Below are 203,114 nucleotides of genomic sequence, written 5' to 3'. Positions count from 1 at the left end.
TTGGAAAATCAACTCCCAGACAACCCTGCTGATGGCAGCTTTGGTTTCGTTGAACCCCAAGAAAAGCAGAGCTGGAAAGAAAAAAACAAAACCTTGCAAGAACAGAACCTGCTGCAATTTTCTTGAAAGCGACACCGATTTGACGATTCCAGCTAATTTGTGTCTTTCGTAGAACGGGTTTCTTTCTATTCTTTTTTTTAAAAGAAGAAGCGGGGCAGATTATATATATAAAATGAAAAAATCAAAGCGAAAAGCACATTGCATTGGAATGGACCTAGACCAAACTTGTAGCCGTGCCTTGGCATGTGGGTGGCCAAAAGTCTTCAAGCAAGAGGTTGCATCTCTGCGGGGGTGTAATAGCGAACTGTAAGTGGTTGGTTCCTGGGAGCCTTTTCCTTCGCTCCCCCCCACCCTCTCCCTCCCTCCCTGTTTATATTTGAATGAATAACAGGGTAAGGAGATGGTGCCTGGTTGTGGAGGGGGAAGGTAGGTGTGTTCTGGAAAAAGGGCTGCAGCGGGCAGACAGAAGGATCTGCAAGCTTTTGGTTGGCCTTCGCTGGCAGAGGGGTGGGGATCTTGATCTGTTAAAGTAGTGGTTTTCAACCAGTGTCTTGTGGCACCCTGGGGTGCATTGAATGATGGTCAGGGGTCCCGCAGGTAGCCCTGGCCTCCATCCCCCTTTCCTTCCTGGTGGGACAGTGTTCTCGAAGCTACCAGTCCCATGGACTGCATGAAGATCAAACCTCTCCATTCTGAAGGAAATCAGCCCTGAATTCTCACTGGAAGGACAGATCGTGAAGCTGAGGCTCCAAGACTTTGGCCACCTCATGAGAAGAGAAGACTCCCTGGAAAAGACCTTGATGTTGGGAGAGATGGAGGGCACAAGGAGAAGGAGACGACAGAGGACGAGATGGTGGGACAGTGTTCTCGAAGCAACCAGCATGAGTTTGACCAAACTGCGGGAGGCAGTGGAAGACAGGAGGGCCTGGCATGCTCTGGTCCAGGGGGTCATGAAGAGTCGGACGCGACCAAACGACAAATCCCATGGAAGATGGAGCAAGCTTGTTTTCTCCTGGAGGGTTGGACTCGAACCCATGAGAGGAGATTGTTGAACTTTTTGGAGTGGAGATTCTGTCCCCAAAAGGCAGAGGATACTCAAAGCTATAGCTTCTTTAGCTTATACATGAATCTGACACTGGCCGTGGCAGAGCTCTTTGGGTGCCCTCTGGATCCTAACCCGCCCCCTGTACCCTTCGCACGAGGTGGGAGGCGGAGACTCCCCCCCCTTCTCCCAGCCACACTGTGTTATTTTCCTGCCCGTTGTAATTGCAGATAACTACACGGACCCTTCAATCTTCAGCCAACCTGGCAACAATTGTCCCGGGTGTTCAGAGACGCCTTGGGAAATCTGGAGTAGAAGAAGCACATCCGCACCTCTTTCAAGGCGGGGGGTGGGTGGGTGGGGGTGGGAGAACGTTGTCTTCCTCCTCTTCTTCTTCCTCCTCCTCTTCTTCTTCTTCCCCTTCTTCCTCTTCTTCTTCCTCCTCTTCTTCTTCTTCCCCTTCTTCCTCCTCCTCTTCTTCTTCTTCCCCTTCTTCCTCCTCCTCTTCTTCTTCCCCTTCTTCCTCCTCTTCTTCTTCTTCCCCTTCTTCCCCTTCCTCTTCTTCCTCTTCTTCCTCTTCTTCTTCCCCTTCTTTCTCCTCTTCTTCTTCCCCCCCTCCTCCTCCTCTTCCTCTTCCTCTTCCTCCTCCCTCTTCCTCCTCCTCCTCCTCTTTCTTCTTCTTCTTCTTCTTCTTCTTCTTCTTCTTCTTCTTCGGCGATCCCTTGTAGCTGAGTAAGATTGTCTTCCATAAACACGGTTTTAAAAGTGAGTCCATAAGTGACTGTGGAGGCCAATTCTGGATCCCCACGTCCTTCCACAGTGGGGACATAAGTTTCTAGGCAGGAGTAGATCCCGGTGAGGGTTTGCCAAGCGTTCCTTCCTCTTAGAGCGTTTCTCCCTTTTGTCCTGAGTTTGAGTGTCTCCAAAGCCCACGACACCTTTGTTCAAGGCTGTTCTCCAACTGGAGCGCTCACAGGCCAGTGTTTCCCAGTCGCCAGTGTTTATACTGCATTTTTTTAGATTTGCCTTGAGAGAGTCTTCAAACCTCTTTTGTTGACCACCAGCATTACGCTTTCCATTTTTAAGTTCGGAATAGAGGAGTTGCCTTGGAAGACGATCATTAGGCATCATTAGGCAGAAGACCATTGTAACTTAGAGGACTTAGATCAGGGTCAGCAAACTTTTTCAGCAGGGGGCTGGTCCACTGTCCCTCAGACCTTGTGGGGGCCAGGCTATATTTCAGAAGGAGGGGGGGAATGAACGAATTCCTATGCCCCACAAATAACCCAGAGATGCATTTGAAATAAAAGCACACATTCTACTCACATAAAAACAGGCTGATTCTTGAAGCATCCGCGGGCCGGACTGAGAAGGCGATTGGGCCGGATCCGGTCCCCAGGCCTTCGTTTCCCTACCCATGACATATCTCTTTCCCTTTACATCCCCGGTTTAAAGTTTGCAGATTTATGCTGGCATAACTTGTTTCCCACACACCTGTGTCAGGAGTTTCCTGTGTTCTAAGTGCTGATTGGCTAGTGGGGAGAATGCCCAGGTGCAGTGAATTGGGTTGGAGACTCTCAGCTGCTCCGCATTCCTGTTGGGTCACACCTGGTGTCCTGGGCTGATAATGAGTGATGCCTGCTAATCAGGTGCAGTCTATCAAGTCAATCAAAGTTGGCTATAAAAGCTGTAGGTTGAAGGGGCTCAAAGAGGATCCGTCCTTCCAGTGAGCACTCAGGGCTGATTTCCTTCCGAATGGAGAGGTTTGATCTTCTTGCAGTCCATGGGACTCTCAAGAGTCTCCTCCAGCACCAGAATTCAAAAGCATCAATTCTTCGGCGATCAGCCTTCTTGATGGTCCAGCTCTCACTTCCATACATCACTACTGGGAAAACCAGAGCTTTAACTATACAGACCTTTGTTGGCAAGGTGACGTCTCTGCTTTTTACTTCCATGGGATAGCCCTTAAGATATTGGAAGACGGCTCTCCTATCTCCTCTGTCATTTTTCCAGCCTAAACATACCCAGTTCCTTCAACTGTTCCTCATCAGGCTTGGCTTCCAGGCCCTTGATCATTGCCTAATATGAGTTTGACCAAACTGCGGGAGGCAGTGGAAGACAGGAGTGCCTGGCGTACTTTGGTCTATAGGGTCACGAAGAGTCGGACATGACTAAATGGCATTCTGCATGGACTGGTTGCATGGCCACATGTGCAGATGGCTTGAGATACCTATGAGGTCCATCAATTACCATATAGTATATATTCAACACAAAAAACAGCAACAATTTGTTGTTGACAAAGGACAGCTGGACATATAAAGGGCCCCCATTACCTTCAGGAGCTTAGGGCCTCATCAAGTCAATCAAAGCTGGCTATAAACGCTGTAGGTTGAAGGGGCTCAGAGAGCTTATTCACAGGTTGAGGTACCAGTTGCTGTGAGACTGTTGGCTGGGGTCTCTCACTGCTCTACCTAGAGCTCCAGACAGCTGAAGGGGAGGTTGTGTGTGACTTCTGTCTGGTATGCTATAATTTGTGCTTTGTATGCCTGCTGCTATCTGTTAACCTTACGCGAGAAGCCAGGTTACAGGGAAGCATGCAGAGGGCCTTCTTGGTGGTGGCACCCGCCCTGTGGAACGCCCTCCCACCAGATGTCAAAGAGAACAGCTACTACCAGACTTTTAGAAGACATCTGAAGGCAGCCCTGTTTAGCGAAGCTTTTAATGTTTGATGCATTACTGTATTTCGATATTTTGTTGGAAGCCGCCCAGAGTGGCTGGGGAAGCCCGGCCAGATGGGCGGGGTATAAATAATGAATTATTATTATTATTTGTCCACTGGTGTTCATAATGTCTCCAGATCTGGAAAGAAGAAGAAGAAGAAGAAGAGGAGTAGTTTGGATTTGATATCCCGCCTTTCACTCCCTTTAAGGAGTCTCAAAGCGGCTCACATTCTCCTTTCCCTTCCTCCCCCACAACAAACACTCTGGGAGGTGAGTGGGGCTGAGAGACTTCAGAGAAGTGTGACTGGCCCAAGGTCACCCAGCAGCTGCATGTGGAGGAGCGGGGACGCAAACCCGGTTCACCAGATTACGAGTCCACCGCTCTTAACCACTACACCACACTGGCTCTCCAACAGTTCCAAGGGCAGCCCCACGTAGAGCGAGTTACAATAATCAAGCCTGGAGGTCACCGCCGCATGGACCACAGTACCAAGATCAGGACAAGAGAGGTAAGGGACCAGCTGCTAAGCATAGCGGAGAAAGTCAGATAATTTATTTCCTTGACATCTGATGGGAGGGCGTTTCACAGGGCAGGCGCCACCACCGAGAAGGCCCTCTGCCTGGTTCCCCATAACCTCACTTCTCGCAGGGAGGGAACCGCCAGAAGGCCCTCGGAGCTGGACTTCGGTGTCCGGGCTGGATGATGGGGGTGGAGATGCTCCTTCAGGTATACTGGGCCATTTAGGGCTTTAAAGGTCAGCACCAACACTTTGAATTGTGCTTGGAAATTGTGTATGCCTTTACTACCCTGCCATAGGTCGAAGAGAGTTTTTGATACCCGTAACCCAGCCTGCTGAGATGGTTGGATTCTGGGCAGGGGAGGGAGGTGGGTAACTTGAGGGCATGTGAGCTGATGCAAGTCCCCCAAATTAGGGTCACAGGGTGGTAAACAGGTAAAAGGTAAACAGGTAAAAGGACCTCTGGACTGTTAAGTCCAGCCAAAGGCGACTATGGGGTTGCGGTGCTCATCTCGCTTTCGGGCCGAGGGAGCCGGCGTTTGTCCACAGACAGCTTCCCGGGTCATGTGGCCAGCAGGACTGAACTGCTTCTGGCGCACGATGGAAACCAGAGTGCATGGAAACACCATTTACCTTCCTGCTGCAGTGGTACCTATTTATCTACTTGCGCTGGTGTGCTTTCAAACTGCTAGGTTCAAAACCACCAGGTTTCCCCATATCTCTTGTCCAGGATAAGAGGGTGCTGGAGCTCATCTGGTTAGAGCACCGATAACGCCAAGGTTGTAGGTCTGAGCATTGCAAGAAGTTGCACCAGATGAACCTTCAGACTCTGATTCTATGGCCAGATGGGTCTTTGGTTCCTGAAAGCCCTTTGTCCTTTCAGGACAAGAATCAGAAACCGGTTTCACTCATCTTCCCTTTGGGACACCTGCTTGACCGCTGTAGCGGGCGAAAGTGGGTCTCCTTCGGCCTCGCCCAAACACAAGGCTTCCTCCTTACGTAACTGAGTGACAAAATTTCAAAAGCGTGTGGAGATCTGCCTGGTTAACGTAGAGGCATTTCAGCAGCATAACTGCGGCCTCTTATAACGGGTGCCTTTAAGATGTGAAATCTCAGCCCAGATCAGGTGGTCCTTTATAAATCCGCCTCCTTTCTTTTTTTTGGTCTTCCTCTCTCTCTCCCCCCCCCCCTCTTTCGCTCTTTCATCACCCTGACGTCAGGAGCTGTCCAAAGGCCTTGGTGCTGAAATAAAATGGCTGGCTGCTAGAGGAACCCAAGGAACGTGGAACAATTCCAGAAGTATGCAATTTCCCAGAAGGCGACGACAACGCGCAGCCTCTCCCAACCCAGGTCCGAGCTGAGAGCCAAATCTGAAAAGCCAGCCTCGCCGAAGGGAAGGGATAAAAAAATTTTCGAGAGAGAGAAATTAAGAAAGGACCATGTCTTTGCTTTGTGTTGGAGGTAAGGTGTATTTAAAAGAAAACCCCAAATCGAGAGTCTATTCCCATTTTATCTCTCCAAATAATTATTTCATATATGGGTTTCAATGTCGGTGTGATCCGGATTAGAAATTACGATTCTCGTGCCTCTGCGAAAACGAAGGCGGGGGGTTTTTTTGGGTGGGGGGGGAAGATGTATTTTTCTGGTGTGGTGCGGTGCGTATTCTGCTATTCTGCTGTTGTATCCAGGGATATTTCTCTTGTGTGGAGGGATATATAGCGAAGCGTTTTGCGGTTACGGACGCTCCTCGGTGTGTCGGTGGAAGAGGGGAACCTCGTCTCTGGGGCATATTTAAAAGGCAGGCATTTTTCATGAATGGGAGGTGTGTGGCGGAGCCGAGGGTGTGGTACATTTCTCTGTGTGTGGCTGAGAGATGCGCTCCTCCGACTCGGACAATCTCCTCGCTTCGGTTTTACGAGAAAAGCTTAGCTGAAGAAGAATCAGGGCAAATTATCTCATTTTCCTTCCATTTCATCCCTCCAGATGGTTCCCCCCCGCCCTCTGATAATTGAGGCGCCGAATTAATCCTCCCCCTGCTGGCGTGGGGAAAGGTGTGAATTTCGCACCTATCCCACACGTTCCCGTTATTACCATTTAAATGGAAATATCGGAGATCCGGGGTCGGTCGCTTGCACCCCATCGCTAATTTTCAACGTTTTCCCTTTTCTCCCTTGCGCGCGTAAAAGGCAGTGCGGTTAAAAATGATTTTAAAAACTACCGTATTATATCTGTGCATGCCTACACCTAGCAAGGTTTTTAAAATATATTTCTGTACAGCCAAAGGGGCTGCGTCCGATCCTGGCTGTTGTGGATCAGATCCACTGGGGAGCTCCTAACTAGCTTGTGTTCAGAGTAGGCCCGCTGAAATGGATAGGAGTAAGGAAGACCCATACGTATGAATGGGTCTACTCTGAAACTGGCTGGCGTTGGCGGGTCTTCGCTGAGTCGGAAAGGCTGTGGATCTGCCGCCAGTCAGTGCTAGTGAGCTGCTGGGAGTCAGTGTTGGAAATACGGAGCTAGATGGACACAGCAAGCGTCCTGCGATCCTGTATCTATATTGAGAAGTTCTTGTTCTTAATCTGGTTTTTGGGTTTGTTTTTTTTTAAAGTTCTGTGAAACACGGATGGGGAACATCTGCCACCCCCTCCCCAGTGGTTGTTAAACTATATCTCCCAGCAACGGAGCAGCTCTGTTGGTTAGAGCGTGGTGCTGATAAAAGCCAAAGTTGCAGGTTCGATTCCCTGAACGAGACAGCTGCATATTCCTGCATTGCAGAGAATTGGAATAGATGACCCTTAGGGGTGTGTGTGGAGGTCTCCCCCGACCCCTTTCCATTCTCCCATTGGTTCCCACATTAATAATAATAATAATAATAATAATAATAATAATAATAATAATAATAAAAATATATTATTTATACACCCCCCCCGCCTTTCTGGCTGGGTTTCCCCAGCCACTCTGGGCGGCTCCCAACAGAATATTAAAAGCACAATAAAACATCAAACATTAAAAACTTCCCTTAATAATAATAATAATAATAATTTATTATTTATACCCCGCCCATCTGGCTGAGTTTCCCCAGCCACTCTGGGCGGCTCCCAATAGAATATTAAAAGCACAATAAAACATCAAACATTAAAAACTTCCCTTAATAATAATAATTTATTATTTATACCCCGCCCATCTGGCTGAGTTTCCCCAGCCACTCTGGGTGGCTTCCAATCAAGTGTTAAAAATAATAAATATTAAAAACTTCCCCAAACAGGGCTGCCTTCAGATGTTTTCTAAAAGTCAGGTAGATGTTTATTTCCTTGACATCTGATGGGAGGGCGTTGCACAGGGCGGGCGCCACCACCAAGAAGGCCCTCTGCTTGGTTCCCTGTAACCTCGCTTCTCACATTATTATTCTATTCCACAATAATTTTACTATTTACACCCCCAATTCATCTGCCTGGGTCGTCCCAGCCCCTCCAATAGATTCATATATGTAATAACAAAACATTAGACGACATCTGAAGGCAACCCTGTTTAGGGAAGCTTTTAATGTTTGATGCATTACTGTATTTTAATTTGTTGAAAGCCACCCAGAGTGGCTGGGGAAGCCCAGCCAGATGGGCAGGGTATAAAAAAATTATTATTAATATTAAACATTTTAAAAGTTGCCTATACAGGGCTGTCTTCGGACGGCTCTGGGGGGCGGGGTTGGATAACTCCATACCCTCCAACATTTCCCTAATGAAAATAGGGACGTCCTTAAGGAAAAGAGGGTTCAAATCAGGAACCGGGACGGTTTCTGTAAAATCCTGGGAAACGGGGGCACTTGGAGGGCCTGCAAAGCTTTGTAGCTGAAAGCTTTGTAGCTCTATAGGAAATACTATCATAGGATGTGGTGTGTGAGTGTATTTTAAGTTGCAGCTCATTTAAAAGAAGGAAGAATTCTAGAAGAGTAATGAAATTCCCTCTATACAAGATTGGATTCAAAAGCTGATGGAATATGCAGAATTAGATGGTTTATCAGGAAAAAATAAAGGGGGGAAAATCAAAAACAGCGATTTGTTTCAAAATCGGAGGTTTTCAAAGAATATTTAGAATATAAATATAGTAGTTTAAACTCGGTTGCAGCATTCGGGGAACTTCAGTAATAGTTGCAAGGCAGATATAAGAAGATATATTAAGAAAAAGTTTAATTATGATAAGTGTGTTATATGAAATCGAAAAATGGAATAGACATGAGGTTGGGTCTTTAGTGTTATGACCAATTTATGTCTTATTAAGAAAATTTTGTGCCTATTGTTACTCCTGTGTGTAACTTGGTATTTGTGTTTTCTTTTTTCTTTTCTTACTGTATCAATTAAAAAATAAAAAGAATTCCCCGCTCGTCTGTTGATATGCTATTAGATCACCCGGGCCCTGTAAAAGGCTCTCTTGCCCTGCCCAAAGTGCTTGGCTACAATGCCTTCATTCACAAAAAACGCAACGGGCCTCTTTTTGGGGTTTGGCTGCCGAAACCACGAGCGCAGCTACCAGTGCCAGTCTGCTTGGGGAAACTGGCAAGGAGAGGAACCAGTAGGGGGCAGAGACGTCCGATTGGGTTGCAGGCTGCAAACTGGGGTGTGGGAAGGAGGGGGGTGCAGTCAGCCCCAGGTGTCATCCCTGAGGGGGTCAGCACTTATCACTTACGGGGTCCTCGCCATGGGATCACATTCACCCGGTGCTATACCAGCTTTAAAAAGCATCTTAAAAAGCAGAGACATCTCCTTGCCAACAAAGGTCCGTATAGTTCAAGCTCTGGTTTTCCCAGTAGTGATGTATGGAAGTGAGAGCTGGACCATCAAGAAGGCTGATCGCCGAAGAATGGATGCTTTTGAATTCTGGTGCTGGAGGAGACTCTTGAGAGTCCCATGGACTGCAAGAAGATCCAACCTCTCCATTCTGAAGGAAATCAGCCCTGAGTGCTCCCTGGAAGGACAGATCCTGAAGCTGAGGCTCCAGTACTTTGGCCACCTCAGGAGAAGAGAAGACTCCCTGGAAAAGACCCTGATGTTGGGAAAGATGGAGGGCACAAGGAGAAGGGGACGACGGAGGACGAGATGGTGGGACAGTGTTCTCGAAGCTACCAGCATGAGTTTGACCAAACTGCGGGAGGCAGTGGAAGACAGGAGGGCCTGGCATGCTCTGGTTCATGTGGTCACGAAGAGGAGGACACGACTAAACGACAACAAATACCAGCTGCACTAGCTCCCGATGGGGTACGGGATCAGGTTTAAGATGCTGGTTTAAACCTTTAAAGCCCGATGCGGCCTAGGACCCTCGTACCTACGGGACTGCCTCTCCTGGTACGTCTCACGGGCCACAGGGAGGTTAGGCTGGCCTTAACCAGAGCCAGGGCCTTTTCAGCTGTGGCCCCAATCTGGTGGAACGCTCTGTCCCAAGAGACCAGGGCCCTGCAGGACTTGACATCTTTCCGCAGGGCCTGCAAGTCAGAGCTGTTCCACCAGGCCTTTGGCCAAGGCACAGTCTGACCCCCCTCATTCTCTAATCCTCATAGAACTCTAGCCCAATGGTTGCCATTAATTTGATTTTAAATTGATTTTAGAATGAATTGATTTTAGAATGCTGTGTTACTTTTATTGTTAGCCGCTCTGAGCCCGGCTTTGCATGGATAGGGTGGGGTTTAAATAATTTTTAATTATTATTATTATCATGGGGCCTGGCCTGCAGCACACCTAAGCTACATGCCTCTCCTGGGAGTGATGCGGTGGTTCAAGGCCCTGCGAACCCCAAAATAGCAGCGGAGGGCTTGTGCCCGCCAGGCAAACTGTGGCCAGCTCGCCGCACCACCTCCCTAGGCGGATTGCCGTGGCGGCCCCTTGCAGCGCCCCGTGCGCACATCACCCCGCTCTCCGCTTGCCGGAACAGCTAGTTATGCCCCTGGCTGCAAAGTGCCTTCTGGAGTGGGAGAACAGAGGCTTCAGCCCCTCTCCCCACAACATAGCAGTCCTAGTAAGGTAAAGGTAAAGGGACCCCTGACGATTGGGTCCAGTCGTGGCCGACTCTGGGGTTGCGGCACTCATCTCGCTTTACTGGCCGAAGGAGCCGGCGTCCAGCTTCCGGGTCATGTGGCCAGCAGGACTAAGCCGCTTCTGGCGAACCAGAGCAGCGCACGGAAACGCCGTTTGCCTTCCCGCCGGAGTGGTACCTATTTATCTACTTGCACTTTGACGTGCTTTCAAACCGCTAGGTTGGCAGGAGCAGGGACCGAGCAACGGGAGCTCACCCCATCACGGGGATTCGAACCGCTGACCAGTCCTAGGCAGCTCCTTTAAACCATGTCAGACCACTAGGCCATCCAGCCATGTCAACATGCTTGGGTTTCAGGCCGGAGCTTGTCAGCAGAGCCCTAAACAGGAGACGGATCAGGGACCTGGGGCAAGCAGGTACTCTGCTGCTCAGCTGCTGTTCTCCTTCCAAAAGGTAGATCAGGATTCTAGCCCTCATGGATTGGCTTAATAAAGGGGTGTTCTGGTGGGGAGAGATGTTATTTGACCTGTCCCCTTCTGCGGTTTCAAGCAGTTGGCATTCCGGGTTAAACGAATACGGGGCAGGGTGTGTGTGTGTGTGTGTGTGTGTGTGTGTGTGTGTGTGGTTTGGTGGAAAGGTAAACCGTGGGAATTTGATGCTTTTACTACTTACAGAGACTGCATCCTAATGTTTTAATGTTGGATTTTAATCTTTTTAAATTGTATTTTAATCAACTTGTTTCTATTATTGGTTGTTAGCCGCCCTGAGCCCGGTCTTGGCTGGGGAGGGCGGGGTATAAATAAAAAATTATTGCTATTATTATTATTTCGTCAGATTTGTACACGGCTTGGGTGTAAAGAAAATCCTCAGCACTGTTCTATGGAAAGGATGAATCGATAAGATTATGGGGAAAGGAACAGCAATCCTTTAAAAGGTTCAAACAAAAACAAAATCGGCTTAAAAGCAGGTCGTCTAAACACCCAGGCAGGATTCCTAAGGGGACGTCCTCCCAGAAATCTCATTGCTTGAGGGTTTGTAGAAGCTGGTGAGGACTGAGTCTGCAAAAAAAGAAAGGGAAAAAAAGGTTAATGATAGTCATTGGCACAAATCTATAAATCAGAGGTGTCCGATGGAGCCAGGCTTGTCAGCCATTCTGGAGACATGTGCTTTCTGGGAACTGTTTATGAATGAATGTCCTTACGGAAGGCTCCTTCTAGAGATTTGGCAGCGGTGGTGATGTAGTCAGTTGCGGCTGTTTCAACAGTCCCCAATTGGTGGAGAAGCAGAAAACAATCTTCCTCCATCTTCCATGAGACGGCCATTCAGATGTTGGAGAATGACCATCGCGTCTCCGCTTTTGCAGGCTAAGCACACCCAGTTCCCTCAAAATATCTGAGTTGTTTCCAATAGAACCAGGAACTGTGTGTTTGAGTATCCCTCTTTGCCTTTTTGGGACAGAATCCCCACTCCAAAAATCTCAACAATCTGCTCTCATGGGTTCGAGTCCTACCCTCCAGGAGAAAACAAGCTTGCTCCATCTTCCATAGGATTCGTTGTTTAGTTGTGTCCAACCCTTTGTGACCCCATAGACCAGAGCACGCCAGGAACTCCTGTCTTCCACTGCCTCCCACAGTTTGGTCAAACTCATGCTGGTAGCTTCGAGAACACTGTCCCACCATCTCGCCCTCTGTTGTCCCCTTCTTGTGCCCTCCATCTTTCCCAACATCAGGGTCTTCTCTTGGGAGTCTTCTCTTCTCATGAGGTGGCCAAAGTCTTGGAGCCTCAGCTTCAGGATCTGTCCTTCCAGTGAGCACTCAGGGCTGGTTTCCTTCAGAATGGAGAGGTTGGATCTTCTTGCAGTCCATGGGACTCTCAAGAGTCTCCTCCAGCACCAGAATTCAAAAGCATCCATTCTTCGCCGATCAGCCTTCTTGATGGTCCAGCTCTCACTTCCATACATCACTACTGGGAAAACCATAGCTTTGACTATACAGACCTTTGTTGGCAAGGTGATGTCTCTGCTTTTTACTTCCATGCGATAGCTCTTAAGATATTGGAAGATGGCTCTCCTATCTCCTCTCAGTCGTTTTTCCAGCCTAAACATACCCAGCTCCTTCAAGCGTTCCTCATCAGGCTTGGCTGCCAGGCCCTTGATCATCGCCTAATATGAATTTGACCAAACTGCGGGAGGCAGTGGAAGACAGGAGTGCCTGGCGTGCTCTGGTCTATGGGGTCACCAAGAGTCAGACACGACTAAACAACTTAACATTCTGCATGGACTGGTTGCATGGCAATGTGTGCAAATGGCTTGAGATACCTATGAGGTCCATCAATTACCATATAGCATATATTCAGCACAAAAAAACCAGTGACGATTTGTTGTTGACAAAGGACAGCTGGACATAGAAGGGCCTCATTACCTTCAGTATCCGAGGGCCTCATCAAACCTAAATCCAGCCCTGTTCATGTGTGTTTGAACCTTGTTGCAACAACAAAGGTCTACTGACCTCTGATTTGCTTCTTCACTTGGCTGGAGATTCCTTCTTTTGCTGGTCAGGAGAGTGGCAAACCCGACGAGCTGGACAGTGGAGTAAACCCATGCCCAGAATTTTCCCGTAACATCTGGATTATCAGTGCCCGTACGCTGGGTGTCGGTCTCCCAAGAGGAGGGTGTTGGATTGGGGTGTAAGCTCTCTTCCTTCCCCTGCCTCCGAAACAAATCTGCTATTTCTGGCACCGAGCCTAAAACTGACACCGCTTAGAAATCAGACGTTGTCGAGAGCTGTTAATTGTAAGGCCCGGCTGACGGTGCACAAGCTTGCAAGGATTTGTGATGCGTGGTGAAAGTGGGGGGGAAATAAATAGAACTCTCCTTTGCAGCTGCCTCCTGCATTTTTTAAAATTAGGGCATCGCCCCCACTCCTCAGGATGCAGAGGAATGCAGCTGAAATCCAGCATCTCAGCATTGTCTCCCACCTCAAACGACACAAATGGAAAAGGTGTGGTTCGTTTTTGGGGAAAGAAAAGGTCTGAGGGAGGAGCGAAAGCAGCTCCAGCCTCTAGAATTGGCAGGGGAAGAAGCCGTAGATTCATCGAACCCCCGAAGGGATCCATGAGGGTCATCTAGTCCAACCCCCCCTTTGCAAGGCAGGAATCGCAGCTGGGGAATCTCTGACAGATGGCCACCAAATCTCTGCTTCAAAACCACCAAGGACGGAAAGCCAGCCGTCTCCCAAACAAGTCTGTTTCACTGTTGAACGTTGGCAAGCTTGAAGGTTGGTCCAGAAGGGTGACCAAGATGGTCAAGGGCAGGATTCAGCAAACTTTTTCAGCAGGGAGCCGGTCCACTGTCCCCCGACCTTGTGGGGGGCCGGACTATATTTTGAAAATAAATGAACAAATTCCTATGCCCCACAAATAACCCAGAGATGCATTTTAAATAAAAGCACGCATTCTACTTATGTAAAAAACACGCTGGTTCCCAGACCGTCCGCGGGGCAGATTGAGAAGGCGATTGGGCCAGATCCGGCCCCCAGGCCTTAGTTTGCCTATCCATGGTCAAGGGTCTAGAAACCAAGCCTGATGAGGAACGGTTGAAGGATCTGTGTATGTTTAGCCTGGAAAAGAGGAGAAAGGAGAGGCATTTTCAAATATCACATTGAAGAGGGAGCAAGTTTGTTTTCTCCTGCTCCGAAGGGTAGGACTTGAACCCATGGCTTCAAGTTGCAACAAAATATTAAAAATACATTAAAACATCAAACATTTAAAAACTTCCCTAAACAGGGTTGCCTTCAGATGTCTTCTAAAAGTCAGTTGTTTATTTCCTTGACATCTGACGGGAGGGCGTTCCACAGGGAGGGCGCCACCACCGAGAAGGCCCTCTGCCTGGTTCCCTGTAACCTCACTTCTCGCAGGGAGAGAACTGCCAGAAGGCCCTCGGAACTCGTCCATTTTGTTCAGTGTTGCCTATTGCCAGTGTTCTCAGAGCAAAGCATTTCCTAGCCTTATCCGGGGGTGCCAAGACTTGAACCCAGGGCATTCTGTGTGCAAAGGCGGACACTCCAACACAGCCTTTTGCTGGATTAAATGTACCCCTGATGTACAATTTTAGAAATCTTTCAAATGAAACGACGGAGACTTATTCCCCATGCGTCGTTCCCTCTGGCAGCGGGCAAGAGTTCAGAATTAGGGGGGAGAAACTGGGGTGCCCATTGATCCCTGAAGGCACCGCTCCCTGTCAGATATATTGGTGCCGCAACCATTAAGCTTAGATCAGAAACACCAAGCTGGCCCATTCCTTCTGTTCCTCGTTTCAATAGGTGGATGTTTCACATGACAATTTGTTCCGAGCTTAAAATGGATCTAACGTTTCCCTGCCAGGTGATTTTGGCTTTGAAATGTACCCAGCCATTGTTAAGCAGAGTGGGCGAGTTGCTGAAAATAATAGCTGGCCTGGCATGAAAAGACCAGGAAAGGTTTCGGGGGGTTAAACACATACAGCCTGTTCAAGCTTTAAATTATTTTATATTCTATTGGGAACCGCCAGAAGGCCCTCAGTTCTGGACATCAGTGTGCGGGCTGAATGATGGGGGTGGAGGCGCTCCTTCAGCTATACTGGGCCATTTAGGGCTTTCAAGGTCAGCACCAACACTTTGAATTGTGCTCGGAAACGTGCTGGGAGCCAATGTAGGTCTTTCAGGACCGGTGTTATGTGGTCTTGGCGGCCACTCCCAGTCCCCAGTCTAGCTGCCGCATTCTGGATTAGTTGTAGTTTCTGGGTCACCTTCAAAGGCAGCCCCACAGAGAGCGCATGGCAGTAGTCCAAGAGGGGGATAACCAGAGCATGCACCACTCTGGCCAGACAGTCTGCGGGTAGGGAGGGTCTCATCCTGCATACCAGATGGAGCTGGGAGACAGCCGCCCTGGACACAGAATTGACCTGCGCCTCCATGGACAGCTGTGAGTCCAAAATGACTCCTAGGCTGTGCAACCTCTGCCTGGCTCCCTGCACAACCTCTCTTCTCGCAGGGAGTGGATTGCCCGAAGGCCCTCAGAGCTGGACCCCTGTGCCCGGGCTGAACAATGGGGTTGGAGAAGCTCCTTCACTTATACTGGGCTGAGGCCATTTAGGGCTTTCAAGATCAGCACCAACACTTTGAATTGTGCTCGGAAACGTCCTGGGAGCCAATGTAGGTCTTTCAGGACCAGTGTTATGTGGTCTCAGCGGCCGCTCCCAGTCCCCAGTCTGGCTGCCGCATTCTGGATTAGTTGCGGTTTCCGGGTCACCTTCAAAGGTAGCCCCATGGAGAACGCATTGCGGTAGTCCAAGCGGGAGATAACCAGAGCATGCACCACTCTGGCCAGACAGTCCGCTTAGCATCATAGAGTTGAAAGGGACAGCGAGGGTCCTCTAGTCCAACCCTCTACAACGCAAGAATTTGCAGTCGTCCCATACAGGGGACCGAACCTGCAACCTTGGCGTTATCAGTACCACGCTCTAACCAACTGAGCTATCCAGATTTGCCAGCTCAGGTTGGTGGAATGGTCCTTTAACTGGCCTGAATGGACCAGCCTCTGTTGACGGCTGGGCTTCTCCAGTCGACTGTTTTTGGGAAACAGAAGGATCTTGAGACCCAGGTATGGCAGATTTTTTGCAATCTGAGCTTCCAGAGAGAGAGATGCCAACCACATTTTTGTGGGGCTTCGTGAAATTACTTCTAAGTACAAAGAGAAAGTGTGTGTGTGTGTGTGTGTGTGTGTGTGTGTGTGTGTGGGCATGTCGGCAGCCACATGCCATCTGGAAGTGAAAACGAGGAGATTAAAAATAGTTCCGTTAAATGTGAAGGCTTTAAGAGGCAGAATCTAGCAGAAGGGAATAAAGGAGCTTTCACAGTAACAGCAAGAGAGGAATAAGAACATTTTGGTAGGGGTTTTTTATTTTAAAACATTTCTATCCCAATGTTCTGCCAAGCAATGGTGCAGTGAGCAGACCTCTTCGAAATGGAATTAAACCCATTTTCTGTGGCGTCCTGGGGTGCCTTGAAGGATGCTCAGTTGAAAAGTGTCAGTGGATTCATTGGAAAAAAATCTGGTAACCTCACCCCAAATTCCATCTCTTCCGGTAGATCCTGCTAGATTTCTGGAAGGGCTTCTTGCATTGTGTGAAAGGCAGAGAAAGTCGGGGAAATGGAATAAACGGTTGTGTAGATGATCTAACCTAATTTGCACCTATCTCAACCAATCCCTGCTCCTGCCAACCTAGCAGTTCAAAAGCATGTCAGAGTGCAAGTAGATAAATAGGTACCACTCCGGCGGGAACTTAAACGGCGTTTCCGTGCGCTGCTCTGGTTCGCCAGAAGCGGCTTAGTCCTGCTGGCCACATGACCCGGAAGCTGTACGCCTGCTCCCTTGGCCAATAAAGCGAGATGAACACCGCAACCCCAGAGTCGGTCACGACTGGACCTAATCTTTGCATCGAACTTGATCTCTCTGAACCTACCTAAATTCACCCATATCTATCTAATCTGATCTGCCTCCACCTAATCAAATCTGCCTACCTGTATTTAATCAGATCTAGCATATCTCTACAGGACGCGGGTGGCGCTGTGGGCTAAACCACAGAGCCTAGGGCTTGCTGATCAGAAGGCCGGTGGTTCGAATCCCCGCAATGACGGGGTGAGATCCCGTTGCTCGGTCCCTGCTCCTGTCAACCTAGCAGTTCGAAAGCACGACAAAGTGCAAGTAGATAAATAGGTACTACTGCGGTGGGAAGGGACGCGGGTGGTGCTGTGGGTAAAACCTCAGCGCCTAGGACTTGCCGATCGTATGGTCGGTGGTTCAAATCCCCGCGGCGGGGTGAGCTCCCATCGTTCAGTCCCAGCTCCTGCCCACCTAGCAGTTCGAAAGCACTCTTAAGTGCAAGTAGATAAATAGGTACCGCTTTATAGTGGGAAGGTAAATGGCGTTTCCATGTGCTGCGCTGATGCTGGCTCGCCAACTACAGCTTTGTCACGCTGGCTACGTGACCCGGAAGTGTCTTCGGACGGCGACGGCTCACGGCCTCTAGAGCAAGATGAGCGCGCAACCCTAGAGTCGGACACGACTGGCCCATACGGGCAGGGGTACCTTTACCTTTACTGCAGTGGGAAGGTAAATGGCATTTCCGTGCGCTGCTCTGGTTTCCCAGAAGCAGCTTAGTCCTGCTGGCTACATGACCCGGAAGCTGTACACCGGCTCCCTCGGCCAGTAAAGCGAGATGAGCACCGCAACCCCAGAGTCGGACATGACAGGACCTAACGGTCAGGGGTCCCTTTACCCTTTACCTTATAGCATATCTCTCTGCACCTGTTTTTTTTTGTTTTGTTTTTTTTTTGCAAATCCCTCTCCCTCTCCTGTCTCCAAGAAAAACCACACACCTATATCACACCCACTCTCCTCCCGCAATTGTTTGACTCTCTCCTTCACGCAACCCACATTACACGACCTGTAGGAATGACCAGTTCCGCCCGTTCCATCTCTTTACCATTCCAGAGTTGGACTCTGTGCCAGATTCTGTTCCTCCCAAATTCTGGTGAGCTCAGAGAATTCCCAAAGCAATTCTCTTCCCCCCCCCCACCTGGCCCCAAATAAACCCATTTGAATTTTTAATTTAATATATATCATTATCTAAATTTTATATATATCATTATCATCCCAGTCGTGATGTATGGAAGTGAGAGCTGGACCATAAAGAAGGCTGATCGCCGAAGAATGGATGCTTTTGAATTCTGGTGCTGGAGGAGACTCTGGAGAGTCCCATGGACTGCAAGAAGATCCAACCTCTCCATTCTGAAGGAAATCAGCCCTGAGTGCTCACTGGAAGGACAGATCCTGAAGCTGAGGCTCCAGTACCTTGGCCACCTCAGGAGAAGAGAAGACTCCCTGGAAAAGACCCTGATGCTGGGAAAGATGGAGGGCACAAGGAGAAGGGGATGACGGAGGACGAGATGGTGGGACAGTGTTCTCGAAGCTACCAGCATGAGTTTGACCAAACTGCAGGAGGCAGTGGAAGACAGGAGGGCCTGGCGTGCTCTGGTCCAGGGGGGTCACGAAAAGGCGGACACGACTAAACGACTAAACAACAACAACATCTAAAAGGGAGTGTGCGTGCTGTAAGACCATTAAGTTCAGACGTGGAAAAGGACCTTGCGACACCCCTATGGGGCAAACATTGGCACCCTCCCTTAAATCGCAGTGGTTGGGAGCTGTGCCAGGAGTTAGTGATATTTCTTGATGCGGGCAGAATGATATCTCGTCGAGTCAACAGAGACGGCGGCAGAGACAGGACACCTGTTCTGTGGGTGGCTCCATATTTCATTCAGCACCCGGTGTCTTGTTTTTTTGTTTTTTGTTTTTTTGCTGCAGCCTCCTTCCTCTTCTTTGGAAGGAGACGAGCCTGGAAAAGCAACAAGAATGTTTTCTGGCCTTCTGAAATCAAAACTATTCTGTACGTACCAGCGTCCTAGTCCAATCTGGAGGCTCATAGAGGAAGGCAGGTTGAGGCGAATCAGCACCACGGAGAGCTCCAGCTGAGCCACTTGCACAAAGGCACCAAGGCAAGGTCCATTTTAGTGGTCCCTGCTATCATACTGGGTGCATCGTGGCAGCGGTGTAACACACCCAAGACCTCTTGGGGGCCTCCTGTTTCTATCTCGGGGGTGCTGTCCTACACCTGCCCATCATCACAGTTGTGTCAGCTCAAGGCCGATGGAGTCTTAAGGCTGGGAGTGGGAAGCTTTGCAAACTGGTCTGTTCGGGTGGCTAAGGAGCTGCCCCACTAAGCTCAGTCTGCCTACAGCCAGCCCCCCACCTGTAGTAGTCTCATTGCTGAGCCACAAGCGCAGAGCTCAGAGGCAGGAGTCCCTGTGCTGGTCCTGTGGGATAACCGTGAGGTGAGGTCCAAGTCCAGTCCGAGATTGAGGGTGCGGTATGGAGGCTGTCCGTCAAAGCTGTAGCTGGGTCCAAGGCAGGGAGTTGGGCAAGGTCAGGAGATCCGGCAGAACAGGGTGCAGGCAGGAACTGGCTACCAACAACGTTGCTCCCGCAACTTGGGACTGGGGCTGGCCGGCTTTTATCTGCCCCGAGGCATAGGGCGGCCCTGGTCCATAGGTGACTCGCCTCTCCTGGCCTGGAGGCGAGCCCTCCTCCTGTGGGAACTTCGTTCCCTCCACCTCTCTGCCCTGAGCCTCTGCAGCTCAGGAGAGGCTGGAGGGTTCCCGGACCCAGAGGCAACCTCAGTGTGCTGGTACCGGGGGGAGGTTACCGTGGGGCGAGGTCCAGGACCTGAGTCGAGGGTCGGCAGACAGTCCTCCACGGGCGAAATGGGGTCCAAAGCGAGGAGCTGGACAAGGACAGGAACTCTGGAGGAACAGGACTGGGTGCTGGCCGAAACAGCTCTTCAACGACGTTACTCCTGCAACCTGGGACTGGGCTGACTGGCCTTTATTTTCTCTGAGGCCAGGGGCGGTCCTGGCCCCCAGGAGACCCGCCTCTCCTGGCCTGGAACTTAGTTCCTCCTGCGGGAACTTAGTTCCCTCCGCCTCTCTGCCCTGAGCCTCTGCAGCTCAGGAGAGGCTGGAGGGTTACCCAGAGGCAACCTCAGCTTCCTCTGATGGGGCTGAGAGTGGAGCACCTGCAGGCAATGGGTCCTCCATCAGCTCCGGAGCCAGAGCAGACTCAGCTGATGCCTGCACCTGAGGACCCAGGACAGGTGAGGACCCTTCAGGCTCAAGCCCCAGCCCTGGCTCAGCTGGTTCTGGAGGTGGGGACTCCTGTGCAGGCTGGGATTCCTAAGGTTCAGCCTCCGAGTCCGAATCCCAAGCCATCACAGTCCCTCTTGCAGGGAGGGAACTGCCAGAAGGCCCTTGGAGCTGGACCTCAGGCTGAACGATGGGGGTGGAGATGCTCCTTCAGGGATACCGGGCTGAGGCTGTTTAGGGCTTTCAAGGTCAGCACCAACCCTTTGAATTGTGCTTGGAAACATACTGGGAGCCAATGTAGGACCGGTGTTATATGGTCTTGGTGGCCACTCCCAATCACCAGTCTAGCTTCCGCATTCTGGATAAATTGCGTAGGCACCAGTGAAAGGCACCTATGAGGCTGCTGGCCGTGGTTCCATGGACCTTGGTACTGTGGGCTCTAGTTTATTCATTCATTCATGATTCCAATATTTCACCCTTCCTCCCATCCGGAGCTCAGAGTGGCTAATGGCTGCCAGGTTGAACAATCATACGCAACAGCACATCGTTGAAACCACAAGCTCCTAACAGGAACAATTCGGCAGTGAATAATGTCAGGAAAACCACAGCTAATAATAGTCCCCCCCCCTTTATACAAATGCCTGGCTAGTAAAAATAAATAAATTAAAACCTCTGGCTGCTGAGTGAGTCGCTTGGTCTAAGGTAGCACAATGGACAGCTCCCAAGGCAGCAAAGCGTTTCAGAACCATGGAGAGCTCTGAATGAGACACTTGTCTCTATCAAAACAACAACACCCAGCTGGAATTTGAACCCTGGTCTTCCACTCTACAAGTGCCTCATTACATTAGCTGGGTTGCAAAAAATAATAATTCTTACTTCAGTGTAAAGATCACCACCAGCTGCTGCTGCTTCTTCTTTTTTAAAAAAGGGAGTCTTTTTATATATGTGTCCAAAAAAAATCAACTAGTTGCATCATATTGTGCGTTTTATTTCGTCGGTCCAAGACTGTAGTGGTTAATTCATTCAAAAGCGAGACAGAGTTGACAGCATTCCAGAAGATGCGAGAGGAAAGAAGCTGGTTCAAACCAGTTCTGAGCCATTCAGGAGCAGAGGAGTTCAAGTGCGAGAGAGAATCCATCTTCCTACATGTTCCCCTCATTGCCCAGAGGCTCCGTGGCAATGCAAAATGCAATGTCACTCTGACAGCTCAGAAGTAGGTCACCAGATTTCTGGGAGCGAGGGAAATGGATTTAACCCAGTCCCTTAGCCAGCCGAGAATTAGGGCAAATAAACAGAGGAAGGAAGATCTGCCGGGTTCCTTTAAGACAGCGATGGGAAGAGTGCTGGGCCAATCAATTGTTCCACTTTCTTCTTCTTTTAATCTTCAATGAATGGGAGAAGGTTTCGCCTTCAAAACACATCAGAGAAAATGTTAGTGAAATTCCCAGGGATGGGACACAGAGAGGTTTCAGCTTGTGCTGGGTGCTGCGAGTGCCCTTGCTTATACAGTCATACCTCAGAAGTCGAACGGAATCCATTCCAGAAGTCTGTTCGACTTCCAAAACGTTTGGAAACCAAAGCGCTTGGTCTAAGGTAGCACAATGGACAGCTCCCAAGGTAGCAAGGCAGGAGGAGCGTTTCAGCACCATGGAGAGCTCTGGGTGAGACACTTCTCTCTATCAAAAAAAAAAAAGATTCTACCTTAGAATGTGCTACCTTAGACCAAAGCTCCTTCAGCCAATCAGAAGAGTCCGACGTTCGGCTTCCAAAAATCGTTCAAAAACCAGAACACTCACTTCTGGGTTTTCGGCGTTTGGGAAGCAAGGCGCTTGAGAACCAAGGTCCTACTGTATACTGAATATGCTTTGTGTATGGTTCTGTTTACACGGTCATGTGATAGTTTGTACATATCTTTATGATAAATCAATTTTAAAATCAAGTGAAAGAAAAAGAGAGCACATATTGAATGGTACAACTAAACCTTCTGCTTTCTCCTTTTCCCTTCCAGTCAAGAAAGCCAAATTTGACGGCCCCCAAGGTGAGTCCTTCCTCTTCTCCTTGTTGTACGCGGGGAGTCATGCGACTGTTGAGAATGACTAACCATTGCCCGCAGGGACGCGGGTGGCGCTGTGGTCTAAACCACTGAGCCTAGGACTTGCCGATCAGAAGGTTGGCGGTTTAAATCCCTGTGACGGGGTGAGCTCCCGTTGCTCGGTCCCTGCTCCTGCCAACCTAGCAGTTTGAAAGCACGTCAAAGTGCAAGTAGATCAATAGGTACCGCTCCGGCGGGAAGGTAAACGGCGTTTCCGTGCGCTGCTCTGGTTTGGCAGAAGCGGCTTAGTCCTGCTGGCCACATGACCTGGAAGCTGTACGCCGGCTCCCTCGGCCAGTAGAGCGAGATGAGCGCCACAACCCCAGAGTCGGCCAAGACTGGACCTAATGGTTAGGGGTCTCTTTACCTTTAACCATTGCCCCACGTTGAGAGCCTTGTTGCTGCGGCTTAGCAGCAACCAACCATTGGCTCGTCCAAGCAAAGACACAATATCAGAGGGGATTTCTGTCTTCCCATGTGCTTTCTTTGAGCAATAAGCTCTACCTTGTCAGATCAGGGCCAGATCAGGGCCATCTTAAGCATATCCGGCGCTGTGATCCCTCAGGCCCTCCCCACTTTCCCACTGTTGGGGCTGTTTTTCATTCAGACAAAGGGCTTTTCTCTGACAGACACCGCTTCTCTTCTCTCTATCCAACTATCCTATTCTATGCCCCCACCCCACCCCCGTACAGAAAAATTCAACACGTACGTGACCCTCAAAGTCCAGAATGTGAAGAGCACGACGATAGCAGTGCGAGGAAACCTTCCATGCTGGGAGCAAGACTTCATGTTGTAAGTGGAGCTGCTCTCTAGCGCTCATTCGGAACAAACAGCAATCTGGGTTTCTGGCTGTTTCTTGCTGTTGGTTCTGGTGTGGAGCTCAATAGTGTGTCTCCTTGAGAAAGGAGAAGGGGAAACGTGGACAAGGAGCCCTCAGTCTGCCTATTGATTTTGCTTGGATAAATACAATATTTGGAATGGGTTTATACAAAATGCCATAGGCTAATCATATTTACATATGTATTAGGATAGTAATATCAATGCTATGGGTTAAGGTGTTTTTTGTATGTGTGTGTATATGTTTCTCTACACATTTTAGTACCTTTTTATTTGCATCACTTTATTTCTTTAATTGAAAGGAAAAGGTAAAGGGAAGGGATGCGAGTGGCGCTGTGGGTTAAACCACAGAGCCTAGGACTTGCCGATCGGAAGGTCGGCGGTTCGAATCCCTGCAGTGACGGGGTGAGCCCCCATTGTTGCTCGGTCCCTGCTCCTGCCAACCTAGCAGTGCGAAAGCACGTCAAAGTGCAAGCAGATAAATAGGTACCGCTCCAGCGGGAAGGTAAACAGCGTTTCCGTGCGCTGCTCTGGTTTGCCAGAAGCGGCTTAGTCCTGCTGGCCACATGACCCGGAAGCTGTACGCCGGCTCCCTCGGCCAATAAAGCGAGATGAGCGCCACAACCCCAGAGTCAGTCACGACTGGACCTAATGCTCTTAGGTTCAGTTGTGACCGACTCTGGTAATTGAAAACTTTCCCATAAAATATGACTTTTAGAAGACATCTGAAGGTAGGTCTGTTTAGGGAAGTTTTTAATTGATGTTTTATTGTGATTTTAATATTCTGTTGTGAACCCTTTAGAGGTTTTTCAACAAATTTGGTGAACTTTGCTAAAACTGTACCAGTTCATTTCAAGCACTCAGAAGAGAGCAGCAGTGCCGATTTTATGTATAAGCTAAACAAGCTATAGCTTAGGGCCCCACTCTCTTGGGGCCCCCAAAAAAATTTAAAGGGGAAAAAACCCTGGATGTACATTTCCAAAATATAAGATAAAAAAACAAATGAAATAAAACCTACATCCAGCAACTGTGTTTTGTGTGGTGTAGGCTCCTAGGATATAAGTCATGCCCCCTGCCTGCTCCCTAAAATATCCCTGGTTTGCTCCTTTCTTTATATAGGGTGCCTACATTCTGCATGGACTGGTTGCAGGGCCACACGGGCAAATGGCTTGAGATACCTATTAGGTCCATCAATTACCATATAGCATTCAACACAAAAAACCAGCGGCAATTTGTTCTTGACAAAGGACAGCTGGACATAGAAAGGGCCCCATTACCTTCAGGAGCTGAGGGCCTCACCAAACCTAAATCCGGGCCTGGAGAGGAGGTTGGGAAACCAGGGGCTTCTCCACATATTCTTAAGGCATTGTCCGTTCCTGAGAACGGGCGCCGTGCGATTAAAACTACGTTTCTCTTGCAGCGAAATCAATCGCCTTGACCTCGGGCTGACAGTGGAAGTGTGGAACAAGGGTCTAATCTGGGACACGATGGTGGGGACTGTGTGGATTCCGCTAAGCACGATCCGGCAATCCAACGAGGTGCGTGGAAAGTGTGGGAATGTCCAGGGAGTCAGGAGAGGATATACTGTTTATTAATATCCTTCCTAGCTTGCGCTAGCAAGTTCCTTTACTTAGCAAAGTTTACATTCCCCTTTTAAACACACAGCGGATAACTGGTTGCAGGCTCGTGTGAGCCTCTCGCTATTAGGTTCCTGGTAAGTTCCCTTATGGGACGTGGGTGGCGCTGTGGGTTAAACCACTGAGCCCAGGACTTGCCGATCAGAAGGTCGGCGGTTCAAATCCCCGCAATGATGGGGTGAGCTCCTGTTGCTCGATCCCTGCTCCTGCCAACCTAGCAGTTTGAAAGCACGTCAAAGTGCAAGTAGATAAATAGGTACTGCTCGGGCGGGAAGGTAAACGGCGTTTCCGTGCGCTGCTCTGGTTCGCCAGAAGTGGCTTAGTCCTGCTGGCCACATGACCCGGAAGCTGTACGCCTGCTCCCTCGGCCAATAAAGCGAGATGAGCGCCGCAACCCCAGAGTTGTCCGTGACTGGACCTAATGGTCAGGGGTCCCTTTACCCTTTACCTTTAAGTTCCCTTATATCCCTCTTAAAAGAATAAACACGCCACAATCTTGTGTAAAGTATTATAAAAGAAGTTTACTCACATCATCAGTTCACAGTTGGATCCCTGAAGGCAGAATTGGTTACAAAGTATATACATGTGGATCTATCCAGTGTCCTCTGTTAGCTAAAAGCCAAAAGCAGAGCAATTCTAGCTAAAAAGCTGCTCCAACGACAGAGGAAGTCAAAGAGAGAGGGAGGTGTGCTGTGTGACTTGTCCTTTTGTTACCTGGACAGGTAAGGCCATGCCCACCTCTAGTCCCATGCAAAGGAAGGATGTCCCAGCCAGGAGGAAACAGGAAGTTTTTGACTGGCTGGACCAAACATTCCCCAGCATGGCCACTCTAGGAAAACAAGGAATGTTGTACTTGACTGCTACTTATGGATCACATCCCACATTTTGCAATGGCTGGGCTAAATCCAAACCTCTTTCTTCCATCCCAGGAGGGTCCGGGGGAATGGCTGACTCTCGACTCCCATGTCATCATGACGGACAATGAGATCTCTGGGACCAAGGACCCAACTTTCCACCGCATCCTTTTGGACACTCGCTTTGAACTCCCACTCGGTAGGGAAGGAGGGATGGATTGGGTTGTAAAGTGGTGTGTGTGTGTGTGTGTGTGTGTGTGTGTGTGTGTGTGTACCCCAATTACAGTGGTACCTTGGTTCTCAAACTTAGTCCGTTCCAAAACCAAAGCGTTCCAAAACCGAGGCACGCTTTCCCATAGAAAGTCATGCAAAACGGATTAATCCATTCCAGACTTTTAAAAACAAACCTTAGAACAGCAATTTAACATGGATTTTACTATCTAGCGAGACCATTGATCCCTAAAACGAAAGCAATAAACAGTGTACTGCAGTCACATAATCAATCAGTAGCTGAACTTAGTTCCACACAGTCAAAAAAACAAAACAAAAAGAGCCACAAAAGCAAAAATGCAAAATAAATAGCAAAAACAGACAGACTTTGGTGTAATACTTAAAACGGAAGCGTAACACTCAAAACGGAGCATGTTTGGCTTCTGAAAAAAGTTCGCAAACCGGAACACTTACTTCCGGGTTTGTAGTGTTTGGGTTCCAAGTTGTTTGAGTACCAAGGTGTTTGAGAACCAAGGGACCACTGTATTAGGGGTTTGCACGGCCTAGAGGTCGTGCAAGGTTTGGGTTGGCCACTGTGGGATAGCTCAGTCGGTTGAGCATGCGGATCTAAACCTCAAGGTAGCGAGTTCAAGTCCCACCTTGGGCAAAAGTTTCCTGCAATAGCAGTGGGTTGGGCTGGATGAACCTAATGGTCCCATTCAACTCTAATTCTAAGAGGATACTAGGATCGATGGGGCTGTTTGCCTGATCCAGCACCCCTCTTCTTATGTTCTATATATGGTCCTGTAGCACCCTGCTTGTGGTTAACGCTTAGCTGGAATGAAATATTCAACCAAGCAATAGAGAAATTAAAATAATAATTTATTTGTCAGACAAATAAATGATAGGCACAGTGGTATATGGTTACCAAAGCTCTGCCCCCTCCAGCCCTGATGGCCAGCACTTATATTTCCTCAGCCCAGCCCCCTTGCTCCTCCTTTGGCTGCCTCTGTCCAATCAGCCTGGTTGAAATTCCTATTGGCTGTTTGCTAGAACCAATCATAAAAGATACACCCATTTCCTATTACCTTTTATGGGAGACAAAGAGCCATATATCTTACATTTGCCTCGACAAGGCACCTTAATTACCAGATCACCTTTTGCCCCTGTTGCCCCTGCATTCCAAAACAAATGGCTAAAACAAATGGCTCGTGGTATTAAATTCTATCTAAACAGAGATCTTGGGTTCACATTCTCACACACCATCAGTGAAACAAGAATCTAACATAAGAATCTAACATTTCTTACTTTCTAAATCCTTTGCCTAATTACATTAAGCCAACAAATCTCATACATAACATAGATAGCTTTTTAGAAGAAAAGGCCTTTGCAAAGTAAAAAGGAACTCAGTAAAAAACAGCTTCAAAAGAAACCTCTTCAGTTTACACCCCCCCTTTCCCAGCCAGCTGCTTATCCCATTAGCTCTTCCCAAAATTTATTGCCCTTTAACTCTCTCAGTATACCTTAAACCTTAGGAAAATATGGCTAGAGTCTGATGGGAGGCACATGGTATTATTTTCTGTTAAACAATAAATCTTACTATTTACCAACTCTTAATTAGTGTTTTTGCAGCTTGATTGTGAATATGTAGGGTCAGTGTAACACTTGCTCCCAGCCTGTAATTCCCTTTTACAACTTTGAGAAACTTGTCTCCTGCTACTGCTATAAATCGGGGGGGGGGGGGGGGGGCTTGTTCAGGAGAGCAAGAAGATAAACAACTGCCAAAGTACTTAGCCAGCTGGTTTCTGCCTGGCATGAAATATACACACATTTGCAAATATATCTTTAAGCTCATTTTAAAATACAGGCCTTGATCAGATGCCTCAGTCCAGTTCAGAAAAGGCTTGTACCAATTGCGTGGTTTTTTTCTTCTTCTTTTTAATTCCGTCAACTGAACCGCCTCCCATTCCACCCCTCTTTCCTCTGCAGATATACCTGAGGAGGAAGCACGCTACTGGGTCAAAGAACTTGAGAGGCTCAATGCGATGCGAGATCAGGATGATGTAAGTTTCTAATAGGGCGTGTGTGTGTGTGTGTGTAACCTTGGTGCTGACCTTTAAAGCCCTAAACGGCCTCGGTCCTGTATACCTGAAGGAGCATCTCCACCCCCATCATTCTACCTGGACACTGAGGTCCAGCACCGAGGGCCTTCTGGCAGTTCCCTCACTGCGAGAAGCAAAGCTACAGGGAACCAGGCAGAGGGCCTTCTCGGTGGTGGCACCCGCCCTGTGGAACACCATCCCACCAGATGTCAAAGAGAAAAACAACTACCTGACTTTTAGAAGACATCTGAAGGCAGCCCTGTTTAGGGAAGCCTTTAATGTTTGATCTATTACAGTATTTTAATATTTTTTTTGGAAGAAGCCCAGAGAGGCTGGGGAAGCTTCTTACCAGCATGGTTGTTTGTGTGTGTGTGTGTGTGTGTGTTTTTCCCTACGCAGACTAGACCTATTGAAATTAAGAGATCTTAAGTTAGCCATATGGGACACAGGTGGCGCTGTAGGTTAAACCACAGAGCCTAGGACTTGCCGACCAGAAGGTCGGCGGTTCGAAACACCGCAATGACGGGGTGAGCTCCTGTTGCTCGGTCCCTGCTCCTGCCAACCTAGCAGTTTGAAAGCACGTCAAAGTGCAAGCAGATAAATAGGTACAGCTGTGGTGGGAAGGTAAATGGCGTTTCCGTGCACTGCTCTGGTTCGCCAGAAGCGGCTTAGTCCTGCTGGCCACATGACCCGGAAGCTGTACGCCGGCTCCCTCGGCCAATAAAGCAAAATGAGCGCTGCAACCCCAGAGTCGGCCACGACTGGACCTAATGGTCAGGGGTCCCTTTACCTTTAAGTTAGCCATGCCCATTGGTTTTAATGGGCACACCTTGTTAGCCTGAATAGGGGTAACGTTGGAGCCAACCAATAGATTCAGAGGGTTAGTCTCCAACTATTTCCTGCTCAGACTAGACCGAGGCTAGATCTAGTAAAGGTAAAGGGATCCCTAACCATTAGGTCCAGTCGCAGACGACTCTGGGGTTGCGGCGCTCATCTCGCTTTACTGGCCGAGGGAGCTGGCGTCCAGCTCCTGGGTCATGTGTCCAGCACAACTAAGCCGCTTCTGGAGAACCAGAGCAGTGCACGGAAACGCTGTTTACCTTCCTGCCGGAGTGGTGCCTATTTATCTACTTGCACTTTGACGTTGTTTTGAACTGCTAGGTTGGCAGGAGCAGGGACTGAGCAACGGGAGCTCACCCCGTCATTGCGGGGATTTGAACCGCCGACCTTCTGATCGGCAAGTCCTAGGCTCTGTGGTTTAACCCACAGCACCACCCGCATCCCTAATGTAGTTGAGTCCCCAGTTAATATTAAGAGACACAAAAACCTGGATTTCTAATGCAGGCTGATTGGAAATCTAAATATGAGCAACTGCATGAACTTTTGTTGCATTTTAATGACATATTGCTGTTATTTTTATTAGATGTTTTGTGATCGTGGTTTTTTTAATACAGTGGTACCTTGGTTCTCAAACTTAATCCGTTCCGGAAATCCGTTCCAAAACCAAAGCATTCCAAAACCAAGGCACGCTTTGCCATAGAAAGGAATGCAAAATGGATTAATCCTTTCCAGACTTTCAAAAACAACCCCTAAAACAGCAATTCAACATGAATTTTACTATCTAACAAGACCATTGATCCATAAAACGAAAGCAATAGACAATGTACTGCAGTCGCGCAATCGATCCATCAGTAGCTGGACTGGGTTCCACACCATCACAAAAACAAAAGCCAAAAGGCCGCAAAAATGAAAGCGCAAAATAAATAGCAAAAACAGACAGACCTCAGCGCAACGCTAAAATGGAAGTGTGGCACTCAGGACGGAAGCGTAAGGCTCAAAACGGAGCACGTTTGGCTTCCGAAAAAAAGTTTGCAAACCGGAACAGTTCCTTCCGGGTTTGCACCGTTTGGGTTCCAAGTTGTCTGAGGACCAAGGCGTTTGAGAACCAAGGTACCAATCTAACTGTAAAGTATTTTTTAAAAGGTATTTTAAGTTGTTCTCAGATAGACACTGACTCGTCCCCCTCCCTCTTTTCTCGGTCTGCTCCCCCCTCTCTAAATTTTGGGGTTCCCATTCTCGTTCTCGGGGGACACAGGAGAAGCCGCTGCCTGTACCTGGATCTCAGTGCTGTAAGTGTTTGCCTCGCTTGTGAATCTTAGGGAATTCGATCTCGCTTCCCCCATGCCCTAACCAGCTCCTGTCCCTCTGTGACCTGCTGGACTCCAGGTCCCAGCATCCTCGCTGGTGGCTCCAATGGCTTCTGGGAGTTGGAGTCCAGCAAGACACGTTCTGTACCCCCTGACTCAGGCTATATCTATGAAGGTCTCTCCATCACCTTCCATCTCTGGTTTGGAAGGTACCTTGGAGGGCTTGGCCACTGAAAAGGGGGTCACCTGACTGGCAGAAGTCCCCCCCTTGCTTCTCGACCCTCCCCTCTGTGTCTCCCTTATCCCCATTTGTCCCCCCTCCCTGCTTTGTCTCTCTCCCACCCCACTTTTAAGTCTCAGGATAGTCTCGAGTTTGGGAGTAAAGCACCGTATTTTTCGCTCTATAGGACGCACTTTTTCCCCTCCAAAAATGAAGGGGAAATGTGTGTGCGTCCTATGGAGCAAATGCAGGCTCCTTGGCTTAGCGATAGCAACGCGAAGCCTCCGAAGCGCAGAAGGAGAGCTCCCCCTGCGCTCCGGAGGCTTTGCATTGCTTTCGCTGAAGCCGCCTGAAGCCCCCGGAGCGCAAGGAACTCCCGCTGCGCACTGGGGGTTTCAGGCAGCTATCAGCAAGCCTTCGGAGCACAGCAAGAGCTTGCGGATAGCCGCCTGAAGCCTGGAGAGTGAGAGGGGTCGGTGCCCACCGATCCCTCTTGCTCTCCAGGCTTCGCTTCGCGGAAGAGGCGCTGCACAGTTTTCCCTCTCTGCGCAGCGCCCCTTCAGTGAAGCGGGAGGAGAAATGGGAGGGGCTCCGTTTCTCCTCCCGCTTTGCTGAAGGGGCGCTGAGCAGAGAGGGAGAGAATTCCCCCCCCCCATTCTCCCCCTCCTATGGTCCGGTGCATCCTATAGAGCGAAAAATACGGTGCCTGGGTTAGGAACTGCTGTTCGGAGATCTGTTCTAGGAAAATCCTTGGGCTCGCTTGTGTTACGGAAAAATCTAGGTGCGAGGCTGCTCAGTCACCCAGCTGGTCGGGCAGCGCCCTGAGGAATAAAGGAAGGAGTCCAGCCACCAACTGGGGCAAATAGCTGTAGACCAGAGTTTATTGCACAACAGGTTCAAAGAGGAATTTTGAACCCCGAGGATGAGGTGACGAGGACTTTTAAAAGTTTCCCACCATATCCCAGAATATGGTTCATACAGCATCACTGCTACATCACTGACATGTCACAAAAGGGGAGGGGTAGACATGGGATGCGGATGGCACTGTGGGTTAAACCACAGAGCCTAGGACTTGCCGATCGGAAGGTCGGCGGTTCGAATCCCCACAATGACAGGGTGAGCTCCCGTTGCTCGGTCCCTGCTCCTGCCCACCTAGCAGTTCGAAAGCACGTCAAAGTGCAAGTAGATAAATAGGTACCACTCCGGCAGGAAGGTAAACGACGTTTCCGTGCGCTGCTCTGGTTCGCCAGAAGCGGCTTAGTCCTGCTGGCCACATGACCCGGAAGCTGTATGCCGGCTCCCTTGGCCAATAAAGCGAGATGAGCGCCGCAACCCCAGAGTCGGCCATGACTGGACCTAATGGTCAGGGGTCCCTTTACCTTTACCTTTAGACAGGGGTTACACTAGTTTAACCTTGGCAAACATGTCCAGACAAGTCCTTGGTCCCTGTTCAGGGAAGTTTTTAATGTATGACATATTAGTGTATTTTTGGTCTTTGTGGAAGCCGCCCAGAGTGGCTGGGGAAACCCAGCCAGATGGGCGGGGTACAAATAATAAATTATTATTATTAAGATTAGCATAAGCAGACATGTCAGGGCAAGACCCAGGTATAAGATTAGCCTAGAAACACCTCTGAAGTCCCACCACCCAAAGTACAATAGAACTTCCATTGCATGTCTGGACCCCTTGGCAAGTCTGGTGATGGGATTAGGGTTTCCTTGGCCAAGAATCAGCTCAGCAATTGTCACCTCTGGCAACTTCCTGGAGTCCTTTTTCAAGGGGAAAATAGCTTTGGAATGGAGGAAACTGGCAAAGGAGTTGATTTTGTATTATTTTTTAAAGATAGGTAACTTCCCTGAGCTGTGAAGTTGAAAGGATACATTCAGGCATAATATTTGTAATTTCCGTAACACTTGGATTACCAAACAAAGACACCAGTCAGGAATAGAGGAGCAAAACAGCAGCCACCAGGCCTGGTCTTTATTTTTAAGACTGTTGCAGCAGGACTTCCACCTGTGGGAATGTCCAGGGATGCAGGAGAGGATATATTGTCTGATTATATCCTTATCCAACTTGTGTTAACAAGTTCTCCAATTTCAGCAGAGTAAAACATTCCCCTTTATTTTTTTGCAAGGGCAGCGTTTGCTCAGGCTCGCTTAAGCCTCTATAATAACTATTCTGGTAATTTCCCCTTATTCCCTCTTAAAATACAAGACACGACACAGTCTTTTACAAAAGTATAAAAAGAGTTTACTCACATTCTGTTCACAATCAGATCCCAGAAGGCAGACTTAAGCTTAATGAAGTAAAGTACATTTGGAATCTATCTTATAAGAAGACAGTCCCTTTGTCCTCTCTGGGCTGGGAGCCAAGAGGGCATCTTTCGCTCAGTAGATGTTGCTTGGAAGAAGATGAAGAGGAGGAAGAGAGAGATGGCTGCCCTGCCCTGTGCTTTTGTCATTACCTGCACAGGTGAGGCCACACCCACCTCTGGTCACATGTAGAGGAAGTCTGTCCCAGCCTAAAAGGAAACAGGAAGTTTACCTGCTGGCTGGACAAACATCCCTCCCCATTTCAAAACATGTTCACTCTAGGAATGTTGTACTTGAGCCAACAGTGTGACGCGGCAGCTAAAAAAGCCAATGCAATTCTGGGCTGCATCAATAGGAGTATAGCATCTAGATCAAGGGAAGTAATAGTGCCACTGTATTCTGCTCTGGTCAGACCTCACCTGGAGTACTGTGTCCAGTTCTGGGCACCACAGTTCAAGAAGGACACTGACAAACTGGAACGTGTCCAGAGGAGGGCAACCAAAATGGTCAAAGGCCTGGAAATGATGCCTTATGAGGAACGGCTAAGGGAGCTGGGCATGTTTAGCCTGGAGAAGAGGAGGTTAAGGGCTGATATGATAGCCATGTTCAAATCTATAAAAGGATGTCACATAGAGGAGGGAGAAAGGTTGTTTTCTGCTGCTCCAGAGAAGCGGACACGGAGCAATGGATCCAAACTACAAGAAAGAAGATTCCACCTAAACATTAGGAAGAACTTCCTGACAGTAAGAGCTGTTTGACAGTGGAATTTGCTGCCCAGGAGTGTGGTGGAGTCTCCTTCTTTGGAGGTCTTTAAGCAGAGGCTTGACCACCATATGTCAGGAGTGCTCTGATGGTGTTTCCTGCTTGGCAGGGGGTTGGACTCGATGGCCCTTGTGGTCTCTTCCAACTCTAGGATTCTATGATTCTATGAATCTATGAATCTATGAATCTATGATTCTATGACTGCTCTTGTGTTTCACATCCCACACCACCCACCACATGGAAGCAGCAGGAAGCAGCCCAGAACAAAAGATGGCTCCCAATTTTTATCAGTTTTACAGAGATACCTGTGATAATAATTTTAAGGTATTTAGATATATAATAAATGTTCATAAATGTACCAACCAAGCACGTACATAGATCAACACAGGAAGACCGACCTGACACCATTTTGACTCCCAAACTGACCAAATGTTTTCTCTGCGAGGAGGGAGGGAGGTGAGGGAACCGTCCCATTGTCTCAGGAATTGGGTAATCACCATCTCAAAGGAATGGGCAGACTACCAGGAAAGGCAATCAGATAAGGCATTATCAGATAACCTGCCAGACAGGAGATAAACAACGCACTCAGATTTCTGTTGTAGACCGCCTTTCTGTTTCCTAGATATGTTGCTTGTATAATGCCCTCAAGGAAGGATTTAAATTCTTCTGGAATGGTCCAGTTACCTCTTCCTTTTGGGGCTGAAAAGTTACTGGCTTTATTTAGACTTGGCCTGTCTCTTAAAGGGACACGTCTTCTTGGTCTTCTTTTTTTTTTTCATAGGCAACTGGAATTATTTTGGCTGGGGAGATCAACAAAGTAAGTATATGAACACTTCTAGACCTCTGTACCCCCAATTTCTACCCATTTCGCTATGCAGGCCTCTTCAAACACAGCCACTCCGGGCGGCTCCCAACAGAATATTCAAAACATCAAACATCAAAACTTCCCTAAACAGGGCGGCCTTCAGATGTCTTCTAAAAGTCAGATAGTTGATTATTTCCTTCATTGGCTCCCAGGACGTTTCCGAGCACAATTCAAAGGGTTGGTGCTGACCTTGAAAGCCCTAAATGGCTCAGTAGACCTGAAGGAGCGTCTCCACCCCGAACACCGGGGTCCACCTCCCGAGGGCCTTCTGGGGGTTCCCTCCCTGCGAGAACTGAGGCTACAGAGAACCAGGCAGAGGGCCTTCTCGGTGGTGGCGCCCACCCTGTGGAACGCCCTCCCATCAGATGTCAAGGAAACAAACAACTATCTGACTTTTAGAAGACGTCTGAAGGCAGCCCTGTTTAGGGAAGTTTTTAATGTTTGATGTTTTTAATATTCTGTGGGGAGCCACCCAGAGTGGCTGGGGAAACCCGGCCAGATGGGCAGGGTATAAATATTATATTATTATTATTATTATTATTATTATTATTATTATTATTAAGCAGATTGCAGATCGAGTTTTACCTCCCCAGAGCAGTGTGGGTTTCATCTTCCCCCATAATCAGGAAACTCCAGTTCCTTCTCATGTCTTATCTCCCTGTGACCCATCTTCCTCTCACTTCTCCATCCTCCTGGTAGCTAAAACGCAGGGTGCTCATCCCCTGGCATGGGTGGCGCAAACAAATTTGCGGACCAGCATTGCAGGGGGGTTGGAATAGATGCCCTTTGGGTCCCCTCCAACTTTTGCTTTTGGGGAAAAGGCCTCCAGTTCTTTGGGTTTTCGCATCACTCCGTCCACCTCTCTCAGTGTCCTCCCTCGTTCTCTTCTGCCATCGACCAGTACCGTTGTTCTCCCCAAATCCCATCCCGCCCCCCAGTCGAGACGTTTCCCCCCCTTCCTGAATCCTGACCTCCCTTCTCTAATGTCCCCAAGAAAACAAACAAACAAGGAAACACAAATATGACAAGGTGTGCGTTTGCACGCACCTTAGATGTCCAGGCCTGAACACAAAGATGGCCACCCCTTGTTATGAGAACGGGCCTTTTCTTAACTTGCGAAATTGGGTGGTCCTCCTCCTTTCCAGAGGGACGCAGGTAGTGCTGAGGGTTAAACCACGGAGCCTAGGACTTGCCGATCAGAAGGTCGGCGGTTCGAATCCCCACGACGGGGTGAGCTCCCGTTGCTCGGTCCCTGCTCCTGCCAACCTAGCAGTTCGAAAGCACATCAAAGTGCAAGTAGATAAATAGGTACCACTCCGGCAGGAAGGTAAACGGCTTCTGGTTCACCAGAAGCGGCTTAGTCCTGCTGGCCACATGACCCAGAAGCTGTACGCCGGCTCCCTCGGCCAGTAAAGCGAGATGAGCGCCGCAACCCCAGAATCGGTCACGACTGGACCTAATGGTCAGGGGTCCCTTTACCTTTACCTTCTTCTCCAGATGATGACCCAGACAGCACCATGGATGACCGCGACAGCGACTACCGCAGCGAGACCAGCAACAGCATTCCGCCTCCTTTTTACACCACCTCCCAGCCCAACGCTTCGGTCCACCAATACCCCATGAGGCACCAGCAGAGAGCAGCCCGGGACTCTTACGCGGATTCCATGCAGAGCTACGACATGGACTACTCTGACCATCGGCCCATGAGGTAGACTGGACAGAAGCTGGGGGCCTTGCTGGGGAAAGGTGTGAGAAGCCTCCATGGGGCAGTGGTGGGGTGGGGTGGGCCTGATCCCAGCTGGGGAGCTTTGGCCAGAAGTGGGCACCAGTTTGTTGGAAGGGAAAGGTTGGACTAGATCGGACCAAAGGTTGATCAAGCCCAGGGCTCTGTTTTATGATGCAGGTAGATGGGCCCCGCCACCAGAACGGAACCAAGCCTACGAAGAATGCTGCTATTTCTTCTTCTATGGCGATCCTTCTTCTTCCTCTTCCTCTTTTTCCTCCTCCTCCTCCTCCTCCTCCTCTTCTTCTTCCTCTTCCTCCTCCCTCTTCCTCCTCCTCCTCCTCCTCCTCCTCCTCCTCCTCCTCCTCCTTCTTCTTCTTCTTCTTCTTCTTCTTCTTCTTCTTCTTCTTCTTCTTCTTCTTCTTCCCCCTCCTCCTCCTCCTCTTCTTCTTCTTCCTCCTCCTCCTCCTCTTTCTTCTTCTTCTTCTTCTTCTTCTTCTTCTTCTTCTTCTTCTTCGGCGATCCCTCGTAGCTGAGTAAGATTGACTTCCATAAACAAGGTTTTCACAGTGAGTCCGTAAGTGACTGTGGAGGCCAATTCTGGATCCCCACGTCCTTCCACAGTGGGGACATTGGTTTCCAGGCGGGAGTAGATCCCGGTGAGGGTTTGCCAAGTGTGCCTTGCTCTTAGCACGTTTCTCCCTTGAGTCCCTAGTTCGAGTGTCTTCAAAGCCTACTGGAAGGATTTTATTTTATTTTGTTTCGACTACGGCAGACCAGCACAGCTACCTACCTGTAACTTCAAAGCCCATGACACCTTAAAAATGTAAAGAGACCCCTGACCATTAGGTCCAGTCGTGACCAACTCTGGGGTTGTGGTGCTCATCTCGCTTTACTGGCCGAGGGATCCAGCATACAGCTTCTGGGTCATGTGACCAGCACAACTAAGCCGCTTCTGGCGAACCAGAGCAGCGCACGGAAGCACCGTTTGCCTTCCCGCCGGAGTGGTACCTATTTATCTACTTGCACTTTGACGTGCTTTCGAACTGCTAGGTTGGCAGGAGCAGGGACCGAGCAACGGGAGCTCACCCCGTCGTGGGGATTCGAACCGCCGACCTTCTGATCGGCAAGCCTTAGGCTCTGTGGTTTAACCGCACAGCGCCACCCACGTCCCTCCCATGACGCCTTAAGCTCATAATAAAAAGGTAAAGGTACCCCCAGAGCGTCAGGAGAGATTCAGGAGGGACAAAAGGAAATCCTTCTCTACGCAGAAGAGAGTTCACCTGCGGAACTTACCGCCACACGAAAAGGCCATCGTTGGCTTTTTGCCACGGTGCTGATCCCTCCGCTGTTGGAAGGGAGTAAATGCCCCCTAATATCGCAAGTGGGGGTGGTGGGCTGTCGCTCTCAGGTCCTGCTTGTGGCCCCTGGTTTGGCACCGTGAGACCAGATGGGCCTTTGCAGGTTCTTTTCTGAGGTTCTTATAAGGCTACTAGTTCTGATGGCTGTGCAGGGTTCCCAGTAGTCAACCCACGGATACAAGTTTCTGGGAACCACAAGCAGAAAAGTTTGGATCAGATCCTACAGGTTCAAAATCCCATTGGCCACCAGAACCCTGGGCCGGATAAATCTTTGGTCCAATCGCAGCGGGGGCTCTTCCAACAGACAGATTTTGTCATGATTGTGTGGGGGGGTTAGATCTGAAGATCCTTTGGGTCGCTTCCTACGACGCTAAGACTATTGGGGGTGTGTGGGGTTTTTTTTGGGGGGGGAAGACTGTGGTTCAGGTGTAAGCTCAGCGCCCTTCATCCCTCAAAACGTCACTGAACCGACCTCACAAGCGCGCTACTGCCAGCTCTACCGTTCTGCGATTCTATTGGCCGCCCGAGATGCCTGCCGTGTGGCGGGTTGGACTAGAATTCAGTGTTTCCCAACCTTTGGTCTCCAGCTGTTTTTGGACTACGAATTGTAGTCCAAAAACAGCTGGAGACCAAAGGTTGGGAAACACTGGACTAATTGACCCCAGGGTCCCTCTCCAAGTCTATGGATGTGTGTGCCTTTCCCTTTGCCTCTTCCCTCTCCCCCCACCCCCCCGGAAGCAGAAATGGTCTTTGAACGTGACGGGGAAGCTGGTCTTATCTCTCTCTGACTTGTCGAAATTTTGACCCTCTTCCTCTCCCCCTTCCCCAATCCTCCGGCAGACGCTACGGTAGCGTAGACTCTGCCGCAAACGGACACAGCGACGCTGAGTCTGCTTCCGGCTCGAGCAGACCCACGAGTCGCCAGCCCTCGCTCGAGAGCAGGCGCACCCTAGACCTATCGGATAGGTGGGTCTCTCTCTCTCTCTCTGTCTCTCTCTCTCTATCTCCGTGTCTCTCGAAGTGTGCCTTTATCATTATTATTATTTTCGCAGAGTAACATGGTTCTTTGGCGTTCTGCACCCTGGGTTAGGCTGGTAGCATCCTTCCAGCTGTGGCTGACTCGACCCACCTCTGGGGAAGGGAGTTGTGAGTTGGGTGGTTGGGTGGGGATGGTCAAAAGTGCCTGATGAGGAACAGTTGAAGGAGCTCGGGGTGTTTAGCTTGGGAAAGAGGAGACAGGAGAGAGCCATCTTCAAAATTCTCTGCCCCATGAAAGACGGAGCAAGCTGGTTTCCTCCTGCTCCGGGACGGTAGGACTCGAACCCGTGGCTTCGAGTGACGAGGAAGGAGATCTGGATGAAAACATCAGGAGGAACTTTGCAACAGCAAGAGACATACGGCAGTGAGATGGAAGGGGAATCTCCTTCCTTGGAGTTTTTTAAAACAGAGGGTGGATGGTCAGGGATGATTTAGCTGAAATTCCTGCATTTTGAGGGGGTTGTAGGAGATGAGTTTTTTCCTGTGCTACGAAGCCTAGGGACTTGTTTCCGCTTTGGAAACAGAACATAGCTGTCAACTTTTCCCTTTTTAAATGGGAAATTGCCTTATTCCGAATAGGATTCCTCTCAAGACGTAGTTGACAGCTATGGCTGTCCGGAACTCCAAAACCCCGGGGAGAAATTGGGCCGGAGAGAATTTCAACATCTTCCCCAACTTTTTCTCTCTGCCTCGTCGTCCTCAAGGGAGCTTGTCCGTTTCCAAAAACCCCAAAGTCCCTGGAGGTATCTGTGGGGTGGGCACCCTAAGCCCCCATCCATGCCAGAGCTGGAGGCCTGGTTTCAGTCTAATCCAGGAGTGTCCCCCACCGTATCCTGTCTGCATGTGCTTTCCCGTAGAACTCTGCGCTTGCTCAGAGATGTTCTGGTGGTGACTGGTAGCTGTCGTGGGGGTTGCCGAAGGCCTTTCGTCTTCCACCCACCATGAATCGTTGTGGCCCCCTCTTCCCTCCGCCTTCTGTGTGCTTCCCAGCCCTGGTCTCTATGTTTCTTCTGCAATAAGATGTGTCCAGAAGCGATTTCAAAGCGGTTTCGAAAAGGGATTTGTGAATCAGAAATGAAATACCATATTTTTCGCTCTATAAGACGCACCAGACCACAAGACTCACCTAGTTTTTGGAGGAGGAAAACAAGAAAAAAGAATATTCTGAATCTCAGAAGCCAGAACAGCAAGAGGGATCGCTGCACAGCGAAAGCAGCAATCCCTCTTGCTGTTCTGGCTTCTGGGATAGCTGCGCAGCCTGCATTCGCTCCATAAGACGCACACACATTTCCCCTTACTTTTTAGGAGGGGAAAAGTGAGTCTTATAGAGCAAAAAATACGGTAGTTCGGCTCAGTCCCTCCCGCTATGTCCTGAGGCGGTCGGATGAATTACGCCACTTCAGAACAGGCATAGGAACCAACTCCTAGGGCCTGAGGGGTCTTCACCCCCCCCAAATTAAATATTTGAGGGGGCAGGCCCCTCCTAAAGTTGATGGGCATTGCCATTTGAATGGTGTCATATGATCGATTACGCGGAGCAGCACTTACTTGCCCCCCCAATATTTTTATTCAAGTTGGCCCCCCTGAGAACGAGGGTGCATGTTAAAAATGGAGCGAGCCCCTTTTTTCCTTGACAGGCTAGCTTTCCATGTGCAGGGAGTAGTCCTTTTGTATATGATCATAGCTGTCAACGTTTCCCATTTTTTAAAGGGAAATCCCCTTATTCCGAATAGGATTCCTCGCGAGAAAAGGAGAAAGTTGACAGCTATGAAATAATAATAATAGGACAGGGCGGTGTTTGTGGTCCCGTGGCTCTGTGTTCCCTGGCTGCTGTCTCTTAATGTGTGTGTGTGTGTGTGTGTGTGTGTGTTTGTGTGATTCATCGCTGCTAATGGCTTGGGTGGGGGGGAAATCTGTGGGGCCAGCAGGGATTGAAGGTGGTGGGTACAGGGAACGGGGTTTGGGGCAATAGGGAGAGGTGGGCAGCACGTCTGGCCATTCGAGGCGACCTCTCCTAGCTCGTGCCTTGTCCAACGGCAGCAAAACAGCCCAGGGAGGGCATTCCACAGGGCGGGAGCCACCACCGAGAAGGCCCTCTGCCTGGTTCCCTGTAACCTCACTTCTCGGAGGGAGGGAACCGCCAGAAAGCCCTCGGAGCTGGACCTCACATGACGAAAATCTGGCAGCTCCATCCCCACATCCTGACCTTAAGATGGGGTGCTCCCCTCTTATAACAGCTGACCCATTCCTCACAGACGCTCACAAGCGCGTTAACTGGGCCTCTGAAATCTCCACAGACACCCAAATTTGTTCTGGGAGCATGTGTTGATTTTTATAACCCTGGTCGTTTGGGGTAGCCTTGTTTAGACAAGAGGCTTAGAAACCTGAGGCAATTTTAATCTGTGTTAGTATTTTAACTTCCGTGTGTTTTAAAGCACAGTGGTACCTTGGTTCTCAAATGCCTTTGGTATGCAAACAACTTGGAACCCAAACACTGAAAACTCGGAAGTTAAGTGTTCCAGTTTGCGAACTCTTCTCGGAAGCCGAACGTGTTCCGTTTTGAGTGTCACGCTTCCGATTTGAGTGTTACGTCTGTTTTTGCTCTTTATTTTGCGTTTTTGTGGCTTTTTTGGTTTTTGTGACTGTGTGGAACCCAGTTCAGCTACTGATGGATTGATGGGTTGTGTGACTGCAGTAAATTGTTTATTGCTTTCATTTCATGGATCGATGGCTAAAATGACCGGAAAAGTCAGAAATCAGGAAGACCAAAATTTTAACAAGGAATGGGGGGAAATTATAACTTAAAGACCTATGTAAACAGTTAAAATTGTTAGTAGGATTGGAATATCACTTGCAGTTTAAGGCTGATTCTGGACATAATGGAAGAAGTAATAGGTTTATTATTAAACAATTATTATTAAACGATAAGATTATTAAACGGTTATTATTAAATGATAGCATTATCGTAAAAGATGTGGGAGGAAAGGATTAATAATAGGACCCACATAGTGGAGGATGCAAGTCCAGAAGATTCCTTTGAATCTTGTTTTTACCATTTATGTCTGATATACAGCCGTACTTAGATCCCAAACGCCTTGCAAGTCGAACGTTTTGGCTCCCGAACGCTGCAAACCCAGAAGTGATTGTTCTGGTTTGTGAATTTGCTTTGGAACCCGAACGTCGTCCGCGGCTTCCGATTGGCTGCGGGAGCTTCCTGCAGCCAATCGGAAGCCGCCCTTTGGTTTAAAACATTTTGGAAGTCGGACGGACTTCCGGAACGGTTCCTGTTCGACTTCCGAGGTTCCCGCTGTATCTCTGTCAAATTTTAAGTTGAACAATCAAACACCGGTAAATTTGAAAATAAAATAACCCTAATGTCCATATGCCCCTCCGGAACATAGGAGGCTGCCCTAGAGCAAATCAGACAGCTGGGTCCGTCTAGCTAATGCTGCCTGCACTGATTGGCAGCATCTCTCTCTCTCCCAATGCTATCCGGGGAGGGAAGGGGTCTGAATGTGGGGTTTTCTGCTTGCGAGGTCGTTCCCTTGCTAAGCCTCTCTGTCTGTCTATCCCCGCTTGCTTTCTCTAACCCCGACGCACCATTGCAGCCCCACGGGGAGCAGTCGCTACGCCTCATCGGCGGAGCTGAGCCAGGGCAGTTCTCAGCTGAGCGACGACTTCGACCCCGACGACATCAGCCTGGACGAGCGGGACGGGGACTCGTACCACTCCTGCCACAGCTCGGTCAGCTACCACAAGGACTCGCCACGCTGGGACGAGGACGAAGACGACCTCTACTTAGACGAGGACGAGTTCAACGAGGAATACAGCGACAATGAGGAGTACTACCCTGAGGACAAGGTGGGGGAACTTGAACCCGAGACCTACCCCGGGGAGGCCTACCCGCAGCAAGAGCAGCAGCAGCAGAAGGGCCAGCCACCGCTGCAGCAGCCGTCGCAAGGCGTGCCATCCCAGCAGAAGCCACTACAGGCACAACAGCAGCAGCAACAGCCACTACAAGCACAGCAGCAGCAGCAACAGAAGCCACTACAGGCGCAGCAGCAGCAACAACAACAGAAGCCACTACAGGCGCAGCAGCAACAGCAGAAGCCACTACAGGTGCAGCAACAGCAACAGCAACAGAAGCCACTACAGGCGCAGCAGCAACAGCAGAAGCCACTACAGGCGCAGCAGCAGCAACAGCAGAAGCCACTACAGGCACAGCAGCAGCAACAGCAGAAGCCACTACAGGCACAGCAGCAGCAACAGCAGCAGAAGCCACTACAGGCACAGCAGCAGCAACAGCAGCAGAAGCCACTACAGGCACAGCAGCAGCAACAGCAGCAGAAGCCACAACAAGCACAGCAGCAGCAAAAAACAGAGCAGCAGCTGTTGGCGCAATCGGTGCAGCCGCCACAGCCGCCGCCACAGCAGCGGAAGGCGCCGGAAGAGATGGCGGAAGAGCTTCTGGCAGGCCAGCAGAAGGAGGCGCCGGCGGAAGAGGCCCCCGCCCCGGAGGAAGCCCCCCAGGAGGAAGAACCCCCCAAGGAAGAGGAGAGGTAAGAGACGCGGGTGGAAAAGGGCGGGGAGGTTTGCGGAAATGGCTCGCTAGAGCATGGGTAGGCAAACTGAGGCCCGGGGGCCAGATACGGCCCAATCTGGGGTCCGGATCAGAAGGTCGGAGGTTCAAATCCCCACGACAGGGTGAGCTCCTGTTCTTTAGTCCTAGCTCCTGCCAACCTAGCAGTTCGAAAGCACGTCAAAGTGCAAGTAGATAAATAGGGAAGGGGTCCCTTTACCTTTTACCTGGGAGAGTCCAAATGGCTACCGGATTGCTCCCCTGTACTATTTCAGACACGTGGTTTATATAGTTACATATGTGTTTGCCTCGTACATTTAGGAACATCAAAATTTATATTTGAGACCTTAGAATTCTTATAACACGGACATTACAGTGGTACCTCGCAAGATGAATGCCTCGTAAGACAAAAAACTCGCAAGACGAAAGAGTTTTTTGTCTTTTGAGTTGCTTCGCAAGACGGATTTCCCTATGGGCTTGCTTCGCAAGACGAAAACGTCTTGCAAGTTTGTTTCCTTTTTCTTAAAGCCGTTAATACCCAGGGAATCCGTGCTTCGCAAGACGAAAAATTCGCAAGACGAAAAAACTCGCAGAACGAATTAATTTCGTCTTGCGAGGCACCACTGTACTGGGATTTAATAGCTGGAATTGATGTCCGGCGGAGAATTTCCACTTTGTCCTGGATCTTAGACAAGTCAGTGGAAAAATCTTGGGGTATTTTGCTGCTCAACAACTTTGGGGTTTGCCGTAAGAAAGCCCGACAACTTTCAGGGTGTCCTGGTTTTTACTTTTTGAAATATGGCAACCTTATCCCTACTGGTTAATACCGATACCTGCAAATAAAATCAAATGCGTGGAACTCATAAACTGCACATTAGGGGAAAGGAGATCAGGGGCCACATTAACTTCTGGGGAACTTTCAGGGGGGGCCCCCACATGCGAGTGGTGGGCGGGGCCAGAAGCAAAAGTGGGTGGGGCTTGGTTTCGACACGGTTATATATCATTCAGCGAGTTGCCTCTGTTCGTTTTGGATGCAGGGAGAAGGTCGAGGCAGAACCAGTGGACCCGAAAGCCCGAGCGAAGGCGAATTGGCTGAGGGCCTTCAACAAAGTATGCATGCAGCTTCAAGAGGTAAGGTCGTCCGGTCACTTTCCCTCGTCTCCCGTATTCAAATGCAGTCGATTTAGGCTCCTCCCCCTGGCCGCAAAGCCCCGCCTCCTTTCTCAGCTGCACCGAACTCCCTCCCACCACAGGCGCTTCCGAAATTCTCTGCAGATCTGAGAGTTCATTTTTAAAAAAGAGTTATTCGTTTGTTTTCTTCGGATTGCAATTTTACAGTCGTATATCGAACGTGGGACATAAAAACGCGAATCCAAGGAATCCCTTTGGCTTTCTTCCTCCTATATTATTATAGGAATATTATTATTTATAATTATTTATTATTTATTATTATAATTATTATTATTCCTATAATAATAATTAATAATATTATTATTATTCCTATTATTCCTCCTATTTCTTTCTTCTTCCTCCTATTATTCACCATTTCCTCCTGACGATCCAAATCTTTTACACCTCCAGATTTGAGAGTTCCTACTTGAGCTGTTTTCGCTTACAGAAATGGGAGGCGTGGTGCATTGGGAATTTAATTTTGTGATATTCTGCAAATTTGCATACGCCTGCTTAATTTTCTGAATTAAATAAATTAAATCCTGAGAACAGGATACTGGCCATTGGTCTCATCCGGCAGGCTCTTACGATGTTCTTAGTCATGCGTGCGGCGCAGTCCGGGACAGCTTTAGATTCCTTTCATTCACCCTGAGGTTGCCTTCTGGGTGACCTTCCGAGGCAGGGAGGTCAACAGTAGCGGGTGCCATAGCCAACAGCCAACCACCCACCCTCACCTTCCTCCCTGTTGGGTTCTGGAAAGGCAACGATGAGACTAAGGAAGAGAAGGAAACTCCTAGAGCCAGGCTCGCCCTCTGTGCTTGCCCGTAAGTAAGGAGGCAAGCAGGTTGTGGAGCAAACCATTTTGTCCGCAACGAAAGCATTGCGTTGACTGGGCTTGACCCATCTGACATGATTCCTCATAGCAATCCCACCTGATCACCACAGTGGGAACGTTCAGGGTGGCAGGAGAGGATATATTGTTTATTCATATCCTTTCTAACTTGCGCTATCAAGTTCCTTTACTTAGCAGAGTTACAGAGAGCTGGTCGCAGGCTCGTGTGAGCCTCTCACTATTATACAATTCAGTCAGAAGTTTACTCACACGTTCAGTTCATAGATGGATCCCTGAAGGCAGACTTAGTTACAAAGTATTTACATGTGGATCTACCCCATATGGGGGGATACATTCCCCTTTTACATGCACAGCAGATGGCTGGTCGCAAGCTCGTGTGAGCCTCTCACTATTGTACAATTCAGTCTGTCTCAGATTGAATTGTACGTTCCTAGTAAGTTCCCTTGAATCTCTCTTAAAAGTATAAAGACGCCACAATCTTCAAAGTCAATAGAAGAACTTTACTCACATCAGTTCACAGTTGGATTCCCGAAGGCAGACCTAGTTACAAATATTTACATGTGGATCTACTCCATATGGGGGAATAATCCCAGTGCTTCTGCTAACTGAGAGCTAGCAGAGCAGTCCTAGCTGAAAGCTGGTCAAACGAAGAAGGAAGTCAAAAAGAGAGAGGTGTGCTGCGTGACTCGTCCTTTTGTTACCTGGACAGGTGAGGCCACGCCCACCTTCTGTCACATGCAAAAGGAAGGATGCTCCAACCAGGAGGAACAGGAAGTTTCGACTGGCTGGACCAGACATTCCCTCGCATGTCTTCTCTAGCATTACAAGGAATGTTGTACTCGACTGCTCCCAGTGGATTACATCCCACACAGGTGGGGGCTGGCGGAGGGCAGACTGAGGTTGGGCAGTTAAAGGTAAAGGTACCCCTGACAGTTAGGTCCAGTCGTGGCCGACTCTGGGGTTGAGGTGCTCTTCTCACTTTACTGGCCGAGGAAGCTGGCGTACAGCTCATGTGGCCAGCATTCTAAGCCACTTCTGGAAAACCAAAGCAACGCACGGAAACGCCGTTTGCCTTCCCGCCGGAGTGGTACCTATTTATCTACTTGCACTTTGACGTGCTTTCAAACTGCTAGGTTGGCAGGAGCAGGGACCGAGCAACGGGAGCTCACCCTGTAGCAGAGATTCGAACCACCGACCTTCTGATCGGCAAGCCCTAGGCTCTGTGGTATAACCCACAGTGCCACCCACGTCCCTGGCGAGGTTGGGGGTGTGTGCCCCCAATTTATCCTAATGGACCACCCTGCGCTGCACTCACATCTCCATTCCATGTCTCACCAGAGTGTCCATATTTAAGTTTGTACCTTCCTCCCATCCCTCTTTGGTCCTCTTCCCCATTTGTTGAGTTTTGACCGTACCTATAATTTTTGTTTTGTTTTGTTTTGCTTGTAGACTCCACCCGCCATCTTTTTCTTCTTCATTTTCTTTTGGCCCCAAAGCTGCCCCCACTTGGGGGCACCCTCACTTTTCAGTTTGCTCAGAGCCACCGCCATCTTTGTGTCTCCGTCGCTCTCTGTCTCCCTCTGGGATTGCAGGTAAGTGTTTCCTCAAGCGCCGCCAGAGGTCCTCTGAATATCTCCCCAAAACAGCTTCCTACATGTATCCAGCGCCATGAGGACTAGAAACCTAGGTTGCGTTGTTGTAAATAAAAAAACTGCCCTTTTCGCTTATGGGATATCCAAGAGCCCATATAGAGTCCTTACATAGGTTCCCTATTGGTAGGAGAAGATAACAGAGGCCAACCAGAGAATATTGAGAAGCAAAGCAGCTAGTAAGCTTGATCTTTATTGATCTGTTGCAACAGGGTGCTCCCCTCACACGCAGGAAAGGAGGAGGGACCCAGAAAAATGGTGTGCAAGGCCTTATAAAGACTTTTGAAATTGCCACCCTGTAGATCAAGACCACCCCCAGAAACATCATACATACATCACAGAAGGGGTGTAACCTAAGACCACCCCTCAGATACATCACACCTACATCACAGAAAAGGCAGTCTAAGACAGAAAAATTGAATGTTGTTTTTCTCCTGTCATTGTTTATCTCCTGTCTGGCTGGTTACTTGATTGGATTTCCTGGGTAGCCTGGCCAGTCTTTTGTAGTGATAAATACTTAGTTCCTGGGCCAGGTCACAGGCTCACCCTATTCAAACACAGACATACCCTTAAGACAGGATTTGTGAAGGAAAAGACAATGGGGAGGCTTTTCCACTTTGACCTTGCAGAGAAAAGATTTGGTCAGTTTAGGAATCAAAATGGTCTTCCTGTGCTGATCTATGTACGTGCGGTTAGGAATATTACCATATATCTAAGACCTCAAAGTTCCTATCATAGCGTGTAGGGTAGAGGCCATCACTCCTTGTTAGAGCATCTTTTCCCAGTGTGCCAAGTCCCATGTTCGGCCTCTGACACCTTTGAAATGCTCCAGAATCAAGCCCTTGAGAACTTCTGCCCATCTGTGTGGACAAAACCAAGCTAGATGTTCTTCATGAATGGAGCCAGTGTTGTAAGCCAGGGGTGGGGAAGTAGCGACCCTCTAGATCGGAGGTTCCCAAACTTATTTGACCAGAGGGGTGCATGCTCTGGTTATCTCCCGCTTGGACTATGGCCATGCACTCTACGTGGGGCTACCTTTGAAGGAGACCCAGAAACTGCAACTAATCCAGAATGCGGCAGCCAGACTGGTGGCTGGGAGCAGCCGCTGAGACCATATAGTCCTGAAAGACCTACATTGGCTCCCAGGACTCTTCCAAACACAATTCAGAGTGTTGGTGCTGACCTTGAAAGCCCTAAATGGCCCAGTAGACCTGAAGGAGCATCTCCACCCCCATCGTTCAGCCTGGACACTGAGGTCCAGCTCCGAGGGTCTTCTGGCGGTTCCCTCCCTGTGAGAAGCGAGGTTACAGGGAACCAGGCAGAGGGTCTTTCGGTGGTGGCGCCCGCCCTGTGGAACACCCTCCCTTCAGATGTCAAGGAAATAAACAACTATCTAACTTTTAGAAGACATCTGAAGGCAGCCCTGTTTAGGAATGAACTCTGGTGGGGGGAGCGTGCGTGGAGAAATGTCTCCTAGGATCAAGACCCTACCAGAGAGAATAACTGATCCTTTCTATTTCACAGGCTCGGGGCGAAGGATCCGGAGAATCGAAATCCCTGTGGTTTAAAGGCGGGTGAGTTGCTGTCTCTGAATGCCCAAATTCAAAATGCCTTTCTATGGGTCTCAGGTGGCTGTGATTGATTGATTGATTGATTGATTGATTGATTGATTGATTGATCCCGAATTCTCTTATCTCCATCTCTGACCCCATATTCCCTTCCTTTCTTAACCCTTAAATTGGCCCACCTTCTTAATTGGGTGGCTGGTGTCCGCTACCTTAATTTCCCATAACCACCTCCAAATGCATGTAAAGATTTGCAAATCTGTTTGTTGTTGCTGCTGTTGTTTAAAAATCTGATTTTAATATTGCATTTTAATGCTTTTGGAATCTGCCCTTCCCGGAAAAGGGCAGGCAAGAGAAAAACGATGAATGATGGTTGCAATGGATGGTTATAACAAATAAAGGTAATAATTGTTAATGGTTTGATATATAATTAAGATGCTTAATCATGATCAATGCTGATAACTCTTGATATTTGTTAATGAGCAAAGTTAGTATATGGACATTTGATGTGAATTGGTGTTCTGAGTCCGTTAAGCACGCAGCAATTCTCCCCTTCCCCTCCCCTCCCCTCCCCTCCCCTCCTCCTCCCCTCCCCTTTCCTCCTCCACTCTTCCCCTCCCCTTTCCTCCCCTCCTCTCCCCTTTCCCCTTCCCCTCTCCTCTCCTCTCCTCTCCCCTTCCCCCCCTCCCCTCTCCCCCTCTCCCCTCCCCTTCCCCTCCCCCTTCCTCCCCTTCCTCCCCCTCTCCCCTCCCCTCTCTTCTCCTCCCCCTTCCTCCCCTCCCTCCCCCTCTCCTCTCCTCTCCCCTCCCCTCCTCTCCCTTCCTCCCCTCCCTCCCTCCCCCTCTCCTCTCCTCTCCCCTCTCTTCTCCTCCCCCTCCCTCCCTCCCCCTCTCCTCTCCTCTCCCCTCCCCTCCTCTCCTCCCCCTTCCTTCCCTCCCTCCCCCTCTCCCCCCTCCCTCCCCCTCTCCCCTCCCCTCCTCTCCTCCCCTTTCCTCCTCCCCTCCGCTCTCCCCTTCCCCTCTCCTCTCCCCTCCCCTCTCTTCTCTTCTCCTCCCCCTTCCTCCTCTCCCCTCCCCCTCCCCCTTCTCTCCTCTCCCCTCTCCTCTCCCCTCTCCTCTTCTCCTCTTCTCCTCCTCTCCCCTCCCCTCCCCTTTCCTCTCCTCTCCCCACTTCTCTCTCCTTTCCTCACTATCCTCTCTTCCTCTCTCTCCCCATCCCAATAGTCCCTTTCTCCTCTCGCCCTGTGCTGACTGTTTCTGTCTTTTTTCCAGACCGGGCGGCGGGCTCATCATAATTGATAGCATGCCTGATATTCGCAAAAGGAAACCCATCCCCCTAGTTAGCGATTTGGTGAGGTTTCTCTTAACTTTTTCCCTCCCATTTCCATTTCTCTCTCTCTTTCTCTCTCTCTCTGGCAGCTGCTAGCTTCACCTTCTCTGGAAATGCCGCTGGAGTTCTGCCGTGTCCCCCTCTGGAGCCGGGATAAAGGAGTGGCAAAGCTATACCTTGCAGACAGTTCTTTTAACTGAGCCGCATTCCAGGCCAGAATCAACAACTCTCTTCTGAACCAGGGTTAACACTGGGAGTGTGCTGGCCTTTCTGTAGCCCGAGACCTGGACTAACCTAGTGGCCAGGAAACGCCTGGGTTCAAATCTTCTCTCAACCACAGACTTGGCAAACAGTTGACCAAGAGGCTCCAACTCAGGAGGTTTGGAGAAGTCCAGAAACGATTGTGTCGTCCCCCCCTCAAAACAAAAGCCATCTCCACCATTATATTAACATCAAGTTATCAGATTAGGAGTTGATCTGCCCTTCAGTTGTATCTAGCAGCATACTAAGAAAGTCTCAGCAGTAAATCACTAATTTTCTGATTAAATCCAAAATAGATCCCCTCACAGATAAGTGTTTATTCATTTCCCTTCTTCCTCTTCTTCTTCTTCTTCTTCCTCTTCTTCTTCTTCTTCCTCTTCCTCCTCTTCCCCTTCTTCCCTTTCTTCCTCTACTACTTCTTCTTCCTCCTCCTCCTCCTCCTCCTCTTCTTCCGCTTCTTCTTCTTCCTCCTCCTCCTCCTCCTCCTCCTCCTCCTCTTCTTCTTCTTCCTCTTCCTCTTCTTCCCCTTCTTCCCTTTCTTCCTCTACTACTTCTTCCTCCTCCTCCTCCTCTTCTTCCTCTTCTTTTTCTTCCTCTTCTTCTTCCTTTTCTTCCTCCTCCTCCTTCTTCTTTTTCTTCTTCTGTGATCCCTTGTAGCTGAGTAAAATTGTCTTCCATAAACACGGTTTTCACAGTGAGTCCGTAAGTGACTGTGGAGGCCAATTCTGGATCCCCACGTCCTTCCACAGTGGGGACATTGGTTTCCAGGCGGGAGTAGATCCCGGTGAGGGTTTGCCAAGCGTGCCTCCCTCTTAGCACGTTTCTCCCTTGCGTCCTGAGTTTGAGTGTCTTCAAAGCCCACGACACCTTTGGTCAAGGCTGTTCTCCAACTGGAGCACTCACAGGCCAGTGTTTCCCAGTTGTCAGTGTTTATAGTACATTTTTTTAGATTTGCCTTGTGAGAGTCTTTGAACCTCTTTTGTTGACCACCAGCATTACGCTTTCCATTTTTAAGTTCCAAATAGAGCAGTTGTTTTGGAAGGCGATAATCAGGCACCCGCACAACATGACCAGTCCAATGAAGTTGATGTTGGAGAATCATTAGTATTATTATTATTCCCCCAATAATAGCTGTTATGTAATGCAAGGTCTACGGCGGTGGCTGATTGCAAATATAGTAACTTCCACAGGCAAACGATTTGCAGGGTTTCCTTGCCCCTCCGCCGCTGCTAAACTACCCCCTCACCACAACAAAAAGAAGAAGAAGGCATATACCTCCACATGTGGTGGGAGTGCCCCAAAATCCAACCATTCTGGACAACAACCGTACGAGAAATAAGTAAAATAACCAAGCAAGTATTAGAAATCACCCCAGAATTGGCCTTACTAAACATCTTCCAAGACAATAATGCCCACTTACACCACAAAGAACTCATAACCCACCTACTTTCAGCAGCCAGAAACACCATAACCAGACACTGGAGAGACCTGTCAGGAGTAAGCATGGACCAATGGTACCAAATAGTATGGGAAACAGCCCTACTAGAAAAATTAACCAATACAGTGGTGCCACGCAAGACAAAAAGAATCCGTTCCGCGAGTCTCTTCGTCTAGCGGTTTTTTCGTCTTGCAAAGCACGGCCATTAGCGGCTTAGTGGCTTTTAGCGGCTTAGCGGCTTAGAAAAAGGGGGGGAAGGGGGGGAAGTCGGAAAAACTCGCGAGACATTTTCGTCTTGCGAAGCAAGCCCATAGGGAAATTCATCTTGCGAAGCACCTCCAAAACGGAAAACCCTTTCGTCTAGCGGGTTTTCCGTCTTGCGAGGCGTTCGTCTTGCGGGGCACCACTGTAAACTGAAACTGACACAGGGACAAATAGAAGATGACGCCTTCACCCCGGTATGGCTCCCCTTTATCACATACACAGCCCAACAAGACAACGACAAAAATCCAACAACAGCATACGAATCAATCTGGCTAACCTGATCCGAAACACCCACCTACCCCACTCACACATGAAAACAAAGAGCACCACAGCCAACCACAAATGAATGACCGCACCCTAGGCCAACCCCAACCCCTCTTATCACCAAAGGGAACACAAGTGAACAGCAAAGAACCTGCACAAGCAACGCTGACACCAAACCCTACATATACAGTGGTGCCTCGCAAGACGAAAAGAATCCGTTCCGCGAGTCTCTTCGTCTAGCAGTTTTTTCGTCTTGCGAAGCATGCCCATTGACGGCTTAGCGCTATTAGCGGTTTAGCGGCTTTTAGCGGCTTATCGGCTAAGCGGCTTAGCGGCTTAGAAAAAGGGGGGGAGGGAAAAAAACCTGCAGGAACTCACAAGACATTTTCGTCTTGCGAAGCAAGCCCATAGGAAATTTGTTTTGCGAAGCACCTCCAAAACGGAAAACCCTTTCGTCTAGCGAGTTTTCCGTCTTGCGAGGCGTTCGTCTTGCGGGGCACCACTGTAATAAGTGAAATAGAAACATCACCACCCGACCCCACTCTCCCCCGTCTCCCCCCCTAAACCTCTTTCCCCCTTTTCTTCCTAATGCCTCAACAAATGAAAATGATTTGTAAAAAGGTTACATGGGGGGGGGACACACACAAGAGAGAGACATTGCACACTTTTGTAAATCAACAAAATCTTTAATAAAAACAACAACAAGAAGAAGAAAATGGAACTGTCTGACAGGGTTGAAGGCCTTGCCCTCCATTATCTCGACTCTTCTGCGGCACACACCTTGCTGAGTTCGCCTTCGCTTCGCTTCGCTAATACAGCTCATTCTTGTTTCTGTTTCCACCCCCTCTCTCCCCCCTTTCTTCTCTGGGACCTTTTTTGGGCTGCTTCCGTCCCCCAGGGGAGCGGCGGTCAAGTTTCTGCGCTGCATAGACAGCATGCCTGACATTAGGCCTGGATGCAAATCACTCCCACTAGTCATCAGCGACCTGGTGAGGAACGAGGTGGTTAAAGCGAGAGCATCGTATGGGTCCCCCATCACCCGCATCTGGCAAGCTCACTTGGAAGCGCCACCAATTTGGCGCAAGCCTGGTCTGGGGAGATTTGGGGTTCCCGTGTTGGCTGGGGACACACATGCCTGTTTGTGCATGTGTGTACACACATGTGCACACCGAGAGAAGCATAAAGAGAAGTGTTACGTAGGGGAGATTGCTTGCAAAATGCGTATACGTTGGCAAATTTGGTCATGGAATCCTACTCAGTATTGATCCAGAGTAATGTGCCTTGGTTCTCGAACTTAAGTCCGTTCGGCTCCCGAAACCGTTCGAAAACGAAGCGCGGCTTCCGATTGGCTGTGGGAGCTTCCTGCGCTCATTCGGAAGCCGACGTTTGGCTTCCGAAAAAACGTTCACAAACCGGAACACACACTTCCGGGTTTGCAGCGTTCGGGAGCCGATTTGTTCAACAACTAAGCCGTTTGAGAATCAAGGTTCCACTGTATCATTAAGCAGAGTAAAAACTTAAACACATTGCAGGATTTCTTCCAGAGTAGACCATGTGCAATTGTATTTCATCCAGCAGTGCTTTACCGCTACTGAAAGCAAATGAGCATAATGGTCACAAATCCAATAATTTCAGGGTTGGTGCTGTCCATAAGAAATCCAGTTGCAGCAGACTTTAACTTAAAATAACTTGTACTAAGTCTAAACATTAACACTAAGCATTTGTGGGAATGTTCAGGGTGGCAGGAGAGGATATATTGTTTATTCATATCCTTCCTAACTTGCGCTAGCAAGTTCCTTTACTTAGCAGAGTTTACATTCCCCTTTTACACGCATAGCAGATGGCTGGTTGCAGGCTCGTGTGAGCCTCTCACTATTATACAATTCAGTCTGTCTCGGATTGCATTGTACGTTCCTGGCAAGTACCCTTGGATGCCTCTTAAAAGAATAAAGACACCACAATCTTATTCAAGGTCAGTAGAAGAACTTTACTCACATCAGTTCACAGTTGGATTCCCGAAGGCAGACCTAGTTACAAATATATACATGGGAGTCTACCCCATATGGGGGAATAGTCCCAGTGCCTCTGCTAACTGAGAGCTAGCAGAGCAGTCCTAGCTGAAAGTTGGTCAAATGAAGAAGGAAGTAAAAAAGAGAGAGGTGTGCTGCGTGACCCGTCCTTTTGTTACCTGCACAGGTGAGGTCACGCCCACCTTCTGTCACATGCAAAAGGAAGGATGCTCCAACCAGGAGGAACAGGAAGTTTCAACCGGCTGGACCAAACATCCCCTTGCATGTCCACTCTAGGAAAACAAGGAATGTTGTAGTTGACTGCTCCCAGTGGATTACATCCCACACAGCATTGACCACACCTAACGGACAGCCTGGGGGCAGGGGAACAGAGACTCTGGAGATCTCCCCTCCAAGTTGCCAGGCTTGCCGAAACAGTGAGCTTACAAGAGGTTTCGGGATCGGTTGTCTTGTATTTTCATACGGCGCCGTCGCTTTAACAGAAGCCGCACGGAACCCTTGTCCAATGAGGAACATCAGCCTGTCTTCCTGCGTCTGAATTTCCTCCTTTTTCTTCCCTTCCAACACATGCCCTGGCTCACCCAACCCATCTCTCCCTCCCGAGGGATAGCCCTCCGTCGTTGTGTAAATAAAGGCGCCCCCTTTCCAATGCTGCGCTTGGCATTGTCTACCTCAAACCTTACCTGTGCATGCTTGCCTTTGTTGACAACTCCATGTGGGCTCCCAGGAGCCAAAGCTCAGTGGGCAGAGCACCGGTTTTCTGCATGTCAAGGTCCCATGTTCAATGCCCGGCTTCTTCCGTTAAAGACCTGGCGGCAGTCCGCATGGACCGGAGGTGGCCAAAATCATGTCCTCCATGTGTTTCTGGACTCCCAACTCCCATGGTGGGAGCTGACAGCCCAACAACATCTCTGTGCTGCATTCCAAAGGCTGTGGAGAGGGTTCCAGCCATCAGGAGACCACCTCCTTTCATTAGCTTCTCGTCAATTCCAGCTGTAGCCCAACAACATATTGAGGGAACAAGTTTGGGAAGGGCTGTGTTAAGCTATGAGATGTGTGGCTAGGCATGATTTTTTCATGGCAAAAGTTCACTCTTCTACAGTGGTACCTTGGTTCTCGAACTTAATCCATTCCGGAAGTCCGTTCCCAAACCAAAGTGTTCCAAAACCAAGGCGCGCTTTCCCATAGAAAGGAGTGCAAAATGGATTAATCCGTTCCAGACTTTTAAAAACAACCCCTAAAACAGCAATTTAGGGACGCAGGTGGCGCTGTGGATTAAACAACGGAGCCTAGGACTTGCCGATCAGAAGGTCGGCAGTTCAAATCCCCACAAAGGGGTGAGCTCCCGTTGCTCAGTCCCTGCTCCTGCCCACCTAGCAGTTCGAAAGCATGTCAAAGTGCAAGTAGATAAATAGGTACCGCTCCAGCGGGAAGGTAAACGACGTTTCCGTGTGCTGCTCTGGTTCGCCAGAAGCGGCTTAGTCCTGCTGGCCACATGACCAAAGTCCTGCTGGCCAAATAAAGCAAGATGAGCGCCGCAACCCCAGAGTCGACCACGACTGGACCTAATGGTCAGGGGTCCCTTTACCTTTACCTTTAAAACAGCAATTTAACATGAATTTTACTATCTAACTAGACCACTGATCCATAAAAGAAAAGCGATAAACAATGTGATGCAGTCACACAATCAATCAGTCAGTAGCTGAACTGGGTTCTACACTGTGACAACAAGAAAATGAAAAAGACCGGCAAAAAGGAAAAGGCAAAATAAATAGCAAAAACAGACAGACCTCAGCATAACAATCAAATCGGAAGTGTGGCACTCAAAACAGAGCGCGTTCGGCTTCTGAAAAGAATTCGCAAACTGGAACACTTACTTCCGGGTTTGCAGAGTTTGGGTTCCAAGTTGTTTGAGGACCAAAGGCATTTGAGAACCAAGGTACCACTGTATACAGTTGCTGAACGTAGAAGGGTCTTTCCCACCTCTTATACTCCTTTGCAGCCAGGGAAACTTTGGAACTGTGTCTGCGTTGACCTCTCAGTGTTAGACAGCGATCAACAGACCTCCAATGAACCGCAGTTCCCACGGTTCCTTAACTGAAAGCTCTGAGCAGCGTTAACAAACTACAGTCAAGCAGTGTTCCCCAACCTTGGGTCTCCAGCAGTTTTTGGACTACAACTCCTCTGAAGAAAATTTATTGCTCAGATAAGCCTTGGTGTCCAGCCCACTTCAGCTGTGCAGCTACCAAGCCGCGACGTTCAAAAGCGACGTTCCAAAGGCTCTGAGCAACAGCAGAGTTCAGCAGCGGCAAGAGAAGCTGTAAAAACTTCTTCAGTGCTTTCTTCAGTGTGCCCAAACAAAGTCCACTCAGGATCTCAGCAGCTAAAAACAGTTTTATTTAAAGCAGAGTATCCATTATCTATCACAGCGAACAGCATCGTGAAGAACACGTCCTCTCTCTTCAAATGTGAAAGTAGAGAAAAAGAACAAAGGCTGGAGACTCTTGGAAATGACGCAAAATCTCCCCCCTCCCAAATAGTAGGCAGGGCGTACACTCTGAGCTGTTTAATCCTGTAAGCTCAGGTTCTCTTCACAACTCCCATCATCCCTTGCTAACAAGACCAGTGGTCAGGGATGATGGGAATTGCAGTCCAAAAACAGCTGGAGACCCAAGGTTGGGGAACACTGCTCAAGGAACCCTGGGAAACTATAATCTCCTGACCACCGCTCCTTCATTGGTGTTGAATCGAGGGAATGTAGGAACTGTAGTTTTGCCCCAGTAATATGAACTCTGCATTAGAGAGGCCTGGAACTACAGTTCCCAAGACTACTGCATCGGAAGCTATGCTCAGCTTAGCCAAGAAACCTTGAGGAATTGTAGCATTTTGTGAGTACCAAAATTTGGAGAGATTACTCAACCTTTCAGGGAGCCACAGTTTCCATGGCCACTTGGCTATGACTTAAGGTGACCAAATAAGAGGGCAAGAGGAACATTTCCCGCTTGGACTACGGCCATGTGCTCTCCGTGAGGCTACCTTTGAAGGTGACCCGGAAACTGCAACTAATCCAGAATGCGGCAGCCAGACTGGGGACTGGGAGTGGAGACCACATAACACCGGTCTTGAAAGACCTACATTGGCTCCCAGGACGTTTCCGAGCACAATTCAGTGTGTTGGTGCTGACCTTTAAAGCCCTAAACAGCCTCGGTCCAGTATATCTGAAGGAGCATCTCCACTCCCATTGTTCTACCCGGACACTGAGGTCCAGCACCAAAGGCCTTCTGGCGGTTCCCTCATTGCGAGAAGCCAAGTTACAGGGAACCAGGCAGAGGGCCTTCTCGGTGGTGGCGCCTGCCCTGTGGAACGCCCTCCCACCAGATGTCAAAGAGAACAACAACTATCAGACTTTTAGAAGACATCTGAAGGCAGCCCTCTTTAGGGAAGCTTTTAGTGTTTGATGCATTGCAGTATTTTAATATTTTTTTGGAAGCCGCCCAGAGTGGCTGGGGAAGCCCAGCCAGATGGGCGGGGTATAAATAATAAATTATTATTAATTATTATTATTATATCTTGGTGCCTTCATTCATTTTATTTTAAATAAAGCGCAATCCCCCTGGTGGGCATCGCAAAATGAATCCTTGTTGGGTACAGCTTTGCCATGGCCAAAAATTCCAACATTTCGTGCTCTCTTGCCCAGCTCCTGTCCTTCACCTCTCTTTGCTTTCTTGCTCCCTTCTCGCAACGTCTAGCTTTGACTATCCTCCGTATCTCTGTCTGCCTTTCCCCACTGTTTATTTTGTGTCTTTCCTCCTGTGTAAACCCCGACTGCTGAAGTTGGGAAAGCTGATGCCTCTGTCTTACCTGTGAGGGGGGTTTATCGAGGTGGGTAGGGGCTGGGGTTCATGCCCGTTTCCCCAAACCATCGCCTGAAAAATCTGGTACGTGTGAAGATGAGTCCGAATCCCAGGCCATCACAGTGGGTGACAGGGAATTCTGCTGCTTATGAATGCAGAATGAAATTGTCACGGGGACAAGCTTGGTCTTTTATGTATAAATATATATATATATACCTGGTTGTCTGAGTCCTCCTAACAACAACTCATTTCTTCCTTTGTTGCTCAACCGTTGACCAACACGCCTTTGCAGGCTATGGTGAGTGTTTGTCTCCTTATCTATTTCTCTTTCTTGCTCAGGGCTCGCAAATCTGTCTCCCAAATAAGAACAGTGATGGCCAAACTCCCCAGCACCACTTGATTATAAATAGTTTTGATGTTGATGAGTTTATGAATCACTTCTGGAGACAGGGGGGAACTCCAATAGTTCCTTCCCAGCTTGTTACATTGGTGCCAGCAGACATGATTTCACGGCCACGTGGGGAATGTGGTTTCAGCCATGCTGGAGGGCCACACACGCATCCTAATCGCCCCCCCCCCCATCCCATGCCTAGGTGAAGACCCCTTGAATGCAGGAAACCGTCTACCTTAACTTCTGTTGTTGTTTTTCCGCACGGCATTCTTGACATGCTTCTCCTTTTATGCTTCCTTCCAACAGTCCTTGGTCCAGTCCAGGAAAGCTGGTATCACATCAGCACTCGCATCAAGCACTTTAAACAACGAAGAGCTAGTAAGTGTCCCAGTTCCTCCTTTTTTATATACATATATGCTCTTGGGTGGTTCTTTTGTGTTAGGAGAACTTGTCCTGGTGAAGGAATGGGTTTCTGTGCAGTCAGTCTGAAACGGGACCCCAAATCCACATTTTTCCTTCTCCAAGGGAGCATTTCTAAAATGCATTAACTTGAGCTCTTGAGTCAATGTATAAACAGAAAGACGGCTGTATAAACAAGTGCTCAAAGCCCTCTCCTTTATCAGTCCGTGACGGCAATGGATGACCTTGGCTGTTCCAGTGAAGCAGGGATGGCACGTCTGGGTCTTATCTTACATCCTGACCACAAAGACGCACAGACCTTGTCAGGTCTGACAAGAGACCCGGGAACGGCGCCAGGAGTGCTCTTAGAGTTGGTGACCTCCTGCCCCAAGATAAGAGTATAGGAACAGGAACAACCCGTTATGGTCAAGAGTACCAGAACAGGAATATCTGTTTATGGTCATGGATGTCAACTTACGTGCATAAGCTGACGTGGCTGGATTCCTGGGGAAGGGGGGAGAGGGTGCCTGGAGGATATATATACTGCATGAAATTTCTCATTTCTTTGGACTTGCTGGGAACTGATCATGCAAGTCCCTTCTGCTATTCGGAGAGTAGAATAAACTCTTTCTCTGAATCAACCTCAGTGTCATTTGACTTCCTTTCTCCCTCTCAGGAGCAACACAGACCCCACCAATCAGTATAGTCTAATAAAGCTACACTGGGACCCCACAGGGGATGTGGAAGCAATAAGCAGTGCGTCTTCCAGTCCGAGCAAGGCATGAAAGTTCAGGACCATGGACAGCTCCATATCCCTAGTGCTGGGAGTTATAAGGGAGATGTTGCTTCAGCAGTGAAACAGTTCAGACAGGGAGCTTGTATGGGAGAAGGAGACTCTGGCGGACAGCGTCTTGCAGTAAACGAAGAAAGACCATGCAGAGTCAGAAGTTCCAAAATGATATTATTATTTTTTACTAAAAAGCAAAGGCTTGTTACAAAAACTTCAGACGCACAAGGTACAAACAAAAGTGAGAGAGAGAGAGAGAGAGAGAGAGAGCGCAGCTTGCTGAGCACAGGGATTTCTCTCTCCTGTTTCAGCGTGACCTTGAGATAGCCAAAACAATATTTACAGCCAAAGTGAACCTTCTAGAATCTTCCAGCACTTTCCAGTTTCTACCCTCAAAGACTTTAGTCATGTCAGGCTCTACCCCTTTCCTGGCTGTCCTGATGTGGTCAAATATGCTTCCTGTGTGTAGCCTCATTCATTGCTAGCCAGACGCTACAGCATCGGCCCTGAAGGTCTTTCCTGTTGCACCATCAGCTCTGATCTCAGTAGGGAAAGGGGTGTCTGAGAGCCAGCTGGGATCTCAGGTGGCCAACGCAGAGACCTCCAGCCCTGGAGCAGAGATGCCCAGATCCAACAGCTCTTCAGGGTCACCGGCAGTTTGGAGATCTGCTTTCTCCCCCTCTGGGGGGACCTTGATCTCCTCAGTTTGCTTAGGACTGAACTCTAACAGGACACTGCTGGCTGATCTGTTTAGCAGTCTCCTGAAGGCTTGGCAAGCCAAGTCAGCACTCTGGACAGCTCCCAGTGAATTTTGCTGGCTGAGCTACAACAGATGTTGTCTAAGCAAAGGACTTGAGTCCCCTGAAGGCTTAAAAGGGGCTAGCAAAGATTTCTCTAGCATTGCCTCCGTCATACCTTGCCTGATCAGGTAACTTGTGATGGGGTACACTATATATATATATATATATATATATATATATATATATATATATATATATTTGCTTTCGTAGATTTTCACGGGTACAGGAATGCAGGTTTTGGTGTCCTCGGGTGTCTTCCCGTGTAAAAGTTGGGGTGTCTAGGCGACGTTTCGACGAGGTCTCACTCGTCATCTTCAGGCTGGTGCTTTCGGCTTCTTGTTACTGGAACAGAGCAGGATCTCAGTGTTTGAGTTCCTATAAATACTGTAGAGGGGGTGTGGTGTATAGCCTCCAATGTTCTGGGCAGAGAGGAAGTTCCCAGGCTAGTGTGCCTTTTCTTCTTTTGTTCCTTAATTACTTGAGAGATATCTTGAGTGATTTCTTGAGTGATATCCTGAGTACCACTTAGGTGGGTCATTAGGTGTGGATTAGTTGTTAAAGTCTTTGTGTCTTGACCTCTTGAACTTTGTGAAGAGTTTTCCTGAGAAGATGGCTGTACTGTACTTAGTTGTGCTCTGGCTTGGCTTCGTGTATAGGGGCGAGCTGCGAAGCCAAGCCAGAGCACAACTAAGTACAGTACAGCCATCTTCTCAGGAAAACTCTTCACAAAGTTCAAGAGGTCAAGACACAAAGACTTTAACAACTAATCCACACCTAATGACCCACCTAAGTGGTACTCAGGATATCACTCAAGAAATCACTCAAGATATCTCTCAAGTAATTAAGGAACAAAAGAAGAAAAGGCACACTAGCCTGGGAACTTCCTCTCTGCCCAGAACATTGGAGGCTATACACCACACCCCCTCTACAGTATTTATAGGAACTCAAACACTGAGATCCTGCTCTGTTCCAGTAACAAGAAGCCGAAAGCACCAGCCTGAAGATGACGAGTGAGACCTCGTCGAAACGTCGCCTAGACACCCCAACTTTTACACGGGAAGACACCCGAGGACACCAAAACCTGCATATATATATATATATATAATATTTATTGAACATTTTCAAATATAACAGAAAAAAGAAAAGAAATAAAACATCCATTTTAACCTTATTTTCATTAGCATCTTGCCAGGACTTCCCCACCCCACCCCCTCTTGTATTCCAATTCCTTCAAATAGATTCAGCAAGTTCTTACCCCAAATTTTAAACTTATTATAGTTAACCCAATGTTAAGAATGTTTTTCCATCCCCTAAAATCGACCCCGCTCCCTTCCACGAGTTCCCCTCTTTAATATGCAGAACAGATTAAAATAAAAGAAAATAGAACAAAGAATAAAGTATAATTTAACACCCTTTGGATTCCAAATTTCCCTCCCCCCTTTCCCGGTTGCGTTCCCCAATGTCCATCAATGCCTGTTGTCATCCTGGAGATCCCACATCTAGGCCGAAATCCTTCACCAGTCCACTTTGCCGTCTTTTTAATAGTCTTTGCCGTCTTTTTGATCATCTTTAGTTTCAAGCGTCCAATCTTGGAAAAGCTCTATCTCAAAAAGGTCCATTTTTCCCATCCAGATCTCTGTATTTAAGAGTAAAAACTCCAATTTTGTTTCTTTAGACCTTTCAAATCTGGATGTCCCAAATGTTCCCACTTCCAGCTTTGTCCAATTCTTGTTGTTCATGTTGTTCTTATTATTCTCTCTCCTCACTTTCCTCTAGTTTCTTTTCCTGCTCTCCTGCAAAAATGTTCCAATTCCAAAAGCTTCTAAATCCCCTACAGAGGCTTTGTTATTCAGGAACAAAACTTTACGTCAAGTCCCTTCCATTCTTCAATAGATAAATCTATTGTCTCCTTTAGTGTAGAGACCTCTGTAGACAAAATAGTGTTCCATTTCTGCAGTTTCCCAGGAGATAAAAAGTCCAATTCAAATTCCATGCCAGCAATACTTGTAGTGTCCCACAGCCCCTCTAGAGGGATTATAGTAACTCAGTTTCCTTCCAGATCGCACCCAACAGTCAAAGTAACTTGTTATTCCTTGTTTTAAACAATTTATATCTAATTTGTAACAAATGTAACCGGCAAAGTCCTCATAACAAAGTTCTCTTTTTATTCTTCAGCTTTGACAGCTCCTTTGACAGCTGTCAAAGCCTCTGTTTCTCCTCTCCCAGCGCTCTCGCGGATCGCTCCCGGTTCCCGGGGGGGGGGGGTTGCATTTTAGCTCACGTTCTACTTTTCTCCTCCAGCCCAGTCTTATAATCTTCCATCGTGAAATTAGTGACTTTATCAAAATAAGGTAGCACTCGATCTTAGTTGTTAAATCCTTTGCTTTAGATCCTCTACGACAGGGGGGAGGCGGACTTCCTTTTTGCACCTCCCCCGCTCGCTCGGAATTTAATTTTTTTTTTCCTTTTTAAGTCCAGTTTCCAATTACTCACGGGTTATTCTTTTTAATCCGAATTTTCAATGGAAGAAGTCAGCGCTCTCCGCCAAATGGCATGCGGCTTTGCTCGGCAGGGGAAGCGGAGGACTCATAGCACCACACACCCCCCGGCACCCGCTCCGTAGCCTTTAAAAAGGCTCCTTCGCGGGTCGGGGGGGCGCAAATGGTGCCCGCCGAGTCACCATGCCCATGGGTTTCAGCGCCCATGGTTTTTGAGGGTCCCCGCGACGCCGACGCGGTAGAACCCAGCCCCGGCTGAGCAGGCTCCCTCCGGAGCTCGGAGGGAGTCCGCCATTCGGCGATGGCGCCAACCCGGAAGTCCTCTATCTATCTATCTATCTATCTATCTATCTATCTATCTATCTATATTATAGAGAGAGAGAGAGAGAGATTTTCAGGTTTATACATTTCAATAATTTTACAGTCATTTTAACATTCCGAAACTTGACTTCCTTCCCCCTCTTTCTGCAGTTCCTTAGATTTATTTTCAATATTTTCTGCATATTCCAAACTAACTTAATTTATTCATTTATTCGTCTGCTTTAAATGTATACTCTTATGAAACTGAAGGTTATTACAACGAACCTGCCGATGTTCTTATCTGTTTACAGTTTGTTTGTAAATACAGTTGTACCTTGGTTCTCAAACAGAATGCGTTCCTGGAGTCCGTTCAACTCCCGGAACAGTTTGAAAACCAAGGCGCGGCTTCCAATTGGCTGCAGGAGCAGCCAATTGGAAGCTACGCCAGACGTTTGGCTTCCAAAAATCATTCAAAAACTGGAACACTCATTTCCGAGTTTCAATCGTCCGGGATCCAATTTGTTCGGGAGCCAAGGAGTTTGAGATCCGAGGTATGACTGTATTCACTAAACCATTTCCGTTGTTTTATAAAGAGTCGAGAGAGTGTCATAGAGCCAGATCCCGATCGTGTGTTTTTCGTTGTCTCCCTCCAGAAAAACCATGTTTACAAGAAGACCCTCCAAGCCTTAATCTACCCCATCTCTTGCACAACCCCCCACAACTTCGAGGTGTGGACCGCCACAACACCCACCTACTGTTACGAGTGCGAGGGTCTGCTCTGGGGCATTGCGCGCCAAGGCATGCGGTGTACAGAATGCGGAGTCAAGTGCCACGAGAAGTGTCAAGACCTGCTCAACGCCGACTGCTTGCAAAGTGAGGAGGGGGTGCCTTGTTCGCTTGGGTTTGTCTTGGGGTCGGAGGCTGTAGATTTCTATCTGAACTGAGAGCAACAAAATACACAACCTGCGTTTCCAAAATCTGCAGCTTCTCACCACAGTTAGCAAAGGCAATCTGCCAATAAAAATAATACAATGTCTTGTTTTTTTATTACCATCATTGTATTATTATTATTATTATTATTATTATTATTATTATTATTATTATTAAAAGATCATAACAACAGTCTCCTAGATCAGTGTTTCCCAACCTTGGGTCTCCAGCTGTTTTGGGACTACAACTCCCATCATTCCTAGCTAGCAAGACTAGTGGTCAGGGATGATGGGAACTGTAGTCTGAAAACAGCTGGAGACCCAAGGTTGGGAAACGCTGTCCTAGATTAGGCCAATGGTGTATCTAGATGGGTGTCGATCAGAAGGTCGGCGGTTCAAATCCTCGCGACGGGGTGAGCTCCCGTTGCTCAGTCCCAGCTCCTGCCAACCAAGCAGTTCGAAAGCACGCCGGCACAAGTAGATAAATAAAGGTAAAGGGACCCCTGACCATTAGGTCCAGTCGTGACCGACTCTGGGGTTGCGGCGCTCATCTCGCTTTACTGGCGGAGGGAGCCGGCGTACAGCTTCCGGGTCATGTGGCCAGCAGGACTAAGCCGCTTCTGGTGAACCAGAGCAGCTCACAGAAACGCCGTTTACCTTCCCGCTGGAGTGGTGCCTATTTATCTACTTGCACTTTGACGTGCTTTTGAACTGCTAGGTTGGCAGGAGCAGGGACCGAGCAACGGGAGCTCACCCCATCATTGCGGGGTTTTGAACCACTGAACTTCTGAACGGCAAGCCCTAGACTCTGTGGTTTAACCTGCTTCTACGAAATGTAGAACAGGTTCCCTAATGCGTGGAATAATCAGAATGCATTGCAGTGACGGCGGTGGTAACCCACCCACGGCAAATCTCTCTCTCTCTGTCCAGGGGCGGCTGAGAAAAGTTCCAAGCATGGGGCTGAGGATCGCACGCAGAATATTATCATGGTGCTGAAAGATCGTATGAAGATCCGGGAGCGCAATAAGCCCGAGATCTTTGAGCTGATCCAGGAGATCTTTGCCGTCTCCAAGACCACTCACACCCAGCAGATGAAAGCTGTGAAGCAGAGCGTTCTGGATGGGACCTCAAAGTGGTCAGCCAAGATTAGCATCACAGGTACGTCAAGCCAGTGGCCGTTTATACAGACAGGCATGTAGATATGCGCAAACACAGAGAGCCAGATGAGCATAGAGACATCTTCTTCTTTGGTGATCCCTTGTAGCCCAGTAATATAATAATAATAATAAATTTTTAATTATACTCCGCCCTTCCTGGTGCAAAAACCGGGCTCAGGGCAGCTAACAACAAATTTTAAACACTTCAAAACACTTACCGTATTTTTCGCTCCATAAGATGCACCAGACCACAAGACGCACCTAGTTTTTGGAGGAGGAAAACAAGAAAAAAAATATTCTGAATCTCAGAAGCCAGAACACCAAGAGGGATCGCTGCGCAGTGAAAGCAGCAATCCCTCTTGCTGTTCGGGCTTCTGGGATAGCTGCGCAGCCTGCATTCGCTCCATAAGACGCACACACATTCCCCCTTACTTTTTAGGAGGGGAAAAGTGAGTCTTATAGAGCAAAAAATACGGTAATTATAAAAGCAGCATAAAATACAGTATGAAAACATAAATAACAATAAAATTCAAAAACCAATTAGATAATCCCCAGGGCTAGCTGGCTGAATTGGTCCTACTTGGGCCAGCGAGGAGGCCAGGGGAGAATTAGCTGTGGGGTCTCAGAGCAGGTGATCTTCATAAAAGTGGAGGGAAGAGAAGGGGAATAAAAGATCAGGCTGAATTCAAATTAAAGGCCAGGCGGAATAGCTCTGTCTTACAGGCCCTGCGGAAGGAGGTTAAATCCTGCAGGGCCCTGGTCTCATGGGGCAGAGCATTCCACCAGATCGGAGCCATCACTGAGAAGGCCCTGGCCCTGGTGGAGGATAGTCTGACTTCCTTAGGACCCAGGACCTCTAAACTATGGGTTATTCATGGACCTTAAGGTCCTTTGCAGGACAGACCAGGACAGGCGGTTCTGTAGATACAAGTAAGATTGTCTTCCATGAACATGGTCTTAACAGTGAGTCCGTAAGCGATTGTGGAGGCCAATTCTGGATCCACACGTCCTTCCGCAGTGGGGACAAGAAAGTGGGGCCCTAAGCTATAGCTTGTTTAGCTTATACGTAAATCCAGCAATGTCCTTCCCAGTCTCATCACCTACAAATAGGGATGCAAGCTGTGGGCAGACTCTTTTTGTCTCTGCCCTCTAACTGAGGTCCTTGGCCTGCCCCTCACTAGCTGCGCAGCCTGGGATTCATTTTGGACTCACAGCTGTCCATGGAGGCGCAGGTTAATTCTTTGTCCAGGGCAGCTCCATCTGGTACGCAGGATGAGACCCTCCCTGCCCATGGACTGTCTGGCCAGAGTGGTGCATGCTCTGGTTATCTCCCGCTTGGACTACTGCCATGCGCTCTACGTGGGGCTACCTCAGAAGGTGACCCGGAAACTACAACTAATCCAGAACGCGGCAGCCAGACTGGTGACTCGGAGTGGAGACCACATAACACTGGTCCTGAGAGATCTGCATTGGCTCCCAGTACATTTCCGAGCACAATTCAAAGTGTTCACCCTAAACGGCTTCGGTCCTGTATACCTGAAGGAGCGTCTCCACCTCCATCGTCCAGCCTGGACACTGAGGTCCAGTGCCGAGGGCCTTCTGGAGGTTCCCTCATTGCGAGAAGTGAGGGTACAGGGAACCAGGCAGAGGGCCTTCTCGGTCGTGGCACCCACCCTGTGGAACACCCTCCCTTCAGATGTGAAGGAAATAAGCAGCTATCCTATCTTTAAAAGACATCTGAAGGCAGCCCTGTTCAGGGATGTTTTTAATATTTAATGCTGTACTGTTTTTAGCACTTGATTGCGAGCCGCCCAGAGTGGCTGCGGAAACTCAGCCAGATGGGTGGGGTATAAATAATAAATTATTATTCTTATTTCCACCCTCATTTTTCTCTCTTTGTGTTTTGTGGCTGTTTTTTGGGGGGTCGCCCCCGGCCGTGGGTGCGCATGAAACCCATCGAAACGGTACTCGGCTGTGCATGGGATCGCTCGACCAGTGGTTTGCGCGCAAGGGCTTCAGGCGAAGGACAAGACCGGGTCCAGCGACCCGTATGTCACCGTCCAAGTCGGGAAGACGAAAAAGAGGACCAAAACCATCTACGGCAACCTGAACCCGATCTGGGAGGAGAACTTCCACTTGTGAGTTGATATCTCGGGGTCTTCGTCTCTAGCATGTATCAAATCTGGGGTTCCCAAACTGTGGTCCGTAGACTGCCGGCGGGTCCATGGGCTTCATTCAAGGAGCCCAAGCTTACAATTTAAATTGGTTGGGCTTCTATGGCATGCAAGATGTAATGCAATATAAGAAATAAAAGAAGCAACAGAAAATTCAGTGAAGATCCGGACAACATCTAGGTGGTCCACTGAGACTGTCAGCAATTTTCAAGAGCTCTAGCGGTCAGGGGAAGTTTGAGGACCGCTCAGTTAGATGCAGCAAGAGATGAACCTGTCACCCGGTGTGGCAAAGTGGTTAGAGTATCAGCCTAGGACCTGGAGACCAGGGTTCAAATCTTCACTTGGCCACAAAGCTCACTGGGCAGTCTTGGGGCAGGCACTGTCCTTTAGCCTGACCTACCTCACAGGGTTAGGGATGCGGGTGGTGCTGTGGGTTAAACCACAGAGACTAGGACTTGTCGATCAGAAGGTCGGCGGTTCGAATCCCCGCGACGGGGTGAGCTTCCGTTGCTCAGACCCTGCCCCTGCCAACCTAGCCGTTCGAAAGCACGTCAAAGTGCAAGTAGATCAATAGGTACCGCTCTGGCGGGAAGGTAAACGGCGTTTCTGTGCGCTGCTCTGGTTTGCCAGAAGTGGCTTAGTCCTGCTGGCCACATGACCCGGAAGCTGGACGCCGGCTCCCTCACCCAGTAAAGCGAGATGAGCGCCGCAACCCCAGAGTCGGCCATGACTGGACCTAATGGTCAGGGGTCCCTTTACCTTTACCTCACAGGGTTCTTGTGGGGGGTAAAGCCATGGAGGTGTGGGGAAGAACCACACACCCCGTCATGATCTCCTCAGAGAATAGGTTTTGCGGGGGGAACTCTGGGAACTGTAGCCCTGCGAGCTGAGGATCTCGAACAGCTCTCATTTGTGACATTGCTTTCTTCTCCCGCAACAACAGTGAATGCCATAACTCCTCCGATCGAATCAAGGTGCGTGTCTGGGACGAAGATGACGACATCAAGTCTAGGGTGAAGCAGCGCTTTAAGAGGGAATCCGACGACTTTCTGGGCCAGACCATCATCGAGGTGCGGACGTTGAGTGGGGAGATGGACGTCTGGTACAATTTGGGTAAGCGACTGTGAAGGCGGCAGGGGCAGTCCTCTGAACTGTTGAGTCCCAACACCCTGGGGGTTGTCCAACCATCTGAGTGGGCCTGAGGCAGTTGCAGAGTCCAAGCTGGGCACAAGTTAAGCTCTAGAGCAGCGATGGGAAAACCTGTGGTCCTGCAGAGGTTGTTGAAATATCTTCCTCTTCCTCTCCCTCTCCCTCTCCCTCTCCCTCTCCCTCTCCCTCTCCCTCTCCCTCTCCCTCTCCCTCTTCTTCCTCTTCTTCCTCTTCTTCCTCTTCTTCCACTTCTTCTTCCTCCTCCTCTTTTTCTTCTTCTTCTTCTTCTTCCTCCTCTTCCTCTTCTTCTCCTTCTTCTTCCTCTTCCTCTTCTTCTTCTTCCTCTTCGTCTTTTTCTTCTCCTTCTTCCTCTTCTCCTTCTTCCTCTTCATCTTCTTCCTTCTTTCTTTTCTTTCTTCTTTCTTCTTTGGCGATCACTCATACCCGAGTAAGATTGTCTTCCATAAACACGGTTTTAACAATGAGTCTGTAATCCAGGTAATAACCCAGGTAATACAGTTGGGGGGGAGACAGACCAATAGAGGTGGCTTTTTAAGCCATGGTTTTCTGCCATTTGCTGACAAATTCCTCATTGGTCAGGCGTTGGTACAAACCCTGGCCTAGATCAAACACCGAAATCCTGAGCCAATGTTTTAGGGCAGCCCACCATGCTTTAGTTGAAATAGGGCATTCACCAGCTTCTAACAGAAGTATGGGGTTGGGGACACAGTTGAGTACCTGCAGCAGAGATCGTAGAAATTTTGCCTGAAAGCCATCATTATCAGGCAACTTGTTCTCTGCACACCTGCGCAATATAACTGACCTTTCTCCAAACACGATGCCTGCTACCAAATTCTCCCCTGGACTGTTTCAGATAAGCGGACGGACAAATCGGCCGTCTCTGGGGCTATCCGCCTGCACATCAGCGTGGAGATCAAAGGCGAGGAGAAAGTGGCGCCGTATCATGTGCAATACACCTGCCTACATGAGGTAAGTATGATGCCCTTGCTGTTCTGGAATCCCAAAAACATCAGCCAGCCTTGCATTTGCCATTTCTGCTGCGTTTAATCAAGCTGCGTCACTGCTGCTTCAAACCTCATTCCAAAAGCACTTTTAAAGGTACTTTCGGTTTTCAAGCCTCCCAAGCCTGTGAGCTTGTGCCTTTGAGCCTTTGCGCCGCGTGTGAGCCTTTGCCGCAGCAAATGGCTTTAAAAGTTCAAAGTCCAGCCATAAAGCCATTAACTAGAAGCTGGCAGGCTGCCCGGAGCATGAGCACATACCTCTCATCAATCAACTTGACGCGCAGAACAGATAACACTGATCCGTTTCTCTGTTCCTCTGCCGGCACTCCGACTCGACTTCTGGAGTCCATCCTTCAGTTTGATTGCGTTTTTCTGGGCCCTGAACCAAAAATGTTATATTTGCAGGCTCCTCTACACAGCGGAAGGATGAGCAGTACGTGCCACATACTTTACTTTACTTTATTTACACTTCAGTGCTGAGAGAATACAAACATGCATCTTGCCTCTGCGAGAGCAGAGAAGCAACTCCCCTCTCGGAAACAAAGAACACCGAGAGAACAGTGAAAAACAGGAAACCAGTGTACGTCACATCCAGTCTCCCATTCCCGTGGGAAACCCAACAGTACTCTGACTGTGGAATGCAAAACATTGTCCCGTGACAAGCACTTCGCTGCACAGTGAAGGAAGCAGAAACCAACAAGTTCCACACCCATGCTGCTAGGAACCAGGGCTTTGCACAGTCCCTCTCTGATCTGCCGGGGGGGGGGGTGTTGTCCTTCCCTGGGCCCAAAGAGCAGAAAAACCTCCCCCTCCCTGCAAGTGGGTCCTGAATTAGTTCAGAAGAAAGGGCTGGTGTTTCTCTTTGGCCGTTGGAAACAGTGTCCAGCCGGAAAATCGCTGAAACGTCTGGGAAAATCTGGACGTATGACAACCCATTAAACTGGGTAATATTGCAAGCTTCAGCTGCCATCGCTATACAGTGGTACCTTGGCTTACATACGCTTCAGGTTACAGACGCTTCAGGTTACAGACTCCGCTAACCCAGAAATAGTACCTCGGGTTAAGAACTTTGCTTCAGGATGAGAACAGAAATCGTGCTCCGGTGGTGTGGCAGCAGCGGGAGACCCCATTAGCTAAAGTGGTGCTTCAGGTTAAGAACAGACCTCCGGAACGAATTAAGTACTTAACCCGAGGTACCACTGTATACTGTTTCTGGTCGTCGTCTTCTTTGGCGATCCCTCATAGCCGAGTAAGATTGTCTTCCATAAACATGGTTTTAGCAGTGAGTCCGTAAGTGACTGTGGAGGCCACTTCTGGACCCACACGTCCTTCCACAGTGGGGACATAGGTTTCCACGCAGGAGTTGATCCCGGCGAGGGTTTGCCAAGCCTGCCTTCCTCTTGGCACGTTTCTCCCTTGCGTCCTGAGTTCGAGTGTCTTCAAAGCCCACGACACCTTTGGCAAAGGCTGTTCTCCAACTGGAGCGCACACAGGCCAGTGTTTCCCAGTTGTCGGTGTTTATACTACATTTTTAAAGATTTGCCTTGAGACAGTCTTTGAACCTCTTTTGTTGACCACCAGCTTTCCATTTTTAAGTTCGGAATAGAGGAGTTGCTTTGGAAGACGATCATCAGGCATCCGCACAACATGACCAGTCCAACAAAGTTGATGTTGCTTCGACACTGGTGATCTTTGCTTCTTCCAGTACACTGGCATTAGTTCGCCTGTCTTCCCAAGTGATGTGTACAAATTTCCAGAGGCACCGTTGATGGAATTTTCTGAGGAGTTGGAGGTGGCGTTTATAAGTGGGACTGTTTGTAGTATAGCCTCCGCCATAGGTACATGGCTTTTCTGTTTTAATTTTAACACCCTCTACACACACACACGCCTCTCTCAATGTCTCGTTAGAACCTCTTCCATTTCGTGACGGACATCCAAAACAATGGCGTGGTGAAGATACCCGAGGCGAAGGGTGACGACGCGTGGAAAGTGTACTTCGACGAAACTGCCCAGGAGATTGTGGACGAGTTTGCTATGAGATATGGAGTGGAGTCCATCTATCAGGCCATGACGTGAGTCTCTGTGGGAATAATAATAATAATAATAATAATAATAATAATAATAATAATAATAATAATTTATTTATTAATACCCCACCCATCTGGCTGGGTTGCCCCAGCCACTCGGGGTGGTTCCCAACAGAGTAGTAAAAATATGATAAAACACCAAACATTAAAAACTTCCCTAAACAGGGCTGCCTTCAGATGTCTTCTAAAAGTCATTAAGTTGTTTATCTCCCTGACATCTGATGGGAGGGCGTTCCACAGGGCGGGCGCCACCACCGAGAAGGCCCTCTGCCTGATTCCCGGGCAGAACAATGGGGGTGAAGACGCTCCTTCAGGGATACCTATGTAAGTCTTCTAGGTCTCTGAGGGCCTTCTGGTGGTTCCTTCCCTGCAAGAAGTGAGATTACAGGGAACCAGGCAGAGGGCCTTCTCGGTGGTGGTGCCCTCCCTGTGGAACGCCCTCCCATCTGGCTGGGTCTCCCCAGCCACCCTGGGCAGCTTCCAACAAAGTATTAAAATACAGTGGTCTGTTAAACATTAAAAACTTCCCCTTAACAGGGCTGCCTTCAGATGTCTTCTAAAAGTCAGGTAGTTGTTTATCTCCTTGACATCTGGTGGGAGGGCGTTCCACAGGGAGGGTGCCACCACCGAGAAGGCCCTCTGCCTGGTTCCCTGCAACCTCACTTCTTGCAGGGAGGGAACTGCCAAAAGCCCCTCGGGAGATGGACCCCGGTGTCCGGGCAGAACGATGAGGGTGGAGACGCTCCTTCTATAATAATAATAGTCCCTGATGAAATCTCAGGCTATGTCCCATTTTCTCTGTCGCAGCTGTCTTTCAATGGTGCCAAGCGCAAGGTTTCAGGCTGCTTTCCTAAATCCCGAGTTGCGTTGACTGTGGTTTCCCCCTCCTCCTTTCCTTGTTTTCTTTTCCTTCCAGGCATTTTGCCTGCCTGTCTTCAAAATATATGTGCCCTGGGGTGCCAGCAGTCATGAGCACTCTGTTGGCCAACATCAACGCTTATTACGCTCATACAACTGCCTCTACCAACGTCTCTGCCTCTGACCGTTTTGCCGCGTCCAATTTCGGGGTAAGTCCGATGGTGCGTAGAACACTCATTTCTTACTTTTACTCTCTCCTTTTTCCCCCGGGGGGAGGGGGGTGCATGGCGGTAGAGAGGACCCTACCAAAAAAAACCATCGCCACAGAGTCCGAAATTCGGCAAAAGAAGAAGCACCGGCTGTTCCTCTTCCCCATGAAACGCCGCAACAGTTTTTGCAGAGCAGGAATCAGGGGCAGCGTTTTAGCACAGGCTTTGCGACCTTATACCGTATTTTTTGCTCTATAAGACGCACCAGACCACAAGACACACCTAGTTTTTGGAGGAGGAAAACAAAAAAAAAAAAATAGATTCTGAATCTCAGAAGCCAGAACAGCAAGAAGGATCGCTGCGCAGCGAAAGCAGCAATCCCTCTTGCTGTTCTGGCTTCTGGGATAGCTGCGCAGCCTGCATTCGCTCCGTAAGACGCACACACATTTCCCCTTACTTTTTAGGAGGGAAAAAGTGAGTCTTATAGAGCAAAAAATACGGTAATCACAGGGTTTCTCCAGCAGTCGCTGTCGGACTACAACTCCCATCATCCCTAGCTAGCGGGACCAGTGGTCAGGGATGATGGGGACTGTAGTCCAGAAGTGGCCAGAAACCCAATGGAGAAGAACTGGAAAGGGCACACAAAGTGAGGTGCTACCAAAACCATGACGCAGTGCGACTGGGAGCCGGCCAGTATGATTGGGAAACATGGTCTAATTTCAACTCTGCTAAAATAATATAATTTAATAAGAGGCAAATTGTGGGGAATGCGACCTGGCCTGTTCTGTGGTGACTTTTTTTGTTGGAGTCCTCTGTAGAAATGGTCACAGCCTGCAACCGGACTGAGGCCTCCTGGCTTAGTCGACCTAAGGCGCTTGAGTTATTAGGAGTGCCGTTCATATCTAAATATATCACCATGCCTTCCTCGAAGGACCTCAGGATTGTGTACATGTTTCTTCTCCCCTCGTGAACTGCGCGATTAACCCAACGAGGTAGCCTCAACCGAGAGATTGAAGGAATGGGTTCCCCAAACCCAAAATTGACTGTGCAGACAGTTTGAAACAGGCACCAAAATCCCTATTTTTCCTTAGCTAAAATCCATTAACTTGAGCTCTGAGTCAATGTATAAACAAAAACCCGGCCATGCTCAGAGCCCTCTCCTTTATCAGTTCATGACGGCAAGGATGGCCTTGACTGTTCCAGTAGAACAGGGATGACACGTCTAGGTCTTCTCTTACGTCCTGGACACACTCTGACGCACAGACCTAGTCTGGGAACAGCGCCAGAGTGTGTTCTTGGAGATGATGACCACTTGCTCCAAGATAAGAGTAGGGATAGGAATACCCTTTTATGGTCAGAAGTACAGGAAGGAAAACCCTTTTATGGTTAAGAGTGCTACAGCAGGAACATCTGTGATGTCAACCTGCGTGTACAAGCTGACGTGGCTGGATTCCTGGGGAAGGGGGGAGAGGGTGCCTGGAGGATATATATACTGCGTGAAACTTGTCATTTCTTTGGACTTGCTGTGGACTTGATCACGCAAGTGCCTTCTGCTATCCGGAGAGCAGAATAAACTCTTTCTTTGAATCAACCTTGGTGTCATTTGACTTCCTTCCTCCCGTCCGGGAGCAACGCAGAGCCCACCAATCGGTAAAGTCTAATAAGGCTACAAGATGACACCGTTCAGAGGCCGCACACCAATGGTGGGCATGGACAAAGGTGGAGGTGGCCACAATCTAGGGTTGCCATATGTCCTCCTTTTCCAGGACATGCCCTCTTCAGGTATGGCTGACATATGTGGCCTAGGACCCACGTACCTACGAGACCGCCTCTCCTGGTATGCCCTGCGGAGGACCTTAAGCTCCACAAGTGACAATCAAACTGCCAACCTTCCGATCAGCAAGCCCGAGAGGCTCAGTGGTTTAGACCATATAGTCATGTGGCCAGCAGGACTAAGCTGCTTCTGGCAAACCAGAGCAGCGCACGGAAACGCCCTTTACCTTCCCGCCAGAGCGGTACCTATTTATCTACTTGCGCTGGTGTGCTTTCGAACTGCTAGGTTGGCAGGAGCAGGGACCGAGCAACGGGAGCTCACCCCGTCATTGCGGGGATTCAAACCGCTGACCTTCCGATCGGCAAGTCCTAGGCTCTGTGGTTTAATCCACAGCTCCCCTCGCATCCCCTGACATGTAGGAGGGGTATTTAAAAGGAGAGTTGTCACAACAGCGATCCGTAGCTTAAAGTAGAAGTCGGAAAATGTCCCCTCTTTTTCACTCTTTAAAACATGGCAACCCTACCATAACCCCACGAACACAAGCCACAGGACACATGAGAGACCCCAGATGAGAGATTGAGGACTTAATGTACACCGTCTTGCGTTCCACGATGGAAGAAAGCTCATAAGACAAATGTGAAATAATAATTTCCACTGATGAAGGAGCAATGTCTGAAATAGCTCCTTGCTTCCTTCCGGGAGAATTCCTGGCTTTTGTTATGAGCGAGGAAGTTCATCCCCTGGCCTCAATATGTTGATATATAGACGACTAAGTCAGGAATGCTTCAGGACGGCGATGGTTTGTGCGGGAAAGGCGTGGCAAAGTCTGGAAAGGTGCCGATCTGGAGATCATTTTCCCCAGTGCAACTACTGTCGCCTGCAAAGACTGAGAAGGGATACTTAGTGAAGGGAGACATTTTGAGCCTTATTTTGGAAAGCATGATGGAGAAATTGAGCTTTCCCACCAGATGCCGTATTTTTCGCTCTATAGGACGCACCCGACCATAGGACGCACCTTGTTTTAGAGGGGGAGAACAAGAAAAAAAATCTCTCCCCCTCTCTGCTCAGCGCCCCTTCAGTGAAGCAGCAGGAGAAACAGAGCCCCTTCCATTTCTCCTCCCGCTTGGCTGAAGGGGCACTGCACAGCTCTCCCTCTCTGCTGAAGCCAGGAGAGTCTTGCTCTCCCGGCTTCAGCAAAAGGAACCCGAAGCCTTTGGAGCGCAGTGCAAGTTCCCGCTGCGCTCCAAAGGCTTCAGGCTGCTATCCCTGAAGCCTGGAGAGCGAGAGGGGTCGGTGCGCTGACCCCTCTTGCTCTCCAGGCTTCAGAGAAAGCAACGCGTAGCCTCCGGAGTGCGGAGGGAGCGCTCCCTCTGCGCTTCGGAGGCTTCGCGTTGCTATCGCTGAAGCCAAGGAGCCTGCATTCGCTCCATAGGACGCACACACATTTCCCCTTAATTTTTGGAGGGGGAAAAGTGCGTCCTATAGAGCAAGAAATACGGTAGGTGGGGAGCTGTCCAGCAGTCAGAAGGAAATCCTGTCTGGGGGTCAGGTTGGCAAACCACGTTCTGGGTTGCAACTGGTTTGGGAGCAGGGGAGGGCAGAAAGTTGAAGTCGAATGGGAGGGGGAATCTACTGGAAAGTTGCGACGAGCTCGGTGGCTCAGTTACCACTCACGCTGACGCGCCCACTCTCACTTAAATATATTTCCCACCCCCCTCACTGAACAACCTTTTGCTAGCGTACACGTTAGTCAACCAACACAAACGTGCAAGTAATTTTCCCTAGCCTAGTGCATATTTGTACACCATTTCCGAGCACAATTCAGAGTGTTGGGGCTGACCTTGAAAGCCCTAAACGGCCTCAGTCCAGTATATCTGAAGGAGCTTCTCCACCCCCATCGTTCTGCCCAGACACTGAGGTCCAGCGCCGAGGGCCTTCTGGCGGTTCCCTCCCTGCGAGAAGCCAAGTTACAGGGAACCAGGCAGAGGGCCTTCTCGGTGGTGGCCCCCGCCCTGTGGAACACCCTCCCACCAGATGTCAGAGAGAGCAACAACTACTAGACTTTTAGAAGACATCTGAAGGCAGCCCTGTTTAGGGAAGCTTTTAATGTTTGATGTATTACAGTATTTTAATATTATTTTGGAAGCCGCCCAGAGTGGCTGGGGAAGCCCAGCCAGATGGGCGGGGTATAAATAAATAAATAAATAAATTAAATTATTATTATTATTATTATTATTATTATTATTATTATTATTATTTAATTTATTTATTTAGGCACACTTCTCCACTCAATAAATGCATTTTGGTAAACACCATTTATTTGGAGAACTGTATTGGAAAATTCAGATGAATGTGAATTTTTTGAAGGATGACTATGCCTCAGTTCTGTTGTTTCACAGGCAGAGGAAGTTTGCCCCAGCCCAGGAGGAAACAGGAAGTTCTGACAGGCTGGAGCAAACATCCCCTTTCATGTCCACTCTAGGAATGTTGTACTTGGCTGCTATTTATGTATCCCATACACAGGAGGCTGTGATGCCCTCTATTCTTAAGGTAAAGGTAAAGGGACCCCTGACCATTAGGTCCAGTCACGGACGACTCTGGGGTTGTGGCGCTCATCTCGCTTTATTGTCTGAGGGAGCCGGCGTACAGCTTCCGGGTCATAGTGGCCAGCAGGACTAAGCCGCTTCTGGCCAACCAGAGCAGCGCACGGAAACATGTTTACCTTCCCGCCGGAGCGGTACCTACTTATCTACTTGCACTTTGATGCACTTTCGAACTGCGAGGTTGGCAGGAGCAGGGACCGAGCAACGGGAGCTCACCCTGTCGCAGGATTCGAACTGCCGACCTTCTGAGGCAAGTCGTAGGCTCTGTGGTTTAACCCACAGTGCCACCTGCTCTTTAAAAGAGGATTGGCCAAATTCGTGGAGGAGAGGGCTATCAATGGCGGCTAGCCATGATCATAGCTCTGCCTCAACAGTTGGGGTGCTTCTGAAAACCAGCATCTGGAAATCACAGGAGGGGAGAGTTGGTCTTGGGTTCAAATCCTGGTTTCTGGTTTCCAGTGGGTATCTAGTTGGTCACTGTGAGACTAGGCGGGCCCCAGGCTCTTCTGATATTCTTACATTCTTAGAACACAAAGAAGCAGGCAGCCAAGTGGATTGAATTGCAGATATGAGGCAGGTTGGTGACCACTTTTCTCGCACTCTCACTGCATGCGGTCTTTGTAGTCTTTGCCCAGCATGCGCTGGTGCAGCTGGAAGACTACAAAACCCCATGGTGCAGTTTCAGAGGCAGGGAAGCCTACATCATAGCTGTCAACTTTTCTTGCGAGGAATCCTATTCGGAATAAGGGAATTTCCCTTTAAAAAAGGGAAAAGGTGACAGCTATGGCCCACATGGCAACAGGGACACATAGACCAGCGGCAACGTGGATTTCAGTTCTGATGCGCAGGGAGTGTGTGGGAATCTTAGCGAGGTGCATATCAGTTGCGCTGAGGGAAGTGACCTTGTACATTGAGCCCCTTTCCCCATGACTCTGCTACACCGTTTTAACTTAACAGGAGTTTTTGAAAACAGGTTTTTTCTCTTCTCTGTGCATTTTCCAAAAGTCGACGGCCGGAGGCTTGTTCACGCCGCAAAATTGGGGGTCTGTGGTTGAGGCCATGTGGCCTCAACACATTAAAAGAGATCAGGGCTGTGGAGAAGAGGGAGGTTTGCACCCCCCAAAAAAATTTTCTGAAGGCCAAGAACAACAGCCCTGCCTAGTTTGTCAAAGGCGACCGATTGCAAAAACGAAACTGCAAAACATTGCAAAAATACTGGAGAAATTTATGTCTGGGGAATGTCTGATTTACCGACTACTACCACAAAGTGTGTGTGTTAACAAGCCTTCGGCTCTGCTTCTGTATAAAACCAATTCTGTTTTGCGGTTAGGGATGTGTTTAGCCCTCGACAGGACTGTCTTTGTTTTCTTGGTCTCTCATTTTCTCTCCATCACGGCTTCGAAAAGAAAAGAAAAAAAAAAAGATCATTTTGATAGAAATCAAATGTTAGGCTTTGTACAAACCGTGTTTCTTTCTTTCTTCTTTTTCCCTCTCAGAGAGAGCCTAAAATTTGGGCGTTTTCCCTCTCCCCCCAAAAAACCAGACTGTGTCGCTTTAACCCTCTGTGTGCCGGTGCTAAGGGGTGCTACGGAGGCTGTGTTGTGGCGGATGCGCAACCGTGTTCTTTTTGTTGCAAGGATTGCTTTTTTGTTGTCTCTCGCAACCTTAGTGGTCAAGGGAGATGTAGGAACTGGGGGGTGGGGTGGGGTGGGGTAGGGTGTGGGTGGGTCGAGGGAAAAGGAGGGCTCAGCTAGAGATGGAGGGGGGGAAGCAGAGACAGTGGGTACCGGAGGGGTGTTTGTTGGTCTGTGTTTGGGGGTGGACGGCAGATCTTGGAGGCCAGCCAAAGACATTTTGCTAACTGGGGCGATAGGCAAGGTTAGTGTGTTGCTTCCCTTCTTACACATACGCAACTGGGTGTCCTTTTAGCCCTGGGGAGATGCACGGTGCACAGGCTGAACTTTGCTTCAGCACCGGCCGATCGGACAGCGCACAATACCAACATGGCAGGCAATTGCTTCTCACTTCAGCACCAGAGGACTGGACAGCTCCTTCCACATCATCCAAGGAAGGCGTGGCCTTGTTGACCATGTGTGTCCGTCCCTCTCAGACATAATCAAAAAACAATGTGCTATGAGATTAACCCCACTCAGTGGACCAGAATGTGGTCTAAAGGTAAAGGGACCCCTGACCGTTTGGTCCAGTCATGGCCGACTCTGGGGTTGCAGCGTTCATCTTGCTTTACTGGCCGAGGGAGCCGGCGTACAGCTTCCGGGTCATGTGGCCAGCAGGACTAAGCCGCTTCTGGCGAACCAGAGCAGCGCACGGAAACGCCGTTTACCTTCCCGCTGGAGTGGTACCTATTTATCTACTTGCACTTTGACGTGCTTTCGAACTGCTAGGTTGGCAGGAGCAGGGACAGAGCAACGGGAGCTCACCCCGTTGCAGGGATTCGAACTGCCGACCTTTTGATCAGCAAGTCCTAGGCTCTGTGGTTTAGACCACAGTGCCACCCACGTCCCATTATTATTATTAAAAAAAGCAATGTCCAAGATCAAAGAAGGTCCCCAGCACTAGCACTCCCTCCCAACTGATTTGGCTGTTCTTCATGCTGTCAAAGAATTTAACAAGAGACACGAAGGGCAACTCTGTCAGATCACCAACTCCCCAAAATACCATTTATATTGCCCATACACTTGTAGGCACCTAATACACATTCCCTGCCACAGTGCACAACTGCTTGTCGTGACGACAGGCCTGACATCCATTTCTTAATATCGCCGTGCAGCGTTTGGGGGGGGGGGGTTGGAAGAGATGCCCTCTCCACTGGGCCCCACAACGCTTCCTTTTTCGCCTGTGGTGCCCCTGCCTTTTGCGCTGCGCATAAGAGCACATGCACAGCGTTATTAAGAAACAGGGAAGCAACCGAGTGGGGAGTCATAGATCTGGGGTTGGGGGCAGCATGGAGAGCAGGTGTCAGGCAGATAGTGGGGTACGGGGACTTAGCTTGATTGGGTAGGGGGAGATTTGGGGGAGGTCGCTCGGTGGGGGTGGGGGAGGGCGACCTCCTCCTAAAGGACTGTTCTCGCTGTCTGCATGCCATGTCGCAAAAACGCTGAGTCCTTCGTCCCCTCCCGCTTTGCTCAAGAGTCTTTGGTGGTGGGGAGGGGGGGGATATCTTGGTGGAAATGTCATGGGCACGTAGCTCAGGTCAATCTCTGTTTCCTGCGTGGGTCAAAAACATGGGCTCCCCCAACCCCCCAAAAAATAGCTTCTTCTGGAGTAAAGGTGATGACACGAAGTGGCCCTAGAGCCCTGTCACGATTGCATCTCTGGGACCAGATAAGTCAGCGGTTCTCAGCCTGTGGGTCCCCAGATGTTGTTGGACTACAACTCCCATCACCCCTGAGCTCTGGCCTTGCTAGCTAGGGGTGATGGGCGTTGTAGTTCAACAACATCTGGGGACCCGCAGGTTGAGAAAGGCTGCCTTAAGCTCAGCTTACACCAGGCTCCCTCAACCAGATGTTGTTGGATTACAACTCCCATGATCCCTTGCTAGCAGGACCAGTGGTCAGGGATGATGGGAACTGTAGTCTCGAAACATCTGGAGGGCTGAGGTTGAGGAAGCCTGGCTTATGCAGACTCTATGGAAGAGCTTCCCCTCTATCCTTTTAGCTCGGTGGTTCTCCACCTGGGGGTCCCCAGATGTTGTTGGACTACAACTCCCATCATCCCTGAGCTCTGGCCTTGCTAGCTAGGGGTGATGGAAGTTGTAGTTCAACATCTGGGGACCAACAGGTTGAGGAAAGGCTGAGATAAGTGGGAAGGTATGGCCCACTCTCGCTCGCACGCATGAAAGCAAAGCAAGCAGGGTTTGGGTTTCCCTGGGTGAAGGAATGGCAGTTTCTCCAAATCAGGCACTTGCCCCGAAGGTGTTAAGCCCAGGAGTTCAACAACTGCTAGCTCCAAGCATGAACTCTCAGCAGGGGGAGAAAAAGACCCCCCTATTGCAGCTGCTTCAAAGGGGACCCCTTTGAAAACAGAAGAAGAGGGCTGGGGGTGCTGTTTTCATGGACAGAATTTCTGAAAGCTCTTCCTCAGCCACGAGAGTTATCTCCCCCCCCCCCCAACCAGGTCTAGGGTACCGCCTGCCCCCCTTTGAGGAAAGCAAGCAAACAGAGGTGATGTCTAGGGAGAAATAGATCAGGAGGGGGTTTAAACCATTTGCAGACTGGCGCCCAGGGGAGAATCAATGGGTGCTCTGAATTCTACCCTCCAGGGAGCAAGGTTTTGGCTCAGCATAGATTGCTCCAATAAGGAAGGTGCTTAGCTCTCCATCCCAGTGAAAGGTCCCTGCCCCGAGGCACTTGCATATTTTTTTTCTCTCTCTCTCCAAAAAAATAAGTAATAAAAGCCAGGATTTCCCTAATGGAGAGGGTTGGGGGTGGTTGGGTAGGGAGGAGGGGTTGAAACAAGTACGAAAGGATAGGGTGGGAGGTTTATTTTTGTGGGGCCAGGGGGGTGGTAGCGCTGCCCCTTCTGTGACTTCATTTACCTGCTTTTGGGGCCTGTCTCTTTTTGCAGAAAGAACGGTTTGTCAAACTTTTGGATCAGCTGCACAACTCCCTACGGATCGATCTCTCTATGTACCGGGTACGTCTGCGGGTGTGAACTGCTTGCGGCTGAGAAAGGTGTCGTGGAATTCTGCTCGGTGTTGATCCGGAGCAGAACTCCGACAGAGTAAAAACTTAAAACACTTCTTTCTTTTTTTAAAATAATATTTATTAACAGTTGAAAGACTATAAAAGAAAGAAAAAGAATTCAACAAAACAATACAATACAAAAATAGAAACACTACATTACACTAACACTAAAACATTGAATTAACAACACAAAACAAACACAATTTAAAACACATCCAATAATTTCAGTATCTTATCTTTCATTCACTTGTTTCCACCTCCTCCTCACACCTCCCTTTTTGTATTCCACTTCAATTAACTGTTTCAGAAAAACTTAAAACACTTCTTTACGGGGTACCCAAGAGCCTGTCTAGAGTCCTTAAGTGGGTTCCCTATCGGTAGGAGAAAATAACAGAGGCCAAGCAGACGACACAAAAGGAAAGAGGAATGAGGAGGGAAGAGGAAACCGAGCGAGCTCAGGCTCCCAAACTCTTTCGCTTGTAGTTTCTGCAATCTCCAGATGTAATATCTGGTTATGCAATGTGAGAAACGTGAGGCTGGACCAGGCAGATCTTTCCTACGAGTTATTTAGGAAATAGAGGACACCAGAAGGAAGAGAGATCGAAAGAGAACGTGAAACCTCACTAGCAAGGTTATCTGAAGATTTGTAAGATGAAATTGCTACCTATTCAGGTTGAGTAATTTAATATTTTAGGAAAGGGATAGGATAGGAAAGGAAAGGAAATGTAATGATGAAAAGTTTAATTTTGTAAACCATTAGACAGGAAGGAGAGAAGTCGTTAGGCTTAGTTGAGCCAAAGAGATAAAAGAAAAGGATGTGAGGTTACCTAATGTGATTATATGTAAAACCAATAAAAAATATTTATATATATATATAAAAATAAGTCTAAACTTTAACGCTAAGCATACAATGAACAGAACACCGCAACAAAAGGAAAAGAGATTGATAGAGAAAATGAAACCCAGGCTCCTTCTGGCGCTACAGTCACACCTCGGTTGTCGAATGTAATCCATTCTGGAAGCGTGTTCGGCTTCCGAAAGACGTTCGAAAACCGGAGCATTTTCTTCTGGGTTTTCGACGTTCGGGAGCCGAAACGTTCCAAAACAGAGGCGTTCGGAATCCGAGGTTTGACTTTATTTTTTATAGCCAGCGTGACCTTGACATAAAGAGATACCGGGACCAGTTCAAATACTCAGCTTCTCGGAAGGAATAACCCAAACACCACGAACCTTCTGCTTGTTTCACGCAGAGAAGCTTGCAGAATCCTCTTGAATTGAGTAGAATAGGAGAGATCTCTCCACGTCAGAGCAATACTTTCTGAACTAAGAAATGCAAGCTGGCAAAAGGGGCTCCGGGTGGGGGGTTGCTCACTTATGTTTAGAAGTGCAAAAAGGGGGGGAATGACCTATGCCCTCTTTCTCCTTTCCTCCCCGGCAGAATAACTTCCCTGCCAGCAGCCCAGAGCGGCTGCAGGACCTCAAATCGACGGTGGATCTCCTGACCAGCATCACTTTTTTCCGGATGAAGGTAATGATCGCAAGGAGCTGAGCGCTTGTCTGCGGTTCCCAGCGCCGCTGCTGAGTTCGGACGGAAGAGCTGTGCGGCTCAATGGCATGGCAGCGGGTTGGGCTAGATGAATGTTGGGGTCCCTTCGGACTCTACAATCCCGTGGTCTGCCTCGGATGCAGGAGGACCCAGTTCCGGTCCCCAACGGCATTTCCAAGAACAGTCATACCTCGGGTTACAGACGCTATAGGTTGTGTTTTTTCGGGTTATGGGCCCGCCAAAACCCAGAAGTACTGGAACGGGTTACTTCCGGGGTCGTGCATGCACAGAAGAGCTAAATTGCACTTTGCACATGTGCAGAAGCGCCGAATCGCAACCTACGCGTGCGCAGATGCGCCGCTGCGGGTTGTGAATGTGCATCCCGCTCGGATCACGTTCGCAACCCTGAAGGAATGGGTTTCCCAAACCCAAAACTGACTGTGCAGGCAGTTTGAAACTGCACCAAAATCCCTATTTTCCCTTAGCTAAAATCCATTAACTTGAGCTCTGAGACAATGTATAAACAAAAACCCGGCTGTGCTCAGAGCCCTCTCCTTTATCAGTTTGTGACCGCAGGGATGACCCTGACTGCACCAGCAGAACAGAGAAGACAACGTCCGTGCCTTATCTTATGTGCTGACCACAAAAGACGCACAGACCTAAGTCCGGAACAACGCCAGAAGCGTGTTCTCGGAGATGACGGCCTCTTCCCCCAAGATAAGAGTAGGAAGAGGAAGATCCTTTTATGGTCAGAAGTACAGGAAGGAATACCCTTTTATGGTTAAGAATACCAGAGCAAGAACATATTGTGATGTCAACCTGCGTACATAGGCTGACGTGGTTGGATTCCTGGGGAAGGAGGGGAAGAGGGTGCCTGGAGGATATATATACTGCATGAAATTTCTCATTTCTTTGGACTTGCTGTGGACTTGATCACGCAAGTGCCTTCTGCTATCCGGAGAGCAGAATAAACTCTTTCTTGGAATCAACCTCGGTGTCATTTGACTTCCTTCCTCCTGTCCCGGAGCAACGCAGACCCAATAAGGCTACAACCTGAGCGTCCACTGTAATAGGGCAGGGGAAGAGGCCTGAGCTATGCCCAGAGACCTGAGCTTCCCCTGTTTTGGGTTTTTGCGACCGCCACGGGGCAGGGGTAACGGGTGCGAGTCTCGTGCAGGTCCAGGAGCTCCAGAGTCCCCCGCGAGCCAGCCAGGTGGTGAAAGACTGTGTGAAGGCCTGCCTCAACTCCACGTACGAGTACATCTTCAACAACTGCCACGAGCTCTACAGTCGGGAGTACCAGACCGATCCGGTGAGCTTTGGGGGGGTTTCTATTATGCAGGGCACGGAGAGATGGGGTGGGGGTATCTGAGCTGGGGGTGAAGGAATGGGTTTCTGTGCAGTCAGTCTGAAACGGGACCCCAAATCCTCATTTTCCCTTCTCCAAGGGAGCATTTTTAAAATGCATTAACTTGAGCACTTGAGTCAGAAACCCAGCTGTATAAACAAGTGCTCAAAGCCCTCTCCTTTATCAGTCTGTGATGGCAATGGATGGCCTTGCCAGTTCCGAGTGGAGCAGGGATGGCACATCTGGGTCTTATCTTACACACTGAAGCACAGACCTTGTCAGGTCTGACAAGAGACCCGGGAACGGCGGCAGGAGTGCTCTTAGAGTTGGTGACCTCCTGCCCCAAGATAAGAGTATAGGAACAGGAACAACCTGTTATGGTCAAGAGTACCAGAACAGGAATATCTGTTTATGGTCATGGATGTCAACTTACGTGCATAAGCTGACGTGGCTGGATTCCTGGGGAAGGGGGGAGAGGGTGCCTGGAGGATATATATACTGCATGAAATTTCTCATTTCTTTGGACTTGCTGGGAACTGATCATGCAAGTCCCTTCTGCTATTCGGAGAGTAGAATAAACTCTTTCTCTGAATCAACCTCGGTGTCATTTGACTGCCTTCCTCCCGTCCGGGAGCAACGCAGACCCCACCAGTCGGTAAAGTCTAATAAGGCTACAGGGGGACACGGCCCCGGCTGCCGCAGCTCGGAATTTCCTAGGCTTTGTCTGTCCCAAGACAGAGCTGCTGGCATTTTGACCCTGGACTCAGCTACATTAGTCAAGAAACAGCGTTTTGAATGCATTATAAACACGCAACAGCAGATGGCGACAGAGAGCAAAAAAATATTCTAAGCTGTTTTCTATAGCAGTTTCCCCCCCTCTTTTGTTATAACGATTTAATTTCTGACTTATTTATAGTGGGGTTTCCCCCCACTGCTTACTGCACTACTACCCCATCCTAGCAGAAAGGCAGTTTGTCAAGTGATACCAAGCAGTTGATGGGATTTCCCTTTGTCTCCAAAAGCTGGATCTGCTCTCCAGACTTGAGCCATATATTTATTGCATTTCTGTAAATTTATGGGACGCGGGTGGCGCTGTGGGTTAAACCATAGAGCCTAGGACTTGCCGATCAGAAGGTCGGTGGTTCGAATCCCCACGATGGGGTGAGCTCCCATTGCTCAGTCCCTGCTCCTGCCAACCTAGCAGTTCAAAAGCACGTCAAAGTGCAAGTAGATAAATAGGTACCGCTCCGGCGGGAAGGTAAACGGCGTTTCCGTGCGTTGCTCTGGTTCGCCATTAGCGGCTTAGTCATGCTGGCCACATGACCCAGAAGCTGTACGCCGGCTCTGTTGGCCAATAAAGCGAGATGAGCGCCGCAACCCCAGAGTCGGCCACGACTGGACCTAATGGTCAGGGGTCCCTTTACCTTCATGTAAATTTATATTTATTATATATTATAGCCTTGGTCTTAGGAGTAGCATTTTCTTACCACATGCAAGACATGAGAGAGTACCTCTATATCGAAGAGGCATTCTCTCCTGAGAGAGGAAGAATGCCGCCTCTTAGATATAGATCAGGAAAACCTGTGCGTCTGCAAATGTTGTAGGATCCCAATTATCAGCCAAATATTCAGGGAAGGTGGGGAGTTGAAACCTAATAACCTCCTTGAGCTTATCTTTGGTCCCCCAATAGGATTCCAGCTGCATTTCCAGTTCCTCTTGTGTCCCCCCCCCCCAAAAAAAATAAGAAAATAACTTCTGGGGGGTGGGCCTTGAAAATGGAAATTGTGATGATTTGTTGTTGTTGTTTAGTCATTTAGTCATGTCCGACTCTTTGTTATCCCCTGGACCAGAGCACGCCAGGCACTCCTGTCTTCCACTGCTTCCCGCAGTTTGGTCAGACTCATGCTGGTCTCTTCGAGAACACTGTCCCACCATCTCATCCTCCGTCGTCCCCTTCTCCTTGTGCCCTCCATCTTTCCCAGCATCAGGGTCTTTTCCAGGGAGTCTTCTCTTCTCCTGAGGTGGCCAAAGTTTTGGAGCCTCAGCTTCAGGATCTGTCCTTCCAGTGAGCACTCAGGGCTGGTTTCCTTCAGAATGGAGAGGTTGGATCTTCTTGCAGTCCATGGGACTCTCAAGAGTCTCCTCTTGATTGAGGAAAGGAGCTATTGTGATGATAGCTTTGCTTAATCTGATACGTCTTTTGTTTCGGGTCCTTCCAGTCTAAGAAAGGAGAACTCCCACCGGAAGAACAAGGCCCCAGCATCAAGAACCTGGATTTTTGGTCCAAGCTCATCACCTTGATTGTCTCCATCATCGAGGAAGATAAGAACTCATACACACCCTGCCTCAACCAGTAAGACCTTAAGATCCTTTGCGGTGCAGTTCCCGCCTGCCGCACATTAAAAATAACGTTCTATAGCAGGGAAAAGGTGCAGGGTGGAAAACGGCCATAATTCCCTTATGATGAATGTTTACAATGTTGGGGGGAACAGATAAAAGAAATGCTTGCGGGGGGACAAGTCCATCTACAGCTACTAGTCTTAATGGCTGCGGACCCCAGCTGGAAATTGGAACCCAATTTCTCAGGGTCTTAAGAGCACTGTCAGGCACACTTCCTGCTTGTGGACATCTTCTGGACAAGGTGGACCTTTAGTCTGGTCCAGCAAGGCTCACCCCCTTAAGCCAGGTACACAAATGTCTGGTCCAGACTAGTCTCAGAGGATTCGGCCACCCCCGCTGATGTCTGCGGCAGGTTTATCCCAAGGAAGTCTCATCCCATGTTCCTCTGACCCCCTCGCCAGGTTCCCCCAAGAGCTGAACGTCGGGAAGATCAGCGCCGAAGTGATGTGGAACCTTTTTGCTCAGGATATGAAATATGCAATGGAAGGTGAGTCAGTGTGGTGTAGTGGTTAAGAGCGGTGGACTCGTAATCTGGGGAACCGGGTTCGCTTCCCCGCTCCTCCATATGCAACTGCTGGGTGACCTTGGGCCAGTCACACTTCTCTGAAGTCTCTCAGCCCCACTCACCTCACAGAGTGTTTGTTGTGGGGGAGGAAGGGAAAGGAGATTGTTAGCCGCCTTGAGACTCCTTAGTCTCAAGATAAAGCAGGATATCAAATCCAAACTCCTCTTCTTCTTTCTTTGAGAGTTAGGGAGGGGGTGGGCTGTTTTCCTTTTGGAGATCCTTCGCTCAGTGAAGGATCCCTTCTCCATCCACCTGTCAGGGGCTGGACTAAGGAGGAATGGTGGGAGCTGTCCTCTCCTGAAGCTTCCTAAGGGAAGGAGGACAGTATTGATTTAGAACAGCGGTTTGTGGAGGGGCATAGTCCAGAGGGGGAAAGCTGGGAGACATTGGGTGAGGAACAGCTAGGAAACACCAGGAGAGAGAGACCGCTGGCAGATTCAGTGTCTTGGGACACTATTCCTTACCCCCACTTCACCTAAGACTAGACAGGTTTAGAGAGCTATAGACAGAGAGCGCAGCAGCGACAAGCTCAGACTACCTGACGTAGGAGTGATATAATTATTATTATTATTATTATTATTATTATTATTATTATTATTATTATTTATACCCCACCCTCCCTGGCCAGAGCTGGGCTCAGGGCGGCTAACACCAATAAAATTACAGTTGTTGTTGTTTGGTCATTTAGTCATGTCCGCCTCTTCGTGACCCCATGGACCAGAGCACGCCAGGCCCTCCTGTCTTCCATTGCCTTCCACAGTTTGGTCAAACTCATATTAGTGGCTTTGAGAACACGCCAGTACAAGTAGATAAATAGGTACCACTCCGGCGGGAAGGTAAACAGCGTTTCCGTGCTCTGCTCTGGTTTCACCAGAAGCAGCTTAGTCCTGCTGGCCACATGACCCAGAAAAACTGTCTGCAGACAAACACCGGCTCCCTCGGCCAGTAAAGCGAGATGAGCGCCTCAACCCCAGAGTCGTCCGTGACTGGACTTAACTGTCAGGGGTCCCTTTACCTTTAAGAGAAGCAGGGAAGCTGCTTCGAGGTGTATACATACTCCTCTCTCCCTTTCTCCTCCTCTGCAGAGCATGACAAGCACCGGTTGTGCAAAAGTGCCGATTACATGAACCTGCACTTTAAGGTGAAATGGCTCTACAACGAATACGTCACAGACCTCCCTTCTTTCAAGAGTCGCGTTCCAGAGTATCCGGCGTAAGGCCCCATTTCTCTCTTTTTTCTCTTCCCCAAACTGAGATTATTTTCTTACCTACCTCTCTCTCTCTCCTATTTTCTAGGTGGTTTGAACCTTTTGTCATCCAGTGGCTGGACGAGAACGAGGAAGTCTCGCGAGATTTCCTGCACGGAGCCCTAGAACGAGACAAGAAGGATGGGGTAGGGTATCAACTGCACTTGTGGTCTACTAAGTCCCCCTAGATCTTCTTCGCAGGTTTGCTACTTGGAAATCCACAAAGCCTGGATTATAGTGTCAGATAAGGGTTGGGTGGTGACAGTATGATTCCGAGCACCATTCAAAGTGTTGGTGCTGACCTTGAAAGCCCTAAATGGCCCAGTAGACCTGAAGGAGTGTCTCCACCCTCATCGTTCAGCCCGGACACTGAGGTCCAGCTCCTGAGGGCCTTCTGGTGGTTCCCTCCCTGCGAGGAGCAAGGTTACAGGGAACCAGGCAGAGGGCCTTCTTGGTGTTGGCGACTGGTGGTTTCCCCAGCAACTCTGGGAGGCTTCCAACAGAATATTAAAATACAAAAACCTATTAAACATTAAATGCTTCCCTAAACAGGGCTGCCTTCAGATGTCTTCTAAAAGTCTGGTAGTTGTTCTTCTCTTTGACGTCTGACGGGAGGGTGTTCCACAGGGCGGGTGCCACCACCGAGAAGGCCCTCTGCCTGGTTCCCTGTAACTTGGCTTCTCGCAGGGAGGGAACTGCCAGAAGGCCCTCGGCACTGGACCTTGGACGATGGGAGTGGAGATGCTCCTTCAGGGATACTGGACCAAAGCCTTCTTGGCGGTGGCACCCTCCCTGTGGAACACCCTCCAGCCAGATATCAATAGGGATAAACAGCTGCACAACGTTCAGAAGATATCTGAAGGCAGCCCTATATTGGGAGGTTTAATGTTTTATTGTGTTTGTATATATTTTGGAAGCCGCCCAGAGTGGCTGGGTCAACCGAGCCAGATGGGCAATGCATAAATATTGTTGTTGTTGTTGTTGTTGTTGTTGTTGTTGTTGTTGTTGTTGTTGTTGTTATACCCCACCCATCTGGCTGGGTTGTCCCAGCCAATCTGGGCAACTATTCCATCCCCTCCTACATTATTATTACTGAGAGGGAGAAACGCCACTGGAATCCCATTTCTGTGAAATGTTTTGTAAGGGAGCCAGGTTCCTCCAAACGGGACCCATCCACTCACCTGACCCTCTTGTCTGCCTCCCCTTTAGTTCCAGCAAACGTCGGAGCATGCCCTTTTCTCCTGCTCGGTGGTCGACGTCTTTTCCCAGCTGAACCAGAGCTTCGAAATCATCAAGAAGCTGGAATGTCCCGACCCGCAGATTGTGGGCCACTACATGCGCAGGTTCGCCAAGGTAAGAACGTGTTCCGGGCTGAAGGGACAGGTTGTTGTTGTTGTTGTTGTTGTTTAGTCGTTTAGTGGTGTCCGCCTCTTCGTGACCCCCTGGACCAGAGCACGCCAGGCCCTCCTGTCTTCCACTGCCTCCCGCAGTTTGGTCAAACTCATGCTGGTACCTTCGAGAACACTGTCCCACCATCTCGTCCTCCGTCGTCCCCTTCTCCTTGCGCCCTCCATCTTTCCCAACATCAGGGTCCTTTCTAGGGAGTCTTCTCTTCTCCTGAGGTGGCCAAAGTCTTGGAGCCTCAGCTTCAGGATCTGTCCTTCCAGTGAGCACTCAGGGCTGATTTCCTGAAGAACGGATGCGTTTGATCTTCTTGTACTCCATGGGACTCTCAAGAGTCTCCTCCAGCACCAGAATTCAAAAGCATCCATTCTTTGGTGATCAGCCTTCTTGATGGTCCAGCTCTCACTTCCACACATCACTACTTTGAAAACCAGAGCTTGAACTATACGGGTCTTTGTCGGCAAGGTGATGTCTCTGCTTTTTAAGATGCTGTCTAGGTTTGCCATCACCTTTCTCCCAAGAAGCAGGCGTCTTTTAATTTCGTGACTGCTGTCACCAGGTTACCCAAAACCTAAAGGTTACCCAAACCTAAAGTGCAGCCACCCGAACAGGGCGCCAAACTTCCCGAATTCTTTCTTCAAGGATCCATTAGGTAAAATACATTTGCTTGAGCTAACCCAGCTGCATAAACAAAGCCTTCTCCTCTCCCAGTCCAAAGAGAAGACTTAATGGATGGCCTTGTCCGTTCTGAGTGGAGGCAGGATGGCAGATCTGGGTCTTATCTCATAGATTGTAGATATCCTGACCCCTGCTGACGCAAAGACCTTGCAAGACAGGCTATCAGCCCACGTGCCCGGAGATGGCACCAGGAGTACTCCTATAGTGGAGTGACCTTTCTACCCCAAGATAAGAGTACGGAAACAGGAATGTCTATTCATGCTCAAGGATGCAAACTTACGTGTACAAACTCATGAGGCGGGATTCCTGGGGAGGGGGAAAGGGGACCTAAAGGGGACCTAAAGGGAATATGAGCTGTATGTATGAAGTAATAGTGCCACTGTTTCTGCTCTGGTCAGACCTCACCTGGATACTGTGTCCAGTTCTGGGCACCACAGTTCAAGAAGGACACTGACAAACTGGAACGTGTCCAGAGGAGGGCAACCAAAATGGTCAAAGGCCTGGAAACGATGCCTTATGAGGAACGGCTAAGGGAGCTGGGCATGTTTAGCCTGGAGAAGAGGAGGTTAAGGGGTGATATGATAGCCATGTTCAAATATATAAAAGGATGTCACATAGAGGAGAGAGAAAGGTTGTTTTCTGCTGCTCCAGAGAAGCGGACACGGAGCAATGGATCCAAACTACAAGAAAGAAGATTCCACCTAAACATTAGGAAGAACTTCCTGACAGTAAGAGCTGTTGGACAGTGGAATTTGCTGCCAAGGAGTGTGGTGGAGTCTCCTTCTTTGGAGGTCTTTAAGCAGAGGCTTGACAACCATATGTCAGGAGGGCTCTGATGGTGTTTCCTGCTTGGCAGGGGGTTGGACTCGATGGCCCTTGTGGTCTCTTCCAACTCTATGATTCTATGATTCTATGATTCTATGTTTCTACTCTTTAAGTGTGCTTGCTGTGACCAATCACGCAGTCCCTTTCTGCTGCTTTGGAAAGCAGAAATAAACTCTTTATCTGAACCAACCCTCAGTGTCCATTGACTCCTTCCTCCCTCCCTCCTGGGAGCAATGCTCATCCTACCCATGGGAGAGGTCTGAAAGGCTACAGAGCGACGGCAGCGACTTAGGAGCGTTGCTTAATTCCCGCCCCGACCTGGCCACAGTGATCCATGCGACGGTCACCTCCAGGCTTGACTACTGTAATTCGCTCGACATGGGGCTGCCCTTGAAGCTGTCCCAGAAACTCCAGCGGGTGCAGAATGCTGCAGCGAGGCTCCTCACGGGGTCTCTGCCATGGGAGCATATTCACCCAGTGCTTTTCCAGCTGCACTGGCTCCCGCTGGAGTACAGGGTCAGATTTAAGGTGCTGGTTTTGACCATTAAAGCCCTTCATGGCCTAGGACCCTTGTACCTACGGGACCGCCTCTCCCGGTATGCCCCACGGAGAGCCTCAAGGTCCATAAATAACAACACCCTAGTGGTCCCGGGCCCTAAGGAAGTCAGATTAGCCTCAACCAGAGCCAGGGCCTTTTCAACACTGGCCCCGGCCTGGTGGAACGCTCTGCCTCATGAGACCAGGGCCCTGCAGGATCTGATTTCTTCCCGCAGGGCCTGTAAGTCAGAGTTGTTCCGCCTGGCCTTTGGCTTGGAGCCAATTTGATTCCCTCCCTCTCTTTCTTTTTTCTTTTCCTTCTCCTCCTGCAATGAGGCTACATTTCAATATTTCAATGTTTCAATATTTTAATATTGTATTTTAATTTTGTTTTTAAGTTGTAATCATTCAACTTGTTTTTATTATTGCTTGTATGCCACTCTGAGCCCGGCCTTGGCTGGGGAGGGCGGGGTATAAATAAAAATTATTATTTTTATTATTATTAATTAAATATATATCTGTGGGAGGCAATAGCACCCTGCTTTCCTCGTCTCGTCAGCCTCCCTTCCTCTTTTCCCTTCCAGACCATTAGCAACGTCTTGCTGCAATACGCCGAAATCATCTCCAAGGATTTTGCTTCCCATTGCTCCAAGGAGAAGGAAAAAGTGGTGATGTATCTGTTTTGTAGCTCTTTCCCCTTCCATCTCCAAGTGTCCAAAGGACAGATTTCAGGGGTCAGCAAACTTTTTCAGCAGGGGGCCGGTCCACTGTCCCTCAGACCTTGTGGGGGGCCGGACTATACTTTGAAGGGGGGGAAATGAATGAATTCCTATGCCCCACAAAAAATCCAGAGATGCATTTTAAATAAAAGGACACATTCAACTCATGTAAAAACACGCTGATTCCCGGACCGTCCGCGGGCTGGATTAAGAAGGCGATTGGGCCAGATCCAGCCCCTGGGCCTTAGTTTGCCTACCCATGGATTTGGGTTTCCCAAAGAACAGTGGCGAGGCACCAAAGGGGCTGGGGCTGGGCTGGGGACATGTGGTGTGGCCCTAAATAACTCAGGGCCGCAAAGTTTGAGAGAACGGCTCCTTCTCTACAGATCCTCCCAGTAGTTAAGATGAGCAGAGGGCAGCTTCTCGCTAGTTCCACTGCCCTCTGATGTTTGGGGTGGTTGTAGTCTGGAACAGGGCCTTCTCTGTGGCAGCCCCAAAGTTGTGAAGTTTAATTTCATTGCCATCTGGGTGAATTTGACAGGTCAGCATTTATACCCGCCTTATTTTGCGGGCCTCGAATGCGTTTTCAGGTCCCTCCCTATTCCCAGGACAGCAATTTGTTTAAACTATTTTTAATTAATGCATTTTAAATGGCCGGGACCGCTGGTGAATGGAGAGTTTAGGGTAAAATTGGTGGCGGCAATATATGAAACCTGGGCCAGCCAAATGAGCACTTTGGACAGCTCTCAGTGCTGAAGGCTGAGCTTTGGAAGATGTTGTCTCAGCAAACAACCATGGGTGTCGCTGAACTCAAATCATGCTGTTTGCTGGCCTGGGCGAACAAGAGAGAGTGGGTTTTGTGTGTGTGTGTGTGTGTACAAACTAGCCTCCTGTATAAAGGGGGAAATTCTATTCCGTGCTCCCTCCACGATGTAGAGAGCGACTTCCCGGAATAATTAGAGAAAGGAAAGAAGGAAGTTTCCGCCTTTCCTAGGAATCGTCATCTCAGTGCCTTGGTAACGACGTTTCCGTTTTATTTTCTTTCTCCCTTTGCAGCCCTGTATCTTGATGAACAACATCCAGCAGCTGCGGGTCCAACTGGAGAAAATGTTTGAAGCCATGGGGGGGAAAGAGGTTTGCATTTCTTAAAAGGTCTTCGGGGGCCGGACCTGTCATAGGACAGAGCGGCTGGGGCCGCAGAGCAGCTGAGAAAATGTGGAAAGGCAGATCTCTTTCTGTGTCCTGTGTCAAGGAGGTTAGACTGGTCTCAACTAGGGCCAGGGCCTTTTCAGTACTGGCCCCAACTTGGTGGAACGCTCTGTCACAAGAGACTAGGGCCCTGCGAGACTTGACATCTTTCCGCAGGGCCTGCAAGACAGAGCTGTTCTGCCTGGCCTTTGGTTTGGACTCGGTCTGACCCTTATGTTTCCCTCCCCTTATGGTCTTGATTTATCAGCTATTTCAAAACGAGATTGCATTTTAACCTGTATTTTAAATTGGGTTTTGTTCCCCTTTTCTTTCCTCCCCCCTCTCTTTTCCCCCTATTATGTTTTTACTGTGATTTTATTGGTGTTAGCCGCCCTGAGCCTGCCTCTGGCTGGGGAGGGCGGGGTATAAATAAAATTTATTATTATTATTATTATTATAAAATAATATTTATTCCAAATTTTAAAAGTTTCAAAAAGAAAACAAGAACAACACCAAATACAAAGAAAAAAATACAACAACAGATAAACAAGAAATAATAAAAATACATTCTCTTAAAAGAAAAAACAAGAAAGAAAAAAAAACAATATTAAACATTTATATGACTTTTTTCCTTTACTTCTTTCTTTGACTTCCTCACACCTCCCAATTTTGTATTCTAGTTCAAATCATTGTTTCAGCACATCCTTCCAACCTAATTTTCATTTAAGTAATTTAATTTAATATGTTTATTATTATTATTATTAAAGGCAACACTGAGGAGGAGGTGGAAACTGACAAGCACCCCCCCCACACACACTGAACTGGTTGTTAGCAAGAAGGCAGGTGGGTGGGGGGTTGGCTATGGGGAGACTGAAGCTGGCGGGGGGGGGCATGGACCAGACTGTCTTGCGTGAGTCTTCGGCTCCTGCCAAACTCACAACTTCCCTTTCCCTCACAGAAGGTTGACTACAAACTACTTAGTCCCCCGAGCAACTCAGCATTCATCTACACTTGGCTTGGCCTCAGTAGGATAGAGATGCAAATTCATAAGAAGTCTCTAGAATTTGCCCTTGGGGGGGGGGGCTTCCTATTAATCTTCCAAGGATGAACATTGCTCTCTTGCCTTCTGCCGTTCCAGCTGGACACAGAAGCAAGCGACATCCTCAAGGAGCTACAGGTGAAACTCAACAACGTCTTGGACGAGCTGAGTCGAGTGTTTGCAACCAGGTAGGGCTGATTCGAAAGCAGTCAAAGTGCAAGTAGATAAATAGGTACCACTCCAGCGGGGAGGTAAACGGCGTTTCTGTGCGCTGCTCTGGTTTGCCAGAAGCGGCTTAGTCCTGCTGGCCACATCCCATCAGATGTCAAAGAGATAAAGAATTACCTGACGTTCAGAAGACATCTTAAGGCAGCCCTGTTCAGGGATGTTTTTAATATGTAATGCTGTATTGTTTTTAATACTGATTGGGAGCCGCCCAGAGTGGCTGGGGAAACTCAGCCAGATGGGCGGGGTATAAATAATAAATTATTATTATTATTATTATTATTATGACCCGGAAGCTGTACGCCGGCTCCCTCGGCCAATAAAGCGAGATGAGCGCCGCAACCCCAGAGTCGTTCACAACTGGACCTAATGGTCAGGGGTCCATTTACCTTTACCTTGGGCTGATTTAAAAACATCACATCACATCAAGTATTAAAACGCTTCTCTAAACAGGGCTGCCTTCAGATGTCTTCTAAAAGTCAGATAGTTGTTTATTTCCTTGACTTCTGACGGGAGGGCCTTCCACAGGGCGGGTGCCACCACCGAGAAGGCCCTCCACCTGGTTCCCTGCAACCTCGCTTCTCGCAGGGAGGGAACTGCCAGAAGGCCCTTGGGAGATGGACCCAGGTGTCCGGGGTGGAGACACTCATTCAGGTCTGCTGGGCCGTTTGGGGCTTTCAAGGTCAGCACCAACACTTTGAATTGTGCTTGGAAACGTACTGGGAGCCAATGTAGATCTTTCAAGATAGGTGTTATGTGGTCTCGCCAGCTGCTCCCAGTCCCCAGTCTGGCTGCCGCGTTCTGGATTAGTTGCAGTTTCCGGGTCACCTTCAAAGGCAGCCCCACGGAGAGCGCATGGCAGTAGTCCAAGTGGGAGATAACCAGAGCATGCACCACTCTGGAGAGACAGTCCATGGGCAGGGAGGGTACCATATGGATATTAAAAACACAATAAAACACCAGACATTAAAAACTTCCCTAAACAGGGCCGCCTTCAGATGTCTTCTAAAAGTCAGATAGTTGTTCATTTCCTTGACATCCAGCGGGAGGGTGCCACCACCGAGAAGGCCCTCTGCCTGGTTCCCTGCAACCTCGCTTCTCTAAATTCTTATTATTATTATCTCCTCACCCCCAAGTTTCCAGCCGCACATCGAGGACTGCGTGAAGCAGATGGGGGACATTCTGAGTCAGGTGAAGGGCACAGGCAATGTGCCGGCCAGCGCTTGCAGCAGCGTCGCCCAAGACGCCGACAACGTCTTGCAGCCCATCATGGACCTCCTTGATAGCAAGTGAGTGGCAATGCCATAGATGCTGAGGTCTAGGAGCACAGGTTCAGTCTATGGCGGCATGCGTGTGGCTTTTGTTTTGTTTTTTAATAATAATAATAATTTTTATTGGTTTTTACAGATGTTTTCTTGCACGACAACATACCGTATTTTTTGCTCTATAAGACGCACCAGACCACAAGACGCACCTAGTTTTTGGAGGAGGAAAACAAGAAAAAAAATATTCTGAATCTCAGAAGCCAGAACAGCAAGAGGGATCGCTGCGCAGCGAAAGCAGCAATCCCTCTTGCTGTTCTGGCTTCTGGGATAGCTGCGCAGCCTGCATTCGCTCCGTAAGACGCACACACATTTCCCCTTACTTTTTAGGAGGGAAAAAGTGAGTCTTATAGAGCAAAAAATACGGTACTTTGCACAGATAAAACATTTGGCTTAAATAAGGCTGTGACTCCCTGACAAATGGTTTTCAAATTTAATCTCAATATCCTGCATTTTCCGATATTTCTTATCCCTGTTAAATTATATCCTCATAAAATTACTTGATGAACTGCGTTTAGTAATAAATGATGATTTCATCCTTTCGAAACTTCTTACAACCCTACTAGGGATGTTAACTGTTTACAGTTGCCTTCCGAATGTAACATAAATTTCTTCCAGTCTTTCTGGAATGCCTGGTCCTGCTGGTTCTGTCTCTCTCTCTCTCTCTCTCTCTCTCTCTCTCACACACACACACACACACACACACAACACACACTCTCAAATACACATGCACACAAAGCACACACACTCAAACACACACACACACACACACACAACACACACTCAAACACACACAGACACTCAAATGCACACACACATAACACACACTCAAACACACACACTCAAATACACACACACACACACACACACACACACACAACACACACACACTCAAACACACATACTCAAATACACAGACACATACACATACACATACAAACACAACACACACTCAAACACACACAACACACACACACACACACTCAAACACACACAATCAAATACACACACACATACACAACACACAACACATACTCAAACACACACACTCAAATACACACACACACTCAAACACACATACTCAAATACACAGACACATACACATACACATACACATACAAACACAACACACACTCAAACACACACACAACACACACTCAAACACACACACACCACACACCACACAACACACACCACACAACACACACACACTCAAATACACACACACATACACATACAAACACAACACACACTCAAACACAGACACTCAAATACACACACACATACAAACACACACTCAACCACCACACTCAAACACACACACACACACAAACACACACACACACACACACACACAAAAAGAAACAGATACAAATACACGCTCGCTCACTCCTTCCCCGATCTGGCCCTGAGTGATGCTCAGCTGCTTCCCCCGGCGGTCTTCTTCTTCTTCTCTGGCAGCCTGACCCTCTTTGCGAAGATCTGCGAGAAGACCGTCCTCAAGCGAGTGCTGAAGGAGCTGTGGAAACTCGTCATGAACACCATGGAGAAGACGATTGTGCTTCCGCCCCTCACGGACCAGACGGTGAGTGCCAAACCACGTGTGCGACCAGCAAGGCCAGAGCTCGGGGATGATGGGAGTTGTAGTCCAGCAACATCTGGGGACCCACAGGTTGAGAACCGCTGGTCTAAGGAGAGGCATTCCTCTCTCAGTCTAAGGTGGGCATGTCCAAAGTCCGTTTCGGGGGCCTAATCCGGGCCCCCGGTCCATTTAATCTGGCCCCCATGGGAGAGGCAGTCCTTTCTCCATCTAAGGAGAGGTGTTCACGTCTCAGTCTAAGAAACAGTCTTCCCCGTCTCCCATGCAGTATGGAACTCTACCTCCTTAGAACTTACCGTATTTTCTGCTCCATAGGACGCACTTTTTTCCTCCCCCCCCCCCCCAAACTAGGTGCATCCTATCATCTGGTGTGTCCTATAGAGCGAAAAATACAGTAGTTGGGGAAACTGCAGTCCTCTGGATAGACTCCACCTCCCATCATCCTTCCTGGGGGTTTCCCGGGAGCTGGAGTTCAACAAATTTGGAGAACTGCCCTGGGTGTCGATTAGACGTCAGGGGGGGTAGCTTGCAAACTCTCCAGAAATCCACCAGCTCTGTGGATCGACCAGGAATGGGTGAACGGAACTCCGTTTTCCCATTGGTCAGAGAACTTTCCCATCGGATGCCACAATTACCGTATTTTTCCCTCTATAAGACGCACCTAGTTTTTGGAGGAGGAAAACAAGAAAAAAAATATTCTGAATCTCAGAAGCCAGAACAGCAAGAGGGATCGCTGCACAGTGAAAGCAGCAATCCCTCTTGCTGTTCTGGCTTCTGGGATAGCTGCGCAGCCCGCATTCGCCCCGTAAGACGCACACACATTTCCTCTTACTTTTTAGGAGGGAAAAAGTGAGTCTTATAGAGCAAAAAATACAGTAAATTGCAGGTGGGATGTGGACTAACCCCCGTATCTTTGGGGACAGTCTCTTTAGCCCCCGTATTTGTAGGGTGCGCTTTGATTATAAGTGAAGGTGTTCAGATGAGGGGTTTTGCCTGTCCGACTCACCAATAATTTGCTGGCTGGGGAGGAATCCTGTTTTTCAGTGTTATTTGGGGGGGGTGAATTCGAGTGTCACTGGGCGACTTGCAGCCGTGTCCAACTCCTACGAAACTCACTCTTACCCAAATGTTGTGATGCAGTAAAACAAAACAAAAAAGCTTTATGTAAAGGGGTGGCTCTGTGGGTTAAATCACAGAGCCTAGAACTTGCCGATCAGAAGGTCGGCGGTTCGAATCCCTGCAATGACGGGGTGAGCTCCCATTGCTCAGTCCCTGCTCCTGCCAACCTAGCAGTTCGAAAGCACAAAGTGCAAGTAGATAAATAGGTACCACTCCAGCGGGAAGGTAAACGGCGTTTCTGTGCTCTGAAGCGGCTTAGTCCTGCTGGCCACATGACCCGGAAGCTGTACGCCGGCTCCCTCGGCCAGTAAAGCGAGATGAGCACCGCAACTCCAGAGTCGGCCACGGCTGGACCTAATGGTCAGGGCTCCCTTTACCCTTTAAAGGGGAAATATACATATTTGGGGAAATTAGCTAACAATTTTTTGGGGGCTATATTAGGGGTATTCGCTTGCAGAAAAAAATGCGTACACGAGACAGGGTGTGCACAATATGAGATTTTGCTCTGGATATTTAAAAAAATTAAATTGCAAGTTGGTGCAGGGATAGTATTTATGCTTGGGGATATCAGGAACTGAGAGGCAGACCTAAGACCGCCTTGAGTTTCGTGGTTTAAGAAACGTGGGTTAGTTAACATAATGCAACTATTTTTTAGCCGACGCTTTTATAAGGAGGGTGGCCATCTCTCGAGGAGCAGAGGGGAAGGAGAAATTTGGTTCGGTTCACGTTTTAAATGCAAACTGACCAGAAACGGAACTGCAGCTCAAAATCCGTACATACATTCATTTTGCAAGGCTGTTCCCCAGTCAGGAAATCTGGACAAGAATGCAAATTGTGGGGAGAAGTGTGTGTGGGAAAATGCATATATTAGTGGGACGGAGTACTGTATTAGGGGAAACTGATTTGCAAAAACAAAAAGTGCTTTTTAATTGGGGGCAGGGAATTGCATACGGAAATGTATGCTAGGATAAATTTACAGCATGGACATTCATGTGTTGTTGTTTTTAAGTCGCAAACCGGTGCAGAAATGGGAGATAGCTCAGTCAATAGTGAATGAGGCTCCTGATTCCAGGGTTGTGGGTTTGAGTTCCACGTCGGGCAAAAGATTCCTGCATTGCAGAGGGTTGGACTAGATGACCCTCGGGGCCTCTTCCACCTCTGCCATTCTGAGTTTCTGCGAGCGCTGGAAGCCATGAATCCAACAAGGCTGGACACTGGGAGATTCAGGACAGATAAAGAAAGCCTGCGGAACTCTCTGCCACAGGAAGCAGTGGCAACCACCAACCCAGATGGCTTTAAAAAAGGTTATGGGGTGGGGAAAATAACTAAGGAAACTGCTATTAATGGCTACTTAACCACAAAGGGTGGCGCTGTGGGTTAAACCACAGAGCCTAGGACTTGCTGATCAGAAGGTCGGTGGTTTGAATCCCTGTGATGGGGTGAGCTCCCGTTGCTCGGTCCCTGCTCCTGTCAACCTAGCAATTCAAAAGCACGTCAAAGTGCAAGTAGATCAATAGGTACCGCTCTGGCGGGAAGGTAAACGGCGTTTCCGTGCGCTGCTCTGGTTCGCCAGAAGCGGCTTAGTCCTGCTGGCCACATGACCCGGAAGCTGTACGCTGGCTCCCTCGGCCAGTAAAGCGAGATGAGCGCCACAACCCCAGAGTCGGCCACAACTGGACCTAATGGTCAGGGGTCCCTTTACCTTTTAACCACGAAGGCTGTGGATCCCAGTTGCTGGAAACCGCAGGAGGCGAGAGTTGTTCTCGCACCCAGATCCCACAGGAATCTGGTCGGCCACTGTGAGGGCAGGATCCGGACTCAATGGGCCACTGGCCTCATCCAGCAGCCCTCTTATGGTTTTTATGAGCAATGGTTTTCCGGGAGAAGGAGACCAGTCCAGGTTAAAGGGGGATGCAGCGATACCAAGACGGAAACAATGGAGGGAAAACCCGAATAATATTATAATTTTAGAATATCTAACTGTGAAGCGGGTGGCGCTGTGGGTTAAACCACAGAGCCTAGGACTTGCTGATCAGAAGGTCGGCAGTTCGAATCCCCATGATGGGGTGAGCTCCCATTGCTCGGTCCCTGCTCCTGCCAACCTAGGAGTTTGAAAGCATGTCAAAGTGCAAGTAGATAAATAGGTACTGCTCAGGCGGGAAGGTAAACGGCGTTTCCGTGCGCTGCTCTGGTTCGCCAGAAGCAGCTTAGTCCTGCTGGCCACATGACCCGGAAGCTGTACGCCGGCTCCCTTGGCCAGTAAAGCAAGATGAGCGCCGCAACCCCAGAGTCGGCCACAACTGGACCTAATGGTCAGGGGTCCCTTTACCTTTAACTGTGAAGAGACATAGAATGAAAGGGTTTAAGGTCAGTGGGAAGGAGGAGGGTTGGTTTGAGAAGATATTGAATTATTTGGGCAGGTTTGAACAATTTGGGGCAATTAAAGTGTTAAAAGTTAAATAAACTTTGTGGAGGGAGGAGTGTTAAGGTGTACATAGGGTTGATTTGAACATGATATTATTGAATATGTATATTATTGAATAAGTATAGTCTTGAATATGTATACCCAACGCATCAGCCGCCTGGGGGGCTTTCACCATTTGTGTTTTGGTTGTTGGTAAAAAATAAAATTTTTAAAAAGAGTCTCACCCTTATTGGGGTACAGAGTCAGACTAACCCCCCCCCCAAAAAAACACCCTTCAATAGGATCCACCATATCTCTTCATTTTCACAACAGCAAGAAAATAAATTAATTAAAAAGGCAGAGTGAAACGGGCATAGCTGACATTTCTGATGGCGTTTGACTTTCTTTTCTCTTCTTTTTAAGTTATGATGCATTTGGAAATAAAACCTGCAATGATTTTGGGGGGTTGTTCAAACTGACTCGCCTTCCTTTTGTCTAACACTGAATTGCGGGTGGAAAAACTGCAGCCTTTACGGTCTGGGGGGGTTTCTCAAAGGGGCAGGGGTTCGGGGCTTGGGGGTACGCCTAAAAATATTAGGGGGCGCAGGCTCAATTCTGCACCCACACAAACCCCGCGTCCTGAGGGCGCCCCGTGGCCGTGCGTCCTGGAGACGTTGCGCTGCGCTATCTCTTTTGTGTGGGGTTGCCGCGGCGTTGTGTGTTGGTTTGGGGTTGCGGGTTGGGTTTGCGGCGGACCTGAGGCTCATTCTCACGTGACGGCTGTTCTTTCTGATTGCTCCCCTCACCTGGGCAGATGATTGTAAGTACGGCAGGTGAAAGCCCTGTCTGTCTTTCGTTTGTCTCTATCTGTCCTTGTGCCTTGCGTCTAGTTCCCCAACCCCAAACCCAAACCCCTCCTGAGTAATTTGAGCTGGTTTTTCTGTCGTTCTGTGGTGGCTGGCTACTTTCTCCAGTGTGCCTTTATATTCTCCCTGCTCCCGACCCTTCCCCAAAACGCCTTTGTTCTGTGAACCCCCAAAATCCTTCCCTCTTGTCGCTGAGCTGCTTTGCGCCAGCTGTCGCGTCTCGGTGGAAACTTTCTCCCTGTTCCAGCAGATACAGTGGTACCTCGGGTTACAGACGCTTCAGGTTACAGACTCCGCTAACCCAGAAATAGTACCTCGGGTTAAGAACTTTGCTTCAGGATGAAAACAGAAATTGTGCAGTGGCAGCGGGAGGCCCCATTAGCTAAAGTGGTGCTTCAGGTTAAGAACAGTTTCAGGTTAAGAACGGACCTCCGGAACGAATTAAGTACTTAACCAGAGGTACCACTGTACCTGGTTTTCCTCCTGAGAAAGGAGGAAAGATAATAATAATAATAATAATAATAATAATAATAATAATAATAATAATTTATTTATTATGTATACCCCGCCCATCTGGCTGGGTTTCCCCAGCCACTCTGGGCGGCTTCCAACAGAACACTTACAACACAATAACCTATTAAACATTAAAAGCTTCCCTAAACAGGGCTGCCTTCAGATGTCTTCTAAAAGTTTGGTAGTTGCTGTTCTCTTTGACATCTGGTGGGAGGGTGTTCCACAGGGCGGGCGCCACCACCGAGAAGGCCCTCTGCCTGGTTCCCCGTAACTTGGCTTCTCGCAGTGAGGGAACCGCCAGAAGGCCCTCGGCGCTGGACCTCAGTCTCCGGGCAGAACGATGGAGGCGGAGACGCTCCATCAGGTATCCATTTGCATAACCTGCAATCCGTTTCAGAGGTGGGGTTGGTAAGTCTTATTCCCTTAACTGTGGGAATATTGAGGATAGTAGAAGTTGATATATTGATTAAATATTATCCTTCCTCATGCTAACAAAGCATATTGTATATAGCAGGAAGCTAGCTGATGGATTCGTTTAGAACAGGGGTCAGCAAACTTTTTCAGCAGGGGGCCGGTCCACTGTCCCTCAGACCTTGTGGGGGGCTGGACTATATTTTGAAGGGGGAAAATAAATGAACGAATTCCTATGCCCCACAAATAACCCAGAGATGCATTTTAAACAAAAGCACTCATTCTACTCATGTAAAAACACACTGATTCCCAGACCGTCTGCGGGCCGGATTGAGAAGGCGATTGGGCCGGATCCGGCCCCCGGGCTTTAGTTTGCCTTCCCATGTCTTAAGAGGTAGCGTTCTCCTAATGCAAGCAAGAGGTTGACTAAACAGCAGAATGTATTAGAGAGGATGAAATCAGATAAAACAAAACCTTATGTAATTTGGGTTAAAGACATTGATGCTGGGTGAGGGGAACCAGCCCCTAGTTCTGTTGAACTGGAATAGAATTGTTGAGTAACAAATGTAACTGTCTATATGGAAGGGAAAAGATTAAACATTAGACATTAAAATTTTCCTGATACAGGGTTGCCTTCAGATGTCTTCTAAAAGTCAGATAGTTGTTTATCTCCTTGACATCTGATGGGAGGGCGTTTCACAGGGCGGGCGCCACCACTGAGAAGGCCCTCTGCCTGGTTCCCTGTAACCTCACTTCTCACAGGGAAGGAACCACCAGAAGGCCCTCGGAGATGGACCCCGGTGTCCAGGGTGGAGACGCTCCTTCAGGTCTACTGGGCCATTTAGGGCTTCCAAGGTCAGCACCAACCCTTTGAATTGTGCTCAGAAAGGTACTGGGAGTCTTTGGGGAGGGAGAATAATGTCATGTCTGGCCTTGCTGCTCCCTGGAGAGAGCCTTGAGATGACAGTTCGTCCGTCCGTCCGTCTGTCTTTCCTTCCACCCTCCTGCCCTCCCTTCGCTCGACTTCCTCGCTCGCCCTTTCCCCTTCCGCATTGATCGATTTGTGATATTGATTGTCTCTGCAGGGTACTCTCTTGAGAAAGCATGGCAAAGGGACCGAGAAGGTAATTATCGACCTTTCCTGCTCCTTGAGTGTCTTGTCCGTGGCAGGAGGTCCGAGCGAGAAATCCTTTCCCTGGCCAAAGAGCTGGGGTGTGCAACCCACTGCGTCCCTCCAGTTCGTGCCGGACTCCTTGACCTTTGGAGATGGAGTCCAGCAAGATCTAAGCATGTTCCCCTATCCCTGCTCTTGAGAAGAGGCATTTCCTGCCCTCCTGGAGAGATGGAGACGATTCCTCTTTTTGGAAAGGGGTTCCTCTTCCTTCGGGTCAAGGGGTGGATTGTTCGAATTGGGTTGCCAGATTCCAGCTCTCCCCAGCATTAAACCCAGGCTACCAGGGTTGGTACAAGGGACGCGGGTGGCGCTGTGGGTTAAACCACAGAGCCTAGGACTTGCCGATCGGAAGGTCGGCGGTTCGAATCCCTGCAATGACGGGGTGAGCTCCCGTTGCTCGGTCCCTGCTCCTGCCAACCTAGCAGTTCGAAAGCACGTCAACGTGCAAGTAGATAAATAGGTACCGCTCCGGCGGGAGGGTAAACAGCATTTCCGTGCGCTGCTCTGGTTCGCCAGAAGCGGCTTAGTCCTGCTGGACACATGACCCGGAAGCTGTACGCCGACTCCCTCGGCCAATAAAGCGAGATGAGCGCCGCAACCCCAGACTCGGTCACGACTGGACCTAATGGTCAGGGGTCCCTTTACCTTTACCTTTACCAGGATTGGTGGGCATTCAGCACCACATATTTCCCCATCCCGGTCTGAGAGGGACAGAGGAAATGGCAGAAGATCAGGAGAGGCTGGGTTGTGGTGCTTGTGTCGTGGAGGTGTGTGTCTGTCATCGTGTGTCGTCCCCGTCTGGTGGCCGGAGGTGTCCAAAGATTTGTGTGGCATGGATTTCGGTTGTGTGTGCGTGGCATGCAGGTCCGGCGAGCGAGAGGTGTGTCTCTTGGCGCAGGTAGCTCCCCGCTCCATGACAGGGCTAGGGCTGCCCAAGACCAGCGTTGACTTGCAGGGCCCACCATTACAGCTAGACCCCTGCCCCAAGACATCTACAATCTCTACTTTTGACAGAGGAGAGAGGGCAGAGACTGAGGGCACTGCTATTTCCAAGGAGTTGATATGGTTGAACCATGAACCGGGGGCCAGATTCAAGCCTTCCAGGGGCCTTATTCCAACGGTCCGCAGGGCATAAATGAAACAATATGCTCTGAAAGAATTAACGGGAATTGCTTAGGCGCCATCTAGACATTAAATTAAATTACAATATATCAATGAGCATGACCAGGGTACTGAGAGAGATACATGCTGCTCTTTATATACCATATCCAACAGCTCAATTACCACAACTTAAAAGCACCTGCAGAGACGCGGGTGGCGCTGTGGGTTAAACCACAGAGCCTAGGGCTTGCCAATCAGAAGATTGGCGGTTCGAATCCCCGCAATGACGGGGTGAGCTCCCGTTGCTCGGTCCCTGCTCCTGCCAACCTAGCCGTTCGAAAGCACGTCAAAGTGCAAGTAGATAAATAGGTACTGCTCCGGTGGGAAGGTAAACGGCGTTTTCGTGCGCTGCTCTGGTTCGCCAGAAGCGGCTTAGTCCTGCTGGCCACATGACCCGGAAGCTGTGCGCCGGCTCCCTCTGCCAATAAAGCGAGATGAGCGCCGCAACCCCAGAGTCGTCCATGACTGGACCTAATGGTCAGGGGTCCCTTTACCTTTACTAACAGCATCTGCTATATGGCTTCACAGCTGTAAAACTAGATCATGTTATTTGCTCTGGCCCTTAGAGACATACACATCTTGTGAAACAATAATGAACCTAAAATTTGAAGAAACCATTCAGCAGGTTTATCTATTTATGTATGCGTTTGCCTGGTACATTTATTTCGCATCTTAAACCTTATAATTTTCATAACAGTAGCAAGGGGTGGCCAGCCTGGGGTCCGAAGACAGACTTCTGGGGTAGAGAATGGAGTCTGTGCCTTTGTGTCCTTGCCCCGCAAAACTCGCCTTGTGCCGGGGACAGAACCTGGCCGATCAATCAATCAATTAATCACCGATCAATCAAACAATTGAAGGCCTGTCGAAATGGAATCTGAGTCATGGCCGGGAGGGAGGAAAGGCAATGTCTGTGTGGGGTAGCGTTCCACTTTGCTGAAAGCGTATAAATGTTATGGAAATGTGTTTGTTGAAAGTATATAAAAACCCTGCTGTTCTTTTCTGCAGAGCAGGGCGAAGGCCCCCAGTCACACCGAAGTAAGGATACTCCGTTTAATTCTTAACCCTGCTTCCGTCTTCCTCCTGCCCTCTGTCTGCAGAGCCCCATGTCTGCCCCCCTGCCCCCCGCCTGTGGTCTTTTGACTCCGTGGTTGTCGTATCCATCTGTCCTCCTCTCTTTTCCCGGGTGTCGCTAACTGGATTTACCTGGCTGCTGTGTTTTTTTGAAAAATATATCCTGTGCTAAAATTGTGCCTGCTGATCTCTGTTTTTTAAGTGACCCTCCCTGGTGGTGATGGGGTGGGGGTTAGGGGGAAATAACCCCTTATTTTCCTTCTCGGTCTGTTTCTCAGCTTGCTTTGCCTGCCTGCATGTATGTATGGGCAGAGTGTTGTGGGAAATCAAGGTTGGCAGTCATTAACGGAGAAATCTGAGGGCTCCCTTGGGCAAAAAAACAAGGACACCAGCCAGGAATACCAGAGCAAAACAGCAGCCAGTCAGCTTGGTCTTGATTGAAGACTGTCGCAACAGGACTCCCACCTGCCACCAGGGGGAACAGGATGGAAGCCCCGAACAAAAGAGCCCCCAAACTTTTATTAGCTGCTAATCCCCATGTTAGGGACGCGGGTGGCGCTGTGGGTAAAACCTCAGCGCCTAGGGCTTGCCGATCACATGGTCGGTGGTTCGAATCCCCGTGGCGGGGTGAGCTCCCGTCTTTCGGTCCCAGCTCCTGCCCACCTAGCAGTTCGAAAGCACCCTTAAGTGCAAGTAGATAAATAGGTGCCGCTTTCTAGCGGGAAGGTAAACGTCGTTTCCATGTGCTGCGCTGGTGCCGGCTCGCCAGAGCAGCTTCGTCACGCTGGCCACGTGACCCGGAAGTGTCTCTGGACAGCGCTGGCCCCTGGCCTCTTAAGTGAGATGGGCGCACCAACCCTAGAGTCGGACACAACTGGCCCGTACGGGCAGGGGTACCTTTACCTTTACCTTTAATCCCCATGTTACAGCCCCCAAAATACATCACTCATACACCACGGTTACATCATGAAAGGGGAGGTCTGGTGGCAGGAATCTGAGCATCCTGGACCCTGCCCCATGGTTCCCCTTGCCCTCCACCAAACACCCATCAAGCGTAACAAAAGAGATATTTACATTTCCTTGTTTCTCAGCCAAGTTCATCCCACCCTTTTGTCTTCATCTGGGTTTGTTATTTCTGGAATGGCTACCTGTCCAGGATGCCAGGAATTATCCCTCAGGCAGAGGGGCTGCTGAGGAGCTGAGCTCACCTGTCTATATGAATTTCTGAAGTTTTCCCAGTGAGCCAGTACAGAGATACATTGATCAGTGAATTCTTACATTTGGTATCGTGCAGCAGAGGCCCTTTGAATAGATAGGAAGAAACTGCGATGAAGTGTTTTGTGGGGACAAATCACAAAAGTCACAAAGGCGATTGTGCTGGTTTTGGCAGTGGGCTGCATGTGCATGACATCTGCTGGAGGGGCAACCCCCCCCCAACCTATACATAAATCCCTGCAACACAGTCCTAAGACTCAGGGGTGTGTTCTGCCTGATAAGGAAAAATCCTAGGGTGCGGATTTACTCCGCTGCCCAGCTAGTTGGGGTGCCAATCCCCTCGGGTCTCTGTGGCCAAGCTAAAGAAGCAAAATAGCGAGTTAAAAAAACAACAACAGTTGAAAGGGTACATTATACAAACAAATCTGCACTCGACGAACGAAAGGTTATCTGTTTTCTGACATGATTGAGGACTACAGAGCCAGAGACAAAGAAGCCTGGAGAGATAAAAATCGAGATATGGAAATATCGATGAGAGGTGCAAAAACCCACCCTGCGTCACCACCACCTCCAGGTTGCCCAGAGTTGTTAACCTTTGGGGGGGCAGCGCACTCTGGGCCCAGCCTTCGAGGCATGCAGGCAGGGCACAGAGGAGCGTGAGGCGGCGGCGCTAAGCCAGGCGCCTCATCGGGTGGACAGCGCACTCTGGGCGGGCCTCTCCGTGGCCCTACGCCAATCCCAGGCACACAGGAGGACAGAGCCAGCCGGCCGCCTCAGCACTTTGCTGGCTCACTTGCCCCCGAACTCGTGGTAGAGAGCCACCCGCAGTGCTCTGATGGGCGGGCTGTTCCCCGGACTCCAACTCTTGGGCCCTGGACTCTCGGCCTGGCGTCCCTGAGAGCCCGGTGACCGGGCGCCCCATGCCCCTAATGCCTATGGTTAAGAAGGTCCTGGATATACGCTGTCCTTGATTGCCTCCTACTTCCTATTGTGTGGAAGTTCACACCTTGTGCTGGTCCTGAGGGTTAACCGTGCGGCGAGGTCCGAGTCCAGTCTGAGGTTGAGGGTGCGGTATGGAGGCTGTCCGTCAAAGCTGAAGCTGGGTCCAAGGCAGGGAGTCGGGTGAGGTCAGGAACTCCAGCAGAAGAGCAGGACAGGGTGCAGGCAGGAACAGGCTAGCAACAACGCTGCTCCCGCAACCTGGGACTGGGGCTGGCTGGCTTTTATCTGCCCCGAGGCATAGGGCGGCCCCGGTCCACAGATGACTCGCCTCTCCTGGCCTGGAAGCGAGCCCTCCTCCTGCGGGAACTTAGTTCCCTCCGCCTCTCTGCCCTGAGCCTCTGCAGCTCAGGAGAGGCTGGAGGGTTCCCGGACCCAGAGGCAACCTCAGTGTGCTGGTCCCAGGGGGAGGTTACCGTGAGGCGAGGTCCAGGACCTGAGTCGAGGGTCGGCAGACAGTCCTCCACGGGCGAAGCAGGGTCCAAAGCGAGGAGCCGGGCAAGGACAGGAACTCTGGGGGAACAGGTCTGGGTGCTGGCAGAAACAGCTCTTCAACGACGTTGCTCCCGCAACCTGGGACCGGGCTGACTGGCCTTTATCTTCTCTGAGGCCAGGGGCAGTCCTGGCCCCCAGGAGACCCGCCTCTCCTGGCCTTAAGGCGAGCACTCCTCCTGGGAGAAACCAGTTCCCTCCACCTCTCTACCCTGAGCCTCTGCAGCTCAGGAGAGGCCGGAGGGTTACTGGACCCAGAGGGAAACTCCTCTTCCCCCGACGGGGCTGAGAGTGGAGCACCTGCAGGCAATGGGTCCTCCATCACCTCCGGAGCCAGAGTGGATTCATCTGGTGTCTGCACCTGAGGATCCAGCACAGGTGAGGACCCTTCAGGCTCAAGCCGCTGCCCCGGCTCAGCTGGTTCTGGAGGCGGGGACTCCTGTGCAGGCTGGGATTCCTCCGGTTCAGCCTCTGAATCAGATTCCCAGGCCATCACACTCAGCTTCCTCTGACGGGGCTGAGAGTGGAGCACCTGCAGGCAATGGGTCCTCCATCACCTCAGGAGCCAGAGCAGACTCACCTGAGGATCCAGCACAGGTGAGGACCCTTCAGGCTCAAGCCCCAGCCCCGGCTCAGCTGGTTCTGGAGGCGGGGAATCCTGTGCAGGCTGGGATTCCTCAGGTTCAGCCTCCGAGTCTGAATCCCAGGCCATCACACACCTTCTGGAGGTGCAAGGAGTACGTGACCTGATACTTAAGGGATTATGGAGGCAGGGGAAACCTGGACCCCCCCCCCCTCTTCCAGAGGAGCTGTTAGCCGTTGAAACCAAGGAAATCCATCAAACCGTTAAATTTCGGCAATTATTTGATTGTGTATTGGATAGAGTACGATGCATGGTATCTGCTTATCGCTGCAGTTTTATAGACTGCTTTTCTGAGCCTCTTTGCCGTTGGGTATATATGGTGCCCATGTCAATGGTCGTTGTCCTGGCCTTAGTTTGAGGCTGCGGTGGGATGTCATTTATCGGTACCTTAAATGAAGTGAAGTGGTGACTACATCATTACATGAGCATTTGATATTTGGCAGGGGGTTGGACTCGATGGCCCTTGTGGTCTCTTCCAACTCTATGATTCTATGATATTTTCATTTACATACATTCATTCGAAATAAGATGGGTTTATGAAGCAATTCTACATCCACCCAAAGAATTCTATGAAACAGTAGTCAGTATCCGGAATCGCTGTTCAGTGTTGGACATCATATTTGCCGAATACACAAAGCTTCACAGCTTGTCTTCCACTGTACGAAGTCTGGCACCTCGCTTCATTTAAAGGTTTTCAGAGGCTTTGAGATGAAAGATTTCGTTTTGGACTTGTTACGGTTTGAAGGAATTCTATAAAAGATTGTCCGTTGCGTAGGTACATGGTCATCGTGTTGCCTAGACATTTCTGATGTTGGGAACGGATGGACGAGTCCCAGGCCCCTGTGGGGCAGCGTGAGGGGGCACCTCTCTTGGGGGCAGCTCAGAGACCAGCGGGTGCCCGGAAGACCCCCAAGGAGAGGGGAGAGGAGGCCAAGGGAATGTTCCACAAGGGAGGGGGTTCGAAAAAGGGCAAGGGGCTGCTAGCTCTGCAGGGAAGGGGGGACCTAACTGGGCTCCTGAGCCCCACAGGGGTGCAGGAGACAAATGTATTTGAGGGGAGCTGTGGACTCTATTGTAAACAAAAATTGCCCTTTTCCCTTATGCGGTATGCAAGAGCCCATATAGAGTCCTTACATAGGTTCCCTATTGGTAGGAGAAGATAACAGAGGCCAACCAGAGAATATTGAGAAGCAAAGCAGCTAGTAAGCCTGGTCTTTATTGATCTGTTGCAACAGGGTGCTCCCCTCACACGCAGGAAAGGAGGAGGGACCCAGAACAATGGCGGGCAAGGCGTTGTATGGACTTTTGAAATTGCCACCCTCTATATCAAGACCAGGGACGCGGGTGGCGCTGTGGGTTAAACCACAGAGCCTAGGGCTTGCCGATCAGAAGGTTGGCGGTTCGAATCCCTGCGACGGGGTGAGCTCCCATTGCTCGGTCCCTGCTCCTGCCAACCTAGAAGTTCGAAAGCACGCCAGCACAAGTAGATAAATAGGTACCACTCCAGCAGGAAGGTAAACGGCGTTTCCATGCGCTGCTCTGGTTCGCCAGAAGCGGCTTAGTCCTGCTGGCCACATGACCCGGAAGCTGTACGCCGGCTCCCTCGACCAATAAAGCGAGATGAGCGCCGCAACCCCAGAGTCGTTCGTGACTGGACCTAATGGTCAGGGGTCCCTTTACCTTTAGATCAAGACCACCCCCAGAAACATCACACATACATCACAGAAAAGGCGGTCTAAAACAGAAATTTGAATGTTGTTTTTCTCCTGTCCTTGTTTATCTCCTGTCTGGCAGGTTACTTGATTGGATTGCCTGGGGAGCCTGGCCAGTCTTTTGTAATGATAAATACTTAGTTCCTGGGCCAGGTCACAGGCTCACACCCTATTCAAACACAGACATACCCTTAAGACAGGATTTGTGAAGGAAAAGACAATGGGGAGGCTTTTCCCTTTTCCTTTGACCTTGCAGAGAAAACATTTGGTCAGTTTGGGAATCAAAAATGGTTCCGGGTCGGTCTTCCTGTACTGATCTATGTACCTGCTTGGTTGGTACACTTATGAACATTACCATATATCTAAGACCTCAAAATTCCTATCACAACCCAAAAAGGTTGAAAACCTCTGGCGTCTGCAATCTATAAACCAACCTGTCTGGATCCTGACCCTCTATTCAGGGTATTGGATGCCATTTGATACCCTGGTATTCTGCCTCCCGGTATTTTGTCACGCTTGGGAGTGACCGGCCCCCAAACGCCAGGGCCAGGGCTTTGCAAATTAAAGGATAGATCTTGTTTACGTGTGTAGGGCCAGAATTGCTTTGTTGCGTCCTCCTTTGAGATGGGTAGGTGGAAAAATTTCGGGCGCGACGCTCTTGGGGAGCAAAGCTTTGTGGGTGAAACCTTGCCTGAATTTCTTAGCATCGAATGGGAAAGGATAGCTGAGGTTCGGGATAAGTTTCAGCAGAAACATAGCTACCTTTTATCTTTCTGTTATTTTTTTTCTTCCCTTTCTTCTTTCCATCCCTCCTTTTGCCCTCCCCCCTCCCAGGGCACGCAGATGATCTTCAACGCAGCCAAGGAACTGGGGCAGCTTTCAAAACTCAAGGTGAGAAACGCGGGATTTTGGGGTCCGCAGAATTCAAGGAGCTGTGTTGCAGAGGACGGCGGTCGTTTGTGCTTCTTGGGCCTGGTTGGGCGCAAAGCGGGGAGCTGGACATTAGGTGGCGCCAGAGCCAACGACAGGCAGAGAATTAGCTAGTTCTAGACTGACCTCCATCTTCTTCCCTTCTGAGTCCGACAACGGAAAACGGGGAGGAGGGAGACAGCGGATTGACCCCCAAAACTCCCTGGGTGCCAACGCAAGGGCTCCTATATTTCAAGAAGTAAAAAATCTGGGTGATTTGCCGATTCACCCCCCAAACTCTCCCTGGGTGCCAACGCAAGGGCTGCCATATTTCAAGAAGTAAAAAATCCGGGCGTTTCACTGATTGACCCCCAAAAACTCTCCCTGGGCGCCAACGCAAGGGCTGCCATATTTCAAGAAGTAAAAAATCCGGGCGTTTCGACAATTCACCCCCAAAACTCTCCCTGGGCGCCAATTCCGTCATCGGAATCCCAAACGGGGAAATCTGGGCATAGGGAAACGTAACACAGGTTATGAAATGGCAAAAAGGGGCTTCAAAATGGGGGTTCCGGGGGGGGTGCGTTGTCCCCACCTGAAAAAGGAAGCCTGTTCGTCGTTGGAAGAGGGCGAAAATGACTTGTTCTTCGTCCCATACAGGACCACATGGTGCGTGAGGAAGCCAAGAGTTTGACGCCCAAGCAGTGCGCCGTGGTGGAGCTGGCCTTGGACACTATCAAGGTGGGAGCATAGAATCCTAGAATTGTCGAACTGGGGGGGGCCCCAGCGGTCATCTAGCCTAACCCTCTGCAAAGCGGGGTGTGTTCCAGACAGTGGCGTAGCGTGGGTTGTCAGCACCCGGGGCAAGGCAAGTAATTTGCGCCCCCTAACCCGTGGATTTGCGCCCCTAAGCCTAACCCCCAGATGTTGCGCCCGGTGCGGCCGGCCCCCCTGCACCTCCCACGCTACGCCACTGGTTCCAGACTGCCTCGCCCCGCTATGTCTTGAGGGCAGGTTGTCTGGTTCAGCATGGGCGAAATCCTGCTGTTATTGGGTTGCTGTTCTGGTTTTGTATTTTTATTTTATTTTTGTATAATGATTTTTATTAGTTACAGTGGCCCAATAAAACCCTCATTGTCAATACCAAATTCTAATACAATTAATAATGCCCATTGCTCAGATTATATTATTTTGTTGCGCATGCTAGAACGGATGATTTGATAATCGCATCTTTATCTTTTAGATCCTTGTTGCAATTTATGTCCGGTTATGTTGCATCGTTTTATTTATTCTCAATGGCTATAAACTTTGCGGGTGCTTTCGTTTAAAAAAAAACCCATGTTGTGCGTATGGTAAAGAGGACTAGGAACTTAGTTCGCCAGGCTAGACACACTTGCCTCGTTGAGTTGAATTGGGTTGAAATGAGGCTGCATTTTAATGTCGTGTTTTAATCTTGGTTTTTAAGTTGTATTTCAATCAATTGTTTTATATCTGGCATTAGCCGCCCTGAGCCTGGTCTTGGCTGGGGAGGGCGGGATATAACCAAAATTATTATCATTATCATTATCATTATCATTTATTATTATTATTATTATTATTATTATTATTATTTGTTGAATGATTCTGTGTACATTGCGGCAGCCTTTGGCTATGTGTAACAAAACTGACAACAGCATTTTTCGCTCTATAAGACGCACCAGACCACAAGACGCACCTAGTTTTTGGAGGAGGAAAACAAGAAAAAAAATATTCTGAATCTCAGATGCCAGAACAGCAAGAGGGATCGCTGCACAGTGAAAGCAGCAATCCCTCTTGCTGTTCTGGCTTCTGGGATAGCTGCGCAGTCTGCATTCGCTCCACAAGACGCACACACATTTCCCCTTACTTTTGAGGAGGGGAAAAGTGAGTCTTATAGAGCAAAAAATACGGTATGTGATTAGTCCTCATGGCAGCTTGCAGTCGTCGTTGCCGCTATTATCGTCTCAGCCGGCACGTTGCAAATGTGACGGTGTGTCCACAGCTCTGTGGGTTTGCGGCGTTGACCGGACCACCGCTGATATCCTCTCCCATCCCAACCCTCTCCCCTGTCTCTGCCCCGATTTAGCAATACTTCCACGCAGGAGGCGTCGGCCTGAAGAAAACCTTCTTGGAGAAAAGCCCAGACCTTCAGTCTCTGCGTTACGCCCTATCTCTCTACACGCAAGCCACGGACCTGCTCATCAAAACCTTCGTGCAGACACAGTCCTCTCAAGGTAAGTGCGGCTGGCGAAGCAGTTTCTGCGGTTCCTCGGATCCTGGCTTCCCTGAGGAGACCAAGGTGGAATCTAGACATTAAAAAAAAAAAAAAAAAAAACAGCTGTGAAAACTCTTTTAAAAAAAACACGTTTTGGAAAATATATTGAATTTCCCGTCAGCTCGCCACCGCCACGTAGTGCCCCGTTTGTATAGTGCGCTTAAAGCGTTAATGTTTGCGGCTGAGTCTCCGGAGTCGCTGCTCTCGTGGAGCTCTCTGGTTTAGCAGGCTGTGCGGAAACTCCATAGCCAGGTGCAGTCTATCTTTATGGCACCAGCCTTGCCCAGGAAGAGGCTGTTGGTGCCATTTCCCATCACGTACTGCTTTGAAGGGAGGCATCCGACAAGCTGCTGTTTTTAGAAAATGGCACCGGGTTGTTGCTTTGGTGTAAACGCTGTGGGTTAAACCACAGAGCCTAGGACTTGACGATCGGAAGGTCGGCAGTTCGAATCCCCGCAATGACGGGGTGAGCTCCTGTTGCTCAGTCCCTGTTCCTGCCAACCTAGCAGTTCGAAAGCACACCAGCGCAAGTAGATAAATAGGTACCGCTCCAGCGGGAAGGTAAACGGCGTTTCCGTGCGCTGCTCTGGTTCACCAGAAGCGGCTCAGCCCTGCTGGCCACATGACCCGGAAGCTGTACGTCGGCTCCCTCGGCCAGTAAAGCGAGATGAGCGCCGCAACCCCAGAGTCGGCCACGACTGGACCTAACGGTCAGGGGCCCCTTTACCCTTTACCTTTAAACCAAAAAGAGAGGCCAGGTTCTTGCGGGTTCTTGAAGTTGTCCAGAGGGGCAGGGGGCCCCTTTCCTGTCAACCGGGACCGTCGGCTGTGCCGAAGGTTAAAGATATTTAATGTTCCGCATTTCGAAGCATACGAGCCGACTACTCCTTTTGGGCTAAATCGTGGCCCGGACCCGTGCAAATATTGTTCAAGTGTGGCCCGGAGAATGTACCCATTTTACAGAATTCGGAGGAAGCGTCCTAAATTATATTGCAATCTCACGATCTGCACATAAGTTTGTTAGGGAGTTTGAAGCGGGCCATAATATTGCAAGCAATCACCTGCCCTTAAGAATGGTGCTCTTGGGTCCACGACTTAACAACCCTTCCTTAGAAACTAAATTTATCTTCAGACGCAAACTTAGGCATAAAGGTAAAGGTAAAGGGACCCCTGACCATTAGGTCCAGTCGTGACCGACTCTGGGGTTGCGGTGCTCATCTCGCTTTATTGGCCGAGGGAGCCGGCACACAGCTTCCGGGTCATGTGGCCAGCAGGACTAAGCCGCTTCTGGCGAACCAGAGCAGCGCACGGAAACGCCGTTTACCTTCCCGCCGGAGCGGTACCTATTTATCTACTTGCACTTTGACGTGCTTTTGAACTGCTAGGTTGGCAGGAGCAGGGACCGAGCAACAATGGGAGCTCACCCCGTCATTGCGGGGATTCTAACCGCCGACCTTCTGATCAGCAAGTCCTAGGCTCTGTGGTTTAGCCCACAGCGCCACCCGCGTCCCAAACTTAGGCATAACCGCAGCCAACAGAATTAAATGGACCCCATTACTTAATTTAGCATTAACTCACTTTCTTTGTACAGATGTTTTAAACTAGGCTATCCAAGCTGTTATTCTTTCAGATACTTCCGCTGCTGAGGCCATGAAATCATTTAAGACTGATAGGCTGCGAGACCGCTTAAGAATTGAGATTAAAAACAGTGGCTCAAAAAGCCAAATGGGATCTACCAGCTGGTTTGACAAAGAGAGCAAACAGGCTAAAAGACACCCCCGAAGGGAGTATTGTTCAGGTTTCTACCGGCAGAGCTCTTTAAAATGAAAACAGGATACATCAAATGATACGTTCAAAATATCCATACAGCTATCTAGCCCTCCTGACCATTCCCTTCTCCCCGCTAGAGTTATTGAACTTGGTGATTGCTGTAACGTTATATTCTGAATTCTCCAGCTATGACTCGAGTCAGTGTGTGAATCTACAGGAGCTGATCTATCTCTTCTCTCTTTTTTCTCTTGCCTTTTTCCATTCCGCCCTTCGCACATTTTCCCTCTCTTGCTTCTACTGTGAACCATCTCTTTGCCTCCTCCACTCTCCAACTTCTTTTCTTCCCTTTTCCTTCCTTATCTCCTCTTCCAACCATTTGTCTTTCCTTCTCTTGGTCTTCTTTTCTATTCCTTCTCTTTCTTGTCCTTTCTGCCTACTTTTTGTTCTCTTCTAACTTTTTCTCCTGTTGTCCCGTCACCTTCTTTTTCTCAAACTTCATTTCTACCTTTGTTCTTTTCTTTCTCTTCTTCTTACCCATTCTTTCTATCACCGTCCCTTTTTACCCTGCTTTCTTTCATTCTTTCTCTCCACCTTCCTTTCTCTTCTTTTGAATTTTTCTTCCCTTCTTTCTATCTGGTTTTCTATCCTTCTTATATTTTCCTTCCTTCTTTCTGCTTATATGTTCCTTTCCTTCCTTCTTATATTTTCCTTCCTTCTTACTGCTTTTCAATTCCTTCCTTATATTTTCCTTCCTTCCTTCCTTCCTTCCTTCCTTCCTTCCTTCCTTCCTTCTGCTTTTTTATTCCTTTCCTTCCTTCTTATATTTTCCTTCCTTCTTTCTGCTTTTCTATTACTTTCTTTCCTTCTTATATTTATTTTCCTTCCTTCTTTCTGCTTTTCTATTCCTTCCATATATCTTCCTTCCTTCCTTCCTTCCTTCCTTCCTTCCTTCCTTCCTTCCTTCCTTCCTTCCTTCCTTCTGCTTTTCTATTCCTTTCTTTCCTTCTTATATTTTTCTTCCTTCCATCTTACTGCTTTTCTATTCCTTTCTTTCCTTCTTATATTTATTTTCCTTCCTTCCCTCCTTTCTGCTTTTCTATTCTTTCCCTACCTTCTTATATTTTCCTTCTTTCTATCTGCTTTTCTATTCCTTCCTTTCCTTCTTATATATTCTTCCCACCTTCTCTTCTCCAACTACCTTTCCCCCTCCTTTCTACCTGCCTTACTTTTCTCCCCCTCCTTGTCCTTATCCTTTCTGCATTTTCTTCTGCACTGACCTTCCCCCCCCGTCATCTCTACCTTCTTTCCTTCCCTTCCCCCCTCTTCCTTTCTCTCACCCTTCCTTTTAACCTCCTCTTCCTTTACTTCCCTCCTTGACATTTCTTTATCTCCCAACTTTTACCTTTTCTCATCCTTAGTCCATGGTGGCAAAGGTGTTAGGTTTACTCTTAGTGAAGAAATATATCCTGAGAAGGGTACGTCTCGAACTCTCCTCCCAACGCCTCCTCTCCTTCCTGGATTGCACCCATCCTGGACCCCCTCCACTCACCCCCCTTTTCCCGCCACCCTGACCAGGGCTAGCAAAAGCCCCCAAACTTTCACCCTCTGCAGACCCGGGAGGGAAAGGGACATGCAAGCCGAAAATTGCTCCCCATTTTCCTCTCTGCCTCGCTTTTGACTAGCTCTGCTCAGGGGGGGTCCTCCATCACCTCTCCACAACGTTATGCACTGAATGCATCAGAATGAGACCCTGCCCTCCTTGCACAAGCAAGCACTCAGACGGAGGAAACCGGGCAGGGGGAAAGGGGCAGCTTTGGGGTTTTGCACCATCCTCCCGTGCTTGCCTTTTGGAAATGACCTGTTTGTTTCCAGCTTCGGTTCCTGGATCGAGAGATCGAGTCTCCGCATGTGACTCTGGAGTTGGCACGATGCCCGTGCGAGTGGGCGATTGTGCGTGCGCGTGCGTGTGTTGCCCCAGCCTTCCCAAACCTTCCTTCTGCATGAAATGGGCAATGGCTGAAGATCCAGGACTATCTCCCAAGCAGGGGCAGAGAAAGGTTTTTCGGCCGGATCGCTGCATTCCCTCCTAGGCTGTGCATTTTCCCTCGTACGGTGGTTGCCGCCTGTCCTCTATTCCCCGGACATGTCCTCTTTTCCAGCATTAAATTTTCCGCCCAGGCGGATTATTAAAACTTGGCAAAACATCTGTTCACAGTAGGATTCCTGAAGGCAGACTTACTGTATTTTTCGCTCTATAAGACGCACCAGACCACAAGACGCACCTAGTTTTTGGAGGAGGAAAACAAGAAAAATTATATTCTGAATCTCAGAAGCCAGAACAGCAAGAGGGATCGCTGCGCAGTGAAAACTGTTCTGGCTTCTGGGATAGCTGTGCAGCCTGCATTCGCTCCATAAGACGCACACACATTTCCCCTTACCTTTTAGGAGGGAAAAAGTGAGTCTTATAGAACAAAAAATACGGTAATTATAAAAGCAGCATAAAATACAGTATGAAAACATAAATAACAATAAAATTCAAAAACCAATTAGATAATCCCCAGGTATTTTTCCTCGTACTAGGGTTGCCACCTGTCCTCTTTTCCAGCATTAAATTTTCTGCCCAGGCGGATTTTCAAAACTTGGCAAAACATCTGTTCACAGTTGGGTTCCTGAAGGCAGACTTAGTTACAAATATGTACATGTGGATCTACTCCAGATGTGGGAATAATCCCAATGCTTCTGCCAGCTGGGAGATAGCAGAGCACTCCTAGCTAAAAGCTGGTCAAACCAAAGAAGGAAGATGGGGGGGGGAGAGAGAGGTGTGCTGCGTGACTCGTCCTTTTGTTACCTGCACAGGTGAGGTCACGCCCACCTTCTATCACATGGAAAAAGAAGGATGCTCCAGCCAGGAGGAACAGGAAGTTTTTGACTGGCTGGACCAAACATTCCCTCGCATGTCTTAAAGGGAACTTACCAGGAATGCACAATTCAATCAGACTGAATTGTCTAATAGTGAGCGGCTCACACGAGCCTGCAACCAGCTCTCTGCTGTGCATGTAAAACGGGGAATGTAACTCTGCTAAGTAAAGGAACTTGCTGGGGCAAGTTAGGAAGGATATTAATAAACTATATATCCTCTCCTGCCGCCCTGGACATTCCCACTTGGCTCAGGGGCCCCCGTTCTTCTGAGATTCGCAGCCTTGGCCCCCTTCCCCCCTCCCCATTCTCAAGACCTGAGCCACCGAATGTGGGTGGGTTGCGGCGCACTTTTGGTTTCCAAACTCTTCTCTTTCTCCCCCCAAATTCCTCTCCCCATTTGCTCGGCCACCTTTGGCGGAGGTCTCCTTTCCCTGGTTGCCATCTGACAAATAGCTGCGACTCTTTCCTCCTCCTCACCCATTCCTTTTCCTTCTCTGCCTTTGCTGCATGAATAAGTTCCTCATCGGTGGAAGCCTGTTTGAATGATGGACTGGTTTTTAATGCTGCTTTTTGGACCATGAAAGGGCACAGGGGATTTTGGGTATTGCTACCGAACTGGGAGCTGGGAAGGAATGATTTTCACCTTGTTGTTTGGCTGAGGTCACCAAAGCTTGCTAAGGCTATCTGTCTATTCTGACGACTCTGTTATTCTGGTTTTCGGTCCCTAACAGGGTTTAGATATAACGCTTCATCAGCAAAGCATTTAAGTGGCTTGCATCAAAATTATAAGATGGACGTATCAATAACCTATATATCTATATCTGCGGCTGAGATCAAAATTGTTCAACACCCCATTGTTATCAAAAATTTGCAGACATTCTGCTGTTTGCAACGAGCAAATCAAAGTTGGGTTTCCAGCTGAATTTGGGGGGACCAAATATCATTTGGGAAATTATGTATGATGAAATGAAAAGGATGTTTAAAATAAAGTTTGTAAAAAAAAACAACAGAAGATTTTCTTTTGGGAATTATAGGGACAGAACTACCTAAACTATATAGAAATTTGTTCATGTATGCTACTACAGCGGCAAGAATGTTTCTTGCCCCAAACTCCCACCTTCGGATCTTGAAGTATGGGTCCCCCCAACAAAATTCAAAATTTGGCTTTGTAATTCGGAATTTATGTGATGTGATTTAATTTGATGTGATTGGCCAGTTAATAAAAATTATTTTTTAAAAAGAAGAATGTTACTTGCCCCAAAATGGAAAGAAGTAGAAGACCCAGCAAAGGAAGAACGGATACAAAAATTTATGGAATATGCAGAAATGGTGAAACATGCCGGGAGAATTAAGAAATCAAGATAACAAACTTTTTATAAAAGAATGGAGATGGTTTATTGAATATTTACAGATAAATTGTAAACAGATAAAAACATTGGCAGGATTATTTTAATAACCTGCAGTTTCATAAGAGTATATATTTAAAGATGAATAACTGACCAAAGTAGGTTAATTTGGATATGCAGAAGATATTTTTAAAAATATTTAAGGAACCGCAGAAAGAGGCGGAAGGAAGTCAGGTTTTGAAATGTCGAAATGATACTCTGGTTTCTCTTCAGATCGTATAAATCTTTCGCCTTTTACAAAAGAACACTTTTTTAAAAGCAGTTACAGCCAACGTCTTATAACAATCCAACGCAATGCAAAAATGTGATAATAAAACACATTAAAAAAGTAACATTCAACGATCAATTACAACAGCAATACATTATTGCAGTCCAAAGACCCACAAAACAATTTCAAAACTAGATACAGTGGTGCCTCGCAAGACGAAATTAATCCGTTCCGTGAGGCTCTTCGTATAGCGGTTTTTTCGTCTTGCGAAGCAAGCCCATTGACAGCTTAGCGGATTAGCGCTATTAGCGGTTTAGCGGCTTTTAGCGGATCAGCTGTTAAGCGGCTTAGGGCTTAGGAAAAGGGGGGAGGAAGGGAAAAAACCCCGCAGGAACTTGCAAGACATTTTCGTCTTGCGAAGCAAGCCCATAGGGAAATTCGTTTTGCAAAGCGCCTCCAAAACGGAAAACCCTTTCGTCTAGCGGGTTTTCCGTCTTGCGAGGCGTTCGTCTTGCGGGGCACCACTGTACGGTTAAAACGACCAGACAGACAGTTGGAAGACAATCATTAGAATAGTGTAAAATAACAATATCAGCATATGAAAGTTAAACAGAAATTCACTCTTAACAGATACAGTAAAGCATTTTTAAACTATAATCAATAAAACAATGGGAAGCCACAACACATAAAATAATACAATACAAATTGAGAAGCAGAGACTAGAGGGTGGAGCAAGGCGAATGAAAGGAGGCCGTGCCTGATGAAGTCTCTGCCCTGATAGTTCTTCCAGGGAAATATTTCTCCGAAAAAAGATGATAACATCAGAAGGACCTCCCAAAAATGGGGAGCCTCTGAAGCAAGCGTCAGGCCTCAGTCCACCAACAAGTTTTTGGGGGGGTTTCTTGGCGAGGGGAGGAGCGGGAGAAATCACCAGACAGGGGATGAGCTAAAAGTTTGTGCACTAATTTCCCGTTCTGCATCTCCACGCTTCCCTCCCTCTGCCGGGCAGGATCTGGAGTGGACGACCCCGTGGGAGAGGTCTCCATCCACGTAGAACTGATCACCCACCCTGGAACCGGGGAGCATAAGGTCACTGTCAAAGGTGAGCAGAAATGGCGGCCGTAGACTTGGAAGGGATTTGGAAGGGATCATCTAGTCTGTGTTAGAATTCCTGCTCCGCGATTGCAGTCACGGGATTGTTGTCTATCGCATGACGGTGGGTGTTTTGACTCCACCGAGTGGGAAGTGACGGAGACAGGATGTTTGTGTTCCGTGAAGTGGGACTATTGTCCTTTTTTTTCTTTTTTCAAAAAATTTATTGGTTTTCACAATATTATAAACGGACAAACACACAAGACAAACAAACATAAATTATTGAAAATTACACTTATTAACTTTGTTAAGTGACTTCCTCACTTCCCCTTGGTCGAATTTCATTGCATGTCCTTTTAACGGTTTTCCAAATCCCAATTCTTATGAAATTTAACTTAAACATTAACATCCTTAAATCTTCACCTTATGGAATTAAACATATTAATTCATCACTTAACATAAATAAAATAAAATTCTAAGCCAATTAAGTATCTGCAAGCTATTTTCAATTAATTAATTTTCAATTAATTTAACTTAACAAATTTAACTAGATAATCGTTAAATTTATTCCACTCTTCCTGATACTCCTCCTCCTTGTTGCGGACTCTTCCGGTTAGGTCAGCTATTGTCCTTTTTACTCTTTGCTGTCTGATGCTAGAGAGAGAGGGAGCCATGTTGCAGTGCTCCGCGTGTGTTTATATGCAAATAAAGTAGATTAGCCAAAATGCTGAGTCTGTTACTTGAACAGACTCTACAGATCCCTAACTGTGCCGATGTCTGATGACATTGGTCGGTGTGATGTTCGGGCAGAAGAAAGCCTTCGAAGCTCCCAAACGATCGACCAGGAGGGAGAGAACGTGCCAGTCGGGCATGTGTCTCTGTCAGGGTCCTACTCGAGTGTAGGAAGGGCTCCTGAGACAGAGGACTCCCCAGGAGAGGGGAGAAGAGAGGAGGCTGGGGGAACGCTCCACAAGGGAGGGTGTTCGAAAAAGGGGTGAGGGGCTGCCAGCTCTTCAGGCAAGGGGGGACATAACTGGGCTCCTGAGCCCCACAGGGGTGCCACAGACAACCCTGGCCTCTGTCCCTCTTTCCTTCCTCTGATGCCCTCTGGCGTCTCTGCCTCCCAAAGGCTTGCACGGCTGTTTGTTGCAGCAGCCCCGGCTGCAAGCTCCCCATGCGAATGGTGCCTCTGGGGCTGGCCAGGGGGTGCTGGGTGCCAGGAGCTGAGACGGCCTTGGAGTAAGCAAGCAAGCGGGCGAGGTAGCCCAGTCCTCCAGCCCTTGCTCCTGACCACCACCCCAGCAATGGAGAAATCTGCAGTGGCTCCGTACGGGGATAGAACCTGCGACCTTGCTGTTATATTGTGGGAATGTTGTGGATAGTAGGAGAGGGTCTATTGATTGAATATTCTCCCTCCTCACTTTTTTTATTTTATTTGTTTTTATCTTATATTTTGGAAATGTACACCCAGTTTTTCTTTTCCTTTTAATTTCTGGGGGGCCCCTAAGAGAGCGGGGCCCTAAGCTAGAGCTTGTTTAGCTTATACATAAATCCGGCACTGGGGACGCGGGTGGTGCTGTGGGTAAAACCTCAGCGCCTAGGACTTGCCGATCGCATGGTCGGCGGTTCGAATCCCCGCGGCGGGGTGAGCTCCCGTCTTTCGGTCCCAGCTCCTGCCCACCTAGCAGTTCGAAAGCACCCTTAAGTGCAAGTAGATAAATAGGTACCGCTTTATAGCGGGAAGGTAAATGGCGTTTCCGTGTGCTGCTCTGGTGCTGGTTCGCCAGAGCAGCTTCGTCACGCTGGCCACGTGACCCGGAAGTGTCTGCGGACAGCGCTGGCTCCCGGCCTCTTAAGTGAGATGAGCGCACAACCCTAGAGTCTGTCAAGACTGGCCCGTACGGACAGGCGTACCTTTACCTTTAAATCCGGCTCTACTCAGGACCATGGAGATGTTCTGCCCTTTGATCTGAAGTTTAGGGCCAGATTTCGGTTTGATGAGGCCCTCAGCTCCTGAAGGTAATGGGGCCCTTTCTATGTCCAGCTGTCCTTTGTCCACAACAAGTTGTCGCTGTTTTTTTTGTGTTGAATATATACTATATGGCAATTTATGGACCTAATAGGTATCTCAAGCCATTTGCCCATGTGGCCATGCAACCAGTCCATGCAGAATGTAGGCACCCTATATATAGAAAGGAGCAAACCAGTGATATTTCAGGGAGCAGGTGGGGCCCTTGACTTATATCAGTGATGGCCAAATTTGGCCCTCCAGCTGTTTTGGGACTACAACTCCCATCATCCCTAGCTAACAAGACCAATATCCAGGGGTGATGGGAATTGTAGTCCCAAAACAGCTGGAGGGCGGAGTTTGGCCACCACTGACTTACACCCTAGGAGCCTACACAACACAAAACACTGTTGCTGGATGTATGTTTTATTTTATTTGTTTTTCATCTTCTATTTTGGAAATGTACATCCAGGTTTTTTCCTTTTAATTTTTTGGGGGCCCCCAAGAGAGCGGGGCCCTAAGCTAGAGCTTGTTGAGCTTATACGTAAATCTGACACTACGCCTTTCTCTCGCCCAGTGGTAGCCGCCAATGACCTGAAGTGGCAAACGTCGGGGATTTTCCGCCCCTTTATTGAGGTCAACATCATCGGGCCACACCTCAGCGACAAGAAGAGGAAATTCGCCACCAAGTCCAAGAACAACAGCTGGTCTCCAAAATACAACGAGAGCATCCAGTTGTAAGTGATTGTCCTTTCTCCCCCTTCCTTCATCTCAGGAGCAACTCAAGAAAGGCAATTATTGCAAACCTTGGTCCTGCCTCCTCGCCAGGCCGGCCGTCTCGATTTGCAATACACCTCCGCCAGTAAAGCGAGATGAGCGCTGCAACCCCAGAGTCGTCCGTGACTGGACCTTATGGTCAGGGGTCCCTTTACCTTTACATTTAAGAACCATTTTATAGGGACGCGGGTGGCACTGTGGATTAAACCACTGAGCCCCTAGGGCTTGCCGATCAGAAGGTCGGCTGTTCGAATCCCCGCGGTGGGGTGAGCTCCCGTTGCTCGGTCCCTGCTCCTGCCCACCTAGCAGTTCGAAAGCACCTCAAAGTGCAAGTAGATAAATAGTTACCACTCCGGCGGGAAGGTAAACGGCGTTTCCATGTGCTGCTCTGGCTCGCCAGAAGCGGCTTAGTCCTGCTGTACGCCGGTTCCCTTGGCCAGTAAAGTGAGATGAGCGCTGCAACCACAGAGTCATCCACGACTGGACCTAACGGTCAGGGGTACCTTTACCTTTACCTTTTAAGAACCATTTTAAAATATTGACAAAATATTTTTTTACACACGTTGAAAAGTGTTGGTACTGACCTTGAAAGCTCTAAACGGCCCAGTATCCCTGAAAGAGCATCTCTACCCCCATCGTTCTGCCCGGACGCTGAGGTCCAGCTCCGAGGGTCTTCTGGCGGTTCCCTCCCTGCAAGAAGTGAGGTTACAGGGAACCGGGCAGAGGGCCTTCTTGGTGGTGGCGCCCGCCCTGTGGAACGCCTTCCCACCAGATGTCAAGGAAACAATGTGTTTGCGCAATGCGCTCGAAACACACTCAAAGCTTTCTGTTTGTGGCTCTGTAGCTGAATGGCGCTGTGGTTTAAACCACAGAGCCTAGGTCTTGCCGATCGGAAGGTCGGCAGTTCGAATCCCCGCAATGACCGGGTGAGCTCCCGTTGCTCAGTCCCTGCTCCTGCCAACCTAGCAGTTCGAAAGAACGTGAAAAGTGCAAGTAGATAAATAGGTACCACTCCGGCGGGAAGGCAAACGGTGCTTCCGTGCGCTGCTCTGGTTCGCCAGAAGCGGCTTAGTCCTGCTGGCCACGTGACTCAGAAGCTGTACGCCGGCTCCCTCGGCCAGTAAAGAGAGATGAGTGCCGCAACCCCAGAGTCGGCCACGACTGGACCTAATGGTCAGGGGTCCCTTTACCTTTTTAGCTGAATCCACCTTTTCCCTCTCACAGCGCCCTGGGCACGGAGACGGGCCCCGAATGCTATGAGCTCCAGGTCTGCGTGAAGGACTACTGCTTTGCCCGCGAAGACCGTACGGTGGGCATCGCCATTCTGCAGCTGAAGGACCTCTTGCAGAGGGGCAGCTGCGCCTGTTGGCTGCCCCTCGGCCGCCGCATCCACATGGACGACACGGGGCTGACGGTCCTGCGCATCCTCTCTCAGCGCAACAACGACGAGGTGGCGAAGGAGTTCGTCAAGCTGAAGTCAGACACGCGCTCGGCCGAGGAGGGCAGTGCCAGCTAAGCCCCACTGTGCCCTGCTCTCTCCCAGTCCTGTGGTCCGTCAGCCCCATGGCCTCCTAGCATCACCTTCCGACCCTCGTTTATGCAGCCATGTCGAAGCCATAAGAGGTCCCCGCCTTCTCCTTCCTCCCTGAATTTGGGAGCCTCGCTCCTGCTGCCAAGGATCAAACACCCTCCGAACACACACACACACATTGCCAAATCCGTTCAGTATTAGCCGCTATGGGGCAGAGGGTAGCCTCCCCCCCGTCAGGACCCTTGGCCCCTCCAGTCCAGCATTGGAAAAAGGGGCATTCTCTGCCCTACCTGAATATGCCTGCGGTTGAATCTCCTGCGGGCAAAAGGGGCTTTGACGCTGAGACGCTACATTTCTGGAAACGGGGGCCAAAGGTCCTGCTGCATGTTTCCCAAGACAGACCCGCCTCCTTCTCACTCATGGCATAGCTGTCAAGCGTCCCTTATTTGGCGGGATAGTCCCTTATCCCAGCGCTGTGTCCCACTGCTGTCCCTTATTGATGATGTCCCTTAAATTTCCCGGGTTTCAAAGAAGCAGCTCCTCTCCCTCCCTCCCTGCCGGCCAGGGAGGAGGGAGGCTCCAACTGTGTTGCTTGGCTGCGTTGCTCACCCAATAAGGAGTCTGAGAACGACTGGGGGGTGGAGCTTGCATGCCTTGTGCCAATCAAATTGGCCGCGTTGCCTGGGGACTCGCCTTTGCTCAGCGCTTCCCAGCGGAGAGGTGATGGTGGTTTTCCTTGCTGCGTCCCCTTTGCTGGGTTGCTGCGCTGTGGGAACCACTGCTTGAGGCTTCGTTTGGCTGCTGGCTGGGCTTTCTGCCTTTGGCTCGAAGGGGCTCAGAAGTTGAACATACCTGTGCTTGGAAAATCCCTTATTCTGGCTGCTGATCCCTTATTTCCGAGGCTGCTGGTCCCTTATTTTCAAATCTGTAAGTTGACAGCTATGACTCATGGCCACCTCTGTCCCAATCACAGCTCTTTCCCCAAGGAGCCGTCCTTGCACCGTTTGTCCGCCAGGCACCGGGTTGCCAGCTCTGGCCGGCAGCTGTGCTCTCTCAAGGTTTTGGCAAGGAGTTTTTTGGGTCCCACGGCACCTCCAGGTTGGGTCAGAGGTGGTCATGTTGGAATTGCTCGAGGCAGAGTGTTGGTCCATCTAGTTCAGTGCTTCCTGCACGAACCGGCAGCCTAGGACTGGACACACACCCTAACTGGCAGCATTTGAAAGGAAGCGAGGTTTCGCAACACGGGCCGAGCTCTTTGCGGTTTGCAGCGCTGCCGAGAAGCAGAGCAAGCCATTGGTGAAGAGAAGGGGTTATAAACTGGAACCTTTTTTAAAAAATGAAATAAAATTGCAGCTCAGAGGCAGCTGGTGCCCGTTGGTGGTAGGCTGGGAGGTCAACAGCAGATGGCGCCAGAGACACCCAAGAAAGGCAGAACCAACTAATTCCAGTTCCGTAGGGTTGCCATATGTCTGGGATTCCAATGACAGACTTGGGAAATCGGCCCACTTTTCCTTAAAAAAGCAGCTCAACAACTACCCCCCCCCCAAAAAAAACCCCACAACTTTTTGTGTCCAGGTTTTTTTTACTTCTTGAAACAGGGCGACCTTAAGCTGAGCCTCACAGGGAGAGGACTGAGGCCAAGGAGGTAGAAAAGAATGGAAGGAAGGAAAGGAAAGTTAAGTTGGAGGGGATGGAATAGGACGCCCCTATTTTCACAGGAGAAACGTTGGAGGGGATGGAATAGGACGCCCCTATTTTCACAGGAGAAACGTTGGAGGGGATGGAATAGGACGTCCCTATTTTCACAGGAGAAACGTTGGAGGGGATGGAATAGGACGCCCCTATTTTCACAGGAGAAACGTTGGAGGGGACGGAATAGGACGTCCCTATTTTCACGGGAGAAACGTTGGAGGGGATGGAATAGGACGTCCCTATTTTCACAGGAGAAACGTTGGAGGGGATGGAATAGGACATCCCTATTTGAAGGGGAGAAACGTTGGAGGGGAAGGAATAGGACGTCCCTATTTTCACGGGAGAAACGTTGGAGGGGATGGAATAGGACATCCCTATTTGAAGGGGAGAAACGTTGGAGGGGAAGGAATAGGACGTCCCTATTTTCACGGGAGAAACGTTGGAGGGGATGGAATAGGACGTCCCTATTTTCACGGGAGAAACATTGGAGGGGATGGAATAGGACATCCCTATTTGAAGGGGATAAACGTTGGAGGGGAAGGAATAGGACGTCCCTATTTTCACGGGAGAAACGTTGGAGGGGATGGAATAGGACGTCCCTATTTTCACGGGAGAAACGTTGGAGGGGATGGAATAGGACGTCCCTATTTTCAAGGGAGAAACATTGGAGGGGATGGAATAGGACGTCCCTATTTTCACAGGAGAAACGTTGGAGGGGATGGAATAGGACGTCCCTATTTTCAGGGGAGAAACGTTGGAGGGGATGGAATAGGACTTCCCTATTTTCAAGGGAGAAACATTGGAGGGGATGGAATAGGACGTCCCTATTTTCACAGGAGAAACATTGGAGGGGATGGAATAGGACGTCCCTATTTTCAAGGGAGAAACGTTGGAGGGGATGGAATAGGACATCCCCATTTTCACAAGAGAAACGTTGGAGGGCTGCAGCAGCCCGCTTCTGAGCTCACAGCCAGCCCTCCCAAGCAAGGCAGCCTAGGCTTACCTGCTTCCGGCTAGCATCCTCACTGCACCCATTTCAGAGAACGGACCTGTCTAACTGAGGTCCATTGCAGTGGGTCAGCCTCCACGGGGATGTCGTCTGCCATCAGCGCTGAAGCTGAGACTCATCTTCCGGTCCAGAGTTGGGGGGCAGGAAACAGGTGCCGTCTTGTCCTTTGTCCCCCCGCTGCAGGCGGCAAAATGTCATGGGCCGGCCACCTCCAAGACCCTCTCCTTCTCCCCCAGGACCCTTTAGGAGAGAACATCATCCCAAAGCGGTTTCATTCCAGCCACCTTCCCCTCTTTTCTGAAGATACCCTTTCCGTACCAATTTGCCCGGGACCAAAGTGTCGGAATTTGAGTTGAATGTTTACACACACACAAAACACCCCAAGTCGTAGACCTGTGCAGGTGTGCATTCCGCCGAACTTTTTTTAAAATAGTAATTTAAACGAAAAGAAGACATCAACGGGGACATCTAAGTGGTTTAGATTACGGATTCCTCCCCACGGACCTCATCCGTGTTTCTTTCCCCCCAACCTGTCCCCCTCTCCGAACCGAACCGATTCCCTTCTCGATAATTTCTGTCCGGCATCTACTTGAAACTAAACAAACAAGAAGATGATTTAATAATTTAAAAAAAGGACGGGGAAAAATAGAGTGAAATAAATAAATACCAATCCCGGATGCTCGGAATCGAGTTAATAATTATCCTGTTGTGGACCACATGCACACGTCTTGGAATATGTCATTATCTGTTCTGTTCCTACTTACCTGAAGTGGATTGAGTTGAAACAAAAAAACAAAACCAACGATGCATGATAGTGAGATGTTTTGCACTATTTTCGACTTTTGGGGCTGTATACAAATATTTTATTAACTGACATTAAAAAGAAAAGAAAAGCGAACGCTTCTTTTCCTGTGTTTCTAACCTGTCCTCTCTGCGTCCGAGGAGTGCCTAGCAAGTGTGATTTTTCTTTCCAAAGGAGCTCAAGTTGTGGGTGTTGTAAGAAGATGAAAAAACTGCTCCCTTTCCCTTATGGGGTACCCAAGAGCCCCTATAGAGTCCTTACGTAGGTTCCCTATTGGTAGGAGAAAATAACAGAGGCCAACCAGACAATATTGAGAAGCAAAGCAGCTAGTAAGCCTGATCTTTATTAAACTGTTGCAACAGTTCACCCCACGCAGGAGGGAGGAGGAACCCAGAACAATGTAGCCCAAGACCACCCCAAAAAACATCATACATACATCACAGAAGGAGGCGGTCTACAGCAGAAATCCTGCCTGTCAGGATACCTGATAATGGTCACTGATTGCGTTACCTGGGCAGACTGGCTGTTCTTTGGTGGTGGTTAATACTTTAGTTTCCCCGAGACCCAGGTCACATGCCCTGGAGAACAAAACAGCCAATATCATAGAATCAAAGTGTTATAAGGAAAAAATGCTCCTTTTTCCTTATGGGGTACCCAAGAGCCTATATAGATAAGTAGGTTCTCTATCGGTAGGAGAAAATAACAGAGGCCAAGCAGAGAATATTGAGAAGCAAAGTGGCTACTAAGCCTGATCTTTATTGAACTGTTGCAACAGGGTCCCCACTCATCACACGCAGGAGGGAGGAGAGGAACCCCAAACATTGGTGTGCAAGCTCTTATATAGACATTTGGTGTATGTGTATATATATATTGTTGTTGTTTAGTTGTTTATTCGTGTCCGCCTCTTCGTGACCCCCTGGACCAGAGCACGCCAGGCCCTCCTGTCTTCCACTGCCTCCCGCAGTTTGGTCAAACTCATGCTGGTAGCTTTGAGAACATTGTCCCACCATCTCGTCCTCCGTCATCCCCTTCTTCTTGCGCCCTCCATCTTCCCCAACATCAGGGTCTTTTCCAGGGAGTCTTCTCTTCTCCTGAGGTGGCCAAAGTCTTGGAGCCTCAGCTTCAGGATCTGTCCTTCCAGTGAGCACTCAGGGCTGATTTCCTTCAGAATGGAGAGGTTTACTCTTCTTGCAGTCCATGGGACTCTCCAGAGTCTCCTCCAGCACCAGAATTCAAAAGCATCCATTCTTCGGCCATCAGCCTTCTTGATGGTCCAGCTCTCACTTCCATACATCACTACTGGGAAAACCAGAGCTTGAACTAGACGGGCCTTTGTTGGCAAGGTGATGTCTCTGCTTTTTAAGCTGGATGATGGGTTTCCCTGGCTGTTAATGGGTTTACCCCGAAAATTGGTGTGCAAGCCCTTATATAGACTTTTGAAATTGCCCACCCTGTAGCCCAAGACCACCCCAAAATTAATATAATTTGCAAATGTGTAGAGGAAGGAAGGAAGGAAGGAAGGAAGGAAGGAAGGAAGGGAGAAAGAAAGAAAGAAAGAAAGAAAGAAAGAAAGAAAGGAAGGAAGGAAGGAAGGAAGGAAGGAAGGAAGGAAGGAAGGAAGGAAGAAAGAAAGAAAGAAAGAAAGAAAGAAAGAAAGAAAGAAAGAAAGAAAGAAAGAAAGAAAGAAAGAAAGAAAGAAAGAAAGAAAGAAAGAAAGAAAGAAAGAAAGAAAGAAAGAAAGAAAGAGTTTCAAAATCCACAATTGCAACAGCGAATGATGCAATGTTCCAAACTGAACCCGGAAACTCAGAGCTGCACTCGAGTCTATAATCCAGAAGTCTATCGCCACGCCCCGCCTTACGGAATGAAGGCGGAGCAACGCCGGCGTCTCCCTACCAACGCGCATGCGCCCGTGGCCGCCATTTCCTCTCGCGGCTTTCGCCCGTCCGGACTCGCCCATTTGAAGCGGAGAAAGGGGGGGAAGAAAAAGGAAAAAAGTACCATTTGAGGCAGCCTATACTGAAAAAACTTTGTCGCTTCGCCCTTCTGAATTGAAGAAGAAGAGAAATACGGAGGGGAAAGGGCCGCTTCCACCATTCTCCCCCCCCGCTACATTCTCGTGGTACTTGGTTTCGTCCGCCGCCTCATTGCCGAGCGGGCGTTCCTTCCCAGGTTACCGCGCAGGCGCAGAAGGCTGCCTTGGAACGCGTGCGACTTAGGTGAGTGGGATAGACATCAAAGCGGGTGGGCAGCCGCCTGCATCCCTGTTGCCATGGAGACGGGATGGGAGGGGGCAGGGGAGCTACCCAGGGTTGGGGGGGACAATGGGGGGGGGAATCTTGGGGTGGATTTGGGCTTGGTGGGTTGGGCCAGAGAGCTGATCAGTTTATTTTGGCTGCTGCTGATTTGCATATATTTGCATACATTTGCATATTCTGTTTGAGCTGCCTGCGACGTTCGTGTTATTTGCACACACCCCTTGCTGATTTGCATAGATTTACATGCGTTTGCTAATTTGCATAGGTTTACAGGGGCGCTGCGTATTTGTGTATAATTTATTATGGTGCCTGCTAATGATTTTTTAAAATAATAATAATAATAATAATACCGTTTATTTGTTGGCTTCATGGAACTTCTACATCGCTCGATTGCAAAAAATAACCACTTTACCAAAAAAGACAGATGAAGCGATAAAATTATCCGTAAGGGAAATCAACAGCAATAATTTAAAACTTTCAAAAAGTTAAAACAGCTATTGGCTAAGATCCCATGAAAACTTGCCATTGACTTTTTAAACATCCCTGGAAGCTTGTTGAAAGAAGAATGCTTTTAATATTTATGTTGTATTTTAATTTTGTTTTTAAGTTGTATTCATTCAACTTATTTTTATTATTGCTTGTTAGCCGCCCTGAGCCCGGCCTTGGCTGGGGAGGGCGGGGTATATATATATATAAAAATATTATTAATTCAGCAGGTGCTGAAAAGCATACAGTGAAGTTGCCCGCCAATCATTTGCATAGATTTGTGCATTCTCTGGCATTGATTTGCATAGGTTTGCTCGTTAACAGCCTTGGCCGCTTCTGATTTGCGCCTGTTTATTAAGCTTCCCAAACTTTTAACGAATCGAGCCCAAATTACATCAAATTTCACAGGTTGTTTTTTTAAAAAAATGTTTATTTCCAACTATTTGTGTCCCAGTTTCCCCCCATTACTGCTTGAAGCTACAGTAATAGCATCATATACAGTTTATTTCTGGCATAGAGAGTGGTTCTGAGCATGCATTTTCTATTTTCTATATTCTATTTTCTATTTCTCACTGGGCAAGAGCAAAAAGCTGCTTGTTTGAAGGCAAATTACATCTTTCTCCCCACTTCTTTGGCCTTTAAAGGATTAACCCAGACCTCTGACCCACAAAATGTCCGAATCACAACAGATTTTGGTTTTTTAAAATAATTTTTATTGGAAATTTTATTTACAACATAACACAAACTCCCCACCTCCCAACCCAGAAATCCACGCCCATCAGACACAAACATAACAAACAACAAGCATAATATACAACAATACAAGCAACCAAATAAAAGACTTCCTTTATCCTGTTTCTGGCATCCTTACTTACTTCTTATAAGCTGTTTCCTTTATGAATAATTATTAAGATTTTTCTAATTATAACTTAAATATCCACAAAGTCTCCTGCAGACATTAATCGAAACAAGTCCAGGTATGAATTTTAAGGCACCGTTTTGTGAAGTATTCTCTGCATTTTCCCCATGCTTTTTGAAATTCTTGTCTAGTATGATCTCTAATTGCCTCTGTTAATCTAGCCAGTTCAATGTACTCTAACAGTTTGTCTTGCCATTCCATTTTTGTTGGCACAATTTCTTTTTTCCAGCTTTTAGCAATTAGGATCCTTGCTGCTCCTGTGGCATAGAGGAATATTTTCTGATCTTCTCTTGCTATACCTGTGTCCGTTATCCCTAGTAGAAAAGCTTCTGTATTTTTTATAAAGTTATACTTAAACATTTTTTTAAGCTTGTCATATACTATGTTCCAGAAGCTTTTGAGAATCACAACAGATTTTGGATGAGTTGGACTGTGCTGCACCTTACCGGTACAGTAATTTAAATTTTTTATTTATTTATTTTTTTTGCATCAGTATATACCTGGGAGTGTTTTCTTTGGCCAGGTGTCGATGTGCGTGCTTGAGCAATAACATAAAAAATCTCCCATTTATGGGCGTCTTCCAAGACTTAAAAACCAAACCATCTCCTGAGTCAACAATTATGTGTGTATCATATTCAGAGTTGCCGGCAGGTGACCGTGAAATGGAATTTTACCAGCGACTTGGCTTGGCTTCCCCAGAAAATTTTGGATCTGGAACTTTTTTCCCCTCTGCAATGGGAGAGATCCAATCGTTTTTTTTACCCCACAGAAGCCAAACAAGCAAAAATTAAACCAACTGCAATTTATGTTAATTTGACACCTTCCAAAAATATATGGCCCAAAGGAGTTGGACGTTTGCTTGAATTCAGTGCAATTCAGGGTGGATAAAAATCGAAGATTAAAAAAAATAAAAATCTGATTTTTAAGGTTTAAATTGGATTTTTAAAATAAAATCCTTTTGGAGGAAAAATCTTTTTAAAGATTTTCAATTTAAGTTACATTATAGTCCAAAGGTTATTCATCAGGAAATAAGGATTTAAGTTTTTCATGTGTGCTTAAACTCAGTCTAAGTTGTGTTTTTTTAAAAAAATTGTTTAGCCACATCAGTTAACAAACATGGATACATATGCTATAATGTTATTGTTTTAGTTAAATAAATTGTTTAAATTGTTACTAAGGAAATGATTAGTTTTCTCCTTCCAATAAAGTACAGCAGAAAAGTTGTCCAAATATAAACAGTTAACTTATTAAACCTCACAATAGTTTCATAATTTCATGTCTATGTATTTCTAATAGCAGAACCAAATCGGTAATTTTTGATATAACTGTAAAAACTACTCTGAAAATTTATCAATCCAAAAATGAAACCTTCATCTGGTTTGTAAATATTAAGCAAGAATGAGTCTTTCTGTAAAAAAAAAGAAGATTTAAAGTCTTACTGACTAGTGATTTAAATTGTGATTTAATATCGATTTGATTTAAATCAAATCTACCCTGATTGCAATTTACTTCTGAGTAGATATTGCTTGGTTCTTGTTTTCCCCAACCCATCTTTCCAAAACTTTGCAAAGTTTGGGCTTCGTTAAAATGTTTGAACTCGCTAAAACAACGAAATTAATAAGAAACCACTCAGGTGGCAAGGTTGAAAAAAGAATGGGATTGCTTTAATAGCTATCTAATAAAATACGGTTCCAACAACATTTGGCTGTGCCCTAGACTAACTTCACATATATTGGGGAATGTTTTTCAGTTATGGAATACAGATAAATTGAATGTAAAAGAAATTTGCAAACTGCAGAGAGATAGACGGAAGTCAAATAATACAGAAGGGATTCAAACCAGTTTAGGAGAACAATCAGAATGTGACGAAAAAGAAAAGTGACTATGAAGGTAATGTCGTTCTAGGAATTTCGGGTATAAAACATTCAAATGATGGTTTGTAATCCTTAAATAATTTTGTGTGTTTGATAATACATTTTTGTTTCCCCCACCCCAAAGCTTTATGTTATTTAATTTTTACTTTTTTCACATTTCGTTCATGTATCGCTTTATTTTCTGTTTATGTGAATGCAACGATCAATTTATTTTCTTTTAAAATGCAATAAAGTGTTTTTAAAAGGGGGGGGGGAGTTTGGGCTTCTCCAAAACGCGGACTTTCAAACCCCCCCCCCAAAAAAACAACAACCTGCTTTTCTCTTCCTTTAGGTATTTTTTGAAGTAGCTCCTCCCCAGACAACTATGGTGACAGAGAAGGAAATCGAACAGATTGGCCGGACGCTGGTGGACGCCGGCCAACCCCTGAAAGCCCGTTTCCGGGCGCTGTTCACCCTCCGAAACCTAGGGGGCGATGCAGCCATTGAGTGGATCAGCCGAGGTTTTGGGGACGACTCTGCGCTCCTCAAACATGAACTGGCTTACTGCTTAGGGCAGATGCAGGATGAGAGAGCAATTCCGGTCCTCATTGAGGTTCTCCGAGACGCTAGCCAGGAACCCATGGTCCGCCATGAAGCTGGTAAGACAGGCTGTGTTGACAGATTGCAAGGGGGCTGGTTTGGGGAACGCTTTTAACGTTTGGTGAATTATTATGGGACGCGGGTGACGCTGTGGGTTAAACCACAGAGCCTAGGGCTTGCCGATCGGAAGGTCGGTGGTTTGAATCCCCGCAATGACGGGGTGAGCTCCCGTTGCTCGGTCCCTGCTCCTGCCAACCTAGCAGTTCGAAAGCACGTCAAAGTGCAAAATAGGTACCGCTCCAGCGGGGAGGTAAACGGCGTTTCCGTGCGCTGCTCTGGTTCGCCAGAAGCGGCTTAGTCCTGCTGGCCACATGACCCGGAAGCTGTACATCGGCTCCCTCGGCCAATAAAGCGAGATGAGCACCGCAACCCCAGAGTCGGCCACGACTGGACTTAACTGTCAGGGGTCCTTTGCCTTTACCTTTTTTTGGGCATCTGATGGGAGGGCATTCCACAGGGCGGGTGCCACCACCAAGAAGGCCCTCTGCCTGGTTCCCTGTAACCTCGCTTCTCACAGGGAGGGAACCGCCAGAAGGCCCTTGGAGCTGGACCTCAGTGTCTGGGCAGAATGATGGGGGTGGAGACGCTCCTTCAGGGATACTGGGCCATTTAGGGCTTTCAAGGTCAGCACCAACACTTTGAATTGTGCTCGGAAACGTCCTGGGAGCCAGTGTAGGTCTTTCAGGACCGGTGTTATGTGGTCTCCACTCCCAGTCCCCAGTCTGGCTGCCGCATTCTGGATTAGTTGCAGTTTCCGGGTCACCTTCAAAGGTAGCCCCACATAGAGCGCATGGCAGTAGTCCAAGCGGGAGATAACCAGAGCATGCACCACTCTGTCCAGACAGCCTGCGGGCAGGGAGGGTCTCATCCTGCGTTCCAGATGGAGCTGGCTCCCCATTTGTCAAATGCTCTCCCCAGGGATCTTGGCCTGCAGCCTTCGTTATACACCTTTAGGCACCAGGCAAAAATGTTCCTCTTCTACTGGTACTTGGGCTGATTAACATACAATTCCCTTTTAAAATGTGTTTGGGGAATGGATATTGGGTTGTTCTTGTGGTTATTTTGATTATGCATTTTGTATGGTGATTTACCGTATTTTTTGCTCCATAAGACTCACTTTTCCCCTCCTAAAAAGTAAGGGGAAATGTGTGTGCGTCTTATGGAGCGAAGGCAGGCTGCGCAGCTATCCCAGAAGCCAGAACAGCAAGAGCGATTGCTGCTTTCACTGCGCAGCGATCCCTCTTGCTGTTCTGGCTTTTTGGATTCAGAATGTTTTTTTTCTTCTTGTTTTCCTCCTCCAAAAACTAGGTGCGTCTTGTGGTCTGGTGCGTCTTATAGAGCGAAAAATACGGTAATGTTGTGAACCGCCCTGTGTCCCGTGGGTGGGGCAACATGCAAATTAAGCCAATCAATCCATAAGAGGATTCTAATCTTTGCGGTTGGTTTATTAGGGAGCTGCCTAAACTGAATAAAGTCATTGGTCCATCTACCTCAGTACTGTTTGCAGCTGCTCTCCGCAGTTTCAAACAGAGACTTTCTGCATGAGTTGTGGCCCCTGTAGCAATTTTTATATCTTGCACCTTTTTTTTATTATTACGCCGCGTGTCTCTGTGGGGTCAACAGCGGGAGAGAGGGATATAAACAAATAAAATTAATAACACCCACCCACCACTTCCACCTTCGTGTCTCATTCTCTCCCTCCTTTCGACAGGTGAGGCGCTCGGTGCCATTGGGAACCCCAAAGTTCTGGACGTCCTGAAAAAGTACTCCAAAGACCCTGTCATTGAGGTAAATCCAGGGATTCCTTTCCAATTCTTCCCTGAACCTGAACCGAACCAAAAAATTAACACCCCTCCATCCGTTTTTTTAAAATATATACCGTATATAATTTTTATTGGTTTTTTTAACATACTATTTTCAACAGTAATTAAACGTACTTTTACACCTTATTCAATCTTTTGACTTCCATCCGTCCTGTCTGAAAATTTCCCAATCTAATCTCTAATTTCTTACTTTCCCTATTACATTTAAGACCCATAACCAATATCTCTATCAACTTTGTAAACACTTCGTATATTTCTCCTTACAAAACGTCTTGTAGTCCTACTAGCGTGATTTGTTGGTTACAATGGCTCTTCAAATAGTTCATATACTTCTTCCAATCTTCTGTCAATCTCCAGTCCCGCAGGTTTCGAATCCTTCCTGTCGTTTTGTCCAATTCTGCGTAGTCCATTAATTTCGTCTGCCATTCTTCTTTCGTCGGAATTTCTTCTCGCTTCCATTTCTGGGCTAACAATACTCTTGCCGCTGCTGTTGCGTATAAAAACAGTTTAACATCTTGCCTATTAATATCCTGGCCTATAATACCAAGTAAAAGTGCTTCTGGTTTTTTTAAGAATGTATTTCATGTTTTTTCACGAAATATACGTCCTTAAAAAACACCCCTCCATCCTGTTCAGGTGGCTGAGACGTGTCAGTTGGCCGTGAAGAGACTGGAATGGCTTCAGGAACACCCGGCAGAAGCATCCTCTGGTCCCTACTCCTCTGTAGACCCAGCGCCTCCATCCGAGGAGGCGGATGTGGAAAGGCTTAGGCAGGCTTTGCTCGACGATTCGCGGCCCCTGTTCGAGCGATACCGGGCCATGTTTGCCCTGCGCAACGTCGGCGGGGAAGCAGCCGTCCTGGCCTTGGCGGACGGTGAGTCTCCTCGCTTCTCTTGGGCCAGAGATTTCGCCTGGTCAAGCGGCTCTGGCCGGAATTTGGACCCGCTCGGCTGCTTGCCTAGGACCCTCGTACCTATGGGACCACCCCTCCCGTATGCCCCACGGAGAGCCTCAAGGTCCATAAACAGCAACACCCTAGTGGTCCCGGGTCCTAAGGAAGTCAGATTAGCCTCAACCAGAGGCAGGGCCTTTTCAACACTGGCCCCGGCCTGGTGGAACGTTCAGTCTCATGAGACCAGGGCCCTGCAGGATCTGATTTCTTTCCGCAGGGCCTGTAAGACAGAGTTGTTCCGCCTGGCCTTTGGCTTGGGTCATTTTGGACTCACAGCTGTCCATGGAGGCGTAGGTTAATTCTGTGTCCAGGGCAGCTGTCTACCAGCTCCATCTGGTATGCAGGATGAGACCCTCCCTGCCCACAGACTGTCTGGCCAGAGTGGTGCATGCTCTGGTTATCTCCCGCTTGGACTACTGCAACGCACTCTACGTGGGGCTACCTTTGAAGGAGACCCGGAAACTGCAATTAATCCAGAACACGGCAGCCAGACTGGGGACTGGGAGTGGCCGCTGGGACCACATAACACCAGTCCTGAGAGATCTGCATTGGCTCCCAGTACGTTTCCGAGCACAATTCAAAGTGTTGATGCTGACCTTGAAAGCCCTAAACGGCCTCGGCCCAGTATCTCCACCCTCATCGTTTTGCTCGGACACTGAGGTCCAGCGCCGAGGGCCTTCTGCCGGTTCCCTCATTGCGAAAAGTGAGGTTACAGGGAACCAGACAGAGGGCCTTCTCTGTAGTGGCCCCCGCCTTGTGGAACACCCTCCCTTCAGATGTCAAGGAAATAAGCAGCTATCTTCTCTTTAAAAGACATCTGAAGGCAGCCCTGTTTAGGGAAGTTTTTACTATTTAGAGCTGTATTGTTTTTAACACTTGATTGGAAGCCGCCCAGAGTGGCTGGGGAAACTCAGCCAGATGGGCGGGGTATAAATAATAAATTATTATTATTATTATTATTGGGAACACTACAAGCTCTGGCTCTTAAAGATAACGCAAGGTGCCAGTCCTCAAGCCCCTTTCCTGAACTGCGATTCTCCTCTCCCTTCCACCCTCAAGCCCTCCGCTGTGGCAGCGCCCTCTTCCGCCACGAGGTCGCCTACGTCCTCGGACAGATGCAACACGAGGCGAGCATCCCGCAGCTGACGTCCTCGCTGGAGGACGGCGCCGAGAGCCCCATGGTGCGCCACGAGTGCGCCGAGGCCCTGGGCTCCATCGCCCGGGCCTCCTGCCTCTCCGCCTTGCAAGCCCACGCCCAGGACAAGGAACGCGTCGTACGGGAGAGCTGCGAAGTGGCGCTAGACATCTACGACTATGAGAACGGTGGCGATTTCCAGTACCCTGACGGGCTGAGCAAGCTGAAGAACTCGGACTGAAAAGGGCGCAAGGGAGCTGGCTGAGTCTCGGCCGCCGCAATTTGGAGACTTCTCACCTCCGTTTCTAATTTGCGGCCTGTTTCTCTGCTCGGTGGTTGGTGGGTAACGGGTACCTACAACTCAATAGCGGGTTCTGTTCCAGATCCGGTGCCTTTTCTGTTTCCCCTCTCTCGTTTTTGCAAATATATGTTCACGCGTATTTATACAGCTTTGAAAACTGACTGCTGAGTCTTCCTTGTGGCAGCGACGAATGAATGAATGAATCTTTTTTTTTTCTTTTAAAAATAATTTTATTGAATTTTATTAAGTACAAATTAGAAAACATACATATTTGCAACAAAAGAAAAAAGAAAATTTTTATTTGAATGAATCTTTATTCGCGTCGGCCGTAGCAATAAAACAACACTACAATACAGTGGTGCCTCGCAAGACGAAATTAATCCGTTCCGTGAGGCTCTTCGTATAGCGGTGTTTTCGTCTTGCGAAGCAAGCCCATTGACAGCTTAGCGGATTAGCGCTATTAGCGGTTTAGCGGCTTTTAGCGGATCAGCTGATAAGCGGCTTTTAGCGGATCAGCTGATAAGCGGCTTAGCGGCTTAGGAAAAGGGGGGGGAAAGGGGGGAAAACCTGCAGGAACTTGCATGACATTTCGTCTTGCGAAGCAAGCCCATAGGGAAATTCGTTTTGTGAAGCGCCTCCAAAACGGAAAACCCTTTCGTCTAGCGGGTTTTCCGTCTTGCGAGGCGTTCGTCTTGCAGGGCACCACTCTACACAATGAATAGAAATAAAAAGTCAATTATGTAAAATACATTTTAGGGTTTTGAATCAATGGTCAGGTAATGGATCTTATTCTGATTGCCCCAGCGAAAAACCTTGCCACCTTTGCTGTCACCTGCTCATCTTGGTCTGCCAAGGGAAAGGACACTGGGGCAGTGGCTGGGCGACACAGGACGGACGACAAAAAAGGGGTGATAATCTCATTCGTCAAGTCTTTATAAAGAGGGCAAGCCAGAAGCGCATGCGCCACCGATTCGGGACGGCCATCTCCACAGGGACGTTTTTCGTGTGGGATCTGTTGGAATCGTCCCTCAAGTCCAGCCAAGGGCAAGACATTCAATCTTGCGAGAGTAAAAGCGCGTCTATATTTTGGAATTGCTCGGTTATGCAGAGAGGGTGCCAGAGAGTCGAAAGGGGAAGGTGGAAAATAGCCACGCCATGGGCAAAATTTCCTTATTGTGGCCAAACTGTTTTGACACTCGATGATATTTTGGTGCTGACAAATTAGGCTGTTTGTGGCAGCGTTGGTGTGTCGTGGGCCCTGGGCACTTCCTGCGATCGGTAATAATCAATAATAGCAGCGCTGCCCATCTGACAGGGTTGCCCCAGTCATTCTCGGCAGTTTCCGACAAATTGATGCATTAAGCACAGCAAAGCGTCAAACATTAAAAACTTCCTGTACAGAGAAGACCCACTGACATTTTAAAGTGAGCCTGACGCAGCCTGAATGTTTGCAAGCCATCAACAGATTTTCTTTAGATTTTCCTTTGGAGTTTTCTTGGCAAAATACTGGAGTTGTTTGCCAGTTCCTTCTCCAGGTGGATCGCATTTAGTCTATACTCTCCGCTATGACCTGTCCGCCTTGGGTGGCCCTGCGTGGCATAGCTCAGGGGTTAGCAAACTTTTTCAGCCATGGGCCGGTCCACCGTCCCTCAGACCTTGAGGGGGGCGGACTATATTGGGGGGGGATGAATGAATTCCTGTGCCCCACAAATAGTCCAGAGATGCATTTTAAATAAAAGGGCACATTCTCCCAGGCAGACCCCACAAATAACCCAGAGATGCATTGTTAAAGAAAAGCACACATTCTACTCATATAAAAACACCAGGCAGGCCCCACAAATAACCCAGAGATGCAGTTTAATTAAAAGGTCACATTCTGCCAAATGTGTCAAAACATGCCGATTCCTTGCACCAGCAGCGGGCCAGGTTGAGAAGGCGATTGGGCCGGATCCAGCCCCCACGCCTTAGTTTGCCTCCCCATGTTCTAGTAGCAGGTGGTTCCCCAGACTTGCTTGCCTGAAGTTCAATACGGTTAAGACAGAGAGGTTCTAGCATAGGGGTCAGCAAACTTTTTCAGCAGGGGGCCGGTCCCCTGTCCCTCAGACCTTGTGGGGGGCCGGACTATATTTTGAAGGGGGGGAAATGAGCGAATTCCTATGCCCCACAAATAACCCAGAGATGCATTTTAAATAATAGCACACATCCTAGTCCAGGGATCAGCAAACTTTTTCAGCAGGGGGCCGGTCCACTGTCTCTCAGACCTCATCCAGAATTTAAAAATCACCAGCTTCAAAACTATATATATATATATATATATATAATATCAGTCCATAACTAAAGAGTAGGGGGACACCCAAAGACACACACCCCCCCGCCAACAGATGCCAAGCTAGAAAGGGGATTATGAATCGGTTTCGTACACACAAAGTAATAAGAGGATTGTGGAAGGCTGAATCGGAAAGGGATTTCGGGGGAAAGGGAATATTGCGAGCTTGCTTCTGCGTGAAAGCAGCCTCCTTTAGCCAAAAACCATTGCGGATTAGGTTTACCGGGGCTTAAACATTTAAAAGCAGATCAGGCTTGGCAGAACCTGTTTTCAATGTCAAGGCTTCCCCGAGCCACTCCCCAAAGGCCAGTTGCAAAGCGCTGTGTCAAAAAGTCTCCGAATTCTGGCCATTTGACACCAACCCTTCCCCAAAAAAACCCCCTTCATGGATCACTGCCTTGTCGTGGCGAAGGGGCTTGAATAACTCAGAGAATGTATGAGCTATGCCAGGCGTAGGCAACTTAAGGCCCAGGGGCAGGATCCGGCCCAGTCGTCTTCTAAATTCGGCCCGTGGACGGTCCGGGATTCAGCGTGTTTTTACCTGAGTAGAATGTGACCTTCTATTTAAACTGCATCTCTGAGTTATTTCTGGGGCCTGCCTGGTGTTTTGACATGAGTAGAATGTGTGCTTTTATTTAAAATGCATCTCTGGGTTATTTGTGGGGCATAGGAATTCGTTCATTTTTTCCCCCTTCAAAATATAGTCCAGCCCCCCACAAGGTCTGAGGGACAGTGGACTGGCCCCCTGCTGAAAAAGTTCCCCTGTTAGACCAGCCTTTTACTCCAAACAATGAGGACTGCAATCTTGTTTGCCGTGTTTATTTCATTCATCCCCTGTGGTCTGAGCAAGAAAGCGAATCCTTTGCTTCTAGGTAAAGGTAAAGGGACCCCTGACCATTAGGTCCAGTTGTGGCCGACTCTGGGGTTGTGGCGCTCATCTCGCTTTACTGGCCGAGGGAGCCGGCGTACAGCTTCCGGGTCATGTGGCCAGCAGGACTAAGCCGCTTATGGCGAACCAGAGCAGCGCACGGAAACGCCGTTTACCTTCCCGCCGGAGCGGTACCTATTTATCTACTTGCACTAGTATGTTTTCGAACTGCTAGGTTGGCAGGAGCAGGGACCGTTCAACAGGAGCTCACCCCGTCATTGCAGGGATTCGAACCGCCGACCTGATCGGCAAGTCCTAGGCTCTGTGGTTTAACCCACTGCGCCACCCGGGTCCCTTGCTTCTGTGTACTGCAACGCAAATTAACGGGCAGCCGAGACTCAAAATAGTGGATTCTCTGCCTGCCTTCATCCCAACCCTCCCCTCGCAAAATCCCCAGCTACGATCTGCTTAGCTGATTTTAAGAGATCAGCTCTTGGGGAGGGGAAGGAGCCCAGAATAGTAGATTTGTCTTCTGCGGATTTTTGGGGGGGGGAGGAAAGGGGGAGATGTCTGGAAGAGGGGAGGCTTTGAGCAAGAGTATCTGTATTTAAAATAAAATTTAAAAAGCTGGGTGGGTAGCTGCGTGGAGTCTTTGCTCTCCAGCTGTTGGGAAACAGCATCTATCGCCCCATCAGTCGACATATCAGCAGGAACGCCTTGCGGACGCTTTTGAGTTGCGCCGACCGATGATACTGCCTCTTGCGCCGGCTGTTCCCTGTCGCCAGGTAAGTCGCTTCCTGCAAATCCCAGAAAACAAAATCCAGCTTTAGAAATTTAGCCTTAGCAGCAAACCAGGGTAGCTTGATTTGCAGCCCTCGCAAAGAGGAAATTGGGTTTGCTATTTACCGTATTTTCTGCTCTATAAGACGCACCAGACCACAAGACGCACCTAGTTTTTGGAGGAGGAAAACAAGAAAGAAAATATTCTGAATCCCAGAAGCCAGAACAGCAAGAGGGATCGCTGCGCAGCGAAAGCAGCAATCGCTCTTGCTGTTCTGGCTTCTGGGATAGCTGCGCAGCCTGCATTCGCTCCATAAGACGCACACACATTTCCCCTTACTTTTTAGGAGGGGAAAAGTGAGTCTTATAGAGCAAATAATACGGTAATTTTTTTGCCAAGCTGCACAGGTCAAAAGAGGTGTTGCAGGCTTTCGAAACCTGCTGTGCCTGTTTAACCAGAGAGGGCAGCGAGCCATCAAGAAATATTAATTCTTGGCCAGTGTGTCTGGAGGTCCTATTCTGATTTATTATGATTTTGAGCTGTATTTCAGTCAATTGCTGGATTTTATGTTTAAATGTATTATATATTTTGAGGTTAGCCCCTGAGCCTGGTTTGGCTGGGAAGGGTAGGATATAAATGGATTGTGTGGCTGTGGAAATGGATAAAAGCCCCCCATCTAAACAATAACCGTTATCAGTGCGTGTAAATAAAACAATTTAATTTTACTTTTTATCATCTGCAGTGCTATCTTATTTATAGTGCAATACATTGATTATTGCTTTCATTTGGGGGGGGGATCCATGGTCTCATTAGGTAGTAACAATTCATGTTAAATTGCTGTTTTAGGGGTTGCTTTTAAAAGTCCGGAATGGATTAATCCGTTTTGCATTCCTTTCTATGGGAAAGCGCACCTTGGTTTTGGAACGCTTTGGTTTTGGGACGGACTTCCAGAACTGATGAACTTTGAGAACCAAGGTACCAGTGTACAGTGGTACCTCGGTATTTGAACGTCATCCGTTCCGGAAGACCGTTCAAGTTCTGAAACATCCAAAAACTCAGTACAGAGGCCTTAAAATGGAAAACTCGGTACGGAAAACTTACCGTAATACGCAATCTGCGTTTCCGGTTTGACTTCTGAGGTGCATTCGAAAAACCAAAGAATTTACTTCCGGGTTTACGGCGTTCGAAAACCGAAATGTTCATTAATAGGTACCACTGAATTCTTTAATCACACTGCAAGACCACCACATGTGTTGAAATGTTCCTACTATTGGGATTTTTTTTATACTTCCAGCCTTTATCACTCTGTGATTTAAACATATTTGCCAGCCTATTTAGTGTTAAATACTCGCCTGCGGATCTTTAGATGGTTTTCTTTTAAAGTATAAAGTAAAGGTAAAGGGACCCCTGACCATTAAATCCAGTCGTGGCCGACTCTGGGGTTGCGGCGCTCATCTCGCTTTATTGGCCGAGGGAGCCGGCGTACAGCTTCCGGGTCATGTGGCCAGCAGGACTAAGCCGCTTCTGGCGAACCAGAGCAGCGCACAGAAACGCCGTTTACCTCCCCGCCGGAGCGGTACCTATTTATCTACTTGCACTTTGACGTGCTTTCGAACTGCTAGGTGGGCAGGAGCAGGGACCGAGCAATGGGAGCTCACCCCGTCATTGCGGGGATTCGAACCGCCAACCTTCTGATCGGCAATTCCTAGGCTCTGTGGTTTAACCCACAGCGCCACCCGTGTCCCTATAAAGTATAGCATGCCGTAAATATCAAGTTATTTGTCCAAATCAATATTGTGCCCTCATTTTCTTAACATACGGCTTTTCTCCGTGAGTGGGGCCTGAGCTGCCCCTTTCTATTTCTCCCCCAGAATATCCATCAAGCGAAACCTAAGTGACGACTGCTGATTGGGGAAGGAAGGGGAACGAGGCGCCGGGGACCCGGGTGCGAATCCTCGCTCGATGCAGTCCGGAGAGGAGGAGGAGGAGGGCGACCTCTTCAGAGATTACAAACCTCCCTCGCTGGATTCGATCCGCCTGCCGCGCTACGCCTTGTATCTTCTGATGGCTGTCATCATCGTGGTCGTGGTCGCGTACGCGATTGTTGGTCACCTCATCAACGACCTCACGCACGACTTTGCGGGTGAGTGGGCAGACCTGCTAGAAGCTCCCCCTTTCCCCACCCAAGTTTCTAGTCCTCAGGACCATTTTGAGTTTGAGTACCGTATTTTTCACTCCATAAGACGCACTTTTTTCCTCCTAAAAAGTAAGGCTTTTTAGGGCTCCATGATCACTGCAGATGGTGACAGCAGTCACGGAATTAAAAGACGCCTGCTTCTTGGGAGAAAGGCGATGGCAAACCTAGACAGCATCTTAAAAAGCAGAGACGTCACCTTGCCAACAAAGGTCCGTATAGTAAAAGCCATGGTTTTCCCAGTAGTGATGTATGGAAGTGAGAGTTGGACCATCAAGAAGGCTGATTGCCGAAGAATGGATGCTTTTGAATTCTGGTGCTGGAGGAGACTCTTGAGAGTCCCATGGACTGCAAGAAGATCCAACCTCTCCATTCTGAAGGAAATCAGCCCTGAGTGCTCACTGGAAGGACAGATCCTGAAGCTGAGGCTCCAAGACTTTGGCCACCTCATGAGAAGAGAAGACTCCCTGGAAAAGACCCTGATGTTGGGGAAGATGGAGGGCACAAGGAGAAGGGGACAACAGAGGACGAGATGGTGGGACAGTGTTCTCGAAGCTACCAGCATGAGTTTGACAAAAGTGTGGGAGGCAGTGGAAGACAGGAGTGCCTGGCGTGCTCTGGTCCAGGGGGTCACGAAAAGGCGGACACGACTAAACGACTAAACAACAACAAAAAGTAAGGGGAAATGTCTGTTTGTCTTACGGAGCGAAGCCAGCAAGAGCCACGCAGAGCGTGTCCGTACTGGAGCCTCAGTTTCACAACCTGCCCTTCCAGGGAGCACTCAGGGCTGATTTCCTTCAGAATGGAGAGGTTGGATCTTCTTGCAGTCCATGGGACTCTCAAGAGTCTCCTCCAGCACCAGAATTCAAAAGCATCCATTCTTCGGCAATCAGCCTTCTTTATGGTCCAGCTCTCACTTCCATACATCACTACTGGGAAAACCAGAGCTTTAAGTATACGGACCTTTGTGGGCAAGGTGATGTCTCTGCTTTTTAAAAGGAACAAACCAGTGATATTTTAGGGAGCAGGCTAGCAGGCGGGGCCCATGACTTATATCCTAGGAGCCTACACAACACAAAACACTCTTGCTGGATGTAGGTTTTATTTTATTTGCTTTTTATCTTGTATTTTGGAAATATACATCCAGGTTGTTTTTTCCTTTAAATTTTTTGGGGGCCCCAAGAGAGTGGGGCCCTAAGCTAGAGCTTGTTTAGATTATCCGTAAATCCTGGCGTGCTCTGGTCCATGGGGTCACAAAGAGTCAGACACGACTAAACGACAACAACAAAATCCGGCACTGCGACATACCCAGCTTTCTGCTGTCCAAACCTGCTGGTTTTAATTTTCTCTTTTTTCCCCCATCGCTAGATTGGGCCTTTGGTCCGAAACTGGAAGAGAGGAAGAGGCTGGAAGAGGCCTCGGACGGATGTGAGATTGCAGCTTTTCCCGACCAACGCCTGGGTTGGCAAAAGGGTGCCCCTTTCCTAGGGGTGGACTGTGCTGAAGGCCGCATCCTGCACCCCTTACCTGGGATGCAGACGGGCTGTGCATCGCCTCCAGCAACTGGCTGAGTCGTTGCTTGGATCAGCTGGAGATTCCCCCAGATGTACTGGATATATATATATATAAATATCACCCCTGGATATGAATGTCCAGGCTCCCTGTGATGTCTATTTCTTTCCTTTCCTTTTTCCCGTTTTGTTGATGTTGTTGAGTCGTTTAGTGGTGTCCGCATCTTTGTGACCCCCTGGACCAGAGCACGCCAGGCCCTCCTGTCTTCCACTGCCTCCCGCAGTTTGGACAGACTCATGTTTGTAGCTTCGAGAACACTGTCCCACCATCTCGTCCTCCGTCGTCCCCTTCTCCTTGCGCCCTCCATCTTTCCCAACATCAGGGTCTTTTCCAGGGAGTCTTCTCTTCTCCTGAGGTGGCCAAAGTCTTGGAGCCTCAGCTTCAGGATCTGTCCTTCCAGTGAGCCCTCAGGGCTGATTTCCTTCCGAATGGAGAGGTTGGATCTTCTTGCAGTCCATGGGACTCTCAAGAGTCTCCTCCAGCACCAGAATTCAAAAGCATCCATTCTCCGGCGATCAGCCTTCTTGATGGTCCAGCTCTCACTTCCATACATCACTACTGGGAAAACCATGGCTTTTACTATACGGACCTTTGTTGGCAAGGTGATGTCCCTGCTTTTTCAGATGCTGTCTTATTATTATTATTATTATTATTATTATTATTATTATTATTTATTTGTACCCCGCCTATCTGGCTGTGTTTCGCCAGCCACTCTGGGCGGCTTCCATAGAAACCAAAAATACAGTAAAATATCACATGTTAAAAACTTCCCTGAACAGGGCTGCCTTAAGATGTCTTCTGAATGTCAGGTAGTTGTTTATCGCTTTGACATCTGCTGGAAGGGTGTTCCACAGGGCGGGCGCCACCACCGAGAAGGCCCTCTGCCTGGTTCCCTGTAACTTGGCTTCTCGCAATGAGGCATCCGCCAGAAGGCCCTCGGCGCTGGACCTCAGCGTCCGGGCAGAACGATGGGGATGGAGACGCTCCTTCAGGTATACTGGACCGAGGCCGTTTAGGGCTTTAAAGATCAGCACCAACACTTTGAATTGTGCTCGGAAACGTACTGGGAGCCAATGTAGGTCTTTCAAGACCGGTGTTATGTGGTCTCGGCGGCCGCTCCCAGTCACCAGTCTAGCTGCCGCATTCTGGATTAGTTGTAGTTTCCGGGTCACCTTCAAAGGCAGCCCCACGTAGAGCGCATTGCAGTAGTCCAAGCGGGAGATAACCAGAGCATGCACCACTCTGGCGAGACAGTCCGCAGGCAGATAGGGTCTCAGCCTACGTACCAGATGGAGCTGGTAAACAGCTGCCCTGGACACAGATTTGACCTGTGCCTCCATGGACAGTTGTGAGTCCAAAATGACTCCCAGGCTGCGCACCTGGTCCTTCAGGGGCCCAGTCACCCCATTCAGGACCAGGGAGTCCTCCACACCTGCCTGTCTAGGTTTGTCATTGCTCGATACATGAATAGTATACCTTATTTATCTGAGAACACAGGCGGTTTTTATTGAGTATGCTTTGCGTGACCATAGGTTTGTTTGTTGTTGTTTTGCTACTGTCAAAATCTGGGGCAGCCGGCTTCCCTCGGAACGAGGTTTCTCACAACACCACACATGACAGGGCCTTTAATGTTTAATCTGCACCCACAAAGTACCAGCTGCCTTCGTGCCGCCGCCGCAAATCTGGAGCCATCCTTCCCACTAAGTAAGGAGATGGACTTGGATTCCTGAACAGCAAACCCGACCTAATTGGTGCTTTCCCAAATGGTACGTGGGCAGAAACGCAACCACCCTTCAAAATCTGACCCGCTCCCAGGTTTTGCGATGCAGTTGTCCGGCTGAGCAATGGGTACAAAAATCTATCTGCTGGGAGTAAAGTTCGGAAAGGCCTGCGTTGGTGGAAACAGCATGCAAAATGTGCGAGGGGATGTTTTTTCTTATGTGGTGGACTTGCAAAGGGGTAAAAGAGTATTGGGAAATGATCCATAACAAATTGAAAAAAAATGTTTAAAAGCACTCCCCCCCCCCCAAAAAAAAACCCCAGAATCCTTTCTCAAAACAAAACAAAACAAAATAATTCCTCCAGTAGCACCTTAGAGACCAACTAAGTTAGTTATTGGGAGGGACGCGGGTGGCACTGTGGGTTAAACCACAGAGCCTAGGACTTGCCGATCAGAAGGTTGCCGGTTTGAATCCCCGCAATGACGGGGTGAGCTCCCGTTGCTCAGTCCCTGCTCCTGCCAACCTAGCAGTTCGAAAGCACACCGGTGCAAGTAGATAAATAGGTACCGCTCCGGTGGGAAGGTAAACCGCGTTTCCGTGCGCTGCTCTGGTTCGCCAGAAGCGGCTTAGTCCTGCCGGCCACATGACCCGGAAGCTGTACGCTGGCTCCCTCGGCCAGTAAAGCGAGATGAGCGCCGCAACCCCAGAGTTGGCCACGACTGGACCTAACGGTCAGGGATCCCTTTACCTTTACCTTTAAGTTAGTTATTGGTATGAGCTTTTGTGTGCATGCACACTTCTTCAGTGATATGTACTGAAGTTCTCACCCTGGGCCAGCAGGGGGATACTGTAGATAGTTTTCACTCCGGTCCACATATGCAAATGAGGGCTTGAAAGTGACGTTCAGTGATTGGATAGTTACAGAAGGTTGTTACAGTTGCGTTGTACTGGAGCTCTATATAAGCAGGCTGGCTGAACTCTTCAGTTCAGTTCAGTTCTGGCCTGCGAATAAACAAGAGCTGTTTGAAGAATCGCTGTGTCGTCTGATATGTTCACCCACAACTTAACATTCAGATACACTGAAACAGAAGTCACCAGACCCTTATATATTCAGCGTCTCTGAAGAAGTGTGCATGCACACGAAAGCTCATACCAATAACTTAGTTGGTCTCTAAGGTGCTACTGGAAGGAATTATTTGTTTTGTTTTGTTTTGTTTTGTTTTGTTTTGTTTTGTTTTGTTTTGTTTTGTTTTGTTTTGTTTTTTATGTTATTTTATATTTTGTTTCGACTACGGCAGACGAACACGGCTACCTACCTGTAACTAGAGTGCTTTCTGTTCGGCATAATTGAGACAGAAATTCCCAGGTGTCAAAAAAAAAAAAAGGTTATTTACGTGCGGCCCGTGTTTCATTAGCCCAAAAAATGGGAAACAAGCGAGGTGCCAACAGAAGAAGAATGGCAACTTAAGCTGACGGAATATGCTCAGCTTGCGGACTTAACGTACAGAACAAGAAGAACATACGTTTAGAGAAGATTGGAAAACGTTTATTGGATGTATGGGAAATAACTGTGTACAGCTGAAAATACCGGCAGCATTCAGATAAATTCGACAGAATAAAGAAGCTTTGATGGATGCAATAATAGAATCCTGAACGATATAGTTTCTGTATTACTGTATTTTAATATTTGGTTGGAAGCCGCCCAGAGTGGCTGGGGAAGCCCAGCCAGATGGGCGGGGTATTATTATTATTATTATTATTATTATTATTATTATTATTATTATTATTATTATTTTTAAAATGTGCAGGGATTTATGATATGCAAAACGAACCATGGAGAGAGAAGAAAGGGAAGTCATGGAAATCTTAAGAATGTGTAAACGAGTGCTTCAAATGGTAAAACAGGAAATTTAATAAAAGCTGTGTTTTTAAAAGGAGAAAGAAAATAGCATACGAAACACGTTGTGTTAGAGGGAATGGCTCTGCGGAGGGGAAATGTGTATATTCGGAAGATTTAAGAGCCCTCCAACTGTCGTAGATGCTTTGGCTGAGAGTCCTGCCTGTTGATGAATTTGCTTGAGGATTAAAAAATAATACAGTGGTACCTCAGGTTACATACGCTTCAGGTTACAGACGCTTCAGGTTACAGACTCCGCTAACCCAGAAATAGTGCTTCAGGTTAAGAAATTTGCTTCAGGATGAGAACAGAAATCGGGCTCCAGTGGCAGTGGGAGGCCCCATTAGCTAAAGTGGTGCTTCAGGTTAAGAACAGTTTCAGGTTAAGAACGGACCTCCGGAACGAATTAAGTACTTAACCCGAGGTACCACTGTAATTACAAACCAGTGTTGAAATATAGAGAGCTGGACTTAACAACTGGAAAAAGGAGAAACTGAGAGGAGAGATTTGAATTTCATTGCTCCTCGCCCAGCCACTCCCATCCTGCCAGACTGGCACCGATTTTCCTGCGGGTGGCATGGCGCCCACAGATCATGTGATGGTCAGAGTCCAAATGCCAGGAACAGATTGCCGTTTCAAGGTAAGAACAGTTGGGCATGTGCCAGGCCATTTATGCTCTTCAAGGGACGCGGGTAGCGCTGTGGGTTAAACCACTGAGCCTAGGACTTGCCGATCACAAGGTCGGCGGTTCGAATTCCCGCGATGATGGGCTGAGCTCCCGTTGCTCGGTCTCTGCTCCTGCCAACCTAGCAGTTCGAAATCACACCAGTGCAAGCAGATAAATAGGTACCACTCCGGCGGGAAGGTAAACGGCATTTCCGTGCACTGCTCTGGTTCGCCAGAAGCGGCTTAGTCTTGCTGGCCACATGACCCGGAAGCTGGACGCTGGCTCCCTCGGCCAATAAAGCGAGATGAGCGCCGCAACCCCAGAGTCGGCCATGACTGGACCTAATGGTCAGGGGTCCCTTTACCTTTTAGGGTGCATACCGACCCACCCGCCCCGAATCCTCTTCCTGCCCTTCCTCTGTTGCCCTGGCATCTCTGAGCATGTGCAGAGTGAAAAGAGAGAGCGTGAGCCGAGTGAAGCAAAGACGCAAGGGAGAGGAGGAGGGGGACTTGCTGACGGAGTTTTCTGCAAGAGCCACCCTCTGGAAAAATAAACACGTCTCCACTTCCTGGGGGCTTCCTGGCACTAAGGTCCCAGCACCCTCCCGACCCCCTGACCCCAGAGCTATCATTTCCTTAGGACGTCCCTATTTTCAGGGGAGAAACGTTGGAGGGGATGGAATTGGACGTCCCTATTTTCACACGGGAAACGTCGGAGGGGATGGAATAGGACGTCCCTATTTTCACACGGGAAACGTTGGAGGGGATGGAATAGGACGTCCCTATTTTCACACGGGAAACGTTGGAGGGGATGGAATAGGACGTCCCTATTTTCAGGGGAGAAATGTTGGGGGGATGGAATAGGACGTCCCCATTTTCATGGAGGAAACGGAGGGGATGAGACAGCCACAGAAGCAGCCGGGATCCGTTTCGTGTCCACCTGCATGCGAAAGCAGAGCAGCTTGTTCTTTGCCCTGGCCAAGCCCTAGTTCCACGGGCATCTCACGTGAAGGCAGAGCTGCCCGACAGAACTGCCATTATCAAATGCACTTTGATTCCGGGTCCAGAGTTACACTTGCAAGGAAAGTAGATATCTCCTCTCTCACACACATGAATACAGAAACCAGGAAGGACAGACCTGTCTCGCCAAACAGCACATTATCGAAGCAACGCGATGGAGTCGTTCTCATGTCTGCCTCTGCTCCTGGGAATTTTCTTCGCCCCCTGTGCCCACGGCCAAGGTAGGAGTGTGCCACGGGCTCCCCGGGAAGGAATTTGGTTGGGATACAGGTGGCAAAACTTGTTCAGAATCTTGCCAAGCAGATCTGCACCTCCTAATTCGTAGAGGCAGTGTGGCCTAGCGGTTAGAGCATCGGGCTCCCCGGGTGTGACCGTGCGGGCCAGTCAGGAGGATGAAATGAGAGGAGCAGGTATATAGGCGAGTCCTCCAGTAGTAGAGGCTTGGGGTGTTGTCAGGGGGCGGGTGTCGGGGTGAAGGCCTTCTCTGTGGTGGCCCCTAAGCACCTTCATTTTACAGCTTCTGGTGAATGTTGGACGTGCCATATGAACCTACACGGACCCTGAGATCATCTTGAGGCCCTCGAGAGGTGCGGAGGGTGGCAACACGAGAACGGGGCCTTCTTTGCATTGGCTCCCTGTTTGTGGGAATGCTTTCCCCAGGGAAGTTCGCCTTCATTATACACCTTTAGGTGCCAGGCAAAAACGTTCCTTTTTAACCAGGCCTTTGTTTGATCCGATGGACATCCTATGGCCTTTTAAAAAGTACTTTTTGTGTGTGTCCGGGGGAGCTACTGATTTCTTGATTTAATTTTTATTAGGTACCGTATTTTTCGCTCTATAAGACGCACCAGACCACAAGACGCACCTAGTTTTTGGAGGAGGAAAACAAGAAAAAAAATATTCTGAATCTCAGAATAATCTCAGCTGTTCTGGCTTCTGGGATAGCTGCACAGCCTGCATTCGCTCCATAAGACGCACACACATTTCCCCTTACTTTTTAGGAGGGGGAAAGTGAGTCTTATAGAGCAAAAAATACGGTATTTTGTGGTTTTATATCTTGAGTTGATTCTGTGAGCCGCCCTCACACACACACACACACACACACACACACACCAGGTATAGGGCACTATATAAACCAATAAATAATAATAATAACCAGTGGCTTTTTTTCCTTAAAAAAAATGATTAGGAGGTATTCTCATTTTGACCCGAGAAAACCACCATTTCATAGTTCAGGTCGGGGAAAATAAAGATAGTAAATGGGCAAAAGTACAAAGATTCACAACATGTTAAGGGGTACCCCTGTGTACCCCCAGAAAAAAAGCACCGATAATAATAATTATGCGCCCTGGCACATGAGACTTGAGGCGTCAATAGATAGGGGCCTCCTTATTTTTGGATTCCTCTTTTAAACACAGACCGGTAACGATGGGGGGGTGTAGCAATGCCCACAGTTTTTCCGCTTGACCCAAAAGGACCTAACCTTAATCCGTTTAGGCGCCGTGACGGGGACCACAAACGGCTCCAGCGGTCTGCAGCCCTGGCTGGTGGGCCTTGCCGCCGTCCTCGGTTTCCTGGGCGTGATATTTGTGGCCTCCCTCATCAATCGCTTCTTCTTCTCCAAGAAAAAGTAGGTCTCTCTCTCGCTTTTTGAAAGCTTCCTTCTTTAACCGCGAGCTGTTTCTCTCTCTCCCCAAGCCACAACTATTATTTCTTCTTCTTCCTCCTTCTTCTTTTTCTTCCTCTTCCTCTTCTTTTTCTTCTTCTTCTTCCTCCTCCTCCTCTTCTCTTCTTCTTCTTCTTCTTCTTCTTCCTCCTCCTCCTCTTCTTCTTTTTCTTACTCTTCTTTTTCTTCCTCTTCCTCTTCTTCTTCTTCTTTTTCTTCCTCCTCTTCTTCCTCTTCTTTTTCTTCCTCTTCTTCTTCTTCCTCTTCTTCTTCCTCCTCCTCTTCTTCTTCTCTTTCTTCCTCCTCTTCTTCTTCTTCTTCTTCTTCTTCCTCCGCTGCTTCTTTTTCTTCCTCCTCCTCCTCTTCTTCTTCTTCTTCTTCCTCCTCCTCTTCTTTTTCTTCCTCTTCCTCCTCCTCTTCTTCCTCTTCTTTTTCTTCCTCTTCTTCTTCTTCCTCCTCTTCTTCTTCTTCTGCGATCCCTCATAGCCAGTAAGCCAGTAAGATTGTCTCCCATAAACACGGTTTTAACAGTGAGTCTGTAAGTGACTGTGGAGGCCAATTCTTGATCCACACATCCTTCCACGGTAGGGACATAGGTTTCCGGGTGGGAGTTGACCCCGGTGAGGGTTTGCCAAGCGTCCCTTCCTCTTGGCACGTTTCTCCCTTGCGTCCTGAGTTCGAGTGTCTTCAAAGCCCACGACACCTTTGGCAAAGGCTGTTCTCCAACTGGAGCGCTCGCAGGCCAGTGTTTCCCAGTTGTCGGTGTTTATACTACATTTTTAAGATTTGCCTTGAGATAGTCTTTAAACCTCTTTTGTTGACCACCAGCATTACGCTTTCCATTTTTAAGTTCAGAATAGAGTAGTCGCTTTGGAAGACGACACAACATGACCAGTCCAACGAAGTTGATGTTGAAGAATCATCACTTCAACACACAAGGGGCGGCTGCACGATTTCGCCTGGAGGTCTTGCGAGGGTGTTGAGGACATAGCAAGAGCCCTGTTGGATCAGGCCCGTCAAGTCTGGGTGGTGGTTAGAATCACAGAATTGTAGAATTGGAATGGGACTCCCAAAAGCCATTTAGTCCAACCCCCCTCTGCTCTCCTTTCTCCACTGACGACCTTGCTCTCTTTGCAGGGATGGCGAAGGGAAGACGATAAACACCGAACTTCGGTAAATATTGTGGCTTTTGTGATGGTGTGTGTTTGTGTCTCTGTGTGTCTATTTCGTTCTGTTTTAATTCTTTTGGCCGCAGATGCGATGGGCGTTCTGATTCGCCTGACAGCAATTTTCTGATCTCCTGGTGCAAGTTCGCTTCTTTAAAACAAAAAAAACCACTTTTATTTAAAGCATTCTTCTTCTTCTTCTTTGGCGATCACTCGTAGCCGAGTAAGATTGTCTTCCCTAAACATTTAAAGCATTAAAACAGCAAAATCATAGATTCTAAAAAATAAGGTACAATAAAGAAAGGCGTTTTTTCTATTTATACCTCATCCATCCGACTCGGTTTCCCCAGCACTCTGGGAGGCTTCCAACATATATAAAACCAGTGTTTTTTCCTTTAAAAAAATGTTTAGGGGTACTCTCATTTTGACTAAGAAAATCACCATTTTATAGTTCAAATCGGGGAAAATAAATACAGTAAATGGACAAAAGTACAAAGATTCAGAAAATGTTTAGGGATATGTGTACCCCCAGAAAAAAAGCTCTGTATAAAAGCATAATAAAACATTTTTAAAAATTTAAAATCCCTATACAGGGATGCCTTCTAAAGGTTGTATAGTTACTTATCTCCTCGGCTCTGGAGCTGCATAACTCCATCTCTTGCTGAATGAACTTAGAAGGAATCAGGAGCCCTCATAAAGGACTCTGGCCCTTTCCTTTATTATTAATCAATTAATTAATTAATTATACCCTGCCCATCTGGCCAGGCCTCTCAAGCCACTCTGGGCGGCTCCCAACAGAACATTAAAAACATGATAAAACATCAAACATCAAAAACTTCTCTAAACAGGGCTGCCTTCAGATGTCTTCTTAAAGTCAGGTAGTTGTTTATTTCCTTGACACCTGATGGGAGGGCGCCACCACCAAGAAGGCCCTCTGCCTGGTTCCCTGTAACCTCGCTTTTCGCAGGGAGGGAACCGCCAGAAGGCCCTCGGGAGATAGACCCCAGTGTCCGGGCTGAACGATGGGGGTGGAGACATTCCTTCAGGTCTACTGGCCCTTCTGGGAAAAGGATGTCGACTCGAGTGGACTCGGGGCCTGATCCGTCAGGGCTCTTCTCATGCTTCCCTCTCCAGTGTGGTGTAGTGGTTAAGAGCAGTGGACTCGTAATCTGGAGAAACCAGGTTCGCGTCTCCGCTCCTCCACATGCAGCTGCTGGGTGACCTTGGGCCAGTCACACTTCTCTGAAGTCTCTCAGCCCCACTCGCCTCACAGAATGTTTGTTGTCGGGGAGGAAGGGAAAGGAGATTATTAGCCGCTTTGAGACTCCTTAAAGGTAAAGGTAAAGGGGCCCCTGACCATTAAATCCAATCGTGGCCGACTCTGGGGTTGCGGTGCTCATCTTGCTTTACCGGCAATGCACAGCTTCCGGGTGATGTGGCCAGCAGGACTAAGCCGCTTCTGGCGAACCAGAGCAGCGCATGGAAACACCGTTTACCTTCCCGCCGAAGCGGTAACTATTGATCTACTTGCACTTTGAGGTGCTTTCGAACTGCTAGGTTGGCAGGAGCAGGGACCGAGCAACAGGAGCTCACCCCGTCATTGCGGGGATTCGAACCGCCGACCTTCTGATCGGCAAGCCCTAGGCTCTGTGGTTTAACCCACAGCACCACCCGCTGAGACTCCTTAGTGTAGTGATAAAGCGGGATATCAAATCCAAACTCTTCTTCAAATTCTTCTTCTTCTTCCAGTCCAGGCAACATTTACGACAACATCGCCATGGATCCAGAAGAGGGGAGCTCTCACGAAAAGGAGCTAGATAGCAACAAGGTGACCATCATGTAAAGTCCAGCTTAGGGGGGTGAAGGACGAGGACGGCAGCCAGGTTGCAATGCAACTGGCCGCATGGTGCTGAATTCTCCCGTTCAGCCCTGCTGCGACAACCTCTCTGAGTCTTGACCACCTCTGCCTCTGGGGATAAGGAGATTTCAGTTCATTCATCCCCCCAAATGCAGCCACAGAAATCTGGACATGATTATATCCAAGATTGTGCCAAGGGTCTGTTCTGGCGAGGGTGGGTGGTTGTCCCAGGGAGATGGTCTGACAATACCAGCCAAGAAGGTGCAAAAGGAAGCGGAAACTGCTGGGATGAGTGCCGATTCGAACCCAGAGCAGCCCTTTGAAATGACTCCAAGGAAAACCTTCAGAAGCGTCCCTAGAAGCAGTTCTTCTGCGCTGTCTCCCGAACCCTGATCTTTAAACGTAGCATTTCTCTGTTTTGTGTGAGAGATGTGGGAATACCTCTACAGCGGTCCCTTGGTTCTCAAACTTCATCCGTCCCAGAAGTCCATTCCAAAACGAAACTCAAGGCGCGCTGCTTTCCCGTAGAAGGGAATGCAAAACGGATTAATCCGTCCCAGGCTTTTAAAAACAGCAATTTGACATGGATTTTGCTATCTGACGAGACGGCCGATCCATAAAATGAAAGCGATAAACAATGTGCTGCGGCCATGCCATCAATCCATCAGGAGCTGAACCGGGTTCCGCACAGTCGCGAAAACAAAACGAAAAAAGAGCCGCGAAAACAAAAACACAAAATACTGTATTTTTTTGCTCTATAAGACTCACTTTTCCCCTCCTAAAAAGTAAGGGGAAATGTGTGTGCGTCTTTTGGAGCGAATGCAGGCTGCACAGCTATCCCAGAAGCCAGAACAGCAAGAGGGATCGCTGCTTTCACTGCGCAGTGATCCCTCTTGCTGTTCTGGCTTCTGAGATTCAGAATTTTTTTTTTTTTCTTGTTTTCCTCCTCCAAAAACTAGGTGTGTCTTGTGGTCTGGTGCGTCTTATAGAGCAAAAAATACGGTAAATAGCAAAAACAGACAGGCCTCAGCGTAACACTCAAAACGGAGCACAATTGGCTTCCGTAAAAAGTTCGCAAACCAGAACACTTGCTTCCGGGTTTGCGGCGTATGGGTTCCAAGTTGTTTGAGGACCAAGGTGTTTGAGAACCAAGGGACCGCAGTACTCAGAAGAGGGATTCCTCTGGTTATCCTTGGGGAAGCCTCTATTTAGGAGAGACATTGCTTCACACGAGCAGGAAATGATTCTTCTTATACCCAGAGACATCCCTCTAGATATTATTAGAGGCGTGCCTCTTTTTAGAAGAGACATTCCCTCCTGATAACGGGAGATTGCCTCTTCTTAGAGCAGGAATTGGGGGCAGAATCTGTATCCAGGCAGAACGTTGTTCCGCTTCCACTCCCCTGGCCTGCGTTCAGCGATTACAGCCGCCGCAGTCCGCAATGGGAAGACCACATCCCTACTTTGAGGGCATCTCTCATCGCAACCCTATTCCCTTCCCGCTAGCATTTTCCGACAGAAAACACTGCTCTCACAAGCAAAAGCTGTTTTTTGGGGTGATCCAATTCGCCTTTCCTGCCTCAGCCAATTCAAGAGGAGTCGTGGTTTGGGGTGGAGGGTAGCTTTTAAAAATCTGTTAATCTGTGAAATGGACCAGCCTCTGTTGCAAGGATGAACATTGTGCTTTTCAATTAAAAAAAACCCGACTAATTAGATGCTGTTTGTTTCCTGCCTCGGGGCACAGAAGAGGGGAAGGAAGAAAAATATAAAGCAAGGATTTTAGGTGGAAGCGGCGCATGTGATTTCTACTTCAAGAGATGTGGACGTCATGAGGACTATAAACATAGAATCTATGCATGCTTTCATATTGTGGAGCTGTGGGGAGGGGGCAGAGGAGTTCTCTATCCTAGCGTTGTTGGTGCATTTGAAATGGAGGGGATTGTATAATAAAATAATAATAATAATAATAATAATAATAATAATAATAATAATTTATTTATACCCCGCCCATCTGGCTGGGTTTCCCCAGCCACTCTGGGCGGCTTTCAACAAAACACTAAAATACAATAACCTATTAAACCTTAAAAGCTTCCCTAAACAGGGCTGCCTTCCGATGTCTTCTAAAAGTTTGGTAGTTCTTTTTCTCTTTGACATCTGGTGGGAGGGCGTTCCACAGGGCGGGCGCCACCACCAAGAAGGCCCTCTGCCTGGTTCCCTGTAACTTGGCTTCTCGCAGTGAGGGAACCGCCAGAAGACCCTCGGAGCTGGACCTCAGTGTCCGGGAAGAACGATGGAGATGCTCCTTCAGGTATACTGGACCAAGGCAGTTTAGGGCTTTGAAGGTCAGCCCCAACACTTTGAATTGTGCTCAGAAACGTCCTGGTAGCCAGTGTAGGTCTTTCAAGACCGGTGTTATGTGGTCTCGGCGGCCGTTCCCAGTCCCCAGTCTGGCTGCCGTGTTCTGGATTAGTTGCAGTTTCTGGGTCACCTTCAAAGGTAGCCCCACATAGAGCGCATGACAGTAGTACAAGCGGGAGATAACCAGAGCATGCGCCACTCTGGAGAAACAGTCTGCAGGCAGGGAGGGTCTCATCCTGCGCACCAGATGGAGCTGATAATGGGCATTCCTGTCTCCCAGTTGTGTCCTTAAATAGTTCAGTCCGGCACGGTTGCATCAGGTGACTTGTTGCATGTGGTAATGGGCTGCGAGACCATCAATTAGGGCCCAGGCATGGCCAGACTTGGCCCTCCAGCATCTTAAGATATAGGATCAGCTGTCTCCAGCAACCTGCTCCAGAATCCACTGCCCTAAAAACAGACACAAAGGGTTCCCTGTTTCCCTCGTGTCTGAAGTGGTGTGGGAGGGGCAGATCACGCTGAAACAGAACGGAAAGCGTCCCAGATTTGGAACAGCAGGTTCATAGAACTGTAGAGTTCGAAGGGAACCCCAGGACTCATCTAGTCCAACCCGTTGCAATGCAGGAATCTCAGCTAAAGCATACGAGACAATTTGCCGTCCAACCTCTGCTTAAAAGCCTCAATTGAAAAATAATAATAATAATAATAAATTTTTATTTATATCCCGCCCTCCCCAGCCAAAACCGGGCTCAGGGCGGCTAGCAACAATAAAATAGTACAACATTCTAAAATCATTTCATTATAAAATTAATTCAAATCAAATTGATGGCAAAAAGTTGGGCTAGAGTTCTGTGAGGATTGCCAAAGGAGGGGGTGAGACTGTGCCTTGGCCAAAGGCCTGGTGGAACAGCTCTGTCTTGCAGACCCTGCGGAAAGATGTCAAGTCCCGCAGGGCCCTAGTCCCTTGGGACAGAGCATTCCACCAGATTGGGGCTACAACCGAAAAAGCCCTAGCTCTGGTTGAGGCCAGCCTAACCTCCCTGTGGCCTGGGACCTCCAAGATGTTTTTGTTTGAAGACCGTAAGGTCCTCCGTGGGACATACCAGGAGAGGCAGCCCATCACCTCCCAAGGGAGACCCGTTCCACAGTACAAGAGCTCAGGAAGTTTTCCCTGGTGTTGAGTCGGAATCTCCTTTCTCGTCACTTGAAGCCACGGGTTCGAGTCCTACCCTTCCGGAGCAGGAGGAAACAAGCCTGTCCCCTCTTCCATGTGATAGCCCTTCAGATAAGTGGTACCTCGGGTTAAGTACTTAATTCGTTCCAGACGTCCATTCTTAACCTGAAACAGTTCTTAACCTGAAGCACCTTAGCTAATGGGGCCTCCTGCTGCTGCCGCGCAGCCGGAGCACGATTTCTGTTCTCACCCTGAAGCAAAGTTCTTAACCTGAGGTACTATTTCTGGGTTAGCGGAGTCTGTAACCTGAAGTGTATGTAACCTGAAGCATATGTAACCCGAGGTACTACTGTATTGGAAGATGGCTCTCAGTCTCCTCTTTACCAGACTAAACGTCCCCGGCTCCTTTGACCGTTCCTCATCAGGCTCAATTTCCAGACCCTTGATCATCTCTGTCTCTGTCTCTGTCTCTGTCTCTGTCTCCCTCCTCTGCCCACCTTCCAGCTTGTCAACATCCTTCTTAAATTGTAAAGGTAAAGGTAAAGGTGAAGGGACCCCTGACCATTAGGTCCAGTCATGGCCGACTCTGGGGTTGCGGCGCTCATCTCACTTTACAGGCTGAGGGAGCCGGTGTACAGCTTCCGGGTCATGTGGCCAGCAGGACTAAGCCGCTTCTGGCGAACCAGAGCAGCGCACGGAAACGCCATTGACCCACCAGAGCGGTACCTATTTATCTACTTGCACTTTTGAGGTGCTTTCGAACTGCTAGGTTGCCAGGAGCAGGGACTGAGCAACGGAAGCTCACCCCGTCATCGCGGGGATTCGAACCGCCGACCTTCTGATCGGCAAGTCCTAGGCTCTGTGGTTTAACCCACAGCGCCACCCGCATCCCATCTTAAATTGTGGCGCCCAGAATTGGACACAGAACTTCAGGTGTCCACAGCTAAAAACACACACACACACAAATCCAATTCATTGGAAGCCCCTGAATCCCCTCAAAGGCTCGTGGGAGCTGTAGTTTCCCCCCTTCACAAAGCTGCTAATTTGCAGAAGCTGTACACCGGCTCCCTCCGCCAATAAAGCGAGATGAGTGCCGCAACCCCAGAGTCGGCCACGACTGGATCTAATGGTCAGGGGTCCCTTTACCTTTAACAAATTTCAGCTCCCAGGGTTCTCTGGGAGAAGTCACGCGCTTCAAAGGTGTGTTCAATATCCTTTAAACTAGGCTTCCCAAACTTTGGTCTCCGCTTGTTTTTGGACTACAACTCCCATCATCCCTAGTTTGCAGGACCAGGGGTCAGGAAGGATGGGAATTGTAGTCCCAAAAAACCCCCCGCTGGAGACCCACGTTTGGAAAACCCTGCTTTAGAATGCAGAGCGTGGGCCAGACCCCTCGAAATTACAAGGGCATTCATTCCAATGGGTCTACTCTGGAGTAGGTTTCCGCTGAAGCCGAGGGAGCGGGGCCGATGCTTGCTGACACAAGCGCCAGGAATCTGCCACCGTGGCCGTTTCGCTTCTCTTAACGCTACTAGGAAGCAGAAGCGCCCGGGGCGGCAACGGGGCGGGGAGCGCGGCGCTCGGCTCCTCCTGCGCTCGGGCGAGTTTTCCTCCGCCCCCGGAGCCTGCCTATTGGCTCCGGCAGCGGTTTAGCCTCGGATCCGCGATGGAGAAGGAGGAGGAGGCGCGGAGATCTGCGCGCGGTGGTGGTGCCAGCCCGCTTGGGGGCGCCGCGGAACCGGCCAGCTGGACGCGCCTCCGACGCGCACGGGGGGTTTCCCGGAGCCCATAAAAAGCCGGCCGGAGGACGCATGGCTGGACAGAGCCTCCCGCGCGTCCCGGCTCTCCTCTGCCTCCGCTGGGCTCCGTCCGGGCCCGCCCTGGACGCCCGCCTGCTCGGAAGCTGATGCGCCCTGCCCGTGCGCTTTTACGCGCGGCTGGTGCGCTTTTACGCGCGGCTGGTGCGCCATGGGAGACTCCCAGCGGCCGCCGCCGGAGCCTTTGTCGGCGCGCTCCCGGCTCAGCTACTCGGTGGGGCATTTCCTCAACGACCTGTGCGCCTCGATGTGGTTCACATACCTGCTGGTTTACTTCCACTCCATCCTGGGCTATAGCACCAGCCACGCGGGGGCGCTCTTGCTGGTGGGGCAAGTGGCCGACGGCATCTGCACGCCGCTGGTGGGCTACGAGGCGGATCAGGCCGGCGGCTGCGGGCGCTACGGGAGGAGGAAGTCGTGGCACTTGGCCGGTGAGCTTGCAGCGGCGTGGGAATGGTGGAGGGGGTGGGGAAGAGAGATCCAGAGGGGGGGTTGTTTGCAGGAAGAGCTGTGGCGTTGCATATATCTAGAAAAAGAGAGAGACAGGCCCAGCTGGACAGAACCGGCCTTGCCTGGGGCTTGCCAGCTCCGAATCCTCCTCTGCCCCAGCATCCTGCTTCTGACAGAGGACAGCTGAGCACATCTCTTCCCGGCGTTTGATTATTTCCTTTGTTTATATTCCAAATTCGAGTTGGTTACATTGAAACCTCTCAAAGCCGCTTAACAGCACTGGCATCAGTGACAAAAACAGCTTCACATTTTATTTAAAAATAAATTGCCCTTTTAAAATGTGTTTTTTTTTGGGGGGGGGTTGTTTTTATTTTTATTAGGTATTTTGTGGTTTTATATCTTGATTTTATTCTGTGAACCGCCCTCAGAGCCCTGGGTGTAGGGCGGGATATAAATTCAATAAATAAAAATTTTATTGTTTATTTTGCACACAAATTCCTACAAAGCAACTTGTGGCAACATCACAGTATGATAAGAAGCACATATTTAAAAATCCAGTGTGGACTGGCAGTCTTAACAATTTTCAACCCAAGGCACTTGGTATCTGGGATAAGGGTGTTTTTTAAAAAATAAAAATAAAAATCTCCTCTTAAAAGGCTTTTAGCTCCCTTCATGTGGTACACTGTGCCTGAACATGGAGGGTTGATTTTAGATTACAGTGGTACCTCGGGTTAAGTACTTAATTCGTTCCGGAGGTCCATTCTTAACCTGAAACTGTTCTTAACCTGAAGCACCACTTTAGCTAATGGGGTCTCCTGCTGCCGCCACACGATTTCTGTTCTCGTCCTGAAGCAAAGTTCTTAACCTGAAGCACTATTTCTGGGTTAGCGGAGTCTGTAACCTGAAGCGTATGTAACCCGAGGTACCACTGTATCTTGATAAATAGCCACTAAGTGCATTTGTGCCTTCAAAAAAAGTCATATGAGGTCAGGTCAGAAAGGTCATCAAGTTCAGTGATCCATTTTCCACTCCATGCTTCTTTGATATTTGCAAGCAGGACTTGAGGAATACAGCTGTGTTGGCTGGTTTGTTTGTTGCCCAGTGGTAGACTGCCATGGCTGGTGGAGGTTTATCTCTCTCAGGTGGGGCAAATGGTGAGAAAGGGGTCCTTGGAGTTGGGAGTCCAGCAGCCACTGTTGCCCCAGTTAAAGGTAAAGGGACCCCTGACCGTTAGGCCCAGTCGTGGACGATTCTGGGTTTGCGGCGCTCATCTCTTGCTTTACTGGCCGAGGGAGCCGGCGTCCAGCTTCCGGGTCATGTGGCCAGCAGGACTAAGCCGCTTCTGGCGAACCAGAGCAGCGCACGGAAACGCCGTTTACCTTCCCGCCGTAGTGGTACCTGTTTTTCTACTTGCACTTTGACGTGCTTTCAAACTGCTAGGTTGGCAAGAGCAGGGACCGAGCAACGGGAGCCCACCCCGTCATTGTGGGGATTCGAACCGCCGACCTTCTGATCGGCAAGCCCTAGGCTCTGTGGTTTAACCCACAGTGCCACCCGCATCCCTTAGAGACTACCTTACACTGCGTTTAAAACCGAAATCGCATTTGGATACAAACTGTTTCTCAGGCGGCTAGTCCTAGTCTTCTGGAATCAGGGATGGGGGAACACGGTGGCCATCCATACAGCCCCCATTTTCTACACATTACACATGAAAGCCTACATAGCTCAGTTGGTTAGAGCACGCCAAGGTCGCAGGTTCGATCGCCGTACGGGACTGCTTCATATTCCTGCATTTGTGGGGTTTGGGCTCGGCTTTCTTCCAACTCTACAATTCTGTGATTCTTTGTAGGGGGGAAACTATGATCAGTGAAGTGCAATACGTGGTTCCAAGTTCCGCAAACTCCTGTGTCTGAGAGAGGGCCAGGGGAACTTATAGGGTGCCTATTCATAACTCTTATAAAACCTCTCACATTTGTTTTTTTCGAAACCTGGACTTCCCCCTTCTTTCAGCTGTCCCTTGTAGGGAGACAACCCAGTTTCCAGACTCTTTGTTACATCATCTTGTTCAGAGGTTGATACCTTGACCCAAATCTTTCACATCCATCCAGATCTCCTCCCTTTTGCACCTTCGGGAAGAACTGGGCACCTCAGACATCAAATGATCTCCTCTTATCATTTGTTGTTTAGTCGTCTCTGACTCTTCGTGACCCCCTGGACCAGAACACGCCAGGCCCTCCTGCCTTCCACTGCCTCCCGCAGTTTGGTCAAACTCATGCTGGTAGCTTCGAGAACACTGTCCCACCATCTCGTCCTCTGCCGTCCCCTTCTCCTTGCACCCTCCATCTTTCCCAACATCAGGGTCTTTTCCAGGGAGTCTTCTCTTCTCCTGAGGTGGCCAAAATATTGGAGCTTCAGCTTCACAATCTGTCCTTCCAGTGAGCACTCAGGGCTGATTTCCTGAAGAATGGAGAGGTTGGATCTTCTTGCAGTCCATGGGACTCTCAAGAGTCTCCTCCAGCACCAGAATTCAAAAGCATCCATTCTTCAGCAATCAGCCTTCTTGATGGTCCAGCTCTCACTTCCATACATCACTACTGGGAAAACCAGTATATAATTTTGTATATTATTATTAAAATTATTATTATTGAACAGGTAAAGGTAAATGGACCCCTGACCATTAGGTCCAGTCGTGGCCGACTCTGGGGTTGCGGTGCTCATCTCGCTTTACTGGCCGAGGGAGCCAGCGTACAGCTTCCAGGTCATGTGGCCAGCAGGACTGAGCCGCTTCTGGCGAACTAGAGCAGTGCACGGAAACGGCGTTTACCTTCCTGCCGGAGTGGTACCTATTTATCTACTTGCACTTTGACGTGCTTTCGAACTGCTAGGTTGGCAGGAGCAGGGACCGAGCAACGGGAGCTCACCCCGTCATTGCAGGGATTCAAACTGCCGACCTTCTGATAGGCAAGTCCTAGGCTCTGTGGTTTAACCCACAGCACCATCTCATGTAAAAACACGCTGATTCCCGGACCATCCATGGGCCGGATTGAGAAGGCGATTGGGCCGCATCTGGCCCCCGGACCTTAGTTTGCCAGTGTGGTGGTGTGGTTAAGAGCTTTAGTCTCGTAATCTGGTGAACCGGGTTCGATTCCCCGCTCCTCCACCTGCAGCTGCTGGGTGACCTTGGGCCAGTCACACTTCTCTGAAGTCTCTCAGCCCCACTCGCCTCACAGAGTGTTTGTTGTGGGGGAGGAAGGGAAAGGAGAATGTCAGCCGCTTTGAGACTCCTTCGGGTAGTGATAAAGCGGGATATCAAATCCAAACTCTTCTTCTTCTTCTTGCCTACCTCTGTTCTAGAGAGTTGGACCTCCCTGCCATAGGTTATCAGCAGGAGAGGCGATCTCGTCTGCCAGATCCCTTCTGTCTTTTACGCTGAGCCTTGGTTTAGTTTAAGCATTAAATGTGCCGACTTTGTATGTTCCCGGCTGGAAGGATGTCATTCCTGTTTACTCTCCCTTCTGATTCTCTGACTTCCTCCGTTTCCCCTTGCGCTGAACTCTTAGGAAAACCTAGCTGGTGGGGTCATAAATTGCTACTTCAGGGCTTTTTCGACATGTTTGTTGGGACGCTGTGTTCCAACAAGAAGAAGAGCAAGAGCTCCGCATGGCTTATCGCCGCTGCTTCCATTTGCGATGAGTCAGGGCATTCTGAGCACCCGCAACAAAAGATTGCTCAGCCCTGATTGTGTTCCCGCCTAACGCTACAACTCGTGGGCATAAAAATCACAGAATTTAGGGTCCCCCAAAGGTCATCCAGTCCAACCCCGCTTTGCAATGCAGGAATCTCAGCTAAAGCTAAAGCTGGAAACTACAACTAATCCAGAACGCGGCAGCCAGACTGATGACAGGGAGCGGCCGCCGAGACCACATAACACCGGTCTTGAAAGACCTACATTGGCTCCCAGTACGTTTCTGAGCACAATTCAAAGCGTGGTGCTGACCTTGAAAGCCCTAAACGGCCTCAGTCCAGTATAGCTGAAGGAGCGTCTCCACGCCCATCATTCTGCCCGGACACTGAGGTCCAGCACCGAGGGCCTTCTGGCGGTTCCCTCACTGCGAGAAGCAAAGCTACAGGGCACCAGGCAGAGGGCCTTCTCGGTGGTGGTGCCCGCCCTGTGGAACGCCCTCCCATCAGATGTCAAGGAAATAAGCAACTATGTGACTTTTAGAAGACATCTGAAGGCAGCCCTGTTTAGGGAAGCTTTTAATGTTTGATGTATTACAGTATTTTAAAAAAAAAATTGGAAGCCGCCCAGAGTGGCTGGGGAAGCCCAGCCAGATGGGCAGGGGATAAATAATAAATTATTATTATTATATAAAGCAGCCATGACAGATAGCCATCTGACCTCTGCTTCATGGAAGGAGAGTCCACCTTGCAAGGCAGCTGGGGCATTTGGTTATGACCCCGGTCATACCTTCTTGAAACGCTTGTTCGTTTGTACGCACCACTTCTCTCCAAACAATACTCCTTTGTCGCTGTTAATTGCACGGTGCGCCGTTTTCAAAGCGAATCATGGGGCTTTGGGTTGACTCCTGCATTCATTCTGCTCCGAGTAGACCCACCAAAAGGAAGGGCCGCGACTCGCCGATTTTCAAAACGCGGGTGTGAAACTTTATATGGCCTTCTGCGAAGGTTGTGCATCCTGAACACAACTTCACACTTCCAGATCCGGCCCAATCACCTTCTCAATCTGGCCCACGGACGGTCCAGGAATCAGCATGTTTTTACATAAGTAGAATGTGTCCTTTTCTTTAAAATGCATCTCTGGGTTATTTGTGGGGCATAGGAATTCATTCATATTTTTTTCCAAAATATAGTCCGGCCCCCCACAAGGTATGAGGGACAGTGGACTGGCCCCCTGCTGAAAAAATTTGCTGACCCCTGGCATAAATAATATGCACACTCTTGAAACGACAAAAATTTAAAAAAAAACAACCGTATGCAAATAATCTATGAATTTACAGAAATTAAACTTAAGTTAAATCTATACAGTCTCTTTTCCCCCATCTTTTTACTAACATAAAGTAGACGTCCTATGATTTCCCCGTGCAAACTTTTTTCCTGGTGTTGAATATATTGGTTGTTATTACCTTACTTTTTCTGTGTTTTCTGATACCTTCTTACAACAATTTGTACCCTTGTTTGTTAACAGTGACTTTCAACAAGTGTCACTCAAACGCTGCCATAGGAATTGTAGCACTGTTATATTTCTGTAAATAACTCTTATATATATATCCCATTTTTGAAAGGGGTTGTTTGGTGGCTGGCTGCGATTTTCAACCTCCCCACAGCCTCAGCAGCTGAGATTGGACTTGGGTTGGTTTTTCCGGTGGGTGGCTGATGGCGAAAGCTGTGGCCAAAGTCCCATCTCCTCTAGGCAATGAGTCCAGCTGGTCAACAGTCAAGTCTCTGCTCACATGACCACAAAAAAGTGAGTCTGTGGGGCAGACTGTAGATGAGATACCTCCCCTTCCTATTCGAGCGCCAGTCGGCCAGCGGCAAGTTAATAATACTGTAATAATAATAATAATAATAATAATAATAATAATAATAATGTTGTTTAGTCGTGTCCGACTCTTCGTGACCCCATGGACCAGAGCACGCCAGGCACTTCTGTCTTCCACTGCCTCCCGCAGTTTGGTCAGACTCATATTAATAATAATAATAATAATAATAATAATAATAATAATAATAATTTATTATTTATATCCTGCCCATCTGGCTGGGTTTCCCCAGCCACTCTGGGCGGCTTCCAACAAAGTATTAAAATACAGTGGTCTGTTAAACGTTAAAAGCTTCCCTAAACAGGGCTGCCTTCAGATGTTCAGGCTAGATCCTTATATTTTACTGGAGAGTAGACCCCTTTGAAATGAACGGACGCAAGGAACTTGTGCCCTTTCATTCCACCGGGTCTGCCCTAGCCTTGGGTAGATTTGTGTACGTGCAGAAACACCCCACCCTCCGCAAGACTATATGAGGTTTTGCCCAGTGTTCGCCCTGCTCAGAGTAAACCCATTGAAACGAATGGCCGCGACTGACTTGGGTCCATTGTTGCCAATTACCATATTTTTTGCTCTATAAGACGCACCAGACCACAAGACGGACCTGGTTTTTGGAGGAGGAAAACAAGAAAAAAAATATTCTGAATCTCAGAAGCCAGAACAGCAAGAGGGATCGCTGCGCAGCGAAAGCAGCGATCCCTCTTGCTGTTCTGGCTTCTGGGATAGCTGCGCAGCCTGCATTCGCTCCATAAGACGCACACACACTTCCCCTTACTTTTTAGGAGGGAAAAAGTGAGTCTTATAGAGCAAAAAATAGAGTAATTGGCTGAGGACTAGGAACTTAGTTTAACTTCGGGAAAAGACCCTAGAGAGCAGACCCACTGAAATGAACTAACGTCGGATCTGCAAACTAAAGTTAACTGCTTTGTGCAGAATGCCGTCCTGGGCAGCTTGAATTTTACCGTTTTTTGGTTTTAATTTGTGGCAGTGAAAACCCCAGAAAATAATAACCTGTAGCAGAATGGTTGGCAGAGACACACAAACCTTGGAGGCGAATGTTAGCTCTTGATAACGCCGTGTGTGTTTGCGAGGGGCAGATAACTCAGCGAAACTTTTTTTCTCTTTTAAAAAGAGGAATTGGAAAGGGCAGATGTTGTATGCCTCAAACATCTGACTTTTCTTAGTCGGTCTGAGAAGTTCCCTTTTCTGACGAAACTGGCAAAGAGGGTATCATTTGGCGGACTGTCTCCTTCCTGGTTTTGTTGCTTTCCCAAATCACAGGAGGCTTAATCATCAAAAAGCAAACAGATCCGCGTCCGAATTTGTCTGGTTCAAAGTGAATCTGGGGGCAATTGTAGCTTGGGACAGAGGGTCTTGTGACTGGAGGGGTGGGCAAACTTCTAAGGCTTTAGATAAGCAATGATCTCATAAAGCAGATGAGGTTTTTCTTCTTCTTCAAAAAGGTGAACTTTGCCCAGCACTGGGGGTGTTGGAGAATGAGGACACACGACCGAGCTACAAGCAATCGGCAAAGCGTTTTTTTAACCCACTGGGAGATGTGTGTGGGCACATGTGTCTGGATTTTAGCTTCATTTTGTGATGACATCTGTTGTTTAGTCATTTAGTCGTGTCCGCCTCTTTGTGACCCCCTGGACCAGAGCACGCCAGGCCCTCCTGTCTTCCACTGCCTCCCGCAGTTTGGACAGACTCATGTTGGTAGCTTCGAGAACACTGTCCCACCATCTCATCCTCTGCCGTCCCCTTCTCCTTGTGCCCTCCATCTTTCCCAACATCAGGGTCTTTCCCAGGGAGTCTTCTCTTCTCCTGAGGTGGCCAAAGTCTTGGAGCCTCAGCTTCAGGATCTGTCCTTCCAGTGAGCACTCAGGGCTGAGTTCCTGAAGAATGGAGAGGTTTGATCTTCTTGCAGTCCATGGGACTCTCAAGAGTCTCCTCCAGCACCAGAATTCAAAAGCATCCATTCTTCGGCGATCAGCCTTCTTGATGGTCCAGCTCTCACTTCCATACATCACTACTGGGAAAACCAGAGCTTTTACTATACGGACCTTTGTTGGCAAGGTGATGTCTCTGATGACATCTGTACAAAGGAAGAAAAACAGAAATCCATTTATTGTTTCAAATTTACTACCTGCCCATAGCAGCTATCATCATCATCATACATATATACAGTGGTACCTTGGTCCTCAAACAACTTGGAACCCAAACACTGCAAACCTGGAAGCAAGCGTTCTGGTTTGCGAATGTTTTTCGGAAGCCAAACGTGCTCCATTTTGAGTGTCACACTTCTCATTTGAGTGTTACGCTGAGGTCTGTTTTCGCTATTTATTTTGCGACTTTTTTTGTTTTGTTTTTGTGACTGTGTAGAACTCAGTTCAGCTACTGATTGTGACTGCAGTACATTATTGCTTTCATGTAATGGATCAACGGTCTCGTCAGATAGTAAAATTCATCTTAAATTGCAGTTTTAGGGGCTGTTTCTAAAAGTCTGGAACGGATCAATCCGTTTTGCATTGCTTTCTATGGGAAAGCGTGCCTGGGTTTTGGAACGCTTTGGTTTTGGAGCGGACTTCCGGAACGGATAAAGTTTGAGAACCAAGGTACCACTGTACAGTCATAAAAGCTGTTGTAGGAAAAGCCTTGGGCTCGCTTGGATTACCAAACGATTACCAAAAGAGGCGCAAAACAGCAGCCAGTAGGCTTGATCTTTATTCGACAACTGTTGCCACAATACTTTCACCCACCACATGGGAGAAGCAGGATGGAGCCCAGAGCAAAGGATGGCTCCCCCTTTTATCAGTTTTACAGAGATACCCAGTCCAGTAGTAATAATAATAATAATAATAATTTATTATTTGTACCCCGCCCATCTGGCTGGGTTTCCCCAGCCACTCTGGGCGGCTTCCAACAAAGATGAAAAGTACACTAAAATGTCACATATTAAAAACTTCCCTGAACAGGGCTGCCTTCAGATGTCTTCTGAATGTCAGGTAGTTGTTTATCACTTTGACATCTGATGGGAGGGAGTTCCACAGGGCGGGCGCTACCACCGAGAAGGCCCTCTGCCTGGTTCCCTGTAGCTTGGCCTCTCGCAGTGAGGGAACCGCCAGAAGGCCCTCGGAGCTGGACCTCAGTGTCCGGGCAGAACGATGGGGGGAGGAGACGCTCCTTCAGATATACTGGACCGAGGCCGTTTAGGGCTTTAAAGATCAGACCAACACTTTGAATTGTGCTCGGAAACGCACTGGGAGCCAATGTAGGTCTTTCAAGACCTGAAGGAGCGTCTCCACCCCCATCAGTCTGCCCGGATGCTGAGGTCCAGCACCGAGGGCCTTCTGGCGGTTCCCTCATTGCGAGAGGCCAAGTTACAGGGAACCATTGCGAGAAGCAAAACTACAGGGAACCAGGCAGAGGGCCTTCTCGGTAGTGGCGCCTGCCCTGTGGAACGCCCTCCCAGCAGATGTCAAAGCGATAAACAACTACCTGACATTCAGAAGACATCTTAAGGCAGCCCTGTTCAGGGAAGTTTTTAACGTGTGATATTTTACTGTATTTTTGGTTTCTATGGAAGCCGCCCAGAGTGGCTGGGGAGGCCCAGCCAGATGGGCGGGGTATAAATAATAAATTATTATTATTATTATTATTATTATTATTATTATTATTATTATTACCCACAACACTCCTAAAATTACATCATGAATGCATCACATGTTGGGAGGCAAACCTGAGCATCAGGGCTTGCCCCTGCCGCTCCCTCGACCTCCACCATACACCAATCGAGTGTTGCAAAAGAGATATTTACATGCCTCTGTTTCCCAGCCAAGTTAATCACACCCTTTTGTCTTGATCTTGGCTTGCTATTGTTTAAAACCAAAGTGCTGCACCAACAAGCACAAAACAACCCCTCTGCAGCGCCACAAATCCAACTCAGTGGTGTGAACGTTGGGAAATTCTCCTATCTGGGCAGGAATCTTTCCACAAGGGCCGATTCCGAAATCCAGCACCGCCTGAGCTCTGCGGCTTTCTCCCAATTGAAGCGCAGAGTGTTTGAGGACCGGGACGTTCGCAGGGAAACCAAAATGCTTGTGATATAAACAAATTTACTTTTCCTTTTCACTTGTTTACAAAGCTATTGCACTAGCAACTTTACTGTACGCTTGTGAAACGTGGGCCACTTATAAATGCCATTTCCAACTCCTCAAAAGATTCCATTAAAGGTGTCTCCAAAATATTTTACACATCCACTGGGATGACAGGAGAACGAATGCCAGTGTACTGGAAGAAGCAAAGATCGCCAGTGTCAAAGCGACGATTCTTCAACATCAACTTTGTTGGAGTGGTCATGTTGTGCGGATGCCCAATCGCCTTCTCAATCCGGCCCGTGGACGGTCCAGGAATCAGTGTGTTTTTACATGAGTAGAATGTGTCCTTTTATTTAAAATGCATCTCTGGGTTATTTGTGGGGCCTGCCTGGTGTTTTTACATGAGTAGAATGTGTCCTTTTATTTAAAATGCATCTCTGGGTTATTTGTGGGGCATAGGAATGCGTTCATATGTTTTTCCAAAATATAGTCTGGCCCACCACAAGGTCTGAGGGACAGTGGACTGACCCAAGGCTGAAAAAGTTTGCTGATCCCCTGGCTTAGGGCCTCATCAAACCTAAATCCAGCCCTGGATACCACTGTACAGTAGTACCTCGGATTACATATACTTCAGGTTACACACTCCGCTAACCCAGAAATAGTGCTTCAGGTTAAGAACTTTGCTTCAGGATAAGAACAGAAATCGTGCTCCAGTGGCGTGGCAGCAGCAGGAGGCCCCATTAGCTAAAGTGGTGCTTCAGGTTAAGAACAGTTTCAGGTTAAGTACAGACCTCCAGAACGAATTAAGGATTTAACCCGAGGTACCACTTTATATATATTGAGCAGTCCGTAAGTGCTTCTGAAATAAACGGAGAGCATCTTTGCGGAGCCTGCTCCCAGTGTGTCCCTTTTAAAATGCCCCTTCCTTCTATCTCTCTCTTATTTCCTTCTCCTTTAGGTACCATCTGCGTCCTCCTGTCCTTCCCCTTCATCTTCAACCCTTGCCTGGGCTGCTCTGAAAACACCCCCCAGTTTGCAGCTCTCATCTATTTCATCCCCTTCATCGTCATCTTCCAGTTCGGCTGGGCCGCCACCCAAATCTCCCACCTCTCTCTCATCCCGGAGCTGGTGGACAGTGATCATGGTAAAGTGGAGCTCACAGCTTTCCGGTGAGGCCTGGCGCTCAACCAAAGGACTTTCTCGCCCTGATCTGACCACAGTGATCCACGCAACGGTCACCTCCAGGCTTGATTATTGTAACTCGCTCTACGCAGGGCTGCCCTTGAAACTGACCCAGAAACTCCAGCGGGTCCTTTCCACAGGATCACATTCACCCAGCACCAGTGGCGTAGCGTGGGGGGTACAGGGGGGGCCGGCCGCACCGGGCATCTGGGGGGGTGCGCTCGCCGCCTCCGGAGTCGCCGAAGAGCCTCGGGCGCAGGCTGTAGCAGAGCCCCATGTCTCGCGGAACCGACGAGCTGTGCGCACGTCCGGGCTGAAGGCGTCTGGCAGGCAGCGGCTCTCAGCGCTCACCACAGTCCCCGCGCGTCAGGGCCACGGAGGGCGCCAGGCAGCCCCTCCTCACAGCCCCGCCACTGCCGCTGCCAGGCCATGTTGCATTTTCCTCGCCTCTCTGCCCTCCTCCTCCTCCGGGCAAGCGGCGTCGTTTGGGCGGCAGCGCCAGCGGCAACTCGCCTCAGATTACCTGACACGGACCCGCCGCTACCGCCGCCGTGGCTACCTTGCCATAAATACCCCAGCCCAGGCAGCAGCAAGAAGAAGCTGGCAGCGGCGGCAGGTTAGGGGTTAGGGGCGCAAATTACTTGCCTTGCCCCGGGTGCTGACAACCCACGCTACGCTGCTGCCCAGCACTTTACCAACTGCACTGGCTCCCGGTGGAGTACAGGGTCAGGTTTAAGGTGCTGGTTTTGACCTTTAAAGCCCTATGCAGCCTAGGACCCTCGTACCTACGGGACCGCCTCTCCCGGTATGCCCCACGGAGGACCTTAAGGTCCACAAATGACAACACTTTGGAGGTCCCGAGTCGCAAGGTGGTTAGATTGGTCTCAACTAGGGCCAGGGCCTTTTCAGTACTGGCCCCGACTTGGTGGGACGCTCTGTCCCAAGAGACCAGGGCCCTGCGGGACTTGACATCTTTCCGCAGGGCCTGCAAGACAAAGCTATTCCACCTGGCCTTTGGTTTGGACTCAGTCTGACCCTTATGTTTCCCTCCCCTTATGGTTTTGATCTATGGGCTACTATTAAAATGAGGCTGCATTTTAACCTGTATTTTAATTGGTCCCCCCCCATTATGTTTTTAATGTAATTTTACTGGTGTTAGCTGCCCTGAGCCTGGGTATAAATAAAATTTATTATTATTATTAAACTTCATCCTTGAACCGCGCGATTCCTGACCGCATCCTCTCCCGTGGCTTTTACAGGTATGCCTTCACCGTCATGGCAAACATCACCGTTTATGCAGCAGCCTGGCTGTTGCTACACTTCCAGGTGGGCCACCGCGGGCAGCCAGAACAGAGTCACCACCTCGGCCACCACGACATCCCCGTCTTTCGGGTGAGTGCAAGGAGGAAGCGGAACTGTGTGTCCGTTCCACCAGGCTCCTTAATTGCTTCTGGGCCTCTGATGATGATGGTGATTATAATACAGTGGTGCCCCGCAAGACGAATGCCTCGCAAGACGAAAAACGCGCAAGACGAAAGAGTTTTCCGTTTTTTGAGTCGTTCCGCAAGACGAATTTCCCTATGGGCTTGCTTCGCAAGACGAAACGTCTTGCGAGTTCTTGCGAGTTTGTTTCCTTTTTCTTAAAGCCGCTAAGCCGTTAATAGCCGCTAAGCCGCTAAGCCATTAATAGCTGCTAAGCCGCTAATAGCCATGCTTCGCAAGACGAAAAAACTGCTAGACGAAGAGACTCATGGAACGGATTAATTTCGTCTTGCGAGGCACCACTGTAATAATAACAACAACCAACAACAACAACAAATAATAATTTATAATAATACAGTGGTACCTCAGGTTACATACGCTTCAGGTTACAGACTCCGCTAACCCAGAAATAGTACCTCGGGTTAAGAACTTTGCTTCAGGGTGAGAACAGAAATCGTGCTCCGGTGGTGCGGCAGCAGCAGGAGGCCCCATTAGATAAAGTGGTGCTCTGGGTTAAGAACAGTTTCAGGTTAAGAACGGACCTCCGGAACGAATTAAGTACTTAACCTGAGGTACCATTGTAATTTATAATACCCCACCCATCTGGCTGGGTTTCCCCAGCCATTCTGGGTGGCTCTCAACAGAATACAGTGGTACCTTGGGTTACAGACGCTTCAGGTTACAGACTTGGCTAGCCCAGAAATAGTACCTCAGGTTAAGAACTTTGCTTCAGGATGAGAACAGAAATCGCGCAGCGGCGGCAGTTGGAGGCCCCATTAGCTAAAGTGGTACCTCAGGTTAAGAACAGTTTCAGGTTAAGAATGGACCTCCGGAACGAATTAAGTTCCTAACCCGAGGTACCACTGTATTAAAAACATGATAAAACATCAAAACCTTCCCTAAACAGGGCTGCCTGCAGATGTCTTCTAAAAGCCAGATAGTTGTTTATTTCCTTGACATCTGATGGGAGGGCGCCACCACCGAGAAGGCCCTCTGCCTGGTTCCCTGCAACCTTCTCTTTTAAATCAGAACCAGTGAAGGCGGTGAAGGTCCTGTGTGAGTGCCTGGAGGCGGTTGGAGGATGGATGGCGGCTAATGGATTGAGGTTGAATCCTGACAAGACAGAAGGACTGTTTTGGGGGGACAGGGGGCGGGCAGGTGTGGGGGACTCCCTGGTCCTGAATGGGGTCACTGTGCCCCCGAAGAACCAGGTGCGCAGCCTGGGGGTCATTCTGGACTCACAGCTGTCCATGGAGGTGCAGCTCAGTTCTGTGTCCAGGGCGGCTGTCTACCAGCTCCATCTGGGACGCAGGATGAGACCCTCCCTGCCCGCAGACTGTCTGGCCAGAGTGGAATAAGAATACGTAGTAGTCAATATTAAGGATTAGAATATTAATAAAGGAGAAGAGATTAGTAAATGAAAGCAATCAATATAATTAGAAGTATGAATTTGGAGAACTGACATAATGAAATTCAGTTAGAGCGAATTTGAGGAAGTCACGTTCTCAATGTAATGAGAATTAGGTATTTGAAGAAACCATTTCTCTTTGTGTTTAGTTTATTGTGGTGTGTTTGTTGTGTGTTTTGTTACGTCCTTTTTGTGATAAATGTTGAAAATCAATAATTTTTGGGGGGGGGGGGGAAAGAAAGTCAAAGCCTTTCTCTTCCTCCACCAAATTCAGAACCTGTCTCTGATCGTGGTGTGCATCGGCACTGTCACTTCGCTTCTCTTCCATCTGGGCACGAAAGAAAAGAGCGCCCCCGTTTCCAGGCTGCCGGATCCTGAGGAACGGACCCCCCTGTTGCCCCCGGACCGAAAAAGCCCCGCACGGCCCCTGCTACTCTGGAAACACTGGCTTTTGGAACCTTCTTTCTACCAGGTGAGTTCAAACAATGAGGGAGCAAGAAGATGGTTGTTCCCAGGCAGGTGACTGGGTCCCTATTGCCTTATCCCCATGGGATATAGGGGGCCTAGCTCCAAATCCAGGATACAGAGGGCCTTCTGCCGATTCCCTCCCTGCGAGAAGTGAGGTTGCAGGGAACCAGGCAGAGGGCCTTCTCGGTGGTGGCGCCCGCCCTGTGGAACACCCTCCCACCAGATGTCAAGGAAATAAACAGCTATCTGACTTTTAGAGGACATCTGAAGGCAGCCCTGGTGCTGATCTTGAGAGCCCTAAATGGCCGTGTATCCCTGAAGGAGCGTCTCCACCCCCATCATCCAGCCTGGATACTGAGGTCCACCTCTGAGGGCCTTCTGGCGGTTCCCTCACTGCAAGAAGCCAAGTCACAGGGAACCAGGCAGAGGGCCTTCTCGGTGGTGGCGCCCGCCCTATGCAACGCCCTCCTGTCAGATGTCAAGGAAATAAACAACTATCTGACTTTTGGAAGACACCTGAAGGCAGCCCTGTTTGGGGAAGCTTTTAATGTTTGATGTATTTTGATATTTTGTTGGAAGTCGCCCAGAGTGGTTGGGGAAGCCCAGCCAGATGGGCGGGGAATAAATAATAAATTATTATTATTGTTATTATTATTAGCCCAATAAAGCTGATCTTTGTGTGGTTAACTATTGAGATCCACCTCTTTCACGGATGGGCTGTCATTATTATTATGATTTTCTCCTGGAGGATACAGTCATACCTCTTGTTACGTCCGCTTCAGGTTATGTTTTTTCAGGATACGTCCCGCGGTGACCCGGAAGTAATGGAACGGGTTACTTCCGGGTTTCGCCACTCGCGCATGCGCAGATGCTCAAAATGACATCATGCGCGGAAGCGGCAAATCACGGGTCGCGTACGGGGTATCATGTAGCGAACGGGGCACTGTACAGTTTGGGTTGTTCTGTCCCTATAATTCTGTTGTTGTTTTTTTTACAAAGGTTATTTTAAACATCCTTTACAGTTCATTATATAAGCTTTAACCTCGCTACACTGGTCCCTTGGTTCTCAAACGCCTTGGTACTCAAACAACTTGGAACCCTAATGCTGCAAACCCGGAAGTAAGCGTTCCAGTTTGTGAACTTTTTCCGGAAGCCGAATGTGATCTATTTTGAGTGTTGCGCTTCCCATTATACACGGGGCAATCTCCCCCTCTATTTTCTTAAATTGGAGTCCCTAAAAATTGGGAGCATTTTAAAGGTAAAGGTAAAGGGACCCCTGACCATTAGGTCCAGTCGTGACCGACTCTGGGGTTGTGGCGCTCATCTCGCTTTACTGGCCGAGGGAGCCGGCGTACAGCTTCCGGGTCATGTGGCCAGCAGGACTGAGCCGCTTCTGGCGAACCAGAGCAGCGCACGGAAACACCGTTTACCTTCCCGCCAGAGTGGTACCTATTTATCTACTTGCACTGGTGTGCTTTCGAACTGCTAGGTTGGCAGGAGCAGGGACCGAGCAACGGGAGCTCACCCCGTCATTGTGGGGATTCGATCCGCCGACCTTCTGATCAGCAAGTCCTAGGCTCTGTGGTTTAGACCACAGCGCCACCCGCATCCCAGGGAGCATCTTATACACAGGAAAATACAGTATATAATATTCCTCCTTTGACTGTCTCTCCTCTTCTTTCTTTCCAGGTGGCAATGTTGTATATGGCCACACGGCTCATCGTCAACCTCTCCCAAACCTACATTGCGATGTACCTCACCAATTCACTCATGCTCCCTAAGGTGAGTCCGACTGGAGGCAGGCTTGAGGATTGAAGCATCCTTCACCTGGTTGCTAAGGCAACCGGCTCCTGAGGTGCGAGGGACCGATTTCATTCCCCCCCCCCAAAAAAAAAAATTTTCATTGGTTTTCCAAATTTATAACAAACATAAAAGAAAAACATTACAATATAAAAACAGACAGAAAGACAGACAAACATTTATCCTAACTTTTACAATCCCCCTTTTGTTAGTTGACTTCCTTGAATGCCCCTAGCCGAGTTTCCATCTAACTCATTGTAGCAGTTTTCCAATACTATTTTCAAATAAAATTAACTTCAATTAACATCTTTCTTCCTTTTCATATTAACTTCTATCCACAGCGTTATGCAATTTAACATATTCAACTCCTAAGCCAATCGTTACTTAATGTGGATTACGAAATTTTTGCTAATATTTTGGCCGATAGGTTGAAGAAGGTTCTGTCAGATTATATTCACAAGTTCTGCCTGGACATATGAAAGACAATGTTAGGAATATAATCGACATTTTGCAAAGATTAGACGTTCAAGGGACCAATTTCAAAACGCACACACACACACTCCACCCTCTCTTGTGGAGTTACAGAAATCTAGCTGTTTTTGGAGCAGGATTTGCCAATCAGGGGAGATTTGCAGAGGGTTGCCACGCTTGCATGGCACCAGCGGTTTCCCGTTTCCGGCGACATCTCGTGAGAGACCCCCAAAATCTCCCAGAGGCTTCTGAGACCCCGGTAAACGAGGCTCTTGTGAGTTCTCGCCAGAAGCCACTGTCCTTTCTCATGAGGTGGCGCTTGAGTTCTGCCTCAGTCCGGACAGTCTGGTCCGATAGATATAATTATAATATAATTTATTATTTATACCCCGCCTTTCTGGCTGGGTTTCCCCAGCCAGTCTGGGCGGCTCCCAATAGAATATTAAAAACACAACAAAACATCAAACATTAAATACTTCCCTAAACAGATCTGCCTTCAGATGTCTTCTAAAAGTCAGACAGTTGCTTATGTCCTTGACATCTGACGGGAGGGCATTCCACAGGGTGGGTGCCACCACCGAGAAGGCCCTCTACCTGGTTCCCTGTAGCTTCACTTCTCACAAGGAGGGAACCGCCAGAAGGCCTTCGGGAGATGGACCCCGGTGTCCAGGCTGGATGATGGGGGTGGAGACGCTCCTTCAGGGATACTGGGCCGTTTAGGGCTTTCAAGGTCAGCACTGACACTCTGAATTGTGCTTGGAAACGTACTGGGAGCCAATGTAGGTCTTTCAAGACCGGTGTTATGTGGTCCCAGCGGCCGCTCCCAGTCCCCAGTCTGGCTGCCGCATTCTGGATTAGTTGCAGTTTCCGGGTCACCTCCCAAGGCAGCCCCACGTAGAGTGCATGGCAGTAGTCCAAGTGGGAGATAACCAGAGCATGCACCACTCTAGCGCAGGCACCCCCGGTCTCGGCCCTCCAGATGTTTTGGGACCACAGCTCTCATCATCCCTGACCATTGGTCCTGTTAGCTAGGAGTGATGGAAGTTGTAGTCCCAAAACATCTGGAGGACCGAGTTTGGGGATGCCTGCTCTAGCGAGTTTCCGGGTCACCTTCAAAGGTGGCCCCACATAGAGCACATGGCAGTAGTCCAAGCAGCAGATAACCAGATCATGCAACCCTCTGGCGAGACAGTTTGCGGGCAGGGAGGGTCTCATCCTGCGTACCAGATAGACCTGGGAGATGGCTGGTGCTGGTTTTCAGCTCTTCCTCCTCCAGAGATAACAGAGTCCATCCCGTTTTTCCCCCTGACTCTTGCCTTCCTGCAGAAGTTCATCGCCACGATTCCCCTCGTGATGTACATTAGCGGTTTCCTTTCCTCGTTTCTGATGAAGACTGTGAACAAGAAGATTGGCAGAAACGTGAGTAGCTCACATGCACCTCTGCGTTATTTGTGGGGCATAGGAATCCGTTCATTATATTATATTCACCGTATTTTTCGCTCTGTAAGACACACCAGACCGCAAGACGCACCTAGTTTTCGGAGGAGAAAAACAAGAAAAAAAATATTCTGAATCTCAGAAGCCAGAACAGCAAGAGGGATCGCTGCGCAGTGAAAGCAGCAATCCCTCTTGCTGTTCTGGCTTCTGGGATAGCTGCACAGCCTGCGTTCGCTCCATAAGACGCACACACATTTCCCCTTACTTTTCAGGAGGGGAAAAGTGAGTCTTATAGAGCGAAAAATACGGTATTTCAAAATAGAGTCCGGCCCCCTACAAGGTCTGAGGGACAGTGGACCGGCCCCCTGCTGAAAAAGTTTGCTGACCCCAGTCTAGTGTTTCTCTTCCTCTCTATAATTTTTCAAAATCTCTTCTTTTCTCACCTTTTTTCTGTTTAGCTCACCTACTTCGTGGGCTTGCTAATCATCCTGGCATTTGCTTCCTGGGTGGCTTTGGCTGAAAGAATCAGCGTGGAGATCTATGGGGCAGCCGTCCTCTTGGGCACGGGTTCGGCCACAATCCTGGTAACTTCTCTCTCCATGACGGCCGACCTCATCGGCAGCAACACAGTACGTAATGTGGGCATGCGCAGAGCGCACGGGCGATCTTGCCAGGGAAACACACACACACAAACCTTGATGTGTTGCCGAGATTCAAAACGTCAGCAACACAATCATCTTTATTTCATTATTTTTTTAAATAAAACCTAAGTTTCTTTTTTTACGTAAATTTTTATTAGTTTTTCAACATATCATTTTCAACAGTAATTAAACATACTTTTACATCTTTTTTTGACTTCCATCAGTCCTGTCTGAACATTTTCCAATCTAATCTCTTAGTAAAGGTAAATGGACCCCTGACCATTAGGTCAAGTCGTGGCCGACTCTGGGGTTGCAGCGCTCATCTTGCTTTACTGGCCGAGGGAGCCGGCGTACAGCTTCCGGGTCATGTGGCCAGCAGGACTAAGCCGCTTCTGGCGAACCAGAGCAGCGCACGGAAACGCCGTTTACCTTCTTGCCGGAGCGGGACCTATTTATCTACTTGCACTGGTGTGCTTTCGAACTGCTAGGTTGGCAGGAGCTGGGACCGAGCAACGGGAGCTCACCCCGTCATTGCGGGAATTCAAACCGCCGACCTTCCGATCGGCAAGTCCTAGGCTCTGTGGTTTAACCCACAGCGCCACCCGCGTCCCTTATTATAATATAATTTATATCATAAATTATTTCATTCCATTACATCTTCATAACACACTTTACAGTACGTTTCAAATTATAGCTATTTTCAGTTCTGTGTGTATTCTATGTCGTGCTTTTCTGAAGCCAAATTGGCAACCTTGTTTTCTCCGACAGCACAGCGGTGCCTTCGTCTACGGAGCCATGAGCTTCACGGATAAAGTTGCCAACGGAGTGGGCGTGATGATCATTCAGAACTTGCACCCATGCCCGTAAGTAGGAACGTTGCCTGCCGAAGCCGCTAATAATAATAACAATAATAATAATTTATTATTTATACCCCGCCCATCTGGCTGAGTTTCCCCAGCCACTGTGGGCGGCTCCCAATCAAATGTTAAAAACAGTACAGCATTAAATATTAAAAACTTCCCTGAAGAGGGCTGCCTTCAGATGTCTTTTAAAGATAGGATAGCTGCTTATTTCCTTCACATCTGAAGGGAGGGCGTTCCACAGGGCAGGTGCCACCACCGAGAAGGCCCTCTGTCTTATGTGTTCGATCAGAAGGTCTTCTCGGTAGTGGCCCCCGCCCTGTGGAACGCCCTCCCACCAGATGTCAAAGAGAAAAACAACTACCAGACTTTTACAAGACATCTGAAGGCAGCCCTGTTTAGAGAAGCTTTTAATGTTTGATGTATTACAGTATTTTAATATCTTTTGGGAAGCCGCCCAGAGTGGCTGGGGAAGCCCAGCCAGATGGGCGGGGTATAAATATTATTATTATTATTATTATTATTATTATTATTATTATTAACAAGCCCCTGTTGCCTTCCCCTTTTCCTTCTCTCTCCCCAGGACAGAACACTGTTGCGGCAACTGTGTGCCATTTTACCGTTGGGTGATGGTGGCTGTCACCGGAGGAATGGCCGTCGTTGCCACCCTGGGCCTCGCCTGCATAATGATTTGGCCCATCCGTGTCCGGTTCCGTAAGTCGGGTTTGGTTTTGCCTTAAGTGTGTGGGGGGGGGGAGAGGGGGAACCGGCCGGTGGAAGAGGTGCCCCCCCCAGAATGAAGGAATGATTTTTTTATTTGTTACAGGTAGGTAGCCGTGTTGGTCTGCCGTAGTCAAAACAAAATAAAAATAAAAAATTCCTTCCAGTAGCACCTTAAAGGTAAAGGGACCCCTGACCATTAGGTCCAGTTGTGGACGACTCTGGGGTTGCGGCGCTCATCTCGCTTTACTGGCCGAGGGAGCCGGCGTACAGCTTCCAGGTCATGTGGCCAGCAGGACTGAGCCACTTCTGGCAAACCAGAGCAGCGCATGGAAACGCCGTTTACCTTCCTGCCGGAGCGGTGCCTATCTACTTGCACTGGTGTGCTTTCGAACTGCTAGGTTGGCAGGAGCCGGGACCGAGCAACGGGAGCTCACCCCGTCATTGCGGGGATTCGAACCATCGACCTTCGGATCGGCAAGCCCTAGGCTCCGTGGTTTAACCCACAGCGCCACCCGCGTCCCTATACATGACCTTAGAGTTCCTATAAAAAAACTTAAATGAACAGTTTCAGCGATCTCTGTTTCTCGCTTCTTCCTGCAGATGATGTCTCCATTTCGGGACTGGCCGGCACGCGTCCCCGGGAACCCGGAGACTCCGAAGGCGGTGAAAACCCTGGTGTCGTCAACTGAGGCTCTGTTTCTTTTGGAAGGGGAGCGAGCCTGAAGACACTACGGCAACGAAGACCCAAAGACTCGGCTGCCCTCCTCTCAAGCCAACTGGGTCATTCTGGAGAATCAGGACCATTTGCAACTCTTTCTTTCCCCTCCTTGCACATTTTGCACAGTTCCGTCTCGTCACCCGCCCTGCCCTTCCTTTTGCACGTCAAACATAAAAGTTACTAGACCTCATGAAGTCCCTATCTTCCCTACCCTCACCACATCAGACCACTTTTATATACATATATATGAATATATAAATCTACTTGTATATAAGAATTATAAATAAAGGTGTGTGTTTTTATTAAAAAAGAAAAAATGAAGTTTAAGTAAAGCTGTTTCTTTTATGTCTGTCTCTTCGCTAAGTCGTAAAGCCTGGATGTTGAAGCCAGTGTTGTTTTAGTTTAGAGTTTTATATATATATATATATATATATATATATATATATATTGCTTTATTGGTTCCAAACAGAAAACAGTCAACAAAAAGACTTGTAACACATTACAAAAAGATATAATGGTTTCGTAATACATATCTTCTATGGCATGGGGAGGCAACCCTAAGGCCAGGGGGCTGGATCCGGCCCAATCGCCTTCCCAATCCGGCCCGCGGACGGTCCGGGAATCAGTGTGTTTTTACAGGAGTAAAATGTGTCCTTTTCTTTAAAATGCATCTGTGGGTTATTTGTGGGGCATAGGAATTCGTTCATTATATTTTTCGGTTCATTTGTTTTTGTGACTGCGGAACCCAGTTCAGCTACTGATCGATTGATTGTGCAACTTCGGAAATGGATAAAAGCCTCCCATCCAAACAATGACTATCATCAGTACAGGTAAGGGATTAATCCATTTTGCATGACTTTCTATCGGGAAGCGTGCCTTGGTTTTGGAACGCTTTGGTTTTGGAATGGAATTTCTGGAACGGATTAAGTTTGAGAAACAAGGGACCACTGTATAGGTGTTTCCTAATGACGTTCAGCACCCTTAACAAACTACAACTCCCATGATTCTTTGGGGCAGCCAAGCCTGTTTTAAAGTGCTATGACCCCAGTTTGTATGCATAGCTCAGTTGTGGCCAAAAGCAAAAGGACATGTGATTGTATCAAGCCATCATTTAAGGCACCGATCCATTGGGCCAGTGGTGGAATCTAGACACATTTTTTAAAAAAATGTGAAAATGCTTTTTTTAAAAAAAGTTTTGAAAAATGGATTCAATTTCCCATAGCTCAGCATCACCATCTAGTGTCGTATTTGTAGAATGCACTTTGCAGCAGACTTGAAACCTTTCCTTTGCAGCTGCAAAAGTCCAGAGTTTCACTGCAGAACATGCACAAGGACACCAGCCGGGAAATACAGAAGTCTCTGTTCCTCTTTTCGAAAGGAATTGCAAAATGAACATTTCCCTTTTCCCAACTGCTATCCTGCTTCTTTGTTGTTTAGTCCTTTAGTCGTGTCCGAATCTTTGTGACCCCCTGGACCAGAGCACGCCAGGCCCTCCTGTCTTCCACTGCCTCCCACAGTTTGGTCAAACTCATGCTGGTAGCTTCGAGAACACTGTCCCACCATCTCGTCCTCTGTCGTCCCCTTCTCCTTGTGCCCTCCATCTTTCCCAACATCAGGGTCTTTTCCAGGGAGTCTTCTCTTCTCCTGAGGTGGCCAAACTCTTGGAGCCTCAGCTTCAGGATCTGTCCTTCCAGTGAGCACTCAGGGCTGATTTCCTTCAGAATGGAGAGGTTGGATCTTCTTGCAGTCCATGGGACTCTCCAGAGTCTCCTCCAGCACCAGAATTCAAAAGCATCCATTCTTCGGCCATCAGCCTTCTTGATGGTCCAGCTCTCACTTCCATACATCACTGCTGGGAAAACCAGAGCTTGAACTAGACGGACCTTTGTTGGCAAGGTGATGATGTCTCTGCTCTGTCAGAAAGGTGATGTTCCAAGAGATATGCAGCCACAAAGAACAGACTTTCCTGGAAAGTTTGGGTACGAGAAGAAGACGAGGGAGAGCTCTGCTCCAAGGTCCCCACAGAGGTTGTTTTCTGGCACTGACCAGGGACATTGCAATTAATTTATTTTGTACGCCTGGGGGGGCGGGCCTCGCCGCTATGCCAGGATACTGAGACTCACCTGGGTCCATTTGCAGGACTGCCCCAAAGTCAATGTTTTCTGGGCAAAAGTATATATATTTTTAGATCTCTCGGATAACTGGGCAAAAATCATCCGCCTTTCCTTTTCGTCTGCATCTTTCAAATTTGTATGTTTGTTACTGACGCCTAAATAACAAGGAACCAGTTTTGCATCCGGCCAGGACTTAAAAACTGCCAAATTTTGGATGACCTCAGCAGGGCAGATTCCTCGCTACTTCCCGAAGCTGAGACTTGACGAAAACGTCTTTTGTCTGCGGAGACCAAACGGCCCCTCTGGAGGAAAATCAGTTCGGCGGAGCCCCCAAAATGAACTTCCTGGAGTCTGCTCAGCAAATTTAGGAACCGGACTTTGAGACCTGCCCAAATCCACTATATCAGAGCGAGACAGGGCTTGGGTTCAAACTTCCAGGTCTCCGTTTGGTTTGGTTTTCTCAACACCCGCTGGGTTCCTGCCTGCCATCTCTGGGCTTCCAATACATTGAGCCCGATGAACCGAGGGGCTCTGTCTTTTGTATAACGGCATTTTGTTAGCAACCGCGAGGACGGAGATTTCTGCACAAAAGCAGGTTGGACTAGATGACCCCAGGGTCCCCTTCTAGACTTAAGCAGTCGCCTAACTTACGGACTTCTGAGGACGCTCTTGACGGACTCTGCCATGTCCGCGATAGCCTGGCCAAAGATGAGACGTGGTTTGGAGAAAGAAGTTGAATTTTTAAAAAAATTATTATTATAGTAAAACCAGGGTAGAAGGAGTTTTTGCGAGGTTTGCTCCCAATAAAGCAGGGTTTAAAACGCTTTGGTGTGTTTTGTGGCATGGGTTAACTCCCTAATCTTATCCCGCCTGCTCTAACCACTGCTCCTTACTGCCCAAACCAGCCGTAGTCCCCCCTCCCAAGCCCAACTCCTTTAACTGCCCTGTCACCTGTCTATCACGCTCCATCCTCAGCCAATCGGCAGGCGGCACACCCCAAAGGTCGCGCCCACCTTACCTTAAACCCCACAAATATCTCTTTGGGTACCACTTTGCCGTATGTGTCTTAATATACAAACCCTACAAACCCAACGGCAAGCACCACACACACACAAACACACACACAGAAAGCAGCCTTTTATTGGGAAATTTTTAAATTTTGGTGTTTTATTGTGTTTTTATATGTGCTGCAAGCCGCCCAGGGTGGCTCGGGAATAATAATAATAATAATAATAATAATAATAATAATAATAATAATAAAAGCTCTGGCACTTCTTCCTTCCTTGGAGCTTTTGAAAGCAGAGGTTGGATGGCCATTCATCATGGATTCTTCCACTGGGGTTCCTGCATCGAAGGGGGGTGGACTGGATGACCTTTGGAGGTCCCTCCCAACTGTTATAAGAAGAAAAAACCTGCTTCTTTTCCCTTACGGGGTATCCAAGAGTCCTTAAGCGGGTTCCCTACACCGTCATGTTTAGGTAGGAAGCTTCCAGCTACCACATCTTGCCAGCTGCTTGGGGATTGGATACAAGGCACATTTGCCCGTTCCACAAAAATAAAAACCAGGTCAGTTCTGCTTCCCAGCTCCATCTGGTACCTTGGCTGAGACCCTCTCCCCCTGCGGCTTCCTATAGATGAAATCATAGCTCGATTCTCGCTTGATCTTTATTATTATTATTGACCTCGGAATAAAGCAACCAGCCTCTTCAAATCCAAGGAGACGAGGAAATGCAGTTTGTCTATATGCGAATAATAATAATAATAATAATAATAATAATAATAATAATTATTATTTATTATTTATACCCTGCCCATCTGGATGAGTTTCCGCAGCCACTCTGGGCGGCTCCCAATCGAGTTTTTAAATCAAGTTTTAAAAACAATACAGCTTCTCCGCTGGCACGGGAAGGAGGGTGGAGAATTTGGGGGAAAGAATTTGGGAAATTGTGGCTGCCTCGTTAGGAACAAATGAGGTCTTGGAGGCGATCTCGTGGGGACGGAGTGTGCAAGTAGACTTGTGAAAAGGAGACAAACTTTCCCAAGGTGGGAGGAAAAAACCCACATAAACAAGGAGGGATGGACTTTTGAAAAGTCCTAAGACAGAGATGACGCAGACGAACGCGCATGGGATCCATCAGGTGGGCAGACGGCCTACGAAGCAGGGTGGATGAAAATCAACAGGTTTTTTTAAAAAAATAAATAAATTCAAAAATGGTTTTTTCCCATTTAAATTGGATTTTTAAAATTTAAATTGCTTTTCATAGCTCTGTGGCTCCCACAACCCCTTTCCTACCTCTGAGACGCCTCTACCCTTTTCATAGCTCTGTGGCCCCTTTCCTACCTCTAAGACCCCTCTTCCCCTTTCATAGCTCTGTGGCCCCTTTCCTACCTCTGTGACCCCTCTACTCCTATTCTACCCCTGTGACCCCTCTACCCCATTCTACCTCTGAGACCCCTCTACCCTTTTCATAGCTCTGTGGCCCCTTTCCTACCTCTGAGACCCCTCTACCCTTTTCATAGCTCTGTGGCCCCTCTACCTCTTTCCTACCTCTGAGACACCTCTACCCTTTTCATAGCTCTGTGGCTCCTTTCCTACCTCTGAGACCCCTCTACCCTTTTCATAGCTCTGTGGTCCCTCTACCTCTGAGACCCCTCTACCCTTTTCATAGCTCTGTTTGCCCCCTCTACCTCTTTCCCACCTCTGATACGCCTCTACCGTTTTAATAGCTCTGTGGCCCCTCTACCCCTATTCTACCCCTGTGACCCCTCTATGCTTTTCATAGCTCTGTGGTCCCCTCAACCTCTAAGACCCCTCTATTCTTTTCATAGCTCTGTGGTCCCCTCAACCTCTGAGACCCATCTATCCTTTTTATAGCTCTGTGGTCCCTTTCCTACCTCTGAGACCCCTCTATACTTTTCATAGCTCTGTGGTGCCTCAACCTCTGAGACCCCTCTACCCTTTTCATAGCTCTGTGGTCCCTCTACCTCGTTCCTACCTCTGAGACCCCTCTTTACTTTTCATAGCTCTGTAGTCCACTCAACCTCTGAGACCCCTCTATACTTTTCATAGCTCTGTGGTCCCCTCAACCTCGGAGACCCCTCTTTACTTTTCATAGCTCTGTGGTCTTCTCAACCTCTGAGACCCCTCTTTACTTTTCATAGCTCTGAGTTGTAGAGGGCTACAGAGCTATGAAAAGGGTAGAGGGGTCTCAGAGGTTGAGTGACCACAGAGCTATGAAAAGTAAAGAGGGGTCTCAGGGGTTGAGTGACCACAGAGCTATGAAAAGTAAAGAGGGGTCTCAGGGGTTGAGTGACCACAGAGCTATGAAAAGTAAAGAGGGGTCTCAGAAGTAGGAAAGGGGCCACAGAGCTAGGAAAAGTAAAGAGGGGTCTCAGAGGTTGAGTGACCACAGAGCTATGAAAAGTATAGAGGGGTCTCAGAGGTTGAGTGGACTACAGCGCTATGAAAAGTAAAGAGGGGTCTCAGAGGTTGAGTGACCACAGAGCTATGAAAAGTAAAGAGGGGTCTCCGAGGTTGAGGCACCACAGAGCTATGAAAAGAATAGAGGGGTCTCCGAGGTTGAGGCACCACAGAGCTATGAAAAATATAGAGGGGTCTCAGGGGTAGGAAAGGGGCCACAGAGCTATGAAAAGGGTAGAGGGGTCTCAGAGGTTGAGTGACCACAGAGCTATGAAAAGTAAAGAGGGGTCTCAGAGGTTGAGGGGACCACAGAGCTATGAAAAGGGTAGAGGGGTCTCAGAGGTTGAGGCACCACAGAGCTATGAAAAGCATAGAGGGGTCTTAGAGGTAGAGGAGCCACAGAGCTATGAAAAGCGTAGAGGGGTCTCAGAGGTAGGAAAGAGGTAGAGGAGCCACAGAGCTATGAAAAGTAAAGAGGGGTCTCAGAGGTAGAGGGACCACAGAGCTATGAAAAGGGTAGAGGGGTCTCAGAGGTAGGAAAGAGGTAGAGGGGCCACAGAGCTATGAAAAGCGTAGAGGGGTCTCAGAGGTAGGAAAGAGGTAGAGGGGCCACAGAGCTATGAAAAGCATAGAGGGGTCTCAGAGTTAGAGGAGCCACAGAGCTATGAAAAGCATAGAGGGGTCTCAGAGTTAGAGGAGCCACAGAGCTATGAAAAGCATAGAGGGGTCTCAGAGTTAGAGGAGCCACAGAGCTATGAAAAGCATAGAGGGGTCTTAGAGGTAGAGGAGCCACAGAGCTATGAAAAGCGTAGAGGGGTCTTAGAGGTAGAGGAGCCACAGAGCTATGAAAAGGGTAGAGGCGTCTCAGAGGCAGGAAAGGGGTAGAGGGGACACAGAACTATGAAAAGGGTTGAGGGGTCTCAGAGGCAGGAAAGGGGTAGAGGGGCCACGGAGCTATGAAAAGCATAGAGGGGTCTTAGAGGTAGAGGAGCCACATAGCTATGAAAAGCGTAGAGGGGTCTCAGAGGTAGGAAAGAGGTAGAGGGGTCACAGAGCTATGAAAAGCATAGAGGGGTCTCAGAGGTAGAGGAGCCACAGAGCTATGAAAAGGGTAGAGGGGTCTCAGAGGTAGAGGAGCCACAGAGCTATGAAAAGCGTAGAGGGGTCTCAGAGGTAGGAAAGAGGTAGAGGGGCCACGGAGCTATGAAAAGCATAGAGGGGTCTTAGAGGTAGAGGAGCCACAGAGCTATGAAAAGGGTAGAGGCGTCTCAGAGGCAGGAAAGGGGTAGAGGGGACACAGAACTATGAAAAGGGTTGAGGGGTCTCAGAGGCAGGAAAGGGGTAGAGGGGCCACGGAGCTATGAAAAGCATAGAGGGGTCTTAGAGGTAGAGGAGCCACAGAGCTATGAAAAGCGTAGAGGGGTCTCAGAGGTAGGAAAGAGGTAGAGGGGTCACAGAGCTATGAAAAGCATAGAGGGGTCTCAGAGGTAGAGGGGTCTCAGAGGTAGGAAAGAGGTAGAGGGGCCACAGAGCTATGAAAAGCATAGAGGGGTCTCAGAGGTAGAGGGACCACAGAGCTATGAAAAGGGTAGAGGGGTCTCAGAGGTAGGAAAGAGGTAGAGGGGCCACAGAGCTATGAAAAGCATAGAGGGGTCTTAGAGGTAGAGGAGCCACAGAGCTATGAAAAGGGTAGAGGCGTCTCAGAGGCAGGAAAGGGGTAGAGGGGTCTCAGAGGTAGTAAAGGGATAGTGGGGCCACAGAGCTAAGAAAAGTGTAGAGGGGCCTCAGAGGTAGCAAAGGGGCAGAGGGCCACAGAGCTCTACCCCTTTCCTACCTCTGATACCCCTCTACCCTTTTCCTACCTCCATCCTCCCTTATAGCCCTTTCCCTACCCAGAACCCATCACTATTTACCTCTGAAATTGCCTCCCCTGTAGCTCAAGACCACCCCCCAAAGCATCATACGTATATCAAAGTAATTGTTGAACTGAAATACAATTAAGAAGAAGTATATTAATAGTGAAATAATAATTCAGCTCTGACTGAAAAGGATTTTTTTTATTCACAACAGACTGAATAATGCAAACACCTTGTCATTTGGCGATGACAAAAGTTCCTTTAGAAAGACAAATTACAAAGACTCATCATCTGGTTTCTGGAAACTTGCTATGACATGAAATAGGTGCAAACATATGATGCAAACTATTAATAATGATAAACAGCAGAATGCAGGCACCCTATATATAGAAAGGAGCAAACCAGTGATATTTTAGGGAGCAGGCTAGCAGGTGGGACCCATGACTTACATCAGAGGAGCCTACACAACACAAAACACAGTTGCTGCATGTAGGTTTTATTTCATTTGTTTTTTATCTTATATTTTGGAAATGTACATCCAGGGGGGTTTTTTTCCTTTATTTTTTTGGGGGGCCCCCCAAGCGAGTGGGGCGCTAAGCTAGAGCTTGTTTAGCTTATACTTAAATCCGGCACTGATTGCTGCCTGAATATCCTCTCTTCAGCGCTCACAAAGAACAACATTGCAAAGACCTGCATGCTCCGTAGCTTATTGGAACTTATGGGGAGACGTCTGGGACCCCAATTCACCCCATGGGCTTTGCTGCCTGTCCCCAGGTGACACCCTTCATTCTCATAGCTGTCAACGTTTCCTTTTTTAAAGGGAAATTCTGTTATTCCGAATAGGATTCCTCGCAAGAAAAGGGAAACGTTGACAGCTATGGCCATTCTTGCTGCGTTGTCCTTGAACCCCAATGATGACCTAGTACAGAAGCGAGTTTTCAAATCCATTGCCCCGCCCACTTCCCCCTCTAGTATGTGGCCCCCAGAAGCTTGCACAGGTGGAGAAAGCGGCCCTCGGCTGCCAAACAGCTCCCTCGTCTCCCTCTCCAGCAAAATCCTTTCCCACCCCTTCCTCACCCCGATCCCGGGTGTCTCATAGGGTTTCTTCAGGGAAGTCGCCCCAGGCGAATGACACCAGGCTTGCTTTTGCAACCTTTCGGGTCGGGGACACCACAGAGAAGGCCCTACATCCCCGAAGAGACAAACCGCATCTCTACGTTGGCGCCGGGCTCGGCACTTGGCGGTGAAGGGGAAGACTTTGCGGAAAGCCCTCTGGAAACTGGCGCCCATGAAGGCGTAGACGATGGGGTTGAGGGAGGAGCTGGCGTACGACATGCAGTGAGCCCAGATTTTCAGCTTGTAGGTGTAATAGTTGCGGCGGAAACTGGTGCCAAAGGCCTGGGCCAGAATCAGAAGCTGCATTGGGCCCCAGCAGATGGCGAAGAGGACGACTATGGTGCCCACCATCCGTGATATCTTGCCCCGCATGGCTTCTGAGCTCTCGGCCAGCTGTTGAACCTGCGAGGAGTCAAGAAGGGGACTTGCAATCAGATCGGCTTGGCCTCTGCGGCCCAGGGAGGCACAGGTCAGTTCTGTGTCCAGGGCAGCTCCATCTGGTACGCAGGATGAGACCCTCCCTGCCCGCAGACTGCCTGGCCAGAGTGGTGCATGCTCTGGTTATCTCCCGCGTGGACTACTGCCTGTTGAATGGTTTCTTTAAATGTAAAGGTTCATCATTGTTCCACCCGATGTGTATGTCTTTAAGGGGCCAGAGCAAGGGCCAGAGCAAAATAACGAGACCCAGCTTTACAGCTGTGAAACATAGCAGGTCTGCTGAGTTGTATTGATTAAGGTGTGTCAGCATTTGGGTGTAGTATATAAGGAGCAGCACCTAGCTCTCCCATTACCCTGGGGGATGGGTTGGTGGTTGGGTCTGGTTTGTTGTTGATGTATTTAGTGTAAAAGGAGTTTTTGTTTTTGTAATTAAAACCTTGTTTAAGTTATTTTTGAGTCCCTTTTTAATGCATGGTCTCCCCAGCAAGCTCTCTGCAGCGCTACCATACTGCAAATAGCCATGTGCTCTCCATGGGGCTACCTTTGAAGGTGACCCGGAAATTGTAACTAATCCAGAATGCAGCAGCTGGACTGGGGACTGGGAGTGGAAACCACAAAACACCGGTTCTGAAAGACTCACACTGGCTCCCAGGACGTTTCCGGGCACAATTCAAAGGGTAGGTGCTGACCTTGAAAGCCCTAAATGGCCCAGTAGACCTGAAGGAGCGTCTCCACCCTGTGGGTTATTTGTGGGGCATAGGAATTTGTTCATTATATTTTTCATTTGTTTTTGTGACTGCGGAACCCAGTTCAGCTACTGATTGATTGTGCGACTTCGGAAATGGATAAAAGCCCCCCATCCAAACAATGACTATCATCAGTACAGGTAAGGGAAAAAATTAATTTAAAATTTTATCATATACATACTGTCTTGTTTATTTTATAGTACAGTACATTGATTATTGCTTTCATTTTATGGCTCTCATTAGATAGTAAAATTCATGTTAAATTGCTGTTTTTGGGGTTGTTTTATTTAAAAGTCTGGAACAGATTAATCCATTTTGCATGACTTTCTATCGGGAAGCGTGCCTTGGTTTTGGAACGCTTTGGTTTTGGAACGGAATTTCCGGAACGGATTAAGTTTGAGAAACAAGGGACCACTGTATAGGTGTTTCCTAATGACGTTCAGCACCCTTAACAAACTACAACTCCCATGATTCTTTGGGGCAGCCAAGCCTGTTTTAAAGTGCTATGACCCCAGTTGTGCTCAGTTGTGGCCAAAAGCAAAAGGACATGTGATTGTATCAATCCATCATTTAAGGCACTGATCCATTGGGCCAGTGGTGGAATCTAGACACATATTTTAAAAAAGTTGTGAAAAATGCTTTTTTTAAAAAAAAGTTTTGAAAAATGGATTCAATTTTCCATAGCTCACCATCGCCATCTAGTGTCGTATTTGTAGAATGCACTTTGCAGCAGACTTGAAACTTTTCCTTTGCGGCTGCATAGCCGAGTCCAGAGTTTCATTGCAGAACATGCACACAAAAAGCAACCCGGAAATAGATAGATAGATAGATAGATAGATAGATAGATAGATAGATAGATTCTTTATTGTCATTACACAAGTGCAACATTGCACAAGTGCAACGAAATTGGATGCCATCCCTTAAAAACAACAAAAGCAAAACAACAACAACAACCAAACAAACCACATTCCAGCCACACCCACACCCACACCCATCAAACTCCCAGGTCACACTATCGAGTTACTGCATTTAAGAAGGCCACAGCTCTTGGATAGAAACTATTTTTCAGTCTATTTGACCTTGACTTGATGTTTCTGTATCTCCTGCCAGAAGGCAGTAGTACAAACAGACTGTGTCCCGGGTGAGATGCATCCTGCAGGATATTGTTTGCTTTCCTAAGACAACGGGAACCGTACAGTTCTTCCAAAGATGGGAGGGGATGACCAATAATCCTTTGGGCTGTGGTTATGACCTTCTGGAGCACCTTCCTCTTCCTAGCTGTACAGCTGGAGAACCAGGCACAAATACAGTATGTGAGAATGCTCTCTATGGAGCCTCGGTAGAAGGACACCAGCAGTCTCTCACTCAGATTGTTCTTCTTTAAAAGTCTGAGGAAATAAATTCTCTGCTGGGCCTTCTTCACCAGAGCAGTGGTATTTGCGCTCCAAGTCATGCCCTGATCGATAGTCACTCCCAAAAACCTGAATTCCGCCACCCTCTCCACCCGTTCCCCGTTGATATACAAGGGCTGAATGTCCGCCTTTTTTTTCCTGTAATCCACCACCAATTCCTTGGTCTTAGCCGTATTAAGAGCCAGATTGTTCTCTCCACACCAAGCACAAAGCCGCTCCACCTCGTCCCGATAGGCGGACTCATCCCCTCCTGAAATGAGCCCCACCACCGTAGTGTCATCAGCAAACTTGATGATTTTGTTGCTGGAATAGATGGCTGTACAGTCATACGTATAGAGAGTATAGAGCAGGGGACTCAACACACAACCCTGTGGTGAGCCGGTGTTAAGGCTAAGGGCTGTGGACATATGTGACCCTACTCTAACCCTCTGAGAACGTTCTGACAAAAAGTCCAAAACCCAGAGACAGGTGGAGTTGGAGAATCCAATCGCCTCTAGCTTGGACACCAGTCTATGGGGGAGGATAGTGTTAAAAGCAGAGCTAAAATCCACAAACAGCAGCCTCACATAACTCCCCGGCTGCTCCAGATGGGACAGAGCAGCATGGAGAGTGGTAGTGATAGCGTCTTCCGTGGATCTATTTGCCCTGTATGCAAACTGGTAGTTGTCAAAAGTTGATGGAAGACAGGAAATAATGTGACGGCGCACCAGTTTCTCAAAACACTTCATGATGATTGGAGTCAGTGCAACTGGTCTGTAGTCGTTCAGACTACTGATTGTGGATTTTTTAGGCAGAGGAACAATAGTTGACGACTTCAGGCAGGGTGGGACAATAGACTGGTGTAAGGACTTGTTGAAGATCTTAGTAAAGACCCTCGCCAGGGTCTTTGTTCTGTTCCTCTTTTTGAAAGGAATTGCAAAATGAACATTTCCCTTTTCCCAACTGCTATTCTGTTTCTCTGGGGACATGGGTGGCGCTGTGGGTTAAACCACAGAGCCTAGGACTTGCCGATCAGAAGGTCGGCGGTTCGAATCTGGGCTGAACTCCCGTTGCTCGGTCCCTGCTCCTGCCAACCTAGCAGTTCGGAAGCACGTCAAAGTGCAAGTAGATAAATAGGTGGGAAGGTAAACGGCGTTTCCGTGCGCTGCTCTGGTTCGCCAGAAGCGGCTTAGTCCTGCTGGCCACATGACCTGGAAGCTGGACGCCGGCTTCCTCGGCCAGTAAAGCGAGATGAGCGCCGCAACCCCAGAGTCGGCCACGACTGGACCTAATGGTCAGGGTCCCTTTACCTTTACTCTGTTTCTCAGTGTTGGAATTTACTTATTCCTGATCCCCCTTGCCAGCTCCTTACAGGGAAGCCTCTTCCACGAATCTTGCACGATGTGTATTTGCTTCGTTTCAAGAAATCGGGTTCTCTGCTCAGAAACGAGAGCAAGTTCCAACCTGTCTGAACAGGAAGCAAGCAAAAGAAATTATTGGCTGGCAAGACAGTGGAATGCGGAAGAAGTGCTCTTGTTTTTAAAAATATCAGCTTGGCAGTAAAAGTGGAGCTGCTAAGATCCTTGATTGATCTCACGCCAGGGATCGTTTATTAGCGGGTTTAATTGTGTGGTTCAGTTACAACAGGCATCAGCAAACGATTTCAGGAGGGGGCCGGTCCACTGTCCCTCAGACCTTGTGGGGGGCCGGACTATATTTTTTTGGGGGAAATGAACGAATTCCTGTGCCCCACAAATAACCCAGAGATGCATTTTAAATAAAAGGACACTTTCTGCTCGTGTAAAAACACGCTGATTCCCACACCGTCCGTGGGCCGGATTGAGAAGGCGATTGGGCCAGATCCAGCCCCCGGGCCTTAGTTAGCCTCCCCATGGATTAATCCGTTTTGCATTTCTTTCTATGGGAAAGTGCGCCTTGGTTTTGGAATGCTTTGGTTTTGGAACCAAAATTTGTCCAGCATGACTTATTTTTGAGGAACCCATGCTGGGTCTTAGCAAAGTCCTTTTCCAAGTGCTCACATTTTGTTGTTGTTTAGTCGTTTAGTCGTGTCCGAGTCTTCGTGACCCCCTGGACCAGAGCACGCCAGGAGGCGTGTCTACAACAGAAATCCTGCCTGCCAGGATACCTGATAATGGTCACTGATTGCATTACCTGGGCAGCCCGGCTGTTCTTTTGTGATGGTAAATACTTTAATTCTTGAATCCAAGTCACAAGCTCACCTGCCTTTTCTATTTCCTTAACTACCGTATTTTTTGCTCTATAAGACTCACTTTTTCCCTCCTAAAAAGTAAGGGGAAATGTGTGTGCGTCTTGTGGAGCGAATGCAGGCTGCGCAGCTATCCCAGAAGCCAGAACAGCAAGAGGGATCACTGCTTTCACTGCGCAGCGATCCCTCTTGCTGTTCTGGCTTCTGAGATTCAGAATATTTTTTTGCTGTTGTTTTCCTCCTCCAAAAAATAGGTGCATCTTATGGTCTGGTGCGTCTTATAGAGCGAAAAATACGGTACCCCCTGAGCTCTTTAACCAGCCATTCTCTTTGGCGCTTCTTTGACAAAACTGTTTGCCCAGGCTTAAGAGTAGATCTGTTTCACCTCCTGTACTCCAGGTCATATAATCCGTTGTTAAGAAGCACGTCAGCGTAACCGAACCATAAATTCTAACACTTCTAGCTTTGATTACGCGGAACGGCTTTTGTCCCACAAAGCCCAGCAGAGCTGCCGGTTGTTCTCTTGAGCAAACAGGATTATTAGGTTACATTATTAGAGCTGGGAAGGGTCCCGAGCGTCATCTAGTCCAACCCCCTGCAATGTGGGGTTATAAGAATTTGAAGTCTCAAATACATAAATCAAAGGTTCGTAAATTTACAGGGCAAACACATACTTAAGTAGGTAAACCGCGTGTCAGTAAAGGAGAACAACCATGAAGCAAATCTTGACTCTCCCTCATTGACCTCAAATGTTTCTCTGCAAGGAGGAAGGAAATGGAAGAACCTCTCTGTTGTCTTTTGCTTACCTGTCTTTAGGGAATCTTTCTCCCGATTTTCAGGGGAGAAACGCTGGAGGGGATGGAATAGGACGTCCCTATTTTCAGGGGAGAAATGTTGGAGGGGATGGAATAGGACGTCCCTATTTACAGGGGAGAAACGTTGGAGGGGATGGAATAGGACGTCCCTATTTTCAGGGGAGAAACGTTGGAGGGGGTGGAATAAGACGTCCCTATTTTCAGGGGAGAAACGTTGGAGGGGGTGGAATAAGACGTCCCTATTTACAGGGGAGAAACGTTGGAGGGGATGGAATAGGACGTCCCTATTTTCAGGGGAGAAACGTTGGAGGGGGTGGAATAGGACGTCCCTATTTTCAGGGGAGAAACGTTGGAGGGGGTGGAATAAGACGTCCCTATTTTCAGGGGAGAAACGTTGGAGGGGGTGGAATAAGACGTCCCTATTTACAGGGGAGAAACGTTGGAGGGGATGGAATAGGACGTCCCTATTTTCAGGGGAGAAACGTTGGAGGGGGTGGAATAAGACGTCCCTATTTTCAGGGGAGAAACGTTGGAGGGGACGGAATAGGACGTCCCTATTTTCAGGGGAGAAATGTTGGAGGGGATGGAATAGGACGTCCCTATTTACAGGGGAGAAATGTTGGAGGGGATGGAATAGGACGTCCCTATTTACAGGGGAGAAACGTTGGAGGGGATGGAATAGGACGTCCCTATTTTCAGGGGAGAAACGTTGGAGGGGGTGGAATAAGACGTCCCTATTTACAGGGGAGAAACGTTGGAGGGGATGGAATAGGACGTCCCTATTTTCAGGGGAGAAACGTTGGAGGGGATGGAATAGGACGTCCCTATTTTCAGGGGAGAAATGTTGGAGGGGATGGAATAGGACGTCCCTATTTACAGGGGAGAAACGTTGGAGGGGATGGAATAGGACGTCCCTATTTTCAGGGGAGAAACGTTGGAGGGGGTGGAATAAGACGTCCCTATTTTCAGGGGAGAAATGTTGGAGGGGATGGAATAAGACGTCCCTATTTACAGGGGAGAAACGTTGGAGGGGATGGAATAGGACGTCCCTATTTTCAGGGGAGAAACGTTGGAGGGGACGGAATAGGACGTCCCTATTTTCAGGGGAGAAACGTTGGAGGGGGTGGAATAAGACGTCCCTATTTTCAGGGGAGAAACGTTGGAGGGGGTGGAATAAGACGTCCCTATTTTCAGGGGAGAAACGTTGGAGGGGGTGGAATAAGACGTCCCTATTTTCAGGGGAGAAACGTTGGAGGGGACGGAATAGGACGTCCCTATTTTCAGGGGAGAAATGTTGGAGGGGATGGAATAGGACGTCCCTATTTACAGGGGAGAAACGTTGGAGGGGATGGAATAGGACGTCCCTATTTTCAAGGGAGAAATGTTGGAGGGGATGGAATAGGACGCCCCTATTTTCAAGGGAGAAATGTTGGAGGGGATGGAATAAGACATCCCTATTTTCAGGGGAGAAACGTTGGAGGGGATGGAATAGGACATCCCTATTTTCAGGGGAGAAACGTTGGAAGGGATGGAATAAGACGTCCCTATTTTCAGGGGAGAAACGTTGGAGGGGGTGGAATAAGACGTCCCTATTTTCAGGGGAGAAACGTTGGAGGGGACGGAATAGGACGTCCCTATTTTCAGGGGAGAAACGTTGGAGGGGATGGAATAGGACGTCCCTATTTTCACAGGAGAAACGTTGGAGGGGATGGAGTTATTTGACCTCCGAGCCAAGGAGATAAGTAACTACACAACCTTTAGAAGACATCTGAAGGCAGCCCTGGATAGAGGTTTTGTTTGTTTGTTTAATGCTATGTTTTTATATACTGTATTTTTTGCTCTATAAGACTCACTTTTCCCCTCCTAAAAAGTAAGGGGAAATGTGTGTGCGTCTTATGGAGCGAAGGCAGGCTGCGCAGCTATCCCAGAAGCCAGAACAGCAAGAGGGATTGCTGCTTTCGCTGCGCAGCAATCCCTCTTTCTGTTCTGGTTTCTGAGATTCAGAATATTTTTTTTCTTGTTTTCCTCCTCCAAAAACTAGGTGTGTCTTGTGGTCTGGTGCGTCTTATAGAGTGAAAAATGTGGTATGTTGGAAGCCGCCCAGAGTGGCTGGGGCCTGGGGTATAAATAGTAAATTTATGATGACGATGGAATAGGACGTCCCTATTTTAATCGGATAATGAAATGTTGGGCGATATGCAATGCATCTTGATTATCTTCAGCCCAGAGGACAAACTAATAATGTGCCTCTCAAGACATTATCAGGGCATTCAGCTCCTGTTTCCACCAAGACTTTCTTTCCCCCCCGTTGGTTCCTGCAGGGGTTTAATTATTCTCTAGCATCGCAAGAGTCCTTCACCTCAAAAGCACCTCTGTTGCCTCATCAGACAGGTGAGCTCAGCCATAAAAGAAAAAGAAGAAATAAGAGAACGCCCCTGAAATAAACGTTGTATAACTGGCAGGTGGCAGTTATCTGACCTAATTCATAGCAACAAGGGACGCGGGTGGTGCTGTGGGTTAAACCACAAAGCCTAAGACTTGCCGATCAGAAGGTTGGCGGTTCGAATCCCCACAAAGGGGTGAGCTCCCATTGCTCGGTCCCTGCTCCTGCCAACCTAGCAGCTTGAAAGCATGTCAAAGTGCAAGTAGATAAATAGGTACCGCTCCGGCGGGAAGGTAAACGGCGTTTCCATGCGCTGCTCTGGTTCGCCAGAAGCGGCTTAGTCCTGCTGGCCACATGACCCGGAAGCTGTACGCCGGCTCCCTCGGCCAGTAAAGCGAGATGAGCGCCGCAACCCCAGAGTCGGCCACGACTGGACCTAATGGTCAGGGGTCCCTTTGTTGTTGTTTAGTCGTTTCCGCCTCTTCGTGACCCCCTGGACCAGAGCACATCAGGCCCTCCTGTCTTCCACTGCCTCCTGCAGTTTGGTCAAACTCATGCTGGTTGCTTCGAGAACACTGTCCCACCATCTCGTCCTCTGTCGTCCCCTTCTCCTTGTGCCCTCCATCTTTCCCAACATCAGGGGCTTTTCCAGGGAGTCTTCTCTTCTCATGAGGTGGCCAAAGTCTTGGAGCCTCAGCTTCAGGATCTGTCCTTCCAGTGAGCACTCAGGGCTGATTTCCTTCCGAATGGAGAGGTTGGATCTTCTTGCAGTCCATGGGACTCTCAAGAGTCTCCTCCAGCACCAGAATTCAAAAGCATCCATTCTTCGGCGATCTTTATGGTCCAGCTCTCATTTCCATACATCACTACTGGGAAAACCACAGCTTGAACTATACGGACCTTTGTTGGCAAGGTGATGTCTCTGCTTTTTAAGATGCTGTCTAGGTTTACCTTTATCTCTGCTGCAAGCAGAAGATGGACTGGGAAGAAGGACATGTTTCAGGGAGCTGGAGAGCATCCTTGGGTACCACAGAGCAGAGGCAACGTGAGTCTCTGTGGGCGATTTGGGGGAGGCGACAGCAACCTCCCTTCACGCCAAAGGGAGTCCCCATGCTGTTGCCACGGCAACCGTTTGAAGGATGTCTGTCTCCAGGCAACTTGGGCTGCCAGAGGAGAAGTCATGTTTGCGCTCCGAATCGCCTTGGAGTCGACAGCTTCCTGGTCTTGCTGGCAGCAGGTGAAACCCCGGAATGAGTTGGACTTCAGACTTTTCTCACCTTCCCTGCAGATAAAAGCAGCTGAGAGCAGGTTCAGAGGGCAGAAGGCAGGAGAGGAAGGCGAGGAAGAGGAAGACGGCCCTTCGGAGTGAAAAATGGACCACCTCAAAGCTGCTGAAGATGTCATCTTGGGGCGGCCGAGCAAGCTGTAAGTGGCTGGGCTCTTTTGGGGAAGGGGGACACTTGCAATCGATATGATTCCACCCCCGTTGGAAATCAGGGGAGAAACGTTGAAGGGGATGGAAGAGGACGTCCCTATTTTCAGGGGAGAAACGTTGGAGGGGATGGAAGAGGACGTCCCTATTTTCAGGGCAGAAATGTTGGAGGGGATGGAATAGGACGTCCCTATTTTCAGGGGAGAAACGTTGGAGGGGA

At 48.7% G+C, this 203,114-nt stretch overlaps 6 protein-coding genes and 1 long non-coding RNA gene across 10 annotated transcripts in view; 6 read left to right on the top strand and 1 right to left on the bottom strand.

The window, feature by feature from the left end:
• Window positions 1–5,543: 5,543 nt before the first annotated feature.
• Window positions 5,544–126,905, top strand: LOC309332829 (protein unc-13 homolog A). Of its 2 annotated transcripts, XM_081846047.1 has the most exons (41): window positions 5,544–5,801; window positions 22,107–22,136; window positions 22,883–22,982; window positions 24,448–24,565; window positions 25,594–25,717; window positions 27,718–27,791; window positions 29,926–29,959; window positions 34,053–34,088; window positions 35,634–35,844; window positions 38,061–38,186; window positions 41,867–42,817; window positions 43,875–43,968; window positions 48,034–48,083; window positions 49,346–49,424; window positions 58,212–58,283; window positions 63,343–63,562; window positions 64,549–64,776; window positions 66,772–66,913; window positions 67,893–68,062; window positions 68,973–69,088; window positions 71,029–71,192; window positions 72,124–72,274; window positions 81,236–81,304; window positions 82,793–82,882; window positions 84,078–84,212; window positions 86,468–86,601; window positions 87,050–87,135; window positions 88,299–88,425; window positions 88,509–88,605; window positions 89,669–89,812; window positions 92,488–92,571; window positions 93,679–93,756; window positions 94,949–95,037; window positions 96,211–96,363; window positions 97,858–97,981; window positions 112,611–112,667; window positions 113,343–113,423; window positions 114,787–114,934; window positions 122,288–122,380; window positions 124,956–125,115; window positions 126,380–126,905. In XM_081846047.1, exons 1-41 carry the CDS (start codon window positions 5,780–5,782, stop codon window positions 126,669–126,671), a joined length of 5,553 nt encoding a protein of 1,850 aa, XP_081702173.1. In that variant the 5' UTR covers window positions 5,544–5,779; the 3' UTR covers window positions 126,672–126,905. The 2 variants fall into 2 exon arrangements, with proteins under 2 accessions (XP_081702173.1, XP_081702172.1); XM_081846046.1 differs by lacking the exons at window positions 5,544–5,801; window positions 22,107–22,136; window positions 22,883–22,982; ... (9 more) ...; window positions 48,034–48,083; window positions 49,346–49,424 and adding an exon at window positions 57,793–57,812.
• Window positions 46,670–112,064, bottom strand: LOC309333096. Its single transcript, XR_014152376.1, has 2 exons — window positions 111,779–112,064; window positions 46,670–46,890 (listed from the first exon to the last, which is right to left on the bottom strand). It is a non-coding gene; the product is annotated as an uncharacterized lncRNA (long non-coding RNA).
• A 5,455-nt stretch (window positions 126,906–132,360) lies between the features above and the next one.
• DOHH (deoxyhypusine hydroxylase) lies at window positions 132,361–140,733 on the top strand. Of its 3 annotated transcripts, none has more exons than XM_081846393.1 (5): window positions 132,361–132,408; window positions 136,058–136,364; window positions 138,077–138,153; window positions 138,825–139,062; window positions 140,200–140,733. In XM_081846393.1, exons 2-5 carry the CDS (start codon window positions 136,091–136,093, stop codon window positions 140,514–140,516), a joined length of 906 nt encoding a protein of 301 aa, XP_081702519.1. In that variant the 5' UTR covers window positions 132,361–132,408; window positions 136,058–136,090; the 3' UTR covers window positions 140,517–140,733. The 3 variants fall into 3 exon arrangements, with proteins under 3 accessions (XP_081702519.1, XP_081702521.1, XP_081702520.1); XM_081846395.1 differs by lacking the exon at window positions 132,361–132,408 and adding an exon at window positions 132,413–132,433; XM_081846394.1 differs by lacking the exon at window positions 132,361–132,408 and adding an exon at window positions 134,277–134,300.
• Window positions 140,734–144,357: 3,624 nt separating this feature from the next.
• On the top strand, window positions 144,358–148,439 carry SMIM44 (small integral membrane protein 44). Its single transcript, XM_081846500.1, has 3 exons — window positions 144,358–144,555; window positions 146,423–146,694; window positions 148,114–148,439. The coding sequence occupies exons 2-3, from the start codon at window positions 146,514–146,516 to the stop codon at window positions 148,314–148,316; spliced, it is 384 nt and encodes a 127-aa protein (XP_081702626.1). The 5' UTR covers window positions 144,358–144,555; window positions 146,423–146,513; the 3' UTR covers window positions 148,317–148,439.
• Window positions 148,440–153,499: 5,060 nt separating this feature from the next.
• On the top strand, window positions 153,500–159,258 carry SMIM24 (small integral membrane protein 24). The gene is given in 5 exon segments (XM_081846493.1): window positions 153,500–153,759; window positions 153,761–153,842; window positions 155,119–155,251; window positions 156,425–156,460; window positions 158,203–159,258. Coding segments are annotated over 5 exon segments (459 nt in total). The 5' UTR covers window positions 153,500–153,645; the 3' UTR covers window positions 158,297–159,258.
• Window positions 159,259–163,516: 4,258 nt separating this feature from the next.
• On the top strand, window positions 163,517–185,277 carry MFSD12 (major facilitator superfamily domain containing 12). Its single transcript, XM_081846275.1, has 10 exons — window positions 163,517–164,091; window positions 174,724–174,934; window positions 176,207–176,339; window positions 178,112–178,309; window positions 179,995–180,087; window positions 181,903–181,995; window positions 182,472–182,642; window positions 183,423–183,517; window positions 184,098–184,228; window positions 184,838–185,277. Exons 1-10 carry the CDS (start codon window positions 163,812–163,814, stop codon window positions 184,924–184,926), a joined length of 1,494 nt encoding a protein of 497 aa, XP_081702401.1. The 5' UTR covers window positions 163,517–163,811; the 3' UTR covers window positions 184,927–185,277.
• A 17,081-nt stretch (window positions 185,278–202,358) lies between these two features.
• Window positions 202,359–203,114, top strand: part of LOC309332969 (GRAM domain-containing protein 2A-like) — a 25,372-nt gene continuing 24,616 nt past the window's right edge. The window contains exon 1 of the mRNA XM_081846368.1: window positions 202,359–202,887. Within this exon, the coding sequence (XP_081702494.1) occupies window positions 202,835–202,887 (53 nt within the window). The 5' untranslated portion in view covers window positions 202,359–202,834. The remainder of the gene's footprint in view (window positions 202,888–203,114) is intronic.

This window comes from Podarcis erhardii (genome assembly GCF_964252035.2).
Source record: "Podarcis erhardii genome assembly, chromosome: 18".
NCBI classification, from domain to species: domain Eukaryota; kingdom Metazoa; phylum Chordata; class Lepidosauria; order Squamata; family Lacertidae; genus Podarcis; species Podarcis erhardii.
Note: the sequence above shows the minus strand (reverse complement) of the source record. Positions and strands in the feature narration are given on the sequence as shown.

What these genes read in the sequence shown, in the direction of transcription:
- LOC309332829 (XM_081846047.1), top strand. Translation starts at nt 5,780, where the DNA reads ATGTCTTTGCTTTGTGTTGGAG. An exon ending in CGCCCCTCACGGACCAGACG is followed by an intron (nt 97,982 to 112,610) that starts GTGAGTGCCAAA and finishes CCCCCCTCCCAG; the next exon opens with GGCACGCAGATGATCTTCAA. An exon ending in GCAGACACAGTCCTCTCAAG is followed by an intron (nt 114,935 to 122,287) that starts GTAAGTGCGGCT and finishes TCTGCCGGGCAG; the next exon opens with GATCTGGAGTGGACGACCCC.
- DOHH (XM_081846393.1), top strand. Translation starts at nt 136,091, where the DNA reads ATGGTGACAGAGAAGGAAATCGAACAGATTGGCCGGACGCTGGTGGAC. An exon ending in CATGGTCCGCCATGAAGCTG is followed by an intron (nt 136,365 to 138,076) that starts GTAAGACAGGCT and finishes TCCTTTCGACAG; the next exon opens with GTGAGGCGCTCGGTGCCATT. An exon ending in CGTCCTGGCCTTGGCGGACG is followed by an intron (nt 139,063 to 140,199) that starts GTGAGTCTCCTC and finishes TCCACCCTCAAG; the next exon opens with CCCTCCGCTGTGGCAGCGCC.
- SMIM44 (XM_081846500.1), top strand. Translation starts at nt 146,514, where the DNA reads ATGCAGTCCGGAGAGGAGGAGGAGGAGGGCGACCTCTTCAGAGATTAC. An exon ending in CCTCACGCACGACTTTGCGG is followed by an intron (nt 146,695 to 148,113) that starts GTGAGTGGGCAG and finishes CCCCATCGCTAG; the next exon opens with ATTGGGCCTTTGGTCCGAAA.
- MFSD12 (XM_081846275.1), top strand. Translation starts at nt 163,812, where the DNA reads ATGGGAGACTCCCAGCGGCCGCCGCCGGAGCCTTTGTCGGCGCGCTCC. An exon ending in ACGACATCCCCGTCTTTCGG is followed by an intron (nt 176,340 to 178,111) that starts GTGAGTGCAAGG and finishes CACCAAATTCAG; the next exon opens with AACCTGTCTCTGATCGTGGT. An exon ending in ACAAGAAGATTGGCAGAAAC is followed by an intron (nt 181,996 to 182,471) that starts GTGAGTAGCTCA and finishes TTTTCTGTTTAG; the next exon opens with CTCACCTACTTCGTGGGCTT.